General features: G+C 38.9%; 6 protein-coding genes across 10 annotated transcripts; 4 read left to right on the plus strand and 2 right to left on the minus strand.

Moving 5' to 3' along the window:
* The first annotated feature begins 34,644 nt into the window (after positions 1-34,644).
* PRKD3 (protein kinase D3) lies at positions 34,645-112,066 on the plus strand. The gene is made up of 18 exons (XM_068980899.1): positions 34,645-35,109; positions 66,906-67,044; positions 68,795-68,926; positions 69,716-69,873; positions 74,244-74,436; positions 77,505-77,582; positions 80,324-80,507; positions 82,905-83,028; positions 90,911-90,988; positions 92,124-92,400; positions 95,152-95,204; positions 97,243-97,315; positions 98,719-98,825; positions 103,548-103,709; positions 103,959-104,057; positions 106,385-106,652; positions 108,481-108,566; positions 109,381-112,066. Exons 1-18 carry the CDS (start codon positions 34,822-34,824, stop codon positions 109,552-109,554), a joined length of 2,673 nt encoding a protein of 890 aa, XP_068837000.1. The 5' UTR covers positions 34,645-34,821; the 3' UTR covers positions 109,555-112,066.
* Positions 112,067-114,377: 2,311 nt separating this feature from the next.
* Positions 114,378-128,385, minus strand: NDUFAF7 (NADH:ubiquinone oxidoreductase complex assembly factor 7). The gene is made up of 10 exons (XM_068980912.1): positions 128,323-128,385; positions 127,892-128,055; positions 126,279-126,359; positions 125,220-125,330; positions 121,477-121,690; positions 120,377-120,435; positions 119,569-119,679; positions 116,345-116,488; positions 115,333-115,506; positions 114,378-114,812 (listed from the first exon to the last, which is right to left on the minus strand). Exons 1-10 carry the CDS (start codon positions 128,372-128,374, stop codon positions 114,597-114,599), a joined length of 1,326 nt encoding a protein of 441 aa, XP_068837013.1. The 5' UTR covers positions 128,375-128,385; the 3' UTR covers positions 114,378-114,596.
* A 130-nt stretch (positions 128,386-128,515) lies between these two features.
* Positions 128,516-152,064, plus strand: CEBPZ (CCAAT enhancer binding protein zeta). The gene is made up of 16 exons (XM_068987512.1): positions 128,516-128,671; positions 130,826-132,315; positions 137,175-137,406; positions 138,134-138,323; positions 140,976-141,064; positions 143,099-143,152; positions 143,732-143,834; positions 143,944-144,012; positions 145,017-145,083; positions 146,276-146,376; positions 146,821-146,878; positions 147,201-147,388; positions 147,737-147,826; positions 150,796-150,857; positions 150,964-151,045; positions 151,577-152,064. Exons 1-16 carry the CDS (start codon positions 128,516-128,518, stop codon positions 151,711-151,713), a joined length of 3,168 nt encoding a protein of 1,055 aa, XP_068843613.1. The 3' UTR covers positions 151,714-152,064.
* CEBPZOS (CEBPZ opposite strand) lies at positions 150,332-166,011 on the minus strand. 4 transcript variants are annotated; one of them, XM_068969942.1, is made up of 7 exons: positions 165,769-166,011; positions 163,221-163,318; positions 162,828-162,947; positions 153,557-153,672; positions 152,479-152,523; positions 151,753-151,841; positions 150,332-150,540 (listed from the first exon to the last, which is right to left on the minus strand). In XM_068969942.1, exons 4-6 carry the CDS (start codon positions 153,669-153,671, stop codon positions 151,759-151,761), a joined length of 243 nt encoding a protein of 80 aa, XP_068826043.1. In that variant the 5' UTR covers position 153,672; positions 162,828-162,947; positions 163,221-163,318; positions 165,769-166,011; the 3' UTR covers positions 150,332-150,540; positions 151,753-151,758. The 4 variants fall into 4 exon arrangements, with proteins under 4 accessions (XP_068826043.1, XP_068826051.1, XP_068826024.1 ...); XM_068969950.1 differs by lacking the exon at positions 165,769-166,011 and adding an exon at positions 164,229-164,380; XM_068969923.1 differs by lacking the exons at positions 162,828-162,947; positions 163,221-163,318; positions 165,769-166,011 and adding exons at positions 155,066-155,180; positions 156,642-156,717.
* On the plus strand, positions 163,709-179,795 carry SULT6B1 (sulfotransferase family 6B member 1). Its single transcript, XM_068967101.1, has 7 exons — positions 163,709-163,907; positions 165,385-165,497; positions 168,382-168,471; positions 170,623-170,749; positions 174,614-174,708; positions 177,364-177,520; positions 179,665-179,795. The coding sequence occupies exons 1-7, from the start codon at positions 163,709-163,711 to the stop codon at positions 179,793-179,795; spliced, it is 912 nt and encodes a 303-aa protein (XP_068823202.1).
* Positions 179,796-188,043: 8,248 nt separating this feature from the next.
* EIF2AK2 (eukaryotic translation initiation factor 2 alpha kinase 2) lies at positions 188,044-218,935 on the plus strand. 2 transcript variants are annotated; one of them, XM_068972974.1, is made up of 16 exons: positions 188,044-188,139; positions 195,268-195,405; positions 197,829-197,949; positions 199,473-199,621; positions 202,138-202,258; positions 202,608-202,684; positions 202,850-202,949; positions 204,815-204,849; positions 206,408-206,473; positions 208,030-208,152; positions 210,547-210,663; positions 212,732-212,927; positions 215,724-215,852; positions 217,316-217,420; positions 218,450-218,500; positions 218,578-218,935. In XM_068972974.1, exons 2-16 carry the CDS (start codon positions 195,287-195,289, stop codon positions 218,698-218,700), a joined length of 1,632 nt encoding a protein of 543 aa, XP_068829075.1. In that variant the 5' UTR covers positions 188,044-188,139; positions 195,268-195,286; the 3' UTR covers positions 218,701-218,935. The 2 variants fall into 2 exon arrangements, with proteins under 2 accessions (XP_068829075.1, XP_068829084.1); XM_068972983.1 differs by having other exon boundaries at positions 202,853-202,949.
* The last annotated feature ends 768 nt before the right edge of the window (positions 218,936-219,703 follow it).

Consider the following 219,703-nt stretch of genomic DNA (forward strand, 5'->3'; position numbering starts at 1 on the left):
GTAATTTGAAGCACATTAAGGGCTCAACTGCTAAAAAAAGGTCTTACCCATACAGTTTTGCTGGCAGGATTTTCATATACCAAGTCCTGCCTTTAATGTGACACTACTGGACTAAAGCAGTAATAACCAGAAAGTTGTATTAAAACAGCAGTTTTGAAAATGTGATCCATGGATCCCTTAGGATTCCCCAACACCCCTTTGGGGAATGTCTTCAACGTCAAATCAATTTTTACAATAATACAAAAACAATGTTTACTTTTTACTGTAGTAAATTTGTACTGATGTTGCTAAAGCAATAGTGACTAAAACTTCTGGCACCTTCAGTTCAGTTCAGTTCAGTTCAGTCGCTCAGTTGTGTCCAACTCTTTGCGACCCCATGAATTGCAGCACCCAAGGGCTCCCTGTCCATCACCAACTCCCGGAGTTCACCCAAACTCATGTCCATCAAGTCGGTGATGCCATCCAGCCATCTCATCTTCTGTTGTCCGCTTCTCCTCCTGTCCCCAGTCCCTCCCAGCATCAGAGTCTTTTCCAATGAGTCAACTCTTCGCATGAGGTGGCCAAAGTATTGGAGTTTCAGCTTTAACATCAGTCCTTCCAAAGAACACCCAGGACTGATCTCCTTTAGAATGGACTGGTTGGATCTCCTTGCAGTCCAAGGGACTCTCAAGAGTCTTATCCAACACCACAGTTCAAAAGCATCAGTTCTTCGGCACTCAGCTTTCTTCACAATCACTTACCAAGATAGAGCACAAAATTGTACTATTAAAAAAAAAAACCACTTACTTTTAGTAATTGCATTTTTCACTGCACGCACAATAAAAATAAAAGAAAGAAAAAAAATGAGAGAAAGACCAAAGAAAGGGAAACCAGTCTAGTTTAAGAATATCATTGACAAAACAATAAAAATTTGTCGTTATTGTTAAATCTCAACCTTTGAGCAAGTGTGTGGGTTTTTTTTTAACAACTTTATTGAAATAGAATATGTTAAACAGTGCATTTAAGGCATACAATCTGATGCATTTTAACATATGTTTACACCCACAAAATCATCATCACAATCAAGGAAATGAACAATTCCATCTCTACCTATAGGTTATTTAGAATATATTATTTAGTTTCCATACAGTGACTATATACAGACTATACAGTGGAAGTGAGAAATAGATTTAAGGGACTAGATCTGATACACAGAATGCCTGATGAACTAGGCATGGAGGTTTGTGACATTGTACAGGAGACAGGAATCAAAACCAACCCCAAGAAAAAGAAATACATAAAAGCAAAATGGCTGTCTGAGGAGGCCTTACAAACAGCTGTGAAAAGAAGAGAATTGAAAAGCAAAGAAGAAAAGGAAAGATATACCCATTTGAATGCAGAGTTCCAAAGAATAGCAAGGAGAGATAAGAAAGCCTTCCTCGGTGATCAATGCAAAGAAATAGAGGAAAACAATAGAATGGGAAAGACTAGAGATCTCTTCAAGAAAATTAGAGATACCAAGGGAACATTTCATGCAAAGTTGGGCTCAATAAAGGACAGAAATGGTAGGGACCTAACCAAAGCAGAAGATATTAAGAAGAGGTGGCAAGAATACACAAAAAAACTACAAAAAAGATCTTCACGACCCAGATTATCACGATGGTGTGATCACTCACCTAGAGCCAGACATCCTGGAATGTGAATTCAAATGGGCCTTAGGAAGCATCACTATGAACAAAACTAGTGGAGGTGATGGAATTCCAGTTGAGCTGTTTCAAATCCTGAAAGACAGTGCTGTGAAAGTGCTGCACTCAATATGCCAGCAAATTTGGAAAACTCAGCAGTGGCCACAGGACTGGAAAAGGTCAGTTTTCATTCCAATCCCAAAGAAAGGCAGTCCCAAGAATGGTCAAACTACCGCACAATTGCACTAATCTCACACGCTAGTAAAATAATCCTTAAAATTCTCCAAGCCAGGCTTCAGCAATATGTGAACCGTGAACTTCCAGATGTTCAAGCTGGATTTAGAAAAGGCAGAGGAACCAGAGATCAAATTGCCAACGTCCGCTGGATCATGGAAAAAGGAAGAGAGTTCCAGAAAAACATCTATTTCTGCTTTATTGACTATGCCAAAGCTTTTGACTATGTGGATCACAATAAACTGGAAAACTCTGAAAGAGATGGGAATACCATGCCACCTTCCTGCCTCTTGAGAAACCTGTATGCAGGTCAGGAAGCAACAGTAAGAACTGGACATGGAACAACAGACTGGTTCCAAATAGGAAAAAGAGTATGTCAAGGCTGTATATTGTCACCCTGCTTATTTAACTTCTATGCAGAGTACATAATGAGAAACACTGGGCTGGAAGAAACACAAGCTGGAATCAAGATTGCCAGGAGAAATATCAATAACCTCAGATATGCAGATGACACCACCCTTATGACAGAAATTGAAGAAGAACTAAAGAGCCTCTTGATAAAAGTGAAATAGAAGAGTGAAAAAGTTTAAAGTGGAAAAAAGTGGGAAAAAAAAGTGAAGAAGAAAAACCGAAAAGTTGAGCTTAAAGCTCAACATTCAGACAACTAAGATCATGGCATCTGGTCCCATCACTTCATGGCAAATAGATGGGGAAACAGTGGAAACAGTGGGGGACTTTACTTTCCTGGATTCCAAAATCACTGCAGATGGTGACTGCAGCCATGAAATTAAAAGCCGCTTACTCCTTGGAAGGAACGTTATGACCAACCTGCTGGTGCTGCTACTAAGTCGCTTCAGTCATGTCCGACTCTGTGCAGCCCCATAGACAGCATATTAAAAAGCAGAAACACTGCTTTGTCAACAAAGGTCCGTCTAATCAAGGCTATGGTTTTTCCAGTGGTCATGTATGGATGTGAGAGTTGGACTATAAAGAAAGCTGAGCTCCGAAGAATTGATGCTTTTGAACTGTGGTGCTGGAGAAGACTCTTGTGAGTCCCTTGGACTGCAAGGAGATCCAACCAGTCCATCCTAAAGGAAATCAGTCCGGAATATTCATTGGAAGGACTGATGCTGAAGCTGAAACTCCAATATTTTGGCCACCTGATGTGAAGAGCTGACTCACTGGAAAAGACATTGATGCTGGGAAAGATTGAGGGCAGGAGGAGAAGGGGATGACAGAGGAATGAGATGGTTGGATGGCATCACCGACTCAATGAACATGGGTTTGGGTGAACTCCGGGAGTTGGTGATGGACAGGGAGGCCTAGCGTGCTGGGGCTCATCAGGTGGCAAAGAGTCAGACGTGACTGAGTGACTGAACTGAACTGAACTGAATTTGGTTTCCAAATAGTTGATGATCTCCCTTGTATCTATTTGTTACTGGTTGGAAATTTATTTTCATCATGGCCAGAGAGTAAACTTGGTACGTATGAATCCTTTGAGAACTTTTGAGAATTGTTTTATAGCTCAGAATATGATCTATCTTGGTAATTATGATCTATCTTCCTTCTGACATGAAAAGAATGTGTATTCCTCTTTTATTAGGTAGAGTGTTCTGTAAATATCAATTAGGTTAAAGTAGTTGATCATGTTCTCCAAATTTTCCATATAATAACTGATTTTCTGTCTACTTGTACCATATATTATGAAGAGAGAGATGTTGAAATCTCTGAGTATAATTGTAGATTTGCCTACTTCTTTCAGTTCTATTAATTTTTATATTGTATATTTCTAAGTTGTCTTATTAAGTGCATATATGTTTACGACTGCAATGTCTTTTTGCCAGATTGACCCCTTCATCAGTGTGAAATGACCCATTTTTATTTGGCAATAATTCTTTGCTCTGAAACCTATTTTCCCCTATTATTAATGGAGCCATTCCAACTTTCTTTTGATTAGCATTAGCATGTTATATCTTTTTCCATCCTTTTTATTTTTAAACTGTTTTCTTCTTTACAAGTAAAGTAGGTCTCTTGTAGGTAGCATATAGTTAGGTCTTGCTTTTTTATCTAGTTGGAAATTCTCTGGCTTTTATATGGAGAAGTTGGACTTTTTATACTTAATGTGATTATTGATATGGCCAAGCTTAAATGTATCACTCTGCTACTTGTTTTCCATTCGTTCCATCTGTTCTTTGTTTTTACCATTTTTTCTCATTTATCTTGGATTAATTTATTGCTGTTTATTATTCTACTTTATGTCCTTTGGTAGTTTGTCAGCTTTACCATTGTTTTGTTTTTGTGATTAGTTTAGTATTTATAGTATACGTCTTTAACATATCACTATATACCATCAAGAACGATTATGTCACTTAATGTATAGTACAAGAATGTTAAAATAGTGTATTTCTATTTCCCTTCTTAGTCTATTGTCAGATATTTTACTTCTAAATATGCTATTAACCGCATCATACATTATTATTATCTTTGCATTAAACAATTCTCTTTTAAAGAGATTGTTAAAATAAAGAGTATTTTTCATTTGGTATTTACCATTTCCTTCCTTTGTCTAGGTGTATATGTTCATCTGGTATCATTTTCCTTTCGCATAAACTATGTCCTTTAACATTTCTTATAGTGCAGGTATGGTAACAATTTCTGTCTTTTGAAAATAAAATTTTTATTTTGCCTTTGTTTTTGAAAGATATTTTTTCTTAGTATGGAATTCTGTGCTGACAGGTTCTTTCTTCCTATACTTTAAAGGCTGTTGCTCCAATGTCTTCTTGCTTGCTTTGTTTTTTATTAGAAATTGGCTGTCATCCTAATTTTGTTCCCATACATGTAATGTGCCTCTGTCTTAAGATTTTCTCTTTATCCCAGTTTTTAAACAATTAAATTTTAATAAGCCTTGGTGACAATTTCTTTCTGTTCTTATGCTGGGGTTCATAAAATTTCTTGGATCAGTGGATTTTAAACTTTCATCAAATTTGGAAAACTTTTAGCCAATATTTCTTCAAGTGTTTTATGTCCCATCCTTCTTTGGGGAGTCCTATTATACAGATGTTAAATTCTGTGAAGTTTTCCAGCAGTTCACCTGTGCTCTGTTTCGTTTTCCTGTTTTTTTCTCTATTTCCTTTGTATTGTTTCAATTCCTATGTCTTCAAGATCACTAATACTTTCTTTTGTGGTGGCTAACCTTTGTTGCTCACTGTTGTTAATTCCATTCAGTGTACTCTTCATCCCAGACATTGCTTTTTCTTTCTTGGATGTTTGCTTTAGATTTTCATCCCATCCATGTCTCTCCCTAAAGTCCTCAACCTCTCTTCTACTGTCTTGAACATATAGGATATAGTTATGACAACTGTTTTACTATACTTGTCTGCCAATTTTTCATCTATGTCATCTCTATATCTGTTTCTACTGATTGGTTTTTCTCCTTATAGGCTCCTACTTCTTTGTATGCCTGGCAATATTTTTATTAGATACCAGATGTGATTTTTATATTTTGGGGGGTGCTGGGCATATTTGCATCCTTCATATGTTCTTCATCTTTGTTCTGAGACACAATTGAGTTGGAAATAGTTTGGTCTTCTGGAGGCCTGCTCTTCAGTTTTCTTAGAGTGGAGCAGAGCTGCATGTGATCCAGGTATAATTTAACACTATACTGAATCTCATGCAAAGAGTTGACTCATTGGAAAAGACTGATGCTGGGAGGAATTGAGGGCAGGAGGAGAAGGGGACGACAGAGGATGAGATGGCTGGATGGCATCACTGACTCAATGGACGTGAGTCTGAGTGAACTCCAAGAGTTGGTGATGGACAGGGAGGCCTGGCATGCTGCGATTCATGAGGTCACAAAGAGTCGGACACAACTGAGCGACTGAACTGAACTGAACTGAAGCAAAGCTCTCTGGATATTCTATATTTGCATTTTGTATTTCCTATTTTGTATTTTAAGGTTTTTCCACTCTGACTGCTAGAAAAAATATTCCTAAACTTATCTGTTCTTGAGGGCTTCTTATGCCTGCTTCTTTCCAGTAGATCTTTCCCCCACCCTCCACCCTAGAGTAGTTTCCTCACTTAAATGTGCTGATCTGTACTCAGTTGAAGACTTGAAGAGAAATCTTTACTGTTTCCTGAAGTGCTCTCACCTCGAAGCTCCCTGTTTCTCCTTCTGTACTACACAAATTCTAGCCATCCACTCAACTTTACCATGTTCTCAACTCTGTCTGTTTGTCTCATAGATACCGCCTGGCTCCATTTGGATTCTTTCAAACTGGGAAATCTCTCAAGACAGCAAGCTGGGGGGAATATCCAGTTCACCTCATTTGTTTTCCTTCTTTTATGACTCTTCTGTGATGTCTGTTTTCCAATATTTGAAGATAGAATGATAAATCTAGTCTGTTACTCCATCTTGACTGGAAGCAGAAGTTGAGATTATGAATCTTTCTATATTCTGCCTGACAAAAGAGGAGGTACAAGGAAAGTACTTCTGCTACATGCTGAAGGACAAATGTTATCTCAAGGAAAAGCACGTATACAGTTGTTTGTTTGAGATGTGAGATGAGCTATCTGCTTTCTTCATAAAATCCTACTTTTACTTGAAAGAATAATTGACTGACATCCTGATTATTCAGACTTGGCTATTTGGCAAACATTTGTTTGAAAATGAATAAAGTGTGCCTATGCCTTTAAAGACAATAACCAACAGTATTTATTGTCAATGATAAAACTTCATCTTTCAAGTGAAAACTGGGCTTCCCTCATAGCTCAGTTGGTAAAGAATCTGCTGCAATGTAGGACTCCCGGGTTCGATTCCTGGGTCGGGAAGATCCCCTGGAGAAGGAACTAGCAACCCACTCTAGTATTCTTGCCTGGAAAATCCCATGGACAGAGGAACCTGGCAGGCCACAGTCCATGGGGTCGCAAGAGTAGGACACAACTTTGGAAAACTTGTATCTGCTACCATAAGTTTGAGAGTTTCCTGATATATAACAACTTTTCTAACAAAGTCAGTTATTTTAACAAATGTGATTTTTACAATACTTTATAATGAAATGTTCAACATTTGGAATATCGGTATAACTCATTGAACCAATATTTTCCAAACACTCCATGCCCAATCACAGAGAAAAGGTCCACCCAAAATATAAGACAAACCAATGGATTTTAATGTAATGGAGTAAAAATGTTTACATGGTTTCAGATTCTGCATTACAGCTAACCTTAATGACATTATTATCATTTGCCATATTTTGTTTTAATGACAAAAAAGATGACCCATAATTATCTAAAGAGGCGATTAAAACACTCCTTCCTTTTCCTACCACATGTCCATGGAGGCTGCACTTTTTTCATATACTTCAACCCAAAATAACATGTCACAGAAGGTTGAATGCATAAACAAAACCAGTTGCTTTCTAATAAGTCAATAACACTTTTTAAGCATTAAAAAATGCCAGTCTTCTCATGAAACTCTGTTTTAGAAAGCATAGCAATTTTTTCATAAGAATGTGTTGACTTGTAATGCTTTTGTTGTTTTAAAATAAGTCCATAATTAAATATGTATAAAACATCTGTTTTAATTTTCAATATAGTAAATATTAATAGAAGTAATCCACATAAGCAAAAGCTACTAGAGGCCCTCAATAACTGTTGCTATTTGTAACAGAGTAAAATATTTGATAATTCATGTGTTAAGGCTATTTTACCCAGGAGAAATAAAACATCAAGCCAATGGTTTTAACTTTAATTGCATATTTGAATTATCTAGAAAGTTTTTTTTTTTTAAAAAGTGAACTTGCCTGGGTACCTACCACCCCTAGAGGTTCTAATATGATAAGCCTATGTGTGGTATGGACATCAAGGTAATTCTAGCAGGGCTGAGAATCACTCTATTAATCACACACTCTGAGAAATACATTAGCAAAAACCACAGAGAATATAAAGAGACCCATATTATAGCCCTGCCCAAATCAGTCCACCACTGCTTCCAATAATAGAATAAAAAATTAAAATGTTTGCTTCCGCAGTACAGAGTCAGACTTCTGCTGTTCCCTGGAAATCTCAGGAATCCAGATTTCCTGTAAATCTTCCCAACTGCTTACACCAGATCAGAGGTCAAGTCAAGGTGGCAACAAAAGTTGGGAAAAAAAGTCTCCTTTCCTCTTGTTTTCTGGCTCCCTCCCTTGCTAGCCCTTTAGAATAACAGTTCACGCTCCTTTCTAACAGGGAAGGAGAACATTCCCTACAAACCCTGATTCCTTTCACTAGCACTAACCTTGGACCCAAACAAAATTCCTTTCACTCTTTTATTAATTTTGTCTTGCTTTTTCTTTGTTTTTTTTTTTTCCAGTTTTTTTCTCCTTGGGCTCTGAAAACCAAAGTCTTCAAGATCCAAAGAAACGAATTTCTAGTAAGAAATTTTAATCCATTCAAGGAGATGAGGACAAAGAAAGAGAATCAAAGATGAAGAAACAAAGAGAAACTTCATCTCTTTACAGCTCACAGAATGGACAGCTCTGATGTATACAAGATCAAAATTGACCACAATGTTGAAGTTTCAATCAACTGATTGTTATGGAGAGAATATATATACATACCATGTATATTTTAACTTTTTATTCAAAGAATTCTACTCTTTTATTTTTTGCACCTTATAGGATCAAAAAGGTGAAAAAGGTGAAAAAGCACAATTTCTGGAATATGTTAATGATGAAGGAGGAAACAGACAGAACAGGCTCCATCTTGAAATCAGGACTCCATCTTGAGCCAGACTGTGGACTTTGAGCTATAAGCCCAGTATCTATGGAAACGACATATCAACTGGAAAACCAGGCCCCCTGGATGGAACCCCAGGGCTCATAGCTAGACTCTCTGTTGCCTAAAAGAATACCCTAATTACCTGTGTAACCGAACAGAATCATGAATTCTATTATGCTTATTGGGGTATGACCACAGGCCTATTGATAATTGTTCACTGTTAACTCCCTAGGCTTAAGGCATATGAATCACAGGTTAACTTTGATTGTATCTTTCTTTTCCTTTGTTCAGACTAGTTTCAGGGAATTTGGGGAGGTGGGTTTGGGCATGTACACTTAGGGTATATAAAGTTTTCAGAAAAACTAGTCAGGGTCCTTGGCTAAGAGGAAACTCTGCCTTGGGCCCACCGGTGTAATAACCTGCACTCCACTATCTGCATTGTCCTTCTGAGTGAGTTTGTTTCCCGGAACGCATGGGTACAGCATTTGGTGCATGGGCCAGGAAACTCCTCACTTTGAGGAGACAAGTCCCATTTGGGACTACTCCAAGGCCTTGTGGCTCGAATCTTCTAGAGGGAGGAAGACGCCTCGCCCTTCTGGAAGGATTCTGCTTCTCAATGCCTGGACCTTTCACGTTAGCAGGTAGTGGATGGCAGCAAGGGAACTGAGCGCTCAGGTGAGGAGGAACCCACCCGGTAGGGTGGAAGAGGGGGCCTGATCACCCCCCTGGGAGGGATTAGAAGGGGCACAGACGCACGGGAGCCTGGATTAGGCAGGTGGCAACGATTGCTTGGTACACAGGTTGACGAGCATGTTAGGGTTAAGGAAGGAAATTTGTGAAGGTCGTTTAGGAGGTAGTGTCCACGCTGTCTTAGGGAAAATTATTACCAAGCAATTGCCAGGGGATTTTTAGGAGAAGAAACTTGGTTTTTGTGTGCTTGAATTCTGCTCTCACCAAGGAGGTGTCCCCATCTGCTATGAAATTCTTGACCCCCTCGGAATTGTCAGGCTAGAAGGAGAGGGATATATAAGTGAGTATGAATTGGCTTTTCCAGAGACAGCCTGGGACGTGGGATATTTAACCCATCTGTATTTTCATCTGCACCTAATCAAGCCCACCAAGGCAGAATGGACTTTAAAAGTTAAGGGAGAAACAGTCTTGGACCACGTGCTGTTCTGGTTCAGCTGTGCTGACCAGCAGGTAAAGGCATGCCGATCCCCCTTCTCCCTCTGGGATCTGGCAGGTAAGGCTCTTCTCACCCCAATTAGGAAGGAGGCAGAATGGCAATTTAAATATCATTGAGTGGAAATATCAGAAGTACATAGGATACTGAGAACTTTGTAGACAGAACAAAAAGGAAAAGTAGAAGAAGGTCCGAGAAGGTAAGCAAGATGGGGGGAAGTGAATCGAAGGCAACTGTATTGGAGTGCAGGATTAAAAGTTTAAAGAAGGGATGTGGAGGAGACTATGGGGTGAAGATGAAGCCTAACTGCCTCCACATACTCCGTGAGGTCGAATGGCCCCCTGTGGGAGTAGGAGGGCCAGCAGAGAACACCATGAACTTAAAAATACACCTGGATCAATATCCATATATTGACTCATGGCCAGGGTTAGCTCAAGACCCTCCTACTTGGACAAGGTTCTGTATCCAGAAGGGAAAGGGAAAAATATTAATGGCACAAAAATTGACTGATGATAAAAAAGGAAATTCTACAGGATTTGGATGGGGATGACCTGACCCCTCCCCCATACTGGATAGTGGCCTGCCTCCCAGTGCTCTGCCAATACCAGAGGGCACCTTAATGCCCAATCCAGGGCCAGGTGAAGTTCCTGCAGCAGCCACTACTCTTCCGCCAGCTCTCCCGGAGTTCATAGAGCCACTGTTTCGGCAGGCTCCAGTCCCAGCAATGGAGACCTCTGATCAATGCCCCCAGAATTCCACCTCAGCTGGACCTTCTGGATTGTATCCACCTCTCCCGTGACCCCTCAAGATGAATGGAGGTTGCACAGTCTCCTGGCAAGGAAACCAGACAGGCTAAACAGTCAAGAAAGTTAACTCAACAATTCCCTGAGGTCTGGGTGGAAGACAACCCCCCCACCCCCAGGCTTGCAAAACAAGTGCCACTGGTAATAGAACTCAAACCCGGTACAATTACGTCAGCACCCACCTTGGGCCTGCCAGACCTTGCTAAGCCATTTACTCTTTATGTGACTGAAAAGGACAAGGTGGCTATGGGAGTGTTGTCCCAGATTATGGGGACATGGGACAGACCAGTGACTTATCTCTAATCAGCTGGACAATGTTGACACTGGGTGGCTGGGATGCTTACAGGCAGTTGCTGCAGTTGTCTTACTGGTCAGGGAGGCAGCTGAGCTGACTTTGGGCCAAGATTTGTTCATAAAAGTCCTGCATGAGATCAACACTCTCCTGCGAGGGGACCCCCATAAATGGCTGTCAACATCCCGGATTACTCAATACCAGGGACTGTTATGCGAGAACCCCCATGTTACTACTGAGCCTTGTCAGGCCCTGAATCTGGGCAGTCTCTTTCTTGTGGGAGAAGGTGGGCGCTCACATGATTACAAGGAAATATGCCAGCAGGCCTGACTTGAGAGACCAGCCAATCCCGGACCCAGATTTTGTCCTGTACACCAATAGCACCAGCCTGGTGAAACAAGGACAATGACTGTCGGGATATGCAGTAGTCATGGAAGAAACCATCACTGAGGCTAGCTCTCTGCCATCACACTGGTCCGCTCAACAGGCCAAACTATATGCTCTAATCCAGGCCCTCCAGCTGTCAAGAGGACTAAATCTCAGAACTGCACTGCCTGCTCACAGGTCAATGCTGCCTCTCGGCACAGACAGAAACCTCCAGGGATTCAGGTAAAAGGCACGCTGCCCTTTGAACACCTGGAAGTGGACTTCACTGAAATGAAACCTCGCCGACACTACCATTACCTGGTGGTCATAGTACGTACGTTCTCGGGATGGGTAGAAGCTTTTCCTACCCGGACTGAAAGAGCATCAAAAGTAGCCCGGTGCCTGCTTAGGGAGACAGTTCCCAGATTTGGATTTCCTACCAGCACTGGGTCGGACAATGGCCCGGCTTTCGTAGCTGACTTAGTATAATAAGGAAGCAAAACTTTAAACATCAAGTGGAAGTTACATACAGTATACAGGCCCCAGAGTTCTGGGATGGTGGAAGGAACCAACCAGACACTTAAAGAGACACTCTCCAAGTGGATCTTAGAGACTGACTGTTCCTGGGTAGACTTGTTTCCAACAGCTCTGCTCAGACTCAGGATGACCCCACAGTCCCATGGCTCTTCTCCGTACAAAATTGTGTATAGGAAGCCCCCTCCCAAACTAAAACAGGTGTCAACAAATTTGCCTCAGGTAAGGGGAGATGAGATTTCACAGCAGATGGAACAACTGGGTAAGGTAATAAATCAGGTAACTAAGTTTGTACAAGAAAGGGTGCCATTCCCCCTTGGGGAACAGATTCAAGAATTTGTGCCCGGGAATCAGGTGTGGTCAAGGACTGGAAACATGACTCCTTGGCCCCACGTTGGAAGGGTCCACATACTGTTGTTCTAACCAGCCCGACTGCAGTTAAAGTTGCAGGTGTCACTGCCTGGATCCACCACACGAGGGTGAGGAGAGCATACCACGCAGACCCGGAGGATGCCAAGTGGACTACACAGAAGGACCCCACTGAGCCCCATGAAACCAAGATCATCTTAAAGAAGAAACAGAGATGAAGCTCTACAATCAGCTGCTGCTACAAGGACTTGCTGGTATCATCTTGAGATTAACCATTGTTTCAGTACAAAGACGGACCTGTGCTATATAATTAAAGTTGAATGTTGTGTATATAATCCTGATTTATCTGGCTATATATCAGCCACCTTAGATGACATGAAAGGTCAGGTAAAAGTTACGTCTGATGATAATCTTCCTTTTTGGACTTCGGTCCTATCTTGGGTAAAGGGTGATTGGTGGAAAACTATATTTACCATTGTTATAGTTGCCCTGATAGGTCTGCTTTGTGGACCCTTATTTTACAACGTTTTATGAACTTTGTAACCAACCCAAAGGTTGATGTTGTTCTCCCAAATTGGAGGTCAGAGAGTCAGGGTACAGTATATCCCTATGAATGATGCTCATACTATGAGTTAAGAGCATCAAGAGGGGGGAATGAAGGAGGAAACAGACAGAACAGGCTCCATCTTGAAAGCAGGACTCCATCTTGGGCCGGACTGTGGACTTTGAGCTATATGCCCAGTATCTATGGAAACGACATACCAACTGGAAAACCAGGCCCCCTGGATGGAACCCCAGGGCTCATAGCTAGACTCTCTGTTGCCTAAAAGAATACCCTAATTACCTGTGTAACCGAACAGAATCATAAATTCTATTATGCTTATTGGGGTATGGCCACAGGCCTATTGATAATTGTTCACTGTTAACTCCCTAGGCTTAAGGCAATATGAATCACAGGTTAGCTTTGATTGTATCTTTCTTTTCCTTTGTTCAGACTAGTTTCAGGGAATTTGGGGAGGTGGGTTTGGGCATGTACACTTAGGGTATATAAAGTTTTCAGAAAAACTGGTCAGGGTCCTTGGCTAAGAGGAGACTCTGCCTTGGGCCCACTGGTGTAATAAACTGCACTCCACTATCTGCATTGTCCTTCTGAGTGAGTTTGTTTCCCGGAATTCGTGGCTACAACAATGATAATACATGGAAGACAAAAAGCTGTCAGCTTGAGAACATGTTTTCATTCAAAGTTACTAGCTAAATTTTTATGGTGTAAGTTAAAAATATGATTAAAGTAGTTAGGTGTGCCAATAACTTGTTTTTTGAGATCCCATTAATTCTATAAATTCATACAATGAGAGATATTATTATCCTCCTAGTTACTGCTAAGAAAATTAAAGCACGGGGAGGTTACATACCCAGTTCTCCTGCATTGCAGGTGGATTCTTTACAGTCTGAGCCACCCCGGGAAGGCCACACATTATCTGCCCAGGGGCATGCAAAACCAACTCAATGCAGGCATTATACTTTTGCTCTAACCTACAGGCTTTTCCAGTTTCAAAGGAGAAGATTTAAGCAGCTAGTAAATTCTAATTTTTAATATGTTGAACTAAGCATTTGCTGAACCAGACACCTTTGAAATGATTTTATTTCCAAGTTTTAGGCAGAATACTCATTATGTATTGCTTTCTCTCCTTTATTTAATCAGATGTCTAATACCGTATGTATTAGGAGGGGGAAAAGTGGATTTTTCACACACACAAAAATATGAATTAATATAACCCAAAAGTCAAGACTGAAGTTCTTGTTTGTCTTTTCCTTTGGGGTCATTTATGGGTTTTCTTAGGTATTACATTCTACTTATCTATGTTTTAATGATAGGAAATCATGAGGTTTTTCTAATGATCAAAGATCACAGACCAGAAACAGATTTAACTGTTAAAGCATTCTTTCTCTCAATTTTGTAATCTTGAAGCAGCATTAATTGATTGTTAATTAGGCCCTTTTTGACCTTTCATGAAAGAACAATTGTTTGAAGAGTAATTTTCAAGTCGTACCAAAAAAAAAGCTTGTTTTTAAGGTTCAGCTAAGCCTAGTATATGCAGAGTACATCATGAGAAATGCTGGACTGGAAGAAACACAAGCTGGAATCAAGATTGCTGGGAGAAATATCAATAACCTCAGATATGCAGATGACACCACCCTTATGGCAGAAAGTGAAGAGGAACTCAAAAGCCTCTTGATGAAAGTGAAAGAGGAGAGTGAAAAAGTTGGCTTAAAGCTCAACATTCAGAAAACCAAGATCATGGCATCCGGCCCCATCATTTCATGGGAAATAGATGGGGAAACAGTGGAAACAGTGTCAGATTTTATTTTGGGGGGCTCCAAAATCACTGCAGATGGTGACTGCAGCTATGAAATTAAAAGACACTTACTCCTTGGAAGAAAAGTTATGACCAACCTAGATAGCATATTCAAAAGCAGAGACATTACTTTGCCAACTAAGGTCCGTGTAGTCAAGGCTATGGTTTTTTCCAGTAGTCATGTATGGATGTGAGAGTTGGACTGTGAAGAAAGCTGAGCGCCAAAGAATTGATGCTTTTGAACTGTGGTGTTGGAGAAGACTCTTGAGAGTCCCTTGGACTGCAAGGAGATCCAACCAGTCCATTCTGAAGGAGATCAACCCTGGGATTTCTTTGGAGGGAATGATGCTAAAGCTGAAACTCCAGTACTTTGGCCACCTCATGAGAAGAGTTGATTCATTGGAAAAGACTGTGATGCTGGGAGGGATTGGGGGCAGGAGAAGAAGGGGACGACAGAGGATGAGATGGCTGGATGGCATCACCGACTCAGTGGCATCACTGACTCGATGGACGTGAGTCTGAGTGAACTCCGGGAGTTGGTGATGGACAGGGAGGCCTGGCGTGCTGAGATTCATGGGGTCGCAAAGAGTCGGACACGACTGAGCGACTGAACTGAACTGAAGCCTAGTAGTCTCAAATGAAAGAGGAAAAATGGCTCTAAAATCTCTTTCCATGGGATTCAAAAATAGAATGTTAAGACAGCAAATAAAAATAACACAAATTCACAGAAAACAGCAGTAGTCATTAAAAGAAAAATAAGCTGACTATTGCACACATAGTTATTAATAATGATCATAGAAAGTTACAGCATAATACCATAACCCAAATTTGCCTTAGACCACATATGTTTCTATATATATCTTTATTTTTGCCTAAATTTAGGATTAAATTTATGCAGGATAAATAGCTCTAATTCTGCCTTAAACCACATATACTCCTATATATATCTCTTTATTTTTGCTTAAATAGGATGAAGGTATGATGTTTGCCTTATTTACATATTTGAAATATTAGCAAAGTATTTTGAGTGTTTTAGTCATTCTGAGGCAGTGCAGATTGTGGTCATAAAAAATCCTTTCAACTCTACTGTTTATATATACTCCATTGTTCAGACTGTAATAAATTAGATGAACTCATTCACCTTCAATTTTAATGTTTTAAAAAGCATTTCCACAAAGCTCATAATCAGCATAAGGCTACAAGTATACTTAAATTTCCCTTTAAAAGGTACTTAAATTATTCAGTATATAATTTTAGTAAAACTAATCCCCTTCTGTCACTGGCCAAATCTTTGTCTTTCATGGTTCTTGCTCAGAAAATCATATATATCTATTATGGGGAACACTAAAGTTCGAATCTAGAAGTCTATAAGAAAGCAAAAGAGACTGAATAATTACCTTTCATAATATATTTGTTTAGTCCTTTAAGAAAATCCTTCTTAGTCCAGGGTTAAATATCTATTAAAATTAGGAAGAAGCAATGTCGCAATTTGAGAAAGTGTGCTGGGAGGAAATTTCATAAGCAAAGGAAGTGGCCATAGCAAAATTCTCCTCTGAGTCAAACAGTCCCCTTCTTTATTTCTTTTAATATTTATTTTAATAAAGTATAGTTGATTTACAATGTTGCATTAATTTCTGCTGAACAGCAAAGTGATTCTGTTATGCATATATATTTTATTTTTCATTATGTTTTATCACAGGATATTGACTATAGTTCCCTGTGCTATGCGATAGGACCTTGTTGTTTATCCATTCTGTATATAACAGTTTACATCTGCAGATCCCAAACTTCCAATCCATTCCTCCCTGCAAAATTATCCCCTCCTTTCAGTTCTATTCTTAGAACAGAGAAAATGAACCCCAATCAGAAAACAAGCTAATGGCTCAGACAGAAAATACATGACATTCAAGACCATGCCATATACACATAGGAGACAGTAAAAATTATTATTCAAGATTTTTAGAGACTGAAGATATAGGGGAAATATAATATAGCAGCTAGACAATAGCCAGATTATATAGATCTCTGTGTTATTTCATGTTTAAGTTATGCGGCTTTACATAACACTATTGTTTTATAGTATAATACAGGGAGGCCTGGCATGCCACTGTCCATGGGGTCTCAAAGATTCAGACACGACTTGGCAACTGAACACACACACACATACACATATACACACATCTTTAGCATATGCTTTTACGTGTAAAAGACTTTGATAATATAATCCTTAGAAGAGTGAAGGCCCTGGCAGCATACCAAGTTCTCAATAAAACACTGAATATCTGAAAACAAATACCTTATGATTATTCAAAGTAGTGTCTGCCAAAATACAAAGAAATATGTGACTCATCCTCGCACATAAAAGTACAGCTTAGCCAACAACACAGACAATGTTCTTCCCTTGCCCCTGCTACCTTCTTTAATTATTGTTCTCTTTCCCTTCACTTCTATTTTTAATATAATTAACACCACTAGTTCTCAAATTTCAGTTCCATATTAATGCCTGTCCATGAATATTATTATTCCATGAATACATATTATTTGTCTGTTACAAAATGAGAAAATTAAGAAAAAGTGTTTCATTAATAAAATAACTATTGCATTAAAAAGCTTTATTTATTCTTATACTCTTCCTTCATATTTGATGTTACATATTTTTAATTAACATAATAATTGGTAGATATTCCTGAGCTTGTTTTATATTGTCATATTCTATTGTTTATTGTGGCAAAATACACATAACATAAAACTAACCATTAACCCATTTAAAGAGTATAGTTCAGAGGCATTAAGTACGTTCACATTGTTGTACAAACATCACCTCATCCAACTCCAGAAATATTTCCATCTAGGAACGCTGAAATACTAAACCATTAAACAATAATTCCCTGTTCTCCCTCTCTTTAGCCCTTGGCAATCACCATTCTACTTTCTATCTCTCTGAATCTAACTACTCTAAGTAACTCATGTAAGCAGGATATCTTTTTGTGACAGGCTTATTTCACTTAGAATGATGTCCTCAAGGTTCATGTTGCAGCATGTATCAGAATTTCCTTCATTTTTAAGATTGACAAATATTCCATTGCATATACCATATTTTACTTATCCATTCATTCACTTGGGTGCCTTATGCCTGTTATGAACCTGAGTCTCTTTAAGAAACTGCATTTTATTTTAAAAATTGAAGTATAGTTGATTTACAATATTAGTTTCAGATGAACACATCAATTCAATATTTAAGATTATCTTCATTTTAAAGTTATAAAATATCAGCTATATTCCCTGTGCTATACAATACATCCTTATAAGTTTATTTATTTTATACATAGTAGTTTCTGTTTTCAGAGAAGGCAATGGCACCCCACTCCAGTACTCTTGCCTGGAAAATCCCATGGACGGAAGAGCCTGGCAGGCTGCAGTCCATGGGGTCGCTCAGAGTCAGACACGACTGAGGGACTTCACTTTCGCTTTTCACTTTCATGCATTGGAGAAGGAAATGGCAACCCACTCCATGTTCCTGCCTGGAGAATCCCAGGGACAGGGGAGCCTGGTGGGCTGCCGTCTCAGTGGTCACACAGAGTTGGACACGACTGAAGCGACTTAGTAGCAGCAGCAGCAGTTTCTGTTTTGTTATATTCACTCATTCATTTTTTGGTTTGACCTACAAGTGATAACATATCATGTTTGCCTTTCTCTGTCTGGCTTATTTCACTAAGCATAATACCCTCCAGTTTCATCCATGTCGCTGCAAATGGCAAAATTTCATTCTTTTTGTGACTAAGTAATATTCCATTGTATATATACATTAATCTTCTTTATCCATTCATCTACTGGTGGACACTTAGTTTACTTCCATATCTTGGCAATTGTAAATAATGCTGCTCAAATTAGTATTTTCATTTTCTCCAGGGGTGCAGCTGCTGGATCATGTGGTTGTTCTATTTTTATCTTTTTGTGTGTGAAACCTCCCTTCCCACCAATGGCGTATAAGGGATCCCTTTTTTCCACAACCTCAGCAACATTGGTAATTCATAGACTTTTAAATAATTTTATTTATGTATGTATTTATTTTTGGCTGTGCTGAGTCTTTGCTGCTGCACAGGCTTTTCCCTAGTTGCAGCAGATGGGGCCTCCTCTCTAGTGGTGGTGAGCAGGCTCCTCTTTGCAGTGGATGCTCTTGTTGCAGAGCACAGTCTAGGGCACGTTGGTGTCTGTAGTAGCAGCTCCTGGGCTGCAGAGCACAGGCTCAACAGTTGTGGCACAGGGGCTTAGCTGCTCCACGGCATGTGGGATCTTCCTGGATCAGGGATAGGATTGAACCCATGTCTCCTGCCTTGGCAGACAGATTCCTTACCACTGAGCCACCAGGAACGTCCTGTAATTTATAGACTTTTTGATGATAGCCTTTCTGACAGGTATGAAGTGATACATTATTGCAGTTTTGATTTGCATTTCTCTGTGAAGTAATATTCAAAATTCTGTAAGCCAGGCTTCAGCAATACGTGAACCATGAACTTCCAGATGTTCAAGCTGGTTTTAGAAAAGGCAGAGGAACCAGAGATCAAATTGCCAACATCCGCTGGATCATCAAAAAAGCAAGAGAGTTCCAGAAAAACGTCTATTTCTGTCTTATTGACTATGCCAAAGCCTTTGACTGTGTGGACCACAATGAACTGTGGAAAATTCTGAAAGAAATGGGCATACCAGACCACCTGACCTGCCTCTTGAGAAACCTATATGCAGGTCAGGAAGCAACAGTTAGAACTGGACATGGAACCATGTCTGGAATACTAAGACTTGTGCAAGGCACCCTGCAAGGAACACAGGAAATTAGGTGTGGTCCTGATCTCAAGGAGCTTACAGTTTAGTAAGAAAGACAGCTGTGCATAAAGTGTCTACGCACAGGAGCTATGAAAGGAACATGTTTGAAATCACAAATATAGAGAACAGATTGGTATTTGCCAAAGGGAAAGGGGTTGGGGAAGGGATGAAGTGGGAGGTTGGGGTTAGCAGATGTAAGTTTTTATGTATAAACAACAAAGTCCTATTGTATTATGGCATAGAGAACTATATTCATTATCCTATAGTAAACTATAATGGAAAAGAACATTAAAAAAGAATGTATATATTTGTATAACTGAATCACTTTGCTGTATAGCAGTAATTAACACAACATTGTAAATCATGTATACTTCAATTTAAAAAGTAAATATGAAAGAAACATGTTTGGAGCACAAAAAAAGGAATGGCTATTCCCATCTGACCCGAAGTGGACAGGAAAGGCGGCATAAGGGAGAGTTTGAACTGAATGAGTCTTGGAATTGCTTAACAGGTAGAAGAAGGGGAGACAGGTATCAGCTGAGCAAAAACACACTGGGGAACTGCCAGCAGTCCACCACTGCTTAAGGTGCTAGGTATGTGAAGAATGAGGAGTAGCAACAAGAGAAAACAGGAGGGGGTACCTTAATGTATGCCATGCTAAAAAATCTGCACAATAAAGACATTGCTTAGCTATTGCAGAATTTTAGGCTAAGGAAATCATATAGTCAATTCTGCAGTTTAGAGCCATCCATCTGATGGCAGAGTGGATAGTGGATTAAAGAAGAGAAGATTCAAGCAGGGAAATCTCTTACATGGTCATTTTAGTTGATCACGTGAGAGCTAATGAAGGCCCAAACTGAGACAGCAGTTGTGTAAAAGAAGAAAGGGCATACAACATAGAAATGTGAAGGCATGAAATTGATGGTACTTGGTCACCAATTGGATTTGGAGATCAGGGAAAAGGAGTTTAGGTGACCAAGAAGTGTCTATCTTGGATGACAAAACAGATGCTGGAAATATAGACAGAGGAAAGGTGAGTTCATTTAGGGACACTCTGAGCTTGTGATCTCTCTGCGGAATACTCAGGGAGTTACAGAAAGAGATCAAAGCTAGAGGCAAAGCTTTGTAGGCAGAGGGTGAAGTCGTATGCAGCAGACATAGCAGGTGCCCTGCCAGCATTCCTCCACATTCATCATTCTGGGCTTGCCCACCCAAGGACTTGCAACAGCAAGAGCCTGTGACTCCACTGGGAATGGGTCGGTGTGCTAGTCGCCTCTGAACTGGGGAGTGACTACTAACAGGTATGAGGTTTCCTTTTCAGGGTGATGAAAATATTCTGAAATTAGTGTGATGTGTAACTTCGTGAACATACTAAAACCAGTTCGGTTCAGTTCAGTTGCTCAGTAGTGTCCAACTCTTTGTGACCCCATGAACCACAGCACACCAGGCCTCCCTGTCCATCACCAACTCCCAGAGTCCACCCAAACTCATGTCCACTAGTCGGTGATGCCATCCAGCCATCTCATCCTCTGTCGTCCCCTTCTCCTCCTTCCCTCAATCTTTCCTAGCATCAGGGTCTTTTCTAATGAGTCAACTCTTCTCATGAGGTGGCCAAAGTACTGGAGTTTCAGCTTCAGCATCAGTCCTTCCAATGAACACCCAGGACTGATCTCCTTTAGGATGGACTGGTTGGATCTCCTTGCAGTCCAAAGGACTCTCAAGAGTCTTCTCCAACACCACAGTTCAAAAGCATCAATTCTTCGGTGCTCAGCTTTCTTTATAGTCCAACTCTCACATCCATACACCACTGGAAAAACCATAGCCTTGACTAGACGGATCTTTGTTGGCAGAGTAATGTCTCTGCCTTTTAATATGCTATCTAGGTTGGTCATAACTTTCCTTCCAAGGAGTAGGCGTCTTTTAATTTCATGGCTGCAGTCACCATCTGCAGTGATTTTGGAGCCCAGAAAAACAAAGTCTGACACTGTTTTCACTGTTTCCCCATCTATTCGCCATGAAGTAATGGGACCAGCTACCATGATCTTCGTTTTCTGAATGTTGAGCTTTAAGCCAACTTTTTCACTCTCCTCTTTCACTTTCATTAAGAGGCTCTTTAGTTCTTCTTCGCTTTTTGCCATAAAGGTGGTGTCATCTGCATATCTGAGGTTATTGATATTTCTCCCAGCAATCTTGATTCCAGCTTGTGCTTCATCCAGCCCAGAGTTTCTCATGATGTACCCTGCATATAAACTCCAGTACTTTGGCCACCTTATAAGAGTTGACTCATTGGAAAAGACTCTGATGCTGGGAGGGATTGGGGGCAGGAGGAGAAGGGGACGACCGAGGATGAGATGGCTGGATGGCATCACGGACTCGATGGGCGTGAGTCTGAGTGAACTCCAGGAGATGGTGATGGACAGGGAGGCCTGGCATGCTGCGATTCATGGGGTCGCAAAGAGTCGGACACGACTGAGCGACTGAACTGAACTGAACTGATGCTTTTTCTCCTATTGTTTCCTCCCAGAATCTTTTTTTCTCCCATTCCTCTCCCCCATATTTTCAAATCCTTTTCTTTCTTTCAAGCCCAGCTAAAACCCTCTTTTTCCATACATTTAGACCTCCCCAGGCCGGTGGTAGGTGGTATGCTTTGTACTTCTCTGACATTTTATTTTTCCTTCTACTTATTTATTTTATTCTCTCTCTATTTAATAGATTTTCACATATCTTACTTAATAAACTTTAGGTTCTTGAGAACAAGAGTTGTTTCATCTATAAATCCTATCAAATGCCTTGCTTATAGTAGTCTTTCAAAAATCAATATATCAAGGATTGTAAAGTTTCAAGGGGAATCTCAGGGAAAAAAGACAAATAAACTAAATTAATAACAACTAATTTTCAGCTAAACTCTCCATCATCAAATAAGTGACTATGATACAATTTTACAGTCTAAGATTACACAGTCACAACTCTTTCAGGAAAGACTTGAGATTTTGAAAATCTGAGGTGTCATGATCAGAGTACAATTTATAATAACAAGTTCAGGTCCTTGTAGTCTAACTATATTAAAAATAAAACCAATAAGCATAAAACTCTTCAGTGATCTTATCCTGCACTCGAACACATGAAGCTACTAGTGGAGAAAATGTTGCAGTGATGGTTTCTGAGTCCTTGGTCAGCTGAGGATCTGAGCAACAGGATTTTCCTTTGATGAAGTGCAAAGGAATTTACTCTATAGCCATAGGGATTCCTGTTCTTTTTAAACTCTTTGTTATTAAATTTCCCTCCACAGACTCAAGCTCAGCAACTTTTCTTTCCCTGTGCTGCCTGAAAAGGAGGAGATAAGATGTAAATACTCTTAACTGTTCAACATGTCAGTTTTTTTAAGGTCTTTTCTATGTGCTAGCTCATTTGGTCTTTATACAAATCGTGGCGGAAAGACTACTGCAAACCAAGTTAACAGATTATGAAACTTGAAGCACACAGAGGTTAATTTGCCCATGGTCACACAGGTTGATAAACGGCAGGCTCATAGTGCATCCTCAGGCATCCTTAATGCCCATTACAGGTTTAGTGCATTAGATGTTTTTTTTTCATTTAATTCTCACAAAAATTCTATAGGGTGAGTAATTATCTCCCCTTATTTAATAAGTAAAGAAACAGATTCTTAGTGAGATTAAGCAGCATGCACTTGCTAAATGGCAGAGCCTATGTTGGACTCTGTCTTCAAAGTCCTACCCACCCTTACCTTCCAGTTGGCTCTTCAGGGCTGGGGAAGTTCCCAGGTTGTGAGTGAGGGAGTCTGCATCTCTAACTTCGCTGCTTTGCTCAATGCTGGTATGAAATGAAGTTTAATACTGGCTGTCTACCTAGGTCAGTAGCACCTTTATTCTTTCTCAACTGGCATTTTAAATATATCATAGCCGATTTTTCAGTATTTCAAACAGAGGTTTTAAATTAATACTAAACTAGAATGAAATCCAGAAGCACATTGGTACATTACCTCCTCTTTCTTAGGGGAATATATATTTGCAAGCACAAAGATAAGCGAGAATTATTGTGGATGAACCAGATAATTTGTTTTTTCTTGCAAATTACCTGATACTAATTTTTAAGGACACCATATGAAATCCTAGGTAGAACGTGGGCAGTAACCGCTCCCTTTAGTTATCAAATTTTTCTAATTCTCCTTCTAGTTGAACTTTCCTCACCACACCTCTCTTTTATTATACACTATGTTATAAATATGTATGCATATATATGTTTATATACATATATAGTTGTGAATATATTTATATCTGCATATATATTGATAACAATATATAATCAAATGGTAAATTATATAAAGCTACATATAAGTGCAAGTAAAGAAAAAGGAAGTGTTATATGGAATAAATACAGAAAGCTATAAAAAATAAGGATGAATGTGCCTGGCCCAGAGCTGGTATTTAGTAAATGATAGATATTATTAGTAGGCTTTATATCCAGATAGAAGACCGTGGTCTTCTCGAAGTTCATTAAGCGGAAAGGTGGATACAGAGAGCCCAGGGGGATCTGATATCTACTCATTTGTGATTGTGAGTCGCTCAGTCGTGCCCAACTCTTTGTGACTCCATGGACAGTAGCCTGCACCAAGCTCCTCCGTCCATGGGATTTTCAAGGCAAGAGTACTGGAGTGGGTTGCCATACTCAGTCCACAATAAAATGTGGTAAGTAACTCAAGAATTATCCATCAAGGCTATCAGAGCACAGAACAATTGTTTAGAGCCTACAAATCAGAGAAGACTGTTTGAAGGTGTTAACAGTTCATGCTAGTCTAGAAGAAGACCAACTAAAATCTCCAGATACGGAGGATCTGAACTAGAGTAGCGGACATTTTGAAGAATATATCAAGAGCATTGGTGCTGAAAAAGAAATAGACCCTGACGCATTTTTTCCCATACCTATTTTACTAAATCTGTATTGGCACCTAAATGCTTTCTAAATTTTTCACTTGTTTTAAGGTCATGGAAAAAGACAGAAAAATAAAATAATTTTTGCAGTAATCACATTATATAAATTAAAACAAGCTCAAGCTTTTTTTTTTTTTTTAATGACTATTTCTTCCAGTGGGGCCTTAACAAATCATGTTTTTCTGCATTCTGGATTCCAAATCAGGATGCTCTGCTACCTTAAGTCACAGCAGTGTTGACTCTCTTTGCTTCTATTAGGTAACATATGTGAATCGTTATGTTGTTAACCATTAAGGTGGAGTGGGGTGTATGTGGAATAAATCTAGGACAACATTTGCAACTACAGTCACAGAAGACAAAGACTAAACTCCTAGTTTTCAAAAAACACCAGCAGGAAGAAAAATCTTTTTCCATCTTAGTCTGATTATATTTTCTCTCAAGTATAAATATCTCACATTTACTTAATATACCTAATCTTTATTCCTTCAGTCCTCTTGGAATAGGAATGGAACATCTTGAGAAAATTGTAGTTCATGTCAAGCAAAAAAATTACAGGTACAGATAGTCTTAAATGTATTGTTGAAAGATTCAACTAGAATGGAGGAGATGATTTTATTTTTAAAAAGAGAAGTGACAAAGTGGAAATGAAATGAAGATATACATACATATATCAATATATGTATGTATATATACACACGTGCATGTGTGCTAATCGTGTCTGACTCTTTGTGACCCCATAGATGGTAGCCAGCCAGGCTCCTCTGTCCATGGAATTTTCTAGGAAAAAATACTGGAGCAGGGTTGCTATTTCCTACTCTGGGGCATCTTCCCCACCCAGGGATGAAACCCACGTCTCCTGCGTGGCAGGCAGATTCTTTACCCCCGAGCCACCTGAGAAGCCCCAAACACACACACACACACACACACACACATTTGCACCTCTATAAAATAGCAACATGCTTCATTTAGAAAAGTTACTTCTAGAAAGAGTAACTTCTGTCTCTTTTGGAACCACCAGTGAAAATGAAGTCACTAGTAAGAAGGGACTGGGTGTAAACAGGTCCAGTGAGCTCCTGGGAGTCTTGCTGAGAGAGGATATTTGGGGTTGGACTAAAACGTCAGTTGGGAAGTGAAGGGAAGAAAAAGGCAAAGTTAGGTAAGAGCCTAGGTATGTTTTAAATTTTAAACATAACCTTGAGTGGGTTTACTTTCAATTTTAATGCAAAAGAATAGCAGAATGCTACATATAAAATATAATTAGATTGAATTAGATATTACTGAATGTGAGACATGTAGTATCTTCGAATTCCCCAAAATGTTTCAGAAATGTCTTTTAAAAATATAGCTTCAGAGTAGACCAGAGTTATACACAATTTTACTTGCCTCATCTTTAATATAAATTGTTTTTAAATTCCCATTTAACTTTAAAGCCAGGGACATCCAGTAAGATTGATGACTTGGAATAAAAAGTAGGGACCCACTTAGCTTTTTTTCTTCCTAATCCCAAAAGACTGTCCTCGACCTCTGCACTGGATGGATGAATTATTGACTGAAACCCATCCGCTTCTTTCAATGTATTTTACTTAAGGACTCTGGGGATGAAATTTGGACCTCAGGAGGACTAGGTCGTTTCTGGGACTATGTGTGTCAGCTGTTTAGGACTTTCTCTCACGCAAAACATGTCTAATTTAACACCTAGGGTATTTTCCCTCTGGATCTCCTTCCACCCGCGTCTCTCCTCACCTGGCATTGTCACCCTTGTCAATGCCACGTGGAAACCTAGGTTCCATGATTCCTGACTTCACTTTGCTCTGATGATAGGGGACACACTCAAGTTTAAAGATGGACAAGTAGGATACACAAAACATACTGAAGACAGATCCGGTTTATTCTGCTTTAGGTGAAGGGCTCTGGATGTATCTGCCTAGGTGTGGAACCCCCTGGGATGCAGTGCCAAGTGGCCACCTGGAGGCTAAGCACTGGGGAGGGAAACAGGAGGAGCAGTGAGAAGATACCTCAGTGTGGAAACTATTCTCTACTGTAGACCCCTAGCAAGTTCCGGACTTGTCACCTCCTTCTGCCCCCTTGCCACCATCATCAACATCAGAGCGGAGGACAAAAGAGAAAAAGGCAGTTCAGTAGCAATAATGGGTATCAAGTACAGTGCGTAACTGGAATATGTACACGGTCGCGCCCCGCTCCCCAGCGCTCGCGGAGACGCCAGGATCTCGGAGGGTGCAGAGCGAACCCGAAAGCACCCGGAGCTCCTGTTGCTCCCGCGCGAGGTCAAGCCAGTGAGCCACAGCCCCACGCGGCCACCACAGCTTCGAGCTCCCGGGGAGACTACAGCTCCCGGCAGGCCCCGCGCCGGCCGCGCGCCCCCGCCTCTCGCGCGCCCCGGCCCCCCGCCCTCGGGCCTCAGGACGGGACGGGGCGGAGGGAGGGAGGGAAGAAGGGGCGCCTGTGGCGGGCGGGATTCTGCGAGGCGCGTGAAGCCTCGCTGGCTCCTGGTCCAGGGCCCAGACGCTGGCAGGCTTGGAGTTTCTCACGCCCGGCCGAGCCAGGCTCTGTAAGTAGTCGCCTCGGGGAGCGCGGAACAGACACCGAAAAAGTTAGCGCCGCCGCGGCCGCTTTGTTCTCCCGGCCCGTCGGGTGAGGCGGCGTTGGCGGCGGCCGCCCCTCCCCCACCCGGCCGCACGCGGCGGCGGCGACGGGGGCGGCGGGACTCGGACCCCGCGCCGGGCTGGGCGGCGGCCGCCGGGGCTGGGCGGGAAGTTGGCGGAGCGCGCTGCGGGAGGAGCGGGCGGTGGGCGCCCCGGCGAGCGGGGGCGCCGGCGCGGCCGCCAAATGGGGCCAAGTTCCGGCGAGGGCGCCGACGCCAACTTGGAGTCACGGTACGCCGGCGACCACCGCGCCCGGCCCCTCGGACTCCATCTCTTACCGGATCCCCTCTCCCCAACTACTCCCGACGCCAGACGGGCGGCACTCACGCTGCCGAATTTGGGATGAGCCTTTCCCTTTTCTTTACACCGCTTTTCCTTGCAGCCGTCTCAAAGGGGTGAGTCGTTAGTGCTTAGGGAACGTAAGCCCCCACCCCAGTTTCCTGACTCTGGTTTAGTTTTGCAAGTTGCCGCGTTGTTCCGAGTCAGTCTCACCCCCGGGAGGTTTTTCTTTAGATGAAACACTGAGGAGAGCGTCTGCTTCTTTGAGCAGTAAAATAACCACAGACTATTTGATTGCTTGTTGGAGATTTTATTTGAAGTCATCGCAGTCAGAAGCAGAGGCCTTGCCGTGTGCAGCAGGCACGAATATAAATCGAGCGAAGGCATGTGTGAGAGCTGCACACTTTTCCATACACAGATTGATGGCTTGGACGTAACTGTCTCTTCAACCACACCCATCCCCACAGGAAATAAGACTATCAGTGTCATCTTTGATTAGGAAGGATAAGTTACACCCTGAACTTGGTTCGACACAGCTGTGGAGGCAAATGAAAACTTTTTAAAGACCGTAATTTGTACTCTAGAAACGGTTATCGTATTACTCTTATACTGTTTCTACTTTGTACTTACTGCTTCAGTTCTTCAAGTTTTAGCGGCTGTGATTTTGCTTAGATCAAGTTTACTTACCAACTTGAATGCAGCGAAGGTGGGGGGTATCTTTGGATTCGTTGCCCCGATCGAGGTCTAGGCCAGGTTTGCTTAATAGAGGAACCCGCTTCTCCTTCCTGTTAGCATCTGGATTCAGAGCAAGCATGGACATTTCAGCCAAAAAGAAGTTACAAGTTTTAATAAAAGTATGTAAAACGTGTCACAGAAGCCTTCGTGTTAGGTTTTGCTTCAGTAGGTCATGTAGATGGTGGTTGGCCTGATTAGAGGAACTTGAATATTTGACAAGCCAGTTTTCCATCCTGAGTTAAGAATGTTGACTTGTTTATTATCTTGAGATGAATCGCAGTGAGTCTTTTAAATATACAAATTTTATAAGCTTTCAGTTTCATGAGATGACCTGTTTAGAATAGAAATATCTCTTAGTAGGTCGTGTTTCATCTAAAAACTGCCATATCCCCTAAAAAGCTTAATACATCAAGTTTTCGGACATTAAATTTTTAAGTTATGTAAGAATTGGAAAAATCTCCTACAGGAGGAAAGAGAATAAATGGCCATTTAAAGCTGATGAAAATATTACCATATAGAAGTTTATTGCTCATTTTAAAAAGAAACTACTTTTACAGAACTTGATATTGGGAAATTATTGGCTAATACAGTTTTTTTTTTTTTGGCTAATACAGTTTTAAATTTGATTTAATAATAATTATGCTTGTGATTCATAATCTGTGCAAATAGTACTTTTAGTCTCTCTCTCTCTGATTATGTAATTCAAATTGAACTTGTATGTGAGCCTCTTTGGAGCAGTTGTCTCATTAATGAAAAAACTTGAGATAATGTTCTGGAGATGTTTTAATTTTAATTTCAGTGTAGAAAAAAGTTTTCTCCACTTCTGTGGTCAGTTTATAGTGACCATACGTATGAAATAGCTCACTAGCTGTTAGCTAGTCAGATTTCTCAGATACCACTGATGCACAGAGAGGTGATGTAGATACATCAAGCCCAACATAAATTCGTAGACTGGAAGTTTGTAAGCTTAATAGCAGATAAACTTTTCACTGCCTGGGAGAGCGGACTTGGTGTGCTCACTCTTTGTTCTCTCTGATGGTGGGAAAGACTGAGATGCAAATACCCATGGTTTAGATGAGCAGAATTTTACCAGCAACAATTTAGTTAATGAACTGAGCTCTTAGGAGGAATAGTATTTATATTAATCTAAGGTAATAGTTACATTGTTGAAAATCAATAGATGTAGGAATTGCTAGAAACTATGATTTCTAAAAAACTAGCAATAAAGTTATTTGGATTTTTTTATACACTATAAAAGCAACATCAGGGTTATTAAGCAAAATCTAGTCTGTATCAAGGTAGAACATGGATACTGACTTCAGGACACCTGTAAAGTATTGCATTGAAAAAGGCCACATGCTTTTTTACGTATTAAAAGAATACAGTACTTATCAACAGAAGAAAAAAAAATTATCTGCGTTCATTAGCATTCCTAGCACACAAAACTATATTAAACCAGGAAAACCTGTTACTAGTAGAGAGTCATGGTAAATATTATGCTATTCTGAATGGAGAAAGTGTTTTACCTCTTTCTTCACTGTTGCCTTTACTGAGTACAAGAGGACATTGGCTACACTAGATAATGAGCTTCCATTTTGAAGTATTTACTAGCTGGATTTGTCATTCTGGAATCCTCTTTGCTTCTCTCTTTCCCTGACTCCCACTTATCCTTTAGGTTTTAGCTTCCTTAAAGATGCCTTGCCTGTGACCCCAGTTGAAATTAGGTCCTCTCAGGATACTCTGTCATATCACCTTTCATAATTTGTAATTGCTTTGCTATTAATATGAATATTTGTTTAATGCGTGTGTCCCATATCACACAGCAAGCTCCAGGGAGAGCAGTAGCCATGTGTGTTTTGGTCACTGCTGTACAACCCTAGAGTTTCTCATAACAGTCTAGCAAATGATAAAGTATAGTGTTAGTTGCTCAGTCATGTCTGACTTTTTGTGACATTATGGACCAGGCTCCTCTGTCCATGGAATTCTCCAGGCAAGAATGCTGGAGTGGGTTGCCATTTCCTACTCCAGCGGATCCTCCCAACCCAGGGATTGAACCCAGGTCTCCCACATTGCAGGCAGATTCTTTACTATCTAATCCATCACATTTGTTGAGTGAAAATGCTGCTTTTGAACTTCTTATATTTAGAGGCTTTGCTAATAAATGAGATAATGTAAATGTAGGGAAGGATTGAGAGAGAGCTCAAATTGTGATGTTACCATGAAGTAACTCTCAGTTAAGTTCCCGAGCCTCCAGGGCCTTTGTTTTTACCCTGTAGTAATAATAGGGCAGGTTGGACTCAAGATTCCTTTAGTATGCCAGTGTTTTACTCCATTCAACAATAGTGACAGATTATATGCTCATTTGAGTAAAATATATGACAGATAATTCCCCAAAAGAGTATTTGAGATGTTTCAAATAAAAATGCTTGCCAACTCATAGCTATTAGGAACAAACATATCTAATTGATTTATCAATTAGTAAAATGTACTGTTGTTTGTTTGGTGATTGAAGCCTAAAGACAAAATAAATTAGAGGTATTAGATTTTTAAAAATATTTAGTCTTAATATTTTAATGCTATATCTCAGATCAAATCAAGGTTCATAAAACAAAACAGGGAGGGGGAAAACAGATGGAATGAGTGGGCAAAAGCTAAGACAGCTCACTTAGTTTTTTCTATTTGTGTTCATGCTGAAACTTTAACAAATACTTTAATATAAAAGTAAGACTTAGTTTACCAGTAGTTATTGATAGTACTGATCATTGTAATTATAAGACAGGTACTGTTATTTAGCTAACATTAGCAGCTATTATTTGGAAATTTAGTGGGAAGACAGCCATCAAAAATAAATTACTATTATTGAACACAGCAGTATCTTGTAATTTAAAGTATTTAACCTGCATGCAGTATTATTCATAGATATTTTGCTAATGTTTTTATGAAGTTTGTTCAGCTTTTTGAAACTACTCAAGTCATGTATGATGAGAAAACGTGTTCCAGATTGTTGGAGGTGACATGAAATAGTGTAAAGAACATGGTCTTTGGAGTCAGAGGAACTTTGATGTGAGTTGTAGTTCCATCACTTATTAGCTGTGTAGTCATGGGCAAGCAACTATTCTGAAACTCTGGCTCCTTTTCTGTAAAACAGTTAAATAGCTCCCCTGCGGTCATAGCAAGGGTTTAATAAAGTATATCTTAATTGCAGAGTTTAGTGTAAAGTGGGAGCTTAATTATTAATTCTTTACTCTTAATTACTATGAAAATTGCTGAAACTTACTGAGCACTTGTGATAAGCCAACAGTGTATTGTGCGTATAGTAGCACAGTCCTCAGTAACACCCTGGAAGGTAAGTAAACAGTGCTGTTGTCTTCATTTTATTTCTGCCCTCTGCAGTGATACTGAATAAACCAATTATTCTGTGAATTCCTTAATCTTATGTTTGCTCTGTGTCCACAAGTTGTCCATCAACACAACTTCTTGGGTGTGTGGTATAAGTAGGGATAACACTTCATAAATAAATATTTTGTCACCCAGAGCAAGAAATAAATCATCCATTTAAAAATAGGGGAAAAAACAGTTACTCTCTTAACACCTTTTCAGATATTTGAAGACCATCATTTTATTCGTTTTTGTTATGCATAATTTGTCACATGACATTGTCTTCACCTTAATCTGGATATATACTCTGTTGTTTTTGAAAATCAATACAGCCTTTAAAAAAGTTAACCGTGGTACTGTAACCTGATTAGCAACCAGTATACTGATTGATGCTGATGTGTTCTCAGTGTCCTGGGGATTTGGGTTTATGTTAGTTCTTTTAGTCACCCATATTATTAATAGCAGCTACTGTTAAACTCTTGGGTTGATAACTCCTCTAATGAACAGGTTCTAAGTCAGCATTTCTCCATTTCAATATTGCACATTTAACTTTTGAAATGCAGAGCTTTACACTTGTCATTGTTATAGTTCACTTGAATTTTAGTTTATTTCTCTCAGACTGTACAATCTGAGGATTTTATAAACATGTTTTCCATGTCTTTATAATCTTAAAAATAATCAAAAATAATATAGGGTCAAGGCCAGAGTTCCAAGGCACTCTCCTAAAGGTTTCTTTAAGTTGATAAAGAACAGCAAACTACACTAACATCCAACTTATACTTAAGCAACTTATTTACAAAAATAGCATGGAATAGCATCTTGAATATTGTTTCAGCCAGAATACACTTAATTTTTTTCTGGCTTTGCTAATTATATGATCTTGGGCAAGTACTTTAGTATCTAGGCCAGTTTTCTCAACTATAAAGTGAATTGTTGTGAGGATTAAATGAGGAAACATATGGAATGCTTAGAACAGCATCTGGCAGAAAGAACTCAATTACTGTGAGTTATTATTTTCTCCTTCTAAAAAGGCTAATAATCACATTTTTCAAAGATGTAAATATAGTTGCTTTGGCATTATTCTGTTTAATTCAAGCTCACCTCTAGTGATCATAATATGCTTTTCTAAGTATTCAGAAACCATTTGCTTTCATAATCTGTTTTCACGTGTGACTAAAGGTTAATATTAAGGTTATATTCTGTAGTTTCTGAAATTGCTTCCCTATTCCTCTAGCCCACGAAACTTGAAACAGCTCTGCTCCATCTCCAGTCCATGATTATTTCGCTCGGTTCTTTCTCCAGGAGGGTAAGAGTCAGAATTGTGATTGCACTTACTGATTTGCAATATGGAGTAGATTGCATCTGGACCTGAAGACTTGCACTCTCAGAGGTCTTTTAGTCTCTCTTATTCACCAGGCTCAAGTTTCAGTTCTCAGTGCTCTTTTACAGTTTTAGTTTAAAAACTGAGAGAAGGTAAGCAAAGCACAAGTTGTGCAATTCTGCCTTTTCTCTGTGCTCTTTCAACCCTAACAACATCCTCACTGAGCAGTGATTCTCTCACTTCCTTGTTCTCTTTGAGAAATAGTATGTTATTGTGGAGCTACCACTGGGTCGGAAAGTATGAAACTTGCCTATCTAGTAGGTCCTAATTCCTACTCCACCTCTTAATAACCATGTGATGCTGGGCAGGTTACTTTATCTGCTATTTCTTTAGTTTTCTCATCGGCAAAAATAATAAAGTAGTATTTGCGTTGTCAAGTTCTAAAGAGATATCATGAGATAAAGTGTATAAACGTTTAAAAGATGTTAAGTGCTGTACAATGTAAGATGAGTTACAAATTGTTTATCTGAATGTAGTTCTAAAAGCTTTTGTTATCTTTAGGCACTTTTTTCTTAAGCCTTAGTTTTCCTGAACTTTCTCATTCCTAATACTATATCTGTATGTTTTTGATCTTATGTTATCTTCATCTTAATTTATTTAGTCCTGTTAACCACTGTCCAGAGAGCCGTTCTGCAGCTGCTTGGAGTGCTTCACTCTTTGTTGTTATTAGGATTGTTTACAGGTATGTGATGGAACCTAAATGGAAATATCCATCTCTTTTTGAGCCATTTCACTTAGCCATGAGGTCACGCTTTTAGTTTTTGAACTGTCTTTATGAAAAACTGTGATAAATATAACCGTGCTTAGTGTTCTTTTTACTTTTAGAAATTTTTTTGTGACAAGATCACTTTTTCCGATCTTCCTGTCCTAATTATGTCTTTTACACTTATTTGTGTGCCGTATAGCTGTGTTTAGTGTATGCTTTTTTAGTTTTCTGTCTAGATTTAAACTTTTAACACAAAAAAGAATACTCTTGTCTACATTAGGGCAATATTATATATCTTTTGTACGACTCAGTGGTACTTACGTTATTTCTATGACAATATCAGTTTTACTTTTCTTTTTTGTCCCTTCTATTTTTCTGTTTTTGTCATAACTTAGTTGTGTATTTGTGGAATAAAGTGTTTTGACCTTCCTTAAGTTTCAAGTGTTAATGAGGAATGTCAGGGATGTGTTTTGTTTCTGTTTTGTTTTTTGAGCAGGAGACTGTCCCTGAAATTATGGGCTGTGATAACTAGGCCCCAATAAAATGGCTACCCATTAAAATTTATTGGTGAACTATAAACATACAACCAAAACTTATTTAAAGAAAGCATAAGGATTCTTACAACTTAAAAATAATGTTAAGTGAATATAAAATACTAAAAGTTTTTAAAAAATTTCTTCCAGGCTGCCTACATTTCAGAAAGCATCAACCTTTCTCAGTGGACGCGTTCATCAAGTGGAATATACCTGTTCTATTTTAAAAAGCTTTGTGCTTAATCTTGGAAAAATTTACTCCTTCAAAATGAAAATGAGGACATGTGAGAAGGTGATTTAAGGGTGGACATTTGAGAAAGTGTCCTGTTAGATCAATGAATCAAAGGATACAAACTGAATAGATTAATCCTAAACACTTTTTAATTTTTAAACTAGGAGGATTTTACTTGACAGAAAAACAACTCTTATTCATTATGTATTTTCTGAAATTAAAAGAGAGAGACAAGAGTAGACTTAAAAGAAAATAGGTAAAGATGTTTAGTAGATAAACAATGCCAACTCTTTTCTGAAGAGGATAATTCAGTGATGTTAAATCCTTCCCCAAACCCTGGTTGTGGTCCTAACAACAAGACTTTTTTGATGGGACTGATATTAAGGGAAGTGGGACCTTTGGTATAGTCAACTCACAGTTGTAGAACTTGCCATCATCAGCATGAGTGGCTTAAAAGAGGAAGTAAAGAAGCTTTCAACTAAATCCAAAACTACAGTCATTTTTTTACTGCTGTGATTTTAAGGCCTCTTCATAACCATTGGAAAAGAATTGACAACTGTTTTAAAAGATTAAAAAAAGGCAGATGTCTGCAAACAATTCTCCTCCATCAGCTCAGAAGTCTGTAATACCTGCCACTCTTCCTGCTGTGCTTCCAGCTCCTTCTCCGTGTTCAAGTCCTAAAACAGGACTCTCTGCGCGACTCTCTAATGGAAGCTTCAGTGCACCGTCACTCACGAACTCGAGAGGCTCAGTGCATACAGTCTCATTCCTGCTGCAGATTGGCCTCACACGGGAGAGCATTACCATCGAAGCCCAGGAACTATCTTTATCTGCTGTCAAGGACCTTGTCTGCTCCATTGTTTATCAAAAGGTACTGTGCATGCTATTTATGTCAACAGTTTCTCTAATTAATATTGTTTCTACTGCTTTTCTGTAAATTATGCATGCAACAATGAGTGAACTCATATGGATGAATCAATCAGGTGTTTATATCCTAATTCTGACCGTTTGGGAGAGAGTCCTAATAGACTAAAAGCCTACAGTCTGAAATGTCAGAGTCTAACAGCTGGAGACTATATCCAGGCTTTAAAATACTAATTCAGTTTGTCTCTTTAAGACCAGGAGAATCAGTGTAAAGTCAAGAGGACTTAAGCAGTCTCACTAGTGTTCAGAGAAAAGTCAGCAGGTATTAATAGGAGGCACAAAAAAGGCATCAAGAGGATGGGGGGCCCAGCCATCCAGGTAGCTGAGTCCAGGTCCACACCTTTTCTTCCCAGGGGCCCTGTGTGCTGCCCTTTTGTACACCCTCTTCCTTCCCTTTTGATCCTGATTTCACTTAAACTGCCGGAGGACCACACTCTCTGTGTTTAAAAATTAGGTAAATGAGCTTTTATATATCAAAATATATGGACATTTAAAAATTGAGGGTGATTTTATTTTTTTTCATCCACTCATCCCCTGCCCCATACCCTGCCATTTTTTAAGGACTCTTAGCTGAATTTCTTTAGTATTCTTGATTTGATGGATGAGCTGGTATGTTCTACATTTTATCATAAAACTCTGCATATAAGTAGTATGAATTGGTTACACTTTCTTTTTAATGGACCAAGCCTATGTTTCAAACAAATTAGTATACTTTATGTTTTAAAAATTCTGTCAGTAAGATTAATATATTTGGTTTCATACTCCTCCTCTTACTGTTTTTGTTTCAGTTCCTTATGCTTCATGTGATTTGTCCCTATCTTCTAATGTAGAGGTAATTAACAGTCAAAAAATGTTATGTGGTTTGTGAAAATGACCCATATCTCCTGTGTGTTAACAGTGGCATCTATTTAAATGTGGCCTAGAGTAAGATTAGATATCTTTTTGTAGATCTGTAGCCCATCTATATGTCTTTAAGTGTCTTCGCTTTTAGTTTCCCTTTCATCAGTTAACAGAGGTTTTAGTAAATATTTTTGCTGGCTTTTAACTTAAAGGTAGAGTTTTTGACTTAAATATAGTTTGTAACTTTATTATTTCTCTTTTTTGAGCCCTCTAGAAATCATAACTAATGTTTTGGTAGAGTTTATATTACTGAGTTTTTGACCTTTGGAAACTTTACTTAGTTGTTTTATTTCTACAGAGGCATACTGATTATCTACAGAATTATATAGGGTTAATGTTGCTCCCTCATTAATATAGATGTCAGATGGGTCAAGTGCTTGGGAAACTATAATCCGTGAAAAATTCTAGTGACACCAAAGAAATAAACAAGATACAGCTCAAGAAAAGATAACTCAGGGTAAACTTCATGCAAATATAAAATAGAATTAATTTCAGAGATAGCCAGCATAAAATGAATATCATGGTGGATGAATTTGAATCAGTATTGTGGTAATATGGGGATGTATTTGGCAAAAATATATAGCATATATGTCTCCTGGTAATATTACACACTCATTTTGACTTACGCCAGGATTCTAACTGTTGTTTAAGCATAGTGAAGAAGAGTATTGCGCTTGTAACTAGGTCAGCTCTCGTGGGTTGGTTTGTTTGTATGTTTGTTTTGGCTGCACCACACGGTTACCGGATGTTAGATCCTCAACCAGGGATTGAACCCAGGACCTCAGCATTGAGAACACAGAGTTCTAACCCATAAACCACCAGGGAATTCCCAGCTCTGTTGTTTATTAACTGTATAACTTTGCATAATTTAACTTCTGTGGATTACATTTCCATATCTGTCAAATGATTGAGTTGGAGTGTTTTGTAGTATGTAATTCCAACTGTGAAATTCTGAATCATTTAATCTAAATTTAGGTCTTTACAGATGGAGAAAGGAGTATCAAGGAACAATGTACTCAAGTCCCAACAGGAAAGAAATCTTAAGGGAGACAGCTCAGTTTCTGGGGTTCTATAGAGAGGTTCATGGATCCCTAACTTATCTGGGAGATGGAAAAACCACATCAGAAGTTCTCTTCTTTTTATCTTCTCTCTTGTCTTGGGTTCTTGCTTGCTAATCACTTACTTCACTACCTGCACATACACAACTCTAGGTTAACTCCCTGCACTCTGATGGGCATACTTGTTTTCTTATTTCTGATCTTAGTAAATATGTGTATTAAACCTTCTAAAGGTAGAGTACTGGTGAATTTTAGGAAGTAGATTAACCATATCTTGTCCCTTCCTTCCAAAAACTTACAGTTTGGTAAGGGAAACATTCACTACAGTAAAATATGAAAAGTAAAACGTGAAGCTAAAATAAAAAGTGCTCTTCTCAGGTTGATAAAAAGATGTGAAAGGCTTCATATGAAATGTAGCATTTCATCTGATAGTTGAAGAGTGAATAACCTTTCAGCGATATGGGAGGGAAGGAGTATATACCAAGGCCAAAGAATCAGGATAAGCAATGATACGGGAGGGGAAAAGAGGAAGAGTATAATTGACAACAGTTATTTTGTGCCTGCTCTACATCAGGAGCTTCATGCACGCTTTCTACTTAATCCCCACAGCAAGTTCTGGTGCTGTGAACCAGAAAAAAACACATAGTTTTTTTTTTTTTTTTTTTCTCGTGGTGAGAACTTGTAAGATCTATTCTCTTAACAACTTTCAGATAGAAAATATTGTTAACTGCAGTCACCATGGTGTATGTTATATTGCCAGAACTTATTTATGTTATAATAAGAAATTGGTACCCTTTGACCACTTTATCCATTTCCCCACCTTTGACCCCTTGGCTCTAATAATCACCAGCTCTGGTTTTTGTGGATTCCAAATGTAAGTGAAATCATATGATATTTCTCTTTCTTTGTTTGACTTATCTCACTTATAATGCCTTCAAGATCCATCCATATTATTGCAAATAGTAGGATTTCCTTCCTTTTATGGCTGAATAATATATCATTGTCTCTCTTTGTATATACACATCACATTTTCTGTATCCATTCACCTATCAGTGGAGATAGAGGTTGTTTCCACGTCTTGTCTATTGTAAATAATGATGCCCTGACATGAGGGTGCAGATTTCATTCAAGATAGTGATTTCATCTCCTTGACTGTATACTAGAAGTCGAATTGTTGGATCTCATGGTAATTCTATTTTTAAATTTGTTGAGGAACCTCTGTACTGTTCCATAGTGCCTCCACCAACTTACGTTCCCACCGACAGTGCACCAGGGTTCCCATTTCTCCACATCCTTGTCAGCATGCGTTGTTACCCTTTTGACAATAGCTGTTCTAACAGGTGGGAGATGATAACCTCGTTGTGGTTTTGATTTGTGTTGCCCTGTTGGTTATTGATGGGACACTTCTTCATTTACTTGTTGGCCGTTTGTGTATCTTTTTTGGAAAAATGGATATTAAGTTCCTCTGCCCATTTTTTACTGTAATTGATAGGTGGGGCTTGTTGTTTTCTTTTGATATTGTGTTATATGAGTTCTTTATATGTTTTGGATATTAATCCTTTATCAGATACAAGATTTGCAGATATTTTCTCCAGTTCATTTTTTAATGGTTTCCTTTGCTATAGAGAAGCTTTTAGTTTGATTTAATCACAGTTGTTTATTTTTGCTTTTGCTGCTCATGTCAAATCCAAGAAATCATTGCTAGGATCAGTGTGAAGGAGTTTACCCTCCTATGTTTCCTTCTAGGAGTTTTATGGTTTCAGGTCTTGTGTTCAAGTCTGCATTCCATTTTCAGTTGATTTTTTGTATAGTGTAGGACTGGGCTTAAGTTTCATTCTTCTGCATGTGGTTGTTCAGTTTTCCCAGCACCATTTATCAAAGAGACTGCCCTTTTCCTTTGTTTATTCTTGGCTCCTTTGTTATAAATTAATTGACCATACATGCATGGGTTTATGTCTGGGCTCTGTTCTTTTTCATTCTCTTAACATGTCCATTTTTATGCCAGTATTGTGACTTTGAGTATAGTTTGAAATCAGAGGCATGATACCTCCACCTTTGTTCTTCTTAAGATTGCTTTGGCTCTTTAGAGTCTTTTTTGATTCTATACAAATTTTAAGATTTTTTTTTCTTTTTTTGTGAAAAATACCATTGGAATTTTGATAGGAATTGCATTGAATCTGTAGATCATTTTGAGTAGTATGAACATCTTAACAATATTAATTCTTATAGCTCATGAACATAGAGTATCTTTCCATTTATTTATGTCTTCTACAGTTGCATTTTGATGCATGGCACATAAAATTGCTCTCTTTCCAATGATTTGTTATTAGTGTATATTAATAGAAATGTAATTGATTTTTGTATATTGACTTTGTATCCTGCAACTTTACTGAAGTTTTCAATTAATTCCAACAGGTTTTTTGGTGGAGACTTTATGATTTTGTGTATATGGTGTCATTTCATCTGCAGATGTACAGTTTGCTTCTTCCTTTCTGATTTGTATGCCTTTTTTCTGTTGTGTAACTGCTCCGACTAGGACTTCCAGTAAATACTGTGTTGAATAAAAGTTGTAAGAGTGGACGTCCTGTCTTGTTCCTGATCTTAAAAGAAAAGTTTTCAGCCTTTCAGCATTGAATATGATGTTAGCTGTGGGCTGATAATATATGGTCTTTATTATGTTGAGGTATATCCCTTCTACGCTCACTTTGTTAAGACGTATTATCATGAATGGATGCTGCATTTTGTTAATGTGGTATGTTGAAAAAATCCTTTCATCCCTGGAATAAATGCCACTTGATTATTTGTTGTTGTTGTTCAGTTGCTAAGTCATGCCTGACTCTTTGCAACCTCATGGACTATAGCACGCCAGGCTTCCCTGTCTTTCACTGTCCCCCCGGAGTTTGTTCAAACTCCTGTCCATTGAATCAGTGATGCCATCCAACCATCTCATCCTCTGTTACCTGCTTTTCCTGCCTTCAATCTTTCACAGCATCAAGGTCTTAATGAGTCAGCTGTTTGCATAAGGTGGCCAGAGTATTGAAGCTTTAACATCAGTGCTTCGAATGAATATTCAGGGTTAATTTCCTTTAGGATTGACTGGTTTGATCTCCTTGCTCTCCAGGGAACTCTCAAGAGTCTTCTCCAGCATCATAGTTCAAAAGCATCAATTCTTTAGTGCTCAGCTTTCTTTATGGTCCAACTCTCACATCTACACATGACTACTAGAAAAACCATAGCTTTGACTATACAAACCTTTGTTGACAAAGTGATGTCTGTGCTTTTTAATATGCTGTCTAGGTTGGTCATAGCTCTTCTTCCAAGGAGCAAGTGTCTTTTAATTTCATGGCTGCAGTCACAGTCTGCAGTGATTTTGGAGCCCAAGAAAATAAAGTCTGCCACTGTTTCCATTCCCCCCCCCCCCCCGACACATCTATTTGCCAATGAAGTGATGGGACTGGATGCCGTGATCTTAGTTCTTTGAATATTGAGTTTTCAGCTAGCCATTTTTGCTCTCCTATTTCAACCTCACCAAGAGAGTATGATCCTTTTAATGAACTCAGTTTGCTGATATTTTGTTGAGGGTATTTGTGTTTGTGTTCATCAGGGATACTAGGCTGTAATTTTCTTGTAGTGTCCTTATCTGGCTTTATTATCAGGATATTGATGGTGGTTTCATAAAATGAGTTTGAAAGTATTCCCCCCACTTCTGTTTTTCAGAAGAATTTGAGCAGGATTGTTATTTAAATGTTTGGTAGAATTTACCAGTAAAGCCCTCTGGTTCTTATCTTTTGTTTGTTGAGAGGTTTTTTGATTACTGATTTAACCTCCTTACTATTCAGATTTTCTACTCCTTTATGATTCAAGATTGATAGGTTGCACATTTCTAGGAATCTGTTCCCTTCTTCTAAATGTCCAGTTTGTTGGTGTGTAATTGTTCATCGTAGCCTCTTATCCTTTGTATTTATGTGGTATCAGTTGTAATTTTTTTTCTTGTTAAGTCTGTATAAAGGCTTCTCTATTTTATCTTTTTAAAAACCCAGCTCTTCGCTTTATTGATTTGTTTTCTGTTGTCTTTCTAGTTTCTATTTCATTTGTTTCCACTATGATCTTTATTTCCCTCCTTCTACTACTATTGCTTCTTTTTTAGTTCCTTGAGATATAAAGTTAGGTTGTTTCTTTGAGATCTTTCTTTTCTTAACGTAGGTGTTCATTGCTATGAACTTCCCTCTTGGAACTGCTTTTGCTGCATCCCATAAATTTGAGTAGATTGTGTTTCCATTATTTGTCTTGGTATTTTTTTGTTTCTCTTTTGATTTCACTTTGACTTGTTGGTTAGTCAGTTGTATGTTGTTTAATCTTCACATATTTGTGAATTTTCCAGTGTTTTTGCCTTCTAATTGATTTGTAGTTTCACACTATTGTGGTCAGAAAAGATGGCTTGATATGATTCACTGTTCTTAAATGTATTAAGATTTGTTTTGTGCTGTAACATCTGATCCACCCTGGGGAATGTTTTCTGTGTGCTTGAAAAGAATATACATTCTGCTGCTTTTGCATGGAATGTTCTGCAAATTTCCGTTAAGTGTATTTGTAGCCTAAATTCAATATTCCTTACTGATTTTCCATCTGGATTATCTATCCATTTTTTACAGTGGTTTTTTTTTTTTTTTTTAAACTCTTTATGGCTGAGATGGGTCTTAATTGCTGTATGCGGGCTTTCTCTAGTTGCAGCAAGTGGGGGCTGCTCTCTAGCTGTGGTGTGAGGGCTTCTCATTGTGGTGAGCTGTCTTGTTGCAGAGCAGGGACTCCAGGCATGCAGGCTTCAGTGGTTGTGGTGCTCTGGCTTATTTGCCCCATGGCGTGTGGAATCTTTCCAGACCAGGGACTGAAGCCATGTTCCCTGCATGGGCAAGCAGGTTCGTAACCACTGGACCACCAGGGAAGTCCAACAGTGAGAGATTGAAGCCCCCGGTTACTAGTGTGTTGCTGTCTATTTCTCCCTTCAGTTTTTTAAAATGTTTGCTTATATATGGAGGTATCTCTGTTTGGGTGCATATTTACAAATGTATTTTATCTGATATAAGTTAAATACTTTCAATTATACCATACTCTTATTTGTCACTTAACAATGTTATTTGGAGAGCCAAAGTTTCTAATTTTAATGAAGTACAATAAATTTTTTCCTTTATGGATGGTGCTTTTGTTTCATGTGAAAAGAATATTTGCCTAAATGAAAATAAGATTTTGTCCTATGTTTTCTCCTAGAAGTTTCATAATTTTAGGTCTTTTTTTTACATTTATTTATCTCTTGGCTGTGCTGGGTCTTTATTGCTGTGTGGGCATTTTTCTCCGGTTGCGGTGAGCGGAGGCTGCTGTCTGGTTGTAGTGCATGAGCTTCTTGTTGAGGTGGCTTCTCTTGTCGCGGAGCTCTCGTGCACATGCTCAGTAGATAGGGCGCACAGACTTAGCTGCTGTGTGGCATGTGGGATCTTCCTGGACCAGGGATTGATCCCATGTCTCCTGCATTGGCAGTTAGACTCTTTACCACTAAGCCACCAAGGAAGCCCTAATTTTAGCTCTCTTTATCGCTGATCTATTCGTTTCATGGAGCTGCTGTATGAAAGTACCACAGCTACATAATTTAAACAACAGAAGTTTATTTTCTGACAGTTCTTGAGGCTGGACATTTGTAATCAGAGGATCAGTAGAGTTGGTTCCTTCTGAGGACTGAGCAAGAATCTGTTCCATGCCCCTCTCCCAGCTTCTGGTGAAAGTGAAAGACAATCAGCTGTGGCTGACTCTTTGCCATGGACTGCAGAATTCTCCAGGCCAAAATACTGGAGTGGGTAGCCTTTCCCTTCTCCAGGGGATCTTCCCATCCCAGGGATGGAGCCCAGGTCTCCCACATTGCATGCAGATTCTTTACCAGCTGAGCCACCAGGGAAGCCAAGGCTTGTGTATCATGTTCTCTCTGTGTCTTCACTTCGTTTTCTATTTATAAGTATCTGACTGTGTCTACAAACTTCTCCCTTTTATAAGGACACAGTCATACTGTTTTGTTTTGTCAACTTATGTGTGTATCCTTAAACTGCGTCTAGCCTAAGTTGCTTCAGTATGTCCAACTCTTGTGATCCCATGGACTGTAGCTGCCAGGCTCCACTGTCCATGGGATTCTCCTGGCAAGAAAACTGGAGTGAGTTGCCATTTCCTTCCCCGGGGGATCTTCCCAACCCCAGGGATATCCTTAAACTAATTCCACATTATTTTGAATTCTCTGGTTTTATGAAGCTATGATGTCAGGTGTGTGAAGTCCTCCAACTTTGTTCTTTTTTTTTTTTTCAAAACTGTTTAGCCCAATTGACACCCTTTGCATTTTCATATAAATGTTAAAATCAGCTTTGTGGTTTATATCAAAAAGCCCACCAGAATTGTGTACATTATTTGTTACCTGTGTTTCATGTTTCTGATGCAGTTTTAAATGAGGTTTTTAAATTTTCTAATTTCTGATTTTTCATTTTAGCATTAGAAATATAATTGTTTTTTGTACATCACACTGTCCTGCAGTCTTGCTAAACTAGTTCTAGTAACTTTTAAAGTTTCTTTAGGGTTCTCTACACAGATGATCTTGTCTTTTGCAAATGCAGTTTTATGTCTCGTCTTCCAATATTTCATTTCTTGGTTTGCACTGGAGGCTAAACCTGTATAGTACAATATGGAATAAAAGTGATGAGAGAATGTTTGTGCCGTGTTCCCAATATTAAAAGGAAAGCATTCAGTCTTTTATCATTAGGTGTGAAATAAAGTTTTTTTAGATGTTCTTCATCAGGTTGAGGAAGTTCCTGTTCCTAGTTGGCTAAAACTTTTATCTCACATGATTGTGAAATTTATTAAATACTTTTTCTCCATCTATGTATTTTTCTCTGTTGATATGATGAGTTACATTGACTTACTTGGAAATGTTGAACCAACCTTGCATCTGTGGAACAAACTCTCTTGGTCACCATATATTTTCCTTTTTATACTTTGTTTGATTCAGTTTACCTATATTTTCTTAAGATTTACTTGTCATTTTTTCTTCTATTATCTTTGTGTGGTTTTGTTAACAGGGTATTATTGGTCTCACAAAATGATTTTGAAATTATTTCCCTCCCTCTTCGGTATTCTAAAGAAATTTGTGTAAAATTGATACTACTTTCTGAAGTAAGTGTTTGATAGAGCTCACCAGTGAAGCCACCTGGGCCTGGAATATTCTTTATGAGGAGGTTTTAAACTCAATTTCTATTCTTCAGTGCACATAGAGCTGTTCAAGTGTCTACTTCTTTCTGAGTGAACCTTGGTAATTTGTGTCTTTAGAGGAAATTTTTCATTTCATGCAAGTTACCAAATCCATTATGTTCTCCCATTATCCTTTAAAATCTGTAGGATTTCTAGTAATGGTATCATTTTCATTCCTAATATTTATAATTTCTGTGTTTATTCCCCTCCTCAGTCCTTGTTCTTTCTGGCTACAGGTTTTATCAACTTTGTTTTCAGTGAAGTAGTTCTTGGTTTTAATGATTTTTCTCTATTATTGTCTTTCTCCCCTCTTTTTTCTACCTCCTTTGGGGTTCAACTTGCTTTATTTTTTCAGTTTTTTAAGGTAGAAGCTTAGTCTTTTTCCCTTTAAGTGCTGTAAATCTAGTGGTATAAGTTTCCCTCCAACCACTACTGTAGCTGCGTATCACAGACTTTGATATATTTTTATTTTATTCAGTTAACTGCCTGATTTCTCTTATGATATCTTCTTTGGTCCATTGATTGTTTAATTTGGAAGAATTTGGAGGTTTTTCAGATATTTTTCTATTGTATTGATTTCTAGCTTTATTTCAGTTTTGGCTCAAGAGTATTCTTTGTATGATTTCAACCCGTATATTGAGATTTGTTTTATGGTGTAGGACTGTGTCCTTCAGTATATTCTGGGTGTTATATTTGCAGTTTTGCAAAACATGTATTCTGCTTTTGTATAGTGGAGTTTTCTATAACAGGTCAAGTGGTTGATGTTGTTTTCTATATCTTAACGGGTTTCTTTTTATTCTGTAATGTACTAAGAAAGTAGTATTAAAATCTCCCAGCTATAATTTTAGTTTTGTTTGTCTCTCCTTGCAGTTTTTTTTTCCTTTCAGTTTTAATCAATTTATACTTCATATTTTTTGAAGCTCTGTTATTTGGAAGCACATTTGAGATTTTTACATCCTTTGATATGTTGATCTCTTTTTTAGTATAACTTTTCTTCTTTATATTTGGTTATATATCTTATTCTGAAGTCAATTTTGGTATTAAAATAACCATTCCTGCTTTTTTGTTGTTTAGTATTTTCATTGTGGTATCTTTTCACATGTTTTTGCTTTTAACCTCTCTTCATATGTAATGTGGGCTTTTTGTAGAGTACATGTGGTTGGGTCATGCTTTTTAAATTTACTCTGTCAATTTCTGCTTTTCAAGTGTTTAGACCTTGTGTTTAACACAAGTTTTAGTATAGATGAATTTAAATATATTGTTTTTTCTCTTTAGGTCTTGAAACATTTTCTCTTTTTCCCGCCTTCTTTTAAATTGAGTATGTTATGTAATTCCATTTTGTTTTAAACTGTTGTTTTATTATACTCCTAAAATTCCTTTTAGCAATTGCTCTCGTGCAACGGCCAGCAAACTACATCTTTGGGCCAAATCTGCCCCATTATCTTCTTTTACGAATAGAGTTTATGGGAACATAGCATGCTTGTTCATTTGTATCTTGCCTGTGGCTGCTTTTCATGAACAACAGTGGACTTAAGTAGCTGTAACAGAGACTGTATGGGCCACCAAACCTAAAATAATTACTCTCTGGCCTTGTATAGAAAATATTTGCCAAGTGTTGCTTTATCATTGTCTTATCATCAACTGTCTTTAAACAATATCCTCCCACTCTGTGTAGTGTAATGCATTCCTTGGAATAGTATATTTCTATTTTCTGTCGTCATTTGTGCTCTTGTTGTCGCATACTTTATTACTGCATGCAGTTGATTCTCATTACTTGCAGTATTCATCACATGATCTCAGACATTGTATTAGTGAATAGTGCACCATTGCTTTTAGGGAGAACACAGAGCTACGTCCCTGTGAACATTCAGGATACATTTTTGTCAACCAGGAAATACATGACCTTGTTTTGTATATGTTTCTGCTTCAGAATACCTTATTTAATGTCTATATTGTTGATTCATTACTATTGACCTCATGTACAGAAGCCCTGTCACTCATGCATGAATGGAGCTTATCTAACACACGTTTTCTCCATAAGGTGCATTATAGCCTTCTTGCATTTAGGAACAGTAGACAGCACATCAGGACTATGCTTGGGGGCCATTTTAAGCAGAGAAGTCACCATCAAAAAGCCCCCAAATCCAGAACACGTGGCACTAAATAGACCATGAAAAGGACATGCATTTTACACTATGAGAGCTGAAACAAGAAGGCCAAAGCATCGCTTTGTTCGGTTTCAATTGGAAATATGCAGGGTGACAGATTTTTCACCTTTTCTGCATGTCTGCAAATGACTGATAAAGCACAGAGCGTACTGATTTTGAGGTTTCAAGTAAATTTTAGCAAGTAGGCACATCCACAGATGCAGAATCTGCAAATAATGAGGATTGACCTTTGTTATAGATCTCTCAGTAAGTTGTTATTCTTCTTGCTTTTAACAGTAAATTAGGTTTTTAGAAAGTTAGAACTGAGAAAAATGATTTTTTATATTTATCCAGTCACCTACTTAACACTTGCAGTTTAATACTTGCGGTACTCTTTATTACTTTATGTTGGATCTGAATTGTATGCAACATGTCTTTTTATCTGTCTTCATTTAGATTTTTCTCTTGGTTTTCAGCGATTTGAATATCATGTGCCTTATTGTGGTTTTCTTTTTGTTTTGTTGCTGGAATTTAAGTTTGGTCTTGAAAATATAATTTCTTCAACTTTTGAGAATTTTGTATTCATTGAACCTTCTTAGTCTTTTCCTGTATTATTTCTATCACACTTTCAGAATTCTTGTTTGCTTTCCTCCTCATCTTCTTTCTGTCTAATCCAGACTTTCATTTGAAACATGTAGTACAGTTGTTGTTGTTTAGTCACTAAGTTGTATCTGACTGTCTGTGACCCCATGGATTGTAGCCTGCCAGGCTCCTTCTGTCCATGGAATTCTCCAGGCAAGAACCCGGGCATGGGTTGCCATTTCCTTCTTCCTCACCCAGGGATTGAACTGGCATCTCCTGTGTTGAAAGGCGGAGTCTTCACTACTGAGTCCCTGGGAAGCCCATTTAGTGCAGCAAGAAAGCTATATTTGAATTGTCTCCAGGTTGTGCTATGACCACACCTGAACTAGTGCATTTTTAAAACTGTTTTCAATCCCAGCCTACTGTGAAAGTAGATTGGAGTGTGAACCAAGCTCCTTGTCAGAGTTTTCCATGATTCAGTCATTTTTGATAAGTTTTTCAATTGGTTACATGTACTTTGACCAGTGCAGACTTTACTTCAGTGTTTGTGTCTTTTTCCTACAAAATCTTATCCAATACTTTTAAGCAGGTACACTGGAAAATTTTCTAATTACCCTTCAGTGGACATTTCCTAATGAGCAAATTTTTTTTTTATGTCAACATTTTAAAAGTATTTATAAGCTCCATGTGGTTGGGTGCTTCTGTGCAACTTAAATATGACTTAGTTTGTAACAGTGGTTTTCAACCTTAACTGTGCTTGAGAATAACCAGGGAGCTTAACAGACCCTTTCCTAGACCAGTGAAGTCATACTTCCTGGGGGTGCAGAGTTTGCATAAGAGCTCCATCTGTGGCTCTGTTTGTGGTTCTTGTGAGCAGCCCAAATCATGAACCTCTACTTTAATGGAAATTGACAAGCATAAATGGCCAGATAAGTAATAATCTGAAAATATTTTTTCTAAATGGCCAGATAAGTAATAATCTGAAGATATTTTTTCTAAGTATTTAAAATTGTATAATTTGTTGTATGAGTTTGATATCATTGTTTTCTACATACTGGTAATAATATATTTTTAAGAGATCTGGTAATTCAAAGATTCGGTAGGGCAGAAACAAATACAACAATGGAAAACAATTATCTTCCAATTAAAAAAAATTCAGTAAGGTCTACATCTAATTATAGGTTAATATGGCAGTTCAAAATCTTATATTAAAAAAATGCTGGTGATTTCATTTCTTTGGCTTGTCCGATTACAGAGAGCTGGATAGTATAACCCAGTTAGTTATCCCTTTTCTCAGTGCCGTTATCTGTTACTACTTCATGCAGTGGAGTAGACATTTGTGGTACACTTAAACTGTTCAATCACCGTGCCCTGTACTGTGGAGCTTATCAAGATAAAGGATAAATGGTACATGACTCAAAGGGAGAACTGTCATCTCGTTGGGGAGTTGTGACAGTGTTTTCAGCCCTACTGTTTACTTTTGTTATCACCAACTGTACTCCTTCACCTGCGGAACTAAAGTTCAGCTGCTGGTACAGTGCCCCAAGACTACTTTGCTAGCTTGTAGCATGAATACAGCAGGATGCCTTTTAACATCCTTTAGCAGTCAGCGAAGAACAGAAACCTGTCTTATTTGTGCACATGTGGAGGTTGTTTTTTTTTTTCCACAGTCAAATGAATAAAGCTCTGTGCTTCTGCTTCCTAGTATGTTCTAAATTTTATATGGACTAGACCTGGTTATTCAGGAATTCATGGTAATTTCTTTTCTCTTCACTTTCCTGCAACTAACTCAACAAACATTTCTGGTTGCTGGCAGTGAGCTGGTAACAGAAATATGTGATTATTTATGTAAGGTATTATTGCAAGAATACTTAGAGAAAATGCTTATGGTTTCCAAAGGCATGTCACTAGTCCAGATTACTTCCTAAGCTCCAATCTGCCATCTTCTGTCTTAATACTAGGGCTTTGTGCCTGCTGCTCTTTTCCTTGGAACACCCTTCCCCTGCCATATCCTCTGCTTACACCTCCAGGAAGTCTTTTTCTGACCTCCTCTGCCTGGGTTAGATCTGGTATCCTGCACAAGCTATATTTTAACTTTCATCATATTGATTGTAATTGTTCTTTTACTTGAAACTATCCACCATAAAAATGCCGTCTCTATGAGGTCAAACATCATGTCCACAGCAGGTGCTCAACAGATGTTTCTTAACTGAATAAGTAAAGAATCCATATGAAACAGTATAGTTTGGTAGTTAAACATGAGTTTGGGAGTCAAATTTGGGTTTGTCTCTACCACTTACTAGTGCAAGTTTGGTTTCTTATCTGGAAAATGAGGTTTAAAATAGTACTCATTCCATGGTTTTGTTTGTGTGTGTGTGCATGTATATTAAATGATTATATTTATAAAATGCTTAGCCCAGCACATAGTAATCACACAGTAAATATTAGCTCAACAATAATATTGCATATTAGTCTGATCTTAGTGGCTTCCAAATGAAACTAAACAGAACTTTAACTACCTTGTACTTTGGGATCCTTTCTCATTTGAGGGTTTATAAGAAATCAGCTGTGATCCAGAAATCACTGAAAGCACCTGCCAGTTAAGTTTATGTTAACTTTTGGTTTTGTGCTTTATGGAATATACATTTGTGTCATAATCTATTTTCTACTTTGTATAAGACAGCTGATTCCTTCCTTGATCACTATGGGTAAATTATTTGAAATTTTCTATTAGGTCCACTAATGCTCCTTTTTATTGATGCAGAAAGTTGGAGATTAATGATGTTATCATTTCTGTGGTTTATTTGATCTTCTGTTCTTGGGCTCTATGTGTGAGTTTCATGTGCAGTCTTTTAGTTCCTGAAAACCTGTGACTTTTGTCTTAGAATATTGTAGTATATTGTATTCCTCAGGGAATAAGTTTCTTTAGATTAATGTGATTACAGATGTGACTTCAGGGTCATAATTTTGAGTTCAGCTGATTTAACTAGTTATTTACTGTTGTTGAGCAGTAAGTGAGCAAATGTGCTTTTCTGGGTTTCTATACTGTTATAGGCTGCTATGGTTAATACAGTGGAATTCAGATCTTCCTGTATTGTATGAACATTCCCAAAGACTGAACTGCCAGAAAGAGCAACTTTAAAGATATAGGGAGAGGAGAGCTCATTGAAACTATGTTAGATCTTTTGATATTACAAGAGGGACATAAAACTAACCAAGAGTACATGACCATTTCCATTAGGGAAAAAGTGATTGAAAGTATTTATTGATACTTATCTTAAGAAATAAATGAATATAAATAAAAATAAAATTTAACATTTTTGTGTAATGCTTAAGAAAAATGCTTTGTGAAATAAATGTATTATTATATTCCTGAAAAAGAAAGACTGATAGTATATAATTTGTACTACCCAAATTAAATTATTTTTTCCACTCAGAATTTTATTGGGGAAAAGAAATTTATTGGGATTCTTTCTACTCTGATAATGTTTTTCTAAAATTCATTAGGGAGAAAAAGTAGTCAAAAGCATTGTTAAAAATCTGAAAAATAAGAGAGAAAGGGAAGTGAAAAACTGAAACCAGATACTACTAAACACAGTAATAGATCCATGGTACATTTTAACTACATGCCAAAGGAGGTGAGAAATAAAAGGGAATCATTTTTCAGAAATTTGAATTTAGAAAACTCACTAAGCAGTTGAAGGGGCATTAACATAGACCTCCACTTCATACTTGACACCAAGATAAATTTTACGTGAATTAAAGTTTAGGAACCTTTAGAGATCAAATTGCCAACATCCATTGGATCATTGAAAAAGCAAGAGAGTTCCAGAAAAAGACTATCTCTGCTTTATTGACTATGCCAAAGCCTTTGATTGTGTGGATCACAATAAACTGTGGAAAATTCTGAAAGAGATGGAAATACCAGACCACCTGATTTGCCTCTTGAGAAATCTGTATGCAGGTCAGGAAGCAACAGTTAGAACTAGAATGAAACAACAGACTGGTTCCAAATAGGAAAAGGAGTACGTCAAGGCTGTATATTGTCACCCTGCTTATTTAACTTATATGCAGAGGACATCATGAGAAACACTGGGCTGGAAGAAGCACAAGCTGGAATCAAGATTGTCAAGAGAAATATCAATAACCTCAAGATATGCAGATGACACCACCCTTATGGCAGAAAGTGAAGAGGAACTCAAAAGCCTGTTGATGAAAGTGAAAGAGGAGAGCGAAAAAGTTGGCTTAAAGCTCAATATTCAGAAAACTAAGATCATGGCATCTGGTCCCATCACTTCATGGCAAATAGATGGGGAAACAGTGGCTGACTTTATTTTTTGGGGCTCCAGAATTACCGCAGATGGTGACTGCAGCCATGAAATTAAAAGACGCTTACTCCTTGGAAGGAAAGCTGTGACCAACCTAGATAGGATATTAAAAAGCAGAGACATTGCTTTGCCAACAAAGCTTCGTCTAGTCAAGGCTATAGTTTTTCCAGTGGTCATGTATGGATGTGAGAGTTGGACTGTGAAGAAAGCTGAGCGCCGAAGAATTGATGCTTTTGAACTGTGGTGTTGGAGAAGACTCTTCAGAGTCCTTTGGACTGCAAGGAGATCCAACCAGTCCATCCTAAAAGAGATCAGCCCTGGGTGTTCATTGGAAGAACTGATGTTGAAGCTGAAACTCCAATACTTTGGTCACCTGATGCGAAGAACTGGCTCATTTGAAAAGACCCTGATCCTGGGAAAGATTGAAGGCGGGAGGAGAAGGGGGCGTCAGAGGATGAGATGGTTGGATGGCATCACCGACTCAGTGGACATGAGTTTGGGTAAACTCTGGGAGTTGGTGATGGACCGGGAGGCCTGGCCTGCTGCAGTCCATGGCGTCACAAAGAGTCGGACACAACTAAGTGACTGAACTGAACTGATGAGAATTCAAATCAAAGGAAAATTAGAATAAAGTGGAGTTGAATATTTATCAAACTTATGAGTAGATATCTTACTTTCAGAACAGTAAAAAGAAACAAAGGAAAAGAATAGCTTGCAGATTTAAATATTCCAAATCGTAATATTTGCAGATGTAAGAAGAATAAGCAAGTAAGATCAGGGAGATACTACACCAAATATTACATAAGATTTGTATCTTTATTCTGTAAAGAGCTTGCATATTAGTAAGAGAAACACTGATCTCTAAATATTTGGTCAATTGATAAAAAATGTATCTCACAAAGATATTCGATTAAACAAGCACGTGGGAAATGTTCAATATAGTAGTACTAAATAAATGTTAGGTATTACGTGTTCAGTTAGGGGGAAAGTGAAATTGGTATTTCCATTAGAGGTGAGATATAGTAAAACCTCATAGAAACAGAGAGCAATCAATGATTCTAAGCAAAAGTTATAAACCGGATCAAGTTCTAACTAACACAGGTAGTATAAAACGTGTACACAGATTTTTTTCCCCCGAAGAATGTATGTCTTTAACAAGCAAATCATTCATAATTGAGTTCTGCTTAAAACTTGGATGTGACCAAAAGTGGTCACTCTTTGAATTCACTCCAATTTCATGACACATCCTGAGGGTGGAGTGGGTGGGGTGTCTTTTGTTGTTGTTGTTGTCTTTAGCTTTGGCCAAAAAGTTAGCTTCCTTTTTTTGAAAATTTGAAATGCTTCCAACACTTACACATTGAGGTTGGTTCTGTCTTATTCCTCTGTCTCCCCAGACGCCTTATACTCAGTAGACATTTGTTAAAAAGACATATTGTACCTGCATTTACTGCTAAAAACATGATACTGCAAATAATCTTTAGTGCTAATTATTTCCCTGATGAAACAGCATCTAGTTGTTAGAACCACGGAGAGAAAGGAATGAGTGAATACACACCAGTGTTCTTTTTTGTACTGTTTCATGTATCAGTGCCTTAGTTTTGCCCAACCTGCTGTCACTAGTTTAGGTGGTCAGATATTTAGTTTCTGGAGCTCTGTCTTTTCTGGGATTGTGTAAAAGGCCAGGTTCTCCTAGAGTACTTGAAATTCTCAAAGGTTTTCACTTTGAGAACACCAGTGAACTTCATATTCCTTGTGAGAACGTAGCTTGCTGCTGCTGCTGCTTAGTCGCTTCGGTCGTGTCCTACTCTTTGCGCCCCTGTGGACTGCAGCCCACCAGGCTCTCGTGTCCATGGGATTTTCTAGGCAAGAATATTAGAGTGGGTCGCCATGCCCTCCTCCAGGAGATGTTCCTGACCCAGGAATTGAGCCCCAGTCTCCTGCACTGCAGACAGGTTCTTTATCACTGAGACACCAGGGATGGCCAAGAATGTAGACTGGGACTACTTTATTGGCAAATACTACAGCCCCAGTACCTAATTTTAATGTATACAATTAAATTAAGCCAGTGGTTCTCAAGTGGGTTGACACCCCCCACCCCCCACCCCAGGAACATTGGGTAACATCTGGAAGTGTTTTGTTTTTGTTGTCACAGATAGGGGAAAGGAAATGCTGCTGGTATCTAGTGGGTAGCGGGAAGGGATGCTGCTACAGTGCTTGGGAGAGCTGCCCCACCCATCCCCTCAACAAAGAATTGTCTGGTCCAGAATGCCAGTAGTGCTGAAGTTGAAAAATGTGGAGTTCAAGTCTATAGAAATAAAATCTATGAAGTTGGGAGAAATCAAAAACTTCTGTTAGTACTATTGTAGGGTCTTAGTATATTAGTAAATATGAATGTCTTCTAGATGTGAATTGTAGCTTGAGAGCTTTAAAGGAGGATTTGTAGTTTGCCTTCAATGTGTTTAAAAATACTACACAGTTTCCATTATGAGTATGGATACAGTTACACGAAGAAAGTAAGTTTTTAACCTCCCTGTGTTAGATATCTGTATCTTCATATTGGTTTATAAAGCAAACTTAACAACTCACAGTATCTGTGCCTTCTGTGAGTTTATACGCTAAAGGGAGTATATTCTTAATACTGACGAAATCCAAAGAACTGGTAGGACTGGCAATCAGGAGAAGGCAGACGGAGCTGAGCAGTAGGTAGAACTAGGATTGAGCCAAGCAGAAATTGGCTGATCAGATCTCTGCCAGGAGGCCACTACCAGAGAGTCAGATTGCAAATGAGAAAATCACAATTGAGGCAGCAGGCCTTGCCCATTTAAACAGTGTTTATGCATGGATTCCCCATGTCAAAATTACATTAGTGTTTAAAATCTCTTCTACTATTTTTTGTTATTTGCATGTGTTTTTAAAAGATTTAATAATCTAAGAAAGAGGTAACTGTTTTCAAATCAAAGGGACAGATGCAAGTGAAGATTTTGATTCTGCAGCTTTTTTGTGTTTTGTGGTTATAGACCCTTTCTTTCGTCACTTGACTTTTGAACCTGATCTAATGCAAGGGTCATCATACTCACCTCCATTTTAAAATGTAAATAATGTAAAGCCTTTACTACATCATCTGAAACATGATTCAGTTCAGTTCAGTTCAGTTCAGTCACTCAGTTGTGTCCGACTCTTTGCGACCCCATGAATCACAGCACGCCAGACACATGATTAGTACCCTCCAAATAGTAAACATTCATGGTTTTAAAATCTCTTTAAATCTGGAAAGATCATTGATTCTATAGTGTTATTAAAATTTTAGTTAATGCCAAAGCATGTATAGTATTCATGCTATACCCATGACAGTAACTTAGCTTTATTCCTAACCTTTGATTTTTAGTATTTAGCATATGAAAGACTATTAAAAATGGAGACAAAATGTTCATCTTATTAGAGGACTGGGGTTACTTGTTTTAGGAATTCTGAGGAAATTAGAGATTAAGTGCTTTGCATAATATAATGCTTGATGTTTAGCAACTGTTACACTCAGTGAATGCTAGTTTCCAACTTTCATATTGCCAAGAGGCTTAGAAATACTATTATAATGCTACTGCTATTGTGTTAATTTATTGAATGAAGATAGTAGATGTAATTGGAGTAAGAGAGGAAATTGGCTGACAGTAAATCATTTTAAGCTATAATGGTGTTTACTGAAATTGAAATGATTCTAACTAAAACTGACTGTCTCCTTTTAACTGATTTAAAACATTTGTTTTTAGTTTTGATCATTTACATGACACAAGACCTGAAGGCTCTTTGTTTATATATCCTGATTTAGGAGGATTTTGGTCTGTCCTTTGACTGAATACATTGTCTCTGCAGACATGGTGTAATTTTCAGGTCCTGCCAGAGTAGAGCGAAAACCCCAGCTGTGTCTTTTGTGTTCTAGAAACCACTTGTCATTCTCTTTTTTTCCTCTCTCTATTCTTTTCACTACAGCTGTGTTCAATGGCTAGGTGACATCCTACTCTTTACCCTATCCCAGCGTTTTTTTATCTTGGCAGAACAGTGTCTGTCAGGCAACCATTGACTAATCTGGAGGCTCAAACTGGAAGAAGCTTGTTTTGTTATAGAAAGATCCAGAAAGTTTGAATTAAAGATAATCAGAACTAATTGAAAAACAAAGAAAAAATGAAAAAAAATCGTTCTGGTTTATGTCAAAGAGAAGTGGTATTAAATGAAGCAGCTCGTCTAGCATCCCATATTCGGAACATTCTATTAGAGATTGATGATGAAATTCAGAGTGCACATTGAATAATTTTCTCGTTGACTCATCTAGACTTTAGTGTCTTCTATCTGTGTTTGGGAACTGACTCCTTGAAATTCTTCTCTTCAATAAAATTTTTTCCTAAAAAGTGATGTTAAAGTAATAATTATATTTATTTCTGGGAAATATTTTAGTGTTAAATTAGTTTAGCTTTGCTCAGCAGTCAACAGTCTTTCTTGGTAAGTGCCTGTTAGATACTAAGTTCTAGGTGCAGGGCATTCAGTAGGGAACATTGCAAAGAGAATGCCCTTGCCCTCTTGGAGCTTATTTATTATCATCTGGTTTATTATTAGAAAGACTTACTGTGAAGATTTACTTGGCATCAAATGACTTTAATATTTCAGCTTTTCAAATTAAGTGAATATGAGAAAACCTGTGATGCTAGAAATGTTCTATTAATCTTGACCTGGGTGGTATTTACGTGGCATGAGAGTGTAGAGTTATCTATCTTCTAATTAACATTCGTGTACTTTATTCATTATGCTTCATTAAAAAAAATGTTTTTAATGTACATTAAAATTCTCCAATGGTTTCCCATTGCCATTAGACTAAAACTCATATTCCTTTTTAAAGTATATAGTGATAAATTATATGTTAAGGTAATGTTAAATTCTGAAGCTGTAATGTTAATGTGTAAAAATTGTGTTTGACCAAATAGAAACTTGAAAACTTCTTACCTCATCCAGCATTTTTTTTTAAAACAATGTTCACAGAGATGTTATAGAAAACAGTGGCAGGTTTTTTGTTTTGTTTTGTTTTGTTTTCAAATTTTATTTGCTTATTTTTGGCTGTGTTGGGTCTTCATTACTGTGAGGGCTTTTCTCTAATTGGGGATAGCAGGGGCTAATCTTTAGTTGTGGTGCGGGAGCTTCTCGTTGCAGTGGTCTCTTGTTGCAAAGCACAGGCTCTTGTCATGCACCCTTCAGTAGTTGCAGCTCAAGCTCAGAAGTTGTTGGTGCATAGGTTTGGTTTCCCATGGCATGTGGGATCTTCCCGGATCAGGGATTGGACCTGCATCTCCTGCTTTGACAGGCAGATTCTTTGCCACTGAGATGCCAAGGAAGCCTTCATCTAACATTTTATTGACAGAATTTTAATGATACGAACTTTAAACTATTCACATTAAATAACTCCCAAAATATAGTGTGACTTGAAGGAATTTGATTTGCAAGTACTAAAACTTTTTACTTAAGACAAGTATAAGTTAATAACATAGAAAATGACTTTCACGAGATAGTTATAGAAAGATAAGATGATCTGTTTTTTATTCCTGAAGCCATCTTTAATGCAGAAACAAAGACAGATGAATCTAAAGTGGGCAAAGTGAGTGCATAAGGGGTTAAAATTTGATAACTTTGTGATGAAATTCTGTTACTTTCCCACATGAACTGAGAACAGAATTTATTTTGCACAGTCAAGAGAAGTCATTGGCACAGTTACAGAAAGCAAATCCAGAAAAAGGGGAATGGGGATTTGGAAAGAGGCCAACATAAAGGCCTTTTGCTTCTACCCTGCTAATTCTTTTGATGTTTTTCTCATTTCCTCTTTCTTCTTTTAATAAAGGCTGAAGTGGGCAAGGGAAGGAAATAAAAGCATGTCTAGATTTCAGAAGGTTGTCAGCTTCCTTCCACATATTCCAGTCCCTCTATTTTCTTGACTCCTTTATTCCCCAGAGCAGCGTTTCTCAACTTCAGCACTGTCGACATTTTGGGCCAGAGAATTTGTTTTGTGGAGTGCTTATTGTAGGATGTTTGGTAGCATCCCTGGCCTGTACCCACCAGGTACCAGTACCACCAGTTGTAACAACCGAAAGTGTCTCAAGACATTTTTGAGACACTCAAGATATGCCCCAGATCTTCTTGAGGGCAAAATCACCCCAGCTAAGAACTGCTTTCCTAGAGGACAGTTACTGATGGGCTTCCCTGTGGCTCAGCTGGTAAAGAATCCGCCTCCAGTGTTCAAAGAGCCCCTGGAGAAGGGAAAGGCTACCCAATCCAGTATTCTGGCCTGGAGAATTCCATGGACTGCATAGTCCATGGGGTTGCAAAGACTTGGACACGACTGAGTGATTTTCACTTTGACTTACTTTCACACTAAGCTTATTACCACCTCTCCTTTTCTAATCTTGGTCTTTGTCACAGGTAGCTCCCACACACACCCCGCCCCCTTGTGAGAAAAGAATGCTTAGAAAGAATTCTACCATTTTATTAGGTAAGACTTGTATTCTGGAATGAGTAATAGAAAGGAGTCCACTGAAAATGGAAATTCACAATGTAATCAATAATTGGTTTTCATTAGTTTGCTAGAATATTTCTTCCTCTTAAAAATTATACTATTGAAAGGGGAAATTTATCCTTTTTTCTTTATTATACTGAAGCCTGGCTGAGAAAAACAAGCCATTTTCTTGGAAAAGCTCCCTTTTTCTGTATAGGGTATTTTATTGGCATCATACTATATTGAGAAATTCAACACATATACTGCTAAATATACAGGGATTTTGTTTGTGTTTTTTGGTCTGTTGTTCGGGTCTTATTAAGGATGTCTCACACAATGAGAAACATTCTGAGGGATGGTTGGATTTGAAGTTGTAAAGATTATGGATCCATGAAACAGGCAAAAATGAATAGCCACTTTACAGAAAATATAGCTATCTCTTAAGCATATGAAAAATGCTCAACTTTGCTTCTTATAATTAAAACTACATTGAAATACATTTTTTTAACCTAAAATCAACAGGTTTGATGGTATACTTGTTATGGACTGAATTGTGCTCCTCTTTTCAATTCATCTGTTGAAACCCTAACCCTCACTGTAATTATATTTGGAAATAGGAAATTTAGGAGGTACTTAGGGTTAAAGAAGATGTTCAGGGTGAGATTCTAATCCAGGAGGATTAGTGGCTTTATAAGACTGGAGGAAGAGTCTCTCCGCCTGCACACTCCATCTCAACAATTCCATGTAAACTAAACAACATGCTGCTAAAAAAACAACAGATCTATGATGCAGTCAAAGAGGAAATTTAAAAATGCCTTGAGACAAACCATAATGAACAGCTACAGAAAAAGAAATGAAGGAAAAAACATGCATTCTTAATATGTTACTTTTGGAAGTATAATTGGTATAGCCTCTGTAAAGAGCATTTGGGGACTGTCCAAAAAAATGTTATATGTGTATGTTCTTTGACATGGCAAATCTACTTCTAGGAAATCATCCTACTCAATTATTCAAAAGATGGGGGGGAAATGTATATAGAAGATTATATACTGTGTATTGTTTGTAATAAAAAAGATTGGGAACAGTAGCTTCAATTCATATGACATTCAAAACATCAGGAGTTCTCTTGAGCTCTTTACATATATGCACTTACTTAATTATCATGATAACCTTACAAGGTAGGTATTGTTTTACAAATAGAGAAGCTGAGGTTTAGTAACTTGGCCAACTTTGTAAGTGAACTCAAGACTATTTAGCTTTAGTTTTACTCCTCAACCCATATCCCATCAGTAGGGAATCGGTAAAATAAAACTGTGCAGCTGTTAAAAAAAAAGAAAAACATTTTTGTGTACTGTTATTAAATGATCTCTAAAATATGTTGCAAAGTGAAAAAAATGTACAGAACACTTTTTATAATTTGCCACCATTTGTGTAAAATGAGGAAAAAATATATCCATGTCTACTATCTACGTATAAAATATGTTCAGAAGGATATTGAGAAAACTGGCTGTGTTGTTGACTATGGCGGAGATCACTGGGCAACTGAAGCTTAGGTTTTGCACTCCACTCTTGTACTTGTAAAATTTTGAGCCATCTAAATAAATTTCATACTAAGAAATAAGAAATGTATTTTAAAAGAATATATATTATATCCCAAAGTATATAATTATCCTAACTGAGAGATACATATAATACATTTGGATGAATAAGTAAATGTAGGAAATAGAAAAATCTCCTCTACAGAAGAATTCTGAATAATTTATATAGCTTCTCTGCCTTGAAGGGCAGGTTCGGGGGGCAGTGGAACTTCCCTCAGCAAAGCCGAGGGGTCCCGAGGAGAGGTGAGCCTGCTGTCCGCCAACCCAGCCCCTCGGGGAGCGAGAGACAATCAGACGCGACAGGGGTTCCGTCTAAGCAGTTCCACTTTATTGCCACAAACTCTTGGTTTATATAGGCAAGCAAGGGGGTTTTGTGAGGGACTTTCCATAGTTGCACCAATCACGTTAAAGGTCAAATCGTAATATGCCATAGTTGCACCAATCACGTTAAAGGTCAAATCGTCATGTGCCTTCATTGTAACAGGAGTCTATGGTGATCATGTGCTGTCCACGTGCACGGAAATCAAGAGAGCCAATCAAAAGTTTTGACAAACAACTTACGCCGGGCCCTCATTTCTTCCGCCAGGCGCCATCTTAGCTCTAAACCGCAAAGCTAGCCCTTCTTTTTTAAGGTTTCCCATTTAGGGCCCCACAGACAGGGAAAGTAACTTGTCATTCCTTAACAAGTGTTAAGCGTAGGCTGTTCATAGTAACTTACTTCCAAAGAGTCTGTTATCAGTGGGAGAGGGGAATAGCTTTCCAGGGGAGAGACCTGACAGACACGGCCCAGTCAGGTCATCAAGGCTTGTGTCAACAGTAGTTGATCGTGTTGGTGGTAGGTACACTTGATATAATATGATGAGTATGGCACTTTACCTCTGAGGTCTTCTTTACCAAGATCCGTAACTCCAGTCTAATAATGAGAAAAATTCTGACAATAAGGCATCTGAGAAAACCCCTGAACAGTTCTCCTCAAAACAGTCAAGGTCTTCAAAACTCCGCAAAGTCTAAGGAACTGGCACAGCCAAAAAGGGCCTAAGAAGATCTGACAATTGAAGGAAGTATGGTATCCTAAACAGGAACCTGGGACACGAAAAAGACATTGGGTAAAAACTAGGGAAATCTGAATGAACTGTGGACTTTAGTTAATGATAATGTATCAATATTAGTTCATTAAGTGTAAGAAATTTACCCGTGAAAATGTCAGTAATAGGGGAATCTGGTATATGGGTATAGGTATAGGGAAACTCACTCTGCTATTGTCTTAATTTTTCTGTGTCAAACTATTTAAAGTCCATTTTTTGAAAAAGTATATGTATGTCTCTATACATCTATGTATATGCTGTGAAAGTGCTGCACTCAATATACCAACAAATTTGGAAAACTCAGCAGTGGCCACAGGACTGGAAAAGGTCAGTTTTCGTTCCAATCCCAAAGAAAGGCAATGCCAAAGAATGCTCAAACTACTGCACAATTGCACTCATTTCGTGCTAGTAAAGCAATGCTCAAAATTCTCCAAGCCAGGCTTCAGCAATATGTGAACCGTGAACTTCCAGATGTTCAAGCTGGTTTTAGAAAAGGCAGAGGAACCAGAGATCAAATTGCCAACATTCACTGGATCATCAAAAAAGCAAGAGAGTTCCAGAGAAACATCTATTTCTGCTTTATTGACTATGCCAAAGCCTTTGACTTTGTGAAAGTGAAAGAAAGTGAAAGTGAAGTCATTCAGTCGTGTCCGACTATTTGCGACCCCATGGACTGTAGCCTATCAGGCTCCTCCATCCATGGAATTTTCCAGGCAAGAGTGCTGGAGTGGATTGCCATTGCCTTCTCCAGGGGATCTTCCCGACCCAGGAATCGAACCCAGGTCTCCCGCACTGCAGGCAGACGCTTTACTGTCTGAGCCACCTGACTGTGTGGATCACAATAAACTGTGGAAAATTCTAAAAGAGATGGGAATACCAGAGCACCTGACCTGCCTCTTGAGAAGTCTGTATGCAGGTCAGGAAGCAACAGTTAGAACTGGACATGGAACAACAGACTGGTTCCAAATAGGAAAAGGAGTACGTCAAGGCTGTATATTGTCACCCTGCTTATTTAACTTCTATGCAGAGTACATCATGAGAAACACTGGGCTGGATGAAGCACAAGCTGGAATCAAGATTGCCTGGAGAATTATCAGTAACCTCAGATATGCAGATGACGCCACCCTTATGGCAGAAAGTGAAGAACTAAAGTCCCTCTTGATGAAAGTGAAAGAGGAGAGTGAAGAAGTTGGCTTAAAGCTCAACATTCAGAAAGCTTAAGATGATAGCATCTGGTCCCATCACTTCATGGTAAATAGATAGGGAAACAGTAGCTGACCTTATTTTGGGGGGCTCCAAAATCACTGCAGATGGTGACTGCAGCCATGAAATTAAGACGCTTACTCCTTGGAAGGAAAGCTATGACCAACCTAGATAGCATATTAAAAAGCAGATATATTACTTTGTCAACAAAGGTCTGTCTAGTCAAGGCTGTGTTTTTTCCAGTGGTCATGTATGGATGTGAGAGTTGGACTATAAAGAAAGCTGAGCAACTGACCTGAACTGATAAATGTATATGTGTGTATGTTTGTATGTGTTTGTGTATATATATATATATATATATACAGGGCTTCCTGGGTGGGTTCTTTATTGCTGTATATATAGGTGGTGCTAGCAGTAAAGACTGTAAAGAAAGCTGAGCACCAAAGAATGGATGCTTTTGAACTGTGGTGTTGGAAAAGACTCTTGAGAGTCCCGGGGACTGCAAGGAAATCCAACCAGTCCATCCTAAAGGAAATCAGTCCTGAATATTCATTGGAAGAACTGATGCTGAAACTCCAATACTTTGGCCACTTGATGCAGAGAACTAACTCATTGGAAAAGACCCTGATGCTGGGAAAGATTGAAGGCAGGAGGAGAAAGGGACGACAGAGGATGAGATGATTGGATGGCATCACCAATGCAATGGACATGAGTTTGAGTAGGCTCCGGGAGTTGGTGATGGACAGGGAAGCCGGGTGTGCTGCAGTCCATGGGGTCACAAAGAGTTGGACACGACTGAGTGACTGAACTGAACTGAGCAGTAAAGAACCCACATGCCAGTGCAGGATACATAAGAGACTCGGGTTCAATTCCTGGGTCAGGAAGATCCCCTGGAGAAGGACATAGCAACCCTTTCCAGTATTCTTACCTGGAGAATCCGATGGACACAGAAGCCTAGTGGGCTATAATCCGTAGGGTCACGAAGAGTCAGACACAACTGAAATGACTTAGCGTGCACACATGCATGCATATATATATATATTTAATATTGAATACACTGAATAATATAGAAGTAAATTTTGAAATCAGGTGTCCATGTCCTAGTCCCTAGAGCTTAACCATAAATCTAGGAATAATGTTCGTGTGTTTTGTTTGTTTTAAATGTTCTCGATACTTTCCCCTAAGCATCTTTGCTGTGGATATCTTTGCCACAGGCATTTTGGTCACATTCAAGTTTTTTGTTCACGCATACTACAGTACTACATGATTGCAGTCAGTTGAATCTGCCGGTGCAGAACTGCAGATTCAGAGGCCAACTGTCAAGTTATGCATAGGTTTTTGACTGCATGGGGGTCGGCGCTCCTAGCCCACAGATTGTTCAACTGTATGTGGTTTTTTGCTTATTCACTTTTCTTCTCTTTCCGCATTGCACTTATTCTTTTTCACTAAAATTTCTTCCTTCATTAAGAGAGGTGTCATTTTCCAAATACTGGGAGGCATGTTTGTAACCAAGCTTTGTATTGTGTTGTGAAAGCTTTCTTCTACAGTGTTGTTTCTGTCACATGTCTGTTGGTAGACATTCCAAAATTCTGTGAGAAATGTGGGATGAGTTCTGCACCTTTAAGGCCCTCAGCCTCTTTCTGCTCTGATGTGTAGTGTATTTCAAAATAAGAAACCAGATCATTTGGGGGCAAATCATCCTCATTGGTCAGGACTTCCCTGGTGGCTCACACAGTAAAGCGTCTGACTCATTTGTCAGTTTAGTAAAGCCGTTGATAATGTTGCCAAGTGGAAGAAATGGTAATATACTTTGAAACCAAACTGTCAACCAGTTATTTTATCTTTGATGGCAGAATTGCCTTATGGGCAGTAAATTATGTGGCAAACATGCTTGCTACAAAGAAGTCAATGATAAAGATGCTTAGGGTGAAAATAGGAGACGTGGTTTTAAGCTCTACAGATGATTCTAGTGTGTGACCAAAGGTGAGACATGATGTTACGAATTCATTCCTGCTTGAAAACCAATTTCTGAATTTTAAACAATCATCAACCTTCTATATATTCAAAGCTTATTAACAGTTTTTTTTGTTTTTTATGGAGTTGTTCCTTACAATTGTTTAGATTTTTTTAAGTGAGTGTTTATGGTTTATTTCCTTGTTTCTACTTTTTAAGTGTTTATCTTTGAAATACTCATGCCTCAAGATTCATAATATTTTTAATGGTGGGCAACACTGTTTCCTGATATTCAGTGACAATATTTAATATTATCTCTGGCTCTTTTTTTCAGGCCAGTTTCTGTTATTTCATTTTGTAAGGACCCTTGTTTTCATAGAATTCCTAAATGTCTTACCAAACACACCTATATAATCATGAATAGCAAAACACTCTTTTTCACAGACTTGTTATTACATTTCCTTTCCCTTGGAGAATTGTGTAATTTCTCAATCATATAGATGAATATAGTATGTAAACATTTGCTAGTCCAGAAAGTTACTTTTTCTTTACCATCACTGATGGCTTTCCAGCTTGGTACACAATGTATGTGTTAAATATTCTTAATACTCGTAATTTTGCTAAGCCATTAATTTTTTTATGTTTTCTTCTCTCATTGATATGTTTAGTTGTAGGGAGTTCTGATTTGGTCAAAACAGTATTAGTGATCCATATAATTTACCAAATGTAGTTTCTAGAGGGAAGTGTTTCTTGTCTTGCTTCCAGTCTTCTATATAATCCAGACCCTGATACCTCTCTCCTGAACCATAGCTTCTGCCTTCTTCGGGAGCTTGCTCTGTCGCTTTCTGTTCCAGTCCCGGCTACTCAGTGCTGTTAGCATTATCCTTTTAAAATTGATCATGTTTGTGCCTTGCTCTGGTACCCCTTGTCTCTCCCACTTTGGATATAGAATAATGTGAACCACTAGTGTTTATTTGATCACAGTGCTGAGTGTGTTATAGTCATCAAATAATTTAATTTTGACAAGAAGCACTTAAAGCTAGTACTCTTGGGGACTTTCTACAGGTCCAGTGGTTAAGACTCCATGCTTCCACTGCAAGAGGCACAGGTCTGATCCCTGGGAACTAAGATCCTGCATGCCATGTGGTGCACCATAAAAAATGAAAGCTTGTACTCTTAGTATTCCTAACTTATAGACAAGGAACTGAGCTTTGAGAGGTTAAGCAGCTTATCTAAGGTGCTATAGTTTGTAGGTTGCAAAGCTTGAGAACCCAGCTCTGCAGATGCTGAGTGTCTCTGTTTGTATGGTCTGTCTGGGGCTCTGGTGTACATTTTTGCCTTTGTTCTATCCCTGCCCACCGCCTACCGCCACCTCATTCTCCAGTAGTCAGAGTCCACTTCCCTTCTGTCATTTACCTCCTACTTTCTCAGTGATGACCCTTTCGTTTTCACTTTCTGCCTATGGAAATCTTGCTTCTCTTTTTATGATTCTGCTCAAATAACACTCTTAATGGGATAGTCTATCTTTTTTATTCCCTCTTCTAGGGTTTTTTCATTCTTGGCACTTCTCTTATCATGTTATATATTTGTTTTATTTCTTTCTACTAGATTGTAAGCCCCTGGAAGGCAAAGATTGACTGTTAGCTTTACACACCATAGGACCGTACACTTAGAAGACATAAAAAGAAAAAATTGTGACTTTTTAAAATGAGTTGTATTCATACAGATATTTTGTTAGAGATTTTATAAGGATGGAATATGGAATCCTTTTGTTATTAATTCTTAAGAATTGTTGCAACTAAGGTCGTATTTTAGTTGCAACTAAGTTTTACTCTCCATTAGATATTTTCCAATTTAATAATTAAATAAAATTTAGTAAATTTAAATTTTAAGTTAAAATTTAATGAAAATAATTTTTGATTCTATATAACTTTTCAATGGAAAATTTTCATGCTGTTAGATCTGTTTACAGCATGTTATGAAGTTTTAAAAATATCCATAACTCAAATATTGAAAAGAGGTATAGTATTATAAAAATTCTAAATATTTCTACACTTTATTAACTGAGGTTTCTTAAAATGCAAGTAAACTTTAAAATTTCTAATTAAGTCATTATTTTCAATTCCTAAAAATTAAACTTTTTTCCCCAGAATTGAGACCTTTTTAGAGATGTATATAAGAATTTTTAATGGGAAAATTAAGGCCATAAAGTAAGATGAACCAGGTTGGTATCTGCACCTAAAATATATGCCGTAAGATCCTTAATTGATGTAAAAGTGGGCTACAAGTTTGGCTTGGCCTTTTTCAGTGGGCAAAGTAAACAGGAAAACCTGATTAGTTACATGATCAAACTGCTCATTACAAAACCAACTGGATGTGAACAAGGAAAAATCATCCAAGGTCAGGATATCTTATTTAGAGGATATATGGAATTGACTCCATAAAGAAGATATTAAACTTAGTAAACCATCAAGATGTAAAAGTTAAGGGAAAGCATAAATAACAGTTGATTACTCAAGCTAGATTAGCATGGTGATTGAGTACAGGGAATATGGCTAGACTGAGAAACTCAACTTTTAATTTATTTTTAATTAGCTTAAATTTAAATAACTACATGTGTCCATACTGAACAACAACAATATGGCTGGTAGTTGACTAGATGGGAAGCTCAGTTCTGAAGGACAGGAAAGACTGCTCATCTCTCAGTCTTTGTAAGAATAGCACTAAGTTGAAGATTGTATTCTTCATCAATAACTGAGTAAAGAAATTCTATACTTCTAAGAGACAAATGTTTTAAGATATCAGTAATTATTTATATTGCTTTCCTTTATATTTTTGAACTTGAGAATTAACCAAGGTGCTTAAGCACAGGGTTGATCTTTTCTGGATATCAATAAAATTGTTAGCAAATAGTGTCTCCAGGAGATGATGAGGGACAGGGAGGCCTGGCATGCTGCAGTCCATGGGGTTGCAGAGAATTGGACACGACTTGATAACTGAACAACAAAAGTACATTTAAAATTATTTCCTAAGATTGAGACATTTACTTACGAAATGAGTATACTGATATAGGACTGTTTTCCTACAGTTTCCAGAGTGTGGATTCTTTGGCATGTATGACAAAATTCTTCTTTTTCGCCATGATATGAACTCAGAAAATATTCTGCAGCTCATTACCTCAGCAGATGAAATACATGAAGGAGACCTAGTAGAAGTTGTTCTTTCAGGTAAGTAAGTAGTTTCTTTTATTTTGTTGCCTTTTTTTTTCCTCCCAAAGAGCCTGTTTGGGTGGGGGGACTTCAACTGAATGCTATATTTAATTATACTTTGTAAATACTGTAGTTGCTTACTTCTTTCATCTCTTATAAGGTTATTATATGATTTTTACTTTCAGGAAGGTTACATCACAGATAAGAAAATAGGAAAATAAGAAAGAAAGTGTTAGTTGCTCATTCGTGTCCAACTCATTGTGACCCCATGACCGTAGCCCACCAGGCTCCTCTGTCCATGAAATTCTCCAGGCAAGAACACTGGAGTGGGTTGCCATTTCCTTCTCCAGGGCACCTTCCCAACCCAGGGATCAAACCCAGGTCTCCCATATTGCAGGCAGGCTCTTTACCATCTGAGTCACCAGGGAAGACCCCAGGAAAATAAGCCCTGAATTATTTAAAGTGTTACTAAGCTAAGGGAATTATCAGTTGAATTGGAAGAGGACTATATTCCTCTATTGACTCAAAGAAATTAAACAATTACACTGAAATTCTGTTTCTTTTTCCCATTTCTGTGACGATTTGGAAAAGAAAATCAGAAGGAAAAGAAATAAATAATGAAAATGTGGAAGAGGAAACTGCAGTATTGGTTGATTCTATTACTTAAACAGTGCTCCTTCTCTTCTTTTTCTTCGTGGACATTTTCTTATTCTCTCCTTTCCCCTCTCACCCGTTCTTGCCATCCATTGTTCCTTAGCCCCTGCTATTTCTTACCTCATCCGACAGCAGGTGGGCACGATAGCTAGTGAGAAGTGTCAAGGAATAAAAAATGTGTATATTAGGCCTATAGATCTTGTGTTTGGCAGCAAAGGAAAGAGGGAGGGAGAAACGTAGAGGGAGATAAAAAAGAAATGAAGAGATGGGAGAGAAGGAAAGGAAGAAAGGCCAGGCCAAAAGTCCAGCATCTTGCCACCATTCTTTTCACTCTTCCCAGTTTCATCTTTGCGTCTTGAGATTCTTTCTGATCACCACCTTTCCTTATTAGTCTCTGATCCTTACTGTTTATCTTCTCCACCACAACCCCAAATTCTGTACACATCCCAGTCCTTGTCTTCCTTTTCATTGTAGAGGGGCTTCACTCCCTGTCTTCCCGGGTGGTCATGCTCATATCTATTCCTTCTTTGCTCTGGAGCCTACATCAGCCCACGGGGATATCCATTAGTGACTTGAAGGTGATGTTGAAAGGGTGTCTGATGATGGAAGCATCTGCTACTGTTGAGTTGCTCACAGAAGGGAAAAGAGTCTCTTTCTAATCCACTGGGACTGTGGAGAGCAGACAGAGTGTATCCTGGGATCCTAAATGAGGACTGAGTGCATTTCTCCCAGAAACATTGCTATAAGTTAATGTTAAGTTTTATAATTTTTTAAAATTTAGTGTTCTATTTCCCAGTACATTATAAGTTAAATAGTTTTTAACTAGCTAAAATAAATATGACAATTATTTGCAATCTAACTCCAAGAAAATGCTTTTGGAGGACAAAATACATACTTTTGGAGATCAAATTATTTTAAGTTGGTCAGCTTCCTAAAATAAAGTTCAAAAACCATGATATTAAAGTCTTAAAATAATTTTTTATGGGTGAAAGATGAAAGTTTCAGAAAAAGAAAAATTCTGTATACTTTGACATAAATGACTATGGTTGATGTTCTTAATTTTATCACAACTGCAAGTATAGGGTTTATTTGAATATTTTTCTCATTTTTAAAGCTTTGGCCACAGTAGAAGACTTCCAGATTCGTCCACATACTCTCTATGTGCATTCTTACAAAGCGCCTACTTTCTGTGATTACTGTGGTGAGATGCTTTGGGGATTGGTACGCCAGGGACTGAAATGTGAAGGTATGTGTTCTAAATTTTTGATAATTTGAAATAAGTTTTCACATTTACGTTCTTTAATCATCAGTGAAAAAATACGATCATTGGTCAGTGACTAGGTAGTACCCAAGGTTTGGAAGCAGAGCAGTCTGGTTGTTCTGTGTTAGAATTGCCAGGAGGGTAGGATGCAGGTGCACATCTGATTAGTCAGTAAACCTGTTCTGTAAAGGACCAGAGGGTACATGCTGGTATTTTAAGTTTTGCTGGCCATGTGGTCTCAGTTGCAATGGCTTAACTTTGCCATTGTAGCATGAAAATAGCCATGGGCAGGTGGTAAACTGTGAGAATGCTGTGTTCCAAAAAATTATTTATGAGCACTGAAATCTGAATTGCATGTAATTTTCACATGTCATAGTCCACAGTTTGCTGAAGTTATTTAAGCCAGTGGTTCTCAAACTTCACTATGTATCAGAATCACCTTGAGGATTTGCTGAAACATTACTTTGCAAGGCCCCGTCCCCAGTTTCTGATTCAGTAGGTCTGTCTGAGGTGAAGCCCAATAATTTATTAGATTTCTAACAAATTCTTGGATGCTGCCTTCGGGAGCACACTTGAAGAAACCACTGCTTTAGCTAACCTAACTTTTCTAAATAAACCTTTCTACACATTTCCCATTCTTAGCTTGTTGTCTGGATTCTTCATTAGGATAGCTACTGCTGCCAGAGAAAATAAAAGAAGCACTTGTTTCTTTTAATGTATGCAATTAGATGGTTAAGTTAAAAAAATTTTTTTAACCTTTTAAAATCTATTTAGGCTGTGGATTAAATTATCATAAACGATGTGCCTTCAAGATTCCAAATAACTGTAGTGGTGTAAGAAAGAGGCGTCTCTCAAATGTATCCCTGCCAGGACCTGGCCTCTCATTTCCAAGACTCCTGCAGACTGACTATGTAGCCCTTCCCACTGAAGAGGTATGTACTGTAAGATAAATAGAGGGCATTTTTACCACTTACTCTTTATGTTTCTACAGTATATATGACATCATCCTAAATCATAAGTTATATACTAAAGAACAGTAGCATTCCTACACTTAAGAAACTTAAAATGTATCACTGTAAACAGGGCTTACCAGTAGCAATGAATTGCATGTTGTATAGTTTGAGATCACCTTATCACTTGAACCATGAGATCAGTCTCCTAACCACTATCCTGACTCCTGCTGTCCACACTGCACTATAGCTTAATAGTCAGCAACCAATTAGATCGCTCCCTTCAAGAAAACCTCTATGTATTCTGCGTTTCCGACAATCTGTAATATTCAGTATTCCCTGAACACATCCTTTCTCCCCATCCTCCTACATTTGCTCTTGTTGATATCTATCCTATATGCTTTTTCTAGACCTAGCTCAACAGCTACCTTACTTGATTTCTCTTTACCTAGAAGTTATTTTTCTGAATGCCATACCACTTTTCAAACCTCCTTGATGGTGTGTATAGCATTCTACCATAATATCACAGTATTTGTACACTAGATTGTCCTCAAGGAGTTTTATCTATTTGGAGAAGACAGTGTTCATGTCTTTCTTTGCCTCACTGTGCCCACCGTACTTTAGTGGGCTCTCGGTCATAAATGAATAAGTGTTGAGTGACATCACTGATCTTTACAGTATTCCAGTGAGGTCTGTATACTGTGAGATAGCTGGCACTCAGAATTATCAAGTGACTTGACTGAAGTCACAGAACAAATTAGCAAGCAGTATTAGAATTTAACCCAGATCTGCTTACGTGTAAATCAATGATTTTTCCTCATGTATTGTACCCTTGAAGGGTAAATGTAGTAGATTGGGGAAGAAAGAAATAACTGCCTTACTTATTTGGTACTACTTTAAATAACTTCCATCTGTAGATTACCGTCTTAATTTAGTTATTTCTGTAACCCCTTTGGCCTTCTGTATATTAATGGCAAAATCAAGCCATTGGACTGGTGTCTTGACAGCTTCATCACAAGATTTAGCTAAACTGAGGAACTAAAATAGAAGCTTCTGAAATTCACAAAAATCCCACATTTCCACATTGCATAGCTCTACTATGACATTTTTAAAGTATAAAATGAGTGCTATAGCATTAGAACTGAGAATGAGGAATTATAAATACATGTGAAAGTTTAGGGAAAGATTGATAATAGAAAAATTAATGCATTTTACACACAAGCTACACAGGGAAACTTGGCTCTAATTGGGGACTGTAGAATGAACATAATGTTGTTTTAAGAACCCCACAAATGGTACTGGTTTGTCAGCCATACCCACCGAGTATTATAAGATTAGGAAATAACAGGACCGAGCAGATGAATAAGGTATTCAGTTTTAATTTATTCATATATATTTTACCCGGAAGATACTTCTTTACAGAAGTATAAGGAGAGTGACATGTTTGAATTGGATAGATTGTGCAGAGTGTTTTAGAACAAGTAGAAACTGTAGTAAAGAATACAGTCTCAAAAATGAAGGTACACAGTAAGAAGAGCTGAGAGCTCATGGAGGAAAATCAGAGGGAGGAAGAGTGGTAAAAGCGGACAGTCTAAAGGAGTAAAGGAAACAGTGAAGAGATGGGAGCGTCCCGAGTCTGAACCAGGTTTAGAGAAGCACTCACTCTAAGTGGCTGTGCAGGAAGCGCCTCGTAACTTGTCAGATGCCAGTCTTCATGCTGGGATGCTTTACTTATCTTTTTTTGTGTAATCCTCACCACAGTCCTGGCAGGCACGTAGCTGTTGTCCTGATTTCATAGATAAAACATGAGGAAGAAAAGTTTCTAAGGAGTCAAAATATTAAACTTCACTGACTACTGACATAAGAGAAGGCCAGTTTGGAATAGAAGCCTTTGAATCTGACCCTGGGGTTGTCATGTAAGAAGGCAGTTTCTATCAGTGTCTGAAATCAGGGTAAAGGGAATCAAGTAAAGAGGTGGAGAGGCAGAAGAAAATAGACTGTTCATTGAATTTGGTTAAAATGAAACCACCAGGTTTAGAGAAACCGATGTTGAGTGATGGCTGTTTGGAGATGAGAGAGATTAATGTTCATCTCAGTGCATTTGGGAGAAAAAATTTTTTTTCCTGCCCCACTGCATAACTTGTAGAATCTTAGTTCCTTGACCAGGGATCAAACCTGCATCTTTGGCTGTGAAAGCATAAAGTCCTAAACATTGGGCCACCAGGGCGTTCCCCATTTGGGAAAATTTTTGCAGGAACAGTACAGAATCAAGGTAGAAAGAAATTCTTGATTCTTAAGTGTGCACATTAAAAGTGGAGATGTTTCTTTCACCGAATAATGTTCCAAAGTCAAATATATATAACTGGGGAATTGCCCCCTTTAAATTTTTTATATCACCTTTATTATTTTATATGACTAAGAGTTGGCAATATTGTTATGAAGTTTTTATGAGCAATTCAGCCAAAATTAGTTTAAACACACATTGTGGAAATAATTAGATTACTTTCAGAAAATTTCTGGCTATACACCAATAAGAAAGAAAGAATTTAAGCTAATAAGTAATTTGTAAAGAGGGCCATTAAAGCAATGTAAGAAAAGAGCTTCCGCTCAATTCTAGTTACTCTCACTGGTCCCGTTTTAGCCAAGTGCTCTAGGTAATTCTACCAGCATTCTCTATCCTCCAAATTCTGACTAAGTCTGTTGTACCTTTCTTGCCTTCTTCACTCAGTAGATGGTAAACCAGTTACTGGCTAGATTGCAGTCTGCTCAAGGGTGTTGAGATGGGGAAAAGGTTAAGAATCACTGTACTGCTAAGTAGAAGACTTAAGTATACCTCAGGTCAGTCTTTCCACATGTATGTTTTAAGCTTGAGACACAGACTAAGTGGTTGAAGCAGAGCAAGAGAAACACAGTGTTGAGTCACCACTAGACTAGGGGCCCAGGGATAAGCAAAAGCTGAAGGCGTCCGTTGCTAGTTCCTGCTGGCTGCTTTATCAGCTCTGAGGAATCACTTCAGTGTTCCTTTTGCTGACGGTGCTCTGTACCTGGAGGAGGGTTGGGCCAGACTACAGCAGGACACCTTAGACAGCTGAAGTCTGCAAGTTTGGTTTGGGTTTTAACATTCTTTTTGTACTTTTCTTAAATTGCTTCGTAATTTGCTTTAGAACGTTTCTGGCTACACATTATTGAAAAACTACCCAGCAAAGGCTGTATTTGTGTTGTTTTTATAGTGCTTTCCTCCAGTGGTCAGTCCTTTTCTTTTTTCCTTCCTCCTACTTCCTTCAGAAAAAAGCCCTTTATTTTCTTCTCCTCTCATTTCTCCTGTACACTTCTCTGTCTTTTGATTTCTTTTGGCTTCTGTTGGTTGAACATATCAATGTACAGTGACTCAATTCTGAGTTACCCACATTACTGGTTATAGAAGGCAGTCCTGGCAGTGAAGAGGCAAGCAGCTACAGCAAGATCTCTGGTGCGTCTAGAAGGCAGTTAGGTATTTGGATTTTGTCCTTGAGAATATGGACTGTATTCATTTTCATATTTCCAATACATAGTAAAGGACAGTCAATGAATGTTGAATGAATGTGATGGGCTATATTGATCTGACCTGGAATTAAATTGATTGTTTCCTTGGTATACATAAAAAGGGTCATAGTTTAAAAATCCATTTATCCCTCAAATGACACAAAAATTCTTAACCAACGTCTTCTTTAATTTTCCTTTTTGCTCACCTGAGAGGAAAAGTCAGTATAACTGAAATATACTTAAAATATCAAGGAACTTATTAAAGCATTATTACAAAGGGTAAAGTTGTTTTAATTTACACCTGTCATTATTAACGAAAGATTTTTACATACATATTTTACATATATATGTATGTAAAATATGTAATACAGATTTTAGTATTTATTAAAATAGATTTTAAAAACCAAGACTTGCTTCAAAATATTTTCAGATGTTGTGTTCAGTAGCTCAACATGAGCAGCACTAACCCTTCTGAATTTACTTAATTTTCCTGTGAGTAATTTCTTGGTAAGGAATTTGAACATGTTATAAACTAATTTTAAGGTTTTGTTTTTTATTTGTGAAATGTCATATGTGCCTGGCAAATAACAGTTAATCAATGGATACATGTCTGTGAGGATGAAAATACCTTGCATAAATAATAGCAAAAAAATTCTACACTTTTCTTATTCGAGGGTTGGTAAGTTAAGCTTCCAAGGGAAACTGCTGAGATCCACATTTTTTTATTTGTGGCTTTAGTGTTTGAAATAAATGACTTCTGTGGTCAAACCTTGATCTGAATACTTTGTTTTTAATGTTGACTTACACTATGGAAATTACTTATGTTTTAGTCACATGTTCACCAAGAACCTAGTAAGAGAATTCCTTCTTGGAGTGGTCGCCCAATCTGGATGGAAAAAATGGTCATGTGCAGGGTGAAAGTCCCACACACGTTTGCGGTTCACTCATACACCCGTCCCACGATATGTCAGTACTGCAAGCGGTTACTGAAAGGCCTCTTTCGCCAAGGAATGCAGTGTAAAGGTAGGACTGCATGATTTTCTGAAGTAAAATTTGTATTTGTTTTTGTTAGCAAATATAACACAAAATACTTTTTACTTCAGAAGGCTTAAGCAAATAAATTGGTCTCATAGTTAAAAAAGCAATGTGCATATATATGTATCAATTATTAACGATGACTGGTATCTGCAACATATGTATTCTGTACCAGAAACTATGCTAAAGAAAAATTATAGTGTAAACAGAAAAACTAGAATTTGAATCTGTGAGATGTGGCTGCTTAACAGTTGTCAATATGGAACCATTAGTGAGCAGGTGAGCTAATATTTGAGCTTAAGTCTTTCCAATTCCAGAGCCAGACACTACCCAGAATATAAAATAATGTCCTCCTCTTTCCATTAAATGGAATCACTGACTCGATGGACATGAGTGAGTAAGCTCTGGGAGTTGATGATGGACAGGAGCCCTGGTGTGTTGCAGTCCATGGGGTTGCAAAGAGCCGGACACGACTGAGCGACTGAAGCAAACTTTCCATTAAGTACTCATACACACATACACACAGCAGCATGTTACAAGAGTTTTATTTTTGCCTTAATTATGTGGCTGTGAGAACTGTACCAAAATTGTCATTCTGAACAATCACACTGAAACAGGCAGAAATAGTAGAACCCACTGGAATTATTATGGGGACCATCTATATTTGGATACTAACCCAAAACATTGTCATAGAATTCCAAAAACATCTCTAATGAACTATGTTTTTAATAGAGTAATGGTTTCCTGTAGTTATATAATCTTTTAATGCTTTTAAAAGATGCTCTTATCTTTTTGTCTCGCATCTTCTCAACAGTGCTGCACAACTATGTGAAAACCAAAATAGAGATATTAAATGTGTTATTAGGCATTGAGCCAAAATAGATATAAGTAATCTGTCTATAATCTTATGTACTTATTTTTCATGTGATTATTGTAATTATCATTACTTCTTGATACCATACTTTTTATGTAAAAGTATTTGTGGAATTGGATTACCTAGTTTCATCTATGTAAAACATTGGAATTGAGATCTTTGCAATAATAAGTCCTGTTTACAGTGTTGAATTAAACAATTTATGTGTAAATTTAATTTATAAGTATATAAGAAGACTTTTCTTAGCAATGTATGGCTACATAGGAGAATATCAAATAGAGAACACATTGTACATTTGTTGCCAATATTTAATAACCATCAGGCAAGCTTAATTAAATGTTGAAATTTTATTTCAACAGCTTACTTTTGAATATGAGTTAATATATAAATTAATACTTTAAATATCAACACTAAAGTGTACTGGCAAGCAGCCAGAAAAGAATGTTTTGGGAAAGAACATTAAGAACAGATGTACAAATTCTAGCCAGCAGATAATCTTAGTAAAGGTAGTAAATATGCCGTTCTGCTGAGTAGAACAGAAACATTCTAAAACTGCATGCAAAAAAGCATAGTACTTTTTAAAAGAATGATTGAATAAAATATGTATGTAGATTAATGAATTTTGAGATAAAATCAATTAACTATATGACTGGCTTAGTAGTTTAACTTCTTAGAGCTCTAAAAGAATGTTTTATGCTTATATTGGTTCAGAAAGTATCAAAAAGTCATAATATAATTCAGTAATCCCTGTATTTTTACTTCAAAAGTAAAATAGACATTTTCATTCACTTGTTAAGCTAAGAAAAAAAAAATTAAGATAAAACAGTTATGCAGGATCATTTGAGAAAAATATACAATTCTAAGAGCAGTTAATTTATTCATTTGTTTTCGACTTTGTTATATTAAAATTTCAGGGCAGCTTATATAAGCACATATAGGATAAGAGAAAACATATATAAATTAGTAAAGAACATGGGCAGGAATATAGAGAAGTATAAATGACTGTCATTAGAACTACATACTTGCTGCATATGGGTGGTAAATTTGGCTTTACATTTCAGAGGGAAAGGGAAACCTTGTTATTTTCACAATTTGTAAACCTCATGAGATAAAAAACAAATATTTAAATGTATGCCAGTGTTAATACTAGTATCACGTGAATTTTCCTAGGGCCTCACCTTTTTGAAGATGTTATTACATAATGCAGGTTTTCTCATCCATCAAATTATTAATTTCATAGAGCTTTTTCTTATAATGACCTTTCTATATTCTATTGGCATGATACCAAGAGTTTTTTCAATTATAGAAGTTACAAAATTTTTCTAAATCAGGACTTGAAATTATTTTTACCCATTTATTGTTGGTAGAATTATTTTGAAGGTGGTGTTAGACAGTAGTTATAGTAGCGGGTTTCAGTTTTAATGTAGAAGTCATTAAAGTACCCATTTCTCAACCTCACTCCCAGAGCTGCTGATGTAGTAGGTTAAGGGTGGAGCCCAGCCAAGATCGTGCATCTCAAAAGATGCTGATGCTCCGGGCCTGGTGACCATAATTTGAGAACCATGAGTTACACAGTAGTGTTGAACAGCTTGGACCTGACTGACACTCATCTGCAGTGCAGTCAGCCCTGAGGTTCTTGCAGACTGAAGAGAGCCATTATATACTACAGTGGGGGACCTTGTGCATGAGAAGCTCAGTCCTCTCTTGCAAGCTTGTCTGGGAAAGCTCTTACTAATTCCTAATGATTGCAGCATTGCAGTTTCTTTTCTGCGTATGTACCAGGTCCTGATAATTAGGAATTGAAATTAACTGCCTGACATATGTTGGAAAGGGATTTAGTCAGCCTGAGAAACTCTTTAAGGAGGATGTGGAAAGAAGAATGCGACGTAAGGGAGGGAAGCATGGATCTGCAGCAACATTTTGGCAAAGTGTTAAACAAGTGGTGTAAACTTAATTTTACAGATAAAGAGACTGAGCCCTGAGGGATTAACCAATTAATAAGAGATGATATCAGAATATGAAACCAGACCTTTAATATAAGACCTGAGTTCTTATAGAGGAAATTTTATTATTTCATCATCATTATTAATAATATTACATGTGTGATTAAAGAAAGTCTTTAACCATATCTGATACTGCCTGACTTTTTACATAAATTAATAAGATGAATATCTCATTTTAGATTGTAAATTCAACTGCCATAAGCGATGTGCATCTAAAGTCCCGAGAGACTGCCTTGGAGAGGTTACTTTCAATGGAGGTAAAAGTCTTTTTCTTAATTTCCAGGAAAGATCACAATTTGTGTGTTATCTTTATATAAGGTTATATTTGCATATTTTATTTTGTTTACTTTGTTTCTTTGACTTTTTTCTGATTTAATAATCAAGCAAAATACAGATATCACTCATAGTATACTTTTAATTATGCCTCCTGTCTCCTTTAACCACTTACCAGTCTGTAGTCGAATGTGGCAAATGGTGCTGTATATTCTTGTTTGTCTTTAGACATAGCAAAATTTATTTTATAACCTTGCTGTTGTCCCTAGAACTATTTCTTATTTCTAGTACTTATTAACTACTTAATGAATGCCCGGCACTATTGTAAACATTTTATATATTGACATTTAAACCTAAGAACAACCTTTTGAGATAAGGACTTAGAGATGAGTAAACTTAGGCACAGAAACATTAAATAATTTGCCTAAGAGATACAGCCAGTAGTGGTAGAGTTGGGATTTGAATCTGTGTGGTCTGGCATCTAAGTTCATAGTCTTTAGAAGTCATTGTACTGTCTCACTTTCTCTTTTTCCATCAAATAATCACTTAGCTGAACATTCTTGCTTTTTTACCTTTTTTTTTCCCCCCTCTTTTCAAGATTATATCACTCAAAGTGATTACCTTTTTTGGAAGAAAGGAGTAAACTTGCAGCATAATTTTTCCTTAGTATTACATGGCTGGTAAAAATTGAATATAAGTAGTTCTATAGGAAAGGCTTCCCTGGTGGCTCAGATGGTAAAGAATCTGCCTGCAGTGCAGGAGCCCTAGGTCCGAGCCTTAGGTTAGGAAGATTCCCTGGAGAACAGATATAGGAGGAAAAGCATAAGGAGTGGAAATTAATCTTAAGAGTTTAACATTTTCTCATGTGGTATGTTTTCTGTGGTTGCTGTTTAAGACCCTTGACAGAGCGTGATTGGTTTCTTTGTTTCAGTTGCTCAGAATTAATACAGCTTTTCTACATGATTGAAGTCTTCTCTAGATTTAGCTAGTTATGTATTTTTGTCCTTGTCTACCTTCTGACAAATGGATATGAAATACCATTTATATTTATTTTAATGTTCATTTATCTCTTTCAGTTATTTACTGTTTAGGAGTTTTTTTCTCTCTAAATTACTTGTTCACGTGTTATATATTCTACTAATTCTTCGTCAGCTTTATTGAGATATGAGTTGTATACCATACAGTTCATACATTTAGTTTATTCCCAGTTATACAGCCATCACTACAGCCTAATTTTAGAACATTTTCATCATCCTGAGAAGAACTCCATACCAATTAGTTGTCACTTCCCATCCACTTTTCCCTGCTAGCCCCTGGCAACCACTAAGTCAGCTTTCATCTGTATCAGTTTGTCCCTTCTAGACATTTCATATAAATAGAATCATACAATGTGTAGTCTTTGTGACTAATTTCTTTCACTTAGCATAATGTTTTCAAGGTTCATCCATGTTGCATATATCAATACTTCATTGTTTTTTTATTGATGAGTAATATTCCTCTGCTCGAATGTTCCACACTTAATTCATTCATCACCAATCAAACATAGTCCTTTGAGTTATATCCATTTTGGAGCTATTATGAACAAGGCAGCTATGAACATTTGAGTACATTTGACTACATGTGTTTCCATTCCACTGGGGTAGATAGCCAGTAATGGAACTGTTGAGTCATATGGTAGCTCTGTTTAACATTTTGAGGACTGCCAAACTGTTTACCAAAGCAGCCATACCATTTTACATTCCCACCAGCCATGTATGAGGAGTCTCATTTCTATGTATCCTATCCACCACTTGTTCATTGTCTGTCATTTTGATTGTCACCATCCTAGTGAGTATGAAGTGTTGTCTCATTATGGTTTTGATTTGCATTTCCCAGATGGCTAACTGACATTGCATATCTTTTTATATACCTCTTGGTCATTTTTACATCTGCTTCAGAGCAATAGCTCTTCTGGTCCTTTGCCCATTTAACTAGGTTATTTATTTAACTTTTTATTATGGAGTTGTAAGAATTCTTTAAATATTCTGGATACAAGTCCCTTATTTGATACATGATTTGCAGATACTTTCTACCATTCTGTACACTGCCTTTTCACTTTCTTTGAGGTGTCATTTGTAGCGGAGAAGTTTTAAATTTTGATGAAGTCCAATATATTTGGGGTTTTTTTGTCATTTAGATTTTTGGTGGTATATCTAAGAAAGCTTTGCCTAACTCATGATCCCAAAGTTTACTCCTGTGCTTTCTTGTAAGAGTTTTATAGATTAAACTCTTACATTTAGGTCTGTGATCCACTTTAAATTAATTTTTGTAATTGATTTAAGGAAAGCTTCCAATTTCCTTTTTTCTTTTTTGCATATAAATATCCATTTGTCCTATGACCATACACTGAATAGAATGTTCTTTTTTCATTGTATTGTCTTAGACACTTGTGGAAAATCAGCTGACCCGATATATAATATAGTGGCTAACCTTTTACTTTGCTTCTAGTATCTTTTGTCATATCAAAATTTAAAATTTTGATGCAATCAAGTGAATTTTCTGCCTTATGATTTTTATACTTATATCATGCTAAGAAATATTTCTTTAGCTTGAATCATAAAAATATTTTTCTGTAATTTCATTTAAGAATTTTTAAAATGGTTTTCACATTTGATATACTGTCTCTACTTAGGTGTATTGATATTCCATTAATGTAAAATTCTGAATTCATTTAAAACTTTGCCAGAACCATCTACTTTGGGAACAGATACAGATATACCGATGGATATTGACAGTAGTGACATGAACAGTGATGGTAGTCGGGGCTTGGATGACATAGAAGAACCATCTCCCCCAGAAGATAAAATGTTTTTCTTGGATCCATCTGATCTTGATGTGGAAAGAGACGAAGAAGCTGTTAAAACAATCAGGTAATGCATGGGTATGGACTGCAAGCTATTTCTGAATGCAAGGAGTCCAGGAGTTCTGTTAAAAAATAACAAATCATATCTCTTTAAGTGGAACCTAAAAATGTAATTATAAAAAGAAAATTTTTTTTCTTGAAGTATAGTTGTTTTATAATGTTGTGTTAGTTTCTGGTGTACAGCAAAGTGATCAATTATACATAAATGTATATCCCTCTTTTTTTAGATTTCCTTCTCATTTAGATCACTACAGAGCATTGATTAGAGTTCCTTGAGCTCTACAGTAGGTTCTCATTAGTTATCTATTTCATATACAGTACTATACGCTTGTCAATCCCAATCTCTCAATTTATTTGACCTCCTAAAATGTAGTTTAAAATCAATTAAATTGTGGCTAATGCTTTTATATGTACTACAGTATTTTTCTGAAATAAATTATATTCTCTTGCTGTCCACTCAAGATGAGAAGGTATGAGAATCCCGTTTTCTTAAAAAGAAAAATGCTTTATTTTATTTAAATACAGTCTAGATAATGATACCTAGCTGTGTAGCAGTCTTTCAGAAAGTGCCAGCATTGGACTTAAGGTAAAGCAACCAGTTTCTTCACACAGGCATATTAGTTAATGTTGCAAATCCCAGTAAGAATCTATACCTGAGGATGTTGTACAAAGATGATGGTGATGAATTTGGGGGCAGTTTTCATATTGCAATTCATCTATTAGCACTTTGTAAAAATGCTTCTGGGTTATGAGACTTATATATCCTCCTATATTTATAGAAATTCAGTTTTTTTAGATATAGCAATAAAATATACTACTTTGTGATACAATGTTTACATTTTAAGCAGGTTTTGTTTTTCATTGGCTGCTGCTGCTGCTGCTAAATTGCTTCAGTCGTGTCTGACTCTGTGCAACCCCCTAGACAGCAGCCCACAAGGCTCCCCTGTCCCTGGGATTCTCCAGGCAAGAACGCTGGAATGGGTTGCCATTTCCTTCTCCAATGCATGAAAGTGAAAAGTAAAAGTGAAGTCGCTCAGTCGTGTCCAACTCTGTGCGACCCCATGGACTGTAGCCCACCAGGCTCCTCCATCCATGGGATTTTCTAGGCAAGAGTACTGGCAGCAAATAGGTATTTAGAGAAAATTGGTCATTTGTCAGTCTCATATGGCTGAGTCATTTATTCAGTTTGTCTTATCATTAAATTATAGCTATTATTATTATTATCATTATTAACTAAATGTTTGCCCAGATTAGAGACTTAAGAGAACTAAGCTAGTTTCCTAATCATGGATACTTCACAGTTTAAGAGCAAGTATTTAACTGTTTGAGACTCAGTTGAAAAACAGTGTATTTTTCACACACTTCTGCCACGGTGCCCTTTCTTTCCAGCTACACTGTTACTGACCTATGTTTCAGTATTACCTGATGTGACTCGTTTCATTATTTATCATTTTTACTTTCTTAATAACTGTAAATCATCTTTCTTTCAGTATCTTCTGTAAGTTATTGTTGCTGACAACATGAATAATGGAATTTGATATTTGAATTTTGTCTTGTGATTAATTTATTAATTTGTCATGTTATCTAGGGTACGATTTCTAGCAACAGTCCCAAATGAGACCCTCTCCCAGGTTCCAGATTTGCCAACCAGAGAGGATTCTTTCTACTCTGTTCATTGTTTTCGTATGTCCTGTGGCCCTCCAGAAATATTCATGACAAATAATGATGACTTACAGTATTGTTGTAGGAAGGGGTCCCCCGCTCCAGGGCCCCAAGAGCGGGATCTTGTCTAACACTTGGAAAAGAATTGTCCGAGGAGACACGTGCTGACAAAGCAAGAGATTTTATTGGGAGAGGGCACCCGGTGGAGAGCAGTAGGGTAAGGGAACCCAGGAGAACAGCTCTGCCACGTGGCTCACAGTCTCGGGTTTTATGGTGATGAGATTAGTTTCCAGGTTGTCGTCTTTGGCCAATCATTCTGATTCAGAGTCCTTCCTGGTGGCACACGCATCGCTCAGCAAAGATGGATGCTAGCGAGAGGGATTCTAGGAAGTGGGTGGACACATGGTGTCTCCTTTTGACCTTTCCCTAACTCTTTTGGTTGGCAGTGGCTTATTAGTTCCATATTCCTTACCAGGACCTCCTGTTGTAAAACAGTTCATGTAAATGGTTACCTGGCCAGAGTGGACCGTTTCAGTCAGTGTGCTCCCCCTAACAGTATCATCTTTGTATCATCACAACAGGATTAATTTATCTTTTTCTTCTTAAGCCATTGTTTGTCTTTGTAAGATATTTTGAAGAATTTTGGTTTAATTATCTTAAAAGGGTTTGATGAGTTTACTGTATTGATGATCCTTTAAGTTAACATTATAAATATGTGTCATAAATTTAAAATATTTTTTAGTCCATCAACAAGCAATAACATTCCGCTGATGAGGGTCGTCCAGTCCATCAAGCACACAAAGAGGAAGAGCAGCACAATGGTGAAGGAAGGGTGGATGGTCCATTACACCAGCAGGGATACCCTGGTCAGTAATCACAGGCATTTTATTATGGTAGTGAAACTCTGTTATGTGCTTTACTTTGTGTGTTTTTTAAGTCAAAATGAGAATGAGATATATATTAAGACATCATAGTACACCAGAACCATCTTTATATTTAGGATGTTAGGAATATTTAAAAGGTGGAATATTTAATGTACTATTTTTATAAATTGGTAGAACAGTAGAGATTCAAAGCAAGTCTGATGGTACACCACCAAATGCACAATCTCTGAAAGAAAGAATTGATATTCCCTGGTGGCTTACATGGTTAAGAATCTGCCTGCAATGCAGGAGACCCAGGTTCAATCCCTGGGTTGGGAAGATCTCCTAGAAAAGGGAACGGCAACCCACTCCAGTATTCTTGCCTGGAGAATCCCATGGACAGAGGAGCCTGGTGGGCTACAGTCCATGGAGTCGAACACAACTAAGCAACTCTCACTTCACAAACTTCTGCTTTGCAAAAGATAGTGTTAAAAGATTGAGATGACAAGCCACAGACTTGGAAGAAATATTTACAAAAAAAGATATCTGTAGAAGACTCTTCTCCAAAATATACAAAGAACTCTTAAAATTCAACAGTAAGAAAACTTAATTACTTGATTAAACAATGTGCTGAAGACCTTAACATATACCTTACCAAAGAAGATACCTAGATGGCAGATAAGCATATGAAATGATGCACCACATCTTATGTCATCAGGCTGATGCAAATTAAACAGTGAGATACCGCTGCCCATCTGTTAGAACAGCCAAAACCATAAACACTGAGAACACCAAATTCTGACAAGATGTAGAGCAGCGAGAGCTTTCTTTGATTGCTGGTAGGAATGCAAAATGGTATTGCTAACATTCGAAGACAGTTTAGTAGTTTCATGCAAAACTAAAATGCTTTTACCAAATGATCTAGCAGTTGTACTCTTTGCTGTTTACCCAAAGGAAATAAAAACTTACATTCACATGGAAACCTGCATATGGATATTTATAATGGGTTTATTCATAATTGTCAAAAACCTGGAAATAATAGATCTCCTTCAGTAGGTAAATGGGTAAATAAACTGTTCTAAAGACAATGGAATGTTATTCAGCATTAAAAAGCAATGAGCTGTTAAGCCATGAAAAGACTTGGAGCAATCTGAAGTGTATATTGCTAAGTGAAAGAAACCAATGTAAGAAGATTACATACTGTATGATTCCAACTATATTATTTTCCAGAAAAGGCAGACCTGTGGAGGGTACAGGGTGGGCACAAGTAGGAATGAATAGATAGAACACAGAATTTTTAGGGCAGTGAAAATACTCTATGTGATACCATAATGATAGGTACTTGTCATTATGCTTTTGTCCAAACGCATAGAATGCACAGCACCAAGAGTGAGCCGTATTATATAACCTATGGACTTTTATGCTTATGATGTGTCAAGTGTAGGTTCACCAGTTAAACCATTATACCACTCTGTTAAGGGTGTTGATGACGGGGTCTGGGGTTATACATGCCTAGGGACAGGAAGTATGTATGGGAACTTTCTGCCCCTTCCCCTTAATTTGCGATGAACCTTAAACTGTTCCCCAAAAGTAAAGTATTAATTTAAAAAAATAGTTTATAGACACATGTTAAAAAAAAAATGCTGCATGGCGAAGAACAGAAACAAAGACAAATGACGAACTGGAAAAAATTTTTTTTTCAACCCAGAACACAGTAGAAAAATAGCCAATGAATCTGAACAAGCAGGTCTCAGACAAGGAAATGCAAATTACTCTTAAACATAAGATCTTGATCTCATTTTTAATAAAAAAAAATACAATTTAAAATGTTATGAAAATACTAGCCAAATAGTATACTAGCTGAATAGCCAAAGCAGTCTTGAGAAAGAATGGAGCTGGAGGAGTCAACCTTCCTGACTTCAGATTATACTACAAAGCTGCAGTCATCGAGAAAATATGGTACTGGCACAAAAACAGAAATATAGACCAATGGAACAAGATAGAAAGCCCAGAAATAAACCCGTGCACCTGTGGGTACCTTATTTTTGACAAAGGAGGCAAAAATATACAATGGGGCAAAGACAGCCTCTTCACTAAATGGTGCTGGGAAAACTGGACAGCTACATGTAAAAGAATGAAATTAGAACATTCCTAACACCATACACAAAGATAAACTCAAAATGGATTAAAGGCCTGAATGTAAGACCAGAGACTATAAAACTCTTAGGGGAAAACAGGCAGAACACTCGATGACATAAATCAAAGCAAGATCCTCTATGACTCACCTCCTAGAGTAATGGAAATAAAAATAAACAAGTGGGACCTGATTAAACTTAAAAGCTTTTGCACAGCAAAGGTAACTGTAAGCAAGGTGAAAAGACATCCCTCAGAATGGGAGAAAATAATAGCAAATGAAACAACTGACAAAAGATTCATTTCCAAAATATACAAGCAGCTCATACAACTCAGTACCAGAAAAACAACCCAATCAAAAAGTGGGAAAAAGACCTAAACAGACATTTCTCCAAAGAAGACATACAGATGACTAACAAACACATGAAAAGATGCTCAACATCGCTTATTATATAGAGAAATGCAAATCAAAACCACCATAAGATATCACCTCACACCGGTCAGAATGACTGTCATCAAAAACTCTACAAACGAAAATGCTTTAGAGGGTGTGGAGAAAAGGGAAGGCTCTTGCACTGTTGTTGGGAATATAAATTGATACAATCACTATGGAAGACAGTACAGAGATTCCTTAAAAAACTAGGACTAAAACCACCATGTGACCCAGCAATCCCACTCCTGAATAAACCGTGAAGTTGAAAAAGACACATGTATCCCATTGTTCATTGCAGCACTATTTACAACAGCTAGAACATGGAAGCAACCTAGATGTCCATCAACAGATTAATGGATGAGGAGTTGTGATACATATACACAATGGAATATTAGTCATAAAAAGGAATGCATTTGAGTTAGTTCTAATGAGATGGATGAACCTAGAACCTGTTAAACAGAGTGAAGTAAGTCAGAAAGAGAAAGATGAATATCATATACTAACGCATATTTCTCCACTCTTCTTCAGTAGCATACTGGGCACCTACCAACTTGGGGAGTTTATCTTTCAGTGTCATGCCTTTTTGCCTATTCATACTGTTCATGGGGTTCTCAGGGCAGGAATACTGAAGTAGTTTGCCATGCCCTTCTCCAGTGGACCACATTTTGTCAGAACTCTTCTGCCATGACCCGTCTATTGTTGGTGGCCCTACGTGACAGCTCATAGTTTCCTTGAGCTAGACAAAGCTGTGGTCCATGTGATCAGATTGGTTAGTTTTCTGTGATTGTGGTTTTCATTCTGTCTGCCCTATGATGGATAAGAATAAGAGGCTTGTGGAAGCTTCCTGATGGGAGAGACTGACTGAGGGGGAAACTGGGTCTTGTTCTGATGGTACAGGCCATGTTCAGTAAATCTTTAATCCAATTTTCTGTTGATGGGCAGGGCTGTATTCCCTCCCTGTTGCTTGACTTGAGGCCAAACTGTGCTGGAGGTAGTGAAGATGATAGCGACCTCCTTCAAAAGGCCCCATGCACTCACTGCTGCACTCAGTGCCCCCAACCCTGCAGCAGGCCACCGCTGACCCACGGCTCTGCCGGAGACTCCTGGACACTCATGGATGTGTCTGGGTCAGTTTCTTGTGGGGTCACTGCTCCTTTCTTCTGGGACCTGGTATGCACAAGGTTTTGTTTGTGCCCTCCAAGAATCTTTTCCTCAGTCCTGTGTAAGTTCTGGTGGTTCTATGGTGGGGTTAATGGTGACTTCCTCCAAGAGGGCTTATGCCATACCCAGGTCTACTGCACCCAGAGTCCCTCCAGCAGGCCACTGCTGACCCGTACCTCCACAGGAGACACTCAGACACAGATCTGGCTCAGTCTTTGTGGGTTGGGCATACATTTTGTGACCTTCCCAGGTCTGAGCAGCTCAGGTGACCAATTGCTTGGAGATAGCACTGTTCCAGGTTGGCCATGTGTCTTAATCACCTCCTTGGTCCCGGCCACTTGGTTTGCCAGATGCACCGCAAGAGCAAAAACAACACCCAGTTGTGGATGTGACGGGTGATGGTAGTAAAGTCCGATGCTGTAGAGAGGAATATTGCATAGGAACCTGGAATGTTAAGTCCATGACTCAAGGCAAATTGGAAGTGGTCAAACAGGAGATGGCAAGAGTGAACATCAACATTTTAGGAATCAGTGACCTAAAATGGACTGGAATGGGTGAATTTAATTCAGATGACCATTATATCTGCTACTGTGGCAATGAATCCCTTAGAAGAAATGGAGTAGCCATCATAGCCAACAGAAGAGTCCAAAATGCAGTATTTGGATGCAATCTCAAAAATGACAGAATGATCTCTGTTCATTTCCAAGGCACCATTCATTATCACAGTAATCCAAGTCTGCCCTGACCAATAATGCTGAAGAAGCTGAACAGTTCTGTGAAGGACCTACAGGACCTTCTAGAACTAACACCCAAAAAAGGTGTCATTTTCACCATATGGGACTGGAATGCAAAAGTAGGAAGTCAAGAGATACCTGGAGTAACAGACATATGTGGCCTTGGAGTACAAAACAAAACAGGGCAAAGGCTAACAGAGTTTGCAAAGAGAACACACTGGTCATAGCAAACACCCTCTTGCAACAACATGAGAGAAGACTCTACCCATGGACATCACTAGATGTCCAACACTGAAATCAGATTGATTATATTCTTTGCAGCCAAAGATGGAGAAGCTCTATACAGTCAGCAAAAAAAAAGACCGGGAGCTGACTGTGGCTCAGATCATGAACTCTTTATTGCCAAATTCAGACTTAAATTGAAGAAAGTAGGGAAAACCACTAGACCATTCAGGTATGACCTAAATCGAATCCCTTATGATTATACAGTGGAAGTGACAATTAGAATCAAGGGATTAGATCTGATAGAGTGCCTGAAGAACTATGGATGGAGATTCGTGACTTTGTACAGGAGGCAGTGATCAAGACCATCCCCAAGTAAAAGAAATGCAAAAAGGCCAAATGGTTGTTTGATGAGGCCTTACAAATAGCTGAGAAAAGAAGAGAAGTGAAAGGCAAAGGAGAAAGGGAAAATATATACCCATTTGAATGCAGAGTTCCAGAGAATAGCAACAAGAGATAAGAAAGCCTTCCTCAGTGATCAATGCAAAGAAATAGAGGAAAACAATAGAATGGGAAAGATTAGAGATCGCTTCAAGAAAATTAGAGATCGCTTCAAGAAAATTAGAGATACCAAGGGAACATTTCATGCAAAGATGAGTACAATAAAGGACAGAAATGGTATGGACCTGACAGAAGCAGAAGATAAGAAGAGGCAGCAGGAATACACAGAAGAACTGTACAGAAAAGATCTTCACAACCAAGATAACCACGATGGTGTGATCACTCACCTAGAGCCAGACATCCTGGAATGAGAGGTCAAGTGGGCCTTAGGAAGCATCACTATGAACAGAGCTAGTGGAGGTGAAGGAATTCCAGTTGAGCTATTTCAAATCCTGAAAGATGATGCTGTGAAAGTGCTGCACTCAAGATGCCAGCAAATTTGGAAAACTCAGCAGTGGACTGGAAAAGGTCAGTTTTCATTCCAATCCCAAAAGAAAGGCAATGCCAAAGAATGCTCAAACTACTGCACAATTGCACTCATCTCACATGCTAACAAAGTAATGCTCAAAATTCTCCAAGCCAGGCTTCAACAGTACGTAAACCGTGAACTTCCACATATTCAAAGTGGATTTAGAAAAGACAGAGGAACCAGAGATCAAATTGCCAACATCTATTGGATCATCAAAAAAGCAAGAGTATTCCAGAGAAACATCTACTTCTGCTTTATTGACTACGCCAAAGCCTTTGACCGTGTGGATCACAACAAACTGTGGAAAATTCTTCAAAAGATGGGAATACCAGACCACCTTACCTCCTTCCTAAGAAATCTGTATGCATGTCAAGAAGCAACAGTTAGAACTGGACATGGAACAACAGACTGGTTGCAAATCAGGAAAGGAATACGTCTGGTTCCAAATCGGGAAAGGCAGTATATTGTCGCCCTGCTTATTTAACTTACATGCAGAATACATCGTGTGAAATGCCAGACAAGCACAAGCTGGAATCATGATTGCCGGGAGAAATATCTATAATCTCAGATATGCAGATGATACCACCCTCATGGCAGAAAGTGAAGAACTGAACATTCTCTCGATGAATGTGAAAGAGGATAGTGAAAAAGTAGGCTTAAAACTCAACATTCAGAAAATGAAGATCATGGCATCTGGTCCCATCACTTCATGACAAATAGATGGGAAAACAATGGAAAGAGTGTGAGACTTTTATTTTGGGGGGCTCCAAAATCACTGCAGATGGTGACTGTAGCCTTACAATTAAAGACGCTTGCTCCTTGGAAGAAAAGCTATGACCAAGCTAGACAGCATATTAAAAAGCAGAGACATCACTTTGCCAACAAAGGTCCGTCTAGTTAGAGTGATGGTTTTTCCAGTGGTCATGTACAGGTGTGAGAGTTAGACTATAAAGAAAACTGAGCGCCAAAGAATTGATGCTTTTGAACTGTGGTGTTGGAGAAGACTCTTGAGAGTCCCTTGGACTGCAGGGTGATCCAACCAGTCCATCCTAAAGGAAATCAGTCCTGAATATTCATTGGAGGGACTGATGCTGAAGCTGAAACTCCAATACTTTGGCCACCTGATGCGAAAAACCAACTCATTGGAAAAGACCCTGATGCTGGGAAAGACTGAAGGCAGGAGGAGAAAGGGACGACAGGAGATGAGATGGTTGGATGGCATCGCTAACGCGATGGACATGAATTGGTAGGCTCTGGGAGTTGGTGATGGACAAGGAGGCCTGGCGTGAGGCAGTCTATGGGATCACAAGGTCAGACACGACTGAGCAACTGAACGGAACTAAACACATATACAGAATCTAGAAAAATGGTACTGAAGAATTTATTTGCAGGGCAGCAGTGGAGAAACAGACATGGAAACAGACTTATGGACATGGGGAGAGAGGAGGAGAGGGTGAGATGTATGGAGAGAGTAGCATGGAAACTTACATTACCATATGTAAAATAGCCAATGGGAATTTGCTGTATGTCTCAAGAAACTCAAACAGGGGCTCTGTACCAACCTAGATGGATGGGATAGGAAGGTAGATGGGAGGGAGGTTTAGAAGGGAGGAGATACATATATACCTTTGGCTGATTCATGTTGAGGTTTGACAGAAAACAACAAAATTCTGTAAAGCAATTATCCTTCAATTAAATAAATAAATTTTAGAAAATGTTACGAAAATACTAGTTTTTATTTATCAGTGTAGCACAGGATCAAAAGGGTTAGTAATATGCTGTTAGTGAAGGTTTGAGTAAATAACACACTCATGTTGCTGATGAGCCTATAAGTTGCATCCAGAAATAGAGGAATAACTTAACACTGTCAAGAAAAATTACATATGCATTCATCTTTTGACCCAGTAAGGCATCCTTTAGAAATTTAGTCCATGGGTAAATTAAATATTTGCATGTGTCATACATGCGTATTTGTGTGTGCATGCATGAGATTCTTGAAAAGAAACCTCCAAAACGTAATAACATTGTTTGCCTTGAGTAAAGGTTGGAGTGAGATAGGGGTGATGATGGAAGTATACTTTTCACTATATATCTTTATAATTTTTCAAATTTTGAAGCTCATGAATTTTATACCAGTACAAACTTATAGATAAGAGATGAGAGGGAATGGAGAGTTCAGACACTTTGGAGGAATCATTACTTTTGAACCTTACAGTTTTGTGCTCTTTGTAGAGAAAGAGGCATTATTGGAGACTGGACAGCAAATGTCTTACACTGTTTCAAAATGAATCTGGATCAAAGTATTATAAGGTAAAAATTTCACATCTTTTAAAAATATGTACATTAAAATACTGTGTGTTTTCCAAATATATCCAAGTAATATTTATTAATTGTTATATTGGATTACAGCTATTACAGCTCTGTGTAACATAGTTTCTAGAAGTCACTGTTAAGTTCCTTGTAAAAGCAAGTATCCTCTACCCCTCCATTTCACCTCTTGCAACAGCCTTGCTGCCGAAGTTATTTTTGTTGTTGTGCAGTTCTTTTTTTCTGGCCTGTCAGGTTGCCGCTGTTTTCCTTCTGGATACCAAGCGGTCCTCCATATCAGTGGATGTCTAGCCATTTTATATAAGGGACTTGACCCTTGCATACGAAAAGACAACTAGACTATGATTTAGATTAGACTGTTAGAAGTCCTTTGATTATTGCTGATCAGAAGAAGCCATTGTGGTATTCAGCATTTCTCCCATTTTCCATTTTACCTTACACCCCAATTCCCAGATGCTTCTTTTGGCTTTTCTTTATATAATTCTCTTTGCTCGACTTGCTCCACATTTTGCCATGTCACCAGTTGACACCAGAAAAAATTGTTAGTATAGCAGTTGTATCAGGAAGAAAGAAAATAGAGACTAATGAATTGCTTTGAATTGGTTGGGTTTTTCTAAAGAAGTTTTCTGCTGTAGGAAGTAGACTAAACATAAATGATTGTTAAAGTTATGGACAGACCCAGAATAGAGCGCTACACTTGTACTGACATCCTCCTTCGCTGCTGTTACTTCTGCCTCGTTCTCCTTTGGGGCCATATCTTACAGATAGCGGCCAGTGGAGGAGTTGTTGAGTTGGCTTCCTGACAGCTGGGAAATGGCAGGTGTTGGCTATAGTAGCAACCGCCCTTCTGAATCCTTTCTTTCTAATGATCTGCTACAGTCCTGAATTACTAGCTTGGTTATTCTACCCCATGCTCTCTGCCTTTGTCCTTGATGGACATGCAGATCATTCAGAGCAGATACCCTCGTAAGACTTGACTGTGTGTCCGTGTGCCACGTTCACATACTTGTGTTTGTCTTTAATGGTATTCATTAGTAATGCATATCTTTGATTGTTTAGTGTATTTAAAAAAAAACCCACATGCTCATGTTTCCTAATGCTTGGTTCTTTACTTCAGGAAATTCCACTTTCAGAAATTCTCCGCATATCTTCACCACAAGATTTCACAAGCATTTCACAAGGCAGCAACCCACACTGTTTTGAAATCATCACTGATACTATGGTATACTTTGTTGGTGAGAACAATGGGGACAGCTCTCACAATCCTGTTCTTGCTGCCACTGGAGTGGGACTTGATGTAGCACAGAGCTGGGAAAAAGCAATTCGCCAAGCTCTCATGCCTGTGACGCCTCAAGCCAGCGTCTGTACTTCTCCAGGCCAAGGGAAAGATCACAGTAAGCAATAAGCTTCTTGATGACTTTTCTCCCTTTGGTTCTTAAGCATTTTGTGGGTGCAGTTGTGTTTCTGTATTTATTTTAAGCTTCATTTTTGTAATCAATACCATTAGTTAATTGCTTTATAAAATTATGTTGGTCATAGTATGTGCTTGCAGTCCCCAGAGCGAGGCTGCAGAGTCAAGTCTGCCTGCATTTAAAGCTTGGCTCTGCTGACCTGTTGTGTGATCCTGGCAAGTACTTTCCTTTTCTGTAACAATACCTACTGTATAGAGTTGTCAGCATTAAATGAAAGAGAACCAAAAGGGGTTAAGTAAGCTAATAGTGTTTAGGATTGTGCTTCATGGTGGGATTTTCAGTCTGTAAAGCATTGCAGTTCACATAGTACTTACGCGTGAAATCAGAAATGCTACATTTGTTTTAACTGAATTAAAACATTCAGAAACATTAAAAATATTGAAACACATTTTCTTTGCACCAACAAAATTTATAAAATAAAACCTAAATTTGTTTGAAGTTTCAAGTGGATACTTAATCACAAAGCCATAGTAAAATGTCACTTCCCTGCACCCAACCCCCCCCCCCATTGGCATTATGTCATTTATGGTGAAACAGCTTTCATTCATTAGGCAAATACATTTAAATCAAAAGAGATGTCAGTCTCTTTTCTTTTTCAGCTGCACTGCACAGCTTGTGGGATCTTAGTTCCCCAACCAGGGATTGAGCCCAGCAGTGAAAGCACCGAGTCCTAACCCCTGGATGGTCAGGGAGTTCCCTCAACCAGTTTCTGTATGCCTTTTATTTCATTTCAGCTATGCTGCTTTTTATACCTAATCTTGGCATTATGCTAGGCCCTGAGCTCAAATACAAAAGAAATACAGAGATTTTTAAAGATAGGAAGGGAATAGGTACATAAAGCAGTAGAGTGCAAAAAGGAGGAGTGCATTTCTCAAGGAACTCAGATACAGATAGGAAGGTAAGTGGAGGCTTCATGACAGAGGAGCCTGATTTGGACCTTGACCTCGGATCTCACGTGAGTAGGATAGGCAGAGCTGACCAAGGGGTGTGCATGGAATTAAGGGGACATGTGATCAAAGGCCATGAGGGTAATGACCATGAAAATGTTTGGTGCTGAATATTGATTCTGAAAGGGTGAATAAAGTGGATAATCACAATGTTTCTTAAATTTGAGGGGATTTTAGAACTGTCTGATATTCTAATTGGACCTTTTACCCCAGAAAATAATGCAGATTCATAACACAAATTTTATATATAATTGGATTTAGGGTCCTTCTCAAGCCCATCCATGGACTCTTCCCTAGGCTTTATAAGTCCCTATGGACAGACTGCAAAAGGACTAAGGGGGAATGAAAGCCCAGTTCTGCCGCTTTACTAGCTTCATGATCTTGGCCTCTTCAATTCTGTCATCTAAAAGGAGAATGATATAATAATTGCATATGATACACTTAGCACCACTCCTGACCTAGTAGTGACACTATTACTGTGCTGCTGCTACTGCTGATGCTGCTGTCCTTACAGCAGCCAGTCTGGAGCAGAGTTCTCCTGGGAAGTGATAGAAATGAAAACTGGATGGAGTTAAGACAGTGGAGGCCTTTGAAACAAAATAAATATTGACTTAAACTAGAAAACTGGAACTACTGAAAAGCAGAGTTTTAGGCTCATTCATTTTGTTGATGCTGTGCTTTTTTGGTCTGTTGCATTAATATTTGATTTTTTGGGTTATTTAAGGTTGACTTAATATTTTAAAATTGACTTAATATTTTAAAATGGAGTTTCCACAGTCATTTACTTATTTTTTGATGTATAGTTGCATATATTTTCTTCTTAATGAAGTTTTATGTTTTTATATTTGGGATTATAAAAGAAATTTCATATCTTTTCCTTTGAGTTGTCACTGAGATTCTAGATGTTTGAGAACTAGTCTCTTGCTTTACTTTTCTAATTTCCCATTTTTCTTGTCAGTTACTTCCTTTGCTTACCAAAGTAATACAGACATTTAAACTTTATAGAAATATGTAATATAAAGTGAGAATCATGTGACATGTATCCCTATTCCCAATTGTATATCTCTCCCCTCAGAAAACCATTGTTAATAGTTTGGTGTATATTTCTTGATTTGGGGATGGCTTGGGAAGAGGGGAGTCTATTCTATTTGTACGGTCTTGTTATATTTTTATTTTCACAAAAAAGTCATGTTTGTTGTAAAAGATGTATGATCTTTTTACAACTTGATTTTATGAACTATTTAATATATATCATATATTTCAAAATTATGTTTATATAATTTTAATGTTTTATGACCATAATGCATACTTTCTATACATTTTTTAAACAGTATAGAAGCATATAAAAAAATCTTTGTTCCTCAACCCCAGCTCTCTCCCTCACCAGAAGTGACCATATTTTGTTTTTGATTCATTTGCCACTACCCTGAAACTTACCTTTTTAACTTAATAATATAAATAGCTTTCTGACTCAATACTTATACAGCCCTGCATCCTTAAATGTGTAGATAGTATTCTTTTGTATGGATGTGTATTCTGTCTTACCAGTTTCCTGTTTTGGATTAGTATTGTTTATGGATAAATTTTGTTTTAATGTAATGATATTAACTGTATGTTAGCTAGTTTTTAAAATTTAAGGTACTGTAAGTATTCACATGTCAAAATATTTAGTATTACTAAGTTATATACTAACAGTTTTTTTCCCCATACATCATTCATTTTACAGAAGATTTGTCTACCAGTATCTCTGTATCTAATTGTCAGATCCAAGAGAATGTGGTAAGTAAATATTACAGTTAAAATATGCAGATTGGGTAATTCAGGAAAATAAAATGTGAAAGTCTTAACTAGAAAATAAGTTTATAAGCCAGAGTACTGTGCAGTTTGCCTGAAGACACTAGACTGAACTGTGGGTGATAACTTCCTGGAGGAGTTCTGCTTTATGAAGGAAACTGAGACAGTTTCCTTTTAAATTATGAAAATAAAGTTAACTTTTTCATAAGTGACATTAGAAATTACAGAGTGATAGACTAGTTCAAAGAGAAGAGAGAGGCTACTTTCTGGGTCAGAGCAGGGAAAACTTCCTAAAGGGAGTAAAACTTGAAATGTACTTAAAAAAGAGTTTTGACATGAGTGCTGAGAGGATGGCGGTGAGAGAAAATTTCATGGAAGTACAGAGAAACAGAAAATGCAAGATTTTAAGGCAGAGTGAGGATTCAGTTTAGCTGGTACATGTAGGGGTTTACATTAGGGGTCAGCATACTTTCTATAAGGGGATGGAAGTAAATATTTCAGGCTTTGCAGACCATATACAGTTACGAACTCAACTCCGCTGCCATTGTGAGAAAGCCATAGTCAGTACATACAGGAATGAGCTTGACTGTTTTCCAGTATAAGTTTTTTGTGAACAGTTATATTTGAATTTCATATAATTTCATGTTTTACAAGATGACATTATTTTGATTTTTTTCAACCATTTAGAAATGTAAACTGTTCTTAGTTCAGGAGCCATACAGAAGAAAGAGGCAGCAGGCTGGATTTGGCCCACAAGCCTAGTTTGCCGGCTCCTGTATTAGTTAGAAAAAAGGCTAGAAAAAGGAGTCCAAAAGCTGTATATAAATGTATTTGATTCAAATCCCTCTTACTCTTCAACTTGGGGCATCCAGCTGTTACTGTCCAGTAACATAAATGTTGGGTTTTCTAAGATTGTAGTAGAAACTGGATATCCAGTTGTGTTGTGGGAGATGGAGGGTTTCAGGGAGATTTGATCTGTGTGGCTCTTGTCCAGGTAGCACATGTGCATGTGCAGTCGCTTCAGTCGTGTCCGACCCTGTGGACAGCAGCCTACCAGGCTTCTCTGTCCATGGGATTTTCCAGGCAAGAATATTGGAGTGGGTTGGTAGGTAGCATAGGAACCAGATTACTGGTGAGAGAAAGAAGTTTTCTCATTTCATTTTTACAGATGAAAAGACCACGTCCCAGGGAATTCAGCTTATTTAAGATTACCTAATTTAAATGGAAATTAGCGTTTGTGGAAGTACTGATTTTTATATGCCAGGCACTAGACTTGACACTTTGTATATCTTCATAAAATTCCAGTAAGATAGATGTTATTATATCTGCTTTACTAATGAGGGAATGAGGCCTTGAATAAACTTGGTTTATTCAATCCAGTGACTACCATGAGAAGGCACTGTCTGGGAATGTAACATTGAACAAAATGGGTGTAGTCCCTGGCTTCATGGAGACTGTAGCACATACCCAAATGACACCTTGACCAAGGATCTGTGGGAAGGATTGAGAATGCTTTCTAAGAATATTCTGACAGCAGCAGCCACTAATGGGGAAAAAAAAGGAAAGGGAAGGAAGAAGATAGAGGAGTAGATATGAGTTACACATACTCTTTTCATCAGTCTTTCAAAATAAGTCTGATCTCAAAAATATAAAACTTTTGAGTTTTTCTTTCAAGTCAAAGATAGCAAGTCTCTTTAATAGTAAAGTTGGTAAAACTTTTTTCTTAATTCTAGTTCTTATGTTAATTTACTTTTTATAGATCACTACTTAATAAATATATTTTTTAATACAAATCATGTTTCCCCCAGTGGTGGTCTTACAAAATACATTATAGTTGTACAGTAAGAGTCATAGTAAAGTTGGTCTTTTTTAGGACAGAGAATGTCTGTATTTCATAAAGTATTTTGTGAAAAAGAAATCCCTCAACCATAAAAACTGAAATGTATTTAAGTATTTGAATGATAAGAATCAGAGATATTGACATGGTTTCGTGGAACTAATAACACTATTCTTTCCCAAATAGGACATCAGTACTGTTTACCAGATCTTTGCAGATGAGGTGCTTGGTTCAGGCCAGTTTGGTATCGTCTATGGAGGTAAGGACTTCCCTAGTGGCTCAGACGGTAAAGCGTCTTGTCTACAATGCAGGAGACCCGGGTTCGATCCCTGGGTTGAGAAGATCCCCTGGAGAAGGAAATGGCAACCCCCTCCAGTACTATTGCCTGGAAAATCCCATGGATGGAGAAGCCTGGTAGGCTACAGTCCATGGGGTCGCAAAGAGTTGGACACGACTGAGCGACTTCACTTCACTTCATGGAGGTAAGCAGGTGCAGCCTTTTGCATGTTGTAGATAATGTAGAGAATTAGGAAATTTAAAAACCATCTGCCAGTTGTTAGCATGTTTTCACAATTTTGCAAGTGGTTTCTTCCTCAGAGATTAATCTGCATAATTTTAGAAAAGTCCTTTTCACTATGCTGCTGCCGCTGCTGAGTCACTTCAGTCGTGTCCGACTGGGCAGCCCACCAGGCTCCTCTGTCCCTGGGATTCTCCAGGCAAGAACACTGGAGTGGGTTGCCATGTCCTTCTCCAATGCATGAAAGTGAAAAGTGAAAGTGAAGTCACTCAGTTGTGTCCGACTCTTAGGGACCCCATGGAAGTATTAATTTCTTAATTTAAATGGAAAACTTTAAAAAGAAACAGAGAATCAGAAAATTCACAATAGTTTTCATCGTTTCTTGTAGCTTACACAGAAAGATGTTTGTGTGGTTTGAAGTTTATGTTGGATTCTGAGAGTTCATTTCTTGAAGTATGTGCCCCACTGGTTTTCCCACACAGTTGCCCATTTGTTTGCGGTTGGCACAAATGGTGTATCAGGTCTGAACACCTGAAATCTTATCTCACTCTCTGACTTACATTGCCGAAGCCTTTTAACCTCACTGTGCTCAGTGTCTTCATCAGTTTAATGGGGCTTATACAACCTGGCTTGTATATTAATTAACATATGTAAAGCTACTTTACGAGTTATGATGCAAGGTAGAAAAGTAATGTTAAACCCTTTGCATTCTTCACCACGACTAGTTGGCGTTTCTGCTTGAACATTTACCCTAATATATAGTTAAATCACTCTGCAAAGAACCTAGAGTAAAATGAATTCCATGGTAGTGTTTGTATCTTGACAGAATTTCTGAAGACTAAATCACATAGTTAACTTTCATTTATTTAATAAGGTGGATTATTTTTCAGCAGACAAGTTCATTCAAATTTCCTGCTATTGCAAATAATAAAACAGCCTTTATTAGAGGCAGTTACTATAAGGGAAAATTATAGTAATTATAGGTGAGTGATGGAGAAAGACCAAAATGAGCCTGCCCCCTAAAAGAAATACAAAAGTAAATACATTTCAATTTCAGTTTGTGGACAACTTCCTAATGAAACTTCTGTATTGTATGTGACATCAATTTGCATCTTCTTTCTTACCTGGACTTTTTTGAAAAATAGGAAAACACAGAAAGACTGGAAGGGATGTGGCTATTAAAGTAATTGATAAGATGAGATTCCCTACAAAACAGGAAAGTCAGCTCCGTAATGAAGTGGCTATTTTACAGGTAAAAAGTTGCTTTGTATTGGTTTTAATTTTTGATTTATGAGTTTTTAAATCCAAGTCTGTCTAGTGAACTGGTAAGATTTTGTTTTTGTTTTCTTTGTTTGCATTTTATAACATTTTGGCTCAATGAGAGGCCAGTGAGCTTCTGAATTGACTCCCTTTTTTAAAAAAAAGGCAAAATTACGTTATAGTAATCTAGGAGTTAAAAGGACTGACATCATGGTAGTAGGTTGTTTGGAACACATTTTCATAAGTCTTAAATTTAAAAAGCTCAAATTTCATTCTTAACTCATCACTTCATGAACTAAAAACACGTTGATACTTCTGCCACCCCATTTCATTATAACAGTTTAATCCATCGAGCTATACTTTTAAAGATACATTGGCAATGAGTTAAATTCCATAAAATAAATTACTGTGAGTTTTTATTCTCATGTAACATGTTTATCTGTTTTGGAAGTCATCTAGAAGATTAAAAGTTAGCTTTATTTTTCTGAATACATTTAATTTATAATATGCAAATGTTTATTGATTCATTGTGTAGCTTTTGCATGGTATTTAAGAAAATGTAATAGTTAATGCTGTCAGAGCCCTATTTGCTTGTGGGTGAAGTTCAAGAAGACACAGCCTATTGAACCTGGTGCTTCTTTGGAGAAGAAGGTAAGAAAGTTGTAAACATGTAATTAATTTTACATTTATTACATTACTGGTCACTATTACTAACACCTGCCTCACTTTTTCCCAGATGATCAAAAGATGGTGGTCTACAAGCTACCTGTGGTCCCTTCAAGGCTGCCTCCTCCTATGAAGCTACCTTTAAAATAGTCTGGATAGTAGCATTCAGACTCTGCATTAGGGTTTGAAAATATTGTTAGAGATCTTTTTTCATATCTAATTTTGGACTCTTTCTCAATATCCAGTTTTTATGCAAAAAATAAATATTAAGGATTTATTTATAAGACTTGATTTCTCCTTGTCACTTTTTAAAATTGTATTGTAGTTGATTTACAATGTTGTGTTAATTTCTGCTCTACAACAAAGTGACTTATACACACACACATATATATATATTCTTCTCCATTATGGTTTATCATAGGATATTGAATATAGTTCCCTGTGCTGTACAGTAGGACCTTGTTGTTTATCCATCCTATGTGTACTAGTTTGCATCTGCTAATCCCAAACTCCTAATCCATCCTTCCCCCACCCCTTTCCCCCAGTCTGTTCTTTATTTCTGTGAGTCTGTGTCTGTTTCATAGAAATGTTCATTTGTGTCAAACTTTAGATTCCAGATATAAGTTCTCTGTGTAACTTTGATCACAAATACAGCTCTGAACTAAATACTGAAGCTTATTTTTCCCATGTTACCAACTGCAGATGTTAATAAAACTAAGTTTAGGAATTTGCAGGTAATATACAATGTAAACACTTTATTATTATAGCACTCTGGTTCTTTTCATTGATATTGCCTGACTAGGAACATAATTAAATAATTGTACTATGGGGGATTTTGTTACTTTCATTTCATAAGGATGTGGTAATGTAAAATCTTTTGTTATTGCCTGAGGAGGGTAGTAAAGTAGGGGGAGAAAAGATGAAGTGCTCTCCTGGCTCCCTATGTAAATGGGAAATTCAGTATTTTCCCCTTCTCTTCTTGGAAATCACCCAGAAGCTACAAGAAAAATGATAAACAGAAAAGCATACTCTAATATAGATAGGAGAGAGTTCAGATACACAAAATAGGTATAACTTTTTCCCAAAAGAGTGGAGATGGACCGGGCAGATGCAGGAAGAGGCACCACAACAAGAACTGGTTTTGCTGGCTCTTTCTGAGGTCTGCAGTCATGACAGCCTCCCTGGGTTTCTCTCAGATAGAAGAAAGTGAAGGGGCGTCATGACCTAGTAAGATTTAATTCAAGAGAAAACATGAAATGAATTAAGAAGGGCACTCTCAGTGGAAGAGTGCAAATCACGCTAAACCAAATGACGTCAATAACTTTAAAGGAAAACTAGTGACCATACAGAGAGGAACAGACAAATACATAAAAGTCCATGACAGATGAAGTAGACAAAGCTAAGTAAGAACAGAAGAGGCCTAAACATTATAAGGTAGATCTAACCAGTTTATATTGAACTCTGTACCCACAAATAAATAAATACTTTATTAGCTAAAAAATGTTTTTTATCTTAATGTACTAAAACTGCAAATATATTATAAAACTGGGGGAAAAAAATCTCCCACCACCTGAAAAAACTTTTTAAAGTCTTAATTCTTGAATCAGAGAGCAAAATCATGACCCAAGTATTTAGAAAATAATTGTGAAAATACTGTTTATCAGAGCTTTTAAACTACTACTCATAGAAATGTCAAATACTTAATGAGGAAGGAATGAAAATAAATGAACTGAGTCCAACTCCAGTTAAAGGATGAACAGTCAACCTGAGGAAAACAGAATTAACAAAGATAAAACTGGAAGTTAATAAATTTAGTACAGTAAATCCAAAAGCTGGTTAGCTAGTGGGTGGGGTAGCAACAAACTAAGTGTCCAACTGAATCAAAATACAAGAAAATACAAAAACATTTTGGGAGGATGATCACAAATACTGAAAAAAATTAAGGAAATCTTAAGATACTGTCTTGGTGGCTCAGCTGGTAAAGAATCCGCCTGCAATGCGGGAGACCTGGGCTCGATCCCTGGGTTGGGAAGATCCCCTGGAGAAGGGAAAAGCTACCCACTCCAGTATTCTGGCCTGGAGAATTCCGTGGACTGTATAGTCCATGGGCTCACAAACAGTTGGACACGACTGAGTGACTTTCACTCACTAAGATACTATCTTGTGCAACTCTATTTAGATAAACTTGAAAGCCTGGAGAAAATAATTAATTCTATGAAACTATAATTTACCAAAATAGACTCCAGAGGAAATAGGACATTAAACAAATAGAAAAAGTTGTTAATTATGTTACAGCATAGTTCTGTTTTTGTGTGTTCATGCATATGTTCTCAAGGATGGCAGGGGTTGGGGGTGAGAAACTTGAGAGGTGATTTGACTGCAGTGTATAGGGGACAGCCAGCCACACTTATAGCTCTAAGTTGATCAGAGTTAGGACGTTTTGAATCTTCTGCTTACTGCCATTATCATGCCCCACCACTGGGGTATTTCACTTTATCTACTGTAAGATTGTGTCACTTTTTATTTTGCCACCTGGAACACCACCATTAAATTGTTTTAAGCTGATTATAAACAATATTTACTTTGTGCTTGCTGTGCATTTTCTAAACACTTCTAAAACACCAACCATGATTCAGAAGTTAAGCGAAAATTGATAAGTCACGGTCTCTGCTGTCAGTACTGTACTAGAGAGTAAGATAGTATACATGTAGTACAGTACCGCAGGATAAGCACCACTGCGTGGAGAGTGCAGGGGCAGCTGCTACAGTAGTCCAGAAGAGAGTCAGTGTGAGCGAAAATTGAGCCATTACAACGGGAAGTGAGAATGGTGGATTCAAAACACAGTTGAGACATGGGGCCCAGCTTCACACAGGCTGGAAAAACGTTTGCCCTCTTGGCATAATTAGATACCACAGTGTGAGAAAAAAAGCATAAGAAAAAACTATTTCTGTTAATAAGGATTAAAACATTTAATCACTTGGGCCAGTATTTAAGAGCATTTAAGTTTGAATAAGAAAAATGAAACCAGGTTATTGAAGATACTAAAATTCACCCAGAAATTTAGATTTATGTCCAGAAATAACCATTAAATGTTTTTGAGTATGGCTGGCTTCTCAAATTCACTTTTGAGGAAGTTTTGTTTAATACCAGTAAGATAGTTTGCTTTTTTTTTTTAACTGTCACATTCAGCTTTGTGTTTTTCAAACCTGTGAGCCTGAAAGTGAAAGCCACTAAGTCGTGTCCAGCTCTTTGTGACCCCATGTACTATACAGTCCATGGAATTCTCCAGGCCAGAATACTGGAGTGGGTAGCCTTTCCCTTCTCCAGGGGATCTTCCCAACCCAGATTTCCCACATTGCAGGTGAATTCTTTTATGAGCTGAGCCACAAGGGAAGCCCAAGAATACTGGAGTGGGTAGCCTATCTCTTCTCCAGCAGATCTTCCCGACCCAGGAATCAAACTGGGGTCTTCTGCATTGCAGGTGGATACTTTACCAACTGAGCTATCAGTGAAGCCCCAACCTGTGAGCCTAATAGTGCTTAAGAAAAATCGGGTGATGGTGGTAGAGATGTTGAACCTGAAATAGGGAAGACCAAATCAAGATATAATATGAGATCAGGACTTAGATAAATAACTACCTTAAAGACAAAGCCACCTGTTGAGCCAAGACCTTTACAAACAGCCCTGAAGAACCAAATCTCTGTGTAATTGGCTAAAACTTTGATTGGCAGTTGGTGCCTATTTGTGGATAGCATAAAGTTAGAATACCATCAGAAGACTAAAAAGATGAGAAGAAAGGAAAAGCAGTAATGGACAAGGGTAGTTATATAATCAAACTGGGAAAACATTCTTTCCCTTCCCGTGCATCTTCTCTTCAGTACAGAACTTTGAAAATCAAACTCCATGATCCTTTTTATTTTGTTTGCTTTTATTTTTCTGAACTATCTTTTGTGCCATTATTCCATACAGTTAATTGCAGTACATTGTTAGATATTTGCATAGTAAAACTTTACCCAAGTTGGTCACATAATGTTCTGCAACTCTTCAGAATTTGCACCATCCTGGGATTGTAAACCTGGAATGTATGTTCGAAACCCCGGAACGAGTTTTTGTAGTGATGGAAAAGCTACATGGAGATATGCTCGAAATGATTTTATCTAGTGAGAAAAGTCGACTTCCAGAACGAATAACTAAATTCATGGTTACACAGGTATTTTAAACTTTTTTTTTTTTTTTTTTGAAACTAGAGAAAAATTAAGGACTATGAGAAATAGTAGTGCTTTTCACATATTGGGATATTGTGGGTGTTGTTACTTTGAAGAAGACAATAACACCTACAGTTAAATCTTGATGAACTGTAATGGACTTTTCAAATTATTATACCATTCGGGGGGTCCAATTAGGATTTAGCTGTGACTTATCCAGGAACAGAAAAAAATTCTCTTTTCTTCAATAACAGATACTTGTTGCTTTGAGGAATCTGCATTTTAAGAATATTGTGCACTGTGATTTAAAGCCAGAAAATGTGCTGCTCGCATCAGCAGAGCCGTTTCCTCAGGTGAGCTATTCTCCAGAGCCTTTTTAAAGTATGGTTTTGAGTATCTGTGTGACAGCATTATGAAGCACACATGTAATGCAAGGCAGTGCTGTAGGTTCAGTTCATAACTATCTACAGAAATAAAGCTTTCAGCTTGTAACTACCGGGGAGGATTTAGACCTGACTAATTTGAGTTGAGACTTTCCAAATTATTGATATATTGTTTGTTTTCATGAAGACTTTTTACACCTGATGACTTTTTAGACCAGTTCTTAAGGAGTCATTTTTTGTGATTTGTGCACAGTTCACCACTCCCCTGTGGTTTGGAAATGAAGTAGGAAGAGGTAGCCTTGGTTGGTGCTTGGTCCTCAGGACAAATTCTGTATGAAATAAACAGAGATAATCCTGAAATGGGAAGATGAGATTTTGGCTGAGGCAGGCAGCCAACGCTTCCTCTTTGGAGTACTGTATTTCAAACATTCTCAGCAAAACCCATGGAAGAATTACATTTCCCATCACTACCGGGGCTCACATACGTATGATGATAATGTGCCTCCTGCATATGATACACACATTTTGTTTTTTACTTGGTTAAATTTTATTTCATTAAAACGTGTTCATCTTGATTCAGATTTATCTCATAACCTAAAAATGGTTCTTAACCCAAAGTCTGAATCATTTATCCTAAGGACTATACATTGGTGGTGCCTGTGAATGTTTCTCATGACTGTCATCAACTCGAATAATTTATTTCCAAGTTATTGTTTATGTGCACTTATTTAAAAAACAATTAGACAGGAGGCTAGAATAAGGGCAACAGATGACTATTCAGTTGGTAAATACAACTCAGATTGTCTTTCAAAGAAAGATATTTTTAAAAATTATTCAACTCTTTTACATTTAAGGAAGTAATCATATTCCTCTTAGAACGCATATGAGAATAAAAGTAATCCCCTGTCTTTATGAGGTCAAAAAGGTGCCATGAGCATTGATGCTATATTTTAAATAAAGTGCTTCCATATATTATTTCATTTGATCTACAAAGGAGTATGGGCAAAGGATGCACACCCCTCCAGCTAAGGTTAAAACTCGAACCTTCTGACCTCCATTAGGATCAAAGGGAAAATAATGTCATTTATTTGATACCATTTTTTTTTTTAATCAAATGCCAGCCATGGCCACTCTTTTTTCAGTTGCCAAACTGCCAAGTCAACTTTATCAAAATATTAGCTGAAATATGGCATTTAATGAGGGGGAAAAGAGAGTTCACATTTCTTCATGGTTGATAATCCTATTTTTCAAATAGGATTTGAATCTCAGAGGAAGTAGCCAAATTCAGTAATGATACAAAACAAACATCATAAAAACATGTGTGAAGGTCCATCTTTGCTTTCCAGTCATTATGTGTATCACTGGTTTTGAGAGGCCAAATCCCCCATCTCTCAGTTCATCTTAACGTTTTTAGTGAAGACATTTTGTGAATCTGGGCATTTCCCTCAGGGAAGTACTTGGCATTTGCTGTTTAGCATGGACGTATCCTTAATCACCAGAATTAGAACCTCTGCTAGAGGAATAGGCAGCAAGCTCATTATATTTCCAGAGCTTTCTTTCAAAAGAGCATGGTAGTGACTATGGCTACCCTCAGACATAACTCTTTAAATCTAAACATCTAACTAGCAATCTTTTGTTCCATAGTCATAGAAAAGCTACTCTTAATTCTTTCAAGCAATCTCTAGTATTACTCTTTTACTGGCCACATTAATAGTTATCTTTTAACACACCTGAGCTGGTATGTGTATACTTGCCAATATATAGTGACCTTGGGAAGAGAGATTCTAGGATTAAGTAAAATAAAGGGTAAGTTTTTAAATATCATAACTTACTTTCCATTTAGCAAACACTTGAGTACCTTTATACAGGCACTGTGAGGCCACTGAGGATTTAAAAATAATTCCTGCTTACAGATAGAAAGGGGTCTCCTTAAAAGCTAAATGATAAATGATCAGCACCCTCCATTTCATCAAAAATGATGAGCACTGATAACACCAGTCTGGTATTTGGCATTCTGGAAGCTAAACTTCAAAAGTGATTGTTTGAAATGAGCACTTAGCAAAGTTCTTCATACTGTTAGTAATGGATCATAGGGTTATAAATGTATCTTCCTTTTGGGAAAAGGGTATTTTACAACTTCTGTATGTATGATCTTTTGACATTCATAGTCAATACAGTTGGCAAATGTGTTTAAATGATTCCATATCATATTTAGGGACAGGTATGTATAAATAAATTGATATGTATATTTTTATCTATATCAATAATATAAAATTAACATCATCCTTAATTTCCAGGTGAAGCTATGTGACTTTGGGTTTGCACGCATCATTGGTGAAAAGTCATTCAGGAGATCTGTGGTAGGAACTCCAGCATACTTAGCCCCTGAAGTTCTTAGGAGCAAAGGTTACAACCGTTCTCTAGATATGTGGTCAGTGGGAGTTATCGTCTATGTGAGCCTCAGTGGCACATTTCCTTTTAATGAAGATGAAGATATAAATGACCAAATCCAGAATGCTGCATTTATGTACCCACCAAATCCATGGAGAGAAATTTCTGGTGAAGGTAAAAAAAAAATTTAATTTTTGGTCTGTGCCTCTTAGTTTAAAAACCTTCATGGTTCCAAATCACCCTGTTTTGACATATCTTTTTAATATTTCCCATTCATCTTCCAAATTCAGCTATTTATCATTGTTTCAAGAATACTTCCTTTTATATATTGTTTCTTTATCTTGCTAATAGTTTCCAGGCAGGGCACTGATCCAGGTCCCAACTGCCTCATTTCCAAACTACTGAAACAGCTTTTTAATTGTCCTCCCCAGTCACCACTGCCAAGTCCGTCTTCTGGAAATGCTCCTTTCATCTAACTGTGCTCCCAGACACCTCAGCCTCCCTGTAACCAGGCTGCATCTGTAGGTCTCTGTGATGCGGCCCAAGTTCTCACCTTCTGGTCTCATCTGCTACTACTGCCTACACGAGCTGCTTTCAGCCGTTTGCTGCATTTTGCCTGACCTCTTCCCTGCCTACTCTCCTCCTTGCTGTCGGAACCCTTCCAGCCCTTCAGAGATCCCTGATCTTGTGGCTCATCTGTGAAGTCTTCTCTGAACTCCTCCAACCTGTATGATCTACTTAGGCTACTAGTTGGGCCTATTTTTCCTGAAAAAAAAATCTTATCTTTTCATAGTCACTTATCTTCACCACAAAACATTTTTTAAAATTCTGCCAAGTATGAGACCTAATCATAGGGATTAATAAAGCTGGGAAAAGTTTGAGGGACAACATGTAAATAGTAGGCTTACTTGTTAATGAAGAGATCTGATGGAAGAAGTATATATGAGGGATTGGGGATGTTGCCAAAGTCACCTTAGAGCCCCTTGGACAGTGTGGTCTATAGACCTCTTACATCAGAATCACTTGGTGAGGTTATTAAAAAGACCCCCTGGCTCCGTCCCTAAGACTCAGACTCACCAGCTGTACTGTTACTCAGGAATGCATTTTAGTAAACACTCTGAATGATCCTGATGCACATAGCAGACTGCCATTTAAGGAACAATGGATATTTAGAATATAGGGAAACTAGTATTTTAAATACTTTGGGGAGAAAAAACAGGGTGAAAAAAATCTAGAAGATTTTGACTGGTATGACAGTATATAGAACTAGAAATAGTATAAGTCATTAGTTTGGCTCATCCCTGGATGCAGACCTTAGTAACAATTGCCTTGTTACATAAGGATATTGTCAGTGTGTAGTTACATGGTTGCTTTGGTTTCATAGTTAGCCCACTTCTCCAAATAACTGGATAAAATATGCATGCTAAGACCTCACCACATACACCAAAATACCATGAGCTTATTAAAAACCTGTTAAGTATGAACTTTCGGTAGGAAGTTATTGCCTCAGCCCAAGACTAGAGAATAGCATAGCATCCTTGTGGAGGAAAAAACAACAAAGCAAGACTGTAAAGAGAGTCTCTTTTATTCATTTTTAAAAGTAATGGTTAATTCTTAGCACATAAAAGCACCATTCTGAGCCCTTTGTGTGTATTAAGTTTATTTCATCTTCTCAACTACTTCATTTTACAGATGAGCAACCAGGCACAGTGCAGTTTAGTAACTGACCCCATGTCACACACAGTAACAACTTGGGCTCAGGCAGGCGGGCTCCAGTCTATACTTTTAACTTGTATTCTGTACTATCTCCTTAATAAACCAGGTACACTGAATTCAGTGAATATTTATCAGTCACTAATATGTTAGCTTAAAGGCTATGTCCTTGAGAAGCAAAAATCCTCAACCCTATATTTCTATGGATTGAACTGCCTTCTAGGCAGTGTCACAGGTTTGAGGTGGTCAGTGCTCAGATTCACATATCTAATTTTGTCTTTTCCCTTAGCAATTGATTTGATAAACAACCTACTTCAAGTGAAGATGAGAAAACGTTACAGCGTAGATAAATCTCTTAGTCATCCCTGGCTGCAGGTAAAAACAATGTATTTGTCTTTGGCAGTCTTCATTTGAGCAGTTCATGGGGATTTGTCTTACTTAATGAAACCACTCTTCAAAGATCATCAGATTCTACGTGTCTTAGGGCCTTATGGTGTTTATTTCACCTTTTTGTAAGGTGAGCATAACACTATATTGTCATATATTTTATTTTTAAAATGTAAGTGTAAACCTTTTGGTTTTGAAAAGATCAGATATGCCATTTTAAATGTTTGGTTTAATTCCCCTAAAAGCCATTGCATAGATTTATCAAAAGATACCCCCAAACTTAGACTAGAGAGAAGCTTTAGAACAATTACTGTAAAGGGAATAAGGGATATGAGTAACTTTAGAACAAATGTAATCATAATTAATCTCAGCAAGTATTAAGTTATCCTGATAACAGAGTCTAAGCACCTTTCCCCTGTTTTGAGGAGTAAGGGGTAATCAGATTAATAGTTATTATTAACTACCACTTTTTAATTTTAGAAGAGTGACTTCCTTCCTGAGACTAAATCTGAAAAAGTTTCTATAACATTGCTGACCTAAATTATTGCAAATGGAACTTATTGTATAGCTAGTATTTGAAATGGCAACCCACTCCAGTATTCTTTTCTGGAGAATCCCAGGGACACGGGAGCCTGGTGGGCTGCTGTCTATGGGGTCGCACAGAATCGGACACTACTGAAGCAACTTAGCAGCAACAGCGGGTAGGGGTTGTCAAGTACATAACTAGGGTGCTAAGCAAAAAGAACAAGTTCACAGTATTTTGTTTCTTTTACTGTTCATAATCTTCATTTTTTTCCCCTAGGACTATCAGACTTGGCTTGACCTTAGAGAATTTGAAACTCGCATTGGTGAACGTTACATTACACACGAAAGTGACGATGCCCGCTGGGAAATACATGCGTACACACACAACCTTGTATACCCAAAGCACTTCATTATGGCTCCCAATCCAGATGACATGGAAGAAGATCCTTAGTTATCAGTGAGCTAACTTCAATAAGGAAGCATTTCATGTTATGGACTGGTATTTTGCCGCATAACTGTTGTTCTGTGTATGCTGTCATCTGAAAGGATGCAAAGATACGGAAAACATACGGAATCAGTGACACCGATACTGTAGTTCAGACTGAGTAGGTACAAGAGGGGAAACTCATAAAAACACATAATGGAATCCAAGATGAAGCTTTTCATAAACCTTTACAACATAAGCAATAACTGGTTTTTGTATTTTTTCCTAATCGTTCATTTTAGTACAATAGTGGCACTTAATTTATCGTCCCTTTCCTGTTCTTACATTATTTTTTTAAAAAAGGAGTAAAAAGGCAAGCTAGAGTCCAGTTACTGCATAACTTGATCAAATCATACAAGAGTTATTGCACAGTTTATAACTAAACAGATCTGCATTTATGAGATGACTGAGAGGCTACCAACATGCCATTTCCTATAGACTTTAAACATTTGTTTAACTGACCACAGAGGCACTGAGGGGTTTTTCCTAGATGCCCAGAAAGGGAGCGCTGAACTTGTTTACCCTTCTCTTTTAGGTCAGTTAAACTTCAAAACAATAGTATCGCTCTAACTTCTTTGGGGTTGGAATTCTGAATATGCTCTTCAGAACATGAAAAGTTGTCACCTTTTGTCTGTATGTTGCAACAGCCCCTAAGATTATTTGGGACAACTGACACACAAAACCAGGAGGAGGAACTGCTGGTCTCAGTGCTGAGCTGTTGCATACGTCTTCCTACAGTTCAGCTCTGCTGCTGAATAGTCACATTCCCATTGATGCTGTTGTGATGCCACCATTAGATTCCAACATTTAATGGGTACAGATCTGAGCTCTAATCACACAATTTCTCTTTACATGGGACTGTATAATTTGAGGAAGAAAATTAAATACATGCCAAAAGCAGGGACAGTGCAGGGCCAGTTAATGCTACAGGAAAGAATAACAAACAGTACTCTTTTCTTCTTTCCTTAGCTTATTGCAAGGCTTTAAAGATATCCGGAATGTTTTTAAATCAATTATTTTAAGCAGTTTAGGGGAGTGGGTGGGGTGCAGCATGAAACAGTTTATAAAGAGTAGGGCTGTATTATCAGCTGAGCAAATGAAAGAATGAAATAAGCATTTTTAAAAACACTGCAGCTCCAGCAGCCAGCTAAACACAGTTTTTGTACCCTAACATATTTAAGAGGTTAGACTTTTTCATAGCTTTTAAAAGTTACTAATAGTTTCCCCCCAAAAAAGTTAAAGATCTAGGACTATCCACTTACAGAAAATATAGGGGCTCTGTGTTTCTTGATTCCTAAATAATCACTGTGAATGTTTTTTTTTCCCCTCCAAAAAGAACAAAAGATGTGAAGCCCAAAAATCTGGCTCCACTCTTAAACTATGTTGACCTCGGCAGGTGACAACCTGGCTGAGCTTTGAGCTCCTCAATCTATAAAATAAAGGTTATAATTCTTGCCTCTGTCTTCCTCAGTGTTGTTGTGAAGATCAGATATTTATAAGCTAAAAGTTATAAAAGTGTTAACTATCATCGCCCATGGAATTTGCGATAGCAAAAGAAAAGAATGTTCTTGTGAACATAATGAGAGGGCCTTCAGAGATCCCTGAAGCCACTCCCCTGTGTGGGGCTAAAAATGCCCTTGAGAGAATGAAAGCAAACACCAGTGCTCCTCTGTTCTGAGCTCTTTACATGTTTTCCCCTCACAGTAGACATGGATAAGTCATTTCAAACTTTGTCTCACAGATAAGGAAAGTGAGGCCCAGGAAAATTAACTAGCTGCCTAACGGTCACACAGTTAGGATGTGGGTTTGAATCCAGGCAGTTTGTTTCCAGAGTCGTCCTTACTCTAACCATTCTGCTATACTGCCTACCATTAGGTATTCCCAGAAGACAGTCCAGTGTCTCAGTATTTCATTCTCATACAGGAATTTCACCTTCATACAGGAATTTTAAAAACTAAAAGCAAGTTAATTATGCAAAACCTTTGGGAAATGTTTTTTCCCTGTGATAGGGGGTAATTTCCCCTAATTTCTCTAAGTCTGTTTATACAACCAGTGTGCTCAAATGAAGTAATTTCTGAGTCACTAGGCACCCTATTGTGGTTTTACTGCATAAGATGAAAATTAACTGGAATGCTGTTTGCTCTACTTATATAGTAAAACTTTACAAGCCATAAAATTAATTGCACTCTTTGTTTTTGTTATTGAGAAGTTTTCTTAGAAAAAATTGTAAAGGCACTGTCAGATAATTTAGAATTGAGTAATTTTCTCCAGTTACTGTATAACCTGCATAACCTTTTTTGTCTTGAAGTCATCATGTTTGTATAAGAAATAATTGTTAGAAACATTTGATAATGTATACAAAGTCTATAATGACATTGTTTAGTACATTTTTAATTATATCCCACTTTTTGTAAATATCCTCAAAGAAGTTTGATAATAAAATGTATTTCCATATCACTGTACTTTTCCATGTGAAAACCTGAGCTAGTAGAGGTGTCCAAAGAAAATTGTATTTGGTTGTGTTATTTTCCCAGGCTTTGGTGAGAGGACTGTTTCAGAAATAGTATTTGTAAATGAAACTAATGCTATATTTAAGAACACAGATTTTTTTTATCTGACTAAAATAAAAAACAACTCATTATTACAATTTCATACAAACTTTGAGGTAATTACCTCGAGGTCTCATTTATTGAAAGTCTGGAATAATTAAAAGCTTTTCAGAAACTACCATCAAATATTCAACTGTTGCAACTGCCAAAAGACTTAATTTACTTTTTTCTAGGTTTTAAGAAGCACTGGATAACTCTTTCCCCTTAATCATGAAAACTATTAAATAATTGGGAACGGCCAACTATGGACATTTTCATTCAACAATCTGCCAGTGAACTTCCAATATAGTTAAGCTATAAATTGAAGACATATAACTAACATTCTTTTCTTTTAATCTCTCAAATTTGTGTGGCTATTAATATAATTCTTCAGAAAGTCCATGTCTGGTATTATTTAAAAAGTTCTGTGAACCAAAAGAATGGGAACTTGCAGAAATAAATCTTGACAGTTATCCGAAAATGAGAGAATTAACTAATTTTAGAAAATTATTCCTAAGTAGTCTGCATTTACTCTCATTCATATTTTAAGTACCTGTCAGGTTGATTGGTTTTACTGTGACTTTTAAAGTTTTTTTTTAACTTTGTTTTTAATTTTATTTTAATTTTGTTTTAATTAAAAAATTCACAGAAGCATATTATAAAAAATTCAGATACCAAAAAGGAGGACAAATTAAAAAAGACTCTTCTCACCCCTCAAACCAGACTGGCAAATTTCATAGTGATTATTGGGCGTTCATAGTAAATATAAGGCCTACCTCAAGAAAAAACTTTCAAGTAAACAACCTAATCTACCATCTAAAGGAATTAGAAAAAGAACAAAGCCCAAACTTAGCATGTGGAAGGAAATAAGAGAGGAAATATAAAGTCCAGAAAACAATAGAAAACATCAATGAACCAAGCACTTGTTTTTTGAAAAGATAAAATTGATACATCTTTAGCCAGGCTTATTGAGAAGTAGAGAAGGTGATGGCAACCCACTCCAGTACTCTTGCCTGGAAAATCCCAGGGACGGGGGAGCCCCTGCCATCTCTGGGGTCACACAGAGTCAGACACAACTGAAGCGACAGCAGCAGCAGCAGCAGCACCATGGAAAAGAAAGGACCCAAATAGAATAAATGAAAGAGGAGAACTACTAGAGATACAAAAAAAATAGAAAACCACAAATAGTCATATGCCAACAAATCAGACAACCTAGAAGAAATGCACAAATTTTTAGAAACTTACCCCACCAAGACTGAATCAAGACAATCTGAACAGACCAATCATTGGTGGTGAAATTGAATTTGTAATTAATAAAAAACCCAGCAAACCAAAACTCCAGGCTTCACAAAGGAATTCTAAACATATAAAGAAAAGCTAATACCTATCCTCAAACTATTCCAGTAACAGAATGGAATACTCCCAGATTGATTCTACAAGGCCACGATTTCCCTTGTACCAAAACAGATAAAGACTACAAAAGAAAATTACAGGCCAATATCTCTGATGAATAAAGACACAAAAATCCACATAGAGTAGCAAACTGAATCCAACAGAATACCAGGAGCAAGTGGGATGTGCTCCAGGGACACAAGAATAGTTCTTTATTTGCAGATCATTCAGTGTGATCAACGTTAATAGAAGGATTGAAATCACAGTCATCTCAACAGACAGAAAAAAGTATTTAACAATATTCAACAGTCAGTCATGATAAAACTCAACAAAGCTGATACAGAAGGAACTTACCTCAATAAAGGCCATTTAACATTATACTCGGATTTTCCTGGGCTTCCCTGGTGGCACAGACAGTAAAGAGACCTGGGTTTGATGCCCTGGGTTGGGAAGATTCCCTGGAGAAGGGAACAGGCAAACCCACTCCAGTATTCCTGCCTAGAGAATTCCATGGACAGAAGCCTGGAGGGATACAGTCCATGGGATCACCATGTCAGACACAACAACTTTCACTTTTCTTTCACTTTTGGACTTCCCTGGTAGCACAGTGGATAAGAATCTGCCTACTAATGCAGGGGATATGGGTTCGATTCCTGGTCCAGAAGATTTCCACATGCCACGGAGCAACTAGTTATATTTAATCAGCCCCCTGTGAATGGCCAGTTGTTTCCAGTTTTTATTAAACCAATCAGTATTCATGTTTACACTTTAAAATAACACTATAACAACCAGCTTTATTAATTAGAGGATACTCAATAATTTGTTTGATTAAATTGAGAACACACATCTGTACCAAGAATCAAATACAATCTTAAAAGATCAACTTCCAGTGGTACTGTATGGTTTTTTTTATTGACTATGACGAGATAAAAACATTTTAATATTTATTTTACCTGTGATATATAAAACGTGTTCCCTTTATTCTGGTTTCTTAGGCCAACTTGGGGGTGAAAAGTCCAAACTGAAATATCACTGCCAAGCAAGTTCACCAAACCCAGCTACAGGTGATGGAGAGGGTTTTGACTGACGTGCATTCGTCTGATGATTTCTACCATGAAGTCTCTGATGAGGTACCAAGGCAAGAAAGTTAAATCTTTCTCCCATCTTCATAGGGTTCATTAACATATTATACCCCTGAAGTAACTGCTGCCTCAATGATGGCTCATCTGTTTTATCTAAAAGAATCTGAAAAGAAAAAATGTCAGTAAAAATAACCAGAAGAAACAATTCCTAGGTATATGTAGTAATACAATGACTATTAGCTATTCAATAAAACAGTGCTTAAAAATGTGATTTTGAGCCTCTACCTCAGAATCATGGCCTGTTTATTGAAGACATAGGTTGCTGTGACCCAAACCTATAGATCTGTATGTTTAGCAAACATTCCCAGGTGGTATGATCTATGCTGAAGTGTTAAGATGTCTTTAAGACAGTTCTAAAATTCATACTCATACAGGCAGTTAAGTTTTCTTAACAAACATTAACACTATTTGGAAGTCTTAAGTCTACCTCATACAGAGATGCGTGAAACTTACCAATGTGCTCTCCCCTCAAGTGGTCTGGTTACACTGAACCCTACACTGCCACAACACCATGGATCGGACTATAAGAGCACCGAGACCAAGTGAACTCACTATTTACAATATGTGTTGAAATACTATGAAATTAAACCAGTTAGTAATAGTGAAATAAGATAAACCATTACCTTCAGCCGGACGTCAATGCCCATGTTTCTTAAAAAAGTTTGCTGTTCTATTGGACCCAGGGAAGCTACTTTCCCCTGGGACATTCTACGCAAGTAACTGAAGTCCACGTCAGCTGTTAGGTCTGCTGTTCCCGGGGCAGTTAGGACATCATGAAGCCGGTGGCCACGAAACCCCTTGAACGTAATTTTTAAATGATGAGTTTTTGTACTTTTATGGTTATCATTATCAAGATTAAAGAAATGCTATCATGTAGTCCACTTTACATAACAACTGTTAAAAAGGAATATATGGCCTACATCAGGGGTTTACAAACTCTTGCAACATAGCACCCTTTCTTCAAATGAGATACTATGCGGAAAACCCACTATGAAGTACTATGTTGTAGTGCCTGAACATGCTGCCTTTGACATCTGTTGAAAATTCTCATTAATGTCCATGGTGATGAAGAGAGAATTCTCCAGATGAACTCAGGTTAACAGAACCTAGACAGTGTTTTACAAAGTGTATCCATCGGCATATGCATTGTAGTCTCCTGAGAACACGTTACTGGACTCTTCCCAGGCCTAGCAAGTCAGAATCCTGGAGGTAAATCTAGACAAACAGTGTTTTAAAAGAAACTCTCCAGGTTTTTCTTTAAAAAATAATAATAATAATAAAGTTAAACTTTTTTTTTTTAACTGGAGGAGAAATTTTTAAGAACTTTCAAGAAAATCTTCCCACTTGAATTATTCAGATGTTTACTAGAATCTATGGAAACCTAGGTTCTGCAACTTAAGGAATAATGTAGACAGTCTAGACCCTGTTCAAAGGAAAGGTGGACAGTAAAATACTGGGTTAAGGGCAATTATAACAACATATATTAATTATAAAATAATGTAATGCAGCAAAGACAGACACTGTAGAAACCACAATGAGATACATATCTTCAGTGAACTTCAACCCTAACATATGACAACTAAGTAAACTATACCAGTTAAATTCTGATAAATCATGTGACTGAATTATACACACTCTGAAGGTGTCTGTCTTAGTCCCGTCATGACCATAATCCGCGATCAGGGCAGCACCTCCAGTTAGCGAAATGCGTTGAGAAAGTTCCTGAATAGCAACCCCAGCCTCAGGACACACTTCCACATGATCCCTTGTTTCATCATCCTAGTAAGGGAATAGTTGAATCAAAATACATCATTCAAAAAACTTGTTTCCTTAGGCTTTTCCTACAATGAGTATTTCTCAGTTATAATAAAAACAAATTCCTTGTCAATATGAATATGTTGTCTACACTCAACTTTTCACACGACACCCTTTGTATTATATAGAACTCCTTGGTTCTCTGAGGCCATCCACTCAGTTTACAAACACGTTTTATTTTGATGCCTTTTATAAAAAGCCATAAGCCCTCCCAACCCTCCAGATGGCTAAGTACATTATCATTTTATTTATGGTGATTTCACTTCTATATCATAATTCATATAAATAGATTCCACTGGGCTGAAACCATGGGAAAGGGATTTTTGTCTGCCTGGAACAGTGTCTGGCACATAAGAGACACTAAAAACTTGTGCTGGAAGAACAAATTAAATAAATCCAACATAACAGAACAGAGCCTATTAAGTATATCTGCCTTCTTTGGGGGCAAAAGGTACCCCACTGATATACCCTAAATCTAGTTAATACCGGCTTATAAACCAGTGTCAACGTAACTGAAGCCCTTATTTCCCAAGATGTTCAACTATTAAGGGTCTTCGAGAAGTACATATTCGCTTAGAAAGTATATGAACAGTAAATAATAATACTTGCCAACTGGATTAGTCTATATTAAATTTCACTAATTCCTGTTATTGAACAAAATTTTTTCTTCCTTATGCAAATATACATTAACTTTTGCTACCTCTTAACACCTATTAGAAAAGACCCTGAGGTGGCAGAGGATGAGACAGTTGGATGGCATCACCAACTCAATGGACATAAATCTGAGCAAACTCTGGGAGATGGTGAAGGACAGGGAAGCCTGGCGTGCTGCAGTTCATGGGGTCGAAAATAGTCAGACATGACTTAGTGACTGAAAAACAGACACCTATTGTAAGTGAGATACTGACTTGCCTTGAAGTCTCTGCCTATAATAGCACAAGAGAAGGCAATGGCACCCCACTCCAGTACTCTTGCCTGGCAAATACCATAGATGGAGGAGCATGGAAGGCTGCAGTCCATGGGGTCGCTAAGAGTCAGACACGACTGAGCAACTTCACTTTTACTTTTCACTTTCATACATTGGAGAAGGAAATGGCAACCCACTCCATTGTTCTTGCCTGGAGAATCCCAAGGATGGGGAGCCTGGTGGGCTGCTGTCTCCAGGGTCGCTCAGAGTCGGACACGACTGAAGCGACTTAGCAGCAGCAGCAGCGAGAGGTATAGAGTCAGGCAGAGTCAGCCTGTGAGTCTCAGCTCATCCACTGCTTACTAGAGACAAGTTACTTCACCTTTCACAGTCTAGTTCCTCAGTACATATTCTAGGCTTACTGTGAGGATTAAATGAAATAATAAACCACTAAGCCCCCAGTGTGTGTTAGTCACTCAGTCGTGTTGGACTCTTTGCGACCTCATGGACTGTAGCCCACCAGGCTCCTCCGTCCCTGGAATTCTCCAGGCAAGAATACTGGAGTGGGTTGCCATTCCCTTCTCCAGGGGATCTTTCCCACCTAGGGATCAAATCCAGGTCTCCAGCATTGCAGGCAGATTGTTTACCGAGACACCAGAGAATCCCAGCTTACTTGGCTTTACCATCTAAGCCCCCAGTGCTGTTTGATAAATTCCATGGTGTGACTACATAAACCACGGGGCCAGCTTCAAGCATAAGCCGACAGGCCTCAGTGTTCCATGCTGACATTCTTTACATCCTACACTGCTTGCTCTTCAGGACAACAGATTTCCATTCCCATTTGCTCCATCCAAATGACAGGGAAAAGTTATCACTGCCTCTCTCCTGAGTGTACACTGTTCAAGTGAAGAACTAAAAACAATCAACTCTCAGAGGGTTAGCTTCTGGAAGCTATATGAATTTGATTCACACTCAGGTAAAATTAGGTAGCCAGAATATGAAAAAATAGAAATGTTCACAAGCACTTAGGCTATTTTAAACTTATGTTTTGCAAAGAAAACTTAATTCACAGGTTTATGTTTAAAAGCTTATAAAATCAATAACTTCTGAGGCAGAAATCCTTACTTATGGTCTAGAAAGTAGAAATCCTTTTTTCTCAGCTCAAAAAAGGGGAGGTGGGTGGGATAAAACAGGCAATCTAAAGCCCAAACGTGCCTGGGAAGTAAAGGATTTTTGAATCATTCAACCCAAACCTAAGATCTGTAGCCTCTTGAGACTATTCCTTGAGGACAACAGAGTGCAGCAGGACATCCACCATCTGGCAGACTAAAACCAGACTAGAATCATGCGCCATGCTGTTGAAGCACGCCTTCTTTCTTTCACCCAAACTTAAATTTGAGGCAAAAATGCATGCTCCAACAGTAGCCCAAAGAGAGTGATAATAAAACTGACCTAAGGATAGTTTTCTTTGGAAGGACTGATGCTCAAGCTGAAACTCCAGTACTTTGGCCACCTCATGCGAAGAGTTGACTCATTGGAAAAGACTCTGATGCTGGGAGGGATTGGGGGCAGGAGGAGAAGGGGACGACCGAGGATGAGATGGTGGATGGCATCACTGACTCGATGCACATGAGTTTGGGTGAACTCTGGGAGTTGGTGATGGACAGGGAGGCCTGGCGTGCTGCAATTCACAGGGTAGCAAAGAGTCGGACACGACTGAGCGACTGAACCGAACTGAACTGAACTGGAGGATAGTTTTGAGAATTGAATGAGAAAATAGAGTAACACAAACAAAGTATTTAATAAATACTGTTATTGTTACCTTACTATATATACACTGTACAACACTGTTTTCACAGACACATAACTTCCTGTCAAGTAGACAATGTTGTCATCATTTGATAGAGAACTGCAGGAGACAGTTCCGGAACTTGCTGAGTAAGCACTTAAATTCTTATTACATGAAGCTCACACAGCCAAGGAATGACTTGAACCCATTCTGACAGATCCTATGCATTTCCACTATCAATAAAAAGCTCTTCTCATGTTACAAGGAACTCTAAAATAGGAACTCAGAGAAAATAAGACCGAAGATTGGGTTGGCAATAAACTTATGAAAAAAAATACTTATTCGTACTTGTATGAACGTTTCTGCTGGAGTGGCACATGGCGCCAAAACAAATCTCAGTTTATCAGAAACCTGTGGATCAATATCAACAAGTACTTCTCGCCATCCGTGTGGTGTTTTCTAAACAAATAAAAAAAAACAAATTTCTGCAAGTCTGTTCTCAAAACTGCCTTTATCAAAATAGCAAATCTTCTCCTCTTATCATATATAAGCTAGATAAATAACATTTACAGAACATTTTACCACTTGAAATTATTTAAAGGCATTACTTCACTTCCTTTGAATAATATGAGTAGACTGACAGATGCAAACTATTAATGTTGTTTAGATAAGAAATGGGAGAGAGTAAGCAACATGGTAAGCGCCCCCAAAACAGAAAACAGACTTAGGAGGACTAATCAGAAGCTTTGCCAACAAATCACTACATAATAACATATACTCTTAGCCCTAGAAGTTACCAGTACACACGCACTGCTACCAAATCTTAAATCTCCTCACAGAAAGAATGAAGAAAAATTTTAATTTTTAGAATTTAAAAATATTTCCTAAAAAAATTATCCTTCATTGTACTACAGTCACTTACCATCTTATATTCCCATACATCTTTATCCCAGAAGAATTAAGAATTCTTAATAATTATCCTAAGAGAACTAAGAATCCTTAATATTTCACTTTTGCTTTTCAATTATTTATATTCATCAAACTTCCGAATATAGCTAGCTTCAAATAGTAACAATTAAACATCATAAATGTTTATTCTTACAACAAAAGGCCCTTTGTTATTCGATTATAAATGTGACTTCTTTCCCATTAGTACCTGAAACTTATGCACAGGAAGAACATCAAAAAATTCATGTGCGAGATAAAAGCTGTACTCTGTTTAAAAACAGAAGAGAAAAATTAACACTTCAGCATTTTCAAGGCAATAAATTGGTTCTTTCGGACATTAGCAAAAAGAAAATGCACAGTTCTTCATATTGGAAGTTGTGATGCTTGCGTAATTACCACTTTCACTGAGTCATCCACCTCTTCACAGGAAACCTACTGTGCAGAACTGATAGAGGAGCAACTATTACTATTCTCATTTTCCACACAGAGTCCCAGTTATCAGTGTAATCTTTAATGCACCTCTAGGAATGAAATGAATCAGAACTCAAATCTGTTAGCTAGAAGAGGATTTGAATTTCCTAAAATCAAATGAGATGGTGAAGGCCAGGAATGGCTGTGGCACCTTGGCCAGGGTCAGACTACCACGTTAGGTTTGACTGGGGCTCATCAATATAATATTCTTGAGGAATAGAGGGATTTCTCCACCACCCTTTACAAGTAAGGATAATCCAAAGACTACAATATTAAACCCATCTACGGGACTTCCTGGTGGCCCAGTGGCTAAGACTCCATGCTCCCAATGCAGGGTGCCTGGGTCAGTCCCTGGTTAGGGAACTAGATCCCATATGCTATAACTATTAATAACAGATTCCACATGCCCCAACAAAGATGGAAATTCCCACGAGCCGCAACTAAGGCCCAGTATGGCCAAATAAAGAAACAATTTTTAACAACAAAAGTAAACTCATCTCCTAACACTGCTTCTTTCAGCCCCACTGCCTTGGGCTGCTTCATCATCAGTACTATCTTAGGGGTAAGGAAAAACTGAAACGTACAACAGAGATCCCTATTTTGGTTTTGTCTGGTTTCTGCAACACTGCCTGAAATTCACTGCTCCTCAATGTTAGGAGATTTTATTTTCTAACACACTGCTCTTCTCCAGAAAAAAAATGTTTGTTAATCTCTATAAGTAAGAGAATTGGCAGCAGTAACTCAATCTACTATACTGCAAAACAAGGTTGTGCTCACATATCACTGTGAGGGGGGCTGTGATCAAAATTCTTTCATTGATCAATGTAAAATAATTACCTTTTGGAACATCTTGCAGATCTCGGTACCAGGAAACTGGAATTCCAGATTTAGTGACACCTTTCATATATACTGGGGATTCAGCATTTCGCTCTAATGGGACCTTCTCTTCAGTCAACGTTAATGCTTGAATCTCACTTAATTTCTGGCTCACCTCTACCAGATGTAGTGAAATGTCACAGTTTTTCAGCAAAGACCCAAGTTGACTAAATACCTAAATATAAAAAGAAGAAATTGGCAAAATACAGAGTGTTGAGTAGATTTTAGGTCTTCTAGCCATTTATTTCAATAATTTGTCAGTATCACAGTAGAAGTAATAACTGGTTTCAGAGAAATTTCTTCTTCACACAGGTCACTCTCCAGCAGTCTATAAGAACCAAAACCTATTGGAGTTATTAAACATAGTCTATATAAGAAATGAACAGTCTACAATACCATTTGCTTTCCTACTGATAAAAATTAGAGATATGACTAACAAATGAAAATAAAAGCTTTAGCATCCAATAAAAACAATGATTCAGATTAGGGAGTCTAAAAAAACACAGAGGAAATAAAATTTATATGGCCTTGATTTTAACTTTGAAAAAATGGAGATTTATTACTTGTAAGACCTGGAAATTGCATATCACACCTAGTGCCACATAGCATGTTCATGGACAGAGTTAGGCTTGATTTTAAAAAGCTGCCCTGTCTACAAAACAATCTTACCCGAGATGATCAGACTGTATCCACAAGAAATCAGATTTGAACAGCACTAATGACTTCACAGTTTAACTTTGAGATTCTTTCCATTTCAATTTTTCCTCAGCTACACATACTTTTTATTTTTAGCCATTGTAAACATAAGGAGAAAAAAAACAAACATACTGATGTTTTATCAATATATATTAATGCAAAACATTCAATGCTAATTACATAAGTACATCAATTTTTTTCACTTGAATTTAATATTCACCGGTGATATGCATCCTACTTTTGATACTGCATATGCAGGTACAGACTGATAAGGACAAGACAACTTTTTCAAATTCAGTTTTGAGATAAAACTACACATGGAAAACTTCTTCCTAAGAGAAAAATGTGACAGTTGGACTATAAAGAAAGCTGAGCACTGAAGGACTGACACTTTTGAACTGTGGTGTTGGAGAAGATTCTTGAGAGTCCCTTGGACTGCAAGGAGATCCAACCAGTCCATCCTAAAGGATATCAGTCCTGTGTGTTCATTGAAGGGACTGATGTTGAAGCTGAAACTCCAGTACTTTGGCCACCTCATGCAAAGAGTTGACTCATTGGAAAAGACTCTGATGCTGGGAGGGATTGGGGGCAGGAGGAGAAGGGGACGACAGAGGATGAGATGACTGGATGACATCGCCAACTCAATGGACATGAGTTTGGGTGAACTTCGGGAGTTGGTGATGGACAGGGAGGCTTGGCGTGCTGCAATTCATGGGGTTGCAAAGTCGGACACGACTGAGCGACTGAACTGAAGTGAAGAGAAAAATCCTTCAGAAATTTGATCAAAAATAAAACATTTGTAATTATGCCTTTGGAGAAGGGGATGACACCCCACTCCAGTACTCTTGCCAGGAAAATCCCATGGACAGAGGAGCCTGGTGGGCTGCAGTCCTTGGGGTCACTAAGAGTTGGACACAACTGAGCGACTTCACTTTCACTTTTCACTTTCATGCTTTGGAGAAGGAAATGGCAACCCACTCCAGTGTTCTTGCCTGGAGAATCCCAGGGACAGGGGAGCCTGGTGGGCTGCTGTCTATGGGGTCACAGAGTCGGACACGACTGAAGCAACTTAGCAGCAGCAGCATTAATTATGCCTTTGGCTATTTTCTTTATATTCTTTGGCTGTTTCAGAGTTCTTAGAACTTGAAATAGGGAAGCACTCTCAAGACATTTTTAAGACCTATGGGTATAGTTTGGTGCATATGGTTTGGAGCACAGAGTTTAAGGTACGGCAAATGGTTGTGAACATCTTGTAGTGGTAAGAGGGTAGCTATTGAAGATGCGTAGGCAGGGGAATTGATAAAGCCAAATATTTTCTTTCCAAAAAACAAACATAACAGTTGGATTATAGGGAGGCAAGGATTAAGTATTTGGTATTAGCACATACACACTACCATATATATAAAACAGATGAACAACAAGGAACTATATTTAGTATCTTATAATAACCTATAATTGAAAATAATCTGAAAATAATTATATATAATCACTTTGCTATAGCCTGAAACACTGTAAATCAACTATACTTCAATAAAAAAAATTAAAGAAAAAACCTGTGGGCTTAATTTTTAAGGTACTTGAGACAAAATATTGTTTGAGAATTTTATTATTTTATATTCAAATGTCTTTGTCAATTTAAAAAGATACAAAATTGAGCCCTGAAAACGTAGGTCAGTAGGTCTTTTCCCCACTGAGCCATACACTATAATGATTTTTCTTCATCAGACAATTGTAAGTTTTAAAAAAAACTTCAATTCCTAATTTCAAGCAGAAATTACATAACATCAGAAAATTTTAATGTCTTGAAATTGAATGGGGTTTCGGTTTTTTTTTCTTTTTTACACGAATTGTCAGGTACATGCAAAATAAACTCACAATTTATTTTGGGTCACACAATATAAGTAACTTTGACGTTAACAGATAATGTCCAGTAGCTAGTCACAGGAGTTACAATAAACTATACTTAGAAGCAGTATATGAGAGTCCCCTTGGTCCTCATCCTCACCAAGTCTTTCTAATTTTGAGTAGAATGGTTTCTCACTGTGATGTTAACTTCTATTTCTCTGACTGCCAATGAGTCTGAGCATCTTTTTGTATTTGTTGATCATACGGATTTACTCTTCTCTGACAGGTCTGTTTACATCTTTGGCTTGACTTTTCTGTTGAGTTCTCTGTCACTTTCTTATGGATTTAAAGGAGTTTTTTTATGTATTCTAACTGTCAGTTCTTTGTTAGTTGTATGTGTTGCAAATAACTCCTCCGACTTCGAGCTTTGTCTTGTCACTTTATGATATCTTTGAAGAACAGAAAGCTCCTAGTTTTTTTTAAAGAACAAAAAAGTTCTTAATTTTAACGTAATGGAAATTATTAATCTTTTTCTTTGTGGCTTCTACGTTTTTAAAACTCCCTACTCAAAAGATGAATACATTCTTCCATAATGTCTTCTAAATGTCTTACTTTTTAACTCACATTCTCCCCAAACCCCCACTTTTTAAGATTACAAACATATACTAACTAATAAGTAATGATTCATTATATTCCCTTGACATTATATTTTAGCTGAGAAATATGAGAGAAGGAAGTAAGGCTAAAAGCCAAGGAAATCAACAAAGTTTTCAAACTCAGTTAAAAGTAACAAGATTCTGGACTTCGTTGGTGGTCCAATGGTTAAGAATCCACCTGCCAATGAAGGGGACACAGGTTCGACCCCTGGTCCAGGAAGATTCCACACAATGTGGGGCAACGTAGCCCCTGATCCACAACTACTCAGCCTGTACTCTAGAGCCTGCGCCCCGCAACATATTGAAGCCCATGCACCCTCGAGCTTGTGCTCTGTAACAAGAGAAGTCACGCAATGAGAAGGCCTCACACCACAGCTAGAGAGTAGCCCCCATTTGCCATAACTAGAGAAAGCCCGTGCAGCAGTGAATGCTCAGCATTAAAAGTAAATAAAACTGAATTTTAAAAACAGATAACAAGATTCAGGTACATGAGATTTTATGACTTACCCTCAAAATATCTTCCAAGAGGGTTCCCTTGCCTGGGCCTAGTTCCACCAGTTGGAAAGCTGCATTTTTTCCAGCGGCTATCCATTCACTGATGAACCATATCCCTAGGAGCTGTGACAAGGAAAGAACTACATTTGAGCATTATAAAGCATAAAAGGATACCAGGATGTAAAACTATGTAAACAGACTTTACACCAGAAAGCAAAATGTCTGCAAACAACTATACATGTTATTCAACAAGTTCATATATGTATACACACATAGGAACTTCGCAGTACAATACATACCACTTATGATGCTTAGTCTCAGAAGAAAACACCTAGTTAAAAGGCAGCCTCCATTATAAAAGGTCTCATGACACATACTGAAAGGTACTAGTATTTGAAAGCGAACAGATATATGAAATATGATTAGGCCACTTTTTCATATTCATGTAATTTCAATAATGACATCGCTTTAAGTGATAGTTAATATTTATTAATGCCTAGATTCTTCTTCCTTTTGTGTACTATTTCCTATTTCTAAATTGATCAAAGATTATATAAGGAAATAAATGAACCAGAATTCCTGAAAAGAATTCAAAGTTTCCTAAAGGGAGACTTTTACTATAAATACAGCTAAATAAGAAATAGGGCCTTTAGTGCACATCTTGATTGCACTAATTCCTCTGTTTTTTTTTTAATCTTTTCTCTCTTCCTTCTTGGGTATTCCCAACTTTCTTTTACACCTCACCCGTTGTCTCTCTCCATCCTTCCAGTCTCATTTTTCATCTGGTTCTCCTCTTTTCCAATGCCTCACCTTCTGTCTCTTTTCTTTCTCTTTCCTTTTGTTCTTCATATTGCTACATTTCCTTTTCTACATGAAGTATAAACCTTTTAAATGTCCTCTATATACCTCTATTATTCTCTATTCTTTCAGTATATAAACCACTAAAAAATTAAAACTTCATGAATCACAAAAAACAAAACTTATAAAACACTACTGTAGAATAATACTACTTGATTTTCTCTCAAATGTTTGTAATAATTAGTTTCTTCTATAGTTTACATTGAATATTACCTCCCCAAACATCTGACTTATTTCAGGTGAAGTAATGAAATCTCCTTCTTCTCCTAGCATGTCATGCTTCATATAATAGCCCTACATAAGAAGAAAAAAATGGAAAAAACATTAATTTTCAAATAAGCTTTTTAAAACACCCCTCCAAAATCTTATATAATGTATACAACTAGAAAAACAAGTATTTCATGAGAAAGTTCTCTCTTCTAAATAAGCAAAATAAATAGTGTCTTTACCTAGATTTTACTAAGTCAGTCATTTTGCAGAACTGGTAGAAAAACATAACTAAGGAACTTCCACAATCCCTATTCCTCCCACACTATTTGCTTTCAGTCCCTATCAATCTGGGTTTTGTCTTTTTCACCCTCAGAATTAGTTAAAACAATCCACAGTGATCTTGTGCAATTATTTGCTTCCTCGTTTATGGTTCGTTTTCTCACTAGAACATAAGTGCAGGGCTCCACTGTCCACTGCAGTATCCCCAGAGGCTGAAACAGTGTGTGGCATAGTTGGCGCCTCAACAAATGGATAAATGAAGAGCAGATCTCAACTCTAACCCAGGTAAATGTGTTTTAAAGTTTCTCCTTACCTGAAATTTTGGTACACTGTAGCACTGTATACAGGCATTAAAGGATCCCTTCTTTTACTAAACCTCTGGACCCTGAGTCATTCCACTACATCCAAAAGCAAAAGGAAAATGAACCCTGGGATTCCACAGATCTCATAATTCAAGCCAACAAAAAGTGAAACACTGTAAAATAAAAGAACCACAGGCTTTCACCAACTGGGTTTGTACAGCAGAAAGGAAATGAAAGTCAGAAAGCTGTAACAATGCCTAATGCTATAACATAAAGGTCCAGACCTCCCATTCTCAATGGAATATGCTTCCAATGCTTGCTGATGCCTGCGCAACACAGCTTTCCAAGCACCAAATTCATATTTCCTGTTGCCTGCTGGACATGCCACCTGAGTCCTACAAACACTTCACATTCATCCACTGAACTCAACTCTGTCCTACCTCTTCCTACTCCTGTGTTCTCTTCTTCCTGAAAAATAACTGCAACCACCACCACAAACCCAAGTAGGGAAGTCATCCTTCCTCCGTCCCATAAATCCAATTGGTTACATTGTCTCCTTAACATCTCTGGAACGTGTCCTCTCTTTAATGCCACTGCCGCTGACTTGACCCAGCCCTGATCAACTGACAGATTTATTTATCTGTCCCAAGGTCTTCAATACTTTGGTCAGCTGATGCAAAGAACTGACTCATTGGAAAAGACCCTAATGCTGGCAAAGACTGAAGACAGGAGGACAAGGGGACGACAGAGGATGAGATGGTTGGATGGCATCACCAACTCGATGGACATGAATTTGAGCAAGCTCCAGGAGTTGATGATGGACAGGGAGGCCTGGCGTGGGGCAGTCCATGAGATCGCAAAGAGTCAGACACGACTGAGCGACTGAACTGAACTAAAGGTCTCCAAGCCTGACTCTTGCCCTGGAAGGCTCCCGCCAGGGCTGAGGGCCCTCGGGCTCCTCTGCGCACATCCTCCTGGTTCACACATGACAGCGCTGCTCGAGTGGGCCTGGTGGCCTGGTACCCCGACTCATACCTTGGCTGGGTTCGTCAAGACCTCCTTCATGTACTCGGCCACAGTGATGGGACCAGTAGACTTGATTTTGTATATAAGATGCCTCAACATAGGGGTCACGGAATTGTTTTCGGCAGGCTCATTCCCAGAGCTGAAGTACTTTCCTCTCCAAAGGCAAGGAAGGACTGCAAAAAAAAAAAAAACAATATTATACGGAACTCATTAGAAATCTTAAGTGTTGACACAGCAGCCTGAGTGATTTCAAGGCGGCTTCGTCAACCTTTCACTTAGCCAAAGCCAAGAAAGCGGTCTCGGGCCGCCATCGGCCCAAGACCACACAGCCATTCCATGTCTAAGTCTGCAGCCCAGAGCGCCCCAGAGCCCTCTCAACTGAGGAAGGCGCCCCGGGCGGTTTCCAAGGCAACAAGGGTTTGAGCACCGCAATCTCTTACCTGCGCGCATAGCGCACAGCCGCCTAGCGCCGGCTGCCGCCAAGAAATTCATTCCCAACTTCTCCTGCAGTAAAGCTCCGCCCGGAAACGGGAATTGCGCCTGTTTCCTGTGATGGCCACGCCCCCTACAGGAAGTACGTCACTCGGCCTAGCGGAAGAAAGAGAGGGGTCTTGCGCGCGTGCTTCGCTTGCTATGGCGGCAGCCGAGAAACCTTTGGAGTTTCATGCCAAGCGGCCCTGGGGCCCGGAGAAAGGGCTAGAAGATTCGGACGAAGACGAAGAGGATGATAACGATGAAACCGAGGATGCGTTCTCCCTTCAGGAAGTGTTGCGGCTCGGAGGCACCAAGGTAATGGCCTCGGGCTCCCAAAGAAAGGAGACAGGCGCGTGGAGGGGTCGCGAGTGGAATTGTTCCGCGAGTGGCGGGTCAAGTGGCCCAGCAGTCCCTGAGCTGCGGAGCGGGAGGGCGTCGCAGACTCAGACTCCAGCTTCGAAATGTACTCTGTGCGTTTCCTGCACTTTCCCGTAATATTGCAAGAAAAATGTCGTTTAGCATCGAACTTTTTTTTGCCGTGTCTTTTCTTAAAATGTAGGTGATCTTTTGTTTTTATTGACCTAGTAGTATATAAATGGTACTCCATCAGATCGGAGAGGACTGTTTGTTGTTCCGACTTCTTGACATCCGTGTTTGGGATCCCACTGGTGTTAGAATTTTAACTTAAGTACACACACGTGCTCACTTTACGCTCAAGAATCTTTCTGCGCTCTTGGAATTTACATATTAATGAAACAGTAACCAAACTTTGGAATACACAGTACATCAAACGCTGAGTATGACGAAAGCTAAAACGAGGAAGGATAATGAGTGGGAAAGGGCGTTACAGTTTTAACTTAGGTGACTGGGGAATCCACCACTGAGGTGTTTGAGCAGAAAACTGGAGGGAAGAAAGGAGTGAGCCCTTTGGTTTTGTTGTCCCAGGAACAGTAGAATAGTGCAGCTGAGGTCAAGTGAGGTGGGAGAAGAGCGGTAAGAAATGAGGGCAGAGACATAAGAGGGTGGAATTATGCTCCCATTTTATGGGAAACCTTTAGAAGATTTGGAGTAAATATGTGACAGTTTGGGTTTGTATTAACTGTTTTGAGGGGAGACTTTTCTGGGCAGTGTGGGAGGGGGCGGAGTGGGGTCAGCGATTAGAGGCAGGAGAAATGCAGTTTTCCTGGGCAGACTGACAGTTTGGTCTGCACTTGGGTTACATTTTACAGGAGGAAGTGCATAATGAAAGGTCTTCTTTCTCACTTTAATCTCCAGCCATGCAGTTTCTTCTTCAGAAAGCAATCATTTAGTGTCTTTCGAACAAATACACACACCCCTGCATGTGTTATTTTTTACACAAAAGGTATAGTATATCTATACCATTTTAGATCTTTTTCCTACTGTTTCAGAGGTGCTTCCATATCAGTATATAAAGTTCTGTCATTGGTTTTATGTCAGCATAAATCATTATCTTAATTTATCTAACCAGCCATTTATTGCGAATATTTGTCAGTCTTTTCCTATTTTAAATAATGCTTCGGTAAATAGCCTTGAATATGTATATCTTTCCCCCCATTAGTAATTGGATGTATATACACCTAAACTTATAGAAATGGAACTGCTGAGTCAATATGTCAGGTATTTTGATTGAAGTTGGCAAATTGCTTTCCATAAAGAAGTTCCATAGACCATATGGGAAAGTGCTTTTTTTCCTTCACCCTCTCCCCGGCACCACCTGTCTTAGTATCATCTATGCTTGTCTGATGTGTTTAAAAACGGATATATCATTGTGATTTTAATTTGGACTTCTTTAAATGTGCGTGAGGTTAGGCATCTTTTCATTTTTTTAAGGAACCTCTTTTTTGTTTATATACTTGCACATCTTTCTGTTGGATTGTCACTTCCTTAACTGATGCATAGGAACTTTTATGTTAAATATTAAGCCAGATTACTTTGATATGAGTTGCCAGTTACTGTTTTCCAACTTATCTTCTGATTTTTGTATATGTTTTGTGTGTATGAGAAAATGGTAAATTTATCCATTCTTTCCATATGGGACCTGAGTTTTATGTCATATTTAGAATTTTTCCCTACCTTTTTTTTTTTTTAATGTTGTGTTTTCTCCTGTTTTACTCTATGGTTTTGTTTTTCACATTTAATTTTTTTTTTTTTTTTTTTGGCTGTGCCACTTGACCTGCAGGGTCTTAGTTCCCTGACCAGGGTTTGAACCTTAGCCCAAGGCAGTGAAAGCGCAGAGTCCTAACCACTGGACTGCCAGAGAATTCCCTTTGCACTTAAATCTTTGCTTTATCAAGTACTTTGGGTGTGGAAGGGAGCCCAGGCAATACTAAGATAACTCAATTTCATGGATAATTGATTTCAGCAATATAAATATCATTAACTTTTGAAGTTTTAATTAAACTGTTAGATATGTAATTTATTTTTAACTTTTCATATGTTTCTATGCAGCAAGATTATCTTATGTTGGCTGCTTTGGATGAGAATGAGGAAGTTGTGGATGGAGGCAAAAAAGGAGCAATTGATGATCTTCAGCAAGATGAACTGGAAACATTTATTCAGAATCTTAGTCTGGCCAAGTACGCAAAAGCTATCTTAATTAAAGAAGATCAACCAGCTAAAAAAGAAGATGCCAGCAAGAAGGAAGCAAGAGTATCTAAAGTAGATAGTAAAAAGCAAAAAGCAGCAGAAAGGGAAAGTAAGGTGAAAAATAAGAAGAGGCCAGAAGAGCATTCTGATGAGAACAGCAGTGCCATAACAAAAGCAAAGAAAGATAAGCAACAGGACATCTTTGAATTTTTTGAGAGACAGACATTGTTACTTAAGTCTGGCGGCAAATGGTATGATCTGGAGTATAGCAATGAATATTGTTTGGAACCCCAGCCTCGGGATGTTGTGTCTAAGTACAAAGCCTTGGCTCAGAAGCTGTATGAACATGAAATCAATTTATTCAAAAATAAGACGAATAACCAAAAGGGAGCCTCTTCTGCCTGGATGAAGGCGATTGTATCATCAGGGACTCTAGGTGACAGAATGGCAGCCATGATTCTTCTAATTCAGGATGATGCTATTCACACACTCCAGTTTGTGGAAACTCTCGTGAACCTTGTTAAAAAGAAGGGCAGCAAACAGCAGTGCCTCATGGCTTTGGATACTTTCAAAGAGTTACTAATTACAGACCTTTTGCCAGATAATCGAAAGCTACGGGTTTTCAGCCAGCATCCTTTCAACAAACTAGAGCAGTTGTCCAGTGGCAACAGGGACTCCCGAGACAGAAGACTCATATTATGGTATTTTGAACACCAGCTGAAACACTTAGTGGCTGAATTTGTGCAAGTCTTAGAAACTTTAAGTCATGATTCATTAGTAGCCACCAAAACTCGAGCCCTCATGGTGGCTCACGAGCTTCTTTGTAACAAACCTGAGGAAGAAAAGGCCTTTCTTGTGCAGGTGGTAAATAAACTGGGAGATCCTCAGAACAGAATAGCCACCAAGGCCTCCCATCTCTTGGAAACACTGCTTTGTAAACATCCCAACATGAAAGGAGTTGTGTGTGGTGAAGTAGAGAGACTGCTGTTCCGCTCAAATATCAGCTCCAAAGCCCAGTATTATGCAATTTGCTTTTTAAATCAAATGGTCCTCTCTCATGAAGAAAGTGAACTAGCTAACAAATTAATAACTCTTTATTTTTGTTTTTTTCGGACTTGCGTCAAGAAAAAAGATATTCAATCAAAAATGCTCAGTGCCCTTTTAACAGGAGTGAATAGGGCATACCCCTATGCCCAGACTGGCGATGACAAAGTGAGGGAGCAGGTTGATACGCTTTTCAGAGTGCTGCATGTTGTGAATTTTAATACCAGTGTGCAGGCTTTAATGTTACTCTTCCAAGTCATGAATTCTCAGCAGACAATATCAGATCGATACTATGCAGCATTATATCGGTAAGTACTTAGCATTGTAATACGTGAATGAGAAATAATGTGGTATACTGCAGTGCCTGTCTGGGGGGCAGTAGAAAGAAAGTAGGGTTTTTGGCACCTTTCAGTAACTTGCTCTTCACCAGCTTTTGAGTCACTTAATCTTTAGTTCCCTGTTGGGCATCTCTATTAATATGCTTTGTATATATCATTTATTATTTTTTTGTTTTGAGAAGTCCCCATCCTTGATCCTGTATCTCTTTCCTCCTGTCCTTCACACTGCCATTTAGTTGTTCATTCAACAAGAATTTTTTGAGTGTCAGCTATGTGCTGGGTACTATTCAAGAACTCAGGATATAGCACAGTAAACAAATTTCCCACCTCTAAAACACTTTCTTTCATGTTGGGGAAGACAAATAAATGGTAAAGTTTTTACATAGGAAGGTTGAGGAGGAGCATTGCGGTTTTGGAATATTTTTTTAAATATTAGTATTAAGATTTTGGTACTAGAATTACTGAATTTGCAACTGTCCTGCAATGCACCCATTCAGGGCAGATACTTTGAAGTTTGTATACTTGGCAACTATTGAAGTACAACAAACTATGTATTTCTAATTCATTTTTCTAATTTTACATACATACAGCTTGCAATAATATAGTGGTTAATATCTTAGATCTAAGCCTAGATCTGAGTCCTATAGTTTATCCAGAGGACAAATTGCTTTAATTTTCATTAAAGCCCTATTGGTAAACATGATTGATCTCATTGTACTGTGCTTTTATTTGTCTGTAAAATGAAAAGGAAAGCACCTATCTCATAGGGTTTTTATGAAACTTCCCCACAGCTACACAGCTAAACAGTGATAGAACTGAGGTTTTAATAAGATTAATGAGTTAATATACTTTTAATTAATTTATTTTTTAATTGAAGGCTAATTGCTTTACAGGATAGTGTTGGTTTCTGCCAAATGTCAACATGAATCCGCCATAGTGAGTTCACGTATTTGTAAACCCAAGTAATTGTCAGTGTATGCTGTGCTTTTAACACAGCCCAGCACATGGTTCAGTGCTCTGTAAGTGCTGGCTGCTATCATTATTACCCATTTACAATTCTTCAATTTAATCCGTTTACGAGCTCTCAAGTCTGAGGTGCAATAATTTGTGCAAGGTCACACAGACAGCATGAGGTCAACTTAGGTGGCAAATCCAGGCTTAGTGACTTGGAGTTCATGGTGTTTCATGGTACTGATTGGGCTGATAGATTTTTTAAAAAACTCAAAATTCTTTCCACAATTCTTAAGAGACTAAGTACTCTAGCCCTAATTCCCTGGTGGTCCAGTGGTTTCGTCTTAGCACTTTCACTGCTGTGGCCCAAGTTCAACCTCTGGTTGGAGAATTAGGATCCTGTAAGCCATGAGGCACAGCCAAAAATGAAAAAATTTTTTAAAAATCTAAGTAATCCTTAATTTTTTAGTTTGGAAGGACTTCCAAGGCTGAAAGTGTAGAAGTTTCAGGGCTAGGTTCTTTAGCAACTTTTGAGGGTCATAAGAATTTCTAGTTTTTGGAAAGTTTGAAATCTATTGGAAGATGTTTTTCTAGTATCAATTTAACATCTCAGTGTTGAACACAGGGGTCTAAAGTCTGAGGAATGCATTCAACACGGGTCTAACATGTCTGAGGAGTGCATTCTTAAACTCTTCAAATTATTGCTTGCCAAGAGATCTCACAGATGGATTACTTCAAAGGCCTTTTAAGGTTTTTTAAAGTATTTATTTTCTCTTGATTTTATTAAAAATACTTTAAATAAAAATTTCCTGCTATTAATTGAGGGATAAAAGAAATGAAATAATTTGGTTTACAAAAACATAATTTATCAAAACCTTCAGTAACATACTCTCTGTCAAATGGTGGAAACACATCTGTGTAAATTCTCAAATGTTTCTATTGATGTGTAATGGAACGTATTAAAAATGAGTGGCAGAATGGATGGAAGTATTGAAAATTTTAAATGAGAAAAAAATGGAATATCAAAGTTTATTTGGGGAATTCTCAGGCAGTCCAATGATAGGACTCTGAACTTCCACTCAGGGGGCCCCAGGTTCCATTCCTGATCAGGGAAGTACCCACATGCCATGTGGTACAGCCAAAATAAAAAATTATTTGAATAACATTGACTATCTCAGAATATCACCAATAGGTACTAGAATTGTGGAGCTGACAAAATGGGGAAAACTAGATAGGTGAAGAATACGAAAATATGCTTCACAAGGTTAAATGTTTTCTTTTGTAGTGTTAGTAAAAAAAATAAAAGTGCTTAGAACAAAAGTGATGATTCTGCTTTTGGAGTGGATATCTGGAGGACTGTGTTTATTCTGGGTTTTCTAATATCTGGTGGTCCAGACCAATTGGAGCATCTCTAGGATTCAACAAACAGGATAAAAAGAGAATTTAAAAGTTACATGAGATAATAGTTCAGCAGCCTGCCAAAGAGAGATGGGTGGAGGGGGGATGCCCGGGAAGGACAAATAATAGCTATAGTAAAGGGTCAAGTATTTGAAAGGCTGTAGAAGTATACTTAGGTTACTTTGTTGTGTAACCAATTTATTGACCCATAAAATTGTATGTTTAAAGCACTGAGTGAAGATTTGATACATGTATACATTGTGATGTTTACCATCTTCAAGTTCATTAACACCTCCATTACTTCATGTAGTTACATAGTTACTCCTTGGAGGGGTTAGAGTGCTAAAGATCTATTCTAGGCAAATTTCAAGTCTACAGTAAGGTATCATTAAATATTCACCATGAAGCTGGAAGTTTACACCCTTTGACCAACATCTCCCTATTCCCTACTACCCACCCACTACCACTGGCAGCTACCAGTCTTTTCTCTGTTTTCTATGAATTTGATATTTTGTTTTTTTAAGATTCTATTTATCCATGAAATCAGAGTAGTTGCCTTTCTGACTTACTTCATTAGGCATAATGCTCTCCAGGTTTATACATGTCACAAGTGGGACTTCCTTCTTTCTTATGGCTGAATAATAATCCATTGTGTGTATATAACATATCTTCATCCATTCATCTGCTAACACACACACAGGTTGTTTCCATACTTCAGCTGTTGTGAATAATACAGTGAATGTGGGAGTGCAGATATCCCTTGACAGACGATTTCATTTCCTTTGGTATGTGCCCAGAAATGGAGTTGCTGGGTTATATGGTAATTCTGTTTTTAATTTGATGAGGATCTGCCTTATGGCTTTCCATAATGGTTGTGCCAATTTATATTCCTACCACCAGTGTATATGGATTCCATTTTTTCCATGTCCTTTTCAGTGTTATCTCTTGCCTTTTTTATAACAGCCATCCTAACAGTGTGAGTTGGTATCTCAATGTGGTTTTGATTACTCTGATGGTTAGTGGTGGTGAGCACCTGTTTCATGTACCTTTTGGCCATTTGTATTTCTTCTTTGGAAAAATGTCTATTCAGATCCTTTGCCCATTTTTTAGTTGGATTTTTTGGGAGATTTTTGCTGTTAAATTATATGAGGTTCCTTACATGTTTTTTTATATTAACCCTTTATAAGAAATTGGATCTTCGTGGTAGCTCAGATGGTAATGAATCGGCCTGCAATGCAGAGCCCTGGGTTTCATCCCTGAGTCGCGAAGATCCTCTGGAGAAGGGAATGGCAATCCACTCCAGTATTCTTGCCTGGAGAATCCCATAGACAGAGGAGCCTGGCAGACTATAGTCCATGGGGTTGCAAAGAGTTGGGCACGACTGAGCAACTGAACTGAACTGGACTGAGCAACTAACACTACTGCTTTATCAGTTACGTGGTTTGCAAATATTTCCTCCCATTCCATAGGTTGCCTTTTCACTTTGTTGATGGTTTCGTTTGTCGTGAAGAAATGTTTGATGTGGTCCCACTGGTTTATTTTTGCTCTTGTTAATTGTGTTGCATCAGAAGGTGATAGTAAAATTAATAGTTAGAAATTAAACATTAGATTTCAGCTGTGGATAAAGAAGGTGTTTGTTTTCTTGCAAAAATGAGTTGTCTAACATTGGATTGTATTCCTAGTGAGAGACTGAGCAGTCTGCGGTTACAAGGTATATTGAACATCCACTTACCATATCATGAACCATTTGTTCATTCAACATTCTAGTGCTTATTAAGTGCAAGGCACTAGGGTTACAGCAGTGAATAACAGGCACAGTCCCTGTCTCATTGGACTTTGAGGGGCAAAAAGAAAGGCAACAAAACGTGTTAAACTATAAAGAACATAAACATGGGACCAAGAATAATGAAGGAATCTATGAATGTGCAGACAGTTGGAGAAGAGCATTCTGGGCAGAGAGAATAGTGTGTATAGCAAGGAGTTATACAGTTAGTACATTCAAAGGGAGTCACACAGTTCAGTTTTCCACTACGCACGTATGGTCTTCACCCGAACCGTGTGGAGGCAGCCTCGGTCACCCAGCTGGTCGGTAGTGATGCAAGGTTAAGAACCCTGGTCTAGTCCACTGCTTTCAAAGGGCAGTTTTCATTGTTTGGTTTTGGATTAGCCTTCCATGAACAGATCTGTATCTATATGAAAGTTATACTGTTAGGGAGGTGCCCTGTTGGTCTAGAGAATGGAAAACCATTTGGAAAAGAGAAAAGAAACCCAAAAAAAGTTTCCTCCTCCTGTGGATTTTTTTCCCTCTGGTACTATCATCATTCTTCCTGTTCTGGTTATTCACTTCCATCTTACTTCTTAGGACAGAAATGATCTCTTGTTCTAGAATAAGTGGGAAGGCTATCCCTAAGATGATATTTATTAGTTGCTGGGTTTGGGGGTGTTTTATAAATAAACGTGCTCTTGTTTCTGTTTTGCAGGAAGATGCTGGATCCGGGGTTGATGTTGTGTTCTAAGCAAGCCATGTTTCTTAACCTTGTCTACAAGTCTCTGAAAGCTGACATCGTGTTGCGGAGGGTGAAGGCTTTTGTGAAGAGGTTACTTCAAGTCACTTGTGAACAGATGCCACCATTTATATGTGGAGCTTTGTATCTTGTATCTGAGATCCTCAAAGCAAAACCAGGTTTAAGAAGTCAACTGGATGATCATCCGGTATACTTTACAACTGCTTTTTAAATCCAGTGGGTTCTGAACTATATTTGGTATTTTTCTTTGCTTTGATGACAGTAACATACTCAGTTCCTTGGAGCATGTGAGTCCTGGAATCAGACTGACCTGGATTTTAGTCCCTGGTGTGAAGTCAGCTTGGTGGGCATATTGCTTGACCCTTACTGGTAATAAACTACCATAAAGTGGGATTCTGTGATGCTATGAAAGACGGATGGCAGGAGGAGAAGGGGGCAACAGAGGATAAGATGGTTAGATTGCCTCACTGACTGAATGGACATGAGTTTGACCAAGCTCTGGGAGATAATGAAGGACAAGGAAGCTTGGCATGCTGCAGTCAGTGGGGTTGCAGAGAGTTGGACAGGACTTAGCCACTGAACAACAGCAGCATGGAAGATTTAGAACTAGCAGATCTCTTAAACCTGTCTCCTCAGTTGTGAAATGGACATATCACCTGCCTTATAAGTTGTTTAATTATAACAAGTCAAATATTTATTTGAGGGCTGAATGCTTTCAAAGTCTCATGGATTCTTGATTCAAAGCTTTATTCCATTTAGAAATAAGAATATGGTCTCCTCTCATCTAAATTTCATTTTTGGAACTTTCATGTTTCATCAGAATTGCAATAAGTGAGTCTTCTTCAAAACCACCTCACATAATTGAATATGGACTTCCAGTTGATTAAACCAGATTCATTAAACCATTTTTTTAGGAGTCTGATGAGGAAGAAAATTTTATTGACATAGCAGATGATGAAGAAGCAGAAAAATTCACTGATGTAGATAAAGAAACAGAAACAGATACCGTGAAAAAAGTTGAGACGGAAGAAACTGAGTCTGAAAGTCATGTGGGAACCAAAAAGGTAGAGTCTGCTTCTTGGGTGCACTTTGATAACTTAAAAGGTGAGTTGCTAAAATCTTTAAAGTTTTCTCTTGAATCTTTGGATTTCCTTTTGATCTTAATAGAAATTAATATTATGTACTTTAGAAGTTCTCAATATTGTTTTCTTTTAGATGGGAGCTCTCATCACCGGGTATATTTAGGTCTTAGAACTAAAATTTTTAACATAATGAATCATTGATTTACTTATGAATCGTACTACAGATAATAAGTAGCTTACTCAGTAATGAATCTGCCTGCCATGCAGGAGACCCAGGTTTGATTCCTGAGTTGGGGAGATCCCCTGGAGAAGGAAATGGCAACCCACCGTAGTATTCTTGCCTGGAGAATCCCATAGAAAGAGGAGCCTGGCAGACTACAGTCCATAGGGTTGCAGGAGTCGGACACAACTTAGCATCTAAACCACAGATAATAAGTACACATTTTTAAATAATTTAAATCTTAGAAATTAAAGCAAATACCTTTTAGAGTTGTGAAGATTTAGTGAGAAAACTGTGGTCATGTTAAATGCACAATAGATCTCTCTTTCTTCAGCTGTAAATGTAGTGAGTTTATACGTTTGAACGAGTTTAGTTTCTTGATCTTTATCTGTACTTGTAAAGGCTTCCCACATGGAACATATATGAAAAAAACACGTGTATACAAAAGTTTGACTTATAAACAACAGTATTTGTTACATATTATGAAGTATAATTGGAGAAAGAAATGGCAACCCACTCCAGTATTCTTGCCTGGAGAGTCCCATGGACAAAGGAGCCTGGCAGGCTACAGTTCATGGGGTCACAAAGAATTGGACACGACTGAGCAACTAACACACACATGAAGTATAAAACTTGCGGTTATTTTGTTTGAGCATCATATTTACCCTCTGTAGTTCCTTAAAGAAATGTTTGAGAATTGAAAACTCTTTGGTATATTGGGTTGGCCAAAAAGTTCCTTTGAGTTTTTCCATGAAATGTTGCAGAAAAGGTGGAAGGAACCTTTTGGCCAACTCAAATAGAAACTTAGGAGTTCCATATACACATCAATTGAATTGAATCTATTAATAGAATATTAGAGCCAAAAGAAATTGTAGAAATACAGCCTCTTCATTTAAGGCTAAAAGAAAAACACACTAACCTTGAGGATCAAGAAAGGTGCCACTGTTTACAATAGCCAGGACATGGAAGCAACCTAGATGTCCATCGGCAAATGAATGGATAAGGAAGTATTAACAATGGAGTATTACTCAGCTATAAAAAAGAACACATTTGACTCAGTTCTAATGAGGTGGATGAAACTGAAGCCTATTATACAGAGTGACAGAAGTCAGATAGAGAAACACCAATACAGTGTATTAACACATATATATGGAATTTAGAAAGATGCTAACGATGACCCTATATGCAAAGCAGCAAAAGAGACACAGATGTGAAGAACAGACTTTTGGACTACGTAGGAGAAGGCAAGGGTGGGATGATTTGAGAGAATAGCATTGAAACATGTATATTACCATATGTAAAATAGATGACCAGTACAAGTTTGATACATGAAACAGGGTACTCAAAGCCAGTGCTCTGGGACAACCCAGAGGGATGGGGTTGGGAGGGGGGTTCAGCATGTGCATGAACACATGTGCGTGGGGGCACGTGCACCCATGGCTGATTTGTCAATGTGTAACAAAAACCACCACAAGATTGTAAAGTAATTATCCTTCAATTAAAATACATATTTTAAAAAGTTGCCAGACCTATTTCTTCAAACTTGTGGAACTCTTGGTCAGAGTAGTTCACCTGTCTGAACCTTAGTTAGCCTGTAAAGTGTACAAGAAAAGTATGGTAGCCACCAGGAAAGTTGTTTTTTAAAGAATCCATCAGAGGGCTAACCGGGGAATAATCCTTTAGAAGGATGATGAGTATGTGCGTTGTGAAGCAGACAGTTCCTTCTGTGTCCTCAAGGTTCCTTGTTGTAAGTTTTGTAATGCAGAGTTGCTGAAAACATGAAGAAGATAGTATGACACCTGTTCCAAGTGAGACTGACTTCTAGGCATAAATTAATGATGAATATTCACTGCACTGGAGAAGGCAGTGGCACCCCCACTCCAGTACTCTTGCCTGGAAAATCCCATGGACGGAGGAGCCTGGTGGGCTGCAGTCCATGGGGTTGCTAAGAATCGGACACAACTGAGCAACTTCACTTTCACTTTTCACTTTCATGCTTTGGAGAAGGAAATGGCAACCCACTCCAGTGTTCTTGCCTGGAGAATCCCAGGGGTGGGGGAGCCTGGTGGGCTGCTGTCTATGGGGTCACACAGAGTCGGACACGACTGAAGTGACTTAGCAGCAGCAGCAGCAGCATTCACTGCACTGTAAAGTTCCAAAAGAATTCAGACCTGTTTCATCTTCAGGTCCTTTGTCATCTTAACATTTAGGATCTAATTGATCTAAAAGAAATGGGAAGGGGAGCTTTTAGTAGTGGGATCAACATGCTGCCTGGTTTATTCAAAAGCAGATGCTACCTTAGGTACCAGTTCTGGTGGGCTTGGAGTTTTTGATCCAGGTAGGATGCCCAGTTAACGAAGAATGCTATCGCTGACAGCATTAATCCTGGTGGATTAGTGACCTCTTGGGCTAGGACTAGAGCATTTGAGAAATACTCTTTATTTTTGTTCACAGGGGGCAAAAAGTTAAACACATATGATCCATTCAGTAGAAACCCTTTGTACTGTGGAGCTGAAAATACAAGTCTTTGGGAACTCAAAAAGGTAAAGTAATTCCAAATTGTCTCTTAATTCATCTGTGCCATATGTTTGCCCCCATGGATTTAATAGTTTCTTTTCCATTTTTCTTGTAAGTGATAAATAGAGGAGGTATTTAGAAATTAGTCAGCATAAGCAATTTGAAGTATGTCACCTGGCTGTAATGCCTTATAACCCATATTTCTGTTGCCTGTAATAAACATTAAATTTATACATTTTTGCATTCACATGTAGAAAATCTTAAATAATGTGCGTGCAAAATAAGGATATTATTCATGGATACAAATAAATTTTGCTTTTCGTTAGTATGCTATTGTATATAATGGCTCTGTAAAATGGATACATTTTGCTTTATGCATTGGATACCTCAGGGCTTCCCTGGTGGCTTGGTGGTGAACCCGCCTGCCAATGCAAGAGATACAGGTCCAATCCCTGGGCTGGGAAGATTCCATGGACAGAGGAGAGTGGCGGGCTACAGTCCATGGGATCACAAAGAGTTGGACACGACTTAGCAACCATATTACAGCAGTTGGGTATCTCTGAAAAAATCTGTGGTAGTAGAACTGTTTGCAAGCAAAGTTACCTTGTACATGTGTTAAGAGGAACTCATTTCTAATAACCTTTCTGGAGTTTTACCTTTCTGGAGTTTTGCTGATGAACTTGTCTTCCTAGGCAGACTCCTGTGGGTCCCTGACACCTTGTTAGCACATCTGTAAGGTCACAACTACTTTGAAAGTGATACCAAGATATTATTTGCCTTTGTCACTATTGATGATGCACTGGTGGTATTAAAGAAATGATGGCTGAACTGCTGGTGACTTTAGCAGAAATAAATGCAGTAGTACCAAGCTGTACTGATGGCCATTGTATTCTTCATTGCATATACTTGAAAGGGAGGAGGAAAGCCAGTATCACATAAGTATGATGAAGCAAGGAAAATTGTTGATTTTATTATTTTAACCCCAAAATACCTAAATAGGAGAGTTTTCTCACATCTCAAGGAAAAGTGCCTGTATAATTGTTGGAAATGCAGCTAGCTACTTTTTTCATGAAAGACTGGTTCACAGACTGGTTATTCACACTTTTATATTTGGGAGATATTTTCTTGAAAATGAATGAAGTAAATCTTTTACTTCAAATGAAACAGCTGACAGTATCTGTTGTCAATGATGAAATTCAAGCTTTGGTTAAAATTTTAGAACTCCTATAACCACCATCTTAAGCTTAACAGTTTCTTGGTATCTTTTCTAATGAAATCCATGGTGATACTATGGGTTTTGTGATGTTTAATTAAATGTCACCAACATTTTGAAGAATTGTATAATTCACAAAATCAGTATTTTATAAATGAGCAGTGCACAGTGTTAAAGTCAAGCATGGATAAAGATTCATTCACTGTAGACCAGTTAGTTTTAAGTAGAAAATACCAAAAGTTGATAGAGTTTCAGACTCCATGTTGCAGCTCATCTTTGGTATAGTATCAAAGGAAAAAAATCCACATTTATGTGAAAGACTATTGGTTAATCCCCCATTTTTTCCAACTATATCTCTGTGTGAGGCCACATTTCCTAAACACATTTCAACTAAAATAACATGGAATACAGCAGTAGATATGAGAATCTGCTGTCTTCTCTTAAACCAGATATTAGATTTGCAGTGCTGTAAAATAATGCTACTCTTACCACTAATGTTTGTTTTGAAAAAGTTATTTTTCATTCTATATGTTATTATTTATATTAATATGTAATAGGTTTATTATTAATTTTAAATGAACTATAAGTGTTCAGATTTTTTTCTGTTGTAATTTCTTTTTTTTTTTTTAATCTGTTGTAATTTCTAATAAAGTATCGGTAGATATATCCCACTTAAATCACAGAAGCTCTTGAGGTCCTTGATTTTTAAGTATACAAAGTGTTCCTGAGACCAGAATTTTGAGAATCACTCTTCTGATATATTGGCTTCAGTTTCAATTTGGGGGATTTTCTTAAATAACCTGCAGTTTTTGTAGGAGTTGACCTTATCTCACATATTTCTTTCCAGCTATCTGAGCATTTTCATCCTTCTGTGGCCCTTTTCGCAAAGACTATTCTTCAGGTAAGTCTCAAATATTCAGAAGACAAGAAATTAAAGAAAATAAGTAATCCTGTTTGAAGTAGTCAGTAACTGGTCAGTGTTTTCTCTACTAGATAGAATTGTGTGTGTTTTTCTGCTATTATAAAGGAGCAATGACTTGTTTGATAAAGAGCAACAGAAAATTCTTCCCACTCTGAGATGAGTGGAAACACATGGATATTATAGAACCACAGCAGTTATTTATTATGTCCTGATTATTTATTGCTCCTGGAGAAAGGGGACCCTCCCCCTTTGCCTTTTGCCATGTTTGTCACTCAGCATTTGATTCCTGGTTAATGGTTAGATGACCTACAGTATTAATACTGTTCGCCTGTTCATATCAGCAATGCATTATAGAATATGTATGAGTGTGCGTTTAATTTCTTCAAGGAAAGAGTAATGTGCATGAGAGGGATATTTGAAGGGTATCTCATCGCACATTTGTGCCTTTGAAGCAATGTAGTAGATGCTTGTGTTTTTCTTGTTTCTTCTCTAACTATGTGTGTGTGAGTATGTATATATTTCAGGTTAAGTTCTTAATTCCCTCCCCTCATCTTTCAGGGAAATTACATTGAGTATTCAGGGGATCCACTGCAGGATTTCACACTGATGAGGTTCTTGGATCGATTTGTATATCGAAATCCAAAGCCACATAAAGGCAAAGGTAAACTTCTGTTTGATAAACGTCTCAGTTTTCACTGTTGATATTTGATAAACAACATGAGCATATATAACTAGGTTTTACATTACACTGTCTTGATTTTACATTTCAGAAAACACAGACAGTGTTGTGATGCAGCCAAAAAGAAAACATTTTATGAAGGATATTCGCAGTCTTGCTGGTAAGTATAAAGCCTGGACAGTTGAAACTGACAGCAGTACAAGTTAGTAGCACACAGGGTGTGTTAGTCTTTGCTCTGCTTATCAGGATAAAACCTAAGCATCAGAGATATTATCCATCTTTGTGTTCAAGAATGTATACATTTTCAAGTTTACTTAACAAAACATTGCAAAACATTTCAAACGTATCCGAAGTATATACACAAGTGGTATGAGGGACCCTCCCCCCACCACCCCACCCCACCCCCCCGACCTCTGTAACCATCACCCATCTTTTAACAATTAACATTTTGCTATTCTTGTATCATCCATAGGTAAAGCTATAGCTCTATCACTGACATCAACCCCACCCCCCATATATAATTATCTTTTATAGTTCAGACCATCTTAAGCTCTCTAATATGGGCTTGGCAGAATAGCTACAACAGATTTTTGTCACTGAGCGTTATTTTAAAGTTATTTCTATGGGTATTTAGTACTCATCCTATGAATCTGATTCTCTTTGTATTCATAGCAGACATTTATTTACATACTAGATCCCAGTTCCTTTTTGTTCAGAGTCTAAGATGCAGTTACAACTTATAAATCATTCAATTTTAATTGACTTATCTCACAGAAGTCCAGAGACATAAAAAGACTTACCCAAAGTTAGAGTTGGAATTAGAGAAGCCAAATACCCTTTTTAATCAAGATGATTCTGAAAATTTTTATGAGGAAACAGTAAAAGTGATTATTAATTTTTTTTCTTTTGAAGTTTGGATCCTGGGTGCAGCTGGAGGACAAGAGCACTGTGCTCTTTCACTGTGATCCACTGTTGGCCGGTTAAATTTCAGATGTTGGGTTTCCTCCACACAGACTTTTCCAGACTGTCCTTCACATTATAAGACGCCTTCTTCCCAACTTCCTTACATTTTGAGACTTTAGACTTATAGGTATTCTGTACTTAGTCTTAAAAGCTTGAGGAACATAAAAATAATTACTTAAATTTTTTAACTTGTTTTCCTAGTTAACAGTAAGGAGTTCCTTGCAAAAGAAGAAAGCCAAATACCAGTAGATGAAGTGTTTTTCTACAGGTAATATATGTAATGTACTGGTTCATTTGAAGAGCTGTTAAATTTAAAATTTTTAGATTCCATAAATGCTTTGTTAACGTAGGCCTGTCTTAGACAGATTGAAGGATATGTCAGTCCATTTTTGTTAGGAGAGTTTAGAAATGTTCAGTTTGCTAAATGTTAAGATATCTAAATGAAACTAAAACAAGTAAATTTAAGGGTTTTGTTTTTTTAACAATTTAGCACACATTTTAAGAATCTTGTGAAATTTAATCTTCAGTTTCTTTTTAGTATAATATAGTTTTCTTAGAGGCTTAAATCTGTATCAATCTAATGTAATGATAAATAACTCTTATTTATTTGTCTAAAACATGGCTCTAAGTAGAATTAGCAAAATTCATTGCACTACTCTGGAGATAGGGCTTCCCAGGTGGTGCTAGTGGTAGAGAACCTGCCTGCCAATGCCAGAGACGTAAGAGACACAGGTTCTAACCCTGGGATGGGAAGATCCCCTGGAGGAGGGCATGGCAACCCACTCCAGTATTCTTGCCTGGAGAATCCCATGGACAGAGGAGCCTGGAGGGCTATAGTCCATAGGCTCGCAAAGAGTCACACACGAATGAAGTGACTTTTTGCACTATGGAGATAAGTCCTAAACCTACTATTAAGAGTATTACTACTAATGCCTTGTAATAATAGTAAAGGAACTGTTATCTCATCTGGGTGATTGGTTAGTTTGGTTTGATTTGATTTGCTTTTTAAAAACATTTTGTGTAAAGAATTTTGAGGGTATGATCCTATTGGCAGAATGCTAAGTTTCATTGTACCTGATAGAAGAATAGGTTGAACTGATAAAATATTGAGATTAGAGGTCATTTAGAGCCAGTTTCTAACATTAGAATACTTGTACCATTTAGTGTTGATACTAAAACAACCTTTTACTGTGCCATTTAATTAAGGTGACTTAATGGTGTTTTTATGAAGAACCAAGCCTAAATCACTGAAATTTATTATCCTTCACATTTCAAAAGTTTCCAACTGTTTTGAATTTAAAACTTTTTTCTATAATACAAATTTTCGTCATTTATATGCCAGCTCAATTGAAAGCTTTTACACTTGTTAGTGGCATTAACCGTAAGTCTTTTGATGATCGTAGAACAGGCCCTTTGATAAAATCATCAAATATCAATGTATAACATGCATTTTATTTTAGGTATTATAAAAAAGTCACTACTGTTAAAGTGAAACAAAAACGGAATGAAGATGAAGAAAGTATAGAAGATGTGGATGATGAGGAATTTGAAAGGATGATTGGTAATTTGTTTACCTTTATAATCCACAGAGCTTGAAAATTGTTATTGAAATTTAGATGGAAGCAAAAATTGGGAAATTATTAAAGTTTACATTGAGCTCACTTATTGCATATTACATTACACTTACTAAAAATAAGCACTTAAAACAGTTCTAATGGAGTAAAAAGGACGCTAAATACTCTCTTATTTGACATTTTCCCTCATTGCATAAAAGAGCTGTAGAAAGAAGGTAAAATTAACCAGAACCCATTTAGTTTGGGGATTTAATTAAGGCCAGCATAGAACATGGATTTGTGTAGATTAATAAAATAGCAGCAGTGTCAGATGTATATCATCTTGGTGTTTACTTATCACAAACAACAGTCATATGTGTTGATTTTGGTATAAGACGTGTCGTTTGTTATTTCTCGCTGTATCTCACAATTTATATATTGCTCTCTCGCAGACACATTTGAAGATGATAATTGTTTCACCTCTGGAAAGGATGACCTTGATTTCGCTAGGTAATATGCTTTTCTTAAATTTTTTTTTAACTGTTTTTTCCCAGCATTTCTCAAATTCTTGTCTTTCAGAACAGTGGAGCACAGGACCATGTGTTATATAGGAGAAAAGTATTGAATTTTGGGAAATAAATATAGTACTTTCATTTTGGGACTTTTATAATGCTTGTTAGTATGTTAAATAAAGGCTCTGAGCTGTCTATAACTCTCCTTTGAATTCTGTTAATAGCCTAACACCCTGCTGGTCACCAGAAAGAAAACAGAGAAACTTTACTTTAGAAAACAAGAGTCCTTGTTTACTTTACAAATTGTTATTTTTCTTCAGCAACATGAAGAAGAAGGCAAAAGGAGCTAAGGATGACTCAGAAGATGAAGATTCAGAAGATGACGACCTTGATAATTTGGATGATGATGAAGTTTCCTTAGGAAGTATGAATGAAGAATTCGCTGAAATTGAGGAAGATGGAGGAACATTTATGGATGTGTTAGATGATGAGAATGAGGGCATTTCAGGTAAACCTTTAAACAAACTTTCTGCCTCAGTAGAGGCTAGTTTTTCTCCTAAAGGTTTTTTAATATTGTATTCAGATTTATACTCAGATCAGCCAGAAATTTAAAGATCTTCCCGTCTCCCTTGTCACTGGAGTTTGGGGGTTTTTAAGCAGCTGAGTTCTGTTTTGGACTTCTATTTAATCAAGGCTGTTTATGCTATTCCTCTTGACCTGTCATGTTATACTGCCTTTTAAAAATACTGGATTGATCATTTGCAATAATGTTACAGTTACTCTATATTCATCAGAGTCGTTCTGCAGCAGTTTTTTTAAATTGCTTAGTAACAACAGGGTTTTTGTTTGGAAACAGAACTTGATGATGAAGTCAGACTCAAAGTCAGTAATAAGAAAAACAAGAGAAAAGGTGCAAATGATTTTGACTTTGCTGGGTCATTTCAAGGTAAGAAAATGTATTTAGTCTCTTAAACCTAAGCACTGCATGTGAAAGCTATTGTTCATTATCATTTTGGGAAATTAACTGTTCTATTGGGTAATAAGTTTTATGAATTTTTAATAAATTATTGGTTTTCACATCCTCCAATTATTTTCTTTTGTGAATTCACTCCTCTCATTTAAATACCTCTGGATCATCTTTTCATGAATGTTTAAACCTTCAATAATAATGTAAGCCCGGGATTTTCATAGACACCTGTTGCATTTTTCCTTTTATCAACTCTTACCTTCCCATCTGATCCATCTATTTAAAAACCCATGCTCTTTATTAACATCATTTTCTTTTTTTAATGAGAGCTGCCATGACAAAATGATTCTGATCTCAAAAATATGTAAAATGAGTTTTTATTTCTACTAATTTGTTCTCTAATATTTTTTAAAGTATATTCTAACAGATTATGCCTTTCAGTGTAATACTTTTACGGTACTAATAAAAGGAAAACACTATATCAGGTGATAATATTATTTGATAAAACTGTGGAAAGCACTATAATAAATACAAATATTTTATTCCTTAATTTGTGGATAAATTTCACACATACCTACCTTTAAAAAAAACAAAAACTTTTATTATAGTGCCTCTTTATTTCTGCTTACTAGTACTATGGTACATTTGACCCTTAAATAACATGAGTTTAAACTGAATGGGTCCGTTGGTACAGGGATTTTTTTTCCCGCAATAAACACATACCGCAGTGCTACATCGTCCTTGGTCGGTTGCATCTGAGGATGCGGAAGGCTGACTGTTGAGGTATATTCCTGTTTTTGGCTGCACAGAGGTTGGTGCCCTTAACCTACACATTTTTCAAGGGTCAGGCATAAATGCTAATGAATAAAAATAGATCTGCAAAGTTTAAAATGCTTGACAATATTTTGTTAAAATAATACAAAACTTTTTGATAGTAAATATTAACAACAACTCTGAGTGGGTAGCAGTCCCTCAGAGACGTTGATCCCTACAGAGTTTAAATACTGCTAGCATCACAGTTCTCTTAGATTTACCTGATGCATATTTACATCATAATGTGTTATCATTCAAATTTTGTCTTTCATTGAATGATAGGTCACACTTTTAATAATAGCATATGCCCATAAGGCAGTTTTCCTCAAAATCTCTCAGAAAAGATATGTTGCTTTAAATCCTGCTGAGCCTGTTGTATTAAAAGATGCTCTCCCATTGACCTTATTTTTAATAAAGTGCCATTTCAGAAGATATTAGCCTGAAAAGACATCAAATCTCAGTGGATAATATTTTGGATACAGATTAAATGATATGTGACAGACTTGATTTTTTTAAAAAAGAAACAAAGGGATTTAAAAAGGAAAGAACCAGCAAACAGATGAATTGCTGAGGGTGGGGGAATTCACCCTACGCTTGCTAATGTTGGCTAGTCTAAGAATAAACAAATCTTTTTAAAAAAGAACAAACTTGAAGGAAGCCGCACAGCAGGAGTACTTGCTAATTGAAGCTTTAGATATATGCCTGTAGGTGAATGAAAACCAAGACCTTTCCTGATACTATACAAGTAGAAGTTTTAGCTTAGGAGAAAAATAGCATTATGCACAATTCTGAAATAATACACATTTCACCTTGAAAGATGAAATGCTCTAGAAACTTCTATCAAAAATGGCTCTGGTATATGCATACAGAGACATGTACATGACTGTTTGTAGCAGCAATATTCATAATAGCCAAAAAGTAGGAGCAACCAAACGTCTGTTGAATGTACAAGCCAAAAATAGAAGCAGCCCATATAATATCGTTCAGCAATAAAATGGCATGAAATATTGATACTTGCTGTAAGGTGAATGAGCCTCAAAAATGTTTTGCTGGGAATTTCCTGGCGGTCCAGTAGTTAGGACTCCAGGCTTTCACTACCAGGGGCCTGGATTCAATCCCTGGTCGGGAAGCTACCACAAGCCACGCAGCACAGCCAGGAAAAAAAAAATTATGCTAAGTAAAAGGCCAGTCACTGAGAACCACATGATCCCATTTACATAAAATAGCCAGAAAAAGCGAAGCCTTCCATGGAAGGGAGCATGTGACTGCAAATGGGCACCAGGGATTTTTAAGTGGCTGTTAGTACCAGAAACATTGATAATAGAGTTTGAATATTGTTTCAGGTAAAGTGAAAATGGGTAAAAGCAATACTTTTAGTTAATATAGTTTTAGATAATTATTTTAAATGTGAGTTAAAATGTAATAAATATTAATGAACTTATTTAAAAAACAGACTCACAGACATAGAAAACAAACTTGTGGTTACCAAAGAGGAAAGAAGTGGGGGATAAATAAGAAACAAGGTCCTACTGTATAGCACAGAGTACTGTATATTCAGTAGCTTGTAATAAACTGTAATGAAATGAAAAATTAACAGATTAAAAATGTTTTACTATTCTGTTTTGAAAGGTTTATATATTTAGAATTATAGGGGAGGTTTTTTTAAGAACCACTTTATTTCAAGTAGTAAACAAAACTAGTTATAACACAATAAACAAACCCTCCATCACTTCTTCACAGTTACTCCAAGAACAAAATGTCTGACTTAGAATTTACAGTTAACCTTAAATATTGAAAATACATCCTTGTCAATTTCAGAATTTTAATCTTGCCTGATACTTTGAAATACTTTGAAATCAAACTTTGATTGATGGTCAAATCTGAAAGACAAGAAGACACTATTGTCACCTGAACAGTTCTATTAGGATATTAAGTTATAAAAAAAATACTGTATACTAACTGAAGTTATTTTTCTGTCTTTAAATGCCAGCAGCCTAATGATGCTCATAGAAGATAATTATAACTGTGTGTTTTAAGCCAAATAAATATATATTAACAAAATTACATTGAAGGATCTTATTTCTACAAAATTATTGGATTTACAATTTAATAATGTAGGCTTATACTTTTTTTAGGACCAAGAAAAAAAAAGAAAAGAGACTTTGATGACTCCAACTTATTTGTATCTGCTGAAGAGGTAAGGCTAATGTATTGTTTTAAGCACTTAGCTGTTCTACGTTGTTTTTTGTGTTTTCTAATAAATGTATTCCCCGCCCCACCCCACCCCCACTCTTCTTTTTAAGTTTGGCCACCTATTGGATGAAAATATGGGATCCAAGTTTGATAACATTGGTATGAATGCCATGGCTAACAAAGATAATGCAAGTAAGTAACTTGAATTTTTATTGAGGTTTTAAAATAGTCTTAAGTTATAATTTCTGAAGATCTAAATATTTTTGGAGGACCTTTTGATAGTAAGAAGGGAAAAATAATTACTTACAACCTGGAAGGAATGACTTTTTCACTTCTTAAAAATACACTACAGCAAAAAAGACTATAGCCTACAAAAACTACTTTTTTTTTTAATGGAGGTAGGCTCTTTTTATATAGTATAGATTTGCTAAGTAACACCTTTTAATTATTTCTGATATTGATAGTTAACTGGCTGCTCTTCTTTCACCAGTAAGTGTTCAGGGAAAAGAAAACAGAGCATTTGTTCCTTTCCTGTCCTTGTTGTTTATTTGTAAGTAAATCTTTGATGATAAATACAGAAGGAAAGCAACAGACAAGCAGGGGTTTGTGGAGCAGATGGGAAGTGACTGCAGGCCATGGCAGACTGGAAGCTCCTGTCACTCGGGGTGTTCTCTGGAGCCCCCAAGAATCTAGTGTGCTCATCTTTCTTCTCCCCCCTCAAAGGTCTCAAACAGCTTAGATGGGAGGCTGAACGTGATGACTGGTTACACAACAGAGATGTGAAAAGCATCATCAAGAGGAAGAAAAATTTCAGAAAGAGGCCAAAAACCACTCAAAAAATTAAAAAGCAAAGAAAATGAGTGTTTTCTAAATAAATTACAAAGTAAAATTCCACTTACTCCTAATTAATTTTTATTGCTCAGCCATTTTTCTTGATCTTGCTCTCTGATTCCATACATTCCAGAGTGTTCAATGGATTTGTAATAAACTATAAATAAAAATAGCTGTCATTTATAAAATCATGTAAAAGTGTTAAAATTAAACTATACTGAGAAAAAAATCCACCTGTTCCCCCTTATTTCTGCACAGTAAAATGAAAAAGACGACAGGATTACATATGTTGTGTGTAAGCTCTAGCATCTCTAATCTCTGCTAATCCTTGTAATGAACACTATTAACTAAGCATTACTTTATACCAGATACTGTTTGAAGTAATTACATAATGTTATTTTTTTTAATCCTTATAACAATTCATGAGATGGGCATTATTACCTCTACTTGATGGAGAAAGAAAAAGCTCCAAGAAAGTAGCAAACCAGACATGAGTTTTGTGTTTTAAGCAGTGATTTGATTCCCATCACCCTCAGGTAAGTCTCATTCCAAAGTCTATATTCTTAACCCATTGGAAGAAGAATCCTGCCCATCACTGGGATTAACTCATTGTGTAACTGCGATGAGAATTTTCTCCACTGTAAGGAGTGAAAGTAGAGATGAACAGTATTTTTTGGAAACTGACATCAAAAAATTAAAAAGTGATTTAACCCTTAATTGGTCATAAATAATTTATAAAGGTTACCTGAAAAATTTGCTTTGTACACACAAATTTTACTTAAGGAAAAACATACCTTCTAAGATGAAGGGGAATTTTTTGCTCATTGTATGCCTGAAATCTAATGAAAAAAAAAAGTCTTAAAATTAGGCATGATTAGAAATTCACTGTATTAACATGTGGAGCCATAATTTAGTGCTAGCCTTAGGGTCTATAAGATAGGAATCCTATAAATTAGAGAAACTGTATCTTTTAAAAATAGGGTCAAAACTGCACTTATAGGTAGTCTTCTTTTGTTATTTTGGAGTTTTTAAGATTTGACCTATATATATGATGTAATTTATTTCAAAACAGTATTTAAAAAGCAGATTTTCAGTGTTAATGTGAAATTCCCTTGTGTAATTTTATGAACTGTTTTATGAATGCCATTTTACCTTGCTAGAGAAAGAAATAAGACTGTACTACACCCAATTTTTGAAGTTGACCTTAAACCTTAGTTTGCTTTTAAATACCATTTGTATGTTTTCTTTTATACCCTTACATCCTTTAAGATCAATGACAAGTTAAAGATGGCCACCACCCCAGGATGACTATCCCCTGCTTTAGAGAAAGGGAAAGTAACACTTCCTGATTTTTAAAAGTTGAGGGCTCTAATAAGAAATTTCCCCCACAAAATGTCAAAGCACTTTCAGTGATGGCCAGTGGCATGAGAAAGGCTGTTAGTGCCTAATACTGAAGAAGAGGAGAACTCTCTAACCTGAGCAACTGGTTACTTGGCAGTTCAGCTATGCTACTTGTTTCCTCAGTTTGTAAAACAATGAGGTGTAATGGACAGGCTGGATTTTTTCCATCTGTACTCCCAAACTAAGCCAGACCAAGGACACCTACTCTATGCTTCCCATTAGGAAAATCCATGGAAGTATGAAACATTTTCCTTAGGCTACAAACATTTAACTGTTGGTGGTAGGGGAGAAGTAAGTCATTTATTCTATAATACCAATAATTAACACCTAGCTTCTTCCCCTTGTGCCCATAAAATGCCTAATACATTGACCCTGAAGAAGCAGTTTCTCCAAAAAAGCCATTTAACCTAAAATGTGTTAGTGAACTGTACACCCCCCTAAAAAGCACTGTAATTTCTGAATTATGATTACCTTGGCTTGTGTTCATCTTATTAAACAAAAAATATGCTCCAAAAACGCCCATAAGTTCAGCTACTAATACTCCTTTAAAGATCTTCTTTGCCAGTGGACCCATAGAACGGGACATCCTAAGTTTAACAAATAAATGTAAACCTGAGTAAACATAGTCAAACTTAGTAACACTGAACTTCAACACATTTCAATAGTTTGAGTGATTACATAGGAATAAAACCCCAAAGTTAGTGTATCCCAAGTTGCATTAGACATGTCTCACTTCCTAGTTTTCAATCTTCATGCCTAAGGTGCACAGTGAACCAAAGACATGATTAGAGAAAGCAGAGAGGAGACAAAATCAAAGGCATTGCAAAAACTAACAATTTATGGAACTAAGATTTTTAAGCTGCCTAAGAATATAGAATCGTGGGAGATGGGGTAAATCATTTTAGCTGAACTAGGAATTAAGATATGTTCTAATGAGTATGATACGTGGAGTTCTTCATGAAATAGCCTACAAAAGCAAGATTATTCTGTAAGTGGTTATATCAGTACATGTTTTATAGCTGGAAGTTTTCATTTATGTAATATATTGAAGTGTGTGCCATAGTTCATAGCATTTTATATAAAGATGAGCGATAAACTGGTTCTTGCTGGTAAGGAGTTGCTATTCTAAGTTTTTTCAAACTAGTCACATCACCCAAAAGCCTTTAAAATGCACATTCCTTGTTGACTTCCCTGGCAGTCCAGTGGTTAAGACTCCATGCTTCCAGTGCAGGGGAAGCAGGCTGGGGAACTAAGATACCACGTGCCACAAGGCAAAGCCGAAAAAAAAAAAGCGTATTCTTGGGCCTCAATGGGCAATTCCCCAATCCCAAATCTGATTCAGCAAGTCTAGAGTTGGCAGCCTGTAATCTGCCCTTTTACAGACAACTCCAAGTGGCTTTTATACAAGAGGCTCCTGGAGCACGTGAGGGGAAACACTGACCAGGATCACCCACTAAGTGGCAAGACTAGGCTTCAACTCTTGATTAAGGCCCATCAGAAGAAAGAGCTTGAACCTTTATCCTCTTTTACGAAGGTAAAAGCTAACAAGGGAAGATCTATATAACAAGAAAATAGCATACCTGACTCTTACTGAATAAATGAAATACAGACCAAAGTGTTTACTCTGCCTCAAAGTCAAGGCCAGGAGAACCAGTGGTTTTTAAACTCAGGATTTCGGCATTATCCTGTGTATGCTTTGTCACACTGTTCCATTCTCTGCATGAAATGGCACAACCTGTAATACTCTACCAGCTTTCCTCTCATTCCACTCAATTTTAGCTTCTTTTCAACAGTCTGAGGGTGGGGGTAATTAAATACTTTGGTAGGATTATCCTACTAATATCCTTACCAGGTGTCCCTCCCACCTCACCCCCAAGATCCCTTCTCTCATTTTGATAATGTGATCACCCTGAGGCCTAAAAGATTAAAACTTTACTATTCATACCTAAGGGAAATGAAGCAGAAAAGTTTAAAACTTACACATAACTGAGAGGCAGTGAGGGAGTAGGAAGGAAGATTTTCCTGTGTGTACTGCTAGACATTATGGGCTGTACATTATAGGCCTCCCTGGCAGCTCAGCTGGTAAAAAATCCACCTGCAATGTGGGAGATCCCAGTTTGATTCCTGGGTTGGGAAGATCAACTAGAGATGGACCAGACTACCCACTCCAGTATTCTTGGGCTTCCCTGGTGGCTCAGACTGTAAAGAATCTGCCTCCAATGTGGGAGACCTGGGTTTGATCCTTGGGTTGGGAAGATCCCCTGGAGGAGAGAGAGCATGGCAACCCACTCCAGTATTCTTGCCTGGAGAATCCCCATGGACAGGAGCCTGGGGCAGGGGGGTACCCTGCAGTCCATGCGATTTCAGAGTTGGACATGACTAAGCACAGGCTGTACATTTACTGCCAGGAAATAAGCCATAACCAGCACAGGAGCTATCTTGGGGTTATTTTTTAATGTTCAAGTGCTGAAAAAAAAAACCACAAAGCCAGCCTTGCAGGCAAATCCAGAGAGTAAAGAATTCAATCAGAATTCTGTTTTGTTAGGAAAGCAAGGATAAAGGTTCAAAAAAGTAAAGTCCATAAATAAATTTTTAAAAAACAAGGAAAAGAGTAAAGTTCAAATAACACTGTAAAGCATTTACCTTTCTTCAAAACATATATGTACATTTCACATTCCAAGTCCCTCAGCTTCAGAAAAGGTGTTTATAACAACTGATAAAACCAATTTAATGAACACCAAAGGCATACCATTCCACGACTGGTGGAGATGGAATAAGATTAGACAAGATTTTTGGATAATGGTGGAATTCAGGTGACATTTAAATCAGTCCTGTGAGTTCCCTGGTGGTCTAGTGGTTAGGATTCCGAACTTTCACTGCTGTGGCAGGGGTTTAATCCCTGTAACTGAGATCTGGCAAGCAGGGCAAAGCCAAAAATAAATAAATAATAAAGCAATCCTCAGGTGCGCTGGGAAAAAAGCAGGGCTATGTGTCATGAGGTTAACTTCACACTGGGCTGAGACGCTGACTCGGGATGCACAAGCTTAAGACAAGCATGTTGCCTCCAAAAATCCCTCAGCTGTGCACCATAGCTGGCAATGGACACTGCTCAGCATCTCCAGGCAACATTTCAAACAGCAAGGTCTTTCCTTCCACTCTAAACAACAAGGCTTCCCAGCTCCGACCCTGTGTTCAATGAACAAAGGCAATTTTTCTAGGTCTCCAGTGTCAAGAGCCAAGCAACCAACAAGGCCCCCAGGCGTGGTCTCAGGTTGGCTACCAGGGATCCGCAGCCCCTCGCAGCCCCCGCAGCCCCGGTGCCTGGGCTCCTGCCATCTCCCCAGCTCCCGGGTTCTTCCCGACCCGCCGGCTCTCCCAGCACACTCCGGCCCGGCCAGGCGCCCACACGCACGCTCAGCGCAAGGAGCACTGCCCGGTCGCCGGGCCAAGGTCACCGAGCGACCCGGAAACACTCGGGTCCGCCCCTCGTGCAGACGAATACAGTCACCGAATGTCCTCTTTATGATACCAGAACTCTGCCGTGGTCCCTACAAACCTCAGCCCTCCTCCTCGCTCTGGAGAGACCCTGTCGGGCGAGGAGAGCTACAGCCAAAAGTCTAGCAAGAGGCCTGCACAAGCACCTTACCTGAGGTGCGGACTCCAGGGGCTGCGCATGCGCAAAGTGTGGCAGAGCCCGCCCCTCCCTGGCGTTGGCCCCGCCCCCAGACCGTAATTACCGCTTACTGCGCACGACTGAAGCGACTTAGCAGCAGCAGCAGCAGTGCAGCAGCAGCGGCAGCAGTGCAGCAGCAGCGGCAGCAGTGCTCTTACTACCCTGGTGGCTCAGCCTCAAAGAATCTGCCTGCAGTGCAGGAGCTACAGGAGACACAGGTTCGATCCCTGGGTCAGCAAGATCCCCTGGAGAAGGGCCAACTCTTTGTGACCCCATGGACTGTAGCACGCCAGGCTACTCTGTCCATGGGGATTCTCCAGGCAAGAATCCTGGAGTGGGTTGCCATGTCCTCCTCCAGGGGATCTTCCCAACCCAGGGATCAAACCCAGGTCTCCCACATTTCAGACTGTTTCTTCACCATCTGAACCACCAGGGAAGCCCGACATATACACATTACTATATATAAAATTCATTACCACCAGGGACCTAACGTTTTAACACGGGGAACTATAGTCAATATTTTGTAATAACCTATGAAGGAAAAGAATCTGAAAAAATATATAGATATATATGTATGTATAACTGAATCACTTTGCTGCACACCTGACACTAATACAACTAAATAAAAAGAAACGGGCTTATAAACACTTCAATTAAAAACAAATACTTCAATTAAAATAAACCCTTCAGTTATGTACTTAATAAACAAATACCTCAATTAAAAACAAACATGGACCTAGGAAGTTTGCTGTCCATTCTCCCACGGACACCTCAGAGGAAGACCAGCTAGTCAATCTGGTGGAATCCTCAAGTTGAATCCTTTCAACTACCTGACATGAGGCAGCAGAGATTAGTCTAGATAATCCACTGCTGCTGGTTGCCAAAGGGCACCTACTGGACAGAAGGGCCAGGATGTTGGTGATGGCCCAGCCTTCCCTTCAGATGCGCCAGGACACAGAGCAGTGGGGAGCTGTGGCCTCTGGCAGGGGGCACTGTCACTGAAGCAGGGGCAGTGGGGGCAGAATCTCTGTTCTGCCAGCTGCTGTGCTCTGGAGGGAGTGGCTCTCCCATCACCCTCAGCCTAGGAGACCAAAGTGTTACCAGATACACCATCCTGGATCCTGAATATTTCCAGCATCCACTAACTCATGGACTCCATCCTGACTTCCTGATGGTCAACTTCTGATAAGGGGAGCCAGTTTTTAGTAAACTCTCCAAATACAGAGGTTACTCCCTCTCCCTACATATTGGATTCCAAGGTCAATTTTAATCTTAAACTGCCCTGGAAGTAGAACATCTCTTGCTAAAGAAGAGGGTGGGGGTGGGGGAGGAAACACAACATAATCTGAAGGGGCACCCCAAGGAAGATGGCACAGGAAGGGCCAGTTTACCTGCCTCTAAAAAACAGCCTTGGGTCAATCAACACACAGGAGCCCTCTGCTATCTAATTCCTGCTTTGCTCATCAGTCTTGACTTCAATCGCCTTAGACTTTTTAAAAAGTCACCTGTACTCTGGGTGGGTGGGAGTGTCTTTGTGCGTATGTGTGTGGGTAAGTTCATAGCCTGAGAGAAAAAATTAATGGAAAAGAAGGTAAGAGGGACCAGTCTCTTTAAACTGAAGGGAAGGAGCTTCATATAAACCTCCCAGATTCAGCAAAGGCAACAATCAGTACTATGTGAGAGGTCCAGCACCACTTGCCTCAGGCCTGGGTGGATCCAGGAGCTGAACAGGAAGCTGGGATTTTGCAGAACCAGAGGTCCACCTGCAAATGCATCATCTAATCCCGATTATTCTGCAATAATGCATGAAGGTTGACAGGTTGCCCTGAGCTTAGGGAGACTAACAAAAATCAGACCTCACATTACCAATTCTAGACAGCCCCTAAATCTTCCTAATCACAGGCATTCGTATCAGAACAGGATCCAGTCACTTTTTTTTTAATGTCACTGTTTGAATTAATGTCTTAAATTCTACCTTCCCTAGGGAAACAAAGACTCTTTACAATATAAGAGATAATCCCACTAAGCCACTTGGCAGGGAGTCCAGTCTTATACCTTTTCTTTTTTGGGAGGGAGATTCTGAAATACACAACCTTCCCACCTACACTGAATAACGTCCTATTATTACGTACGGTAATAAGACCTTCAAGGGGTAGGACTTCCCTGGTGGTGGTGCTGCTGCTGCTAAGTCGTTTCAGTCGTGTCCGACTCTGTGCGACCTCATAGACAGCAGCCCACCAGGCTCCATCATCCCTGGGATTCTCCAGGCAAGAATACTGGAGTGGGTTGCCACTTCCTTCTCCAGTGCAAGAAAGTGAAAGGTGAAAGTGAAGTCGCTCAGTCGTGTCTGACTCTTTGCGACGCCATGGACTGCAGCCCACCAGGCTCCTCCGTCCGTGGGATTTTCCAGGCAAGGGTACTGGAGTGGGGTGCCATTGCCTTCTCCGCCCTGGTGGTGCAGTGGATAGAAATCCACCTGTCAGTGCAGGGGACATGGGTTCAATCCCTAGTCCGAGAGGATCCTAGTCCGGGAGGACCCCACATGCCATGGGGCAGTGAAGCCTGTTCGCCACAACTACTGAGCCCATGCTCCAGGGCCTGGGAGCCACAACTAGTGAGCCCACGTGCCTAGAGCCCGTGCTGCACAGCAAGAGAAGCCACCGCAGTGAGAAGCCTGTGCGCTGCAACTAGCGGGCAGCCCCGCTCTCCGCAACCAGACAGAGCCTGAGCACAACAAAGGCCCGGCACATTCAAAAAGAAGCATAAAGATGAATACATCAATCAAACAAAAAATGTTAAAAGATATAGAAAAATAGCAAGACCCAAATATTTTAATTTTACTAACTTAAAAAAAATAATCACAAATATAATGAAACCTAGCTACTCATTCTTAACTCTGAAACCTCTTAGGTCAGTTCTTTCCCTTCGGTAAAATGGAGATTAAAACTTCCTCTCCCTCATCCACCCCCTGCCTCACTGAGACACTTTCTGTTGACCGGTATCACTTCCTCAACTCTATGATGGACATGCTTTCCACATTTCTGAAATTGGAATGCACCTCACAGTCAATGGATACATTTAATACTGTGTTTATCCCCAAATGCTGTTATTGAATATAATGTTCTAGAATCCAGGGAATTTATTTCCCTTGTGGTCATAAAAATCCGTCTCTTTAGGAGGTAAGTTTTTTTTTTTTCAGTGAAAAGTCCCCGGGCCTTGTTTCTCATAGAAGGTAAAGCAACACCGGAAATGCATTAGTACAGACAATTACACTGGGGCCTCTAACAGAGATCTTGCTGTAACCATCTGTCTGCCAGGGGATTCAGCTGCACTGCCTACATTCCTGTCCCAGCTCCTCAAATGTCTGACTCTACTTCCCTCCTGTAAAACTCCAATTAACCCACAATGGTAACAACAGTAACACTGATTTCATAGAGCTATTTAGTGAAGCTACATGAAATCATCCATGTAATGTTACCAGCTTGGCAGGATGTCTGCTACATACAGGTGATCAATAATGTTGGGTATTATTTTAAGTTATATATTGATATGAATGACTGTAGCAGCTAGGTAATGATGCACAGCTAGGGGTTAACTTCTTCAGTGTTAGCATGAGTTTAGAGAAAGGCAAGTTTGGATTTTAAAAAACTACGTTCATAAGGCTACAGGAAAAAAAATGGAGGAAGAGTAAGGAGAAAGATTTGGAGAAGAGAATGGGAGAAAGAAGAAAAAAGTTCACTAGATGTTTACAGAAAGTCGACTTAAGAAGCCACTGAGATTACATTTTGACCCAGAAAGTATACTAGACAAGATGTATGCTAAACTGCTGAGACAAAGAGACTGCAAAAATCCAGTGGTTGCCACAAGATAGGCAATTGTATTCTTCCACACACAGTTCAGGAAATTGGTTCCATGTAGGGTGGCCACCTCAAGCGAAGAGTTGACTCATTGGAAAAGACTCTGATGCTGGGAGGGGTTGGGGGCAGGAGGAGAAGGGGACGACAGAGGATGAGATGGCTGGATGGCATCACCGACTCGATGGACGTGAGTCTGAGTGAACTCCGGGAGTTGGTGATGGACAGGGAGGCCTGGTGTGCTGCGATTCATGGGGTCGCAAAGAGTCGGACACGACTGAGCGACTGAACTGCACTGAACTGAACTGAGGGTGGGTGATGGGATGGTGATCCACCGCATGTTGAGTTCCTGTATCTCGTTGGCCTACCATCTCCTGGAGGGCTGTTTTTGTGTGAACTAGCAAGTCTGGCTTGCCAGCATCATGTCTGTCCTCCAGGTGTAGGAAAGGGCAGAGAGAGAAATTAGAGAACAATCAACTTTCTGTGTCCAAGTCCTGAACGAAAGTTTGCACACACTACTTCCACTCAGATCCCACGAGCCCCAGGGCCACACCAAGCTGCAAAGGAAGCGGGGATAATAGTCCAGTTCAATCAAAGAAAAAAGAAGAGAGTGTTGCTGGGGAAAAACTATGTCACAGAGAGTGTGCGTTTCACTTCAGGGACCTTGAACCAGCAGGACATGAACTCAGAGGACAGGAGACACCATTATATTGTATGCTTCCCTTGACAAAGCATCTCCCTTCTAGGAATCATACACATCTGTTATCAAATAGTTCGGCTAGTATTATCCCTATTTTATATATACCTCTGAAGGTATATTATGAGTTCAAAATAACCCAACTGATCATCATCAAAAGGTGTACAAATACAAATGCTGGAGAGGATGTGGAGAAGAGAAAAGCCTCCTACACTGTGGGGACAGCGGGCACAGCAACTACAGAGAACAGGGCAGAGTTTCCTTAGGAACAGAGCTTGCATACGATCCAGCAGCCTCACTCCTGGGCATATGCCTGGGAAGAAGGAAAACTCTAACTGGAAAAGATAATTGCACCCCAAAGTTCATAGTAGGACTACTTACAATAGCCAAGATGTGGAAGCAAACTGCCTACTGACAGGTGAATGGATGAAGATGTGACGTATATTTAATGGAATGCGACTCAGCCATAAAAGAATGAGATATTGCTGTCTGCAGCAACACTGATGGCCCCAGGGATTATCATAGTAAGTGAAGCAAATCAAAGACAAATATCATATGATATCACTTGTATGTGGAATCTAAGAAAATGATACTTATTTACAGCTTATTTGTAAATGAATGAACTTATTTACAAAACAGAAAGAATTTCACAGATATAGAAAAACAAACTTAGGGGGGCTTCCCTGGTGGTCCAGTGGCTACGACTTGGCATTCCCAATCCAGGGGGAAACTAGATCTCACATGCCACAGCTAAGACCAGCACAGCTAAATAAATATATAATTTTTTTTAAAAAGCTTATGGTTACCAAAGGGAAAGGGGGAGGAGAGAGGGATAAATTAAGAGTTTGGGATTAATATATACACACTACTATACACAAAATAAACAAGCACCCTGTATAGCACAGAGAACTATATTCAGTATCTTGTAATAACTTAGGATGGACAAGAATCTGAAAAAAAGAACTGAATCACTTTACTGTATACTTGAAACTAATACAACACTGTAAATCAACAGTACTTCAATGAAACAAAATAAACAAACACAAGTGGTAGAACTGAGATTCAAACTCAGGTCTGTAGTCTTCTAAGTCTACTGAGGCGGGAAATGGTAGATTCGAGTTGGGTGCCTCTTTCCTCCCCACTAAATCACTGGGCAATTCCATCACTTCCTTGTCACTGAAGGAGACCAGGTTTTGCCATCTTATAATATGCCACATTGGCATGAGGATAATTTTGAACTAAAGGCAATTAAAAAACCCAGCCAATTAGGGAAAAGCTCTTTACCTCCCCCTTTAATTATCTAAATTTACATTGGAAAGAAGGGCTGTACCAGGAAGATACCTGTTACCAGGGATATATTTGTATCCAAAAAACTCATCTGCAGAACAGGCAACCCTAGTTTTCCAAACATCTCCTCTGCCTTCCTGTGAGTGGCTTTCCTCCCCTTTGTATCCTCAAACCCCTATTCCTTTCCTAAATCCCTGTTAATAAACAGGATGTTATTTAAACTTCAATTACCTGATGGCCTTTTGAATCTGCGTATTATAATGGAACACCCATTAAGTACGTAATTCTGTTCGTTTTTTTCTCCTGTTGATCGGTCTTACATCAATTTAATTATTAGACCAGGCAAAGAACCTAGATGGGAAAAAGGGAAAAATTTTACACTCTGCATCACACCATGGGGGCTTCCCTGACAGCTCAGTTGGTAAAGAATCCACTTGCAATGCAGAAGACCCTGGTTGGATTCCTGGGTCGGGAAGATCCACTGGAGAAGGGATAGGCTCCCCACTCCAGTATTTTTGGGCTTCCCTTGTGGTTCAGCTGGTAAAGAATCCTCCTGCAATGTGGGAGACCTGGCTTCGATCCCGGAATTGGGAAGATCCCCTGGAGAAGGGAAAGGCTACTCACGCCAGTATTCTGGCCTGGAGAATTCCACGGAGAGTCGGACACGACTGAGAAACTTTCACTTTCACTTCACTTCGCACCATGGACATGTATGTGTAAAACTATCAACCAAGGAGAGAGGTTTCCTCCATAAATTGTTTTGCTAATATTAAAATTTTATACCTGATTGAATTAAATAATTATGTGTTAGACATTCAATATCTATTATTGTCTATTAAGGAAATCTACTCTTTCCTTGGGAGGGTTGCCTATAATGGTAATATAATCCACTCATTGGGTAATATTCCCCGATCCTCAGCCTGTTTTGCACCTGCAGCGTGCCTTTTGTCAGAGGTGGGTATGCAAAAGCCAGGGGTGGAGGTGGGTGAGAATTAAATATTTCTTTCTCATGTGAATGGGAGGAGCCCTTTATTCCACCTCCTGAAAACCCCCATTAAAAGCCGCCACTGCCCCGGACAACCACAGAGCAAGTTCTTCAGCAGGGAGCCAGAATGACTGCTAAAGCCAAATTTATTGACTACATTGATGAAGCTTTGGAAAAATCAAAAGAAACTGTACTGTCTCACTTGCTTTTCACCTATCAGGGGATTCCTTACCCAGTCACCATGTGTACCTCAGAGACTTTCAAAGCCCTGGACACCTTTGAAGCCAGAAGCGATGACATAGTTCTAGCATCTTATCCAAAGTGTGGTAACTAACAAAACTTTTCTACAAGGGCACTTTTTCAGAGTGAGTAGATGGGGAAGGTGCAAGGAGAAGGTGGGAGGAGGGCAGGCCATCTCATCTCGACATGAAGCCAGAAACTGGAAAGGTGGGTAGCTGTGGTGAATCAGAACAGAGCCTGTGAAATCAGTAACTAGGACTGGTAGATTTAGAAACCCCAGTGTCTGAGGGTTTCCCCGGGGGCCCAGTGGTAAAGAATCCGCCTGTGATGCAGGAGACCCAGGTTCAGTCCCTAGGTTGCAAAGATCCCCTGGAGGAGGGCCTGGCAACCCACTCCGGTATTCTCACCTTGGAGAATCCCACGGACAGAGGAGCCTGGCGGGCTGCAATCCATGGGGTCACAAAGAGTCAGACACGACTGAAACTACTGAGTATGCGTGACGCAGTGTCTGAGGGAGGAGGTCTGTGTGAAAAGAACAGGATGGATGATGAGTGCAGAAGGAGCTGTATGGTGGGGCTAGCAAACAGAAACAGGGCCCACTTTCCATGGAATACTCAGGGTAGCCAAGATGTTCATCTTGACTTTTGGCTGAAGACAAGGATGGGCTTGTCTATAAACATCTGTGCCTTCCATGTACTAGGTTATTTTTCAGGATCAAAGACCAATCCTCCTGTTTCTCAAGCCAGCTTTATAGTGGTCCTTCATCAGTGGAGGATAAAATGTTAAGAAACTGAATTATTCTATTTTATACAATCTACTTTTGATTTTTTTTTTCTTTTTGGCCACACCGGGTGGCATGTAGGATCTTAGTTCCCTGACCAGGGATCATACCTGCACCCCCACAGTGGAAGCACGGAGTCTCAACCACTAGACCACAGGAAAGTCCTACTTTTGATCATTTTTAACTGTTATTCCATCTCTGTTTGTTAAAGCCAACTCCATTTCATATTCTCTTTTTTAATTGATGCTGTATTTTTATAAAAATCAAAATCACACATTTCTGTAGAAAATATTCATTAAGGTAAAATACATGATACACAATAAACAACCATTTCTATAGTATAACATTGTTCTGTAAAGAAGATATTCTAGATTTTTTTAAAAAAGCATTGCCTCTTGTTAAAGGAGAAATTTAAGAAACAAGATAATCTGATTTTTATACCAGAGTAAGTAAATGCTCTTTTCCATAAAACTCTGCTTCTTTCCACAGCCCAGGTTATTCTGAATGTAGAAGAAACAGTTGTACACATCAGGGAATTGTTGTAGGTTTTCTTTTCTTTTTTTTCTTTTTTTAAGGCTGTAACATAGTTTGCAGGATCTTGGTTCCCAGACCAGCGATCAAACCTGGGCCCCCAGGAGTAGAAGCACAGAGTCCTAATGACTGGACGGCCAGGGAATTCTCTCATTGTAGATTTTAATTTTTATGATATGTATGTTTAAGTAACATGCTTTTATTATATCAAGACTCCTTAATGAGCTTCGATTCTCTGATTTTTCTTATAGGTTCTAACTGGATTCTCCACATCGTTAATGAATTAATGTTTGCTGATTCTAAACAAAAGTATGAATACCCAGAATTCCCAGTTCTTGAATGTGGGGACCCAGAAAAATATCAGGTTGGTACAAAAGAGCCTTGAAACTTAGAGCAAATTATTCTAGAAAGTTAAATTGGGGGATTTTTAGTTTTGAGTTCAGAAAATACAACACTAAATAATTCATTGTGTGCTTATCATATAATCCCAGCACTTTCCAGGAATTCTCTCATTTTACTACAGAATCACCTTATTACTATTACTTGTAAACGATTAAATCATTAGTGTTGGTGTGAAGGTAGTAACAGGTAATCCTACCTGTTATTAATATTATCTATCGCATGTTATTACTCACCTTATCAATGCAACTAACTAGGGCCTGGATGTGAGACAGGATGTTGTTCTCCCTGCCAGGAAGGACAAGAAAAAGGGGGAGGAAGGATCTGCCTCAAGATTTTGGTGCTTGGACAGAACAGGAGAGAGGAGGACCATCCAGCCCCCCTCCACACTTAGACACACCAGAAACACATGGTGGGAAGGGAAGACTGTATCCAACTGGAAACCACATTCCCAGCAAAACTTACCAGAAGTGCTCACCAACGAAACTCCCAACAGGCAGACAGAACACAGTTCCTAAAAATAAAGTCACTTAGGGCGTTCAGAAAATTTCTGGAAAGAGATGGAGACACTTGCCAGGATGACAAATACAAACTTAAAAGTTGGATCCCAGTTGGAAGGAAACTTATTTCCATGGACTGGGCCGAAGTAACAGAAAAATATATTGTAAATGAGGTGTTCAGGGATTTGGGTTTTGAAGTCTTTTGATGTCTATAATTTATCAGAAATGTTTATTTTTCTCTTAGAGTATTTTTAAAAGCACTTTTTGCATTATAATTGTCCCTTGTGGCTCAGCTGGTAAAGAATCTCCTGCAATGTAGGAGACGTGGGTTCGATCCCTGGGTTGGGAAGATCCCCTGGAGAAGGGAAAGGTTACCCACTCGAGTATTCTGGCCTGGAGAACTCCATGGACTGTAGTCCATGGAAGAGTTGGACACGACTGAGTGACTTTCACTTTCATATTTCATATACAAAGATCGTTTTCTATGCAATGTGCCTTTTATTTTAAAATGGAAATGTGTGAGAGGATAAGCTTCATTTAATGGTTATTCACTTTATACAGAAAATTTTTCTAAAATATAAACTTTTTTTTCTTGAGATGTATCTGTATTTCGACTTTACACTGCTTACAGTTGGCTATATCATACATTTTCGTGAACATATAATTATACATTTACCTAGTTTTGTTACAATTAACCTCCATTTTCCCGCTGGATATTTTTCTAACCCTTTTAAGGAACTTTACCATTTCTCACATGTCTTAAAGAGATTTTTGGCCATGCACTTTGGTGGGAATGGCATTCTATCACTTAATCTGAAAATTGCCATCTGTGTGATTTTGCACAAAGGACTTAAAACCTCAAAGTCTCTTGTTAATCCTTAAAAAGGGGGTTACAATATCTACCTGAGAGGATTATTGTGAATGAATGTAAAAGTACTTCCAAAACTGGAATCAAGAACAATGACTACTAATCATCACTTGGGCCCATATCATTGATTTTAAAAAATTTTAAGTCAGTTTTTGCTCCCTTGATTGAGTTGGGGTCTCTAGTTAATTTTTCACAGAACCATTGGCTATCAACGTCTAAATATAATTTCATTGCTTGAAATGATGAGCAGCATGGAAAAAAACACTGAAAGCATTAGCCCACCACAGAGCATACACTAAAGGTCTGATTTTGAGATAAAAGCCTTAACCCTATCCGATTAAACAGAGCTTCATTTTGTAAATTATCAGTAGAAGTAGATTACAAAGACAAAAAGAATCAATCATAGAGTCCTTATATTGACAAGAATTTCTCTCATAAGATATTTCTCAGATATTTAAGTGATTCTGCACTTTCAGGTTCTGTTAGGATATTTGACTGCATAGAGTTTTGCTGGTTTAAGAAAAAAAAGATCTAGATGTTGAAAATGAATTTGGAGGAGCTATAGAAAGACTTGAACATTTCTGTTAATGACTTTGAATGTAGAAAAGATCCACATTAAGTGAAAGAGTGGATTGCAGATTTTGAGCTGTCTTGAAGAAAATGATTTGGGGATGGCTGTGGGAAAAGGTAAATTTTTCTAAAAAAAAAAAACAAAGACCAAAAAAAAAAAAAAGATTGGGCAATGGAAAGCAGGACAGAAGAAGGAAGTTCGAAAGGAAGTTTTCAATCGCGTATTTCCTTGTGATTCTCCATTCCTCATCCCCCACCAAGAAAACAGAAATAAAGAAAATCTAGAGAAGGATGTGGAAGAGGAATAGTAGTAGAGACTGAGACTGCTCTTCAGGTACTAAACCGAGGAGTGATTCACCACACACACACACACACACACACACACACACCACACAACACCCACACACACCACATACACAACACACACACACAACACACAACACACACACAACACACACACCCCACACAACACACACACACCACATACACAACACACACACACAACACACACACAACAGAACACACACACACACCACATACACAACACACACACACAACACACACACACCACACACCCACACCACATACACAACACACACACACCACACACACACACCACACAACACACACACACCACATACACAACACACACACACAACACAACACACACACACACCACATACACAACACACACACACCACACACCACACAACACCCACACACACCACATACACAACACATACACAACACACAACACACACCCATACCACATACACACCACACACACACACCACACAACACACACATACCACATACACAACACACACACAACACACACACAACACACACACACACACACACACACACACACACACCACATAAGATTTAACCTTATTGTTTATATTTTCAAGAGAATGAAACAGTTTCCATCACCAAGGATTTTGGCAACTCATCTCCATTATGACCAATTACCTGGATCCATCTTCCGGAACAGAGCCAAGGTGAGTCCCCCTCTACGTATTTCAATGTGAAGTTCTTCCTGTGTAGATATGGGCTTGCTGAGGTACAGGATGAGTTTGCTACTCGTCACAGAATTTTAATGAAGAAAGTGTGCAGTTTGGTGTTTCCTTCGTTGTTTTTTCTTCAGCTATATTGGCTATAGTTGCATTCAAATGAAACGTATTTTCAGCCGGGATATAAAACATATGCATAAAGTAGCCCACCAGGCTCCACTGTCCATGGGATTTTCCAGGCAGGAATATTGGAGTGGGTTGCTATTTCCTTCTGCAGGGGATCTTCCCAATCCAGGCATCAAACCCAGGTCTTCTGTATTGCAGACGGATCCTTTACCGACCGAGCCACCGGGGAAGCCCCTAACCCCCGTTAGGTATTTGAATTCCACCAAGTGGCTGTCTGGACTAATCACATCTCCCATTACAAGGGACTGCTCTGTCCCCTCTGCCAGGTGTGGATGGCTCTGTAAAACAGTGTTTCTTCATACTGAGAATCTCCCAAGTTGGAAATACCGCTTTAATCCATAATTTTCCCAGTTTAATGCAGTTCAGTAGAATCACAAACCTCAGTGATTCTTTTTTCCCCCTTGATTATTCCATAAGACACAGAGCTAAAGTAATGTATAAAGCATTTGGATTTGGAGAAGCAGCCTTTTGAACAAAGCTTTACTTTCACAAGAAGGCAGGGCAAAAGATGAACGACAGTTAAGGTAAGAAGTTGATACTGAGGTTTTATCCATACACTCCAGCCTGCTGGCCTTCACCATGCTAACTTATGTCTTTGCAAAATTATAAATTGCTATGAGCCAAAGAGGTTCCTGAGTGGTAATCAGAGCCCCAAATATAAGACCCTCAAGTGAGAAGAATCTGCTGTATTTGGATTAGGGGCAGAGTTTTAGATCTCAACAAAGACATAGACTAGCACATTCATCTCTATTCAGTGGTACCCTACTACTGTCAGTTCACGTCTTTAGATTGAGGAGGTGTTCTGGAATCCAGACTCCCTCTCACTTTCAAGCCATCTACAAATTTGATAAATAGAGCTTCTATATCTTAACCTGAAATCCTCATTAAAATGTTGATGATGGTCTAGTCAGGACAGTTTTATTAAAAATCTCTGGGCAGTTTTACGTTACTTTTTCAGCCTCCTTTGCATCAGTTTTATGTGCTTAAATGTTTCTGCTGCCGGCATGCCTTCTTCCATTTGCAGAGGAAGTCATAAGCAACAAATCTACTAATTTAAGAACTCTGTCCAAGAAAAAACTGCCATTAGAAATGACTTTTTCTTAGAGAACCTGTGTTGCCCACTGGTGGTTATTACTTGCTCTTTTCTGTGGCCACAAGTCATCTATTTAGTCAATTCCAAAAACATCTCCAAAATGGAGGTCATTTTGTACTTTGCAAGCGGCACACTTTCCTCTTTCCAAAAGGGAAATGCTACCTGCCTGTTTCCGGTTCTCCGAACCTCTTGTATGCTGTCTCCAATTCTGCCAAGGTCACTAACAGTGCTCAGTAATAATGTATTCCACAACATTCTCAGTTCTTTAAAGGGAAATCTGGCCAGAGGGCCCAAACCCACTTGGGGTGGCCAAGTGTTCTTCAATTTAGGGGGTTTTCTTGGGTTTCAGTTTGCTCTTTACAACATTTATTTCACACTTTTCATTCAGAAAAATGAATTTGTGCCTCATCAGAGAAGGCGGACATAACACTGAAATTCAGAGGTTCTGTTCCCTCATATCACCCATCACACCTCCAACCTGCCCTTCTTTGATCTTCTCCCATGAAACTCTAAACATTATTTTTGTTGTCCTTAACATTATTGTTATTTTTACTTTTGGGGTGGTTTAACTTTTCAGCTCTTGTGAGCCTGCTCTTCATTCCTTTTTACATGGTCTACATATGACATTTTACTGTCTCAGTTTGTTAGCAAAAATTCAATGTTACAATATCAATCTTCTTTTTCTTCTTTCTTTCCCCCTTTTTCCCAGGCTTCCTTATCTGCCAGCTCCTGTTCCTCAACTTCTTTCTTTCTTTCTACCTCAACAAAATCAGGGAGTATACAATAGGACACAATGCTCACACTTTCAGTTTTCCAAAGTTCAACGCCTAAACCTAGATAACGTAATTTTCTCTCTCCAGATATTGGTGCTATTTCGAAACCCTAAAGACACAGCAGTATCTTTTTTCCATTTCCACAATGATGTTCCTGATATCCCAAGCTATGGGTCTTGGGATGACTTCTTCAGACAGTTCATGAAAGGACAAGGTATGGCTGTCGGTAAAAGAATCCTTCTGACTTCAACAGATGATCACAGAAATACAAAAATTCAAATGTGTTTTAGGATAAAGAAAGAAACCACAAGGACCTACTGTATAGAACAGGGAACTACAGTCAATATATTGCAACAACCTACAACAAAAAAGAATATGAAAAAGACTACATATACAACTGAATTACTATACTGCACACCAGAAACTAACACAACATTGTAAATCGACTATACTTCAATTTAAAAAATTAATAACTTTAAAAAAGAAAGAAAAAATAAATTAAGGCAGATCCAGGAACCACAATGTTACTTTTAAATAAAGCTTTCTGGGCATCAAACAGTACATTACTTTTTTAAAAAATAATTTGGACAATTCAGTATGTTGAGGGTGAATGTTAAATAGCCATAGAACAGACATGGGACAAAAAGGCCTGAAATAGACATGTACAAAAAGCATTTCAGATTCACTTCCCACAAGTCTCTGTATAGCACAATGATAAAAGCCAAAAAAGAAGAAAACCATGACAATGAGCTGCCACACCTACGATACTTGTTTACCAGAAAGCAAGTAAGATTTTGTTAGGTCATGTTGAAGGTTTTACCTCTGGTTACTGATAACCATAATTTCATAAGTGCCTACAAATGCTCCGGCTACCAAACTAGGTATTATATACACATATCTCATTTAAGACCATACCAACTATGAATAAGGCAGTATTAACTGTAAAAAATTTAAATCACTTACCAACAGTCTCAGTTACTTGTATGTGGCAGCAACTCTACTTCCATGGGTATAGTGGCCAGAGGTGAATAAATGTCTCTTTTTAGTAGTGAGTGGCTCTATTGAGTGCTTACAGTATAGTGCAAGGAAGAATTAATGCCAGGTGACCTTAGTGAAGTGAAGTCGCTCAGCTGTGTCCGACTCTCTGCAACCCCATGGATGGTAGCCTACCAGGCTCCTCTGTCCATGGGATTTTCCAGGCAAGAATACTGGAGTGGGCTGCCATTTCCTTCTCCAGGGGATCTTCCCAACCCAGGGATCAAACCCAGATCTCCTGCATTGCAGACAGATGTTTTATTGTCTGAGCCACTAGGGAGTTGCTACCAAGTCCCTCTAAAAGGACCACATTTAAAGGGGATCAGCACAGCAATGCAACACTGCTGCTAAGTCGCTTCAGTCGTGTCCGACTCTGTGCGACCCCTAGACGGCAGCCCACCAGGCTCCCCCGTCCCTGGGATTCTCCAGGCAAGAACACTGGAGTGGGTTGCCATTTCCTTCTCCAATGCATGAAAGTGAAAAGTGAAAGTGAAGTCGCTCAGTTGTGTCCGACCCTCAGCGACCCCATGGACTGCAGCCTTCCAGGCTCCTCCGTCCATGGGATTTTCGAGGCAAGAGTACTGAAGTGGGGTGCCATTGCCTTCTCCGAATGCAACACTATCCCGTATGAATAGACACTGGGTACAGTACTGAGTCCTTAGCAAAGATTAAGTCTTGGGATTGGGGTGTAGGAGAGAAAAAGAAAGTGTACAGAAGGTGCTTATAAAGCACGGATAGGAAAGATTTGGCTTGTTTATTAACTACTCACTAAGACCAGATGGAGGCAGTTAAGGCAAATCTAAAACATTATACTCCATTGATACAACACAAGAGAACATTCAGTGGTGGAGAAACTCATCATCATTGGGACAGTCTAGTTTAGGGAATCTTTGTTGCTGATCCTTTTAGTCTAATCGTTTGATTAACAATGATAAGAAGTGGCACTGATATTAATAACTTGGATGGATTTTCTGCCTTGTAAACTTGTTAAGGTCAACTTACAGAGAGAGGCAGCTGAATGTAGAATGAGAAGGCCTGGCTTGGGCTTCATCACTTATTATTATGTGTTAGTAATTAACACTAGATAGAGTAAACTAGCTACCATTTATTGAGCACTTACCACATGCCAGGCATGCTGGCGTGCTGCTCCTAACACACAGTATTTTAATTTTCATAATAACCAAATGAGGATAATACTATTACTATCACCATGTTACAAAGAAGAAAATAGAGGCAGAGAAACACTCTAAACTTTGATTTCCTTAGTTGTAAAGAGAAAATAAGAATACCTGACCTATGAGAGGTAACACAGTATTGTATTTTGTTTGGTTGCAATAGCTCTGGGGTCAAACTAACATTAAAAGATGTCAATAACACATAACTTATTGTGCAGCCTTAAAATGGTTACTTAGCTCCTCTGGGTTTCTAATTCTCCATCAATAAAATGGGTATAAAATTGTACCTATCATACTGGATTGCTTTAAAAAGCAATGAAAGATGAAATGTATACATATCAATAAAACATTTAGAAAAGCAGAAAACCCCACCACAGTGGCATAAACAGATCAGGTTTTATTTTCTTCACTTAACTAAGAAATCTGGAGATAGCAACTGACCCAGTAGACCAGTAATGTTGGGTCAGCAGCTCTGAGGTTCCCTGGGCCCCTCTGTCGTGCTTTTTGCAACATTCTCTCAAGTTGTCCACTGTCCCTCTGAGCATCACCTTCAGATCATGAAGAAGGGTCACCGTGACAGGAATAATTGTTCTAGAAGCCTTGCAGCAGACTCCTGATTGCTGGCTAGGACTACTTCATGTGACCAGAGTCCAAAGGGAGGCAGAAAGTGAGAAACAGAACCCTCTGACTAGCTCAGACCCAACTAATCAGGGTTTGGTTTACAACAAAGAAGGGAGTGTACTATATTTGGGGCAGGAAATTTACAGTATTTTGTACAACAAAACATGTAGAAACTGCCTGGCTCAAATCATGATAATAATTATGACAATATTATTATTACTAATAATGTTAATATTGGCCAATATTTGAGTGGGTATTATTAATCAGGCACTGTTTTAAGCATTTGACATGTGTTAATTCACTTAAAATTCACAACAACCCCATTCGAGGAAACTAAGGTACAAGGAGGTTTAGGGAGTTTCTCAAAGGCACACAGCTGTCTAGATCTGCATTGTCCAATATGGTAGCCCCTAGCCACATGTAGAAATTGAGCATTTGAAATGTGACTAGTGCAAGTGAAGAGCTAAATTTTAAATTTTATTTTAATTTAAATTTACATTTTAAGACAGTCAATTCAGTTGCTGGAAACTTTTAAGTAAGTTTGGTATGAGTGTGTGAATCTGTTTTTTCAACTGTAAGTTTCATGAAGTCTAAATACACATCAAGTATTTTTGGCAAAAAAACATCAAATTGATGTTCTTTATAAGTGTAAAATACCCACAAGCTTTTGTAGCCTTAGAATTGGGCAATGTTTCACTAATAATTATTTAAGCTGATTACATGCTTAAATGATAACATTTTGGGATCTGTGGGTTAAATAAATTAAACTATTCAAATTAATTTCACCTGCTTCTTTTTACTTTTTTAACATGGCTACTAGAAAACTTAAAGTTATAGATGTGGCTTGCATGACATTTCTATTGGACAATGCTAGTCTAGATAACATGTCCATCATTTCTTTCTGACATTATATCTGTTGGTTTTCACGTATCATTCACTATTTCTGAATTACTTCATTCACCTAAATGTTCATGAAAATTTGTAGTTCTTGTGAAACCATTTTTACAACTGGCTTAGTTGTGCTACTGTTCCTAAAAATAAGAAAATGAGAAAATCTGACATCAGGACTGATTTATGTCAGTTCTTTTGGAGCAGGGATTTGTAATCTTATAGTCTTGTTTGATCATACACACATACATATAGTTTATATTTTAGGGCACACATTAACCATTTTATCCTCAGTCTATCATTTTAACCTCAATTATTTAAAATTTCTTAAGAAGTTATTTTTTTCCCTGTATTTTTAGTTTCCTGGGGAAGCTATTTTGATTTTGCAATTAATTGGAACAAACATCTTGATGATGAAAATGTTATGTTCATATTATATGAAGACCTGAGAGAGGTGAGATTATGATTATTGGTATTCTATAGCAAGATTTACTATAAATGACAACATAGAACATTTATTCATAATGTCTGCATGAACAAATATTATACTCAATTTTTAAAAATATTCCATATATGTGGTACAGTGCTAGGGGCAAAAAACAAACAATGCATATGTGTTTAGATTGTTTATTTAATAGAAATAAAATAATTCTTAGGAACTTACTACTAACAGTGACTGCTTTTTTCCCCTCTTTGATAGAGAGTCCAAATTAGGAATGGCAAAAACAATAGGTCTCTATTGAGGTTTAACTGAACATGCTTTTAGCTTTGAATTAATTTTTCCATATAATGTTATTTTTAAAAACTGCTTCTTCACAAATATTTAGTGAGTTCAGCATTGTTTTAGGCCTTTGTAATTTATCAGTGAAAAGACTAAAGTTCACTATATGGAAGAAGGTTATATTCTAGCTGGAGAAAGTGGGGAGACAGAATGATAAACAATAAATACAATAAAAATTTTAAATGTATATAATATGTGAGAATGAAGAAACAGCACAGCTGATTAAGGAAAACTAGAAATCCCCAAGGGTGGGGGTGTTGGGACACTGGACAAATCTCAGCATGAAATAGGATGGACAGTGGAAACCTCATGGAAGGCATGTGACATGAACCAAGATCGGAGGCAGATGAGGGGGTGAGCCAAGTAGGGAACCAGAGTGAGAGCTTTCCAGGCAGAGCAGACTGGAGCAAAGGCCCTGAGGTAGGCGTGCTCCTGGAAGGATTATGGAAAGGAGCAGATGCGGTTGGCTGTAGGGACGGACCAGAAGGGACTAACCGATGAGGACAGGCGTAAGGGGGTGGACTAGAGTGGGAGAGATGGAGGGGCAGATCACCAAAATACTTTGCCTTTCACTCCGAGTGAAATGGGAAGTCACTGTAGGATTTCGAGCAGAAGAGTGGTAGGAACTGACGTGTTTTTAACAGGATCATTCTGTCTGGTGTGTGAGAATATTTTAGAGAGAAGGAAAGAGAACCCAGGGAAACCCATGAGGAGGTTATTGCTCTAGTCTAGGCAATAGAAGGAAGAATGGTGGCTCAGACCTGAAAGGGCCATGGAGGGGAAGAGAGGTGGTTGAATTCTGAACTTATGTTGATGGAAAAGCCAACAGGATTTGCTGCTGGACTGGATGAGGGAAAGAGTAGTGAGAACAAAACAGAAGTCGAATGAGACCCCAGTATTATTGGTCCAACCAACTGGGAGGATTGAGCTGTCACCATGGGAGTAGGAGAAGCAGGATTGTGGGGAAGACCAGGGATCTGGTTTTAAACATCAGAAGGCTAAGATGTTTATCAGTCATCCAAATGGAGAGGCCAAGTAGGCAGTTGGGTATTGAAGTCTCAAATGCAGAAAGAGTTCTGAGCTACCGATGTGAATCTGGCCCACAAACGACATTTAAACTCATGAGATTACATATCTAATATGTAAGCACATGGACAGAGAAGTTGACCAAGAACTGAGGCTTGCAGCCCTCCAACATGAAAAGTTTGAATAAAAAGGGAGGAATCAGCAAAGGCGACTAAGGAGTAGCTAATGACATAGGAGGGAAACCAGAGTCCCGGAGCTCCAGGGAAGAAAGCATGTTAAAGGAGAAGAGACTCAAATGCTCTCTAACTGAATTGAGTCTTTAACACTAGTTTCTCCTGACATTCTTATAAAACAAAAAAGTGTAACTGAATTCATCCCTTCTGTTTATGGTATGTATATATACAACATGAAAGAACATATTAATGTAGTCTTTTCCCCTTCTCGTCTAGAATGTTCCTAAAAAAACTTGTGATTCATGGATGTTAGTGTTGTCCCAAATGTTAATCATTCTTTCTTGCAGTTGGTAGGAGGTTGCCTGTTCAGTTTGACTTGGGGACTGCTGTAGTAGATAGCCTGCTCCTTTGGGAAATTCAGATTGCACGCTAGCATATTAAAGATTGACAGATTCTACAAACAAACAAACAAAACCTTACCTTTACTAATCCAAAGCTTCCACATTTATTTGACTGCGACCCTTAACCCTCCTTCCCCCGATGAAACATCTATCAGCACCTTGAAATATATTAATGTTTTGTAGAATACAGTTTAAGAAACTGTTCTGGAAGATTTCTAAATCTCCATTGGTCAATGATACTGTTGAGAAGGTTGATGATACAAAGGTATTAAATGATATATTCCAAGACTCATTCTAGCTTTTATGATTCTAAAAATGAGCCTTTCTTGATAGAATTAAATATTAGCTACAAACAGGATGTAGAAAAAAGAGAATTTGAACGAGCACATACAAATGTATTAATTTCCTCAGCTGGTTTATACTGGTGCTTTTTAACAAAATGAATGTCATCTTAGATAAAATTCTACCCTACTAATGAATGCTTACTGTCACTCTATACCCTGAATAGTTCAATAAGTCATAAATTGAAACTACAAAGTAAAATCAGTACAGAGTATCGTAAAGGGAAATTTCAGATATTGATACTGAAGTATCAAAGTAAGTTTGAAGAGATAGAAAGGGACAGCTGAATTAGAGAATTAGGCTTAAAATACATTCTAAGAAGCCTGTCTTTGCTTGGGGCACAATTCCCATAGAAAGAAGTCTATCCTCTAAAATTTTGTTTTCAGAATCTGGCCACTGGAATAAAACGAATTGCTGAGTTCTTCGGATTCTCTCCATCTGGGGAGCAGATTCAAACTATTTCGGCACAAAGTACCTTCCATGCCATGCGAGCAAAATCCCAGGAAACACACGGTGCTGTGGGCCCGTTCCTGTTCCGCAAAGGTAAAGCTGCCTTGATTTCTGAGCCATCCATCAGTCTGCACATAACAGGCAATTCAAACAACTTTATACTGAAGAAGACAGGATTTTCTTTGTCTCTTCCTCAACAAGAAGTCTGACATAGATCAGAGCTGGAACTGGTAACTCCACGCTATCTTTTAGAGTACTAAGCTCCTCCCACCTTTCTCTTGCCACCTGCTGATAAAAGGAGAGCAGCTCAGTTCAGTTCAGTCGCTCAGTCGTGTCTGACTCTTTGCGACCCCATGAATCGCAACACTCCAGGCTTCTCTGTTCAGCTAGAGCTCCTGAATTACAATAAAGTTAAAGGGTTATTTTATTAAAATAAAAATGGAGTGGCAAGAGAATCACGTGCATTTGCTGAGTGAGCCCCCTCTACAGAACTTTGTGGGAAGCCTCATTCAGTGGCTTACATATCATTGGTCACTTCTCCCGGTGCTGTTGGCTGGAAAATGTAATTTTTTTTTAAAGGTGGGTGTGTTATTACTCAATTAAAATCAAAGTTTTATTAATAAAGGAGAAGGAGAAAATGAGTGTTGGATAGGCAACCAGTTGTCTCTGGCACTGATGATTTTACTAAATTTCATTAAAGTATTCTAATTTCTTATGCAAATTTATGATAATATAGCCCAAGGATTGTCAGTTTTCTTTTTTATTGCATATATAATTAAAGTATAATGTGATTTAGAGGCAGCACATATAACAACTATCACTTATTAGGCATGAATCATGTGTTAGGCCCTTTGCTGGGCTTAAATTTTATAGCAAAAATATATTAAATCCTTAATTTTATAATATGGGCACCAAGACTCAGAGATATTAACTGATCCTTTGTCACAAAGCTAACTGGGTTCCCTAGGTGCACTAGTGGTGAAGAACCCAGCTGCCAATGCAGGAGACTAAGAGATTCAGATTCGATCCCCAGGTCAGGAAGATCCCCTGGAAGAGGGCATGGCAACCCACTCCAGTATTCTTGCCTGGAGAATCTCATGGACAGAGGAGCCTGGTGGGCTACAGTCAATAGGGTTGCACAGAATCAGATACGATTGAAGCAACTTACCATGCACGCACAAAGCTAATTAGTGAAACGGGATACAAATGTAGGTCTACTTGATTCTACTATACTTCGTCAAATGAAGACTCATTTAAAAAAATCCACTGTGAATACACATTGTATATAAATCTGGCTTTGGTGTGCCTTCTGACTTTAACTCTGATTTTTATGCCTTATTTTATTAGCTTTAAGAAGAGGGGAAAAATAAAACCTTTCTTTGTATATTGTTAATCAAATACTCTTCAGAATAGAAAAAATTCTAACAGTAGTGATTTTAAAATATTACACTATTCCATGTAGAAAATTCAGAAAGTACAGAAAGATATGAAAAAGTACTAAAAATTATCCACATTTTTCCCACCAGAGGCAGGTTTGACTTTTTGACACATTTCTTCCAGCCTTATTCTGTGATGTTTCATATAGTTGATGACATTTGTAAAGAGTTTTGTTTTTTTATTCCCTTCATATATGTAAGCATTTCCTCACATCATTAAAACTGCTTTATAAATATACATTTCATTGGCTATGCAACAAGGAGCTTAACAACTTCAACCCAAATCATCAAGAGTCTAAGGAAAAGAGTAACTTCTTTACTTTTAAAATCACATAAGAAAAATATATCTCAATCTCAGGCAAAATAATAATTTTTTGCAAAATTTTCAGCACTTGGAGACTTAACCAAAAGCTGCTATAAAAAATATTAATTTATCTTCTCAGTGGGTATTTAAAGTATTAAAAGACTTTAGAGAGAAAAAAGTGATTCTAAAAAAGTGGTATTTTGGTCCCAGGTGTTGGAAGAAGGGTGGGGATGGAAGGTCGCTGAGGTCAAGGGTCCCCTTAGTGACACTGAAAAAGTACATCACCTACCACAGCACACCACACCAACGGGGATGCCCAAGTGGATCTTGCTAACTTTACAAGAAAAATTATACTAGTTTTTTAAGACTGTGTAATTTTTTTTCATGTGTCCATTTCACATTTCAAAGTGAAACTCTGCACGGAGAAATGGTAAAATCAAGGTGAAATATTCTAACAGGTGTCTAAGTCTCCTATTTTTTTTGTGTGTGTGTTGTAGGTGAAGTTGGTGATTGGAAAAACCTGTTCAGTGAAACGCAGAACCAGGAAATGGACGAAAAATTCACAGAGTGCTTAGCTGGCACTGCCCTGGGAACAAAGTTGAAGTATAACTCATACTGCCAGCCTTGATTCTGGTCAATCCAGCTTATTTTCCTTAATAATAACTGAATTTAAATATCAATAATTACATAATAATCAATCAATAATGATAATTAAACATTTTAGACATAAACAATGTTTAATAATGAAAACAAATGAAAATTTTGAGCACAAACATAAGTTTGTTCACTTTTTACAGAAAGATAAGTTTAGCCATCCAAAAGGGATGCTGTATTTAGTGATGTATCCTGGAGTTTTAACTTCTTTCATGCTCTGGGTTCACACAAGACCATAGGCCAATACTATCAGAGATATACCTAAATCTGTTTGTGCATAGATGAGACAGGCCTTTCTGTCTGATCACAGAAAGGCCTGTGATCACGATCACAATGTTTTGCCCTCTCACAAAATTCCCTCTCTTCCTCACTATGGATCAGAGCCCTTGTGATCTGATCCTTTCTGAACTTACTGCTGTGGGAAATTTAATTCCAATTCTCCCTGAAGTAAAATGAATAAATCCTATTCTAATTTGATTTAAGAAAAAAACATTGCTCATGTATTCTGTGTGTGTCATTTCAGAAAGCTCTATGGAGGCCCACTCTCAAGGGACTTCATATTTCTACTTAATACACGCTTTACTTTAAAGCTAAATATTAGAGTGTGTTATTCTGGCATGAAGGCTTTCCTACCAGAGAGCCTCAAGTAAGCATGTGGAATCTACAAGAGAAAGCAGAAAGTGTTCTGGGGAAAAAAAAAACAAACCTTTCAACAATCTCCTTAATAGTTACACTATAGCTAGTTTCACTGTAAAGCTAAGTTCTACACAGTTAAGAATAGAATGAGTCATAAAAAAGTTAAATAAAATTGCTTTGAGAAAGATTACAGGACTACTATTTCTAGCAGTATGGTAGATTAAGTAAACTGAAGATTCTTCCCTCAAAACACCAAGAAAGGCTACATAAAAATTCCTTCAGGGGCACAGGTCAGCTTCCAATAAAGTGAGTGGACTTAACAGAGACCAAAACTAAAGAGAGAACTGAGAACTAAAGTGAATAAGAATCAGAGAAGAGCTTGAGATGTCAATCAGGAATCTGCAGGAACAGAGACTTGGGTTTTAACGCCCAAGTCCATATGATTGGAGCAGGAATAGACAAATAAACCAAACAAAATAAAACAAACAGAATAAAATACAGTGGCCAAACTGACCCATGAATGTAAAGAAAGTTCAAATACGACAGAGGTGGCATTGCATAGCATAGGAACAGACTAAACTCTTCAACATTTGATGCTAAGACAACTGCTTATGATAGAGAAGAAATAAAATCAGACCTCTACTGCACATCACTCAAAAAAATTAATTCCATACAAATTAAAAGGCTGTATGTCAAAAGATGATTTAAAGGCTACGTTTTTAGAAGCAAATACAAGTTAATATTTTTATGACCACAGAGTAGGGTTTATTAAGCAAGAAACAAAAAAACACAAAAAGGAAACAATTTATATTTTGGGCAACATTAAGATTTAAAATGTAAAACAGCATCATTAAGAAAGTAAAACCAAATGAAACAGCGTGTCAGAATTAAAATTCCACACTGTTGTGGAGCCACCCTCCCTTGCCCCCACAAAAGAGAACAAAGTTCAGGTCACTTACTGCTGGGTTACTGCTACTGCTGACACCAGAGATGGCCTCTGCCCTTTGAGAGCTGACAGGGGAGCATGAGTCCAGCTTCTGCCAACTCCCCTGAGCTTGCTTGTCAACTGGTCTGTCACAGGAAAATGGGACTTCCTTCTATATTCCAAGTCTTGCACCACTGTTTATCCATCACTGGCAAGACTTGAACTATATTGAGAATTTTAACTCCATAGTAATCTGGAAAATGTGGTTTTAACCTTCCATACATTATAATCCAGGAGATGCGGAGACGTGGAAGGGAGTTGGAATGGAAGCTAAGTCAAACTTAATAACATATAGTACAGTCCACTCTTTCTACCAATAATCTTTCAAGGAAACAACAAATCTATGTTCCCACTTAATGCAGTTGTTCCCTTCTTCAAATGGAAACATGCTTATCCTACCTCCTAAATCTGTATGCCCACTGTGATAGTTCGTCCTCATTTTAGTCACAACCCCACTTTAAGACACTGTCCTAAAGACTATCTTATAAAATTAACCACCATCAGCAAATGTCAAGTAAAAAGGGAAGGGAGAGCAATTAAAAGAGGTTCATCCACTGCTGGGCATACACACCGAGGAAATCAGAACTGAAGGAGACACGTGTACCCCAATGTTCATCGCAGCACTGTTTACAATAGCTAGGACATGGAAGCAACCTAGATGTCCATCGGCAAATGAATGGATACAAAAGCTGTGGTACATATACACAATGGAGTATTACTCAGCCATTAAAAAGAATACATTTGAATCAGTTCTAATGAGGTGCGTGAAACTGGAGCCTATTATACAGACTGAAGTCAGAAAAAAACCCAATACAGTATATTAAAGCGTATATATGGAATTTAGAAAGATGGTAATGATGATCCTATATGTGAGACAGCAAAAGAGACACAGATATAAAGAACAGGCTTTTGGACTATGTGGGAGAAGGCAAGGGTGGGACGATTTGAGAGATAGCATTGAAACATGTATATTAGCATATGTAAAATGGTTTGCCAGTCCAGGTACGATGTATGAGACAGGGCGCTCAGGGCTGGTGGACTGGGGCAACCCTGAGGGATGGGATATGGGGAGGGAGGTGGCAGGGGGGTTCAGGATGGGGGACACATGTATACCCATGGCTGATTCATGTCAATGTATGGCAAAAACCACTACAATATTGTAAAGTAATTAGCCTTCAATTAAAATAAATAAATTAATTAACAAAAAAAAAAGTTCATTTGTATATAACAAAGACAAAGCTATGGAAAAACATGCATGCTTCTATGGTTCTTTATTTTGCATCTGGTCATGAGACCATAGCTGGTGTTTATAACTCCTTGTTCATTCCTCCCTTTGCCGTCAGATGTCTCGCTGGTTAGTAGGGTGATGCAGACCTTCAGTCTTGAAGGATCCGGGTCCTTAACATTCCCACCTGTGTTAGAGACCTCTCAATTTCCATTAATGAAAATATCACTCACCACTGAATGTGGAACTACTGAAAGGAACTCCAGAGAAACCTCGGGTTGAAGATGCGCTTACCTCTGGCTGCATCACTATTTCCCCTTGCTAATTCATATCAATCAGTCCAACCAGATCAGTAACCCCCTTATTATTATTATTGTTATTTTGGCCATGACACACGGTGTGTGAGATTGTAGTTCCCCAACCAGGAATGGAACCCACGCCCCCTGCATTGAAAGCTTGACGTCTTAACCAGTGGACCAACCACCAGGGAAGTCCCTCCCCTTTATTTTCTTGATAACTTAATGGCAAGATGCACCTGCAATCTCCACGTGCAGTTTCAAATTCCTCTTCAAGGAACCATGTCGTGAAAACCGAGCCCCAAATCATAGAAACAGGAAGCACTTATTTTGTTAAGAATTTGATTAGGTTTAATCATGGAAGACAACCCTTTTACATCTGCTGATTCCTGGGCTCATGTATTCTGGCCATGGAAGAAAGAGCAACTAGGGTCAGAACACATACTATACCTGAAGGACAGTACACCCAGCTTGCCAAGTGCTGTCTCCTACCTGGGGCTGTAACTGAGTCTTTAATACTTGATCCCACTATCCTAGAAGGCCAGCTGCTTTCAGGTGATAAGTTCAAGATAAAACCATTGAATCCCATGGTAGTCGGTGTACTGCCTCACTTCTTTCTCTGAAAAATGGGTTCCTTACTAAGGCATATCATTATGGCGAACAAGGTATTTGGAAAGGCTACCAATGATGGCGCTGGCAGAAGCACTAGAGGAAGAAAAGGCAAGTCCATACCTGGAATACATGCTTTCTCCACAGAAGGCAGATCCCTGCCCACTCCATGACGGAAGGACTCCATGTAACAACCTGCCACCAAGTGGCGGGCTGGTCTCCATAGGTGTTCAGGGTACTTGTGCTGGGGTCTCAATGTTGGGCTCCGCTGTCGGAGTGTTGGGCATTCAGCAGTTACATCCACCTTGACAAGATTGCACGCGTATCTCACCCATTCCTATTCGTTTGTGTTAAACGAGCACTGGGGTAGCTGGGGAAATCCCAACTGACATCTACAGACGTTTTCTTGCACACTAGCTTCTCAAGTCTCCTTAGAAGGGGGTACCTCTCATGAAGATTCACAAGGAAATCCAATACACTCAGACTCTGTGTCCCTTCCAAGTGGTCACTCACATCCTTTTCCCCCAGACCTCCTTATCATCAATGCTCTGACCTTGTTCCTTCCAAATCTCCAAATATCCAGGTAAACTGTAGGCCACTAGCTTTCTCTCCTCCCAAGTGATAACTCAGTGTACTGCTTGAAGCTGCACCCTGGAAGGATTTCCCTTCTCCCACTGTCGTTTAGGGCCACTTCCCTGAAGGGCTGTTGGAACACATCAGTTCATTTCAGTTAAAGCCAGTGTATAGTGCTTCACCTGAATTTTCCTTTCTCAGCCGCTTGGTCACAGGGAACTCCCCGTGAGACCATGTGGGCTGATAAAGCAGAGAGCAGGAGTGCATGCCATAGGGGTCTTAGATATCTGCTCACGTAACACACCTGTGGCCTGCCATCTATTTCAGTACTAGAAACTCCAGGAAGTTTACCACTGCTAATGGTGTCTGGTGAGCAAAACTTTCTGACTACTGCTCTGACCCTGTGGCCCTGTTTTTGGAGGCAGGATGGAGTTAAGTGTTGCCACATGGCCTCTGCCAGTCTGGGAGCCATAATCTCCATTGAAATCAGGTAGTTTTCCAATCAGAACATCTCCTGTCAACATTCTCCACCCACTGCGGACAGCCACTACAGAGCTTTTCAAAGATGAAAATATACTTCTCAAGGCCTGGTGAAGGAGAGTCCTTTGGATATTCTAAGGGGGCATGGTTAGAAAGAGAATGGACAGGTTACATATGATTAATCTAATCTAACAATCCTGATTCCCTAAGTATTTTTGATTTCTTCATTTGTATTACTTGGTATCACAATTTCATTTAATGTTGGCCACCACTGAGCCCAGGTGATAGTAAACCAACTAAACAAACTCTTAGAACCACTCCCAGGGCTGGAGGCAGCGCGAGTGCCTACTGTGAACTACGTTCCTTTTCTCATGTTACCTTTACAGTCATATCCACGCACTTTTCTTGGGCTTCTGCTGATAAAAATTAGTGAAATCAGGTAATTCTTTCATTATGCAAACTGTATCCTCTGGGTCAGATCTTGTCTGTATCCTCTTGGAGCATTCTAGCATCTGATTCTAGTTCTAGAAGAGAATTTATGAGGTAGGAATAGGACATTTGGAAAATCAGCACCTCCTTACAAGGTGACAACTTCAGGCTCTTCACGTTTGGCTGTACCAGCCTTATCCAACAAGCATGGAAGGGCTGTGGTGACTCAGCAAAATTTTGGAGGGCAGTGGACTCCTTTCAGTTCAGTTCAGTTCAGTCGCTCAGTCGTGTCCGACTCTTTGTGACCCCATGGACCGCAGCATGCCAGGCCTCCCTGTCCATCACCAACTCCCAGAGTTCACCCAAACTCCTGTCCATTGAGTAGGTGATGCCATCCAACCATCTTATCCTCTGTCGTCCCCTTCTCCTCCTGCCTTCAATCTTTCCCAGCATCAGGGTCTTTTCCAGTGAGTCAGCTCTTCTCATCAGGTGACCAAAGTATTGGAGTTTCAGCCTCAACATCAGTCCTTCCAATGGACACTCAGGGCTGATCTCCTTTAGGATGGACTGGTTGGATGTCCTTGCTGTCCAAGGGACTCGCAAGAGTCTTCTCCAAGCACCACAGTTCAAAAGCATCAATTCTTCGGCGCTCAGCTTTCTTTATAGTCCAACTCTCACATCCATACATGACCACTGGAAAAGCCATAGCCTTGACTAGACAGACCTCTGTTGGCAAAGTAATGTCTCTGCTTTTCAATATGCTATCTAGGTTGGTCACAACTTTCCTTCCAAGGAGTAAGCGTCTTTTTAATTTCATGGCTGCAGTCACCATCTGCAGTGATTTTGGAGCCCCCCAAAATAAAGTCAGCCACTGTTTCCCCATCTATTTGCCATGAAGTGATGGGACCAGATGCCATGATCTTAGTTTTCTGAATGTTGAGCTTTAAGCTAACTTTTTCACTCCTTTGAATCCACCCAAATTCCCAGGATCTTATTCTTTCCCAGTCAATGGCCTCAGTGTTCTTAGAAGAGATCTGAGGAGGGTACAAATTAAGGTTATACAATAACAGCTAGCTGCAGCACTGAACTCTGCACCTAATTTCTGCTCCATGAACCTTGAGATGACAGGAAGCAAGAGGTTCTTCTGGGCAGTCATAAAAGCTTGTATCCTCTGACCATGCTTGAGCTTGTCATTTTCTTTCTTTAAGCTCTTTCGGGCAGTACAGGGGCTTTAAAAAGTCAGAAAACATGTCATTGCTATTGCCGTTACCTCTGAAATAACCACCTCACACCCACAAAGCTGGTAAATGGACTCCGGCAAACAATCACTATAGCTGGAGCTTTCTGTCATCTCAAAGGGCCACAGAAAGAGGGGTCTGACTCCTGTCTACCTTCCAAATCTTCCACTAGTGCTTCATATGTGGGGACGTTAAATCAAGGAAACTATAGTGCTTCCCATTGATAGGCTGCAATACTGGAGGCTGCAAAAGAGACATGGGAAAGCCAATAGCCAATATGTAATGTGTACCTAAAGCCCACTTTGGAAATGCCTCTTCCCCCTCACCCTAGCTAGGATGTTGAGGTACAGGCTTCCGGTTCTAATTCTAGCTCCCTTGCTTACCAGTTGTTACTTAACTTCTCTGTGCCTTGGACCTCGGTTTTCTCATCTGTTAAATGGGCACAGTAATGGCACCTACCTTGTAATACTGCTGTGAGATGGGTACTCAGTACTCCTCAGTCACTCAGTCAAGGTGCCAGTATTACTCTGGGAGTGTGATAGTCCATTAGATGAGGAGGATGTCTTGTCTTGCTCCTCTGTCCATGGGATTTCCAAGGCAAAAATACTGGAGTGGGTTCCCTTCTCGGGGAATCTTCCCAACCTAGGTAATAAACCGGATCTGCGGCATTGCAAGCAGATTCTTTACCGTCTGAGCCACCAAACCTTGCCTCAGGATATCTTGCAGGATTTAAAATTTTCTCATTAAAAATCCTACTGGTAAGGACTTTGGTTGTAAACTCCAGGAGACCCCTCAGGAAGCAGATTGCTCTCCTAACTACTGGCTGGTACCTGGTACAGCAGGTGCAATTACCTGTTGAATAAATGAATGGTTAGATGGAAACAGAAGGGAGATTATGCCCCCAGGCCTCTGCATCCCCCGTCTGGGTTGCTGTGAGGAGAGGTGCGTCGTTGGTTACAGGCAATGGAATCCTGGCTTTGCCTTGGCAGGGTTGATTTACTCAGTTTCTTTCATTAAAAATGGAGCCGATGATATCCAGCCCCGCCAGTTCAGTTCAGTCGCTCAGTCAGGTCCGACTCTTTGCGACCCCATGGACTGCAGCATGCCAGGCCTCCCTGTCCATCACCAACTCCCGGAGTCCACCCAAAACCATGTCCATTGAGCCGGTGATGCCATTCAACCACCTCCTCCTCTGTCGTCCCCTTTGCCTCCTGCCCTCAATCTTTCCCAGCATCAGGGTCTTTCCAAATGGGTCAGCTCACCCCACCCTAAATGTTGGTGTTGAAGAGGCAAGGGGAGCATTTATGGCAGAGGGCCTGCCACGTTGCGGGCCTCGGAGACCTCAGTGCCCTCCCCATCTCCCGGAGGACCCTGCCCCGCACCGGGGCCAGCGACAGTCCCAGCAGCTGGGGTGGGGGCTGCAGGGCCCTGGACGCCCACGCGCGGACGCCGGGTGGAGGCGCGGGCTTCAGGCGATAGCGGGGCCTGTGCGGACCTGTGGGGACCGGTGCGGGAGGGGCCGGCGCGGCCGAAGGAAGGCGGAGTCCGCCGGGAAAACGAAACCGAGAGCGAGCCGCCCAGACTCGCCGAGCTTCCGCTGAGTGTAGCGGCGCGGGAGCAGCGAGGGCCGGCAGCCGGAGCCACCGCAGCGCGCGCCCGCCTGTCCGCCTCCCCAGCCCGGGACTGAACGCCGGTAAGAGGCCCCGGACCCCTGCGCCGCCGCCTCGGTAGCGCTGTCCGAGGCCCGTAGCCGAGTGCGGGCCCCGGCTGGACCTGGGGAAAGCATCCTGGAGCGCGGTGGGAGCTGACAGTCATTTTCTTCCCGCGAAGAATTTTTAAACGAGCAGGTAACCATTAACCCGGGCCCTGGTTGGTTGGGGGAGGGGAACCCGTGGAAAACGGAAAAGTCCTGTGGCTTGATAGACAATGTGAAATACAATACGGAGGCCTGAATTGCCCAAAAGATTGGCAACAAAAATCTCCTGCCGAAAATCCCTTGAAATTGTTTCCCAATTGCCCATCTTTAGCCTCCGCCCAAACACTGCCCCCGCCACCACCCCACCCCACCCCCACCCCCACCACCCGACTCCCCAGCTTCTCGACACCGCAGCAGCCCCAGGTCCTCAAAGGCAGAGCAGGGAACCCTCACTCCCCACCCCACCCCCCACTCTCCAATAACTTTCCATTTCATTAGAACCCTCTAGAAGGTTGCTGGCCTACAGGCCTGGCCCTCTGGGCCTTCCTTTCTGACCACACAGGCCTCCTTTCGGTTGTTGGAGCACTGCCAAGCACTGCCACTGCCTCTGGGCCTTTGCACTGCCTGTTTCTTCCTGGAACGCTCTTCCCAGAGACCTGTATAGGCCAGTGAGTCGATCGCTTTACCCTGTATTTGTTACAGTGTAACAGCATGAGAGCAGCCTTCCCTGAAAAACCTGCATGTAAAAGAAACTCGGCCATTCCCTTACAGTACCCCCTACTCTGCTTTAGTTTTTCTAGTACTTACCACGTTGTAATATTTCCTATAGGTTTCTCCGTGTTTCTGCCCTAGTAAGTGCACAAGAGTCGGGTTTTGTTGGCCAGGATAACCTAATACATAATAATAGGTACTCATTAATTCTTTGCCTGCTTGCTAAGTCTCTTGAGTCATGTCTGACTCTTTGAGACCCTATGGACTGTAGCCCACCAGGCTCCTCTGTCTGTGGGATTCTCCAGGCAAGAATACTGGAGTAGGTTGCCATGATTTCTTCCAGGAGGTCTTCCCAACCCAAGGATCTAACCTGGGTCTTTTGTGTCTCCTACATTGGCAGGCAGGTTCTTTACCACGAGCACCGCCTGGGAAGCCCAACTTTGTTTAATGAATAAAAGTGAAAGTCAAAGTTGCTCAGTCATGTTGGACTCTTTGCAATCCTATGGACTGTACAGTCCATGAAATTCTCCAGGCCAGAATACTGGAGTGGGTAGCCTTTCCCTTCTCCAGGGGATCTTCCCAACCCAGGGATCAAACCCAGGTCTCCCACATTGCTGACCGATCCTTTACCAGCTGAGCCACAAGAGAAGCCCAAGAATACTGGAGTGGGTAGCCTATCCCTTCTCCAGCGGATCTTCCCGACCCAGGAGTTGAACCAGGGTCTCCTGCATTGCAGGCAGATTCCTTACCAACTGAGCTATCAGAGAAGCCTCTTTAAGGAATACTAATTCACAAAGTCTCTTTGAATTCCAGAATATGATCCTATTGCCTGTGATTTCTTTAGTACTAAAAAAATGCCTTGCCAGATGGAAGCTAAGAGATGGACTCTGTGCTGTCACTTAGGAACTTAGAATTTTGGGCAGTTTGTGCTCTTGCTCTTATGTTTGTCATTTGAATCTGAAGCTCCTTAACACTGGATCTCTAGTTTATACATTTAATTCATCTGATATCTGTTGAATGTATGTTGTTTGCCAAGCATTATGCATGCTCTTTGAGGGGGCTAGGCTAGGCCCACAAGGGCTCACAGTCTGACGCAAGGGTGTGAGGGCACAGGCAAAGTAACTTCTGAGCATGAGTAAAACGGACACATAACATTTGTTAGTGATTCTGATGGATTTTTCTGTAGCACTAAAATAAGATTTAGTAAAAACAATTGAAAAGAAGCAGCTTTTCCCCCTAAACTTGTAAGTACTTTTTCAAGTGTGCCAATTTAACACCTTATTAAAAGTTGCACATGATTTAGCTACTGAACAACAGTATTTCACTTAAATTCAAACTGGCTTGTCATTGTGAAGATCAACAGCTAAAGTCAAAAGTGCTGATGATTCAGGGTGTTTCCATAGGACTTCAGGTTATGAGGACTCTTTCATAACTGCTGTTCTGAAATCTGTTTTGTTTTTGTTTGGTCATTGAATCATGTCTGACTCTTTGGCGACCCTGTGGACTATAGCCCGCTGGGTTCCTCTGTCCATGGCATTCTCCAGGCAAGAATATTGGAGTGGGTTGCCATTTCCTCCTCCGGGGGATCTTCCTGACCCAGGGATCCAGTCGGCATCTCCTGTGTCTCCTGCACTGGCAGACGGGTTCTTTACCACTAGGCACCTGGGGAGCCCTCTGAGATCTATGACCTCATCCAATTGGACATATGATCTCATAGTTGTGACTAAACTAAATGGCACTTTGATTCCTGGAAATAATTGTGCGGCTGCAGGTCCTTATCTGAAACCCTTGAACCAGGTATGTTCTGGTACTTAAGAAGTTTTTGGATTTTAGAAAGTGAAGGCAGGGTAAATCCTGTCTATTATGTAATGTTCTCAGTAGGGTTTGGGGGCAACACTATCATTAAATGCTGTCTGTAGTGAAATGTATAAATAGACAACAGAGTATGGTTAAGACTGTAAGTAGCTTGTATCAGTTCAGGTCTAGATGGGGGGCTACACACCAAGCAAAACCAAAGCAGATGAAAACAAAGTAAACCTCAGTTTTCAGTGCTTCTTGGATTTTGGAGTTACAGACCAGGAGCACTGTTCATTGAGGGCCAGGGCTGTGGGAAACTCTCCTGGATCCTTTTTTGTTTGATTTAGTCCGCACAACAACCTGCAAATCAGGTGTTTTCATCCCTGGTTTCACATCACAAATCAAAGGTTCAGAGAGGTAGCTAGCCCAGGTCTATGTGGCTTTAAAGCCTAGCTGTTTCCACAACACTAAGCAGTGATGTGAAGATCGTGCCTTTGCTCATATCTAAGCCCTTCCAGCCACCAGCCCTGCCCACCCAAACCACCATGGCAGTCTTGACTCGGTCTCTCGACTTCTGCTTGTGCTCTGCTCATCTCTTCTATCCCCACCCCTCATACTCTGTTCTTTCCATAGCATCAGAGTGATCATTAAAAGCATAAGTCCAGCCACATCACCCCTCTGCTGAGAACCCACCAAGAGCTTCCCATTGCAACTGAAATAATGTCCATGGTCCTGACCGGAGTCTTCAAGGTCTCCGTGCTGTGGCACCTGCCTACCTTCTGACTCATATCCCACCATTTCCCTTCGTTCACTGTGCAGCAGTCTCCTTGACTTTGTCTTAGCCTTCCAAAAGCCACGCTGGTGCCTGCCTCATGGTTTCCTCTGCCTGAGATGCTCTTCCCCCTGTCTAAGCATGATGGACTTTCTCATCATCCAGGCTTGATTTCAGTATTGCCTCCTAGGAAGGGTCTTCCCTTGCCGCTGTTACAACCGCCTCCCTCATATCTCTGTCCCCACCTCCTAACGCTCTGTCTATCTCATAGCCCTATTTTGCTTCATTGTAGCATTTCCAGCCATCTCTTATCCTCTCCTGTTTCTTGCTTCTTGTAGCTCTTGGTCTCTTTTAGAAGACAGTCAGTTAAATTAACAATTGTAATAAAGGAGATAAGGGCTGTAGAGCATCAAACCAGGATGTCTTCCAGGGGGTGTGGGAAGCGGGAGTTCACCAGGCAGAAGCAGCTAAGGGGGTGGAGCCCAGAGCGTTTCAGGAGGGAGTTGGTTGGTCAGAAGCAGTTGGGAGCCAGGAAGGAGTTGGTGGGGGAGGCGTCCTTTTGAGAACCACCTCTGTGTAGGTGGAATTTAAAGCTCCAAGCCTTGAGGGGATCACCAGGGAGTGAGTGTAAGTAGAGCAGAGAGGAGATGTGAGACCTGGACCCCGAGACAATGGAATGTTTAAAGGAAAGAATGATGAAGAGGAACCAGGAAAGGCTACAGAAAAGGAGTAGCTTGCGAGAAAGGAGGGAAACTAGGAGAGGATGGTGTCTTAAGTGTCCAAGCAAAGGGATAAGGAGGGACATAGGAGCGACCAGGCCTTAAGCCGGTTGTGTGTCAAGAAGAAAAGGGCTGGGAACAGACCACTGACTAGTTTCAGAGATGGGGTGCCCTCGGTAACCTTGACAAAAACAGTTTTGATGGCTTGTGGAGGCTGCCTGACTGAAGTGAGGTTTTAAAAGATTCTGACACGACTGTTTTAAAGATGGAAAAGAACAGCTGTTGGTGAGGATTTGGAGAAATTGGAACCCTCGTGCATGCTGATGGAAGTGCAAAATGGTACAGCTCTGTGGAAAGTAACTTGACAATTCTTGAAAAAGTTGACTATAAATTACCATATGATTCAGCAAGTCCACCTCTAGGTGTATGCTCAAAAGATTCAAAAGTAGGCATTTGAATAGATTTTTGTACAACAATGTTCATATCATCATTACTCACAGTAGCCGAAAGGTTGAAATAATGCAGGTGTTCATCAGTAGGTGAATAGATAAACAAAACGTGGGATATCCATACCGTGGAATAGTATTCAGCCTTAAAAAGGAAGGAAATTGTGATATATGCTTCATACAGCATGGCTGAACCTTAAAAACATTAGCTAAAACACAAGAGGAAAAATATTGTATAATTCCACTAATACTGGATACCTAGAATAGGCAAATGTATAGGCATAGAAAATAGAATGGTGGTTACCAGGGGCAGAGGGGGAAGGGAAATGGGAAGTTATTGTTTAGTGGGTACAGACTTTCTATGTGGGGAGATGAAAAGAGTTTTGGAAATAGATGGTGATGGTGGGCTTACAACATTGTGAAAATGCTTTTGCCCATGAATTATTCACTTAAAAATGGCAAATTTCATGTTATGTATATTTTACAACAATGAGAAAGAAGTTCTACTAAAAAATCATGATGGCTGCAGGTTGGAGAAGAGGTTGTAGCAACCGTGAGGAGTTGGTTCTGAGGTTCTTGCAGCAGTCCAGGAGTGAGACGGTGATGGCTTGAACCAGGATGGTGGTTATAGACATCACTGAGAGGTCAAAGGATTTGGAGGACGGGGCTTAGGTATAGATCGGAAGGCACGGCAAGGACACGTCAAGGATGCCTCCCAGATTCATGGCTTTCAGACACGGGTGGCCAGTGGAGTCATTGTCTGAGGAAGGAAACTCTACACCAGTTTGAGGGAAGATTATAAATGCAGTTTTAGATTTTGGGAGTTTGAAAGCCATTCAGGATGTCCAAGTGGAGAGGTTGGATAGAGAGCTCTGAAACTCAGAACGAGGTTCGTTAATTATGTATATGTTTCAGAGGTAATGACAGATAGATGATCTGTGAAATCATGGCCATGAGGGAAATCACCTGGAGGAGAAAGTCTAGAGTGAAGAGAATAGTGTTTTTGGACCAAGTCTTGGGGGAAACTCCAGCATGTAAAGGCTGTGGAGATTAAGGAGTGTCAGAAAGAACTTGTGACCTTGGAAGAAGGAAAATCAGAAGAGCTTTCTAATAAGAAACGAGAGGTCAACAGGGACCACTTTCTGTCTATGGATTTACTTATTCTGGATGTTTCACATAAATGGAATCATATGCTCTGTTACTGTTTATGTCTGACTTCTTTAGTTTAGCATGTTTTGACGTTTAACCATGGTATAGCATGTTTCAATACGTTACCCTTTTTAGGGCTGAATAAGATTCCATGTGTAGATGTACAGCCTTGTGTTTACCTTTCTGCAGCTGATAGATATTTGATTTGTTTCTACTTTTGGATTATTGTGACTAGTGCTGCTTTGCATATTCCTGTGTAAGTATTTGAAAACCTGTTTTTCAATTCTTTGGATATACACCAAAGGGGTGAAATTGATGGGTGGTATTTGTGGGTCAGCTGGTAAGAGAATTCTCCTGCAATGCGGTATACTTGGGTTCGATCCCTGGGTTGGAAAGATCTGCTGGAGAAGGGAAAGGTGACCCATTCCAGTATTCTGGCCTGTAGAATTCCATGGACTGTATAGTCCATGGGGTTGCAAAGAGTCGGAAACGACTGAGTGACTTTCACTTTCACGGTAATTCTAAGTTTAACTCTTTGAGGAACCATCAAATATCATAGAGCCTGCATTACTTTACATTCCATCAGTGATATATGAGGTTTCCAGTTTCTCTATATTCTCACCAATACATTTATTTTCTCTATTATTATTATTACCAGCCTAGTGGGTGTGAAGTAGAATCTAGTTGTGGTTTTGATTTGTATTTGTCTAATAAGTAATGATATTGAACATCTTTTCGTGTGCTTGTTGGCCATTTGTATGTCTTCTTGGGAGAAATATCTATTCAATCCTTTGCCTATTTTTTAATTTCTTAACTCTTTTTATTGTTGAGTTGTAAAAGTTCTTCGTATATTCTGGATACCAGATCTTTATCAGATATATTATTTATAAAAATCCCTTTCTGAAGACTGTCTTTTCATTTTCCTCATAGTGTCCTTTGATATGCAAATATTTTTAATTTTGATGAGGTCCAGTTTTTTTATGTTTTCTTTTGTTGCTGTGCTTTTGCTGTCATAGGTAAGATTCCACTGCCAAATCTAAGACTGTGAAGATTCACCCTTATATTTACTTTTAAAGTTTTATAGCTTTGGCTCTTATATTTAGATTCTATATTCTTTAGATTTTATTTGTAATTTGAATCATTGTTACTGTCTTCGTCCAGTGAGAACCATAAACTAGGGCCTAATTTGTCTGCCAAGTAAATTGTCCTAAAGCTGACTTCTGAAAATTTCAAGTGGAAGTTTTGTGGGGTTTCATAGGAGAATCTTTGTCCGTACAACTAAATCCTTCATGATTTCATAAACTTTATATATACAGTCAACCTTTCTATTCTCAACAAAAATAATTCTAATTCTCCTCCTTCAGGCTTTTATCTTTTTAAGCAGATGGACAGACTTGCACTTGACACTCAGGGGAAGCAGAAAGAAAAGTTAAGGAGAAGGACCTCCATCCTTTTTTGGCCAGTTGAGTTTTGAAAGTAGAAAATCTTGGAGAAATTAACTTGATTTTGTAGTCCACGAGAGGGAAAGAAAGATCTTGTAAGAAAGTTTTCTCTGGATTTTTGCGGGGCTGAGATGAGTCATATAAAGGAGAGTCATCTTACCCTGTTTTATCTCTTAAACTGAATTGGGGAAATTAAATATTTTCTGAGTATATCACTTCTTTCAAAAATCTCTTTTTTTGTAGGTTACTAGAGGAAAAAAAAATGGCCACTGGTCGTTCACCATGTTTCTACATAGAAGAACTTAATAAATACCAACAAAAGAACTGTGTAGAAGTTAGGTATTGTGAACTGGCTAAGACAGGACTTCCACATAATTATAGGTAAGTTGCTGTAAGAAAAGGTATATCCATATAAAATTAAAACTGGGAGAATAGCAACTTTGGCACAATTTTGAAGTCAGTTCTTTAGCATGAGAGCAAAGCTGCCAGAGAAGATGGTGAGTCTTTTCGATGTAAAGTGATAACTTCAGAGGACTCCAGAGAAAAAACGGTGTGTAAACCTTTCCATGCTTCACAGTGGTGCGCTGTTTAGCTCTTTGGGGTGACTGCTTGGATTCTGTGTGGTGGTTGTTGTTCAGTCACTCACTCATGCCCGACTCTTTGCAACCCCGTGGACTGCAGCACGCCAGGCTTCCCTGTCCTTCACTATCTCCCAGAGTTTGCTCAAACTCATGTCCATCGAGTTGGTAATACCATCCAACCATCTCATTCTGTGTCGTCCCCTTCTTCTGCCTTCAATCTTTCCCAGCCTCAGGGTCTTTGCTAATGAGTCAGCTCTTTGTATCAGGTGGCCAAAGTATTGGAGCTTCAGCTTCAGCATCAGTCCCTCCAATGAATATTCAGGACTGATTTCCCTTAGGATTGACTGGTTTGATCTTGCAGTCCAAGGGACTCTCAAGACTCTTTCCCAACATCACAGTTCAAAAGCATCAATTCTTTAGTGCTCAGCCTTCTTTACGGTCCAACTCTCACATCCGTATATAACTATTGAAAAAACCATTGTTTTGACTACATGAACCTTTATTGGGAAAGTAATATCTGTGCTTTTTAATATACTGTCTAGTTTGGTCATAGATTTTCTTCCAAGGAGCAAGCGTCTTTTAATTTCATGGCTGCAGTCACCATGTGCAGTGATTTGGGAGCCCAAGGAAATAAAGTTTGTCATTATTTCCATTGTTTCCCCATCTATTTGCCATTAGAATGTTGAATTTTAAGCCAACTTTTTCACTCTCCTCTTTCACCTTCATCAATAGGCTCTTTCTTCACTTTCTACCAAAGGGTGGTGTCATCTGTGTATTTTAGGTTATTCATATTTCTCTTGGCAGTCTTGATTCCAGCTTGCGCTTCATCCAGCCTGGCATTTCGCATGATGTACTCTGCGTATAAGTTAAATAAGCAGGGTGACAATATACAACCTTGACCTACTCCTTTCCCAATTTGGAACCAGTTCATTGTTTCATGTCTGCTTCTAACTGTTGGTTCATGACCTGCATATGGATTTCTCAGGAGGCAGGTAAGGTGGTTGGTATTCCCATCTCTTTAAGAATTTTCCACATTTTTTTGTGATGCACACAGTCAAAGGCTTTAGTTTAGTCAATGAAACAGAAGTAGATGTTTTTCTGGAGTTCTCTTGCTTTTTCGATGATCAATGGATGTTGGCAATTTGATCTTGGTTCCTCTGCCTTTTCTTAATCCAGCTTGAACATCTGGAAGTTCTTGGTTTATGTACTGTTGAAGCCTCGCTTGGAGAATTTTGAGCATTACTTTGCTAGCAGGTAACATGAGTGCAATTGTGCGGTAATTTGAACATTCTTTGGCATTGCCTTTCTTTGGGATTGGAGTGATAACTGACCTTTTCCAGTCCTGTGGCCACTGCTGAGTTTCCAAATTTGCTGGCATATTGAGTGTAGCACTTTCACAGCATCATCTTTTAGCATCATCTTTTAGGATTTGAAATAGCTCAACTGGAATTCCATCACCTCCACTACCTTTGTTCATAGTGATGCTTCCTAAGTCCCACTTGACTTCACACTCCAAGATGTCTGGCTCTAGGTGAGTGATCACACCATCATGGTTATCTGGGTCATGAAGATCTTTTTTGTAGAGTTCTTCTGTGTATTCTTGCCACCTCTTCTTAATAGCTTCTGCTTCTGTTAGGTCCATACTGTTTCTGTCCTTTATTGTGCCCACCTTTGCATGAAATGTTCCCTTGGTGTCTCTAATTTTCTTGAAGAGATCTCTAGTCTTTCCCATTCTATTGTTTTTCTCTATTTCTTTCCATTGATCACTTAGGAAGGCTTTCTTCTTTCTCCCTGCTAATCTTTGGAACTCTGCATTCACATGGGTGTATTGTTCCTTTTCTCCTTTGCCTTTTGTTTCTCTTCTTTTCTCAGCTGTTTGTAAGGCCTCCTCAGGCAACCATTTTGCCTTTTTGCATTTCTTTTTCTTGGGGATGGTATTGATCACCGCATCCTGTTCAGTGTTATGAACCTCCGTCCATAGTTCTTGAGGCACTCTGTCTATCAGATCTAACCCCTTGAATCTATTTGTCACTTCCACTGTATAATCGTAAGGGCTTTGATTTAGGTCATACCTGAATGGCCTAAATCAGATTCCTTATGATTATTCTATGTGGAACACAGGTTAAAATTTTCAAAGGTAGTCATAGAAGGCAGTTATGATGAGAATGCTAGTTAAATAATGCATGAATTTATGATGTTCTTTGAATTTTTCATTGTAATCAGGTTTACATATCAAGTTATAGTAGATGAGAAAGAATATCCAAAGGCTGAAGGTAAATCAAAGAAGGAAGCCAAAAACGCTGCAGCCAAATTAGCTTTGGAAATAATTAATAAAGACCGTAAGGTGAGTAATTACCTTTTTTTTCCATTGTGAAAGGGAACTCACAAATATCTATGGCATTTTTCCCTGTCCTATGAGAAAATACTCACATGCAGAATAAAACCATTCACAAGTTCTTTTGCTTTCGAAGTTTAGTTCAGTCTTTTTCCTGGGCTCATTTCTATAGAACCCTGAATGAGAGGTCCATCTCAAAAAGATGGGCAAGATGGGCACTACCTATTTAGAGTGCCAACAGCAGTAACATACTCTAAGGAAACAGTGAGAAATGAGCTAACAGGATCTGGAAGGAGCCCCTGCACCTGCTGGAGGGAGTGCAGTGGAAAAGGACAGAGAGAGAAGGAACCATGAGGAAAATGGCATATTAATATATGGAGGGCAGGTGGTGCAAAAGTAACATCTGTATAGCTGGTATTGCTGAAGATGCAGACAGAGTAAGTAGCTAGTACAGAAAAAGCTGTCTCTGAAAAGAACAGTAGAAAGTATTTATGAAATAAAGAAAGAGCTACCTGCAGATTGAAACCACTCAGCGGCTCAGAAGATACTGAAAAATATGGAACCACCAAGAACAACACTGGCCTTTGTGAAAGGACTGAGCTCCAGGGATGAAGAAAGAATCCTGCAAGTATCCAGGCAGAACAACTTATACAAAATATAAAAATGAAAAAAAATCATGCTGCCCATGCTACCCTTAAAAACCAGACGACACTGGAGCAGCATCTGTAAAATGAGGCAGGAAGTCATTTTACATGTGAGACAAAAATGAATCATTCTCAAATTTTCAAAATTTTTCAGGATTTCAGTATTCAAGATACTTTCATGAAAAAATCTTACTCAGTGGGATCTTCCTGGTGGTCCAGTGGTTAAGACTCTAGGCTTCCACCTTAGGGGGCACAGGTTTGATCCCTGGTCTGGGAACTAAGATCCCAAGTACCATACAGTGCAGCCAAAAAAATACATATATTTTTAAAATTTTACTTGAAGATGTCACCCTTTTAATCAAAATTGAGCAAAATAAATCAGGAAAACCCATAAACTTTTAAATTGTTAATGAGCCAGAAAACCAAGTCATGAAGTCAGAAAAAGAACAGTAGAGTACCTTTACCCATGAAAAACCAGAAGAAAGACAGTGATAACAAAAGGGAAGAAATTGATGTGAAAATAACCAAAGATATAATAAAGAAGGTCAATAAAACCCAAAATTCTTTGACAAAGTTAACAAAGTAGAAAAAGTTTGGACAAGATTTTGACAGATTGGGAATTTTAAAAGGGGCAGATAATAGTGGAAGGAGTAATGCTATTATATTCATGTTTCCCATGAAGTTGTGATCTATGATATAACTTTACTTCAGTATGTGTTATCTTGTCCTTTGAGATTACAAAAGATAGAACAGATGAGAAAGTCTTATAGTTTTACCTAGATAAACAAGAAAATTGACTATTTTGTTTTCTCTTTTGAAACTGTAAAAGGAAAATAGGTAATGTCCTTTCTTGTTAAAATTTATCCTTATGGGTATTTTTTCTTTTAGTCAGTTACTTTTTCATCTCAGCTGAGAACAAATATTCCAGAAGGACCACCCATTGAGAATTACATAGGCCGTCTTAATACGATTTCCCAGAAGAAAAACCTATGTGTAACTTATGAAGAATGTAAATCAAAGGGTGATGGGCGCGAAGGGTGAGATGTTGTTTTTCCTTCTGTTTCACTATATCTAAGCAATAGAGCAACCTTATTTTCATGTCTAACTTTCCAAAAATATCTGTCCTTTTTGGTACATTATGCAGAGGAGGTTTTTTATGACCTTATTGCAGTTTGACATCTTTGTAATGAAAATATTAAAACGCTTCATTGCTGAAGTCTGGGGACCCATATCCCACAATTGATCAAATCTGGGAAATCCTTTATTTCTGAGATCTCCCTGGATGGTTCATTCTCCAGGAAACCTAAGAGAGGTCAGGTGGTGAAGACCTTCCCATATCTGAGGTTGCAGTGGCTGTGTGAGAAGAGCCCTGCCACATGTGTGGAATGAGTCTCTTTCCACCCTTGTCAAAATAGAGATATTTGCCTTTCAGATTTTATTGAATAATGTCATTCTCTAGACAAGTACTGTGTATTAGAAGGAATGGATTTAGGGAAGCTCCTGGTGGACCATAGGTTTAGGAAACCCTGGTCCAGTGGTTAAGACTCTAAGCTTCTAATGCAGAGGCCATGGGTTCGAATCCTGATTGGGGAGCTAAGATCTTGTATGCTGTGCGGCCAAAAGGAAGAAAAAAAAGCACTTCCCTGGTAGTCCAGCAGTTAAGAATCCGCCCGCCAGGAATGCAGGAGAGGTGGATTTGATCCCCGGTCCAGGAAGATCCCACATGCCATGAAGCAACTCAGTCCCAGCACCGAAACCACTGAGCCTGCAGTCCAGAGCCTGCGCTCCGCAGCAAGAGAAGCCACCAAAATGAGAAGCCCACGAAGCAAAAAAAAAAAACAAACCCAATGCAGCCAAAAATAAACAAATAAGGACTGCGTTTTCACCCTAGATGGTGAGGGATACGATGAGGGGGATGGATGAGAAGGTCAGTCAGAGATAATGAGAACATCTCACCAGTGAGCAAAGACTCTGGAGATGAGGATGAAGAATGAATCTGAACTGGGAAAAGCAGAAAGGAAATGAGTGTGAAGAAGACTGTTTCTCAGCTACAACCAACCAGTTAAATGAGAGAGAAGGACAAAAATTCTAAAAGGCGTATAGTCCCAACACCCACTTTAGGATACTGGTCTATGAATTTTACAGTTCACCCCAATGGCTTTTAGGCCAGAACCAGGAAGACAAAAATGTGATAGGATTCACTGCACTGAAAGAGTCAAAAGTGAATTCTGTGAGTCAGTCTCCATAAATTAAGAGCTGTTTTGTTTTCCTTTAGCTCACCTGTTTGGTTCCTTTGACCTAGTGCTTTAACATTTGATTGTTAAGGAAAAGAAGACTGTTTAGGGAGTGCTGAAGAAAAACTGGAGCCACAGAAATAATCGAGTCCTTCAGCCCAGCTCCCTAATTTCCCTTCAGAGGCCAGTGGGGAAGACTCACTGGTAGAGTCTGTTTCCATCCACGATGAATAATACTGCCAAAGTTCTGTAGCACTACGTGGTAACCCCGTGATATAAATTGCCACGTGTGTTGCTTTGCCACCTTAAATATAGTTCTTCTATAATTGTCCAAGGCTCCTTGCCTAACTACAAGCATCCTTATAGCTCATGAAAATTAAGTGACTTCAGCATGGGACTTTTGCATTGTGAGAATTTGCTTAGGTTTTTGTGTACATGAGTGTGGAGGGGGGAGGCATGCAGAAAATGCTAAAGTTAGAGCTGAAGTTAGATACACTTAGCCCATTTCCTCCCAAACACTGTCACCTTATTATTCTCCTGTAGAAGCCTCTACGGGTTTTATCATGCCATTTGAACATCTCTGAAAAATTCATTAGGTCTCTTTCTTCTTTCTCTGCCTCCATGTCTTTTGACTTTTGGGGAATTTTAAAAAGTCACCACTTGGTACCTTAATGCCACATCTTTCAATGAAGCAGCAAAGAGTTAGAAGTTCCCTAGAGAATGGAAGCTGGGCTATTAGCCAATCCTGGTTATTCTGGTAAACTGATTAGCCATCTTATTGAAAAAAAAATATATATATTAAATCTTGCCTTTTTAAATATAGTTTTTATTTATTTAGTTATTTTTGGCTGTGCTGGGTCTTCATTACTTCGTGGGCTTTCTCTAGTTGCAGCAAGCAGAGGCTACATTCTAGTTGTCATGCTCATTGCGGTGGCTTCTCCAGTTGCAGAGTACGGACTCCAGGATGTGTGGGCTTCAGTAGCTGCGGCAGATGGGCTCAGGAGCTGCGGCTGCAGGACTCTAGAGAACAGACTCAGTAGTTGTGGCACATGGGCTTAGTAGCTCCACAGCATGTAGGATCTTCCCAGATTAGGGATTGAACCCGTGTTTCTCCTGCATTGGCAGGCGAATTCTTTACCACAACGCCAGCAGGGAAGCCCTCATTGAAATTTTAAATTAAGTAAGATATGAACTATTAATCTATCTATTAAATTGGTGTTATATTTAGCCCTTTGTTAATATGTTTTTTTTTCTGAAAACACATGAGTTACATTTACTGTCTTTCGGTATTTGGTTTAATACTCTATCATTTCCCCTAGATTTTATTATATATGCAAAATTGGACAAGAAGAATATGGTAGTGGTGTGGGTTCCACTAAACAGGAGGCAAAACAGTTGGCTGCCAAACTGGCTTATGAAAAGATAGAATCAGAAACAATGGTATGTACTGCCTTGGGGTTTGATTTCTATATTTTAAAATTCTCTCTGAAGTTGATTTGAAGTTAAATGATATTTAGGTGATGCCAAGACAGCCAGTCACATAGCAAAAGCATTCCTTCATTATGTGTCCCACCATTGAGCCCTGTGGCCATGACGCTTCAGAAGGATCACGGTTCTCATGACAGCTCAATGTTTTTTAAATTCAGATCAAACATCCATAAAAATGTATTAATCCTGTAATTCTTTATGGCTGTGAATGTAGTCAATGTGGGGAAATAAATGTGGGAGTTGGTTCACAGAGACTAAGCCACTCTAAGAAGTCATTTAGTTGTACTTTTAAATCTTTCAGAGAGCTGACCAGTCCTCTAATTGTTTCAATACCGCGTGTGGGGATGTTGAAAGAAGCTCTCCAGCAGTGAGTACATCGTAAGTATGGACAAACAAGTGCGACAGACAAATTCAGATTGCAGCCTGAAAGAGCAGATATTTGTGAAAATGTTTAATGTCGAAGGAGAATTTAGAAAAAGCAATTACTGATCAACAAAAAATAGGCAGAATTCATAAACTAATAGCTGTCCTCTTTTCTTTTAGTAGTTCTGAATCACCATCTGAAAATGGCTTCTCAACAACTGCATCAGAAAGAAGTGATAATAACGGTGTCACATTAAACAGCTCTTCCGTGTCTCCAGGGGTATAGTATTAGTCTCTAACTTTCCTAGTTAATCTTATTTTCCTTTGTATTTCCCCATTTAAAAGTGACCTCCAGTACCTGTCATAATTTTTCAATTTTTTTATGGTCTCTTATTAAATCAAAATATTTTGCAGCCTTTTCTCTCTCCTTTCTTTATTAACTCCCATTCCTCACATGCAAAATTTTACTGCTCTTCACTCCCATCTTTCTCTCCCTACTCACCTTTGTATTTTTCATGTATTCCTATAATCTGGCTTCTTTTCTTCTATCAATTGGATGGTATTTAGAAGGTTCAGTCATAGACTTCTGCTCCTGTTTTAATAAATCAGAGCTAAACTTAAAAACTGAACTTAAAAATCAGATAGTTTCTGTGGTGATGATTAGTGCTACCGAAGTATTATATTTATAAACAACTAGAAAGACATCCCTGGTGGTGCGGTAGCTAAGACTCCATGCTCTCAATGCAAAGGGCCTGGGTTCCATCCCTGGTCAGGGAACGAGATCCTACATACTGCAATGAAGACCTGGCATAGTGAATTAAATAAATATTTTTTTAAAACTACAAACAAATCAATAAGAAAAAGATAAGCAACTCAGTAAAAAAGAAAAAATGTACAAAAGAACTGAACAGACAGTTTAGAAAAGAGATACCCAAAGGGGCAACAGACATATGAAAAGATGCTTCACTTCATAATAATCAGGAAAATGCAAATGAAAACAATAGCTAGATACCATTTTAAACCATCTGATTGGCAAAATTTGAGTCTGGCTCTTCTAAGTGTTGACACAGCTCTGTTCCTGTTGTACCTATTAGGTGCTGTTACAGCAATAGTATATGTTGCTGGCTGATGTATAAATCGGCATTGACTGTCTTGGAGAGCAACTTGGCAGCATGTAGCAGAGTTCAGGGTGTGCCAGCTGTATTGCCAGTTCTACTCCTAGATATGTCTTTTAGAGAAACACATGTATGTGTGCACAGAGATACATGTATAAGCATGTTCGTTGCAAAATTGTTTGTAATAGAAGAGATTGGAGAAAATATTTTCCATTTACAGAATGTCTGAGTTAATCATAATGCAGTCACTTTGCAAAACTGAGGCTGGCGGGAGATAGGAACTCAAGAAATCTCAGTCTGATGTTTGCACTCTGTGTCAACATACTAAAATTGTTAAAAAAAAAACCAAAAAAACAAAAAAACACCATGACCCCTACCAGAATAAAAGTGAATATACTTGAAGAAGAGCTATATTAATTTTTGAGAGATATGTCAAAGACTCCTCTTTTTTGGCTAAATGTTAAAGTTAAATTATTGATTTGTCCTAAAAATGTTTTAAACTAGATCCCGGGGCCCCATCTGTTTTCTTTCCTAGCACTGTGAGTAATTACAATGCGTAGTTTCTTGCTGAGATCTGCTGGCCAGAGGATCTTCTGGGAAGCCATATTCTATACCCGGAGAATCAGTGCTTCTGTAGAACATGCCCAGCAGTTCTGTGTTTTTTCTTTTTCCCCTGTTGTGCTGCACAGCATATGGGGTCTTAGTTTCCTGACCAGAGATCAAATCCGTACCCCCTGTTTTGGAATAGAAGTGCAGAATCTTAACCACTGAATCTCAGGGCCCCAACAATTTGTGTTTTTTGACCTTCTTATCATATCTGTCTTTGCTATAATTGATGAGAACATTGATGTAGACAAGTACACTGAAAGCAGGGTTTACTGAGAGCATATAAATTGATGAGGTTGTTAATCATAAGGAGAAAGAAATGTGGTCAGAGAACCATCTAGAAGTACAGGAGAAAGGATGGCCAAGAAAAGCAGGATACTTGACTTAATCATCTGAAACTATTTTCCATTTTCTTTTGTTATAGGACGGTTCCAGAAATAATTCCAGGAAAGTGAAGAGGTGAGTATCATCATGCATTGGACTTATTTAGAAATGAAGCTTTATTTTAGATCTAGATTATTCATCTTATTTAACAAGTCTTCAGTATTTGTATTGTATGCCCTTATTTAAGTGGAGTTTCAGGAATTCAAAGCATGATTAAGGCTCACAGAAATCTTAAAATCTATGAACAAATAATTTTAAATACATAGAGAAGTCTTTGAACATATGCACACAATACATTGTAGACATAAAGGCCTGTGGGGCTATTAGTTGAGTAGTTGGTGAAGGGCATTGCTTTGGACAAGTCTGCAGAAGAAGTGGGCTTGTAGAGGTATTCTTAAGAGAAATGTATTATGTGAATTCCCTGGTGACCAAATGGCTAGGCTTGGCACTTTCACTGCTGAGGGCCAGGTACAATTTCTGGTTGGGGGAATTAAGATCCCATAAGCCACATGGCACAACCAAAAAAAAAAAAAAGAGAGAGAAGTGTATTATTTTGCAGACAAACAGGTAGGGTAGAGATGTTATCATAACTCAGGGAAGAAATAAACAATCAGATGTTCTGTAAATTAGGGAGACTTGGCTTCTTGAATGGAAGAGAAAAGCAAGGATGTGAATACAGTCAGCAGTGGGAGTAAGATGGCAGCAGGAGCTCCTGTGAGGCACCAGTACATTCTGAACAGTAGGTAACACTTGCAGAAAGATGACGCCAGACACTGGTGTTCAGATGCAGAGAGGCGAGGTCTGTGTGTGAGATGATCAGGCCATCAGACTGATCCCGTGTTAGGGAGGAGGAGAATTTGTGAGACAGACTGTAAAAGAAGAGGAGACGTGACTTGCGGGAATAGAGTCAAAGAGCTGGGCGAAGAAGATGCTAAGGAGAAAGGAAACGAAGGTTGTTCCTTGTGAATGAGATGCAGACGAGTGTCATGGCACTGACGGTGTTGAGGGAGTCGGAGACTTAGAGGGCAGATTGTTGTGGTCTAACTCTACAGTCCCATGGACTGTAGCCCACCAGCCTCCTCTGTCCATGGGATTTCCCAGGCAAGAATACTGGAGTGGGTTTCCATGCCCTTCTCCAGGGGATCTTCTTGACCCAGGGATCGAACCCTCATGCCTTGTGTCTCCTGCATGGGTAAGTGGATTCTTTTTACCACTGCGCCACCTGGGAAGCCTGGAGGGAAGATAACAATTTGTATTTGTTTAGTTTTAGGTGGCATCTGGGCTTCCAATTGTAGGAGGCTTACCACCAGCAAGGAATAAATGACAAAGGAAACACAACCAGGATGAGAATTCAACGAGACAGATTTCCTAAGGTTTTGAGTCTAAAGGGAGAAAAAGAGGCTAGCGGCATGCTGGCAGTCAATGTGTTAAGGCTGAAAAACACAGCAAGAGTGAAAAATTGTTAGAGCACAGAGAACCCCATTGTTTCTAAAGACAAAGGTTAGCACTTGCTACCCTGCTGTTCTAATAGTTGACTCATAATATGAAAAGCCTAGTGCATAGCATAAAATCCACTCTTAATAAGTTATACTTGATTTTAGTTTTGAATTTATGTGCTTCTCTTAACTTTTAGAAGTTTGGCGCCTACATTTGCCTCTCCTGTGAGGACCAAAGAAAACACTTATAGCGTGGATTGCAGGTAAGAGGGAAAACCATGAAAAAGAAATTTGTTTAAGGATACATGTACAAAAGTTTCTTAAGGGACAGTTGAACATCAGGCAGGTTAAGGTATATCTCTCCCTGAACAGTTTGTTTTAGCTCAGTCAGGCCCACAAAGGATCATTGCCTCGTGGAGGAGTACAGTTTAGATGAGTTCAAATGGAATGTGGCATCTGTGTGACACTCATGTGGGTTTCTCTGACATCTCTGGGAGGTTTTAATATTGAAAGCCAATATTTCTGTAAACCAGTAATATTTTTTCAACAGAAGTACTCCTGCAGGAATCAGAATAGATCCATTTGAATCTGTTTTCCATTTTCCAGCTTCATAGCAGATTTCACTTTGAAAAGTGTTCTTTTGATGATCGATCGCATGTTTGGGCTTAAATAAAGTATCTTTTAAAAAGGAGGCCTGTTTGCAACAGAGGAACATCGAATACAAGCTTAAGAAATAATAAAGAATCACCAAATATTTGATAAGTACCTGATATATATCTGGCACTGTGCTGGGCATTGTATTTATAGCAGGAACAGTAGAAACAGCCCCTGTCCTCCTAGAGTTTTTGTGGGGATGATAATTACACACTGACCAGATGTCTGAAGGAAAAGCCAGGATGTGGTTAGACACGACAGCAGGACCCTTGAATTTAGGGAGAGGGATGAGGCAGGGCTTTCTCTGGGTCACATCTGTGGGGAGGCCTGAGGGATAAGTTGGCACAGGGCGGTGGGGAGCCCCTGGTACTCTGCGAAAGAGGAGCACGTGGGAAGGCGAAGGTGGGAAAGGTAATGTGAGCATCCGAGGACCTGCGAGAAAGCCATGTGCTGGGAGGGCAGTGACCAAGGAGTGGGGGTCACCAGACGAGCTGGAGAGGGGACAAGGGCAAACAGGTGGCCCCTGGTAGCCTATGTCAGGGTTTTCTGGGTTTTGCTGAATGCAGGGGCAGGCTTGGGAAGCGTTTGGCCAATAGTCTTGATCAGACTTAGTATTTATCACACTGATTGCTGTGAGGATCGTGGATTGGAGCAGAGGAAGGAGAGGAGGTGGTGTGTCTTGTGAAGAGGGTTCGATGGGAGTCTTATTGGAAGCTTGGGCCAATGAGGGAAAGTGGGCACACACCCGCAGAAGTTGGCAGATCTTAGTGATGGAATGTGGGGCAGGAGAAAGAGGGGAAACCCAGAGAGTTGCAAACATAAGCAGGCTCATTTCTCGTATAACAGCTTGGTGGTAGCAGGGAACACAGTGTGGCACTCTTTTCTAAAGTTTTATACTTGGAATAAAAGATTTTTTACCATTCTTTTGTGCAGCCAGGCGGTGACTGACTCCCAGGAGTGATCTGTTGTGTTGGGATGGAAAGAGGGAAGAATTATCCTTTGTGATTCAAGAGTTTCTGTGAAATGGATCCTTCTTACTCAGAAGGGGAGAGTCCTGTTTATTATACAATCCATTTCATAGCGCCTTTAAGGGAAAGCAGAAGGGTCAGAGGGGAGGGACAGAGGACATTGAACCTCAAAATAACAGCAGCATTTATCTCTCAAGGTTGGTCAAGGATTTCACAGAAATAACACCAATTGGCTCAGGTGGATTTGGCCAAGTTTTCAAAGCCAAACACAGAATTGATAAGAAGACTTACGTTATTAAATGTGTTAAATATAATAATGAGTAAGTAGTAATATTTTATTTTTTTTAATGTGAACGTACACTATTCTTTTTTACATATCTCTCTTCTTCATTAGTATTTTTTTTTTCTGGTCCTCCTTGGAAATATCATTCATGAGGAGAATGATATTTGGCTTACTCTGAAATGACCTCCCTTCCCTGTGGTTACTTTAATTAAAAAAATGGATATACCATTGATTATCCTTGAGGCTATGTTGATGAGAACTACAGTTATAAAATCTTTTAGCTCAAGGTGACCTTTGAGTTTTTCTAGTCTCATCTCCTTATCTTACAGAGGAGAAGAGTGAGATTGAAAGATGTGAACTGATTTGCCAAAGGTAAAAGCTAGTTGATAAATTGTGCTGGTTGTCTATTATTGCATAATACACCACTCCAAAATGCAGTGGCTTAAACACCAAATTGTTATTATCTCTTGTGGTCCTGTGAGTTGACGATGCTCACCTGGGTCATTCATGCATTTGCAGCCAGGGGTCATCTGAAAGCTTGGCTTGGCTGGACAGCGGAGATGGCTCTCACATGGCTGGCAGTGATGCTGGCTGTGGCTACAAGTGCAGCTGGAGCTGTTAACCTGGCCCCTTTATGTGGCTTGGGCGTTTCACAGCTTAGCTGTTGGGTTCTAAGAAGGATTGTCCCAGAGCAACTCATCCCAGGAGGGAGCAGTCTTGGAAGTTCCACATCATATTGATTAAACAAAATCACTATGGTCAGCTCGAGGGAGAGGGCAAATAGACTCTTACTGCTTAATCTGAGGAGTGGATGTGAGCATGGGGAGAGAAGAAATTAATGATGACCATCCTTGGGCCCTATCTCCTGTGGTAACAAGGTGGAGATTTAGAACTCATCCTCTGGAATTCCAATCTACTGTGTTCCCACCATTACCCAATGCTTCCCATGTTTATTTTATGTATTATTTGTGCCCCTCCCCACCCCCACCCCAATTATTGGATAACAGAACTTTAGGAAGGAAGACACAGAGGAAGGAGCTCTGAAATCCCATGTTCACTGATCCTGCCTGTTATTTTCTGGCAGCTGTTATTATTTGTAATATGGCCAGACAGATCCCTCAAGGATCAGAGAAGGAGATGGAAAAGGGATATAAGTGAAGGAAAATGACATAAAAGAAGAAGCAGGTGTGGCGTCTTAGATGCTCTTCATCCAGTCAAACCAACCTATTGTTTGTCCCATGGACAAACCCTTGCGGTTGAAATACCTTCATACTACTTGGCATCAAAACAAGGCTTTTTCCTTCTTCATTGTTTTGCTTACCAGGAATACTGCTGTTCCTTCTATCCCATAACATCTTTTTTAACGGTAATCCTTAATGATGATAAGGGTGCAATACCTTGAACATTTCTTGTGGCTTCATAGATTCAGTTCAGTTCAGTCGCTCAGTTGTGTCCGACTCTTTGCAACCCCATGAATCGCAGCACGCCAGGCCTCCCTGTCCATCACTAACGCCTGGAGTTCACTCAAACTCACGTCCATCGAGTCAGTGATGCCATCCAGCCATCTCATCCTCGGTCGTCCCTTCTCCTCCTGCCCCCAATCCCTCCCAGCATCAGAGTCTTTTCCAATGAGTCAACTCTTCGCATGAGGTGGCAAGAGTATTGGAGTTTCAGCTTTAGCATCATTCCTTCCAAAGAAATCCTAGGGTTGATCTCCTTCAGAATGGACTGGTTAGATCTCCTTGCAGTCCAAGGGACTCTCAAGAGTCTTCTCCAACACCACAGTTCAAAAGCATCAATTCTTCGGCGCTCAGCCTTCTTCACAGTCCAACTCTCACATCCATACATGACCACAGGAAAAACCATAGCCTTGACTAGCATAGGATTGTCATAACTCTTACCTACGCATCCCTGCAAAGCTCCCACATTGTGCAGTGAAATTTCAATTTCTCTGCATAGATCACCCTCTGTGTGTATTTTTTTTCACGCACTGAAAATTTTGAATTAGGTTCTTCATGCTGCTTGGATTACCTACCCTTGCTGCCCAAATGTGGTTTGCTTTTGAAATCCAAAGTGATTTTAACACAACTCTACATAAAACATAGTGGGTGATTTTTATTTTAGATCCAAAAAAATTTTGCATCACTGATAGCTCACAAGAGTACTACCCATCACTTCTAGATTGTCTGAGGTTTGAAATAATTTTAATCACTGTTTTTTTTTCTTATGTTGAGAGTGAAAACAGCTGATTTTTTTCTGTGTTCACTCTTTCCTTTTGAGAGGTGCTGGCTTCCATTCTAAACCTCAGTGTGGGAACCATGGTAGCTGTTTAATAAGGGAATATTGGTGATTGTCTCCTATTGCTCAAGGTGTTTTGTTATTATCAGGGATGGATACTGACGCCTTTATGTTCCCTGTTTCTTTTAACTAGGAAGGTAGAGCGTGAAGTGAAAGTTTTGGCAAAACTTAATCATCCAAATATTGTTCACTACCACAGTTGCTGGGATGGAGTTGATTATGATCCTGAGGAAAGCTTAAATTCTTCAAGGTAACTAAAAAGAAACTCTCATAGTCTTAATAGGAGGAGCGAAACTTGTTTACTGTGTGTGGGTCAGTGGATAAGGCCACTAATTGTTACATTTAATAATCATAACCAGAAACTCTGAGACACTGTTATGCCTCCATTCTGCAAATGAGGAGACAATGAATAATCTTTTCCTTGTTGCAGATTTGCTTTAAAAAATGTTTTTTTTTTTTTTTTTAAACTGTCCTCTGTGGCTTCCCTGGTGACTCAGACGGCAGAGAATCTGCCTGCAGTGTGGGGGACCTGGGTTTGATCCCTGGGTTGGGAAGATCCCCTAAAGAAGCAAATGGCAACCCACTCCAGTAAATTCTTGCTTGGAGAATTTCACTGACAGAGGAACCTCATGGACTACAGTCCATGGGGGTTGCAAAGAGTCATACAACTGAGTGACTAACACTTTCTGTGGTTTTTGAAATCTCAGGCTTAGGTTTCTTGACTCTGAAGTTTAAAGTACAGACTTTCTCACGTGCCCTGACTCCAGTCCAGGTGGTAAATGCAGTCTTGTGAAGAAGGTTTGCACGTGTAGACAGTGCAACTGGAGGCCACCCTCCCCCCACTGCTAATGCCCTTCTGCTCCGCTCAGCTGGTTGGCAGGGTGCAGTCATGGGATCCCTTCTGTGTGTGATCACACCACTCATGGTGAGGTGATGGGCAGTCTAAATAATTCCAAGACCCTGAGCGGTGGTGGGGGTACCCCCCGGCATTACTCATGTTTGTCTCTGGCAAGCCACTGCAAAAGGACTGAAGGGTTATAAAGAGCCTCCCTTTGAAAGTCACCCAGTGTTCCTTGGAGACAGTTCTTTCAGTGCAAACCTGAGGCTGTGGTGAGCCTGTTCATTCACCATCTCCTGGCTCCAGCCCTGTCTCCACACCATGTAATTTAGAACTGTATCATTAATTTCAGAAGTACCATCCGCATATGGACTTCTTCAGCTTTTAGAAAATTCCTGGCTACCTTTTTTTATTTTCTAGCCAACATATGCTCAAAGAATTTAAATTAATATTAAAGCCAACTTAGTTCAGAAAAGAACAACTACCATGATTAGCAAAATCGGTCCTCCTTGCTGTGTGCTGTGTGCTTAGTCGGTCAGTCATATCCAACTCTTTGTGACCCCATGGACTGTAGCCCACCAGGCTCCTCTGTTTGTGGGATTTTCCAGACAAGCAAACTGGAGTAGGTGGCCATTTCCTACTCCACAGGATTTTCCCAACCCAGGGATCAAACTCACGTCTCTTGAGTCTCCTGCATTGGCAGGCAGATGCTTTGTCACTAGCGCCACCCGGGAAGCCCTGCCTCATTGCTATGCCTCATAACAACTTTTGGCGTTTCTCTTAGAGCTCCTGTCCATGCACTACTGCAGCAGCCCCTAACCCTGCCAGGGACTGGTTTCATGGAAGACAATTTTTCCATGGGCCAGGGAGAGGGGATGGTTTGGGGATGATTCAAGCATATTACATTTTTTGTGCTCTTTATTTCTGTTATTATTATATAACCTCCACTTCAGATCATCAGGCATTAGATCCCAGGGGTTGGGGCCTGCTGTACTATTGTTTTCTGCTTGTTTTTCCTTTCTCTCTCTCTCCCATCAAACTATAATCCTCATGAGAGCAAGGCTAGTGTCTAACTCATTTTCTTATCTGTAGGTGCCTGTTCCGTGTCTTTTGCGAAATAGATGCTCAGTAGAGCAATGGTGAATTAGAATGTTTCAAAATTACAATATATAATAATGAAGTTTGGTTTTCTGCAATTCCGTCATATTTTTGCTTTTCTTCCTATCTATTAGCAAAGATAGTCAAGGACCTTCAGCGTTAAAGAACGGGAAGGCTGCTACTTTACAACTTAGCTAAACAATGCTTTGATATTTGGGAACTTATGACCTAAATAGAGTGGTTTATTATGTATTGACTCACATTTGTTATATTTAGATTTCTGTTTTGAGACATGTTTGGCATTTTTAAGAAGGTGTCATTTTTAAAATCTAACTTTTAAGTGTATTTTTTAATAAATTTATTTTTATTGCTACTTCTACAGTGAATTTTATCGCAGATCAAAGACTAAGTGCCTTTTCATCCAAATGGAATATTGTGATAAAGGTACATTGGCAGAATGGATTGACGAAAGAAGAGGCAAGGATCCAGACAAACGTTTGGCTTTGGAATTCTTTCAACAAATAACAATAGGAGTGCATTATATACATTCAGAACAGTTAATTCACAGAGACCTTAAGGTGAGTGGAAAATGTGCTGTATTGGGAATTGATCAATAGAGTTTATTAATGTGAAAGTCTGTCTTCTTTAATTTTAGAATTGATCGACAGTCATGAGGAAATAACATCTCTGATCCTGTAATGTTAGAGTGGATATAGCACTTGCCCCAGGTACCAATCTGTAGAATCAATCAGGAGGTTGCCAGGGCTGTAAACTTACTGAGATGCTGTGCTCTGCAAGAAGCAGCTCATTGCCCATTCACTTCTGGTCCTGTTTGTCTTCCTGGCTGATACCTTCACCCCGGTTGTAAACACTAACAGCGTTAGTATGCTGGACATTTCTGTGCACATAATTCTCATGGCTGGAACATCCAGTTGAGTGTTCTGTCTCTGCCTCTCTTGCTTCCCAGGCTTGTCTGAGAGGCAGAAGAGACTCTGTTGACTCTGGCTTTGGGTACACGAATCTCTTAACCTTTTAAGTCATTACTCTTGACAGCAGTCACAGCCACTAAGTCCAGAGTCTAGAATTTGCTTGGCACTTGGTGAGACCTCTCTGCCCCATGATTGGAAAACTGCAGCAATGCAAACCTTGGAACATGCAGTATACTTTTGTATTTTCACTTTCTTCTGGCTTCCTAGTTTCTTTCATGGTCTAGATGAGCAGTTTTCCCACTTCCTCCTCAAAATCAGACAGAAGAGCTTTTCAGTCTTCCCTCGGCACTCTGCTCTGTTCCCTGTGATTTGGGTACAGTCATCGAAAACCTCCCATGCTGAATCCTATCACCAAAACTTTGCTCATGTGCTCACATGAGACACTCTTCTACCTGTCCCCTTTGGTCTTAATTTCTTTATGAGCTTTTCCTGGTCATTCTGGATCAGACAGAAGCACCTTGTCTATATGGACCTTGGGCTTATCCCACATGTCTAAAACAGCCAGGAAGGAGACACAAAGAAAAATGTTCCTTGAGAAAAATAAGCAGCCATGTACATAGTTGTTTGTTGGCCTTGGTAGGAAAAGATGGCCCTTAAGAGGTATTGCATCCTTGGTCTTCTCAGGGGCTGGATGTCTGATGCCTTCATATTGGGGTGCCTCTGGTTCCAATATCTCATTTTGCTAATAACAGTATCTGAAGGTATTCTTTGAAGTTGGAAGGATATAAGGACTCTGTTCAAAAGAATACATTTGGAATGGCTGTACCTTCACTTTGAAATGAATCATATAGAGTTGAATAAGAAATTAAGCATAATTATCTCTTTATACAATCATTTGCAAATAAATTATCTACTTACACAGTCATCTCCTCTACTCAGAGGTTTGAGTATTTCCTCCCAAGCCCTCATCAGGATGAGTTAATGAAAGTGCGTAGCGCTCCCTCCTCCCACCACGTGGTCCACCAGTTCCCTCCTGTATCTGCACTGCTTGTGCCTCTTGTCAGGGAGTCATCTTTTCTTGGGTCTGTAGAGAGTGTTTGCTCTATGTCTTCAGGTGCTCAAAAGTTAGACTTTAATACTACAGAGGCTTCTTTCATCTTTTTTAACTTGCTAACTTCACTGATACAGTTACTCCTTTTTCACATCTAAGAGAAGATGTAAACAAAAGTGCGCATGTTATTTTGTGATGCTTTGCAGAATACCTGCTACTGGTGGCTTTGCCAGATAATGGTCTTTACTCAATAAAGCCCCTGTTCTATAAAGTCAACCAGCATTTACCTTAAGAACTAGACCAAAGATGCTGGTGAGAGACAGAGGTTTCTGGAGAGAGGGCTTATAGGCTGAGGAGGTTCAATTTCTCAATTGCCCCAGGCTCCTCGGTCAACTTATTCTTGTGCCTCCTGGATAAAGTTTGTACCCCTTTTCTGCCACACCTTGTGGGATCTTCGTTCCATGACCAGGGATCAAACCTGGGCCCCCTGCAGTGGAAGCGCAGAGTCCTCATCAACAACCTTCCTGGTTTCATGGTCTTTAGAATATTAGTCAATACCTTCTACAAAGTTGTGGAATTGTCATTCTTTTCTTCCTTTTTTTTTTTTTTCATTGTGCTTAAAGAATTATGTGGAAAAATAATCAGCTTGCAGTTAACTTGGTAGCCTTCAAAGACAGAGGGGCTGTGTTTGTTCAGAAGTCAGAAGCCTAGAGAAATGAATATAAAGGAAGCTTCCAGGGAAAATTCTGCACGTGGTATTCTGCAGCATTACTGGGAATGGCCTCATTCTGAGAATCTCAGAATTGCAGAGGATCTTGAGGGTGTCTGCTTCAATCCCTTTCAAATGCTGGACTTGTGTTTGCAGTGTTTCCACCAAGTGGGTGTCCAGCCCTGTCTTGAATACCTTGTAGGATGGGGAACTCTAACTCCCATTTGTTGGACCACATGATTGCTATCTTCAGTTCAGTCGCTCAGTCGTGTCAGACTCTTTGTGACCCCATGAATTGCAGCATGCCAGGCCTCCTTGTCCATCATCAACTCCTGGAGTTCACCCAAACCCACGTCATATTAGGATATATTAAAAGCAAGTCTTGAGGTCGTTTCCATCCTCTAGTCCTGGATCTACCCCACAGGGACCAGGCAGGAGTGAATCCATCTTTGACTTCAGCTATCTGGAGGCAGCTATGCCCCAAGCTTTCTCTGCTGTCGGCTAAAATGTCCTGACTTCCTCAGCTAGCATTTTAAAGACTGATATTAATAAGTTTCCTGTTTTGGGCTACCTAGGAGAGGGTAAATGCCTTACAAGTAAATTTAGAAATAGCTGTTATGAAGTATGAATTGGATGTGTGATAAAAGTCTGTCAAATTAGTACTTACAACATATTTTTTCGGCAGCCAAGTAACATATTTTTAGTAGCTGCGAACCACATCAAGATTGGAGACTTTGGACTTGTCACATACCTGAAAAATGATGAAATGCGGACAAGTAAAAAGGGAACTTTACGGTACATGAGCCCAGAACAGGTGAGGGCCCCTTTCTTTCTGTCAGATACTTTTTGCCTCTTTCATTTTTTTAATTATAAAAATAACAGTACTCATAAAATTAAAACAATACATAAACAAATAGAATGAAAATGGAAAAATTGCTATTACTCTTCCTTTTTATTCCTACTCTTCTCACCAGAGTTGGTAGTTTATCCTTTTAGGTCATTTTCTTTGAGTTATAAAAAAGTATATAGATACATATATTTATGGAGACTTTTTTACATAAAAATAATAAATACATTTTATAAGGCTACTAAAAGTGATTTTGTGCCTTAATTTTTTTTTACTCAACAGTGTATCATAACCTTCCCATATCTGTACGAATAGATCTGACACGTTGGTTTTAACAATGGCATTGTGTGCCAAAATGCAGATATACTGCAGTCATTTAAACTGTTTCCTGACTGTTGGGAATTGATCTAGGCCGTTTTCAGCCTTTTACATTTGGAGACAGGTTATGTGTCTTCTTCCTTACCTTTGAGTCTAAAAACAAATATTTCGATGAGGATCAATGATAGAGTCTTTGAAGTGAGATTGTTGACTAGAATGACAGGTGCGTTTCATAAAAACGTAGGGTGTTTTCAAGGTGTGTAAGTAGAAGTCAGTAGGGCCGAAACAGCTTCCTTTCACCTCCTGCTCTCTCCTGCATCCAGTGTGGTCACATTTTATTGAGTAAAGATTTATACACCATAAAATTCACAGATCTTAAATGTCTCTCTATATTTTTTTTAGTTCTGACAAAGGCATAGGTTCATGAAGCCTACAAGCCTCTGAGAAGCTACAACAGTTTCCTCACCTTTAGACCCATTTCCAGTCAGTCATTCCTCTTCACTGCCCAGAGGAAACCAGTTCTCTGATTTCTATCACCATAGATTACTTTCCCCTGATCTTGAGCTTCATATGAATGGGATCACATTGTATGTACTCTTCTATGTTTGATTATTCCACTCAAAGTAATGTCTGTTGAAGAACCTCTAGTTGTTGCTGTTAAATAATAGCAGATTATTCCTTTTTGTGGCTGACTACTATTCCATTATATGAATATACCACAATTTGTTCATCCATTCTCCTGTTAATGGACACTTGGGTTGCTTCCACTTGTGGAATATTATGAATGAATCTGTGATAAACATTTGCATGCAAGTGATTTACTGGGCGCTTCACCTAATGGTCTCATTAAACTCCACAGTCAAACTCTGAGGTTCAGACTATTGCTATCTCCATTTTAGGGTTTAGATTATTCCCACATTGATGGCTAGTGTATACAGGTGATTCAGCTATTTAGTGACAGAGATTTGAACCTGGGAAGTCAGGGCCTACATATCTTGCTAATAAATGTACCTTGTTGTGTGTTATAAGACATTTTGGTTAGATAATTTTTTGGCTTTAGAAGGCATGAATATTTATATCAGGTGAGTCACAAATATAATTTTTTTTTTCAGCTTGATTCTGTGAAAGACTATGGAAATGAAGTGGACATCTATGCTTTGGGGCTGATTCTTGCAGAACTTCTTCATATATGTCCCACTTCTTATGAAACAGGGAAGGTAAATACAATGTTACAGAAAGAATTAAGCAACAAAAATGATTGACCGTCATATTCAAAGTACTGGTGCAGTTATTGACCTCACATGAGGGTGGACTGGAGCATGTTAGTGTTGACTGCAAATTAAATACGAATTTTTATCTCTTTCAAGTTTGGGCAACCAATACTTTTTCTTGAAGACCAAACCTTTGGTCTTCTTTGGAAGGTGTGTGCATCTCTGTCTGTAAAATTGTATCGATGGCTTGCTTTGCATAAGACTCTGTGCTGAGCTCTCCAAGGGTTATGAAAATGAGGAAGGCTTGTTCTCAAGGAGCTTATATGTTATAAGGAAAGGTAACATAAGAGAATGCTATGAATGTTTTAGGAGAAGGCATGAAGTCTAATGGAAATAGCTAGGAGGGGGGCTTCGCCAGCTGCAGGGATTTAGGCTTCATGGAGGTGTTTAAATTGGGCTCTGAAGGATTGGTTGGCTTCCAGTACTCCAATTTAGAGAGAAGGTGATCCTAGCATGGAAAAGGATTGGGAAGAATATATTTGGGAATAGTTGGCAGTGTCATTTATATAGGAGTATATAAGTCAAGAAGTGGTTGATGGTCAGTGGTACTGGAAAGATACACTGGGATGAAATTAAAGCAAGAATATGGATTTCTTATGAAGACAGTGGGGTGGCCACTGCAGGCAGCTGGATATCCTCATCTGAAGGTCAGTAAGAGGGACTTGTCTGGAGTTGACAGCCTTCTCCCCTGTAAGGCAGGGATAGTGAAAATACCTTGCAGAGGGCTCCAAAAAGGATGCAGGGAGATAATTCATACGATGCTCTTAAAACTTCAACATGCTGTAATGATCAGGATGGTTCTTAAAGGGGGTGGTGGGGGAAGAGGATTCCCGCTTGCTTCTTGGCCGAAGAGATTTTTCTAAAAATCTAGAAATATCCTAGAATTCTGGTATCCCCAGCCTTTAGTACTTTCTAAGTTTGTTTTTCTCCAAAGTGAATCATTTCCTAATAAACATATATATGTTTAATTTCTAGTTATTTGAAGATCTAAGGAGAGGCAAATTAGATGTATTTGACGACAAAGAAGTAAGCATTTGAAAATAATTGAATTTTGTTTATTGCAATGTTTTCGTTCCTAGAACTGACTCTTACTGTCATTACAGAAAGATCTTCTAAAGAAATTACTCTCAGTGGACCCCAAGAAACGACCTACCACATCTGAGATATTGAAGACTTTGAGGGAGTGGAATAATGTTACAGAAAAAAAGAAACGAAACACATGTTAGATACTTAAAAAAGTATCCTGCTTCTGATAATTCCATTTTCCTGTAACTTTCTAAATTCTGCTTGGGAATATTGATGGTATTTATCTTCTATTTTCATTTTTTCTCTTAATTTTTTTTTTTGCCACATTTGAAGAAAGGTTTACATTTTTTCTTACTTCAGAAACATTCTTACGTTTGACTTTCCCATGGATCATCTTCTTATTACGAAAATACCAAAAGAATCCCTCAAATTTTCTTTTTAATACCAATCAGTGAATCAATTAATTAATGAATATTTATTAAATGCTTAATGTTTCTAGACAAAAATAGTATCAGATCTATCTCTGTCTTAAATAGCTAACAATCTAGTAGGAGAATATGGTGATCCATGAAAAAATAAGCAAAAAAGATAAGTAATCGCTTATAATCGCTTCTGAAAGCAATTTGGTATCATCTAGCAAACTTAAATGTGTACATCCTTTCCTGAGAAGCTATCGGTTCCATTGCTACATACACACCGACAAGAATGTTCATAGAAACCCTGTTCATAATAGCCAGAAGAATAGGAGACAGTGCTAATGTCCACCAGAAGAAAGGATGCACAAGCTGTTATATTCACACACTAGAATACTGTATGTGTAGCGTGAAAATGAAGGGATTTCAGCTGAACCCACTAACATGACAAATCTCTCAGGAACATGTGTTAAGGAAACAAAGCAGACTGCAGAGACTATACACGGAATGATTCCATTAACATAAAGTTAAAAGAACAGGCTAAGTGGAATAGGTGTGAAACGAGTGTGTTTAGGTATCCAAACGAATGTGGTAAACAAAACAGGGAAGGAAGGGAGTGAGAATGATTATTAGATTCTGATAGTGATTTTCTCTGACGAGGAAAGATTTCAGAGTTAACAGTTAATTTTTTTTTCTTACACTGCATGTTGAGTCCACTAGTGTTTACCGCATAATTATTTTACTTCTCTTAAATAATACATTTTGTACATGTTCTAACAGACACTTTAAA

The sequence above is a fragment of the Capricornis sumatraensis genome, chromosome 1 (assembly GCF_032405125.1).
Source record: "Capricornis sumatraensis isolate serow.1 chromosome 1, serow.2, whole genome shotgun sequence".
Taxonomy (NCBI): Eukaryota; Metazoa; Chordata; class Mammalia; order Artiodactyla; family Bovidae; genus Capricornis; species Capricornis sumatraensis.

Excerpts from the sequence above, each read along its gene's own strand:
- CEBPZ (XM_068987512.1), top strand. The coding sequence starts at position 128,516 with ATGGCGGCAGCCGAGAAACCTTTGGAGTTTCATGCCAAGCGGCCCTGG. Across the intron at positions 145,084-146,275 it reads GATGAAGTGTTTTTCTACAG|GTATTATAAAAAAGTCACTA; the intron begins GTAATATATGTA and ends ATTTTATTTTAG. Across the intron at positions 146,879-147,200 it reads GATGACCTTGATTTCGCTAG|CAACATGAAGAAGAAGGCAA; the intron begins GTAATATGCTTT and ends ATTTTTCTTCAG.
- CEBPZOS (XM_068969923.1), bottom strand. The coding sequence starts at position 155,127 with ATGTCTAGCAGTACACACAGGAAAATCTTCCTTCCTACTCCCTCACTG. Across the intron at positions 153,673-155,065 it reads TCACTGCCTCTCAGTTATGT|GATGTCCCGTTCTATGGGTC; the intron begins GTAAGTTTTAAA and ends TGTTAAACTTAG. Across the intron at positions 152,524-153,556 it reads TAAGATGAACACAAGCCAAG|ATTTCAGGCATACAATGAGC; the intron begins GTAATCATAATT and ends TTTTTTCATTAG.
- EIF2AK2 (XM_068972974.1), top strand. The coding sequence starts at position 195,287 with ATGGCCACTGGTCGTTCACCATGTTTCTACATAGAAGAACTTAATAAA. Across the intron at positions 206,474-208,029 it reads ACTTATAGCGTGGATTGCAG|GTTGGTCAAGGATTTCACAG; the intron begins GTAAGAGGGAAA and ends TTATCTCTCAAG. Across the intron at positions 218,501-218,577 it reads ATGTATTTGACGACAAAGAA|AAAGATCTTCTAAAGAAATT; the intron begins GTAAGCATTTGA and ends CTGTCATTACAG.
- NDUFAF7 (XM_068980912.1), bottom strand. The coding sequence starts at position 128,374 with ATGAATTTCTTGGCGGCAGCCGGCGCTAGGCGGCTGTGCGCTATGCGC. Across the intron at positions 116,489-119,568 it reads CAGCAGAAACGTTCATACAA|GATGATGAAACAAGGGATCA; the intron begins GTACGAATAAGT and ends TTCCCTTACTAG. Across the intron at positions 115,507-116,344 it reads CTAAGACAGACACCTTCAGA|GGGTTTCGTGGCCACCGGCT; the intron begins GTGTGTATAATT and ends ATTACGTTCAAG.
- SULT6B1 (XM_068967101.1), top strand. The coding sequence starts at position 163,709 with ATGACTGCTAAAGCCAAATTTATTGACTACATTGATGAAGCTTTGGAA. Across the intron at positions 163,908-165,384 it reads AGCATCTTATCCAAAGTGTG|GTTCTAACTGGATTCTCCAC; the intron begins GTAACTAACAAA and ends TTTTTCTTATAG. Across the intron at positions 165,498-168,381 it reads GGGACCCAGAAAAATATCAG|AGAATGAAACAGTTTCCATC; the intron begins GTTGGTACAAAA and ends TATATTTTCAAG.
- PRKD3 (XM_068980899.1), top strand. The coding sequence starts at position 34,822 with ATGTCTGCAAACAATTCTCCTCCATCAGCTCAGAAGTCTGTAATACCT. Across the intron at positions 98,826-103,547 it reads ATGAAGTGGCTATTTTACAG|AATTTGCACCATCCTGGGAT; the intron begins GTAAAAAGTTGC and ends GCAACTCTTCAG. Across the intron at positions 104,058-106,384 it reads CAGCAGAGCCGTTTCCTCAG|GTGAAGCTATGTGACTTTGG; the intron begins GTGAGCTATTCT and ends CTTAATTTCCAG.